At 49.3% G+C, this 265796-nt stretch overlaps 3 protein-coding genes and 1 pseudogene across 37 annotated transcripts in view; all 4 read left to right on the forward strand.

Annotated features, from left to right (window-relative positions):
* Positions 1-69538: 69538 nt before the first annotated feature.
* PTPRF (protein tyrosine phosphatase receptor type F) lies at positions 69539-167280 on the forward strand. Of its 24 annotated transcripts, XM_030823679.1 has the most exons (39): positions 69566-69647; positions 72172-72271; positions 81712-81791; positions 88422-88557; positions 96884-97029; positions 97192-97333; positions 112825-113013; positions 119119-119136; positions 122026-122136; positions 126310-126321; positions 132279-132548; positions 134473-135054; positions 135313-135449; positions 135959-136103; positions 141480-141785; positions 142452-142645; positions 145793-145819; positions 147144-147261; positions 147339-147917; positions 148631-148728; positions 148914-149167; positions 149253-149346; positions 149976-150194; positions 150550-150704; positions 152069-152080; positions 153128-153243; positions 156524-156556; positions 157370-157467; positions 161061-161184; positions 161355-161530; positions 162252-162371; positions 162672-162826; positions 162908-163193; positions 163298-163476; positions 163713-163839; positions 164072-164197; positions 164456-164610; positions 164715-164850; positions 165547-167280. In XM_030823679.1, the coding sequence occupies exons 4-39, from the start codon at positions 88467-88469 to the stop codon at positions 165613-165615; spliced, it is 5799 nt and encodes a 1932-aa protein (XP_030679539.1). In that variant the 5' UTR covers positions 69566-69647; positions 72172-72271; positions 81712-81791; positions 88422-88466; the 3' UTR covers positions 165616-167280. The 24 variants fall into 24 exon arrangements, with proteins under 24 accessions (XP_030679556.1, XP_030679558.1, XP_030679539.1 ...); XM_030823678.1 differs by lacking the exons at positions 69566-69647; positions 72172-72271 and adding an exon at positions 74400-74589; XM_030823696.1 differs by lacking the exons at positions 141480-141785; positions 147339-147917 and having other exon boundaries at positions 69539-69647.
* Positions 167281-188401: 21121 nt separating this feature from the next.
* On the forward strand, positions 188402-243446 carry KDM4A (lysine demethylase 4A). 3 transcript variants are annotated; one of them, XM_030823702.1, is made up of 22 exons: positions 188402-188547; positions 191411-191587; positions 193832-194007; positions 199336-199450; positions 201940-202133; positions 204753-204802; positions 205508-205611; positions 206012-206149; positions 206837-207084; positions 208170-208369; positions 210572-210942; positions 222680-222800; positions 226756-226937; positions 228693-228897; positions 229346-229422; positions 230100-230155; positions 231828-231936; positions 232546-232731; positions 235670-235840; positions 241544-241663; positions 241947-242039; positions 242157-243406. In XM_030823702.1, exons 2-22 carry the CDS (start codon positions 191450-191452, stop codon positions 242295-242297), a joined length of 3195 nt encoding a protein of 1064 aa, XP_030679562.1. In that variant the 5' UTR covers positions 188402-188547; positions 191411-191449; the 3' UTR covers positions 242298-243406. The 3 variants fall into 3 exon arrangements, with proteins under 3 accessions (XP_030679562.1, XP_030679563.1, XP_030679564.1); XM_030823703.1 differs by lacking the exon at positions 188402-188547 and adding an exon at positions 188764-188845 and having other exon boundaries at positions 242157-243446; XM_030823704.1 differs by lacking the exon at positions 188402-188547 and adding an exon at positions 188811-188970 and having other exon boundaries at positions 242157-243446.
* Positions 243447-244950: 1504 nt separating this feature from the next.
* ST3GAL3 (ST3 beta-galactoside alpha-2,3-sialyltransferase 3) overlaps positions 244951-265796 on the forward strand; it is a 221934-nt gene continuing 201088 nt past the window's right edge. For 3 of the 10 annotated variants that reach the window (XR_004032577.1, XM_030823706.1, XM_030823710.1), the window contains exon 1: positions 244951-245625. The gene's annotated coding sequence lies outside the window, so the exon portion shown is untranslated. The remainder of the gene's footprint in view (positions 245626-265796) is intronic. The other 7 variants (XM_030823705.1, XM_030823707.1, XM_030823708.1 and 4 more) reach the window with 5 other exon arrangements.
* On the forward strand, positions 255013-255106 carry LOC115837742 (annotated as a pseudogene).

The raw sequence follows: 265796 nt of genomic DNA on the forward strand, positions 1-265796 counted from the left end.
TAGCTTTCCCGTCCAAATTTTAAAATATGCAATTTTTTTCTTTGGAAATTCTGATCATTCGATATATGCGGTTTTATAGCCCTTTTTCATGGAATATTATTTTGTGAGCATTTGCTCTTGTTTTCCAATAGCCTTCAAAGTCAGTGCCTTCGCTGCTCATTGTGGCACACCTAAGCAGCAAGTCATTGTACTTTGTGGTTGGATATCGTGTGTGCGCGCTCGCGCTGCAAGCGCACTTTCAGGCACTTCCTAGTCCCTATCTCTGACTCTTTTCCGAGTCTTTTTCTAGAGATTTCCATCACAGTGTTTGCTCGTTCACGCCGCTCGTCTTTTGCAAGGGAAACCGCCCCATTGAGCAGCTATGGGTGAGCTGTCCCTTCTTAGCCTTAGCCTCAGCTGATTGGACCAGGGAGGTCATCTGATCCCAGGGCAGCCAATCCATAAACTGGCCAAAGACCTCTTACTTGCGTCGTTTGGAAAGATAATCTAACCAATCAAGAGTTCAAACAAGGAAATGCTGAGAGTCAACAGGTGGTGTTACCAGGAGGTGACTGGGCTGTAGAAACGAAATAAGACAGTCCTATGGTAAAGAAAAGCTAGAGCGGAAAGGAGGGGAACCAAGTCCTGTGAATAGAGGTAGCACACTGAGAAACCCATGCCGTCCCAGGGGTGACCAAACCCATAGCTGCTCCCAGGTCTGTGCACTTAAGGCTGGGGTGCTTAGACTTTCCTGGGTTTCTGTGTCTGTATAGCCTCTTAATGTTTCTTGAGATAATTTGAATGATTTTACTTTCATCTACAGTAACCCAACTGATTGGGCAGGTTCTTACGGGTAGAATTACATGGTCAAAAATAGGAACATATTTAAGTTGTTGATATCTTAAATTTCCTTTGAAAAATATAAATTTATATCCCAACAATTCATGAGTAAACGTCATCTTGATCTATCGTCTGTGCTAACTTTGACAGAGAAACTTAAAGTGCAACATTAGAAACACCCAGCTCCCACTGATTGTTCTGTCAACACTCAACTCCATCTCAAATGAGGCCAACTCAGACACCAGGGATCCAGCCTGATCCCGTGGTGAACCCAAATTCTTGGCAGGTTCCGTTTCTTCAGCTCCGCCTCCAAGAACAGACTGCTGCCAGCTGACACTGATCACATGATTTCTTGCTCATTTGCAGCTGGTTTTACACTAGGACCTTTGCCTTGTCTTGGAACGTGTTTCTTGTCCAATCAAGATCTCACTAAGCTTAACATTGTAATCAATCCCAACTTTACTGTGTTTGCAATCCAAAATTGACAACAAAGAGTAACATCTAGAGGAAGTAATTCCTTTATTACCACCTCACTGTTGATGTCCGAGTATGCAAATTCTATTTATGATGTTGACAGCACCACCATCTGCTGAGCTCTGCGTCAGAAACAAAATGTGTCCAACTCCCAATGGTCCACCCCTTTTTTCCTTGGACATCCCTTAGGGCAGTAAAGATTATACATAAACTAGATACACGTGACTCACTTTCCCCTTAATTCCTTTACAACACCTTCCACCTTCACATAATATGCCCAAATAAATATATAAGGAGTGCAATGTCCATGAAAATTATTTGCTTTATTCACATTTGACTGTGTCTTATCCCACCTTGCAACCCAGGCATGACACTAAGTTATCACAAGTTTTGATTCTTTGCATTTGCCTTTTTTTTTTTTTTTGCTTTATTGTGTTTCACAGGTACGTATTTGACTTTTAACCAAATAATTTGCACAGGTGTGATGTTAAAGTAACAACAACTTGTAAATAGTTGCATGGATAATGGCAAAAACTTCAGTACAGAGTTCAGAGTCTCATTTGATCATTGGATAGCATTTAGCAATGCAGTAAAACATATTACAACTCATGGGAAATGCAAATCAAAACCTCAATGAAATTCTATTTTATGCCTTCCAGATTGGCAAAAATAAAAAAGACATTATCAAATATTGGATAGGATTTGGAACAACTGCTGATAGGAGTGTAAATCACTGTAACCAAATTGGAAAACAATTTGGCATTGTCTCTTAAAGCTGATATGCCTGTGATCCAACAGTTCCTTTCCCGGGTGTATCCCCTGAAGAAAGTTTTGCACAAGTGTACCAGGAAAAAAGTAAAGTGATGTTCACAGCAGAATTATTTATGTAGCAAAAAGATGGAACTAACCCAAATGTCCATCCATCCATACATAGATGAGTTGTGTAATAGTATAGTCATACCATGTTGTACAAGAGAAAGCTGGTGGCTCAAATGATAAAACTGAGTTTGTTCCTGTGTTAGGACAATATATGAAGAGCTTGGTGAAGTTTGATTGGAACTGAAAAACATCAGTATGAAAGCATCAAGTGGATAAATCTCAGAAACATAATCTCTAGAGGAAGAAGCAAATCACAGAGAAATACCTACACCGTGATTCCATTGATACAAAGTCAAAGGCAGGGAAAACCAACAGTATCTTGTGTAGGAATATGGACATCTCTGATAAAACAATGAAGAACAAGTGAATAATTATCACAAAATTCAGCATAATGGTGACCACCTCTAGAGGAGGACAGAAGAGGGTAGCATTGGAGCCTTCTCTTACGTTGGATAGCACATTCATGTATGTTAATTTTACTACTCGTCTTTAGAGCTAACATATATTTTATAAATATCATTTTTATCTGTTTTGTATTTAATAAAAACATATTTTTAAAACCTGTATGCATTACTGCCATCTGTTAGCACATTTGATATTAACATCCTCATTGTGGTATGATTATAATCTCAAGATTTTTCTACAGGTTCAGCTTGTTTGTATTGTTTGTCTGGTTTGAATTATAATGATCACTTTTTAGACTCAACTTGTCACTGCTCAGCATAGTGGTCTTTTATTGTATTATCTGCCCAGAACCTGTGGCAGGTAGCCTGTAAAATGGTCCCCAGTGGGTCAGAGGGAGTGGCTCACACCTGTAATCTCAGCACTTTGGGAGGCTGAGGCAGGAGGATAACTTGAGCCCAGGAGTTTGAGACCAGCCTTAGCAACCTGGTGAAACCCCATCTCGACAAAAATATAAAAATTGGCCAGGCGTTGTGGCATGTGTGTGTAGTCCCAGCTACTCCAGAGGCTGAGGTGGGAAGATCGCTTGAGTCTGGGGGGTCAAGGCTGCAGTGAGCCATGATTGCACCACTGCACTCCAGCCTGGGTGACAGAGCAAAACCGTGTCACAAGAAATAATAAAATAAAATAAAATAAAATTGATGAACCATTAGCAAGATTAACCAAGAAGAGTGAAAATCCAAATAACCTCACTAAGAAACGAAACAGGAAATATTACAACTGACACCACAGAAATACAAAAGATCATTCAAGGCAACTATGAACATCTTTATGCACATAAACTAGAAAACCTAGAAGAAGTGGATAAATTCCTGGAAAAATACAACCCTCCTAGCTTAAATCAGGAAGAATTAGATACCCTGAACAGACCAATAACAAGCAGCAAGATTGAAATGGTAATTTAAAAATTATCAACAAAATAAAGTCCAGGACCAGACGGATTCACAGCAGAACTCTACCAGACATTCAAAGAATTGGTGCCAATCCTTTTGACACTATTCCACAAGACAGAGAAAGAAGGAACCCTCCCTAATTCATTCTATGAAGGCAGCATCACCCTAATACCAAAACCAGGAAAGGACACAACTAAAAAAGAAAACTACAGACCAATATCCTTGATGAACATAGATGCAAAATCCTTAACAAAATACTAGCTAACTGAATCCAACAGCATTTCAAAAAGATAATCCACCACGATCAAGTGGGTTTCATTCCAGGGATGCAGGGATGGTTTAACATGTGTAAGTCAATAAATGTGATACACCACCTGAACAAGAATTAGAAACAAAAATCACATGATCATCTCAATAGATGCAGAAAAAGCATTCGACAAAATCCAGCATCGCTTTATGATTGAAACCCTCAGCAAAATCGGCATACAAGGGACATACTTTAATGTAATAAAGGCCGTCTATGACAAACCCACAGCCAACATAATACTGAATGGGGAAAAGTTGAATGCATTCCCTCTGAGAACGGAAACAAGACAAGGCTGCCCACTCTCACCACTCCTCTTCAACATGGTACTGGAAGTCCGAGCCAGAGCAATCAGACAAGAGAAAGAAATAAAGGGCATCCACATCAGTAAAGAGGAAGTCAAACTGCCCCTGTTTGCTAACAAAATGATTGTTTATCTTGAAAACCCTAAGGACTCCTCCAGAAAGCTCCTGGAACTGATTAAAGAATTCAGCAAAGTTTCTGGATATAAGATTAATGTACACAAATCAGTAGCTCTTCTATACACCAACAGTGACCAAGCAGAGAATCAAATCGAGAATCCAACCCCTTTTTACAATAGCTACAAAAAAAAATAAAATACTTAGGAATACACCTAACAAAGGAGTTGAAAGACCTCTACAAGGAAAACTACAAAACACTGCTGAAAGAAATTATAGACAACACAAACAAATGGAAACACATTTCATGCTCATGGATGGGTAGAATCAATATTGTGAAAATGATCATACTGCCGGCTGGGCACAGTGGCTCACGCCTGTAATCCCAACACTTTGGGAGGCCGAGGAGGGCAGATCACTTGAGGTCAGGAGTTCGAGACCAGCCTGGCCAACATGGTGAAACCCCATCTCTACTCAAAATACAAAAATTAGCTGAGTGTGGTGGTGCACGCCTGTAGCCCCAGCTACTAGGGAGGCTGAGGCAGGAGAATAGCTTGAACCTGGGAGGCAGAGGTTGCAGTGAGCCGAGATCATGCCACTGCACTCCAGCCTGGACAGCAGAGCAAGACGGATACTCACATCCAACTGATCTTCGACTAAGCAAATAAAAACATAAAATGGAGAAAGTACACCCTTTTCAACAAATGGTGCTGGGATAATTGGCTAGCCACATGTAGGAGAATGAAACTGGATCCTCATCTCTCACCTTTTTACAAAAATCAACTCGAGATGGATTAAAGACTTAAACCTAAGACCTGAAACTATAAAAACTCTAGAAGATAACATTGGAAAAACCCTTCTAGACGTTGGCTTAGGCAAGGATTTCATGACCAAGAACCCAAAAGCCAATGCAATAAAAACAAAGATAAATAGCTGGGATCTAATTAAACTAAAGAGCTTTTGCATGGCAAAAAAATTAGCCGGGCGTGGTGGCGGGCGCCTGTAGTCCCAGCTACTCGGAGAGGCTGAGGCAGGAGAATGGTGTGAACCCGGGAGGCGGAGCTTGCAGTGAGCCGAGATGGCGCCACTGCACTTCAGCCTGGGTGAGAGAGCGAGACTCCGTCTAAAAAAAAATAAAATAAAATAAAATAAAAGGAACAGTCAGCAGAGTAAACTGACAACCCACAGAGCGGGAGAAAATGTTTACAATATATACATCTGACAAAGGACTAATATCCAGAATCTACAACGAACTCAAACAAATCAGTAAGAAAAAAAAATCCCATCAAAAAGTAGGCTAAGGACATTAATAGACAATTCTCAAAAGAAGATATACAAATGGCCAACAAACAGATGAAAAAATGCTCAACATCACCAATGATCAGGGAAATGCAAATCAAAACCACAATGTGGTACTACCTTACTCCTGCAAGAATGGCCATAATCAAAACATCAAAAAACAGTAGATGTTGGCATGGATGCGGTGAACAAGGAACACTTCTACACTGCTGGTGGGAATGTAAACTATTACAACCACAATGGAAAACAGTGTGGCGATTCCTTAAAGAACTAAAAGTAGAACTACCATTTGATCCAGGAGTCCCACTACTGGGTATCTACCCAGAGGAAATCATTATTTGAAAAAGATACTTGCACATGCATGCTTATAACAGCACAATTCACCGCTGCAAAATCGTGGAACCAACCCAAATGCCCATCAATCAACAAGTGGATAAAGAAACTGTGATATATATATATATCTCTAGAGGAAGAAGCAAATCACAGAGAAATACCTACAGTGTGATTCCATTGATATAAAGTCAAAGACAGGGAAAACCAACAGTATCTTGTGTAGGAATATGGACATCTCTGGTAAAACAATGAAGTACAAGTGAATAATTATCACTAAATTCAGCATAAAGGTGAATTTTATATATATATAAATTTATATATATATATAAAATGGTGAATTTTATATATATATATAAATTTATATATATATAAAATGGTGAATTTTATATATATATTATATATATAGTGAAATATTACTGAGCTGTAAAAAGGAACGAAGTAACAATATTTGCAATGACCTAGATGAGACTGGAGACTATTATTCTAAGTGGACTAACTCAGAAATGGAAAACCAAACATTGTATGTTCTCACTGATATGTGGGAGCTAAGCTATGAGGATGCAAAGGCATAAGAATGATACAATGGACTTTCGGGACTTGTGGGGAAGAGTGGGAGGGGGTGAGGGGTAAAAGACTACAAATAGGGTGCAGCATATACTACTAGCAAATCACCACTAAAGAACTTACTCATGTAACCAAATACCACCTGTACCCCAATAACTTATGGAAAATAAAATAAAAAATTTAAATTAGCCAGGCACAGTGGCTCACGCCTGTAATCCCAACTCTGGGAAGCCGAGGCGGGCGGATCTCTTGAGGTCAGGAGTTCGAGATCTGCCTGGCCAACATGGTGAAACCCCATCTCTACTAAACATACAAAAATTAGCTGGGCGTGATGGCGCATGCATGTAATATCAGCTACTCAGGAGACTGAGGCAGGACAATTGCTTGAACCTGGAAGTGGAGGTTGCAGTGTGCAGAGATCGCGCCACTGTACTCCAGCCTGGGACAGAGTGAGACTCCATCTCAAAAAAATAAATAAAACAAAGAAAAAGTGGTTCCCTATATGTCTGTCTCCTGGTATTCATGCCCCCATGTACCCCCCTTCCCTTGTTTGTGAGCTGGACCTAGCAACTCACTTCAGACAAACAGAATATTGCCGAAGTGGTATGATGTCATCTCAGAGATTACATTACAAAAAGCCTGTGGCTTCTATCTTGGCTCCTTTCACTCCTTCACTTGCTCTGAGGAAAACCCACTGCCATGTTGTGAGCTGCCCTGTGGAAACACCTGTGTGTCAAGGAGCTGATGTTCTGGCTGTTATGGACTGAGTGTTTGCATTCCCCCAAAATTTGTATGTTGAAGACTTAACTACTAATGTGATGGCATTTAGGAATGAGGCCTTTGGGAGGTGATTAGGTCTAGATAAGGTCATGGGGGTGGGATCCTGTGATGGGATAAGTGTCTTTGTAAGAAAAGGAAGAGAGACCAGAGCTTGCTCCCCACCCCCTGCTCTCTCTCTCTCTCTCTCTCTCTCTCTGGACACATGGAGAAGGCAGCATCTGCAAGCCAGTAAGAAAGCCATCACCAGGAACCAAATCTGCTGGCACCTTGATGTTGGACTTCCCAGCCTCCAGAGCTGTGTGAAATCCATGACTATTGTTGAAGCCACCCAGTCTATGGTATTTTGTTGTCACAGCCCAAGCTAATACACTGGCCAATAGCTGGCAAGAACCTGAGGCCTGCCAACAGCCACATGAGTGAGCTCTGAAGCAGATCCTCCCTTGATTGAGCCTTAAAATGCCTGTCCCCTGGCCCATGCTTTGATTACAGCCTTGTAAGAGATACCCAGCTAAACTACACCTGGTCTCCTGACCCACAGAAACTCTTTGGTAGGAAATGTTTGCTGTTTTAAGCCACTGAGTTTCGATCTCCTGACCTCGTAATCTGCCCGCCTCGGCCTCCCAAAGTGCTGGGATCACAGGCGTGAGCCACCACGCCTGGCTAGGTTGGCCTTCTTACTTCATCTTAACCCTTTCCAAAATCGAGATAACCCAGAACTAACTTGCTTTTCCCATCCAAAAATCTAGCATTGTGCACATTGCAGGAAATACTTGGATCTCTCAGTAAAAAGAAATTTAAAGACCCAAACCCTGGGGCTTTGGGGCTATGTATTTACATCATTTCATGAATTTATATAATTTAATATAACTTATAGTGGAGGCTGGGTGACCCCACAGCGCATTAGGGACTTCAGTGTCTAAGAGGAATCTTTGTCTTTCAAACATTATACTAATGTTTCTTATTTCATCCAGTCTTCTTTAAACTCTTTCCTATCTTGCTCTAAACAAGAGCATCCTCATTTCTATTTAACTTTCTTGTTTGAGCTACTAATCTTTCTACTACTTTCCTACAGTCTGCTCAAATCAGATTCCATATATCATGTTATATATTTTCACACCCAACCATGTGTTCAGTTACAGCTGTCTAGATTTAGGAATATCAACATTCAAGTGTCACTCTATTATTATTATTTTTTGAGCCATTAAGCCTGCATTTCTAAAGCTTCGGAATTTTTCTTTCCTACTTTACTCAATTTTACAAGTAATAGTCCATATCACATGGATTCATGACAGCTTGTAACAATGTCAAAAAGGAAACTAAATCTTGGGTGAAATTTTTCTTTCATAGTTTTCTGTTGTATCCAAGCATTCATACAGGGATATCCATGGTACATCTACGTTAGAACTCTATAACTAAAATTTCAGTAGATTTAAACAGAATCATCTCACACACAGTACATTGAATAATAATAGCATTATACAAAACAGCACTGAGTCACTTTACAAAATTTGTGCTTGCATGAGCTATCGTCTATATTCTTGGAAGAATATTATAATATTTGCTGTTCCATATTATACATTTTTGTCTTTAAAAGGAAGTTCCTATCACTGGCCCTGTATCTTTAGTTTATGTTCTATAACTGGGTGGTTGGATCTCATCCAGAAACCTTTCTGGGGCCCCTCCCTTACATTTGCATGCTGTTGGTAACACACAAAGGCTCTTGGCAGTCTCAGTTTATGGAATGTTAACTAATGGCACACTCAACCACATGCAAACTTAGTTAAATACAACCAGCATTTGTATAGCTCAGAGGGTACAGGTGTAAACAGTTTTTTACATTAAGTTTGTAATTTGGAAAAAATCTCAGTAACTCTGACTACACAATCCTTTCCTCCCTTCGTTTAATGTTTACACTCATGAATTCTACCCATGGTGTTACGTATGTGTTTTTTACAACTTGTTTTTTTCCCCTTAGCAATATATATAGGAAGTCTTCCCTTAAAAAATAAAATCAGGCCAGGCGTGGTGGCTCACGCCTGTAATCCCAGCACTTTGGGAGGCCAAGGTGGGTGGATTATTTGAGATCAGGAGTTCGAGACCAGCCTGGCCAATATGGTGAAACTCTGCCTTTGCTAAAAATACAAAAATTAGCTGGGTATGGTGGTGGGCTCCTGTAGTCCCAGCTACTTGGGAGGCTGAGGCAGGAGAATCACTAGAACCCGGGATCCAGAGGTTGCAATGAGCCAAGATCATGCCACTGTACTCCAGCTTGGACGACAGAGCAAGACTCCATCTCAAAAATAAAAAAATAAAAATAAAAAATCAATTTACCTTATTGTGCTCTCTCCCTTTAGCCAGTCTTTTAACTGTGTTTATATTAAAAATATGTTTTTGTTATTTCCCTACTGATAGATAACAATATTGTTTCCAAATCTTTACTATAACAAGCAATACACATCCTTGTATATGCTTTCTTGTGGCATACAAGTATGCATATTTCTCAAGCTTAGGTCCCCATAAGTGGACTTTCTGGGTCAAAGGATATGCACATTTAAGGTTCGAATTCACTGCCAAATTGTCCTTCAGCTTTATCAACTTATATGCCTACTAACAACCCCTAAGAGTGTCTGTTTCCCTACGTCTTCATCAACACTGGATAACATCAGTCTTTAAAATGTTTACAACCTGAAGGGGAAAAAAACATTTGTAAGAATCAAGTCCTCAACTATTCCTGAGGTTGAACATCTCTCTAGATATTTATTGGCCATTAGTATCTGGATAGATGTTCAACCTCAGGAGTCATAGTAATAAAAATTCTGTGAGTTGCTTATTTGAAGTCTTTGTCCCCCTTCTTTTTTTTTTTTTTTTTTTTTTTTGGTAGAGGTAAGATTTCGCTCTGTTGCCCAGGCTGGAGTGCAGTGGTGCAATTATAACCTTGAACTCCGGGACTCAAGCGATCCTCCCTACTCAGCTTCCAAAGTAGCTGAGATTACAGGAGCACACCAGCTAATTTTTATATTTTTTTGTAGAGATGGGGTCTTGCTATATTGCCCAGGCTAGTCTCAAACCACTGGCCTCAAGTGATCCTCCCACCTCAACCTCTCAAAGTGCTGTGATTACAGACGTGAGCCACTGTGCTTGGCTATCAGTTGGATTCTCAGTGTTTAATTAATCAGTTTAGAGGAGTTCTTCATAAAAATTCTGGATATTAAGATTTCGGTTGTTTTTGCTTATCTTTTGATTTTATTTAAAGTGTCATTCACTATTCAAAATATTGGCACTCTCGGGACTCTGTTCTTTTGTGGAAGGAGCCTTCGAGAATAAGGCTCCTGGCCCCTTGCCCCACCTTCCCAGTCTTACCCTGGGGATGGGGAGTGATTCAACTGGTGGGTAACTTTGGCAGAAGAAGAAGCTGAAACGCTCAGCTCAGCCGCATCCTCCCTCCCCTCTGTGAAGAAGCATGCACCCTGCTCTGCCTCCATGCCTACCCGTAAGTTTTACAGGAGCCAGCCCTTGCGGTTGACCTCAGGAGTGAAATATTAGCAAACCTGCCTGCCTAGCAGACCTAAGCCATATTGTCCAGTATCAGTTTTGATGGTAATAAAAGTAATATTTGTATTTCCATCTGCCACATTCCTGTGTCTATCTCTTAATAGGTTCTTGAATCAGTCAGAGTCCAAACAAAAAACAGATGGCATGCTCAGATTAGGATAATTCAGGAAATTTAATAACAGGACTATTTATGAAGGTGTGGGCAGAACCTAGAGGAGATATAGGGGATACTGCAGCAACCTAGGGCCCCTGAGGCCTACAAGGGTGATGGGGGGCACAGGAGTTACTGGAATCCAGGAGGAGAGAGTCATGGCTGCCCTCAGAGGAGCAGAAGCCCCTGGCTGTGGGACACAGGTGGCCAAGGCAAGCCTACAAGGAGGAAGCCCAAGAAATAAATAACCTGACCTTACTCTCTTTCCTCCCTCTAATCTCCTGCTAGGCCTCCCTGCTTGATAAAGCAAACAGAGCCAAAGGGCAAGGGAAGCCATTGATGTAACCAACACAGGTCCATCTACTTGGGCAGAGGGAGAGGAGGAAAGAGATCTGGGGGCATAAATAGAATATATCTGGCACAGTTCACTTTCTTCCCTCTGTATACACTTTCATCTTCTATACAGGTGAAAAATTCATGTCCTCATCAAAGGGAATGCACAAAGTCCCATTGGCTACTGTTTTATCAAGAGGCAGTCTCAATCTGGCATAATTCCCCCTGAAACCTAGGGCATGACTTCCACTGGTGTTCTTCAAAGAAGGAATTGGGTAAAAGTGAGGTGCAGTGTGGCAGGCAGAATTCAGAGATAGCCTCCCCAAATTCCTGCACCCTCCAGTGCCGCGCACCTTCTCCCAGTTATTCAATCAAACACAAATCAAGGGGCTGCTGTGATGGGATTTTGCAGAGGCAATTGAGTTCTCAAATCAGTTAGAAAAGGGAGGTTATCCTGGGTAAATCTGACCTAATTGGGTGAGCCTTTAAAAGGAACTGGGCTCTTCCTGGTGAAAGAGATTTGAAGTGTGACACATGAAAAATTCTCCATTGGTGGCCTTGAAGATGGAGAGGGCTTTGTGGCAAGGAGTGTGGGTGGTTTCAGTGAGCTAAGAGCAGCCCCTGGCTGACAGCCAGCAAGGAAATGGAGCCTCAGTTCTCTAGCCACAGGAACTGAATTCTGCTCCAACCGTGTGAGCTTGGAAAAGGACCCTGAGCTCCAGATGAGAAGGTAGCCCATGCAGCACAAGGATTTTAGTCCTGTGAGACCCTGAGCAGAGAATCCAGCCGTGTACACCAGGCCTAGATTTCTGATGTACAAAACTGTGAACTAATAAATGGGTGTGGCTTTAAGCAGCTTAACTTGTGATAATTTGTTATATAACCCTAGAAACTAATACAGGAGGCCAGGAGCACAGCTGTAATCCCCCAGCACTTTGGGAGGCCAACACAGAAGGAGTGCTTGAACCCAGGAGTTCAAGACCACCCTGAGCAACATACTGAGACCCCATCTCTACAAAAAGAAAACACATTAGCTGGGTGTGGTGGGGCACACCTGTAGTCCCAGCTACTTGGGAGGCTGAGGTGGGAAGATCACTTGAGCCCGAGAGGTTGAGGCTGCAGTGAGCCAAGACTGCACCACTGCATTCCAGCCTGGGTGACAGTGAGACCCTTTCTAAAAAGAAAAAAAAAAAAGAGAGACGCAGCAGCAGCTAATACAGGGAGCAAACAGTAAGGTAACATAAAACCAGTTTTTACAGTCCCCATTTCCATAGCTGGGAATGGGGCCTAAACTGCTAATCACCTCTGCCTTCTTCCATCACTCGATCCAAGTTCCCTTTGTCCTCATCCAGCACCTCAGGTGGATGGGTGTCTTTACCTAGTGAAGTGACCCTAACATTCTTTCTTGTAGGATCTGAATCTTTGATAGTCTTGACGTTATTGGGTTGTCACAGTTTTCCACTGACCAGGACTTTAGAGCAAGAGAGGACTAAGAGGTGCCCTAAACATATACCAGCAACACAATTATCCCCTGGGAATCAGGACCAATTGCCCCAGTGAAGAAAGAAGCCTTCTTATTTGTCTGTTCACTGGAACAATGGTCATTTTTCCTGGTAGAAGAATTACCACTTTGAACACTAGGACATTCAGATCCATGGAGCCTAAGATTGCAAGGATAGTCTTTAAGCCTTCAAGTGGATTATTAGGTATGATAGTGAGAGGGACCACTCCCACCACTATCCCTTTGTTCTTACACCTATGCAGCCTGGCTATGGGCACCGTATATTGACTTCTGATTGAAAGCATACACTGTACCCTATGAGAGAGCACCCCAACATTGGAGGGTGTTGCCTTCCAGAGGGCACTACAATGAGCCTTTAGTCATCTGTTTCACCATTCTCTCAAGCTACTTGCTTCCAAATTGTTGCAGGATCCTTGGGGTGTTGCATTTCTGGCTGGAAACCTCTGTGGCGAGTAGCGCCTTTGCCCGAGTTTTGCTTGGGCCCACTGGGCTCATTCCTCCCACTCAACCTGGCAGGCTGCACTCGGCTTATGCCACTGACCTGGATGCCATGCCTGCCAAGGGCAAGCCAGGCATGGAGCAGTAAGGGGTATGTGAGTGAGCAAGCATGGGGTCTGGCCACTGCTTACAGGCAAGCATGCTGGCTGCTGCAGCGGGGTGGGCAGCTCCAGGTGTCAGCACAGGTGCTGGCTCTCTGCAAGGCTGCAGCTAGACCAGGTGCACCGCAAGCAGCTTCTATGGCTGGCACCAAGGAACATGGTGGCACCCGGAAGCTTGGAGACTTCAGGAACTTCAGGGCCTCAAAGAGGGAGTCACAGCCCTGGCTCGGGGAGCTCCCAGGTCTGGGGTCCCCAAAGGGCCACAGCTCTTCTTTCTTCTTCTCCTGCAATGTGGTGAGCAAGGGATGTGTTTCAGCTCTGTTTGTGTTACAGCCCTTTCAGCCCCACCATTCAGCAGGTCCCAAGTTCTTGTCCTGCGTCCAGGAAGAATGAGGTACACGGACAAGTGCAGGATGAGCAAGGCAAAGAGGAGCTGTGTGGAGTGACACAGTAGCTCAGAGGAAGCCCTGGAGTGGGAAGCTCCTCTCTGCAGCTGGTCATCAGGACATCTGCTCAGCTCTGGCTGAGCCTGGGGCTTTAATGGGCCTCAGAAGGGACAAAGTGTGTACTGATTGGTCCACGGGTGGCCATGGGTGGGCCCAGAAAAGGCACCACAAGTTCAGACTGGCAGTCCCACCCCTGGCTTTCAGGCCCTCCCTGGCCTGAAGGTGGGGCCTCACCACAGACCCGTTCCGTTCTGTGCAGGATCCCTTCTGTGCAGGAGCTCATCTGCCTCCTGCTGCTGTTGATGGTGCCCAGGCTGTTTGTGCCAAGGAGCAACTGCAGGCCTGTGCCAAGATGCCCTCAACTTCCCCTTGGCTTCCCTCCTATGCTTATTAGTGCCCAAAGTCTGGAGGGGGCCAAGGTGGCAGGGGGCTGGCGTGTGAGCACTGCCCCAAGCGTTCTCACACCCAGCCAGGCTATGGCAGCACCCAGGCTTGGCCCCAACCTTGCTCTGAGATTGGAGCAGACATGAGAGTGGGAAGAGGTCGGGCAGTGGGAGCAGACACCTCTGAGTCTGCAGGAGGAAGGAGGACTCTCCCAGGCCCCTGAGACTGCCCAGATGCCTGGGTCCACAGCTGTGGCTTGGGCTGTTGCAGCTACACCCAGATAGGTGGGGCTCCTGCCTGCTCCTGGACCCTCCAAGATCACAGGGATGCCTGGGTCCACAGCCATGACTTGGGCAGTTGTAGCTGTACCTGGAAGGGTGGGGCTTCTTCCTGCTCTGTGGAGTGAAAGGCCTGAGTCCGCAGCCACGACTTGGGCAGCTGCAGCTGCAGCACCCAGAGAGCTCCTTCCCCACCAATGCAGAAGGGGCAGGGCTTCCACTCTGTCCCCAGCTCCTGCTGGCTCTGTGGAGTGTGCAGCCGTGGCCGCACCTCCCTGCTGCAGCTGGCATGATGGCAGCAGCCACTCCAGACAGGCTGCCACTGCCATCAAATTGATAAGCCACATCATAATACCAGAGAATTTTATGGGCAGGAGCCCACTGCCATACTTCCTATGCTATAAAATGGGTCCCCTTATCAGAGATGATGTTGTATTTGATACTGTGGTGAAGAATAAGGCATTCCGTAAGTCTACAAGTGATGCTGGAAGAAGCACTTTGGGCAGAGAAGACAAATGTGTACCCAGAATACATATTTACTGCATGAAAGCAAAATTGTATTCCTTTCAAGATGGAGGAGTCCAAGGTAGGCTTACCCCAAACGAAGTGTGTCTCCATCATTGTGTTGTGAAATTCAAGGGCAAGCAACTTGTCTCTCACTTTACAGAAGGATTACCCAGACCAATGACCCTCTAGAAACTTCACTTCTATAATATGCCTCTTGGCCTCAGGCACACGTATGTCTTACAAAGGCATCTAGAGTGCTTGATGCTTCCTACTCACCAGGTCCAGTTAACATAATTCCATCAATGTCATGGACCAGAATGACATCCTGTAGGGTATCAAGATGATCAAGTTCCCACCACACTGTGTTATGACAGAGAAAAGGAAACTTGATATTGTCCTGGTGTAAGATAGTAGAGGTATACTATTTGCCCTGCTATGTAAATGCAAACTGCTTCGGATTTTCCTGGGGGAAAAAATGTTTTCTAGGTCAGAAGCTGAATGCCAGATATCATGGGCTGTGTTGAATTGCCACAGTAATTTCATATTTAGTGCTGTAGCTGTGACTGACATCACTATGTGAATAAATGTACAAAGATCTCTTTCTCCATGCGCCATCTGGCTTTTGCACTAGCCAGATAAGTAAGTTAAATGGGGATGTACTGGGAATTGCCACCTATGCATATCTCAAGTTGCTGGTAGTAGCATTAATCACTGTAATTTCCCCCCGGGTTGAAGTATTTTTTACTTTCTTGGTGTGGTGGGCATGGAAGTGAGCGCTGGAGGGATCTCCATCAACAGGAGCTTCCACTTTGCCCTCCTTTTCATTACAAAAGCCTTCATTTCATGGGTCAAGGACCAATAGAATCATACTGCCAGTTATTACGTATTTCTCTCTCTTTTCTCTGCACATTCTAGGAGTCAGGGAAAAACACAGGATGAATACCTGATCCTGTGGACACTGTGTTAGACAGACTAGGATGTACGGGCTAGGATTCCATATATCACCTGATTTTCATAAGTTCAAAATTTCACTGGTGGATGATGGTGGCACTTCAGGGTTCTGGGGATCAGAGTGAGTTCAGGGCCAATATTTATTAACCTTGGGAATATCTAGTATATTTCCTTCTCACTAGTGTATAGCTGCCCTGGTAAATGGCTGCAGGCCATTCTGAGGAAGGCTTTGGAGAAGACACACAATATACATCCGTGACCACATTGCAGGGTCCCTCCTCAGTTGAGGATCTCCAAGTTTATGAACTGACTTAGGTCTAGGAATTGGGTAAAAGGCCGTGAATCCTCCTCCAGTTTCTACCCAGAAACCTAGAATTTTTCTGTATTTGTCAGGCAGTGCCTTCACAGGCTGCCCAAGTATTTCATTTCTAGAGAGCTGCACCACAATTCACTACAGATTACAGCACTCTGATGGCCACTCTGTCTCTGTGGCTCACCGGAGGCTACCTCCTCTCTGACCAGCAAGCATGGCCACCTTGCCTCATCTACTGTGGGGTCCCATTATTCTCTTTAAGATCAAGAAACCCAATTCCTTTGCATTGTCCCCAACTGTCATCTCCAGCCTATAGATGACAGTCACCACAGAGTTCTTTAAGGACTTCCGAATACCTTAGCGAGGGAAGTGTCCTTCAGACCTTCTCGGGGGCCGTGGTGAAGGAGAAGTGAGCAGGTTTGCACAGCACAGTGGTGCTCACAGTGTGGTGATTCTGATCCATGCCAGAGTTTGAGAGCCACCGCTGTGGACCAGGGCCTCTCCCACTTTAATGCACATGCACAGCACCCAAGGATCTTTTTAAATGCAGAATCTGGCTTGATAAGTCTAGGGTGAGGTCGAAGGTTCTGCATTTTCTGATGCAGGTGATGCCAGTGCCTCTGATCTGGGACAACAGCTCTGAGTAGCAATGCTGTAGAGGAAGGTGTCTGAAGATCCGGAACATGAGAATCTAATGGATCTATTAAGTCAAGGAGTGGGGGGTCTCAAACTTTAGTGCGAATCAGAATCACCTGGAGGGCTTATTAAAACACAGATTTCGGGTCTCAGCCCTACAGTTTCTGATTCTATAGATCTGAGGTTAGGCCCAAGAATTTGCATTTCTAACAAGTTCTCAGATGATGCTGATGCTGTTGGTCCAGGGACCACACCTAGAGAAGCGGCTGTCTACCATCCTCCCAGTCCACTCCCTGACCTTTCCCTTGACTATCCTGACTGTCCACCTCGTCAAGGTTTCGCATGTCTTTAAGAGTACAGCTATAGCTTTTTCTGGAGCAGGCCTTGTACCTTGTTATGGGCCTGAAGGTAATAAGAGGTAAGGGAGGGGACCTGAGGAGAGTTAGCATTAGCTTATGGGGCAACTGCCCTGGGAACGATGATTGTAAGGCTTTTATGCAGAAGAGAGATAGCTCCTTCAGCCAGAATAAAAGGTTCGGAGGAGAACAGAGGTTCAAAAGTCTCAGTCCCATCAGGCCTGCCTTTCGGGCATCCTGTATCCCCTTCCTGTATCTGAGAGTCCCACTCCTCCCCAAGAACCTTGCCTTGGCATAAGAGACTTGGCCGCGTTATGCATTTAATTGCTGCTGCAAATCTACAACGTTAACAGTCAGACCCTAGACTTAGTTCTTAGCCATATTTACCCTTCAATTACCGGAAATAAGGAACCCCTCAGGGCCACCATGGAGGCATTCTGGTTTTCCATGCGTCTTTTTAATTGTATTTCCATAGTTTAATTTTCTGTTTTTCTGTATATAAACTTCTTAGGATAGTAAAAAGAATCCAGTTGGTTCTACTATTTTTTAATCACTGTTGTTGCCATAGCAATTAAGTCCCAGCGCCACTTGATCTCTTAACGCCTTGCCCATCACCTGCATTCCCTCCCATGCTCCCACCATTGATAATGTGGGTAATGATGATGTCACCACATGCCATGGATTACTCACTTCCTCATTCTTCCCCAGCAAGGTTATCGCTGTGTTCCTCAAATACATGAGCAACGGAATTCCAGAATCCCATTTTGAGGAACTATTTTCTGATTTCACAATTGCTATGTCAGTCTGAGTTCAAATAGGAAACAGATGGCACACTGAAATTAGTGTAATTCAAGGAGGCTTTTATGAAGGGGCCATTTATGAAGGTTTGGACAGGGTATCGGGGACTCACAAAGGATAATGTAATCATCCAGAATTAATAACAGCAGAATTACTGACATCACTAGGCCTGAAGGGATGAAGACAGGGAATGGTTTCTGGAATCCAGAAGGAAATTCCTGTGGAGTGGGCCATGTAGAGAGTAGTGGTGACTTGTGGTCAAGGGACACAGCCAGCCCAGGACCTGTAAGGGAGCTCTCTGGCTGGGGATCTGCATTGGCTGAACCCAACACGAAGCCAGGAGGCAAGGACTCCACTGGCGTAGACCATGCGGGGGCTCTCCTACGAAAACGAAGGGGGAGGAAGGGTGGAGAGTGGATTTGGCCTGGTGAATGTTCCCCTAAAATTTTTCCGATACAGTTACTGTTTATTTTTCTTTACATTTAAATCTATCGTCTTGCTCTTTGTTTTCTATTTGTCTCATCCAGTTTTTGTTCCTTTATTTCCCTGTCCTTACCTTCTTCGGGACTAATTACTTTTATTATTCTATTTTTTCCTCTATTACCTTGTTAGTTTTATTAATACATTCTTTCTTTATTCTTCTAGTGGTTACTATAGAGATTAAAATATCTCCTTACATCACTATGAACTCATGTTTAGTTTAATATATACACAGATAATTACATCCAAAAATATGTTTATATATCACACATACATATATACATAGGCACATACATCATACATACTTGTATATGACATACACATATATAATACATGTGTGTGTACACAGGCTAGTGCACACACATATCTTCCCTTACTCTGTCAGATGAGAAGGCCTAGGAGCAAAGACCACCCTTAGCATCCAGTTCTAATGCCATTCTCATAACAGAAACCGGGGCTCCTCAGAGAAATGGATGGCTCAAATTGAAACAGAAAATATACAGGAGGACCCTGAATCATATTGTAGCACCAGGAAGTAAAGGAGTGTTAAAAAATGATGAGAGTATGCCAAAAGGACACAGGAGTCAAATCAAAGAGCTCCCAATGGGCAACGCTGAAAATTTTTAAGCAAAAAAAAAATAAGTAAAATAGTACTGGATTATAACTCAAAGAATAAAATAAATATCCAAGACTGCAGACTGATATAAATGAATGACTAAATATATAAATAAATGGGAGAGGAGAAATCTCCCTTGCACCACGATTCCAAATAATTTATGTAGATACTCTGCCCTTGAAGAGGAGGGAAAGAATAATACCCCACTCCTTAATTATGGGGTGTATGTAGTGACTTCCTTCCAAAGAGTACACTATTGAAAGGTGAAATAAAATAATTTTACAGTGGAGAAACCTGACAAACACTACCTCTGCCAGGTGATCAAGGTCAACATCAATAGCAATAGGTTGTGTGGATAGTGTGTTCCTCTTGATAGGATGTGATGCAAATGACACTTTACCACTTGTTCTTCCTTCCTCCCCCTGAAAACAGATCACCCCAATCTAATTATGAGAAAAACATCAGACAAATCTCAGCTGAGGGACATTCTACGAAATACCCAACCAGTACTGCTCAGAACTGTGAAAAACAAGGACACATTAATGTATATGTGTATGTCATATACATATCCATTTGAGAAACTGTCACAGCCACAAGGAGCCTAAGCAGGCATAACAAGTAAATGTAATGTGGGATCCTAGATCAAATCCTGGACAAAAAAAGGACAGTAGGTAAAAATTAGAGAAATGTAAATACAGTGTGAACTTTAGCTAATGTAACAATATTGATTCATTACTTGTGACAAATATATCATAATGTAAGATGTTAATAATGAGAAAGGGGATGTGGGGCACAGGACAGCCCTCTGTGCTGTCTTCTCAATGTTTCTGTAAATCTAAAACTATCTAAAATAAGAAGGATATTTTAAAAATAGAACTCCTTGGCTCACTAGAGTTTGCCTTAAATTAGTACTTTTATTACTTCTCAAACAATGAAAGAAACTTACAACAGTTTAATTCCATTTATCCTCCTCTTCCTCCCTTTTGTGTAATTTTTGTCATCTATGTTATTTCTTTTTTTTTTTTTTTTTTTTTTGATGGAATCTTGCTCCATTGCCTAGGCTAGAGTGCAGTGGCATGATCTCGGCTCACTGCAACCTCCACCTCCGAGGTTCAAGGGATTCTTGTGCCTCAGCCTCCTGAGTGGCTGGGATTACAGGTTCCTGCCATCACGCCTGGCTAATTTTTGTATTTTTAGTAGAGACAGGGTTTCACCATGTTGGCCAGGCTGGTCTCGAACTCCTGACCTCAAGTAATCCACCCATCTCGGCCTCCCAAAGTGCTGGGATTATAGGTGTGAGACACGGCGCCCAGCCTGTTATTTCTACGTGTGTTTTAAACTCCACAAGACATTATTGTTGTTGTTTTAAACAATCAATATTCATTTAAACATACACTATATGTATGATATATGACAAATAAATGAGGGGATATAGACAAATGGATATATATCATATATATGTATATGTATATGAAAGATATAAAATACTCTTGGCCAGGCACTGTGGCTCACGCCTGTAATCCCAGCACTTTGGGAGACCAAGGTGGGTAGATTGCTTGAGCCCAGGAGTTCAAGACCAGCCTAGGCAGCACGGTGAGACTCTGTCTCTACAAAAAACACTAAAATTAGTCGGGCATGGTGGTACATGCCTGTAGTCCCAGCTGCTCTGGAGGCTGAGGTGGGAGAATCGCTTGGGCCCGGGAGGTTGAGGCTGCAGTGAGCTGTGATCACGCCACTGCACTCCAGCCTGGGCAACAGAGAAAGACCTTATCAAAAAAAAAAAAAAATTACTCTCCACCCTTCCTCCTCTTTCGTTTTCCTAGAAGAGCCCCGCATGGTCTATGCCAGTGGAGTCCTTGCCTCCTGGCTTCGTGTTGGGTTCAGCCAATGCAGATCCCCAGCCAGAGAGCTCCCTTACAGGTCCTGGGCTGGCTGTGTCCTTTGACCACAAGTCACCACTGCTCTCCACGTGGCCCACTCTACAGGAATTTCCTTCTGGATTCCAGAAACCATTCCCTGTCTTCATCCCTTCAGGCCTAGTGATGTCAGTAATTCTGCTGTTATTAATTCTGGATGATTACATTATCCTTCGTGAGTCCCCATACCCTGTCCAAACCTTCATAAATGGCCCCTTCATAAAAGCCTCCTTGAATTATACTAATTTCAGTGTGCCATCTGTTTCCTATTTGAACTCAGGCTGACATAGCAATTGTGAAATCAGAAAATAGTTCCTCAAAATGGGATTCTGGAATTCCGTTGCTCATGTATTTGAGGAACACAGCGATAACCTTGCTGGGGAAGAACGAGGAAGTGAGTAATCCATGGCATGTGGTGACATCATCATTACCCACATTATCAGTGATGGGAGCATGCGAGGAATTGCAGGTGAAGGGCAAGGCCTTCTTTTGGACTTAATTAAGGTTTTTCTCTCATTGCATTTTTCCTCTGCAAGTTTCGAAAGCATGCATTCAAATTGTGTGCTTTTAGTGGTTACTCTAAACCAGTTTAGCATTCACATTTTATCTAAAAATGTCTAAAGTCAATATCTGTATCATCCTCCCAATCAAGTCAAGGATTTGGGGATGTACGGCTCCAATTGCCCCACTTCGGACATACGTACTACTGTCATCCTGTGTGTTAGATCTACGTTGTTGTCTTTAACCTCACAAATTTGACATCAACAAAATTTTGTAGCTTTATTTTTAGGTTTATTCACATGCTTTTCATGTCTGTTGATAATTTTTTTCTTGCATTTAAGGTGCTGCTTTTGAAATTTGCGATATTACCTTATGCCTGATATACATCCAGTGGTGACGAGTAAGGGGTAGGGAAGGGCCCTGAATTGTAGTCAATTTCTGGTGTGGAAATGTACTCCCACCATGGCTTATTCCAAGCCATCAATGTAACATCATTAAATGTTCAGGTGCGAAGAGATGTTCAAATTTTGTGGGCTCCAGCACACCACTGAATGGTTTCTTTTTCTTTTCTTTTCTCTCTTTCTGTTTTTTTTCACAGCTTTATTGAAGTATAACTGATGTGCAATTAACTATATGTATTTAAATTAGATAAGTTCTCACATCATCATCACCAAAATCAAGATAGTGAACATACCCATCACCTACAAAAGTTTCCTCATTTTCTTCCCACCCCTGCCTGACCCCACCTGTCCCCAGATAATCACTGATGTTTTTCCATCACTAAAGATTAATTTGCATATTCTAGCATTTCATATGAATAGAATGATACAGAATGTCCTCTTTTTGGTCTGGCTTCTTTTAGCATAATTATTTTGAAGTGCATCCTTTTGTATGTATCAGTATTCATTTCTTTTTATTGCCAGATAATATTTACATCATATGTATATTCACGATTTATTTATCCAGTCACCTGTTTATAGACTTTGGGCTGTTTCTAGATTTTTGCAATTACAAATAAAGCTTCTATAAACACTAGGATGTCTCTGTGTGGACATAGATTTGCTTCTGTCTTAGGTAAGTACCAAGGAATGTAATGGCTGGACTATGTGGTAGATGTATGTTAAACTTTTTAAGAAAATGCCAGACCATTCTCCAAAGTGATTGTACCACTTTATATTTTCCATCAGCAGTGTATGAGAGTTTCAGTTGCTCCACTTTCTCACCAGCACTTGATAAGGTCAGTCTTTTTAAATTTTAGCCATTCCAGTGGGTATGTAGTGGTATCACTGTGGCATTAATTTGTATTTCCCTAATGGTGAGTATGTCATGTGATTACCCTTTAGCAGTTTCTTTAGTCAACTGAAAGTAAATACAGTGTATTCTGGTTTTGTTTGCCTGAAAAATGCCTATATTTTGTCCTCCCTTTTGTTTTTATTTCTGGTTTTTAGAGACAGGGTCTCCTTGTGTCACTCAGGCTGGAGTGCAGTGACACAATTATGGCTCACTGCAGCCTTGACTTCCTGGGCTCAAGTGATCCTCTCACCTCAGTCTCCTGAGTAGCTGGGATTACAGGAGCATGCTACCACACCTGGAACATTTTTGTGTGTTTTGTAGAGACAGGGTTTCACCATAACCAGCCCAGGCTGATCTGGAATTCCTGGCCTCAAGGGATCCTCCCACCTCCGCCTCCCGAAGTGTTGGGATTACGGATATGAGCCACCACACCCAGCCTGCTCTCACTCTTGAACAAGATTTTGCTGAGCACACAATTGAACAATTACTTTTTTCCAGTATTTTGCAGATAATATTCTCCCATCTTTTTTGTTTCTTTAAAAATGATATCTGTATTTAAAAAGTCTTAAAGAGACAATGATTAAATACATAGAATTAAAAATTAGAGTCCTCGTGGTTCATCACAACAGTTAAATTTTGCCCTTTGTTTCTGGAGGAATGCCCTATAACAGAAAATTTGAAAAATTTAAAAATAACATAAAAAGGGCTGGACACGGTGGCTCATCGTATAATCCCAGCACATTGAGAGGTCAAGCCAGGTGAACCCTTGAGTTCCACAATTCAAGATCAGCCTAGGCAACTCTACAAAACACACACACACACACACACACACACACAAATTAGTTGGGTGTGGTGGTGTGCACCTGTAGCTGGGAGGCTGAGGCAGGAGGATCACTCAAGCCCAGAAGGTTGAGGCTGCAGTGAGCTGAGATTGCACCACTGCACTCCAGCCTGGGCAATGCAGTGAGACCCTGTCTTAAAATTATACATATATGCATATATATACACATATAATAAAAAGGGAGCTAAATACCTGAAATTCTGAACAAAGGCCAAAAAAGAAATAAATTTATTGCAAGAGATGGAATTTACAGTTTAAACGCTTAAAATAACAAAGAAATTCACTAAACAACAGGCCCTTCAGCAAGATTACTGAAAAGAAAATGGCAAGTAGTTTGGGGAATAGCAGATTCTGAGATATGATGGAAAGTTCACAGTTTGGCACTGGCTGGACAGCTTTGTTTTCTTTTTTTCTGATTTTTTTTTTTTTTTGAGACGAAGTCTTGCTCTGTCACCCAGTCTGGAGTGCAATGGCATGATCTTGGCTCACTGCAAACTCTGCCTCCCGGGTTCAAGTGATTCTCCTATTGCAGCCTCCCGAGTAGCTGAGATTACAGGTGCCTGACGCGATGCCTGGCTAATTTTTGTATTTTTAGTAGAGATGGGGTTTCGCCATTTTGGCCAGGCTGGTCTCGAACTCCTGATCTCAGATGATCTGCCCTTCTTGGGCTCCCAAAGTGTTGGGATTACAGCCATGAGTCACCACGCCCAGCCAATTCTCCCATCTTTTAACTTCTACTGAGGCTATTGAAAAGTCAGCTTTTAGTCTAATTATTTTCATCATACAATAATCTGTCTTTTCTCTCTTCTCTTCATCTTTGATGTTCTACAGTTTCACTAAGATGTGTGCTGATGTATATTTCTACTTATTTACACTGTCTGGGAATAGTGTGTCCTTATGAATCTGATATTGATAATTAGCATCTTTTATCTAGTATTGAAATTCTCAGGCACAGTCTCTGAATATTGCAGCTCCTGTTCCTTCTAGAATTCCTGTTAGGTTTATGTGAGATCTTCTCATTCACTCCTCCATGTCTCTTAACCTTTCATATTTTCACTATCTTCATCTTCTCTTAATGCATTCTGGGCAATTTCCCAGATTTATCTTCTTTCCACCTGTGTATAAACTACCCTTTTGACCTCTATTTTTTTCCCATTTTATTTTCAGTTTCCAGAAGTTTGGTTTGGTTTCTTTTCAAATCTGGTTAATCCCTCTCAATGGTCCGTTGTTCCATTGCCAAATCATCTAATAATTCTGGTAGCTATCATAGGTACAGGTCTGCTTCTGCTGTGTGTTGTTTCTGTTGATTCACACATAGTGGCTTATTATCTCTTGTGTTTGAGGACTTTTTTTTTTTAAATGTGTGTGAACTCACATTCTTTGGAAATTTATCTGTGAGAATTGAGCCCTGGATGAAAATGTGTTCCTCCATGGAAGATTCGTGTCTGTTTCTTTTTCTTTTTCTTTCTTTCTTTTTTTTTTTTTTTTTTTTGTTGTTGTTGTTGTTGTTGAGGTGGAGTCTTACTCTGTCACCCAGGCTAGAGTGCAGTGGCGTGATCTCAGCTCACTGCAACCTCTGCCTCCCAGGTTCAAGCGATTCTTCCACCTCAGCCTCCTGAGTAGCTGGGGTTACAGGTGCCTGCCACCACACTCAGCTAATTTATGTATTTTTAGTAGTGATGGGGTTTTACCATGTTGGCCAGGCTATTGTTGCTTCTAACCTCAAGTGATCCTCCCGTCTCGGCCTCCCAAAGTGCTGGGATTACAGGCGTGAGCCACTATGCCCAGCCAATTTATGTTTGTTTCTATGGGGCAGTTTGAGGCACTACAATCGCAGAATCACTTTAAATCTTAGGCTTAAAGATTTTCGTTTTGAAGCACACAGTTATGAGGCATTGCTTCCAAGTGAGGACAGTCCCATGGTTAGGAAACAGGTAATCTTCATTGTCCTTTTCTGTTGGTGGGACTTTTCTAGTTTGCTCAGTTCTCTAGTTTATCCTCAGGGAACCCCAGCTTTATGTGGTGAGTTCCAATCCAACCTCCCTGCCCCTTAAGCCTCACACTTCGACTCCTGTCCTCTGCACTCTGCTAATTCTCCAGGGATTGGCAGATGTCACCTGGCAAACACCAGCTCTGGCTGGAATTTTTCTGGAGTGGTGTTTTCTCCTTACTTCTGATCATTCTTCTTCCTTTTCTGACAACACTGCCATGCCTTTAAAAAGAAAGATGCTTCTTGTATTTCATCCAGCATGTTAAGTGCTCTATACTGGGAGGGTTTCTCCAGACAGCAGTCGCTTGAAATAAACTATTTATGTTTTTTTACCCATCTGGAACTTATTTTTGTGTTGTACAAAGCAGAGGTCTAAGAGTCCTGCTACCATTTTCACTGTTCCTTCTTTTTGCTCAGAAGTGATATCTTTGAATCAACTTTTAAAACAATATTTCCTCACTATTTTCTGTTGCTCATTGCCAGCTGGGTATCTAAAAAAGTCATAGAAACCTGCTTTTAAGTGAAATATCCCGAAAACAAAATTATCATACTATTGACTGGCGTAGTGGCTCTGAGTTTTTTACTCCTGTGCATTGCTTTAAGAATTGGCCCAGCACAGTGGCTCATGCCTGTAATCCCAGCACTTTGGGAGGCCGAGGCAGGAGGATTGCTTGAGGCCAGGAGTTTGAGACCAGCCTGGCAACATGACGAAAACTCATCTCAACAAAAAATTAGCCGCACATGGTGGCGTGCACCTGTAGTCCCAGCTACTCAGGAAACTGAGGTGGGAGGATCCCTGAACCCAGGAGGTCGAGACTACAGTGGGTTGTGATGGCACCACTGCACTCCAGCCTGGGCAACAGAGTGAGAACCTAAAAGAATAAATAAATAAATAAATAAACAAACAAACAAACAAATAAATAAATATCTCAAAATCTATATAACAAAAATTTTTTGCCCTAACAATCCAATTTTATCATTTGATCAGAGGGAAAAGGGTTCTAGATCCTCTCCTGACCTAGAGATGAAGCAAACACAGGTCAACAGCATTTTGCATTAAAAATTCATAACTGAAAGAAGAAAGAATTCATAACTTTGTTTTCTCAAAAATTATACCGGAACAGAGTTTAATATCAGTTTGAAGACCAAGTCAACTTCATATCAGCCAAATTCATACCAAAGGAAAGAAAACTGAACATGTTGCAAAATAATTTACCATGTGCTTTTCATAAATGTTAATATAAATGGAGTGAATTATACACTGCTCAGCCGCATTCACACATAGACAGACAGACGTTTAAAGGAAAACATCTGTTGCAGTTTTCACAACATAGATTTATAGCTTCAGCCACATTAAATTGTTACTTGGAAAGCACAATCCCAAGGAAACAATAATTTCTGAAGGCCTATACATGCTGGGTTTTATTTGATTAGCTCTCCGTCAAGCTAAAAATAACAAAGAAGACTTCTCGAACCAAGCTAATTTTTCAAAATTTAAATTCCACTTAGAAGGAAAGATATGGGAGAAAAGTTAAGCATATTCTTTAAAGATCCTTTTTTATTTTAATCAATGGATGCAACTTTTTTTTTTTTTTTTTTTGAGACAAGAGTTTTACTCTGTCACCCAGGCTGGAGCAGTGGCGTGATCTCTACTTACTGCAACCTCCACCTCCCAGATTCAAGCAATTCTCCTGCCTCAGCCTCCTGAGTAGCTGGGATTACAGGTGTTTGCCATCACGCCCAGCTAATTTTTGTATTTTTAGTAGTGACAGGGTTTCACCATATTGGTCAGGCTGGTCTCAAACTCCTGACCTCAAATGATCCACACACCTTGGCCTTCCAAAGTGCTGGGATTACAGGTGTGAGCCACCGCACCCAGCCAAAAAGAAAAAAGTTGCTTTATATTTAAATATACACAAACTCTTTCCAGTACTCTTTATTTCCCTGCAGTTTTCTGTCTGGTAATTCTTTCTCCAGCTGAAGAACTTCCTTTAGCACTTAATCTAGTGCAATTTGTGGGCAAAGAGTTCTCTCAGCTTTTGCTTATCTGAAAATGTTTTTATTTCACTTTCATTGCTGAAATACATCTTCAGCCAGGCATAGTGGCTCATGCCTGTAATCCCAGCACTTTGAGAGGCCAAGGAAGGAGGATTGATTGAACCCAGGAGTTTGGGACCAGCCTAGACGACATAGTGAGACCTCATCTCTATAAAAAATAAACAAAATTACCTGGGTGTGATGGCAGGCACTTGTAGTCCCAGCCAATTGGGAGGCTGAAGTGGGAGGATCACTTGAGCCTGGGAAGTTGAGGCTGTAAGTGAGCCATGATCATGTCACTGCACTCCAGCCTTGGCCACAGAGTGAGACCCTATCTCTAAATAAAGATTAAAAAATAAGCCGGCCGAGCATGGTGGCTCACGCCTGTAATCCCAGCACTTTGGGAGGCCAAGGCAGGCAGATCACGAGGTCAGGAGATCGAGACCATCCTGGCTAACATGGTGAAACCCCGTCTCTACTAAAAATAAAAAAAATTAGCCAGGCGTGGTGGCAGGTGCCTGTAATCCCAGCTACTCAGGAGGCTGAGGCAGGAGAATGGTGTGAACCCGGGAGGCGGAGGTTGCAGTGAGCCGAGATCTCGCCACTGCACTCCAGCCTGGGCGACAGAGCGAGACTCTGTCTCAAAATAAAATAAAATAAAATAAAATATCTAAATAAATAAATAAAATCTGTTTTCACTCAATATAGAATTCTAGGTTGATCTTTTTCTTTCAGTGCTTTAAAGATGCCATTCAATTGTCTTTTGAATTATATTGTTTCTCATGAGATCTTGGCTGACATTCTTATCATCATTTCTCTATGTACAATGTGTCCATTTTCTCTGGTTGCTTTTAAGATTTTTTCTTTTATTTCTGGTTTTTGACAGTTTGACCCTGATGTGCATCGGTGTTATTATTTTTGTACTTATCCAGCTTAGGAATTTCTGAGCTTTTTGGATCTTGAGTTGTTATATACTTTTATCAAATTTAGAACATTTTCAGGCAATTTTTTTTTAATTAAAAAATTGTGGCCAGGCGCGGTGGTTCACGCCTGTAATCCCAGCACTTTGGAAGGCCGAGCCAGGTGGATCACGAGGTCAGGAGTTCAAGACCAGCCTGGCCAAGATGGTGAAACTCTGTCTGTACTAAAAATACCAAAAGTTAGCCAGGCGTGGGGGTGGGCACCTGTAATCCCAGCTACTTGGGAGGCTGAGGCAGAGAACTGGTTGAACCCAGGAGGCAGAGGTTGCAGTGAATGAGACTCCATCTCAAAAAAAAATTTTTTTTATTTGTATAGGTAGGGTCTCACTATGTTGCCCAGGCTGGTCTGGAACTCCTGGGCTCAAGCAACCCTCCCTTCTCAGCCTCCCAAAGTGTTTGGATTACAGGCGTCAGCCAGCATGTCCAGCCCAAAACTTCTTTTTCTTTTTTTCTTTTCTTGAGAGAGTCTTGCTCTGTTACCCAGGCTGGAGTGCAGTAGCACAGTCTCAGCTCACTGCAACTCTGCCTCCCGGGTTCAAGCAATTCTCCTGCCTCAACCTCCTGAGTAGCTGGGATTACAGGCACCCACCATCACACCCAGCTAATATTTGTATTTTTAGTAGAGACGGGATTTCACCATGTTGCCCAGGCTAGTCTCAAACTCCTGACCTCACGTGATCTGCCTGCGTGAGCCTCCCAAAGTGCTGGGATTACAGGCATGAGCTGCCACACGTGACCTCCAACACTTCTTTAAATGGAATCCAAACATGTTTTCTGCCCCACTCTTTTTCTCTTCTCCTTGTGGGACTTCAGTTACATGGGTGTTACCTTTTGATGCAATCTCACATTGCATCAAATCTCACATCGCTCATTGATGAGCCCTTCTCTCATCTCTTTTTTCCTTTTTCTATCTCTGTGCTTTGGTCTGGATTATTTATATTGATCTATCTTCAAGTTCCCTAATCTTTTACTTGATTGTGTCTAATCTGCTTATTTTTAATTGAGATGTAACTCACATACCATAATATTCACCTTTTTAAGTGTACAATTAGTGGTTTTTAGTATATTCACAAAGTTGTGCAACTACCATCACCATTTAATTTCGGAACATTTCATCACCTTAAAAGGAAACTCTATCACCATTAGCAGTCACTTTTTATTCCCCCTTTCCACCATCCCTGGGCAACTAATCTACTCTCTGTCTCTATGGATTTGCCTATTTTGGGCACTTCATTTAAATGAAATCATAAAATATTTGACATTTCATGTCTGGCTTCTTTCACATATCATAATTTTTCAAAGTTCATCATATTGTAGTATGAATTAGCACTTCATTCCATTTATGCATAAATAATATTCTATTGTATGGATATATCACAATTTGCTTATCCATTATTTAGTTGTTGGACATTTGCGTTGTTTCCACCTTTAAGCTACTAGGAATAATGCTGCTGTTGACACTAATATATAAGTTTTATGTGGACATGTGTTTTTATTTCTCTTGGAAATATACCTAGAATAGAATTACTAGATCATAGCTCTGTGTTTATCTTTTTTTCTTTTCTTTTTTTTTTGAGACAAGGTCTCACTCTGTCACCCAGGCTGGAATGCAGCAGTGTGATCATAGTTTACAGCAGCCTGAACTCCTAGGATCAAGTGATCCTCCCACCTCAGCCTCCCAAGTAGCTGGGACTATAGGCATGTGCCACCATGTCTGGCTTATTTATTTATTTATTTATGTATTTATAGAGATGGAGTCTCACTGTGTTTCCCAGGCTGGTCTCCAACTCCTGGGCTCAAATGATCTTCCTTCCTTGGCCTCCCAAAATGCTGAAATTATAGGCATGAGCCACCTGTATTCAGCATTCAGCCTCTATATTTAACTTTTAAATGAACGGCCAAATTGTTTTCCACAGCAGCTACACCATTTTACATTTCTACCAGCATTGTATGAGGCTGAAATTTCTCCACAGCTGTACCAATGCTTGTTATTGCCCTTTTAAAATTATTATTATAGCCATTCTAGTGGGTGTGAAGTGATATCTCTTTGAGGCCTTGATTTGAATTTCCCTGATGACTAAGGACATCAAGCATATTTTCATGTGCTTATTGGCCATTTGTAAACCTATTTTGGAGAAATACTTATTCAGATCCTTTGCCTTTTTTTTTTTTTTTTTTTCAGATGGGTTTTTGCTCTGTTGCCAAGGCTGGAGTGCAGTGGCTTGATCATGGCTCACTGTAGCCTCAACCTCCCAGGCTCAACCAATCCTCCCACCTCAGTCTCCCAAGTAGCTGGAACCACAGGCACAGGCCACCACACCCAGCTACTTTTTTTTTTTTTTTTTTTTTTTTGGTAGAGATGGGATCCCACTATGTGGCCCAGGCTGGTCTTTAATTTCTGGCCTCAAGCAATGCCCCCGTGTTGGCTTTCCAAAGTGCCAGGATTACAGACATGAGCTGCCACACCCAGCCCCCATTTTAAAATTGGGTTATTTGTCTTTTTTTAATTATTGAATTGTAGGAGTTCTTTCTATTCTAGATACAAGTTACTTGTCAGATATATAAATTACAAATATTTTCTCTCATTCTGTGGGTTGTCTTTTCATTTTCCTGTGAGTGTCCTTTGATGCACAAAGGTTTTTAATTTTGAAGTCTAATTTATCTATTTTTTTCTTTAATTGCTTGTGCTTTAGGTGTCATACCTAAGAAACAATTACCTAATCCAAAGTCATGAAGATTTAGCCCTATATTTTCTTCCAAGGGCTTTATAGTTTTAGCTCTTAATTTGATCTGGCTGCGGGAGCACTGTGGCTCATGCCTATAATCCCAGCAATTTGGGAGGCCAAGGTGGGAGGATCGCTTGAGCCCAGGAGTTGGAGAACAGTCTGGGCAACATAGTGAGAACTTATCTCAAAAAAAAAAAAAATCTTTGATCCATTCTGAGTTAGTTTTTTGTACATGGTGTGAGTTAGGGATCCAAATTCATTCCCTTGCATGTGGATATCCAGTGTCCTACATTATTTGTTGAAAAGATTATTATTTTGTTCTTTTCTCCATTGCATGGTCTTGGCATCCTTGTTGAAAATCAATTAACCATAGACTCTCCCTTGCATTCCATTGATCTATATGGCTGTCCTTTTGCCAGTACTACACTGTTGTAATTACTGTAGCTTTACAGTAAGTTTTGAAAATCAGGAAGTGGGAGTCCTCAACTTTGTTCCTTTTCAGGATTATATTGGCCTTTCTGGATCCTTTGCATTTTCATATGACTTTTAGGATCATCTTGTCAATTTCTGCAAAAGAGGTAGTTGAAATTTTGATAGAAATTGCATTAAATCTGTATATCAATTTGGAGAATATTGCCATCTCAACAATATTACGTCTTCCAACTTAAGAAAACAGAAAGTTTTTCCGTTTATTTAAATCTCCCTTAATTTCTTTCAACAATGTTTTGTAGTCTTCAGTATAGAAGTTGTATTAGGCTATTCTCACGATACTATGAAGAAATACCAGAGACTGGGTAATTTATAAAGGAAAGAGGTTTAACTGACTCACAATTCCACATGGCTGGGGAGGCCTCAGGAAACTTACAATCATGGCAGAAGGGGAAGCATATACGTTCTTCTTCACGTGGTGGCAGGAGAGAGAAGCGCCAAGCAAAGGTGGAAAAGTCCCTTATAAAACCATCAGATCTCATGAGAACTCACTCGCTGTCATGAGAACAGCATGGGGGTAAGCACCCCCATGATCCAATTACCTCCGCCAGGTCCTTCCCATGACACATGGGGATTATTCGAACTACAATTCAAGATAAGATTTGGGTGGGGACGCAGAAGCAGAGCATATTAGAAGTCCTGCACATCTTTTGTTAAATTTATACCTAAGTGCTTTATTCATGTTAATGCTATTATGAATAGAATTGCTTTCTTAATTTTATTTTCAGAATTCATTGCTAGTGTATATTTTATGGAATACAATTGATTTTTGGTTGGGTGCAGTGGCCCATGCCTGTAATCCCAGCACTTTGGGAGGCTGAGGTGGGCAGATCACTTGAGGTCAGAAGTTCAAGACCACACTGGCCAACATGGCGAAACCTCGTCTCTGCCAAAAATACAAAAATTAGCTGGGCATGGCGGCCCACACCTGTAATCCTAGCAACTCAGGTCCTGAGGTGGGAGAATCACTTGAACCTGGAAGGAGGAGGGTGCAATGGGCCAAGATTGTGCCACTGCACTCCAGCCTAGGTGACAGAGTGAGACTCCATCTCAGCAAAAAGAGAAAAAAATACAATTGATTTTCGTATATAATAAATTCTGCAACCTTATGTATCTTGTTGATTATTTCTAATAGTTTTTAAGTGGATTCCTCAGGATTATCTATATACAGCATTATGTCATACCACTCACAAATAGAGATACTTTTACTTCTTTCTTTTCAATCTTGATGACTTTTGTTTCTTTTTCTTGTCCAAGTGCCCTGGATAGAACCTCTAGTACAATGTTGAGTATAAACAACAAAAGCAGGCACCTTTGTCTTGTTCCTGATTTTAGTGGGAAAACATCTAATCTTTCATCATTAAATATGAAATTAGATGTGGGTTTTTCATAGATGCCCCTTATCATGTGGAGGATGTGCTCTTCCACCCAAAAAAGGCTAAATGCACTTTATTCTCAAGTGCACATGGACTATTCCCCAGGATACACCATGTTAGGCATAAAACAAGTGTCAATAAATTTACAAAGATTGAACTCATACAATACATCTTCTCCAACCACAGAATAAATTCAGAAATTAATTTCTAGTTTGTTGACTGTTTTATCATGAAAAGGGATTGGATTTTGTCAAATGCTTTTTCTGCACCTATTAAGATGATCATGTAGTTTTGAGGTTTTACTCTATTGATAAAGTGCATTATGGTCATTGATTTTCAGATATTAAACTAACCTTGCATTCCTGGGATAAATCTTACTTGGTCAAAGTGTATAATTGATTTTATATGTTGCTGGATTCCGTTTATTATCTTGTTGAAGTTTTGCATCCATATTCATAAGCAGTATTGATCTGTGGTTTTCTTGTCTTGTGATGTCTTTGTCTGGTTTTGATATTGGAGTAGTATTGGCCTCACAAAATGAGTTGGGAAGTGTTTACTTTTCTCCTATTTCTTGGAAGAGTTTGTGAAGAATTTGTATTAATTCTTTAAATATTTGACAGAATTCACTAATGAAGCCATCTGGGCATGGGATTTTCTTTGTGGATAGTATATTATTATTATTACTATTACTACTACTACTATTAATTCAATCTCTTTACTTGTTATATGTCTGTTGAGATTATTTGTTTCTGAGTCTGTTTCAGTAGTTTGTGTCTTTTTTTTTTTTTTTTTTTGAGACAAAGTCTCACTCTGTCACCAGGCTGGAGTGCAGTGGCATGATCTCAGCTCACTGCAACGTCTGCCTGCTGGGTTCAGGTGATTCTCCTGCTTCAGCCTCCCGAGTAGCTAGGATTGCAGGTGCACAACACCACGCTCAGCTAATTTTTGTATTTTTAGTAGACCATGTTGGTCAGGATGGTCTTGATCTCCTGACCTCATGATCAGCCTGCCTCAGCCTCCCAAAGTGCTGGGATTAGAGGCTTGTTTACGCCCAGCCTAGTTTGTGTCTTTCTATCAATTTGTCCATTTCATCTGGAGTATCTAGTTTATGGACATACAACTATAGTCCTTTTTTTATTTATGTAAGGTCAGTAGTAATATCCCCACTTTCATTCTTAATCTTAATAGTTTGAGTCTTCTTTTTTTTAATCTGTCTAGTAAAGGTTTGTCCATTTTGTTGATCTTTTTAAAGAAATAACTTTTAGTTTTGTTAATTTTCTCTGTTATTTTTCTATAGTGTATTTTGTTTATTTCTGCTTTAATTTTTATTATTGCCCTTTTTTACTTGCTTTGGATTTAATTTTCTTTTCTTTTTCTAGGTTTTTAAGGTGGAAGTTTGGGTTGTTGAATTGTGATCTTCCTTCTTGTTTTATGTATGCCTTTAACAGCTATAAATTTCCCTCTAAACACTGTTTTTCCTGGATTTCTTCTTTTTTTTTTTTTTTTTTTTTGAGGTGGAGTCTCGCTCTGTCACCTAGGCTGGAGTGCAGTGGCACGATCTCGGCTCACTGCAAGCTCTGCCTCTGGGGTTCACACTATTCTCCTGCCTCAACCTCCTGAGTAGCTGGGACTACAGGTGCCCACCACCATGCCTGGCTAATTTTTTGTGTTTTTAGTAGAGACAGGGTTTCACCATGTTAGAGAGGATGGTCTTGATCTCCTGACCCCATGATCTGCCCGCCTTGGCCTCCCAAAGTGCTGGGATTACAGGTGTGAGCCACCGCACCTGACCTTTTCCTGGATATTATAAGTTTTGTCATGTTGTGATTTTTTTTCATTCCATTCAAAGTAATTTTTAATTTCCCTTGTGATTTCTATTTTTTGAGAAAATCTCTTTCTATGTTACCCGTGCTGGTCTTGAACTCCTGCCCTCAAGTGATCCTCCTGCTTTGGCCTCCCAAGTAGCTGGGATTAGAGGCACACACCACTCTGCCCAGCTCCCTGGTGATTTCTTGTTTGACTAATTGGTTATTTAGGAGTGTGTTGTTTAATTTTCACATATTTATGAATTTCTACATTCTTTTTGTTTTTGACTTCTAATTTCATTTTGTTATGGTTGAAGAACATATATTGTATGAGTTCAATCTTTGTAAGTTTATTGACACTTGTTTTATGGCCTAATATATGATCTATCCTTGGGAATAGTCCATGTGCACCTAAGAAAAATGTGCATTCTGCTATTTTTGGCTGGAGTGTTCTATAGATGTCTATAGTGTTGTTTAATTCCTCTTTTTCTTTCTAATCTTTTTTTCTAAGTGTCAATTTTTGCATTTGTAATTTGAAGCTATCTCCAAAATCACTATTTCTTTCATAAGCTCAAACTTGCTATTTAGCCCCTCTAGTGAATATTTTATTCTAGTTATTGTATTTTTCAACTCCAGAGTTTCTTTTTTAAAAAAAATAATTTCTCAGCCAGTCATGGTGGCTCATGCCTGTAATCCAGCACTTTGGATGGCCAAGGTGGGTGGATGGCCTGAGCTCAGAAGTTTGAGACCAGCCTGGGCAACATGACAAAACCCTATCTCTACCAAAAATACAAAACATTAGCCAGATGTGGCATGTGCCTGTGGTCCCAGCTACTTTGGAGGCAAGGGTGGGAGAATTGCTTGAGCCTGGGAAGCAGAGATTGCAGTGAACTGAGATTGTGCTGCTGCACTCCAACCTGGGTGACAGAGTAAGACCCCAACTCAAAATAGTAATAATAATAATTTATATCTCTCTATTGATATTTTATACCTGGTGACACATTACAGATACAGATATATTCTCATACTTTCCTGTAGTATGTAGTATTCAGACATAGATTTTTTTCATTGTTTTGAACATATTTAAATAGTTGATTTAAAGTCTTTGCCTAGTAAGTCCCATATGTGGCTTTCTTCAGAGGCAATTTCTATGTATTCCTTTTTTCCTGTGAATACCTTTTTGTTTCACAATTTTTGGTTGAAATTGGACTTTTTAAATGCTATAATGTGGTAACCTGAAAGTCAGACTCTTCCCCCCACTCCTGTGTTGTTGTTGTTACAGTTGTTTATTTATTCAGTGACTTCTCTGGATTAATTCTGTAAAGTCTATATTCTTTGTTGTATGTGGCTAATGAACTCTCTAGTCAGCCATCTTAGTGATCAGTTAATGATTGGCCAATGATTTCCTTTATTAACTAGAAGGAAAAAAGTCATCCCAGTCTTTACTGAGGGGTGCTGTGTGTGCTTGTGTGAGTGTGTGTGTGTGTGTGTGTGTGTGTGCGTGTGGGTGTTGGGACACATCTTTTTTTTTTTTTTCTTTTTTTTGAGACAGAATCTCACTGTCACCCAGGCTGGAGGGCAGTGGCATGATCTCGGCTCACTGCAACCTCCACTACCAGAGTTCCGGTGATTCTCCTGCCTCAGCCTCCCAAGCAGCTGGGATTACAGGCACCCACCACCATGCCCGGCTAATTTTTATATTTTGGGTACAGACAGTGTTTCATTATGTTGGCCAGACTGGTCTCAAACTCCTGGCCTCGTGATCCGCCCACCTCAGCCTCCCAAAGTACTGAGATTACAGGCGTGAGCCACCTCGCCCAGCCTAGGACACACCTTTAACACTCAGCCAGGTAGTGTCCAACTGCACCTTAGCCTTCACTTCCTACTTGCACAGAAAATCAAAATCAGCCACAAGTGAGAGCTTAGAGCTTTCCCATTCTATCCTAAGCACACACACAGCCCTATGCATGTGTGTCACCTTGCAGATTTCCAGGAATATGGCAGAGTTCTTTGAGGCTCCTGTGGACATCTAATTCCCCAGCTTTTCCTTTTAAGCCTTTTAGTTAGTCTGAGTTTGTGGGGGGTGGAAGGGAAGTTCTCTGTGTGTGTGTGTGTGTGTGTGTGTGTGTGTGTGTGTGTGTGTCTGTGTGTCCCCACTGTTATTCATTGCTTCAGGCAGCCATGAAGTTAAAACATTTGCCTTTAATTGTTTTCAACACACATTTCTTCCTACACCAGGAGGAGGGCTGTTCACAGTGGGCTAGCTTCAAGCCAGCCTCGTAACTGGGGTCTTCCAAGGAACTAGCAGACAAGCCAAATAATGACAATTTCCTTAAGCACAGGTCTTTGGAAGGGTTCCACCTCTATTTGCCTCTTCTAGTGGCTGCCAAGAGGACTTCCTAAGAGGGAATACAAGCTGTTATTTTTCAAGGCTACTGCCAAGCTAGTGAGTGGAGAATGAGACTAGAGCAAGTTAAAATGGCACAAAGTTGCTGTTCTTACTGAGATTCAACTTTCATTTCTTCTAAGTACACTGTCCCCAAGTAGCTGTAAGCCTTTGGTTAATTTTCAGAATTTTGAAAAAGTTGATTCTACCCATTTTTGCTGGTTTTTGTTGTTGTTATCATTGTTATTGCTGCTTATGGGGCCTCAAGGGGTAAAGTTTTGGAGGGTCTTTTGGAGGCCGTTTTCCCAATCTGCTTTTAATCTTGTCCAATGAGTATTTATTTATTTATTTATTGAGACAGGGTCTTGCTTCTCACTATATTGCCCAGTCTGGACTTGAACTCCTGGGCTCAAACAGTCCTCCTGCCTCAGCCTCCTGGGTAGCTGGGACTATAAGCATGCACCACCATGCCCAGTGCCAATGTGTCCCTGATGGTTTCTATGGGAGTAAACAAAGGGGGATGAATGCAGAAATAAAGACAAATACAAGAGGATCTATTTTAAAAGAAGGGGTTGGGGGCTCCTTGCTTCCCGTGAGCAAAGTCAGCCCTGAGCTTCCACAGCCCTTCATATTTACTAGGTGGAAAAAGCAGGGAGGGAGAGGTAACAGTTGGTCAGTTGCTTGATTTATCACAGGTACACATAATTGTTTTTTTTGTACAACAGGCTTCAGATTTCCTACAGATAATCACAAGGAACACTGTGCTGGGGACGTGACTGCCCTCAGCATCCCTTCTGGCAGCAGATGCAGTTGTCAGTTTTCCAACATCCTGCTTTCATGAGAACAGTTTTCCGTTTGTTCATATAGCCTCCAGTGGTATACTGAGTTGGTCACGACCCCCATTTTCTCTGCCTGTAACACCAGTGAGTGTTTTTAGTTTAGTTAGTATGTTTTTTAGTAAAAGAATTTTCATTAGGGTGTTTTGTTTTGGTTTGTTTTTGAGACAAGGGTCTCACTTTGTTGCCCAGGCTGGAGTGCAGTGGTGTAATCATAGCTCACTGCAGCCTCAACCCCCTGGGCTCAAGTGATCCTCTCACCTCAGCCCCTTGAGTAGCTGAAACTATAGGCATGTGCCACCACACCTGGCTAATCTTCTAATTTTTTGTAGAAATGAGGTCTAACAATGTTTCCCAGGCTGGTCTCAGACTCTCGGGCTAGGATTACAGACATGAGCCACTGTACCAGGCCAGGCTTTTTTTCTTTTTAATATAATACCTTTATTCAAACATAATTTATATACTATACAGTTCACCAGCTAAAGTGTACAATTCAATTCACATTTAGAGTTGTGGTATAACACAGAGTTGTAGTTGTTTTTTATTTTTAACCATTTTTATATCTCTATTGAAATTCTCCATCTCTTAACACATTATTTTTAACTTTTCCTATGGGATCTTTAACATATTTATCACTTATCTTGCTTGCTAATTCCAACATTGGACTATCTGATAATTTGTTTCTATTATCTTATTTTTTTCTTAACTAAGAGTCATGTTTTCCTGTTTCTCCACATGTCTGGTAATGTATTATTGCATACAGGACGTTGCAGGTAAAACATTGTGGAGATTCTGGATTCTATTACCTGCCTTCAAACAGAGTTGAGTTTGTTCTAGCAGACAGTTAAATTACTGGCATATCACCCGGAACTAGGCGAGGCTTGGTTTTCACACTTTATTAGAATGCATTTATTTTAGTTTTGTCCTCATTCCTAGCGAGAATCTCTTGGACCTGGACATGGTCTCCCTGGGATGTCAATGGAAAGCCCGAGGTGTTTACCAAGTTCGCCTAACATAATGAGACTCAAACTCCAAACACTGTTTGCCCTGAAGTGCACGGGTACAGACATCTCTACTCAGCAATTTCAGGCTTCTAGCTGTTATTTTCCCCTAATCTCTTTGGAATCTTCACTCATGTAGGTTAGGGGTCAGCCGCAGATTTGAGAAAAATGTGCACATAGATTCAGTGCTCTGCTTAGCTCCCTCCTGTCTGGTTCTCCCTCCTCAATTTCCTGCTGCTGCAGCAGCCTCCAACTCTGTCCTCCGACTCCTCAGGCCACAGCTTCTATTTGTTCTGTGTCCCCACATTCCACAAGAACTGGGGGGTGCTCTCCAAAGAGAAGCCATAGAAATATGGCTCTCACCCAGTATGGTTCCTTTCTTCTAAGAATTAAATCCCATCAAGTTTCTGCCTGGTTTTTTTTAGCTTTTTTTGTTTGTTTGTTTGTTTGTTTTTGTCTTTCTCCAGCAGCTTCAAACCATTTTAAAAAATATTTAGATCAGAGTTTATCATTGTTACCTTAAAGAGGACTAGTCTGATATAAGCCACTCTGCCAATACCAAAAGTTAAGACCTTGTTCCAGAACTGTTACCCTTGTAATATGTTATTAGGTATTCATTATCTATTTATTGTACAAGTAATAAATACTCAATTGCCAAATGATGCAGAAATATACAAAAGAAAATTTAATTTTTAGGTAATTAAAAAATTAATCACTTTAATTATTCCCATCCCACTACCCTCTCCATGATAATTTGGCATGTATCCTTACAAACACACACAGACACATGTATGGCTTTTACATGAATGGTATGATTTCATGTGTATTATTTAGTAACCTACTTTGTTTTCACTTAGTATGTTTTTTAGAGATTTTCTGTGAGTACATATTTATTCTTTCATTAGGTATTCATAGAGCACTTGCTATGTATCAGGCACTGTTCTGAGTCCTGGAGATAAACCAGTGAACCAAATTTACAAAAAAACTTGCCTTCGTGGAGGTTATAGTCTAGCCAGGGTGGGTGGAGGTGAATCAGAAATAAATAATTAACAAAGTAAATAAGCTGTTGCGTGCCATGGAGAAAAATTAAGTAGGAAAGGCAAGAGGATTGCTAACCATCTGGGAAGAGAAGGTGTTTGCAAATTATTTAAAGAGTGAACAAGGAAGGTGACGTTTGAGCGGCTCAGAAGAAGTGAGGTGTTATGAGAAAAGAACTCTCCAGGCACTGGGAACAGCAGGAGGGAGGACTTGGCAGGTGCCTGCCAGTGTGTTTGGGGCAACAGCCAAGAGGCCAGTGTGTGTGATGTGGAGTGAGTGGGTGCAGTAAGAGATAAGGTCAGATTGCTGTAGAGGCCCAAGTGGCGCCACGCCTTGGAGGCCACTGTAGTTTCCTGTCTCTACATGTCATTCCATGGAACTGGGTTAGCTGGATCCCCTTTCACTTCAGCTGGCACCACAGGGTGTTCATGTTGAGCCCCGGCCCCCACAGTCGCATGAATGTGTCTCTGCTCTGTGCTCCCTTGCTGGCCTAAGTCTTTCTTAGTAGTGCTGCAACTTAGCTATAGATTCTCAAAACAGCTTTCCCTATGATCTCTTGGATACTTGCTTTGAGTCCAGATTCTACCTTCATGGTGATTTCCCCACTGGAAACCATAGTATGTTCTCCTGCCAGCAGACCTACTTCAGGATCACGCTCCCCCGACCAGGTCTCTCCCCAGTCTCAAATATCAGAGAAGAGGGGCTAAGGTGACTATCCACTCCTTCCCGGAAGGCCTTGGACTTCTTTGCAAATCCATTCACCTTCTCCTCAAAAACCAAGTCTACATATTGAAGACATATGTAAGAATCCTGCTTTTATGAAGCCATAAAAGGCTCCATTTTACCATTCTCTTAAGGCAAGGAGTCCCTATCTAATATACAGTGCCATAAATAACGGATACCACTAAAGTTATCCTACCCTGAAAGGAAGAGATCTGTTTCAAGGTGAAACATTCAATCCATATAAGCAGAGAAGAGGGACAGCCCGTTGGCACTCTCTTGCATATGGATGTACTATAATTTAATTGGTCGTTCCTCTAGTTTTGGATATTTCTTTTCCTCCTTTTTTATTATTATAAATAATTCTGCAATGAATATCTTGGCATGAGTGCAAAATATTTCTTTAGACTAGATTCTTGAAAGCAGAATATTGGGTCAAAAGACATAAGCATTTAAATTTAAAACATTCCCAAATTGCCCTACAAAAATGCCTTACCAATTTTTATTCCAATAGGAATGTCTGTTTCCCCCCTCCATCACCATCACTAAATATTAAGAATCATTTTTCACCTTTGATATTAGTATTGTTTCAATTTCCATATCTCTGGTTGCTAGTGAGGTGGAACTTTTTTTATGTTTATTGGCTGTTTTTTCTGTAAACTGACTATTCATAACCTTTGCTTTCTATTGGATCGTTTGTCATTTCCTTATCTTGCACATGTTGTTTTAAGCTTATTCCTAGGTATTTTGAAGTTGTTGTAAATGATTACTACAAATGAATAGAAAAGCTATTGATTTTTAGTACATCAGTCTTATTTCTGGCATTCTTCCTGAACATTTTTCTTGATTTTAATAGTTTTACAATTGATTATCTTTTTTGACTAGGGAGACTATCGTATCATTTGCAATAATGGTTTATTGTGATTACTGATGTATTTGGACTTATGCTTACTATTTTTATTCTATATATATATATATTTTTTTTTTTTTTTTTGAGGCAGAGTTTCTTTCTTGTTGCCCAGGCTAGAGTGCAATGGTGCGATCTTGGCTCACTGCAACCTCCGCCACCAGGGTTCAAGCAATCCTCCTGCCTCAGCCTCCTGTGTAGCTGGGATCACAGGCACCTGCTGTCACGCCCAGCTAATTTTATTTTTTTTTTTTCAGATGGAGTCTTGCTCTGTCGCCCAGGCTGGAGTGCAGGGTGCATTCTTGGCTCACTGCAAGCTCCGCCTTCCGGGTTCATGCCATTCTCCTGCCTCAACCTCCCAAGTAGCTGGGACTACAGGTGCCCGCCACCACATCTGGTTGATTTTTTATAGTTTTAGTAGAGACAGGGTTTCACCATGTTAGTCAGGATGGTCTCGATCTCCTGACCTCGTGATCCGCCCACCTCAGCCTCCCGAAGTGCTGGGATTACAGGCGTGAGCCACTGTGCCCGGACACGCCCAGCTAATTTTTTGTATTTTTAGCAGAGATGGGGTTTCGCCATGTTGGCCAGGCTGGTCTCGAACTCCTGGCTTCAAGTGATCCACCCGCCTCGGCCTCCCAAAGTGCTGGGATTACAGGCTTCAGCCACCGCGCCTGGCCTCTATTCTATATTTTCCATTGACCATGCTTTCTGGTTTCTTTTTTCATTGCCTGCCTGTTGAGGCTTGGTAGCATTTCTTTTTCCTTTCGTGGTCTAGAAGTTCTGTGTTCTGTTTCTATGCTTCTTGTGGTTGCTCTTGCATATTTTGTTAAATACTGAAACAAGTTTTTCTGTCAATGTCAGGAATCCAATCAATTCATAACCTCCCCTAAACAAAATAAAAATCATTAATACACTTGAACCCAACTTCCCAGGCCTCATTTCCCTTGTTTTATTAAAATCATTTGAGATCTTAGTACCAGATTGGGTTTTTTTAAATCTTTTTTCACATTGTGTCTCTATTACTTAGGGATACTTTATTTTTTGCTCTTTGCTATATAGAAGTTCTATGATTTCTTTTGTCATCTCCCATGATTTAAAAGATAGTAATCCTGTTTTTGATTTTACTACTGATCTACCTTTATATTCCTGAAATTTCTCTGATGATGAAAGGTAAAAACAATCAATATCTCCTAACTCCTTTACTTGATGTCAAATGAAGGTTTTAGTGTACCTTTACCTGCCTTGCCCACTTCTCACTCATTTCCCAGTCTTTTAAAATTTACTGTGGGTTCATAAAGCCAACTAGCATTATAATTATGTGCATCTTCTTTAAGAAAAGATTTTTGTTCAATTCTTGATTTACTTAGTTGGTTTTAATGCTTGCAACCAGTCTTCTATATTACAACGTTCCTATTTCCAAGATTTAATTTTTATTTCTCTCTTGAGTAGCTGAAGTTTGTCTTCAAGTTGTTTACTTAGGGAGAACACGTTTCTACATCATTCTTCATAAATCTGGATGATATTTCTGTTGTTTTCACACAACAATGACAACTTGTTGGGTACAAAATTTTTGTGACCATCTTTTTTACTCAAAACTATAACCATTGCTGCCTGTCTTCCGGTGTTTAGAAATGACAAGGCAAAACCTAAGGCCAGCCTAAATTTCCCGCTTTGTAACACAATTTCATGTACGGATTCATTTAAAAAAAATTTTTTTTTTTTGAGACGGAGTCTCTTTCTATTGCCTAGGCTGGAGTGCAGCGGCACAATCTCGACTCACCACAGCCTCTGCCTCCCGGGTTCAAGCAATTCTCCTGCCTTAGCCTCCCATGTAGCTGGGACTACAGGCGCACACCACCGTGCTTGGCTAATTTTTTTTTTTTTTGTATTTTTAATAGAGATGGGGTTTCACTATGTTGGCCAGGCTGGTCTCGAACTCCTGATCTCATGGTCCGCCCACCTCAGCATCCCAAAGTGCTGGGATTGCAGGCGTGAGCCACCGCGCCCAGCCAGATTCATTTAATATTTTTCCTTAATCTTGGAAAATTTCTTTTTCTCTTTTGAGACAGGGTCTCGTTCTCTCACCCAGGCTGGAGTACAGTGGCATGATTATAGTTCACTTTAGACTCGAATTCCTGGGCTCAGGCGATCCTCCCACCGCAGTCACCCAGGTAGCTGGGACTACAGGCATGTGCCACCCCACCCCCAAAAAATACAAAATTTTTGTATTTTTTTGTAGAGATGGGGTTTCACCATGTTGCCCAGGCTAGTCTCGAACTCCTGGGCTCAAGTGATCCGCTTGCCTCCGCCTCCCAAAGTGCTGGGATTACAGGCATGAGCCACTGCGCCCCCAGCTGAAAAGATTCTTTTCAGTAAGGATAGGTCCTGGTATATAATTCTGTATAAATTTTCTCTGGAACTTATTGATTGGCTTGCCCAGTCATTTTCAGCTCTGGAAATCACTTCCTCTTGGGTATGTGACTATTACGTCCGTTTGTTTGGTTGTCATGATCACAAATATCTCTTGGCTGTGCCCTCCTCTCCATCAGCTCCCACCAGAGGAATGCAACAGCCTTCAGATGGATCTCTCTGCTTTCCTTCAGCCCACTTCCTTTTCTGTCAATGTCAGGAAACAAATCAATTCATAACCTCCCTTAAACAAGAAAAGATCATTAATACACTTGAACCCAATTTCCCATGCCTCATGTCCCTTGTTTTATTGAAATAATTTGAGATCTTAGTGCCAGTTTTTTTTGTTTGTTGTTTTGTTTTTCTTGGAGATGGAGTCTTGCTCTGTCACCCAGGCTGGAGTGCACTGGCGTGATCTCGGCTCTCTACAACCTCTGCCTCTCGGGTTCAAGAGATCTCCTGTCTCAGCCCCCTGAATAGCTGGATTACAGGGGTCCACCACCAAGCCCGGCTAATTTTTGTATTTTTAGTAGAGACGGGGTTTTGCCAGGTTGGCCAGGCTGGTCTCGAACTCCTAACCTCAAGTGATCCACTCGCCTTGCCTCCCAAAGTGCTGGGATTACAGGCGTGAGCCACCGCACCTGGCCTAGATTCTACATTTCTAAAAAGCTCCCAGGTGATGCCGACACTGATGGTCTTTGGATTCACTTCAGCAAGGTTGTAGCACCTGGCCAGTACCAGGTTTTTTTTTTTTTTTTAATCTTTTTTCCCTTTGCATCTCTATTACTTAGGAATACTTTATTTTCTGCTTTTTCCTATATAGAATGTTCTATTTCTTTTGTCATCTCCCGTGATTGAAAAGACACTAATTTTCTCCACTTCCATTCATGACTTTTGAGGGCAAAGCCCCTGACGGCTTCACTCACTACTGCAAATGTTGGCTGTCTACAGCTCTCAGAATATGACCCAAACTCCTTAGCATGGCCATGGCAGCCTCTGGCGAGTGTCCCCAGTGGCCTCACTGGCCATGACACTCCTCCCTGCTGCCTGTGATGCAGCTGCACTGGCCTCCGCTTGCTCCTTCACAGATGCCTGTTCCCTCCTGCCTTCTCTTCTCTTTCTATTCCTTCTGCCTTCACGGTCTGGCCAACCCCTCAGGGTTGTTTAGATGTCAGCTGAAACGTTGCTTCCTCAGGAAAACTCTCCCTAACTCCTCCACTTTATGTTCTGTTACAGCTCCCTAAACTTTGTCTTTCATTCATTTTTCCCCGTAAGTATTGATTGAGTGCCTACTATGTGCCAGGCACCATTCTAGACATCAGGGATACTGCCGTGAACGAAAGAGACGAAGGTTTCTGCCCTCATGGAGCTTAATTTCATAGATGTTCCTTCATAGCATTTCTCAGACTTATTATTTAAACTAATTGATTGTGGAAGCGTTTTTGTTCTGTCTCCCCCACGAAACAGTAAGCTCTGTGAGGACAGGGATCCGATCCACTTGTTGACTCTTGTAGCTCTAGGATATAAGATCACGCCTGGTATATTAATAGACGTTTGAGGGGTGAATTAATGCTATTTGTGGAAGTCAGGACTCTTTCATGTTGCAATCCATCTCAAACTAGCTACAGCAAAGAAAAAAAAAGAACAAGGGGGTAGATTTATCAGCTCACTAGCTGGGAAGGCTGTGGGCAGCTCTAGCATCCTGCACAGCTGGGCCCAGAGTCTTGCTCAGTGCCAACAGGGCTCCCTCTGCTCCCCTGCGTGTGCTGATCTTATTTTCTCCAGCTCTAGATGGATTTCCTCCATGTTGCCAGGGGAGATGGGTACTGACAGTTCCAAATTCACATATTCTCAGCTTAGCAACACCAGGAAAAAAAGAAAAGAAAAAAAAAGAAAAGCATTTGTTTCTCTCGGCATCTGCAGATACACAGGGCCCAGACACCTGGGGACTGGTCCAGCTTACATCCCCTAGCCCTTTTGCTCTGTCCAAAAGAAAAAAGCATTCTGATTGGCCAGGTCTGGGTGGTCCACCTCTCTCTGAGGGTCTGGGGAAGTCAGGTAGGCAGGGCACCACAGTTGACCTTTGCCCCAGGATGTCTCAGAGTTCAGGAGGTATTCCCCCGAAGGAATAACAGGTATTACCAACAAGAAGGAAGAAGTGTGCCACCTGGACAAATGCAGTAACTACCCCGTTTTTTTGCATAATGAGCTTCTTGCCTTCCTTACTTTTTGCAGCCAGTGCTTTTCATATCTCCCTCCCTCTCAGCCTGCCCCTTCTGTCTTTTTGTTAGTAACAGTTTCCTGAAGGTGCTGGCTTCATGCTGAGGATGAGCAATGGAGGAGTCCAAGGCATCTTGTGCCTGCTCTACACAAAGCTACATTTTGAGGACAGGGGCCTCAGGTGGCTTCTTCATACTTTGGGAAGCCCTGCACTATGGGCACCGTGGTAATGATCCACCGGAGAAGAGCGACACAGACTCAATCAGGTCATTTTGCCCCTCTAAGCCTGAAAAGCAGGTGAGTAGAACCCCCTTGCCCCCCACGACCCTCTGATTTCAGGCGTTGAGCTAGCGTTTCATGTAGAAGGGGGCTGCCCAGATGCCCACTTCCCTGGCTGTGTTCAAGGGCCAGGCCACAGACTAGAGCGCCTCTTCGTGCATGTGCAGTGCCCTCGGCATTTGCCTCATCAGTTTAGAGGCTCCAAGTCCCAGGGCCACACGGTTTTGAGGACACCACACACCGTTTTTGTATAACGCAGAGTTAGGGTCTAGATTTAGATCATTATAAGCCAGTTTATGCACTTGCATGAAAGTCCAGCGCCATATTCCCGAGTCAGGCAGGATATGGAGCCGTTCTCCACTGTGCAGGATCGTCCCAGGCTCCCAAAGCATCCAGTGTCCCTGGCTCCTGACCTAAATGCCAATGGCACATACCCCTTTAATCACTGTGACCGCCAAAAAGTGTCCCCCACAATTTTCTAAGTGCGTGCCGGGGGACTGTCTACACATGGCTTCTCATCTTTCGAAGGTTTTGAACCTGGGTTTACTGCTCCCCATACCCCCAAGTCCTGCCGGTACCCCAAGCCACTTCACTCCATCACGGATCCCCTCTCCAGGAACGTGGCAACTACAATGTAGATCAAGGGAAGAGTGACCTTTGTTTTGCTTAGAACTTTTCCAGTAGTTGCTCAGCATTTAGGAAAACCACCAGGAGCAAAGCTCCTTGAGGTATTTTTGTGCCAACACATCACAGTGTCTCAGGCTGCGTTTATGCCTGTGATGTTCAGTGACTGTACATCTACATATAAGCCTGTGGCCCCTTCGTGATGTCTGCAGTGCTGTCGTGATTGAGATCTCATCCTACATCATGTTCCCTTTATTTCTCCTTTATGTTACTGTCGGGCCCTTATTTGGATATTTTGACATTTGAACATGTTGGATGTTTGAAACTATATACATAGTAGGTAATATTATTTATGCATTTCTTTCTTTCTTTCTTTCTTTCTTTCTTTCTTTCTTTCTTTCTTTTTTTTGAGAAGGAGTCTTGCTCTGTTGCCCAGGCTGGAGTGCAGGGACGTAATCTCGGCTCACTGCAACCTCCACCTCCTGGGTTCAAGCAGTTCTTCTGTCTCAGCCTTCTGAGTAGCTGGACTATAGGTGTCCGCCACCACACCTGGCTAATTTTTGTATTTTAATAGAGATGGGGTTTCATCATGTTGGTCAGGCTGGTCTCGAACTCCAACCTCAAATGATCCGTCTGCCTGAGCCTCCCAAAGTGCTGGGATTACAGGCATGAGCCACCACACCCAGCCTCTTTATGTATTTATTTCAAGATTGTAAAGAGAATGTTATTTGGTTGGTGCAAAACATTTGTTATAAATATGAATTGGGTATGATAGACTTGAGAACAATGAGCCTAGAAGTTAGGCAGAGGTCAGCAACAAGAAGGGATATTTTTGTTGTTGTTGTTCAGAATGATCTTACTTTTTTTTTTTCTTTCTTTTTTTTTTTGAAACGGAGTCTTCCTCTGTCACCCAGGCTGAAGTGCAGTGGTGCAATCTCAGCTCACTGCAACCTCTGCCTCCTGGGTTCAAGCAATTCTCCTGCCTCAGCCTCCCTAATAGCGTGCCACAATGCGAAGCTAATTAATTTTTTGTGTGTTGTAATTTTTTTTTTTGTAGTTTTTAGTAGAGACGGGGTTTCTCCATGTTGGCCAGGCTGGTCTCAAACTCTTGAGTTTGAGTGATCCACCCGCCTCAGCCTAGTGCTGAGATTACAGGCATGAGCCACCATGCCCGGCCCAATCTTACTTTTCTTAATAACAGACCCATAGCAAAGACACAGGACCTGCCTTTCACCAGGCATGTCAGCCTTTGATACTGTTGGGGTCCCAAGAGCACCATGCTTCCGATTCCTCCACCTGTTACTCTCACAAGCATCGCACCGAGACATTTCTGCTCCCCACTCGGCCAGCCCTGGAGACGGAGAGTCCTGGCAGTGACAGACCGGCCAGGCTTGGAAAGGGCCCCTCCTCCACTCAGCGGTGGCTTTATCACTTGCTCAAGGCCACTGCTTTTCTCAGGATCTCCTGGAGTCCCTCCAGTTTTTCCCTGAATCCTTTATAGCTGTGAGGGACTCACACTTCATGGGCCTAGGACCAAATTCAAGACAGGCACTGGGGGCTTCCCAATCCCCTTTTCCCCAGACACAAGTCCCCTGAAATATTCTCCAGGCCAGGGCAGGCAGTCTGGCTGGAGGTGGTCTCCAAATCAACACAGCCCGCACTCCCCATCCGTGCTAGAGAAGAGCTGGGCGCCTTCTCTGAATCCCATAGCCATTCTTCTGTCCTAACCGCCCTCTTTCAGACTGCATGGAATCATGTTTGTTCTAGAAAACAGAGGAGCAGAAACAGGAGGTCTTCATTTGGATTATTTGGATTCCAAGCACAAGGTCCTCTCTCATGTCCCCACTTGAACCTTCTCTGGGTCTCGCCAGCTTATCATGTCGCCTGGTGAGTGGACTGTGCCGGGCTGGGCCTGCTCCTCCTGACAGCCTTGAGGACTGTCCCCGCATGTTGCTGCATCCCAAATAAACAGAATTCCAACTCCAAAGGCAGTGACAGATAATGTGGACTTTTTACTGAAGGTTTTGTGAGATGACACAGGAGTCATCATGCTCCCCACAAGTTTGTTCCCCCAAGTTCCCCATCCACAGCGGCTGCACACTCCTCTCCTTGCTCTCCGACCTTTTTTCCTTGCCTTCTCTTTCCGTGTGCTCCAGCCTCCTGCTGACACCCTCTCAAAGTCAGCGTGTAAAACCTGGGCATCCTTAGCCAGAGGTCCCCTAGGAGGCCTTGGTTCATCTCCCCACCCTCTCCTGATGGAAATACTTGTGGTCTTCAGCAAAGAGAAGTGAGTGTGCTATTTCCAGCTTCAGCCCAGCCCACAGCACCCTCGTCCCCTCCCCTCCAGGTAATGTCCTGGAGCCTGTCTGACTCTGTGGAAGGATGTCCACAAGTCCTGGGACTCACCTGGAACAGAGCCAGCCTGCCCAACCTTCTGCCTGGGGTGGCTGCTCCATCCACCCACTGTGGCACTCCCACCCATCCCTCCCAGGGGAAAGGTAGTCTTTGCCAAGCTCTTTCTCCACATCACTGTCTGCCACAGATGGCTTTCACTGCCGTAAGCCATACATGTTTCCAGGGCATGAGAGGGTGGAGGGTGCCACAAAGCCCTGGGCCGTTCTGGGCTGTCCCTGAGGCTGTATGACCCTGGACCTGCAATTCCAATGGACCAAACTTGCCCCCTCAGAGACATACCAGGAGCGGTGTCCTGCCAGGGCCAGGGGCTGACAGACAACCCTCAGAGCAGGGCCTTGTCTATTGAGATTGGGACCTGCTCACCTCCAGCTCCCCACATACATCTCCCCTCTGATCCCAGCTCTGATTTGAGTTGCCTCCCTCTCTGCCCGCTCACTAAGGGCTCCGGATTCCGGAGGGTCTAACATTGTTAGGAAACCCTGGCTAAACTGTTCCCACTCCAGCTGGCTTCAGACATTCCAGATTCTCGAAGCTGTGCAGTGCCGCTTGTCAAATGGTTCACTCCAAACGCCTCTGGAACTCATGCACATGTGTGGAGCGCCTTCCCGCACCTGGTAACCTGGGGTTACTAACTCAAGACCTGGCCTCCTAGCTCTCCACCATCAGTGATCAGAGCCCTTAGCTCACAGAGCCACAGGGACAATGGCTTTAGCAGCTGGGAGTTCGATGTGTGTTCCCTCTTCAGAAGCAAACCCTGGAAGGAAGATTCGCATGCAAGTGATTTAAGAAGAGTTCCCAGGAAGAGCCAGTAGGAGAGTGAGGCGTGGGGACCAAGAAAGGAAGGGGGTTAAGTAAGGGTGGGCTATTGATCAGTCTCCCACAGAGGGTGACTTTGGCCCAATCCCTTCACAGGACTTTGAGGCTGGTGCAGGTCACATGTCAGATGACCCTGTCCAGGGAGCAGTGGAGCTGCAGGTTTATAGCCCGAGCCCCTTAGTCACTGGTAAAGGTTGCCCTTGCCCCACATGCATTCCCAGGCACTTGCACCCTCCTTGCATTTACTTAAAATAGGTTCCAGGAGCCTGAGCTCAGCCTCTGGCAAAGATGGAGTGCAGGCTGTTAGAGGTGAAAGCACTCAGGTTGCTGGTGTGCAAAAGTGACCCGGGAGTATAGGGGCAGAATGCAGACAGCATCGGCTACAGAGTCTCTCTGTAATCATTTCTCAGTGCAAACTCTTCCTATCCCAGGCCTGCAAACCTCTCACGCTCCCCTGGCATGTTCCAGCCTCCACTCTCAGCCTCTTCCCGTCCTGGGAGCAGAGCCCCTTGCTTGCTGCAGGGTCTGTCGCCTGGCATCTGCTCACCAGCTGGTGAGGCAGGCCTGGAACCCGATCCAGTCCAAGGGCCTCTGCTCCCAGCTCTTCTCCCCTCCAGAAAAGGATTCAACCCCTTAAGAAATGGGAAGTCTGTTGAGGTTGGAGTTTCGTACATCCTTATAAAGGGGGATAGAAATCCCTTCCACATGAAGGGCAGCAAGGGCCTTGGGCATACCACCTGCCCCACAGAGCAGACAGCCTCTAGACCAGTGGGAATGTTTGCCCTGGGCAAAACCATCCTCTAAACCCTCACCTGTATGACCAGTGGATTTCTCTGAGCCCCCAGGGGAGCTCATGCCCTTCTGTTTCAGCACCAAGCTCTCCACCCACCACTCAGGCTAGGAGGGAATCACTGGTCCTTTGATGCTCCTCTTCTCCTCTTCATTATGTTTTGCTGTCTCCAGATGAAGTGTGGTGGAGAGACTTTGGGAGGCCAAAGCAGAGGATCACTTGAGGTCAGGAGTTCGAGACCAGGCTGGATAACATGGCAGAAACTCTGTCTGTACTAAAAACACAAAAATTAGCCAGGGGTGGTGGCACACGCCTGTGGTCCCAGCTACTCAGGACGCTGAGGCACAAGAATCGCAACTCTGATTTGGGTTGTAAAACCTGGGCATCCTTAGCCAGAGGCCCCCTAGGAGGCCTTGGTTCATCTCCCCACCCGGGCAGTAGAAATTACAGTGAGCTGAGGTCACCCCACTGCACTCCAGCCTGGGTGATGGAGCAAGACTCCATCTCAAAAAAAGAAAGTGTGGTGGAGAGGGCTTCCCACATCCCCACAGACGTATGGGTGTCTCACCCCAACTTGGGGTCAAGGTGTCACTGGGTTTTCATTTCAAAGGGTCACCGGTCAACTTTGTCTCTCCATCCTCCTCCTCACCATCTATCTCCTCCTATTCATGCCTCATCAAAAAAGAAGGCTGGCTTCTCTTTGGCCTCTCTGGGGCATTTCCTGTTCAGCTTCTCATGGGAGGTATAGTCAGTGTCCTCAGACAGGTGGATTCCCACTTTTCCAGGTCTCTCTTGGGTGGCTTGCTGTTTGGACATACCACCTTAACAGCCCTGGCCTCTGGCTGCATGTTAGAAACTGTCAGGAGTCCTGCCCCATCCCCTCTCAGATATGGAATTTTCTCGATTGCTAAGCTATTTCCTGCCTATCTGGGGCCACCAAACCCATTTTGAAACTCAATCTCCAGTCTGCAAACCTGGCTCTACACCTGGATAAATTGCAAGAAATCTTTCAGCTGCAAAAACAGAACACCAGCTCAAATTACTACAGGGAAAAAGGGGAATTTGCTGGTTCGTTCATTGAAAAAATCACGGAGGCAGTTAGCTTCAGGCTCAGCTGGATCCAGGTGCTTAAACAAAGAGTTGGTAAATGACAGCCTGTGAGCCAAATCTAGCCTGCCACCTGTTTTGTAAATAACTTTTTATTGGAACGCAGCCATGCTTATTTGTTTACATATTGTCTATGGCTGCTTGTACCCTACAACCACAGAGCTGAGTAGTTGCAACAGAGACCACATGGCCCACGAAGCTGAACATATTTCCTATTGGCTCTTTATAGAAAAAGTTTGCCAATCCCTGGCTTGAACAATATCATCAGGAATCTGCCTTTATCTCTCATTGCCTAAAGGCTGTCATTAGTGCCCTTGCCCTTCCCCCTAAACTACAAAGACTGAGAGTGGCTGAGGTGTGACTCCCCAAGTAAAGACTGGGGAGAAACATAAATGGCTTTGGAGCAGGCCAAAACAACAGATGTCTGCTCTACAGGCTCTGATCTTGCTTTCTGTGCAGTGACAAGCCATAAGCCACTTGGAATTTATCCTTCAGCTTGGTGGCATCCTGAATGAGACTGTCCCTGTCTCCTTGTTGTCAAGCCCAAAACAAGATCAACAAGTGATCATGGCTACAGCCCGACTATCACGATAGAGAGTGCTCAGTCAGCAGCACTGTTCCGGGGGCAGCGTGTGGATGAGGACATCTTCGCACCAGCCCCACGGCCCTATCCGATCTGCATAGAGCATGCCAAGCACACTTAATCATGTGCTGTTCAGTCCCTTGGGCTGGGGAGTCCCCTTGGGGAGCAATTCTAGTCTTGCCAATTGAAGTTCTGTGGGTAAAATAATTCTTAAACTCTCACCATTTTTTGGTGAGATGATCTCAAAACAGAAAATCCAAAAACTGAGAAGAACTTTTCCTGCCACCCTCCTGCCACCGAGGATGCTTCTTGATCTTTGCTGGGGTAGCTGGGCACAGGAGGAAGTACGCCCTCTAGACATGACTGTTCAGTTTCAGAAGACAGCAATCAAGGTGTGCCAGTTTCAAAGAGCATCCCACGCTGAGTCATCTCCAGAAGGGCGGGTTGGTGGGCAGTGTTTTCTATGAACTGCACTGGGGTGCAGGTGTCATATTTTATTTGGACATCCTGTGCCATCTTGGGCCAGAGGAATCATGCCCTAATTAGCCCCAGCATCTGTTCCCTCCCCAAGGCCTAAAATCATCATGCGTGGACTCAGTGCCGCGGGGTAGCCTTTTTGAAACAGTACCAACTGCTTCCACAGACCATGTATGAGGCACAAGGAATCCTGTACAATACCTAATAATTGGGGCAATTTCTGTCATTCCTAGATAATGGCGTTTGGGCCAAAGGAGAAACTTTGTACCCTTCCTGCCAAGAGACCTACTTCTTCCCTTTCACTGTCAACCACAGCTAGACATCTTCCTAGCAAAGCTCTTTGCCAGTCCCCCACATTCATCTGGGGCAGAGAGGTAGATTTGGGTTATATAATTCAACGCTATAAGTACAGCTTCTGAGCATTGCCCTAGGCTGTCAGCCAAGCCTCTTTTCCAGACCCTTTTGCCATTCCAAATGGTCTACGCTCCCTCATTAAAGATGGTCTTGGTGATCCGAGGACATGACCTTTGTAACATAGCAGCTGCACCTTCGGAGCACATGAAAACAACGTTAGAATTACAGGCCACTGGAGCATCCCCCGGGCATGCTTCCCAATACCCAATCCAGTGCTGGTAAGTGAAGGGTGCAACAGCCCACACCTGAAGGGTGCTCCAAATTCACATTCCTTAGATGTATTCTGATAACCCATATCAGCATTAAAAATGCTGGTCTGGGTCTGCTGCGGTGGCCAACACTTATAATCCCAGCACTTTGGGAGGCCAAGGCAGGAGGATCACTTGAGCCCAGGAGTTTAAGACCAGCCTGGGCAACATACTGAGAACTCACCTCTACAAAAAAAAAAAAAAATTAAAATTAACTGGGCATGGTGGCATGCACCTGTAGTCTCAGCTACTCAGGAGTCTAAGGTAGAGGGATCACTTGAGGCTGGGAGGTTGAGGCTACAGTGAGCCATGATCAAGCCACTGTTTTTCAGTATTTCAGCCTGAGTAACAGAGCAAGACCCTGTCTCAAAAAAAAAAAAAAAAAAAAAAAAAAAAAGCTGGTCTGTTCATGGAATATTGGGCCTTACTGCCAAATGGCCACTGATGAGCAACATCACAATTTTATTATCCCCATCGACCTGATATAACACCACCTTCCATTTGTTTGTCCTAGATCAAGATTGTCTGCCGGCATTCTTTCCTTTAGGGAACCACCTCTCCCTCATTCCATGTGGCTTAGGGGGCACTGATCCCCACTCAGTCCTCATCCTCAAGACCCAAAGGTGGGTGTGTGACATGGGCCTGCAAATCAAACTACTCCATTTCCAATCTCTAGCCATAGTGATTAGTTCACGGATGGGCACATGACCAAGCTGAGCCAATCAGAATCTTCCCTGGGAGTTTTCTGTCAGAACTATCAAGAAAATGCTCCTGTATTCTCTGAGAGTGGAAGATGGAGCTGCCTTAGCCATTTTCACTGTCCATGTGAAGGAATAATTCTGCAATAGAAGAGAATGAGGCCAACAAGTAATGTGAACCAGAGAATAAACCAAGATGAGAGATGGAGAGGGATGGAGACAGGCACAGAAACAGAGAGAAACGTGATGACCGTTATTTGAGTCCTTGAACCCAGCCATTTCTGAGTATCTAGTCTAGGCTTTGAGAAAATAAAATATTATAAGCCCCAGTCTATTATTTCACCTTTGTTTAACATTGTAATTGAAACCAGAGGTTTCAATCCCAATAAATAAGGAAACTTCAGAGAATGAACAGTTATTGACACAGTGCTTTTGAGAATGCAAAACACTGGACTGGACATAATTGTTTGTGTGGCAAAAATTAGGAGTAAGGTGAAAGGTACAAAGCACAGAGAAAGACACATATACACACACACACAGAGAGAGAGAGAGAGAGAGAAAGAGAGAGACTATTAACCATATGGAGTTAAGATCTTATTTCAAATTACATTTATTCTTATTTTATACCTTGTCATCATGATATTGAGTAGTTTGTATGCATGAAGCTCTCCTCTGACATTCTACTCTAACTGCAATGGTTTATTGTTTTACAACCCTTAACCCTGAGACTATGATGCTTGTTTATTGTAGAAAATTGTATTTACTCCTTGTAAGTTTGTTATAAGGAATTGAACTTTCCAGCAACCCTGTAATATTTCACCTGAGCTGAGTATGACTTCAGTGCTCTTGTTTTATTTAAACCAAACAGCAGTACAAGGCTGGTGTAGTTTCTTGGTGTTGGGAAAAAAGTATTTGTAAAGTGTTTTATTTTTCCCCCTTGCTTAAGTTATACAAGAAAAACAAATACTGGTTATAACGGACTCACATTAAAAGCACAATGCACAATTTAAACTTTTTCTTCCACACCCTGGGCTTTTGAGTTATGTCAACCAATATATTGTCCTTTCTTGTTCAGGTGCAACAGAAAGAATCTTGAGTAATACAGCTTCCGAGGCGGAGTGGTGAAGGAGGCAAGGGCTAGGTGGGTCAGCAGGGTGAGGTGGGAGCATGGACTAGCTGATCCCTACTGTTCCTAATACTCTGTCCTCTTTCAGGGCCTGAGGCTGCCCCTGACATTTGCAAGATACCTGGATACCATCTCTGAGCTAACATCGATTTCTAGAACTCCAGAATGACACCGTGATGCCGTGGTCAGAGTGGGAATGTATGGGGTCAGGGTAAACGGAGCTGTTGACCTGAGTCCACCCCGCAGAAGGCCCAGCAAGGCCCCAACCCTATCTTGCAGTCATTCTCCTGGTTTCTGAAGGTGTCGTTGAAATCCATAGCACCAGCAGCCTGCATTCCCACACCAGATCCTTGGTCTACGTGGATTAAGAGCTTTCTTTTTTTTCCAGAGGAAGGACCTAGTGTGATCTCCTGCCTTCTCCTTCCCTAGCCAAACAAAATAAAAGCTATACTACATCCCTGGGATAATTAGAGATGTTAGTGAAACCACTAACAACTTGAAATATACAGAATTGGTGATTCCTATCACACACCAGCTAATTCTCCAATTTGGCTGTAGCCAAAGAAAGACAGGCCTTGGAAACTGGCAGTGGATCACCGTATGGTTCGTTAGTGACAACAATTTGTGGCTGCTGCCCCAGACCTGGTCAGATCACATGTGTACCCCTAGCTGTCTTCCTGGCTACCTCTCCTAAAGGTTGCCTGTGGCTGTCTGGTTGAACCGTCGGTTCTGAACAACCACACCCCCTGGCAGTGCCAGTGCCAGGAGAGACTGCAGCCTCCTCGATGGATGCCTTCTTGTTCCCTCTCATGCCAGGTGCCCTTTGTTCCTAGGTGTGTTGCTCACCATGTCTCAGATGCCACCACGCTGGCTCACTTCACAGATGTGATGGAATCTGGTCACAGCTGACACTGGCCTTGCTCCACACTTCTGGATGATTTCACTCTGAGATACAATCTAAGCATGCAAGGAAGGAAAAAATTTCTCATAAACAACCATATCAGTCAAAAAATGCACACCTGAAGCATAGAAAAATGTACAAAATCCTGGATGCACTGGTAATCCCAGCACTTTGGAAGGTCAAGGCAGGAAGATCACTTGAGCTCAGGAGTTTGAGACCAGCCTGGGCAACATAGTGAGACTGCTTCTCTACAAAACAGAACAAAACAAAACAAAACAAAACAAAACAAAAAGTAGCCAAGTGTGGTGGCACATGCCTGTAGTCCCAGCTACTCAGGAGGCTGAGGTGGGAGGATCAACTCAGCCTGGGAGGTGGAGGCTGCAGTAAGCTGTGTTTGCACCACTACATTCCAGCCTGGGCAATAGGGCAAGACCCTGTCTCAAACAAAAAAATCAAAGAAAAATGTACGAAATCATTGTTGACATCTGACTTGAGTGTTTCTTTCAACACATGAGGAGAGTAGCCAGAGAAATGGCTGAACCCAAACAGCACCTTAGTAAGCAAAGGCCTTTTCATGTGGGCATTCACTGCACCCCAAATGGCTACCTGCTAAAGGCCAGGAGGCAAACCTCTTCCAACCCCCTAGCACTTTCTCTGGCCTGGTTGTCTCCTCTCATCTCTTGCAGTAGTCTGCCTCTACCTCCTTGGACTCTGGTACAAGCTATCAGCTGTTCAATCCCTCAGTTTCTCTCCAGATGAGGAAGGCTGGGGTGGAGATGGGCACCACTTGTTGGTGGAATATCAACGAGAAAGACAGACTTTTCATACTGCCAAGATCCATCCCCTCTTGGCATATGGCCTGTGTCATGATGCGGAAAGAGCTTTTGTCTGGTGACAAGTCAGGTGACCACATGTCCCTTTGGTTACCCTGGTCATCGTACATCACATGCTTCAGGAAGGCAGATATGGGCACAGAGAAGAACTTGCACCCCCATAGTTGTCATTTCTATCTCGAAGTGGTTGCCACGGTTTCCCCCTGATTTGGAGCTGGTATTCCAAATTCCATCCTCTCTCAGGCTGATCAATCTTCATTTCTTTGTGCCATAAATCTGCAAGCTTGGCAGTCCTAGTGAAGTTATACTCTGAAGTTTGAAAGGAACAATTTAACCAAGATGCAGCTGGGTATCACTCCATGGGGAGAAAATCCCAGACAAGGCCCAGCCTTTAACCCACACGTGATTGGGTCCTCTTGAGCCATTGCATCTGACACCCAAGACCAGACTTGAAGTCAGTCCCTACATACCATGAAATGCCCCTCAGTACAAACCCAACTCCAAAGTGACTGAACATTTCTTGAAGAGCTGGAGAAGGTTATATGACCCTATGCGCAGCAGAATCCCTTGAGAATCTCCTTCAAAATCCATGCCCCTTTAGCATCTCTCCCAAAGGCATTAGCCACAGTTTTCTCCTTCTCATTCCCCTTCTCCCGCCCACTGTCCACTCCACAGCCTCTCCCTGCCAGGCTGGCTCTGGCCCTCCTCTGTTTTGTATATAAAAATCCTGCCAGCCTGAATATACCATTCAGCAAATGAGAAGCCAGCCAAAGGGTGCTCTGCAAAACAAAAGCACAGTCATTAGCTAAACAGCTCAGCTAACCAAAACATTGTTCCCCAAGTGTGCCCTGGTGGACCTCAGTTTATCCTACCACTCCATGTTCAAAAGCCCGAATATATCTATGTTAAGCCTTGTCCTATTTTTAAAAATAAAATTTCTATTCCTCTCCCCAGCCCGTCTTTCTGTCCCTGTTCTCAGTGTGCGAGGTTATGAAAGTAGATTTAAAAGCTCTGCCCTGGCCAAAGTTGAGACGGCATCACTCTTTCACCACCATTTGCAACTCCAAACTTTTATGTGTTTTTACTAAACTGCCCTCCAAACCAGCATGTCCAACAGAACTTTCTGCATTGAGAGAAATGTTCTCTACAGGCACTGTCCAGTATGGAAGCCACTAGCCCATGTAAGCATTGAGAACTTGGAACTGACTAGGGTGACTGAGGAACCAAATTTCCAATTTTATTTAATTTTAGTTTAAATAGCCCCATGTCGCTAGTGTCTACCGTATTGGATAGCACAACTCTAGCTTAATTCCTCCAATGACAATAAGAGGCATTATATGAAACTGTCAAAAAATATTTAAAGTCACTGTAGGCTGGGCGCAATCGCTCGCGCCTGTAATCCCAGCATGTTGGGAGGCCGAGGCGGCCAGATCACCTGAGGTTGGGAGTTCGAGACCAGCCTGACCAACATAGTGAAACTCCTAAATACAAAACACTAAAAATAAACACAAAAAATTAGCCGGGCATGGTGATGGGCGTTTGTAATCCCAGCTACTCGGGAGGCTGAGGCAGGAGAATCGCTTGAACCCAGGAGGCGGAAGTTGTAGTGAGCCAGGATCACACCACTGCACTCCTGGGTGACAGAGCAAGACTCTGTCTCAAAAAAATAAATAAATAAAATAAATTCACTGTAGGCTAGTATCCAGGATGTTCACTAGTTCATGTATTATCCTCTCACTAGAAGAAATTTTTCTTAGGTCTAAGGAACTGAAAAAACAAAGCTGCTCCTTAACACCTAGTTTAGTTTATTTTGGTTTTTAATCTTAAGGATACCTGGGAATCACATAATCAAGCCTGTTTCCCTTTTTCCTTTGACTGTCAGGAAGCTCCGTCATATTTAGAATCCATCTCTACTATGAGTACCTTTGGATCTTAATATTACCCTCGGTTCCATTTCTTTTTTCTGCCCTGTTGTCTTTTTTAAAAAGTGTATAGTTCAATAATTTTTATTTATTTATGTATTGATTTTCCAAGACAGAGTCTTGCTCTGTCACCCAGGCTGGAGTGTGGTGGCACAATCTCGGCTCGCTGCAACCTCTGCCTCCACTCCCAGGTTTAAGCAATTCTCTTGCCTCAGCCTCTGGAGTAGCTGGGATTACAGGCACGTACCACCACCTTCAGCTAATTTTTTTTGTATTTTTAGTAGAAATGGGGCTTCACCATGTTGGCCAGGCTGGTCTCGAACTTCTGACCTCGTGACTCACCCTCCTTGGCCTCCCAAAGTGCTGGGATTACGGATGTGAGCCACCGCGCCTGGCCAGTTCGATAATTTTTAGTAAATTTATAGAATTGTGCAACTATCACCATGATTTAGTTTTAAAACGTTTTTATCATCCCCCAAAGAATCCTTGTGCTCATTTCCAGTCAGTTCCTTTTCCCACAGTCAATCACTAATTGACTTTCTGTCTCCATAGATTTTCTTTTCCTGGACATTTTATACAAATGGAATCATACAATATATGATTTTTGTGTCTAGTTTCTTTCACTGAGCATAATGTTTTTGAGCTTCATCTGTAGCATCTATCCATATTGCATTCCTTTTTATTGCCAAATAGTATTCTACTTTATGGACATACTCCATTTTGTTTATCCATTCACAGTTGATAAACGTTTGGGTTGTTTCTACTGTTTGGCTATTACAAATAATGCTGCTATGAGCATTCTCATATAAATCCGTCTGTGGACATATGTTTTCATTTGTCTTGGGCAGATAGATACCTAGGAGTGAAATTACTGGGTCACATGGTAAATTTATGTGAAGAATCTGACAAACTGTCTGCAAAGTATGGCACCATTTTACATTCCCATAAGCGACGTATGAGAGTTCCAGTTTCTCCACATCCTCACCAACACTTGTTATTGCCTATGTTTTCTATTATAGCCTTTCCAGTGGGTGTGAAGTGGTATCTTGCTGGGGTTTTAATTTGTATTTCTCTAATGACTAATGATGTTGAGCATCTTTTCAAGTGCTTATTGGCCATTTATACTTGATCTTTGGTGAAATGTCTCTTCAGTTCTTATGCCTTATTTTATTTTATTTTTTGAGACAGAGTCTCACTCTATCGCCCAGGCTGGAGTGCAGTGGCACAATCTTGGCTCACTGCAACCTCTGCTTCCTGGGTTCAAGGGATTCTCCTGCCTCAGCTTCCCATGTAGCTGAGATTACAAGTACTTGCCACCACACCTGGCTAATTTTTGTATTTTTGGTAGAGATGGGGTTTCACCATGTTGGCCAGGCTGGTCTCGAACTCCTGACCTCAAGTGATTCACCCACCTCAGCATCCCAAAGTGCTGGGATTATAGGCATGAGCCACTGCGTCCATCTGCAATTTTTTTTAATTTTAGTTTTAATTTTTATTTCTTTTTATTTTATTATTTATTTATTTATTTATTTATTCGAGAAAAGGTCTTGCTCTGTTTGCAGGCTGGAGTGCAATGACGCAATCTTGACTCACTGCAATCTGCACCTCCCAGGCTCAAGCAATTCACCTGTGTCAGCCTCCCATGAATTTTTTTTTTTTTTTTTTTTTTTTTTTTTTAACGGAGTTTCCACCTTGTTGTCCAGGCTGGAGCGCAGTGGCATGGTCTCGGCTCACTGCAACCTCCACTTCCCAGGTTCAAAGGATTCTCCTGCCTCAGCCTCCCAAGTAGCTGGGATTACAGGCGCACGCCACCACGCCCGGCTAATTTTTTTTTTTTTTTTTTTTGTATTTTTAGTAGAGACGGGGTTTCGCCATATTGGCCAGGCTAGTCTTGAACTCCTGACCTGAGGTGATGAGCCTGCTTCAACTTCCCAAAGTGCTGGGATTACAGGTGTGAGCCACCCGCTCCCGGCCATCCCACGCAATTTTAAATTGAGTTATTTGCCTTCTTATTAGTTAGTTGTTAAGAGTTCTTTACATGTTCTGGGTACAAATCTTTTTATTAGATATATGATTTACAAATATTTTCTCCCAGTCTGTGGTTTGTCTTTCCACTTTCCTAATGGTATTCTTTGGATTGAGAAGTTTTTAATCTTTATAAAGTCCAACTTTTCCTTTTTTTAATTATTTGTGCTTTTTGGTATTGTATTTAAGAACTCTGCCTAACCCAAAGTCATGAAGAACTATTACTATGTTTTCTTACAAGAGTTGTATAATTTTGTATCTTACATTTAGGTCTATGACCCATTTCCAGTTAATTTTTACACATGGCATGAGACAACAGTCTAAATTCATATTTTCTGCATGTGGATATTCAATTGTGTCAGAGCCATTTGTTGAAAAGACTATCCTTTCCCCATTGAATTTCCTTGGCACTTTTGTGGAAAATCAATTGGCCGTAAGTGTAAGGGTTTATTTCTGGACTCTCATTTCTGTTCCATTGATTTGATGTCTATCCCATGCCAGTAGCACACTGTCTTGATTCCTGTTCTTGTTGTCATTTTTTCTCTTTCTTCATATATTTATCTTTAATTTTATGTAACTGGGAGAATAGGTCCTCCCCTTTCCCTTTCCCCAAATTGATATCAGCCCTTGGCAAGGATGTAATTGAGGCTCCCTAAAATCAAACCATCAAAGCCTCTCTTGCAAAAATTATTGAGAAATCATTAAAGGGACTATGACCACATTCTTATTCGAACAAACCCGGAAGGGGATCAAGAAAGGAAGAGACATCTACCCTTGCCACAATAATCGGATTTACTGATTCCCAGGGAATAGAGAAGACACACTGCTAATTATGAGGCAATTAAGGAATTATTTCCTTTCTCAATGTGGCTTTAGAATCTACTAGACCTAAGAAGTAATGTCTGTGTTTGAGCTATGGATACGAATGCATTTTATTTAGCAGGTTCAGTATGTAAAGAAGCCAATGGAAATATTGGATATTGAAAAGAAAGCCCTATTAAACGGCCCTCACCCGTCTTGAAGGATGGGCTGTCAAATGCCAACACCACAAGAATGATCTTGGGAGGAGGTTCCAACTCGAGCATTACTGATGCTGATGCAACTTGACGAAGCCTGCAGACATGACTCCAAAGGAGTTGTGCTGACTTGGGGAATTGCACAGGGGAAAGGAAGGAATCCAGGAGACTGTTGGGGAAGGAAGGGATTTTCTGAAAGTGAAAAAAGCTGCACTGGTGGGCGTGGGAAGGGTTGATGAAGAATGCAGTTGGAGAGAGGCTGTCTAATGGAGGACAGGAGAGAGAAGATAGCCCTCCACTCTTAGGTACTTTTCTCTTTGGTCTCTGGGAAAATCCTCGTTATTACCCAGCTACCACATTCTCTTCCTGCATTGTAATTCCTCTTTCAAGTTGCACTGCCCTTCATTAAAGCAAGTAAATATGGCAGCCGAGTGTTGGGCAATGGTCTTAAAGGGAATAAAAAGAGGCTGTGGTGAAGGGGCAGAGAACCTGCCTCATCCTCCACCTCTTCATTGGGACCCATGGAAATCCTTCCCAGCAGAGACAAATTGAAACACGTAGCAGCCCTTAAAATGCATCACATGCCCTTGTAATAGTTTGCTTACAGAGTTTCTTATGGATAATAACGACAGCAAATATTTATTTTCTTGAGGTAGGATATTGCAAGCTCCAGGTGGTGACCAGCATTATGGTATGTGATTCCCTGTAGAGCTTAGGAGAACATTTGAAATGGTGAGCCAGCTCCCAAGTGAACAATTCAAGAGAGGCATAAGAGTGAGTCTTCTACTTCACTGTTTACATTCGATGAAACCCACCTCTGAAGGGGCACTGGGGAGAGGTGAACATCTATGTGACATTTCAAAGTGTATTCATCTAGTCAGCTAGATAGAGAGCCCTACTATGTGCCAGGCATCTTCTATTACATGTTTTTTTATAAGTCACTGAAATCTTCTCTGAAAGAAGGTAAAGTATGGAAATAGAAAGAAGAAAAAGCACTCAATAAATCTTAGTTGAATAAATGAATTGCAAGAGCCAGATGGCATGAGCCTTAAATGAGCAGGGATTTTTCCATGAGGCTGAAGGAATAATGATCTGGGAGTGGCTTTTGAGAGTGAGAAAGATGCTGCTCTGCCTCACTGCTCTGTGGTTGTGGAATGGTGGCCTCCCCTGGAGGCAGCTGCTGTGTCCTCAGTTAGGCAGGAATTGCAGGGAGGAAGGCTGAAGGGGCTGAGAGTTTAAGAGGTTGAGGAAGGAGCAGTGGGGAGCTGGATGGGGGAGGGCAACTGCAGAAGAAGGTGGATGGATGTTGAAACGGGCTCTCATTCAGACAGTCGGGGATTACCAGGGTATGGGGCCTGGTGGGATTAGCTTTTAAATAGTTCTCTAAACTGGTGCTATTAGACGCTTGATTATGCTAATTCTAATAATCATCAAATAGCTTCTATTTTCAAGAACCTACAATGTGCCAGGCTCTGATGAAGCTCTTTACAAACACAATTTCATGTCCTTCCTATAATGCTGCAAAGTATTATCCCCTTCTTACAGAAGAGGAAACTGAGACTTAGAGAAGTCCAAGACCAAACAGCTAATAAGTGCCATGGGTCTTACACAGAGCCAGGGCCATATTTTCCCAAATGCAAGGCCGCCCTCTCACAGCCTAGTCTGCCCTCACTGAGGCCAGTTTAGCCTGAGGCATTGGGTGGTGTTGGTGGCATGTATGTGGGGAGGTGTCCATGACATGCATCTATGCAGCTTCAAGCCCCTCGTCAGAAGCTCCCCTATACTTCTGAATCCCACGGCCCACATGCCTGGATCCCCATGGGCTCCATCCCACTTTGCACAAAGGGCTGGGGACCCAGAGAGATACACAGCCTTGGGGTGATGTCTGCTGCTTCAGAGAGGAGTTGACCCTCTATGGCCCCTTCACAAGCACAACTGTGTGGGCCACATTCTGGCCAGCGCGGTGCAGCTAGCCCCCTATACATACATTTGGAGTTACCTGCCTCTCACCCAGCTGAGCACTCAGTGCATGTGCCTAATTCACTAACGCATTCATTCAAAAAAAGATGGATTGAGCACCTCCTATATGCCAAGCACTGTCCTAGTGCTAAAGATCTGGCAAGAATAGAGTAATGTAGATTCCTGCCCTGCTAGACCTTAGAGTCTAGCAGCAGAAACAGTTGTTAAACAAAAATGAAATCAAACTAACTACAGATCGTGCTAAATTATGTGAAGGAAATAAAGAGAGTGCTGTTGCAGCGATGGAAAACTATTTTAGATAGGGTGATCAGCAAAGGCTTCTCTGAGAGGGTGACATTTCAGTGGAGACATGATAGACCCCTCAGATCCCCTTCCACCATTTTTGGTGAGGGGGTGAGAGGCAGACACAGCCCCACCTTCAGCGTGCCTTGCCTTCCAGCAGCTAGCACCAGTTCTTTTAGGGAGGACGGTCCTCAACTTCCTGGAGCCACTCTGTCTGCATGCAAGCTAGAAAGGCCCCGAAGAGGGTGTACTCATCACCCACCATTCTCAGCCCCTCTGGTAGCCCTCAACAGATGACTAAGGAGGCTAGGAGGTATGAAGCCTCCAACGCCCTTGGCAGGGGTGGGGACAACACTGAGGCATAAATTTCCACTCCAGGGTCCCCCTGAGGTCAGGCTGAAGCTACCCTTCCAAGAACATGGCCTGAAATCTCCCCTTGCTTGGCTTCTTCACCTTCTCTGTTCTGCTTCCCCTTCTCCTTTGCCAGTTTCCCCCGGGAACCCTTCCTTAATAAATCACTTCATCTCGGGATCTTCTTCTGGGAAACCTGACCTAAGACAGACATGAAAAATGAAAAGGAGCCAGCCACGCAACTATCTGGGAAAAGAGCTCCAGGTGCCACAGGAGGAGCGGCGTCTGAAGGGTGAGCCTAATAGAGGAAATGAGTGAAAGAGCAACTCTCCCCTGCTTTTCTTCTTTCCTTCTTAGTGACCGTTCCTTTTTTCTCCTTCGTGGGCTCTTCTGCCTTTCCTTGGTCTCCAGATATTGAGGATAACAATAGCTAACATTTATTGGGTAGTTACTGGGTGCCAGACATTACTCTAGACAGCTTATACGGATTTAACATATAGCTATTGAGTGAATGACATGGATGACAGGCATCAATCCATTAAATGTGTAATAAGAAGTGTAAAGGAATGCTCTGGCGGACAGCAACAGGGCCCTGTACTTATTCAGACTAAGGGTCAGGGAAGGCTGCCCCAAGGCAGTGATGCTTGAGCCAAAAGTGAAGAATGAGTTACCATGTGAAGGAGGTGGGGTGGAAAGTCTTCTAGAAAGAACGGGGAGAGGGAAGGGGGAAACGCAGTATGTTTGAGGAATTGAAAGGATGCTGGCGCCACCGCAGAGGACTGAGCCAGGAGCGTTGTGTTGGATGAGGTGGGGAGGTAGGCAAAGGGAGGGCATTTCATCCATGTGGAGGAGCTGGCTCCTAATCCAGCCCCATGTAAGCCATTTGAAGGTTTTCCTGGGGGAGTGACATAACCCCATTTGCAGCTGCAGCGCAGAGATAAGATGGGGGAGGGGCAGAGCAGATGTAGAGAGATCAGTGAGGAGGCGCTGCAGAGATCCAGATAAGGGTTAATGGTGGCTTGGACCAGTGAGGCATCAGCGGAGTTGAAGAGAAAGGTGCAGATTAGAGAGGTGCTCTGGAGGTAAAATGAACAGGATTTGGTGATGGCTCCTAGGATTCTGGCTTGCCTATAGATGGACAGTGGGGCCACTGACTCAGACAGAAAACTCGAGAAAGGAATCAGTGAGTGAAGATCGGGTGGGAGGTCTTGGGCATGCTGGGGCTGAGGTGCCTTTGGGACACAGGTGGAGTTGTTGACTAGGCAGCTGGCTGGGCTCCTCTCCATCAAGGGCTTACACAAGAGGTTCCCTGGGTAAGAGTCATAAAGGTGTGAATCATCGGCAGATGGACAGTACTCAATGCTGTAGGCATGGATGAGATCAACAGGGACAGAGTCCACAGTAAGAAGGGGAAAGGCCAAGGCATGGGCGTTGAGGGACAGGAGCACTTGATGGATTGAGTGGAGGAGGATGACCCAGCCAAGGAGACTGAGAAGAAGACCAAGGAGTTAAGAGGCAAACCAGGAGAGTATGGTGTCAAGGGAGCCAAAGAAGTTAGGGTTTGAAGAATGCAGTAATCGAGAGGCCTAAGAAAATGAATACTGAAAAAAAAAAATGGCCTCCAAATTTTAAGACATGGAGATCATAGCACAAACATTGTGTTTTGGGGAGATGTTGGGGGCAGAGACAGTAAAAGCCAGATTTGACCAAATGTTGGATGGAGTGAGTAGGAATGCCATAATGGCAAACAGAACACTTTTATGAAAGAAGAGGCTGGGGCCAGGCATGGTGGCTCACGCCTATAATCCCAGCAACTTTGGGAGGCCAAGGCGGGCAGATCACTTGAGGCCAGGAGTTCAAGGCCAGCCTGGCCAACATGGCGAATCCCCTAAATCTACTAAAAAAAAAAAAAAATGCAAAAAAAAAATTAGCCAGGCATGTTGGCATGCACCTGTGGTCCCAGCTACTCAGGAGGCTGAGGCACAAGAATCACCTGAACTCAGGAGGTGGAGGTTGCAGTGAGCCGAGATCGCATCACTGAACTCCAGCCTGGGTGACAAAGTGAGACTCTGTCAAAAAAAAAGGAAAGAAAAAAAGAAGAGAGGCCGGGAACTCAGGAATGGAAAACCAAATACCGTACATCCTCACCTACAAGCAGGAGCTAAGCTGTGAGTATGCAAAGGCATACAGAGTGGTATAATGGACTTTAGAGGCTTAGAACGGGGAGGATGGAGGTGGTGAGGGATACATATTGGGTACAATGTTCGATACTCAGATGACGGATGCACCAAAATCTCAGAATTCACCACTATATAATTCATCCACATAATTAAAAACCACTTGTACTCCAAAAGCTATTGAAATTTTTTAAATGTAAAAGAAAGAAAAGGCCAGGTGCTGTGGTTCACATGTGTAATCCCAGCACTTTGGGAGGCCAAGGTGGAAGCATCACTAGAAGCCAGGAGTTCGAGACCAGCCTTGGCAATATAGCGAGACCCCACCTCTACAAAAAATTAAATAAATAAATAAAGTTGATGGAGAAATGGAGGAGAAAGTAAGCATGCAGGGAGTAGGTTTATGGATGGCTCCAGTTGAAGACTGGGGGCGGTGCTCAGGGCAGGAGGGGACGATGGATAGGTGAGGGGTCTGAGAAGCAGGAGGGGGTAGGGAATCTAGGACTGGCAGAGACACTGGCCTGAGAGAGGAGGAGGGTGTTTCCTGTAAGGCAGCAGGAAAGAGGGCAGATGCGGGGAGGTGTGTGAATGTGCTAGTGGAAAGCCGGGGCAGTTCTGCGGTGGCTTTAATCCTCTCTGTAAAGAGGTGGCAAGGTCCCATCTGACAGCGAGAGGAAAATGGGCTGGCTGAAGGTGTAAAGAGGATGGGGAGGGCTGGAATAGCCGTTACAAAGAGTGCGGTTCCAAGCTGAGTGGAGAACTGCGCAGAGGGCCCTTATGTAGGCCCTGCCTTAAGGGAACATCCGTCTGACCTGTGGAGACATGTGGTTGCTTGAGCACCGCCCTGTGACGGCAGACAGGAGGGCTCACTTGGAGCTGGCTTTTTGCCAGACAGATATGATAAAAAGGCAGAGAGGCCAAGAGGCTTGGGGTATTGACAAGAGTGTTGTTAAAATGTTGGACCTTGGCATCTAAGTTGGACCAGGAGAAAAGTGAAAAGGAGAGAGCTGAGGAGAGCTCTCTAGGAGAACACGAGGTCAACAGCAGAGAGATCTGATGAGACGGAGCAGTGATCGTGAGGTAGAGGGAGCAAGGTGGGAGCAGGAGAGGAGCAGTTTTGGGAGAGGACAGGACCCAGCGTGGGATGCGTAGAAAGAGTAGTCTGGGCAGCCTTCAAGCGTCAGCCATGGTGACGAGAGGTCCAGTAGCTGTCTGCCTGCACCGGCACTGAAGTAACCCTGGCTGATGGCAGGAAGTAGCAAAGGCCACTGAGGAGTCCACTAAGCTGGAAACAGAGGCCCAGCCATTAGCTTTGGCAAAATGGAGGGGAAGAGTCATTATATCAAGATCAACATCAGGCCAGGCACAGTGGCTCACACCTGTAATCCCAGCACGTTGGGAGGCCGAGGCAGGCGGATCACTTGAGGTCAGGAGTTCGAGACCAACTCCTGGCCAACATGGTGAAACCCCGTCTCTACCAAAAAGACAAAAATTAGCTGGGCATGGTGGCAGGCACCTGTAATCCCAGCTACTTGGAAGGGTGAAGCAGGAGAATCGCTTGAACCCAGGAGGTGGAGGTTGCAGTGAGCCGAGATGGCTCCAGCGTGGGCGACAGAGCGAGACTCAGTCTCGAAAAAAAAAAAAAAAAAGAGCAACATCAGTGAAAGCCAGAAAGCAGGGTTGTTGTGGGCTGGGGATCGAGCAGGAGATGGAGGAATAGAGGCGTCCTGTAGAAATGGCTTTTGGGTTTGTGGGGAAGGAGAACAGAGAGGCAATTAAGCTCTCCCACTCTGGAGAGGCGTGTGGGGCCAAGGGAGGGAATTTTTTTTAGGATGGGAAAGACATGCGCATGGGCAGATGGGAATGCTATAGTGAAGAGGGTGCAGTGGACGGGGAACAGAGAGCAAAGCCTGGAGGCGCCGGAGCACCCTGAGCACAGGGGAGACACAGCGGAAGGAGGAGAGGTGTGTGGGTTTGCGGATTTGGTAGCGGGAGATGAGGGAGTCCTCCTGTGGTGGCTTCTGTTTTCTCCGGGAAACATAAGCAGTGTTCATTGAGAAATTAACTCCTGTATCATTTCTCCCTGCCCATAGTGACTCAGCCGGAAGAAATGAAAGGCATTAGCCAGGCCAGGCACTGCAGCTCATGGCTGCTGTAATCCCAGCGCTTTGGGAGGCTGAGGCTGGAGGATCTCCTGAGCCCAGGAGTTCGAGATCGGCCTGGGCAACATGATGAGATTTTGTCCCTACGAAAAAAAAAAAAAATTTTTTTTTAATTAAAAAAGCATTAGTCAGGCTTTTGTGTTCTAAGTCCTGGGGCTTTTTTCTCCCACCTCATACCTGAGAAAGTAAACAGGCCGTTTTGTAGTTCTTGTGCCTGAGCTAAGAGGGAGAACATCACTGTGTCTTGGGGAATTGATGCTTTGGCACGGAGGAGAGGGGCAGGGGAACAGGCATTCTCCATCCCACCCTGACCTGCCCCCACAAGAAAGTGGCTGCATGCGATTGAAAAGCCAAGGACTAAGGGCTGCAACTGTGGGGGCCTGTGGGAGAAGTCCTCTTGAAAGAGCTGGGATGGAGGGAGTAGAGGGTTATCTTCCCAAGGACCAGGTTGGACAAGTGAGGCCCTGCAGATGGGCAAAAAATAGTGGAAGCCCTGTGACTGTGACCACTGATGTCTGCAACAGCAGCAGCAGCAGCCTGAAAAATCCTTCCACCTTTCTCTGCAAGGCTGTGGAGCACGGACTGACCGTCTTCGGGACTGTGCAAACCCCTGGAGTTCATGGATGATCGGAGGGAGGTGAAGGGCAGCCATGAGTGATAGGGAAATCTTGCTAATCTAATGGGTAGAGACTCAAGCTGAATTTAATTTGGTTTAGACCAACTAAGGGATGACCAAGAGGTGTATTTACGTCATGAGTTGCAGAGAGTGTCCAGTGGGCCCAGGACCTGGACAAAGGGTGAGCAGTGAGTGGGAGTTGACATCTGGCTCTCTCCTCACCCTGCACCCTGGGGCTGGAACACAGCAGACACACAATGACCACGTGGTGCCACTCGGCCTTCACAGATGAGCACAAGGACATCCCTCCCCGCCAGGCCCAGGAGCAGGGCAGCAGGGAGGCCCCACATGGACCCCGTGCTCACAGTTTGGCAAACTGGACAGAGCCTTGGCTCTTCTCCTTCAGCAGCTATCACGCTCTCCCAGGCCCGGCCACCTGAGCTTCTCATCCATGTGGCTTTGGCACCTAGGCCTCTAGTTTCATTACCTTGGGTTTGTATCTAGTTCCAGATGGCGTACATGCAGAGATCTGGGCAGGCTGCTTACAGGCATTCTCTTGCCCTGCCTCGGCAAACGCTTTGCCACATGTGGGTGAATGAGAGGGCAGACGCCAATGGGTTAGGATTCTGAGACCCCTGTGTTCCTGTGGGGTTTGGAGCAAGAGCCTGGTTGGCACAGCAGTGAGCACATCTGCTCACTTCAACCACAGGAAGCCAGGGGTCCCAGCTCACCTACCTTCCAGTACTGTGCTCAGTAGCCTGGACAATGCGGGGCAGAGGGAACAGGGCTGCCAGAGCTTCAGGACTACCAAGGCCCAGGCTAGCAGGCACACAGGCTAGTGAACACCACGAGCCCCTCTTCTAGTGCATGCCAGGGCTACAGAAGACCGGGGCTGGATGAGCTCTAAGACTTGGTCAGCGAGCTCTTCCCTCACTTAGTCATTTACGTCTGATGGCTCCTTGAGCACAGATAAGAAAGTCAATCTTCATCCCTTTAACAAATATGTATCAAGTATCTATTGTGTGTGAGGACCCTGTGCTGGCCACTGGGATAATGACAGGGAACAAGGTGGACTCATTTCTCCTGCCTGCAAGGAAACTGCTGTCCATAAGTCAGGGAGACAGGCACAGATGCAAACAGTGGTGACAGCCAGGATGGCTTCCTGGAGGAAACAATGGTTCCAAACAGGTACAGTTGGCTCTGAGGTGCCAAAACACACTAAAGGTAGAGCAAGTCTTTTTTTTTTTTTTTTTTTTTTAACAGAGTCTTGCTCTGTGGCCCAGGCTGGAGTGCAGTGGAGCAATCTCCACTGCAACCTCTGCCTCTCGGTTTCAAGCAATTCTCCTGCCTCAGCCTCCCAAGTAGCTGGAATTACAGGTGCACACCACCACACCTGGCTAATTTTTGTATTTTTTTTTTCTTTTAGTAGAGATGGGGTTTCACCATGTTGGCCAGGCTGGTCTCGAACTCCTGACCTCAGGTGATCTGCCTGCCTCAGCCCCCCAAAGTGCTGGGATTATAGGCGTAAGCCACCGTGCCTGGCTGGTAGAGCAAGTCTTAAGGGGCATTATATTATAACTGCGTGCAAGAGAAGTTAAGACCAGTTTGGCTTTGTGCGTGTGTGGACTGAAACCCAAAAGCCAGAAACTCTCTGCATGTGTCCCTCATGGAGCCATATGGTCTCTAGTGTCTGTTTTTCAAAATTTGCAGGACTGACGACTGATTGGACAGTGGTGCAGGAGGGAAGGTCTCTGCATGTCAGTGATTAAGTGGCTGAAGATGCCACTGCCTGAGACGGGCACTATTGAAGGTAAGCAGATCTGGGGTGGGCAGGACAGAGGAGGCTCTTAGTTATATGGATCTGGAGCTCACAGGAGCGGCCCAGACTGGAGATAGAGACCTGGAAGTCATCAGCATATGGTTGGTAGTGGTCAAGATGATCCAGAGAAAAGGGGCTGAGCAGGAGAAAAGAGGAGGCCTAGGACAGAGTCCCGGAAGAGCAGAAGAGGAGGTGGTAAAGGAATCAGAGACAGTAGCCAGTGAGGAGAGGGTGGGCCAATGAAACCAGGGAAAAGAACTGTTTTAATAACTCAGCAATGGGCAGGCATAATTGGCTGAAAAGTATACTTTTAAAATTTGGGGGCCGAGAGGGAATCTCTAAATCCTCAAAGTTCTGGAAAAAAAAGGCAAAAATGCTTAAGGATGCATAAAATTTGCAATACCTCCCCCATGGTGCACCAAAATTGCTAATGGTGAAAAACCACTCACTGGAAATATTCATTTTTGATCCGTTTGTCATCCAAACCAAATTGTTTTTCCAGAATCACTGGAGCCAGTCCCATTCCCTCCTCACACACCAGGGGGCGCACACGCACTGTTTGTGAATTCAAGTTCAGGCTAAAAACTGGCAGTGAATCAGGTGGTTACCAGACCTGATCCCTCAGCCCAGATCCCTGAACACCACAGCAACCTTGCCCTGCACATTACCACGTGATCCCTGAATCCAGGCACCTCAACAATCTCCAAATTTTATTTCTCACCTGACTCCAAACTTACAGGGTTATCAGAAAGACCCCACCGAAGAAACCCCACAGAGGAGAAACCTCATCTCTTCTTCTGCTCAGTTAACTGACCCAGGGCAGTGGGGGTAGGTCCCCCATCCTTCATGGTGAAGCCCAGCAAGCGGCGGAGGGGGGAGGAGGGGTGGGGTAGACAGGAAAGAGCTGGTGTGGCTTTGGCTGACTCTTAAGTGGTTGTAACATGGATTGCGTGGGGGCGGGGTCTGGAGGCAGGGGCTCTTGGATTGAAGCTCATCAAATCCGTCTGATCAGTAGGTCTTGCAATAAATCTTCACGTAGGTTATTAGTTTCACCCAGAAATTTCTAGGGTCATCATTTGAGTTTAGTATGAGAAGACAGAAACTCAGTACTGAGATTTAAATTAGATTTGGAGGGCATTATCACGTCTTTAATTCTGAAGCCAATGTAAGGTTCACAGCTGGAATTGGTATAATATTGGGGTATTAGCCAGTCTCTGCTTGGGGTTGACACTAGGTCAGAGAAGTGGAGGGTGAACATGAGGATGAAGGGGCTTTGTGTGGAGTTTCTGCAAAGCCAGTCTTATCTAGGGTTCCAAGATTATTATTAAAGCTGGGTTGGTTTAGGGTCCTAAATGGTCTGAAGGTTGGGTGGGGTTTCAGGTCAGTGTCTGTGTTTGGGGGTCCTTTTATGGTGACCCAATCCCAACTCTGGAATTGAGAATCCCAATTCAGAGTGCATTGGTGTTGATCTGGGAATGGGAGAGCAGTACTGGAGTTTTATGTAAGGCTTGGGGTTCAGAAGAGAGAGAACTGGGGTCCATAGCAAGGTAGCTTTTGGACTTTAGGGTTCATTTAGGGACTGGGGGCTGAGCATTAGTACAGGGGTCCATTTAAGGTTCAGGGTTGGTGCTAGCGTCACTATCAAGGTTAGGGCAGGTAGAAGTAATAAAGAGGTTTAGAGTCAGAATTGGTATTTGGGATCAGTATAGAGGTTCAGAACAAAATTACTACTTGTGCTAATTTGGGGGCATATTAAGGGCTTTGGACTCAATATTGGGTTTAGGGCAAGGTGTGGGCTCAGTATCAGGTTCAGATCTGTATGGGGAGGAAATGGGGTCCTAGAGTGGTATTAGGTTCATGCTAGGGCTGGGAGCCACTGGAAGGATCTGGATGTAGTATCAGAGTTTGGTCTGTCCATGTTCATTATTGGGGTTCGGGTTCAATATTGAGGTTCCGGTCGGTTTCGACTTGGCGTTAGGTTGTGGCCTCTCTGGGCCTCAGCGGCTCCGCGGCTCTACGAGCGAGAGTGCACGAGGGGAAGGGCGGCGCCGGGGGCGCGCACGGCAGGGGCAGGGGCGCGGGCGCGAGCGCGAAGGGAGCGCGCGGCTGGAGCTGGCGCGGGAGCGGCGGGAGCGGTGGCGGCGGCAGAGGCGGCGGCTCCAGCTCCGGCTCCGGCTCGGGCTCCGGCTCCAGCTCGGGTGGCGGTGGCGGGAGCGGGACCAGGTGGAGGCGGCGGCGGCAGAGGAGTGGGAGCAGCGGCCCCAGCGGCTTGCGGGGGGACATGCGGACCGACGGCCCCTGGATAGGCGGTGAGTGACCCCCGGGCCCCCCGCCAGCCCCCTCCGCGCCCGTCCCTTCCCCGCTCTCCTTGCCCTCCCCGCTAGTCCACCCGGCGGAGCTGGGGGCGGTCCCGGGGGGGACGAGGGCGCCGCTGAGGCCGGGCCGCGCCCCCACCTGCCGCGCCCGCAGCCTCGGCGAAGCCCCCCCCACGCCCCAGCCTGGCGGCTCCTCCCCGCTCACCCCGCGGCAGACGCGCCCCCAGCGCTGCCGGCTGGCTCGCTCCCCGCCGCCCCTCGCCGCCTCCCTCCCTCTCCGCCGCACCTTAGCCGCAGCCCGCTCCCCCCGCCCAGCGCAAAGTTTCCCGTTTGCGTTCTTGCTCCCCCTCATCGGTCCCGCCTCGTCCCCCCTTCTAGCGCGGACGCGCTCCGGGGGCGGCCCTCAGACCCCCCAGCTCCCCGCTCCGGGCGGGTCCAGGCCGCGCCCCCGCCCCCGCCGCACAGGCGCCCCCTCCCAGCCGGCAGGGGATCCGCAGCCGGCGCGCCCGGGTCTCGCTCGCGGCCCCGGCGCACGTGCGGTCCCAGGCTGCGCCGGGCGCGAGTTTGAAGCCCCCCACCCCCCTCGTTCGCGAGCACGGGATGGGGAGGGGCCGAACGGGCTGTTCCCGCCCCCAACCGGGTGCAACGCCCTGGAGGCCCTGGAGCGACCTGTCCCGTGAGGACGTGGCCACTCGGACCCGCTCCGAAAGTTCACTCAGTGGCGGCCCCGCGTCCCGTCCCGTCCCGTGCCTGCTCCCCATCGCCGTGCCCGCGTCTCTGTCTCGACTGCTTTCTGTTTTCCTCGGCGTCTCTGCCTCCCCGTGTCAGTGCCTCCCAATCTCACGCCCCTGCAATCCCAAGGGTCTCTCCGGCTGTCTCCATTCTTTTTCCCCAGGTCACTCTGTTCTTTCTCCCCAGGTCTCTCCGTTCTGTCTCCCTGGGTCGTCTTGTACCCTGTCCCTGAGTCTCTCTGTTCTCTCCCCTTGGGTCTGTCTGTTTCTTCTCCCTGGGTCTCTGTCTCCCTCCCTAAGTTTCTCTCTGCCTCTTGTCTCTCACCCGTCTCTTGGTGTCTCTGCACCCTCTGTGCTAGGCGCTCCCCCCCCCATTTCCCTGGAATGCTGCCCCTCTGGTTCTACCACCCCGGAGGGGGAGGGGCTAGACTTTCTCCCCATTTCAAGCCCCCCTGCCCCCCAATGCAGGGCCCCTGAGTTGGAGCAGGTTGGGGGTGGGGAGCGCTACCTGCCTGAGCTGTGAAATGGGAGAGGGAGGCTGCCCCAGCCTGGGGGTTGTCTGGATCTCCCTGAGGGGCCACAGGGCAGGGCCAGGAGGCTGGATTAGGATGAGGAAGGCTCCACTTCTGAAGGAACATGGGCAGGGATCCAGAGCGACCTGGTGTCGGATCTGGCCTGAGAACCAGGGAAGTGCACTGGGGTGAGAGGCGTAGAAAAGGATGTGGGGTGGTGGTTCCAGGCGGGTGCTCATGGGGAGGGATCTGCTGAGAAGGGAAGATCTGGTGGGGAATCCTTTGGGAGGCTTCGGGGATATGAGGGATCCAGAAGAGAGTTCTGACAGGCTATCTAAGGAAATTTCTGTGCTTAGCTCCTTATTAACTCTTGCTTCAGGGAGCATGAAAATCCCTGTTTTTTACTGATTATATGAATGACCGTAGGGCTTCAAGAAGGAGCAGGTGTAACTCCCCAAGTACAACCCCCTACATTCTCAGCCCCAGGCACAGGCCACACTTTCTCTACCCTGTTACCTTCATTTCCACACTCAGCTCACCCCCTCCACCCCCACACACACTCCCTATTCAGCTGCTTTCTTGCCCCCATTCGCATACCTGGGCCCGCATGCCGGCCAGGGCTCAAGAAATCTGTGCCTGCACACTCTCGCAGCACACCTGTGCACATGCACAGTCATCCTTGTGTATTTTTGTATATGCACTTTCTTGCTCATTTTACTTGCTCAATCTCCCTCTTATCATTTGAAATGGCTTTATAGTGTTTTTTTTTTTTTTTAGTTTCCTTTTCCAACTGCTCTTCCTCTTCCCTGTTTCTTTCCTTTAACAAGAAAATTGTTTTAACGTAATTCCTTCCTTCCTTCCTTTCTTCCTTCTTCTTGCAACTACTGATACCTCCCCTTTATCCAGCTTTGTGTGCCCTGTGCGGGTTGGCTTGGTGTACAGGCTGCCAAGAGAGGAGGGGGTGGTTGGGTGTTGGTGAAGGAATTTGGCGGGGCAGAGTTAGACTGCAGCAAACGTAAACTAGCTACACATCTTTTACTGGGAGTCGTATTGATATGCAGCAAAATACTAGCCCTGGCAGATTGGTCACAGTCCACCCTTTTTTCCATCAGCCCGAACTATGGGAGTCTAGCTTTGAGGGTCCTCCCTGGGGGCGGGGAGGAGGGGACCCAGACCTCCTGCAATAGAGGGGTTGTGATACACACCACGGCTCCTCCACTTTCCAGCTTCAGGCCTCAAAGAGTCCCCTTTCTCCCTGAGTCTCAATTTCACTCCCTGTAAAATGGGGCAGCTAATCCAACCCGGACTGGGTCCCAGGGCTGTTGTAAGAATCCAAGGGAACTGTGTGGCAGTGCATCGTCAGCAGTGGCAGTCACTTCCCTTGTGACTGACACTGCTGTGTGCTTGGTTCCAGCTTGCAGTCAGGGCCCTGCCCTCGAGAAGCTCGTGGTCCTTGGGGGAGCAGGTTGCACCGTGGGAATGCAAAAGCAATTCAGTTACCTGTTATTGATTGCTGACTGTGTGCCAAACCCCGGGGTAGGCACTTTCAGCCCCGGCTGCCTTGCTTCCTTTGGGACTAACAGCTGTGTAGAAGAGGCAGCCCACCCCTAAGGTTCAGGCATCTGCTCAACTAAAGCAGCTGCAGTTCTGAGTTGGGTTAGAACATTGGAAGAGTCATCAAGAGATGGGGGAGAGTTCGGAGGTCAGGGTGAGATGAATCCCAGAGGAGACCAAGAAGAAGTGATCTGAACTGGGTTTGGAGGGATGAATAGGAGTTTGAAGAAGAGAGAAAGGACTTGAGGTAGATAAAAGCCAGTATGAATAAAGACTGGGAGGTGTTGTCACTTGTGAAGTATTCAGAGATGTGGCAGGTCACAGAGGGCATTGAATGCCCTGTAAAGTACCTATGATTGTACTCTGAGAACCCAGAGAGAAAACACCAAAGGTTTAAAGCTTGGATAGGGAGGGTGGAGTGTGCTGTGGTCAGGTTTATGTTTCCAGAAAACACTCTGTGGCTATGGGAAAAGGATGGAGACAGGATGCCCAGTGGGGCAAGAGGGTGCAGGTAAGTAAGGTGAGAGAAGATGCTGGCTTTGATAGGTGGTAGCATGGAGCCATCTTGAAGGTACACTTGTCAGGACAGAATGATTTATTGGATGTGGGAGTGAAGGAGAGGAAGAGGAAGGAGTCCAGGTTCCTGGGAGTGGTTGAGTGGGCCTTCACTGAAGGCCCTGAAGCTTCACTGAGTTAGGGACTTGGTGAGGAGGGGCAGAGAATAAGCTCTTATTTGGACATGTGGCCCTTGAGGTACTTGGGGCATTTGAGGCTCAGTGGGGGAGGCGCATCAAGGAGGGGCTTTGGTGTGAGGGTATGGGAGAGAAATGTCGGCCTCGCAAAGAGAAGCAAGAGCTGTATGAGAGAGCACAGAGCTGTGCACGTTGAGAGAAAGTAACCTCCGACAGTGGTGAAGAGCTCGAGTTTTATACTGCTAGGATTGGACTCTGTTTGCTAGCAGCGTGACTTTAAGCAAGTGGCTTAACCTCTCTGAATCTGCTTCCTTATTTGTCAAATGATTATAATAAAAACCCATGCCTTATAAGGGTTGTTATGAGGATTAAAGATAGTATGCATAAAGTGTGCGTAGCACAGGGCTTGGCATCTAGTGAGTACTGTTTGTGTTTGCAGTTCCTGTAATCATCCTCAACAGGGGTGGGTAAACCCACCCTCCCATCATGGGTCACATGAAGTTGCCTTTAATAGGAAGATAGACTGCTAAGGTTAGGGTACATGTCTGCCTGAGGTAGCTGCAATTCTGAGCTGAGGTTAGCAGGTCGAGGAGCTCAACAAAGGGGGTGCCCGCCCCTATTGTTATCGATGGGATTGTGTGTGTTGCTCAGGTGTTTGACCTTTAGGTGGGTGGGCTTGACAACTAGAGGTGAGGCCTGCGGAAGAGACTTCATGTTCGGGGTAGGTGGAAGGGAATTTTGAGAAGGGGCAGCTTTGGGGTATTGAGTTCTCCATTTCCTCCCACCCTCCCTGGGCCCTGGGCTTCTACTGAGGCTCTTTCCGCCAGCATCTGCCTCTGTGGTCCAGATGCACCACATCTCTGTGTGACCATGACTTCTAGGTCTGAGAACTCCGGTTTTAGCTCCTTAGCAGTATTTTAGCTGCTGTTTCTGGGGACTGTTCCTGGTGCAGCCACAGGGACATTCTGGGGGTTGCTCCAGAGGGCAGCTGTGCCTGCATTCCCCTAGATATGGTCGACTTGCTCCTGACCCACTGCTGGGCCAGGTTTCAGGCCTGGCAGATGATGGGGAACCCTACCAGGGCCAGCCCTGCGTTGGCCCCAGGGGCTTTCTTTCTTGATATTGGACATGACTGTGGACTTCACCCCTTCTGAGGCCTTCCTGGGTGCCAAGCAGTGTAATTTCTTTCTTTTTTTTTTTTTTCTTTTTTTTTTGGTTTGAAACAGAATCTCACTCTGTTGCCCAGGCTGGAGTGTAGTGGTGCAGTCGTGGCTCACTGCAGCCTCCACCTCCTGGGCTCAAGTGATCCTCCCACCTCAGCCTCCTGAGTAACTGAGACTACAGGTGTAGTCCCACCTGGCTAATTTTTGTATTTTTTTAGCGACAGGGTTTTGCCATGTTGTCCAGGCTGCTCTTGAACTCCCTGCTCAAGGATCCGCCTGCCTTGGCCTCCCGAAGTGCTGGGGTTACAGGGGTGAGCCACTGTGACTGGCCAGCAGTGTGACTTCTAACTTGGGTCTTGAACCATGCAGGCCCTTTCTGAGTAGCTTTCTAGTCAGCCTTCCAGGTGTCAGCTCTGGCTCTGTTCTGGGGGTGTATCTGGTTGTCCTGGGCTCTGTCCCAATGTGAGCGTAGAGTGGTTCTGGGAGCTGCAGTCGGTGAATCTTGAGTCTTTATTTGGTTGCCTGATAGGTTGTTTTGAGGCCAGTTTGATCCCAGACTGATGTGGTTCAAAGTTACTGTCTGGCTTTTCTAGGATCCTGCCCTCATGCTGTTCTGTGTGCCTCAGGGTCTTTGCAAATGTTTAGTCTTCTAAAATGGCCCCTGGCCACTTTGAGTACACACCTCTTTCCAGGTGTGGCTTCTGCTCCATGTAGGGCCTGTCTCAGTCTACGAGCACGAGACCCTGCTGTGGCTGGGTGTGGCAGCAGCGCCTGGCCAGCTTGGGGGGCCTTTCCCGTTACCCAGTTCCCTGCCTTGGACTCTGCCCCTTTGCCCAGGGTCTCTGCACAATGGTGCAGCCAAAAGCCTCACTTGAATACTGTGAGGCCCTGCAGGCATCTCTAGACAAATGGGCCTTTAAGTTTGGGGCCTGGAAGCTGGTTTGTCTGGCCAGACCCGCTGGGCAGCCTGTATGCTGGGAGCAGCAGCTGCTGGAAACTCAGCTTGGGGAGCGGGGAGGGAAGCATGCAGAGAGGGCTGCGGGTTCTGGTGCAGGTAGGTGGGGCAGGGGAGGCTGGCTCGGTGAGCTGGCGAGGGCCATCTTGGGTCAGTTGGGATGGCCTTCAGTCAGTGAGAGCACCCCCATATTGGCAGAGGTGGTTAGTGCAACTTGAGGGTAATTCCCAGGTGCAGAGGTGTGTCCTTGATTTCAGGATGACGGTCAGTCTTGGGCTGGTGAGGACATTCCCACGTACCACCCTCCCACTGTGGTTTCTTTGTGTCCGTTATAGGAGGAGCCAAGGTGGCAGAGTGGTGTGGGGCGGGGATCACTGTGCATGTGGGGGCTTGAGGTGAGAAGCCTGCTACAAGGTGCAGCTTGCGTCGAGTAGGCCAAACAGCTGAGCTTCCGTGAGGTGGTGATGAGGTGGTGTGGGTGTGTCTGACCCCCACCCCCGCCCCCACCCCCACCCAGAATGGTACCCACGCTGGTGGGGGCTCAATAATGGCTCTAGAAGGAAGGGGCTGGGCTCTGTTGCTGCATGTGTGCCAGCGGAGGAGGCATCCAGGGGCACACCTTCATTTTAAAAATTATAGAGAAGCAGAAAGTCAAAAATAAATATTGCTTCTGAAGCTTCTTTGAAGACTGGCATGTATGTTGGGGTGTGTTCTTCCAGGCTGGGCTGTTTTCTTTGAACTCATTCATGCATTCATCCACGCATTCAGTGTATGTTGACTGAACACCTACTATGTGCCGGCTGTCAGCCAGGCGCTGGGGATACGGAAATGAGCTGCGCAGCCACAGTCCATGCTCCTATCAAGCTTATGGTAGTGACTCAGTAATTGTAAAAATATATAAATAGTCATGTTTGTGGTCACGGCTCCAAGCCAAGGTCCAGGCAGGTAGTCTGGGACATCGTGGAAGGCTTCCCTGAGAAAGTGCCCCTGGATCTGAGATCCGAGGGTAAATTGGCCAGAAGAGCATGGGTACCCTGTGCCAGGCAGTGGCATTCAGCACCAGCAAGGCTGGGAGACGGGAAGAAATTTGGCACATTTGAGGATCAGAAGAGGAAGTCCCCGTTCTGGCAGCAGGAGGGCATGGGCAGGTAGGGCTGCAGAGGTGGGAGGGGCCGACTCTGCTTGGCTTCGGGGTCATGCTGAGGAGCTGGGCCACATAGTCTACTGCTGAGCTCAGGCACTTGGTCTGTGTGGCTCACAGCTATATGGCTGGTGCCTGGAAGGACGCCCAGCACACAGTAGGTGCTTAAGGAATATCAAAATGCATGAGCGAGGGAGTGAAGGGAAAAGATGGGCATTTTTACCAGGTGGGGATGGTTCTACGTGAACATTTCCATAACCTGCTTTTTTTCCTGCATAAACAGCAAATTTTTAATGTCTTTCTATGTCAATACATATGCTGTTGTGATGAAATTCTTGATGTTTTCTCATGCTTTCCTTTCGGTCCAGGAAGGAGCGGAGGCCCTGGTGCCCTGCCCTTGGTGCTGAGTATCCAGCAAGAGTGACTGGGGTGAAGAAGCAAAGACTCGGTGAGTGTGCCCCATGGAGTGGCCAGGAGTAGGGGTGCACAGGGGTCCTGTGGGCCAGGCTGAGCAGCTTGGATTTGATGCAGGGTCAGTGGAGAGCTATAGAGGGGGTGTCAGCAGGGGGCATGACATGACCCAGTGTGCGCTGGTGAGAGACTGTGGAGGCCTGGACCAGGGAAGCAGTGACAGAAGTGGAGAGAAGGGATGTGAGTGCTATTTAGGGAGGTGGAGTAGACAGAACATGGTGAAGGATTGAATGTGGGGCATGAAGGAGGGGAGGTGTCAAGGACAGTGCCCAAGTTTCTGGCTGGAGTGGATGCTAGAGGTGGATGGGGGATGACATACAGCTCGTCAGCCACTGTAGGTGCGAAATAGGCTTCCGGGTGATGTCCTGGGACTTACACCAGGACCTGTCTTCTGCTTCTCCATTCACCACGTTTCTGTAGAAAAGACTGTTCCCGTCGACTGTAGGTTGTGGTAGAAAGAGCATGGTGCCTGCAGGATCTGGGCATGTCCTCTGCATCTCTTTGATGTCCCCTTGTCCTCCTCTCTGTCTGTTAGAAGCACAGAATGGGTGGGCTGGAGTTGCAGGGAATGAGGTTGGTGAGTTGGTTTAGAGTCAGCATCATGGGCCTTGGATGTCAGGCTAAGGATGTTAGACTTTTTCCTGAGGGCAATACAGCAGCATTGAAGGTTCTTAAGCAGGGAAGCAATATCCGTGCGTTCATCTGTCCATTGCCCATCCATTCATTCATTCATGGAACACTGTCTGAATGCCTGCTGTGGAATAAAGTGGCAAACAAAAGTGCAGATTTGCATTTTTATGTGCTGAAAGGTGGCATTGGTCTGTGTGCAGGATGGGTTGGAAGGGAGTGATTGAAGGCAGGAAGGCCACCGAAGAGGCAGGAAGTGATGAGGTCTTACTAACACAGTGGCAGTGAGGATGGAGGCAGGGCAGATTCAAACTTATTGATGGGTTAGATGTACGGGATGAGGACAAGGGAGTGTTTAAGGAGGGTTTGCGGGCTTGGTGACTGAGCAGATGGTGGTGCTGTCCCCAAGACTGGACACCCCGGAGGAGGAGTGGGATTGGGGCAGATGAGTTCTGGTTGGGCCATCCTGAGCCAAGAGCTCGGTGGGTCTGTTCACCCTCTGTAAGCTTGAAGGCAGAGCCTGTGACTCTTGTTCATCACCCTGCCCACTGAACATCTGGACGGGTGGCTGGACTAACAAGGCTGTGGAAGAAATGGGTCTGGCCTGGGTAGGGAAAGGAAATGTGTATGTCCTGGGTGTCTCCTGGGGTCCAGACCCTACGCTTGGTGAGATGGGCACTGGGGTTATGTAGAGGGTGCAGCAAGAGGGGCTGTGTCACAGGCTGGAAAGGTCAGATGGGGAGGGTGGGTATAGGGACGCCATGTGTCCCTTCGCCTCTCCATCCTCAGATGATGGTCTGACCTAACTTGAAGTCCAGTCTTGCCAGAAGAGGTACCTGAGGGTGGAGCCCTCTGTCCTCTCGGGAGGCCACTAGCTGATGGCATGTCTGGTGGGGTGCAGATGGGGTGTGCTATAGGGCCTGACTTCTGGAGGCCGGGTAGGGCTGATGTGGGGGTACAGGGGAAGATACTCTGAGATCCTGAGGCCAGGCACCAGCTAATACAGGAGTTAAGCCAGGTTGGAGCTTCCTTGGGTACAAGGCCCAGGGTGCCCACGGGGGATTGGGTTCTTGGGCAGGGGCCAGGTCAGGCTCTAGGCTCAATTGGCAAAGGATCTTGTTGTCTGTGTTGGGGTTTCTCAGCCTCAGCACCGTTGACATTTTGGATCAGATAACCCCTTATTGTGGGGGCGGGGCTTGTTACTGTAGGGTGTCTAGCAGCATCCCTGGTTTCTTCCCCCTAGATGCCAGTAGCATCTCCCTGCTTTCCCCAGTCTCGACAATCAAAAATGTCTCCAGTCGTTGTGTAATGTCCCATGGGAGCAAAATTACCCTGAATTGAGAACCTCTGGTCTACAGCCTCTTGCTACTTTCACTATACTGTACAAACCTGGAAAACTGGGGAGGGTCAGTGGGGAAGATGGATAGTGATGAGCCACTTGAGCAGAGTTCTGAGGGGTGAGTGAGTACTGGGGCAGGAGGACATTTTTTTCCAATAGACAGAACAGCAAGTACAGAGGCTTGGAGGCACAAAGTTGGGAAACAGTAATCCAAGGGGGACCCCAGCCCCAGAGGCTTAGGGGTTACAGCTGCAGGAAGATACCTCTGCTGGTCCCCTTTGGTCATTTGCCTCCAGAGTTAGTCTCCTGCTGACCCTTTGCCGCCTCCGAGTCTCTGCGACACTCCTCCTAATCTCCCCCTCCACTCCTCAGTGAGATGGAGAAACTGAGAGCTGCGATGGGGTGGGACTCAGTCCAGCTGGTGGGAGCCCCGATACCAGCCGTGGGAGGGAGGGCTGTTCCTGGCTCTGCTCACAGATTCTGGCCAACTGGCTGGAGGAGGGAAGGCGGCCTCACCCTCTTCCCCACAGGCCCCTCCTTCCCTGGGTCAGGGGTCCTGGCTGAGACTGTAATTTATTCCCGTCATAATCCAGTGGTTGATTTGGTGAGAGTTGGAAACATGTTGGTTTTCCCTTCCCAAGTATAACAAGGCCTGTTTCCGCCTCTGCGGCCGCTGCTGCAGTGCCACGCGGTGAACTGTCCAGGACATGACAAAAGGGCTCGGTTAGCTGCCCGCTGGTTAGAAGATGAACGGCTCAGAGCTCTCCCTGCCGACAGGCGCTTCCCTTCCTGTTGGCCAAGTGCTGGCCTTTCCTCTTGGCTGTCTGCTCTGTAGGGCCCTGGATACCCCTCCTTCTGCTCATGTCCATTTCTGGGCCCCAGGGTCCTGGTCTGGTGAGGTGAGGTGGGGGAGGCTACAGAAACAGGTGGTATTTGGAGACTAATTAATATTTGTGAATAATAATGCATGCCCAAGGAAAACAAATCCATCTGTTTTTGCGTATTTATGACGAGGACTCAGGAATGATCCCAGCTGTTCTCCAGCCAGGGAAGCCCCCATCACATGGTCCCGTGGGCCCCCACAGAGGCTGGCAGGGTGGTTAGGGTGGGCTGCATGGAGGTGACTTGGCTTCTGTGTTTTGTAACGTGAATCTTCTGTGGCGTTCATATGTGAACGCTGTGGCTTGGTCTAGTGCCTGCTTCTTCCTTTTCCCTCAAAGCAGTGATTCCCAGGCTCCTTGGTTTCATGAACCAATACAATTTCCAAAAGTACTCAAGAGCCAGACATGGGGTTGGCAATTTTTTATTTCGCCAAGTAAAGGCATTATAAAAAAACAACTGCTATCTGCTATCCCCATCATTTCTTACAGGAAAGAACATTTTAACACCAAGGACAATATTTGAGAATAAAGGACAGTTCTTCCCAAGAAAGGGCAGTTGGCAGCTTTACACTGACGTAGCAAAGGAAAAGGATATATTAAAACCATTCTGAATGTGGAAAAATTGTGTCCAATTATATTCTGTAATATCATACTGTATGTAATTGTGTTCCTGCCCAAGTATGTCAGCTTGGCAGAACGGATGGTCCACAGTGCAATTCTTCAGAGACGAGCTTGAGTGCCCAAGTGCTCCGGCCTTGTTTTTATCTCGGTTGTTGAAAGCCCAGGCTCACCCAGCCATGCTGGTGAAGTGGGTGCTCTGCTGTGAACACCGTTGCATGGATTCACAAGGTGCTCAACCTCGCAACTGCAGTCAGGCCAGCAGCAGCCCTGCCCCCTGTTCCTCTCCCACCTTCTCCCCACAGGTGACCCTGGGACTCTGGGGGCTGGTGTAGGGCCAAGGTCTAGATTTGAGGCCAGGCCTGGGGATCCAGGGCTGCTCTGCTCTGATGAGGGAGGCCCTGGAGCTGGGAGTGGCCTGAACCGCCTGACACCAGGGCAGGCTCTGTGCCTGGAGTCTCGGGGCGGGAGGCAGCTTGCTCTCGCCAGGAGCTGGTGAGGGAGAGGCCCTGGCTCGTACAGCTGTGTGGTTGCCAGAGTAGTTGCCTGAGAATGTGTTTGTGTGTGTCCCTTGTGTTTCCCCATCTCCCTGGGCATCTGTGTCCATCATGGACCACTGGAAGAAGCTCTCTGTTCTACTTTCTGGATCTGAACAAAGTGTCCTGAGTACCCCAACCCAGATACACAGGGGGTTCCTGGAGGCCCCACGTTGGGGGTAGGGTTATCTGAGGCCCAAGTTCTCTAACACCCATGGCCAGACTCTCATCCAGGCTTGTACCACATGGTTGTCTGTTCTGGGAGTTTATCCCCACGATGGCTCTCCTGGGAGCTCTGCCCCCACCATGATGTCTGTAACAGCACGTTACACCTCTGTGATAATGTATGGGGACTTGCACCCCTGTAATGTCCTTATCAGGCAGCTGCACTCCATGATGTCTGTACCCTCTGTGTCCACCCACGTGATGTCTAGACCACACGGTTACACCTCCATGATGTCTGCACCTGGGAGTTACACTGCTATGATTACTGCACCAAGGCGGCTACAGGGGATTAAGCCTCTGCTCATTGTACTGGGGAGCTGTATCCCGTGATGACGGTGCTGTGCATTTTATTTTCATAGCAGGGAGATATGCTCGTGCTGGGGGCCTATGTCCCTATGAAGCCTGCCTGGCAGGGGTTGCATGCTTGGAATGCTTGTTCCTGCGAGTTAACCTCTGTGACTATTATATTGTTATACCCCATGATGCCGGTACTAGGCGACTGTACCCTGTCCTTTGGTGCAACACAACTATTGAGTTATAAACTCATGTATCTCAATCAGGGGCTCCAGGATGGTCCATCAGGGGACCATACTCCCATGATGACCTGGCCTGGCATAGGATACCAGATGTGTCCACAGGCCCAGGGAGGAAGAGCCACTCATAGTCCAGCACCTGATGGCCACTGGGAAGGTGCTCCATTGTTGGCTGCATGTGGCACCATAGCGCAAGCTCAGGCAGGGCCTTAGTGATGTGTGACCTCCATCCCAGTGTGGCCTTGCAGGCGTCATTGTGGTCTCAGCCACCTGAGCTCTGGGATCGTGGAACAGATCCATCCCCAGCGTGGTGTAATGGGGCTGGACACCTATCATGCCCCTTCAATGTTCTTACTTTGTTGTTCAGCTCCTGTCTCAGATTTTTGGTGAGATCCTGGGACAGGGGACAACTCCCACCCCTTTTCCTTTGTGTTTGGCCCCATCCCACTTTGCAGGTCCCACCTTCTTTGTCCAACACCTTTGTTCAGCTGCTGCCTTCTGACCTTATGACCTTTGGTTATCTCAGTTGAGACAAGGGTTCAAATTTCAGAAAAGACTGGAGCACCTTTGAGCCCTGCCCATTCCTGTTCACCTGCCCTGTCACCTTGCAAATTCTCTTACCATTGTGGGTCAGCGGGTACCTGGGTCTGATCACAACTCCCCTATCAAAGTCCATGTGTATCACTGCGGGGCCCCAAGGCGTGTCCACCGTCATGCACTCTGCTCTGTTGTGTCTTCACAGCATTCATGAGGGATTGACCACGTCTCACCCCTCTGCCCAGAGCATGGTGTGATCAGAGCTTGTGGGCACTTCCATACAGCCCCTGGTGCCCCCCAGGTGAGGGGTATGGGAGAGAGACCCTGGGTAGCTCACCAGTGGGGCCAGGGAGTGATAGCAGCGTATCTCCCATGTATAGTGCGGCCACGCTAGAGGCTTCACCCAGGTGCCTGCAGGCACTCCAGGCCAGGAGCCTTGGAAGTAAAGGCCTAGAGGCATTCAGCCAGTCCCAGACGCTACTCAGTCTTTTTGTGCATAGCTTCCTGTCTCAAACATGGGCCCCTGAGGTTCGCACCCCATCCTCCCTACACTTGTTTGACTCCGGGCTTCTGGGGCAAGGGCAGAAGAGGTGTGAGGTTTGAATTCTAGGGTCTAACACCCCATTCCTGGCCACTAAGGCCTCTCTGTGGTTTCTCTGTGAAGTGAGAAGGTGCCACGGGAATTGGGTAGGATGAGGGTGGCCAGGCAGGGCAGCAGCAGCTTGTCAAGAGCACGTCCTGGCGAGCACTGATGGGTTGTGGCTTTGGCTGGAAGCCCCTGATACCTGGAGCCCGTCTTCTGCTAACAAGCCTGTGTTCAGGGGCCTGCGCTCAGCGTGCTTGTGGAGTCTGGCCTCCCACCTTCTCCCTCACTGCTCCTTGTCACTGTCTTGTCTCTCTGTTCTCTGTCCCACGTAAGCATCTCTCTGACCCTGTTTCCCTGTCCTCTTATGGGGGTGAGTTAGAAGCTCAAGGTTTGGAATGGAACACACTGTACATCCTCTGGTCCCACCCGCTCCCTGTACCCCTTACTCAGGTTTAGAGAATGGCTTGAAGGCCTCCTGCGCTCTTTCTCCCTCCACTGTGACTGTTGGGCTGTCCTTATGGGTGCTGGGGAATAAGTGAGGAGCTTGGGTGGTCACTGGAGTCAGAAGATCTAGGTGGTCATTGCACAGCCCAAGTGGGGGGGCTCTGTTGAACTAGGCTCTGGATGGTCAGTGAGGATGACTGGGGGTCAGGAAGCGTCAGGGGTGGGCATTAGGGACAGCAGTAAATACCAGCTAACTGGCTCTGCCCTTCTCTCCATTACAGGTGGATTGTCCTGGGCTGTGGCTGGCTGTGGAGCTAGAGCCCTGGATGGCCCCTGAGCCAGCCCCAGGGAGGACGATGGTGCCCCTTGTGCCTGCACTGGTGATGCTTGGTTTGGTGGCAGGCGCCCATGGTGACAGTAAGTCTGACCCCTCAAGGTACAGATCTCCCAGGTTGAAAGGTGGTATCCTTCCCAGCAAGACTCTGGGATGGGGACAGACCAGCTACTAGGAGAGACAGGATGGCCAGAAACCCTTTAGACCTTCCGTCCTAGAGAGCCCCCACTGCTTGGAGAGCCTCTTTCTAAGAAATACCTGGGTACTTAGGAGCATCTTTAGGCACCAGAGTGGGGCAGTCGAATTGTGACCCTGTCTTATGGGGCTGGGGTGAGACCTGTCCTGGATTCATGTGGTCATTGTGTGACGTGCGCGTGCATGTGCTGTGTGCACTGTTGCAGATCTGTGCTGAAGGCACAGTGTGCGCTACAGCCAGGGGTCGGCATGGGAATGGGGGGGTGGCACGCAGGGCATGCGTATGGATGTGTGCCCAGGACGCAGGTCAAAAGCCTCCTAGGCCCAAGGAGGGTCAAAAGCGGGAGCCTCCCATAGCTCTTCCCCTACGCTGGACCCTCAGGATCCAAGTATGCAGATCTGAGCCCCTCCTTCTCCTTTCATGGGGACCTTCTAGGCAAAGGAGCATCCCCCCTTCCCCAGCTCCTCAGCCCTGGAAATGCGGGGAGGATTGTGTTTGGCCGGCAGGAAGCTGAGCAATGCCCCTCTGTGTGTGTTTGTGTTGGAGGGGGGTGGAATTGTCCCCATCCAGATCCAACTCCGAACTTTGGTCCCTTTCCTGCTGCCCTTCCCCCTGCCTGGCACTATGAGACTGGCCGCAGCCCGCCCCGTCACCATGGTTACCACTGCTTGGTTACTGGTGGGAGGCGGGGCACAGGGCAGATTTAGCCAATCTGCAGGCTGAGGGGGAGGGGCGAGGTCGGAGCCAAGGTCCCTGGGGGAAGGGGCTGTTCCCAGCCTGTCCAGAGCCCAGGAGTGATCCAGGGCCAACCCTGGGGTCACCAGGCCATAGGGCTCCCCCACCCACCTCCATATCTCTGGGCACAGATCTCTCCCCGTGCCCCACCAGGGCTCTTTCTCCTAATGGCTCATTAATTATTCAGGAACTGATTCTGGAGTGGGGTGGGACTGGCGTGGTCCCGCCCTTTGTCCTCAAGTGCTGGGTCCTGGGTGGAGCTAGAAGGGAAAGGAGAAGGGGCAGGCATTCCCAAGGGGTGGGGCAAAGGGTCATGGGAGCACCAGGTACCAAAGAGAGGGCTGAGCAGTTGAGAGCAAGGAAAAAAGACAGGTGGGGAATCACATGGGGAAGTGGGGCAGGGGATCTCCAGGCCTGGCTGGAACCTGCAGGGGCAGGTTGGAGTAGAAAGCCCTAACGGGTGTGACCCCCATGGTTGGCAGGAAGGTGAAGGCTTGTCCAGGTATGGTCAGCAGCTCTTGGACATGGAAGTACTGTCCTTGCCCTCCCCGCTGACCCAACCCCAGGCACTTTCAGGGCCTTCAGACAGGAGCTCTAGGGCAGGGGAAGGATGGCCCAGTTGGGCTTCAACAGATAATACATCCTGGAAGAAGAGCTGCCCTCCTCCTCCTGCCTCAGACCCAACGTGCCCCAACCTGTACCCCTCACTCTCATCCCCCAGCCTGCTGTCTTCCCATGTTCTCTCCCATGAAAGGCATTACCACCCACCCGGTCACCCAAGTCAGAACCTGGGCCTCCTCCAGCCTCCTCCCTCCGTGATATCCCACATCTAATCCATCACCAAGCTCCGTTGCCTCTACCTTCTGAATATCTTTGGAATGCATCCACTTCTCTCTCTACCGCCTTCATCCAAGCCACCCTCGGCTCTTGGGCTTTTGCACGCAACAGCCTCCTGACGGTTTCCCTGCCTCCAGTCTTTCTTTTCCTTCCTGATCCATTCTGCATTCCAGAGGTAGAGTCATGTCACAAGGTGAAAACATCACCGTGTCACTCTTCAGTTTAGAATCCTTCATTCCCTCCCACCCCCAGGGTCGTAACCCTTCTCTAGGCCCTGCATTATCAAGCTTCTATCAACCTCATCCCTCGCTGTCCCCCCACCCACCCCACTCACCTGCCATGCTGACTTTTTTTCAGTGGATCACCAATTCCCAGTAGTAATTAGTAGGGGCAAGGTGGAACAGTTTTTAAAGCAAAGAACCTCCATGCTGGCTCCTTAGGAACCAAAGCCCAAAGACCAGGTCTTGAAGGTGTAGAAAGCAGCTGAAGAAGCTGAAATCCTGCCTTATCCAGGTAGGGGGTTCGGGGGACTCAGGCCTTCTCCCAGGCAGAGAGCCATGGGGTAGGATCCTGGGCTGGGGGTCATAGTGACCGAGCCCCAGGAGCCAGGGTCTGTCTTCCAGGCCTGTCTTACACTGCATACACTTTTGGATCTCTCCCTGCACTGAGGCCGGGCTCAGGCTGAGCTTGGGCAACTACTAGCCAGGGGCAAGTGGCCATACACAGACAGGGCCGCTGCAGAAGATAGGGTAGGCACCCCAGAGAATTGACAGCTGGGGCAGTGAAGCGCGGAGCCGACAAATGTGTTTCAATAGGCCTCTTAACGAGACAAATGAATGGGGGCCCTGGCCTCTGAGGGGAGTGGAGGGAAGCGGGTGGAGAAGCAGCTGCCAAGAGTTAGCCCAGAGGCCCCAGTGTCAGTGCCGCACACGCAGCTCCAGTGGAGATTTGGGCACACATTGGGGTAGGATCTGCCGCGGCGCAGCTTCCCCAGCCAGGCTTCGTGGCTTCTCAGGAGGGGAGGTTGTGGGGCCAGAGGTGTCCTGAGCCAGGGCAGAGGTTTTTGCCGATCTCAAGTGCCTGTTGCGTGCCTGCCTTCAGGCAGCACCTGCAGGGTGGAGGCACAGGCTTGTGAGCAGTGACCACAGCGTGTGCTGGGTGGCTGGCACTGACACAGGCCATGGCAGAGGAGCTGGGAGGCTTCCTGGAAGAGGGGAGCCCTGAAGGGTGAGTGGACATTTGCTAATGGGGGGGTATTGCATAATGAGGTGGGGTTGGGGGGAAGAAGCAGGAATGTGGCTGGGCTTCTCTGTGGAACTCACGGGAGAGCCACAGTGAGAACCCGACAGCATGGGACAGAGGTGGGGTCCCGAGACCAGGTGGGAGTGAGACCCTGGTTATGGCCCATTTACCCAGAATCCTAGGAGCTCAGAGCAGGATGCGTGCTGGCTGGAGGGGTGGGTGGCGGGTGGGTAGACAGAGGTGGGCAGAGGCTGAGGAGCTGGGAGTGTGTCTGTTGTGTCATTTCCCTCCTCCCCAGAGCCTGTGGAGCACACAGGGTCTGTTGTCTGTCGTCATGCTCTCCCCCTCATTCTATGGGTGGCCTGTCTAGACTCTGCTCCCTGTGGGACTTCCCGCAGATTCCCTTGCTTTCTCTCTCTGGCCCTGTTTTCCTATTGCACAATGGGGATAATCACTCCTACCTGGAAAGGTTAACTGAGGTCACATGGATGAGGCGCCTGGAACCTCGTATGTATTCCCCTTATCTGAGGCCATGACCTGGGGCTCTTGCTCTGTCCCTGGGAACCAGGCTTGTCTCTGAGTGGGCTCCAGGGGGGTACCAGGAACAGTCACAGGAGCTCACTGAGTCCCAGCTTAAGCTGCTCAGAGCCGGGGAGATCTGTCTCTCCAGAAGCTCCCTGCCCTGCCTTCGCCGGCCCTCACGGCCCTGCCTCCGTGTGTACATGTGTATGTGTACTCCATGGGGAAAGGCACAAAATAGCAGTCCTTCTCCACAGAAGAGCCTTGATGGTGGCCCAGTTTGACTCTCCCTGGGGCTGGACCCCTACAACCTCCCTGGGAGGTGGTTGCAGCCCCCTTCCTCCAGCCAGTTCCACTTACTCCTTTCTTAGGCCACTTCCTCCCACCCTGCATGGGCTTGGTGGCTCGAGAATGTTGCCGTCCATACCCCAGGAGCCGTGCTGAAAGGGCTGTGCGGCCCCCGACTGCTGTGTGTGTCAGGGAGGGGGCACGCTCTCGTGGGGTGTCAGGCCAGGTGGTGGTGGGTAACTGGCAGAAAGGCCCTCCTGGTGTGCTCTGGTGGCACCCTGTTGACCCAGTCTCAGAAGTTGTGTTCAGACCCTCACTGAACACCAGCTATGGGTCAGGCACGGGGCAGAGTAGTCCAAGTAGCTTGGTTTGCTGCCTGCCTGGGGACCTGACACTGTGGGATCTGGTCAGTGCTGGGATGGGAAGCCCCGGGCGCCTCAGGCCATGGGACACAGAGCAGGCTCCTACAGCAGCTTGGCTGGGTGGGACATGAGAGAGGGGCCGGGCTGGGCACACTCAAAGGCAGGGAGGAGCCTGAGGGCCTGGCCTGTCCGGGTGGCCTGGGTGGTGGGTCCAAGCTGTGTGCTCTGCACAGTGCTGGGCCTGTACTATAGTAGGTGCTCAAAAAATACTTGCTGAAAGAGTAAAGAAGCCAGGTGTGGTGGCTCACACCCGTAATCCCAACACTTTGGGAGGCCAAGGCAGGTGGATCGCCAGAGCTCAGGAGTTTGAGAACAGCCTGGGCAACGTGGTGAAACCCTGTCTTTACCAAAAATACAAAAAATTAGCCAGGCAATGGTGGTGTGCACCTGTGGTCCCAGCTACTCGGGAGGCTGAGGTGGGAGGATTGCTTGAGCCTAGGAGGTGGAGGCGGAGGTTACAGTGAGCCGAGATTGTGCCACTTGTACTCCAACCTGGATGACAAAGTGAGACCCCCCCCCTCAAAAAAAAAAAAAGAAAAAAGACTAAAGAAAAGTGAGCCTGAGAGCTTAGGAGGAGCACATTTCAGAGGGGAGCGGAGAGAGGAACATCAGGCCCCTTGGTAGCTGAGGAGAGGTGCGGTTAGATCTGTGCTTCCCAAAGATCCTCTGCTGAACATAAGGGCCAACGCCTTGTCTCCGGTGCTGTGTCCTGCGGGTGGAGGTGGATTGGAGGGAAGCGGAGGGCGAGGCCTGGTTGAGGGGCGGGGCCTGCCTGTCTGGTTCCCCGGGCTGCCTTGGGCCAGCCTGGCCAAGTATGTTGGGTGGGCGGGCAGGGTGCAGGCTCCTCTCCAGCCTCCAAGGGAGGGGAGTTGTTCTGCCTCCTCGATAGCCCCAGGCCTTGGGCACAGCCCAGCCTCCCACGGCTCTCGGGCCCTCCTCCTTCCAGGCCGCCGGTGACCCACACCTGGCTCTCCTCCCCGGCGTCTCCTCTCCGCTTCTTTGTTTGGAGCGGAGGCCCCGCCCCGCCCCGCCCCCAGGCGCACTCGCCCGGCCATTCCGGTTCAGCAGGTTCCAGCCCCCGGTTTCTGCCGCTGCAGGTCCCGGCAGGAGCTGGAGGGGCACTTTCTCCCCGGGTTTCTCTTCCCTGGTGCAGCAGGGGCCGCGGTCCTCATCCTCCTCAGTTCCTCAGTTCGGTCCTTTCATTCTCCAACCCTGGGTGCCAGGAACTGGGTTGGACACTGGGACAGGAAACCAGACAGGCATGCTATCTGCCCTGCCCAGGGTTATGTTCTAGGAGGGGAAGCAGCCATTAATCAAACACCAACAATGTGGAAAAGTAATAACTTCACACGTGTGCATAATAAACCGTGAGTGAAAGTTATAAGCTCGGCAGGTAGGTAATCAGCTAGGAGCAGTGCTGTGGGAGGCAAGGGAGTTACCCGGGAGTTTCAAACTAGGAACTGAGCTCATGGGTTGGGGGCAGGGGGACTGGAGAAGGCAGTGATACTTAAATGGAGAGCAGAAGGATGAATGGAAGTTAGAGTGTATGGCGGAGGTTGGCAGAAGCAGCAGCTTATGCAAAGGCCCTGTGGCTGCAGGGAACATGACATTGCTTCTTTAGAGGAACCAAAGCTGGGGCTCTGGGGAGAGCAGCTCGGTCAGACCCCGCGGCTTTGTCTGCCTTAACAGGTGTTTTGAGAGTGATTCGGGAGGCCTTTGGAGGGTTTTGATAGGGCGGGGTGTCGGGGAAGTCTGTCAGCTCACTCTGGACACTGAGTAAAGAACAGACGGGAGGCATGGGGCAGGCCTGGAGGCAGGAGCTCCCGCGCGTTAGGCCAGTGGAGTGCCAGTCAAGGGAAAGTGGTGTCTGGACTAGGGTGTGGCAGCGCAGGTGGAGAACCCTGAGCTGCTTTGTGGAGGGCTTCAAGTGTGGGGGAAGAGTGCACAGTATGGGGGTGGGGGACAGGAGACACCCCCAGTGGAGCCTGAGCAGGAGAGTCGTATCTGAGAGGGCCCGTCTAGAAGGAGCAACAGAGGCCAACTTTGCAGACAGCTGCAGGTGGGAGAGCCTGGAGCCTCCTTCAAAGGGCATTCAGGGGAAGGGCAAGGCACACCGGGGGGTTCTGGACCTTTTGTGGTGTCTCCCTGTCTTTCTGGCCCCTACAGCCTCCCTGAGCTGGCTACCCCAGCCTGCCCTAAGCACTCTAAGAACATAGTCAGTCCCAAGATCTCCCTCCAGGGAAGGCCGTAGGTGAGCTTAGGAGTGAGAAGGCTGGATCAAAGCCTGGCTCCACGCCTGCATCCCTCTGACTTGCCAGTCATTTCACCCTCCGAGCCTCTATTTCCCCACCTCTTAAATGGGGATAATAATACTACCTACCTTATGGGATTGCTGTAAGACTGATAATGCTGGTACGAGTGACGGCCTCCCTCATGGAAGGCCCACCACATAAAGCAGTTTACAGACATCTCATTCCATATATGATAGAATCCTGTGTCACTATTATGGAGATGGAAAAAAAGAGGCTCAGAGATGGTGAGTGACTTGCATAATAATTACATAAAACCCCCAGAGCCCCTGGCCCCTGGAGTTCTCAAAAGTTCCTTCTCTGTTGGTACCTGCAGCTGCCACTCCCTACCCCGCTCCCATAGACCCTTCTCCTCCTTGGAGACTCTGCCCCATCTGCCGTCCCTTGTCTGCTTGATCAACACCTTGTCCCTCTCTGCTGGCTCCCATCAGTATTTAAACATTGCCTTTCATATCTGTCTTCAAGAAAAAAAGAAAAAAAAAATTCACAAACCTCCCTTCCCGCCTCATCCTTTCCAGCTGCCTGCCGGCTGTATAGTCACCTGTACTTCCCTCTCTCCCTCATCGCCTCCCAGTCATTCTTTGGCCTTCTTTGGTCTGGCTTTGGCCCCCACCCACCACTCCACTGACTCTGTTCTTGTCAAGGTCCCCAACAGTCTTGTGTGAACTGTTTTGCACCAGGTGTTTTACAGTCAAACATGGCTGAATTCAGGTCCCAGATGTGCCCCTCACTGGCATGTGATCTTGGACAAGTGACTTGACCCCTCTGAGCCTGTAAACTGGGGATAATAGCAATGAAGGACTAAAGATAAAGAACCTGGTGCAGAGTGGGTGCTTGGCAAAGGATTGTCATCATTGCACGCGTTTCTGTGCCAGGGACCAGGCTGGGCCTGGGCTCCTGGGGACCGAACAGGTGGTCTGAAAGGTCATTTCTCACAGCAGTAGCCCTTTTTGGAGCTGTTTATTGGCCTGATTAATAGGAAACGGATCAGCTGTCAAGATTAACGAGCTATTGCTACAAGATTGTAGTAAATGGGTTGGGCTTCTCTGGGTTCATGACCCTAGGTGGTGGAATTCTTAGGGATAGGGGCTGTGGACTGGCCCTGGTATGTGTACTGAGGTGATGAGGGTGCGGCAGTGCCATGTCTGAGCCCCTACCTTTCTTTTCCTCCCTCTGCCTGCCTGTGGACACCTTGAGGAGACTGTCAGAAGGCAATAACCAAGTCAGTAGGGGAGGGATGGGAGAGGCAGATTTACAGGAAAGTATTCACCTGGGAAGACATCCAGAGAGACTTAGGAACTGGACTGTCTAGGCCTTTGGGACTGCTGCTGGTATGTGGGGGCTGGGAGAGAGGGAGGAGGGAGGAGTCACGGTTCCTGGCCGGAGCCCCGGGGTGGATGGTGGTGCCATCACTGAGATGGAGAGCAGGGGGAGGGACATCTCTCAGGGAGAGCTGGAGCTCTTCCCGGCAGCTCTCCAGCACGCCTTTTTCCTGGAGCTTGGAATTGATGTGGGGTGGGCAACAGCAGGGTGCAGTGGTAGTGCGAACCCCAGACTTGGAACACCTGGGTTCGGATCTTAGCTCTACCACTTACCAGCTGTGTCATATTGGACAAATCCCTTAACCTCTCTAGGTCTCTAGAAACAGATACAGTTATAGCACCCACCTCATATGCTTAACAGAGTTAAAAAATGTTAAACTCTCTGAACAGTGCCTGGCACATACTAAGCTCTACTTAAAGGTGAGGTGTCCTTGTTTTCTCTGTAGGTCTTTCTCTCTGCCCCCATGACTGCCACCTGCCTCACTGGCCATTCCTGTAGTGACTGTGCTGTGGTGACTTGGTGTCTCCATCTCTTCTAGGCAAACCTGTCTTCATTAAAGTCCCTGAGGACCAGACTGGGCTGTCGGGAGGGGTAGCCTCCTTCGTGTGCCAAGCCACAGGAGAACCCAAGCCGCGCATCACATGGATGAAGAAGGGGAAGAAAGTCAGCTCCCAGCGCTTCGAGGTGCGTCTGTGGTGGGAAGGGGTCGGCAGGGCTCAGGGTCTGCCCACACTCTCTCCTTTCAGTCTCCCTCCTCATGGACCTTTTGGAGGTGGGAGGACGACTGACCCTGAGCAGGCTCCTGTGTCCTGAGCAGGCTGTGACCCCATGTCTGTCCTCTGACAGGTCATCGAGTTTGATGATGGGGCAGGGTCAGTGCTTCGGATCCAGCCATTGCGGGTGCAGCGAGATGAAGCCATCTATGAGTGTACAGCTACTAACAGCCTGGGTGAGATCAACACTAGTGCCAAGCTCTCGGTGCTCGAAGGTACGTGCTAGGGAAACATGTGGCACCAGTGGGCTGCCGGGCTGAGGCGTGGGAACAGCCAGCCAGCCCTGATCCTGTCCTGGGCCCATGGGCATTTGGCAGAAAGGAGGACTGGCCACCTTGGGGTCAGTGAAAGTCAGTGGTGGACAGGGATAGTCATTGGATCTGGCCTGGATTGTGCGGCTTATGCTGAGGCCAGCCATGCGGGGCATGATGCCTTTGTATTCTCCTGCTGAGCCGGGTCGTTGCTTGGGTGGGGTCTGGGGTCTGACTTGAGGTGTGGAGCTGCAGCTGTGTATCCCTTGGGTTACGTGGTTATGGCTGTGGCTGTTTGGCAGTGAACCGGATTTCCATGTGGAGGCTGGCCGTAGGTGTCAGGCAGGTGTGTTCCTTGTTGCCCCTGTGAGCTGAGGGCTGGGGCTCTGTCCGTGGATTTTACTGTGTTCTCTCACTTGGTGGCTTCTCCATTCATTCACAAACACTCCCTGGACCACCTCGAAGTCCTCTGAGCACCGAGGAGGAGGGAGCTGTGTCTAAGCCAAGTCTTGAGGACAGGTGGGAGTTGGGGGTGGCAGTTGGCAGCTAGGCAGGTGCCCAGGCCCAGAAGCAAGAGAGGATGGAGCTTTCAGGGAGCTCTGAGTAGTTCAATTTGGGTTTTCTGGAGGGCAGAGGGGGAGCTAGAGAGCACAGGAAGAAGGAGAAAGCAATTCAGCATGAGTCTGGAGAGGTTTGGAGGGCAGATTACACAGGATCTGGCTGAGAAATGAACACTCTCCTAGGGACATAGGAAGCCACAAACAAGGTGGGGGTGACATGATCAGACCCCAGCCACAAGTGATTCATCAGTCTGAATGTGTTTATGTTTTCAAAATATAGCATCGATTGTTGCTTGCTTTTTTTCTTTTCTTTCTTTCTGTTTTTTTTTTTTTGGGGGGATGCAGTCTCACTCTTGTTGACCAGGCTGGAGTGCAATGGCGTGATCTCAGCTCACTGCAACCTCTGTCTCCCAGGTTCAAGCGATTCTCCTGCCTCAGCCTCCCAAGTAGCTGGGATTACAGGCATGCGCCACCATGCCCGGCTAATTTTGTATTATTAGTAGAGATGGAGTTTCACCATGTTGGTCAGGCTGGTCTCGAAATCCTGACCTCAGGTGATCCGCCTGCCTCAGCCTCCCAAAGTGCTGGGATTACAGGTGTGAGCCACCGCACCTGGGCCGATTGTTGCTTTCTTTTTAAGAACGTGATGTCGATACCTGTTCCTTTTTGAAAAATTGAAAAGTATAGAATAGCACAGAGGAAAAAATTAAAATGTCTCAGTCTACCTCTAGTAATAACATTTGGTTATTTGCTCGTGGCCCATTTTCTGTGCATACATATATATGTGTGTGTGTGAACAGAAATGGGACCACATACTGTCCGATGATTTGTAGACTGCTTTAAAAAAAAAAACATATGGCTAACATCTTCCTTGCCATTAAATATTCTTCTGTATCATTATTCTTTTTTTTTTTTTTTTTGAGACGGAGTCTCGCTCTGTCGCCCAGTCTGGAGTGCCGTGGTGCCGTCTTGGCTCACTGCAACCTCTGCCTCCTGGGTTCAAGCGATTCTCCTGGCTCAGCCTCCCGAGTAGCTGGGACTACAGGCGTGCACCACCACTCCTGGCTAATTTTTGTATTTTTAGTAAAGACGGAGTTTCACCATATTGATCAGGCTGGTCTGGAACTACTGACCTCGTGATCCATCCACTCTGGCTTCCCAAAGTGCTGGGATTACAGGCGTGAGCCACCACGTCCGGCCTGTATCATTATCCTTAATGGCTATGGATAAGCTGTCACATGGAAGTACCCTAATTTATTTAGCCATTCCCTTATTGTTGGACACATATGTTCCCAGTTTTTTTGTTTCTATAAATAAGGTGCCATACACGTCGTTGCAGATGGATGTGTTCACCTTACTGATTATTCCCTTATTCTAGGTTCGCGGAAGTGGAATTGCTGAGTCAAAAGGCACATGCAATTTTAAGCCTTTCGATATTTCCAGAAGATTGTGTCAGTTCATACTCCTGCCAAGCAGGGCAGAAGAGGGCCTCTTTCCTGCACATCTTCCCTACTGTTGGGAAATATCATCAAAAAAATATTTTTTGCCAAGTTAATAGGCAAAAAATGGCATCTCAATTTAATTTGCATTTCTTTGATTACAAGAACAGCTGAACATCTTTTCACATTGGCCATTTTTACGCTGTGGCTTTATCTGTTCACACACACATCTCCATTCAGTTACTCTTTTTGTTGTTGTTGTTGTTGTTTGGTTTTGGGGGGTTTTTTAGTTTTTTTTTTGAGACAGAGTCTCACTCTGTTGCCAGGCTGGAGTGCAGTGGCGAGATCTTGGCTCACTGCAACCTCCACCTCCCGGGTTCAAGTGATTCTCCTGCCTCAGCCTCCCAAGTAGCTGGGACTACTGGCAGGTGCCAACACGCCCAGCTAATGTTTGTATTTTTAGTAGAGACGGGGTTTCACCATGTTGGCCAGGCTAGTCTCGAACTCCTGACCTCGCCCGCCTTGGCCTCCCAAAGTGCTGGGATTACAGGCATGAGCCACTGCACCCAGTGTCGGTTACTCTTTTGCATCTGTGTCTCGTATGAGTCCGTGGGCTCTACAAGCTTAGAGGAGCCATAGAGGACAGTGGTTAAGACTCTGGACCACTCACTTCCCGTGTGTCTTTGGGTTAGTAACTATGCCTCTGACCCTCATTTGCTCCATCTGTAAATGGATATAATGCCTCCCACCCAAGCTGGTTTGGAAGATTGAATGAAGATTGAATGCTGTGTATGAGGCGCTTCCCAGGAGTGTGGTGGTGGTTGCTGTGGGGCTGGAAGCTGTACATCTTGAGGCCTCACCATGTGAGCTGAAGGTGGTTGGCCTCCGTGCTGCCTGGCATCATCCGGGTGGTGCAGCCCCACTGCCTGCTCCCACGGGGGGACTTACCTGTGCAAGAGGAACTCAGAGAACAGGCCCTGGGCCAGCATCACTGATTGCTGAGTGTTCTCAGGCTCCTCCCTGCCACTCCTGACCTGTTTCCCCACTCGTGACCTGGGGGCAAGTATTTCAACGCTGCCCAGTCCTCCTATTGGCATCTGTCCTAGCAGGGAGCCATCTGCCCTGCCCTGGCATTTGGGAGGTGGCTAAAGGACCAGAGGCCCCAGAGGGCTTCTTTTCAGGCTCTCAGATTGGGGAACAGGGCCTCCTTGTTAGTGGTGAAAGAGGAGTCCTTCAAAAGCGCCTAAGCCCCAGGTCCTGTGTCAGGAGCCCTCTTACGTCTGCCACTGCCCTGGGCAGCCTTACCTTTCAAAGGGTTGAGGAGGATGGAGGTGGTCTTTCAGGCCTGGGGTGAGGAGGACCAACTTCAGACTGACAGGAGGGGCTGTGTGTGGTGGCTCACGCCTGTAATCCCAGCGCTTTGGGAGGCAGAGGCCTGCACATCACTTGAGGTCAGGAGTTCGAGACCAGCCTGGCCAACATGGCGAAACCCCATCTCTACCAAAAAATACAAAACTAACTGGGCATGGTGGCGCACGCCTGTAGTCCCAGCTACTTGGGAGGCTGAGGCAGGACAATTGCATGAACCCAGGAGGAGGAGGTTGCAGTGAGCTGAGATTGCGCCACGGCACTTCAGCCTGGGCGACAGGAGACTCCGTCTCAAAAAAAAAAAAAAAAAAAAAAAAAAAGGACTGCCAGGAGGTGTCTCTGCAGGAGGTGCCTTCGTTTGGTTTCTCCGTCAGGGGCCGGCAGTATATGTTTGTGCTTCTGGGGTGTGAGAAGTGTCTGATGAGGCTGGGGAGAGTGTGGCGCAAGCACCCAGACCCTGTGCATGCTCCGGGGAAGAGTGTGGAGCTGTGGGCCTGAGTGAGCCCCTCCTGCTTCTGAAACACAGCACCAGGAAGACAAAATGCTGACTTATCCTGCTGGTCTGTATAACCTTGACCAGCACTGGGCTTGACAGAAAGGCATGCTGCAGGAGGGCCAGAGGGAAGCAGCCCAGAGGGTGAACACCCGCCTCCTGCCCCGCCTCACCCCACCCCTCCCCTCCCTCCTAGGAGGGTCAGGAAAGCTGGGTGCCTGCAGGAACTGGGTGAAAGGATGGCTGGACTGGAGCTCTGGGGTGGGGCCGGCAGGAGCCAGGGCCATTCTTGGGAGGCCACCACAGGGTCTGAGGAGGGCTGGGGAGGGAACGGAGCTAGTTGGGGTCTGGGAAGTAAGAGTCCTTCCTGAGTTGCACACAGCTCTCCCTGTGAGCTGGTCTCCTTGGAGAGTGTCTGAGGGCTGTCTGGGGTGAACTGGCTCAGGTGAAGATCAGTGTGCCCCCAAAAAGGAGCCCAGGCCTGTAGTCTGTTCTGTGCCCTCTGCCTTTGCCTCATGTCATACCAGGCCCAACTGCTCTGGCTCCAGGGCCACTCCCACCACAACCCATGGGAGTGCCCCCCCAAATCCCCCACAGCCATGCCCTTTGCACCTCGCATCTGAGCAGGATTGTCATTCCCAGTGTGGCCTCCCCTCGACACCCCTGCCAGGACTGCATACGAGGTGGGGGTGCCCAGCACAGGCTGGCCAGGGTGAGCCCGTCCTGGCTGTGATGAGCGTGGGGCCCGCCGCCCAGCGTTCCTGTCTGAGTGGTAATTGAAGCCATTAGCGCGCCAGCCTCCCTCGCCGGGTAATGGCAGGAAAAGCTCTTCTCGCTCCGCACTCTTGAGGCGGCGGCTGAATCACTCCCCCTCCAACCCGCCCGCTGCCGCCACTGAGACAGGGAATCTGACATTTTCCCTCACGACGGAGGGGGAGCTCTGGGGGAGGGGAGGGAGGCAGGCCTGGATTCCTGGCCTTTCCCTTCAGGAGGTTGGGGGGCAGTGAAGGTCTTGGAGCTCAGTCTGTAAGTCATGGATTCACCTGGGGCCGCAGATTTCAGGCCTGGAAGGACTGGCCGGGAAAGCCCAGGAGGCCGCCACACATTCAGTGGTGTGGGGAGGGCACTGATGACTTTGGGTAGGTTCTGGGAGGGACAAGGAGGCGGGGAGAAGAAAGAGGCTGTGGAGCAGAGATGAGCTGTTTTGGACTTGTCCCGGGGGGCCTAGCTCCAAGGGTTCTGAGTACAGGTAGCATTATTTGTCTTGGGGTCATTGATAGGGCAGATAACGTGCACTCTTTGTGTGGTGTGGGTGCCCTGTGTGCCACGTTTAAGGCGGTGTGTGTGTGAAGTGTGTGGTGCAGTGTATACAGCAGGGGTGCTGCCTTGCAAGCTGTGTGCACAGAACAGGGTATGCAGTAGTGGGTGCACACGTGAGCATCAGGCAGTGGGGAAGGGGCAGTGTGTGCAGGAGGTACTGCATGCTTTATGGGCTGTGTATGCAGCGCGCAGTGTTTGTGTGCACGTATGTGCATCAGGCAGTGCGTGGGTGTGGTGTGTAAGCAGGTAGTGAGTACCTTAATGGGCTATGTATACAGCAAGGCGTATGCATCAGGCAGCGTGTGGGCAGTAGGCAGTGTGTGTGTTTGTATCAGGCAGTATATGTGTGCAGTGTGCCATGCGGCAGGCTACCTGTGTTTATATCAGGCAGCGTGTGTGTGTTTATGTGCAGCAAGGGTGTGCAATAGGTGTGCAGTAGACTGTGTGCAGCAGGCAGTGTGTGTGTGTGTACAGCAGGTGGTGTGCAGCAGGCAGTGTGTGTGTGTGTACAGCAGGTGGTGTGCAGCAGGCAGTGTGTGTATGTATCAGGCGGTGGTGTGTGTTTATGTGCAGCATGCAGCGAGTAGTTTGTGTGGTGTACAGCAGGTGGTGTGCAGCAGGCTGTGTGTATGTATCAGGCTCTGTGTGTGTGTGTGTGTGTGTGTGTGTGTGTGTGTGTGTGTGTGTGTTTGTACAGCAGGTGGTGTGCAGCAGGCAGGTGTTTATCAGGCAGTGTGTGGTGTGTGTGTGCGTGTTTATGTGCGGCGAGTAGTTTGTGGGGTGTGCAGCAGGTGGTGTGTAGCAGGCTATGTATGTATCAGGCTGTGTGTGTTGTGTGTGTGTGTGTGTCCAGCAGGTGGTGTGTAGCAGGCTGTGTGGATGTGTCAGGCAGTGTGTTTATGTGTGTGTGTCCAGCAGGTGGTGTGTAGCAGGCTGTGTATGTATCAGGCAGTGTGTGTGTGTGTGGTGGTGTGTCCAGCAGGTGGTGTGTAGCAGGCTGTGTATGTATCAGGCAGTGTGTGTGTGCGCAGCGGGTAGTTTGCAGGGGTGTACAGCAAGCAGTGTGCATGGTATGTACAGTAGATGGTGTGCAGCAGGCAGAGTGTGTATGTACGTGTGCAGCAGGCAGTGTGTGTGTGCGTGTGTGTACAATAGGTGGTATGCAGTGGGCACTGCATGTGTGCGCATGCAGCAGGCTGTGTGGTGTGTACAGCAGGTGGTGTGCAGCAGACTGTGTATGCATCAGGCAGTGTGTGTGTGTGTGTACATGCACATGCACATGTGCAACAGGCACTATATTTGTGCAGCAGGCCATGTGTGTGATGTGTGCAGCAGGTGGTGTGCAGCAGGCTGTGTGCTTGTACATGCAGTACATGGTGTATGTGTGTGGATGTCAGACAATGCATGTGCATGTATGTGTTGTGTACAGCAGGTGATGTGCAGCAGGCTCTGTGTGTAGGTGTGCCTCGGGAGTGTGTGGAGGTGGGAGTGGACAGCAGGTGGTGTGTGCCTTACAAGCTGTGTGGGCAGCAGCAGGAGTGGGCAGCAAGCAGCCCGAGCTGAAGTGTGGTGGGGTCAGTCTGGCACTGGCAGGAGGTCGGAGATGCTGTGTCTGGGCTCATTGTCTCTGGGACCCCGCAGGATCCCTGTTTGGAGCTGTGGGTCAGCCAGGAAGTTCGACAGAGTTGGATGTGGCCAGAATGATCTGGCTGAGCTGTTCTCAGCACCTGTGGTGGTCGACCTCAGCAGCAACTCTGTAGCCAGGCCAGGAGGTGGGGTGCACCAGATAGGGATCCTGCCCAGACCTGCCTGCAGGAGGCCTTGGGACCCTTTCCTCTCCCTCCCCTACGCCACCAAGCCCACAGTCCCTTCTGTTTGTTCCCACCTGGCCTCAGTGTCCAGCCAGGACCATACCGCCTATGCCATGCAGGCCAGGGAATCCAGGTGTCTTGATGGAGTGCCTGGTGTTGCCAGCCTTGGAGCAGGCTCTGGGGAAGGGCTGTCAGGCACATGAAGTAGTGACCAGGGTGGGGGCAAATCAGTGCTGTACTGGGCTTGGACCTCTGGGTTCTGCAGGAGCTCTGATCCTGGCTGGCTCTGGGGCTCGTAGGATGATGAAGGACCTCTTGATATACCCTCTGACCACTCCCCAACACAGTCCTTTTGGAAATAGCCCTAGAGACAGAGGTCCAATGATAGACATACGACCCTGTCCTGAGGTATCCTGGGCTGGGCTGGAACTGGAGCAGAGCTGGTGAGGGAGCCTACATTTGCAAGATGGGTGCATGTGTGTTTTCTCAAGGAGTCATCTCTCCCTGCTCCACCTCCTTCCCTGCTCCAAACCTGTATATTCCTTCCACCCATGGTGGAATGACTTGGCCCAGGCCTGACTTTGATGGCTGGGGAGTTGGGTAAAGGGCTATTGCAGGCACAAGATGGCTTCCCAAGTGGCAAGATGTGATCCCTTTCTATTGTCTACATGTGTGTCTGGGGTAACAGTCTGCTTTGGCAGAAGCTGGGGCTGTCACCTACCTGATTTGCAGCACAGAGGATGTAGAAGTGGCCCCAGAACCTGGAACCCAAGCCAGCTTCTACCCCTCCCTTAGCAACTGAGGCATGACCTGTATACCCCTGGTCCAGCTGCTGTGGTCCTCTGTGACCTGTCCTTACACCCCCATGACCACAGTAGATTTCAGATCCATGCAGACTTGAGGTTCTACAACCATTTCCTGGAGGTTCTAGGCCCCAGGGATGGGGATGGGAGAGGTATTAAGTAAGTTCTCCTGTTTTTATTAGCTGTGATCTGCCTTGAAGTGCCCAAGTGGATTCCCTTCCGCATGAGTGTTCCTGTTTAGTAGGTGGTACTCCTGCCTCTTCTGTTAGCCATGGACACTGGGCACTTCCCCTGTGCCCAGCCTGCCCCCCTGCCCCTATAGTCACAGGTACTTGTAAGGCCCACTGTACGTGTTCCCTAGCCTCATGACCACAGTGGAGCCAATGGCTCTGGGAACAGGCTCACCAAGATGGAGGTTTAAATGCCCAAATGCCCTGTGCGTGCACATTCTCCATCCTTGGTAAGGTGCTCCCTCCTCCTGGTTTGCTTGCTGGGGAGAGAGGACTCTTTTTTTTTTTTTTTTTTTTTTTTTTTTTTTTGAGATGGTGTCTGACTCTGTCACCCAGACTGGAGTGCAGTGGCACAATCTCGGCTCACTGCAACCTCCGCCTCCCGGGTTCAGATGATTCTCCTGCCTCAGCCTTCCAAGCAGCTGGGACTACAGGCACGCACCACCACACCTGACTAATTTGTATTTTTAGTAGAGATGGGGTTTCACCGTGTTAGCCAGGATGGTCTTGATCTCCTGACCTCGTGATCCACCCGCCTCAGTCTCCCAAAGTGCTGGGATTACAGGCTTGAGCCACCGCGCCTGGCCCTGAGAGGACTTTTTTGAGACGGAGTCTCGCTCTGCCACCCAGGCTGGAGTGCAGTGGTGTGATCTCAGCTCACTGCAACCTCTGCCTTCTGGGTTCAAGCAATTCTCATGTCTCAGCCTCCCGAATAGCTTGGGATTACAGGCATGCACCACCACGCCCGGCTAATTTTTTGTATTTTTAGTAGAGATGGGGTTTCACGAAACATGTTGGCCAGGCTGGTCTTGAACTCCTGACCTCAAATGATTCGCCCGTCTTGGCCTCCCAGAGTGCTGGGATTACAGGCATGAGCCACTGCTCCTGGCCAAATTTTAATCAGAGGAATGACATGATCAAACTTAAGCTTCAGAAAGGTCTGTGTGGGTGCATAGTCGGGGCTGGAAGGAAACCAATGACAGGTTGTTGCAGTCCAGGTGAGTGATGGCATTGGCGCAAATCTGGGTATGGGTAGGGGAAGATAGGGGAGCAGATCACTAGAAGGTTAGAAAGAGGCTGGGCATGGTGGATCATGCCTATAATGCCAGCATTTTGGGAGGCCAAGGTGGGCAGATCACATGAGGTCAGGAGTTCAAGACCAGCCTGGCCAACATAGTGAAACCCCGTCTCTACTAAAACTGTAAAAATTAGCTGGGTGTGGTGGCAGGAGCCTGTAATCCCAGCTACTCTGGAGGCTGAGGCATAAGAATTGCTTGAACCCAGGAGGCAGAGGTTGCAGTGATATGAGATGGCGCCACTGCACTCCAGCCTAGGCAACCAAGCGAGACTCCATCTCAAATAATAATAATAATAAGATTAGAAAGAGTAGAGGCCTGCCTGGCTACCTGTAGGATTGGGGAGGTGCAAGGCTCCAGGTTCCTGGCTCTGGGGCTGGGTAGGTGGGGGTGCCATTTCTAAGCTTCACGTACTAGAGGGCCACGTTTCAGGAGGCGAGTTGGTGAGTTCAGTTAGAAATCTGTTGAGCCAGGTGTGCGCAGGCATCCGGGGAGGTGTCAAAGAGGCCTCGTACACATTTGCCTGGCACTCCGGGGGGACATCTGGAGTTGGAATCTTGCAGGCTGAGAAATAGCAAATCTCAGGGAGCCAGAGCCAGGACAGAAGGAGCCCCAGGAACCGACTCTTCATGTTGGGAGGAGGTTCCTGAGAGACAGGAGGGAAACCAGGAGTGTGTGAGGCCAAGAAGGCCAAGAGAAAAAGTGTGCGAAGGAGGAGGAGTGGTCAGCAGGGTGGGGTGCTGCCGAGAGGCCCGGCATGTGTCCTTAACAGTTAGTTCCGTGGAGCCATTGTTGGCTTTGGTGTTGGGAGACAGCGGGGCTGAGAAGTGAGAGGGAGGCTATCAGTGTCTATAGTGACTGGAAGCAGGGCCCAAACCTAGGGAGTGAATGGATGACAAGAGTCTCCCTGGAGTAGGGCTGAGGTTGGGGAACCACTGAAGGAGAGTCCATTGTGGGCCCGAGTCTGGAACTGCAGTGCAGGTCGGGTGTATACGCAGGGCATGGCCCGTGGGTTCATGTGGTGGGGAGGCCTCAACCAGGTTGAGTAGGGCGATGTGGGGTGCCAGGGAAACCCGAGGAAGGGGGGGATGACTGGGAGGGGGAGGCCGTGCCTGCCAACAGGCCCCAAACAGCTCAGATTGAAAAACAAAACAGGCTTTTAAGATGCCAAGTTTGATGAAATCTGAGTGCTGGAAGAGGTGGGAGTTTGCTCTTGGAAAAACAGCTGAAAATCGAGACTCAAAGCTGCGAAGGGAGATGGGCCCAAGGCTCCCCAGGCCCCCCTTACTGCCTGGAAGCCTGGGGGTGGGGCTGGGCTCTCTGGGAGAGTGTGGGTGCGTGCAGTTCTGGCAGCCTTCGACTTTTGGAAGGCGTCTGGCCCTGGCCCTGCTGAGGATGGAGCTGCTGGAGGTGGCCTTGGCTTCTGTGGAGCGGCTGAAGGGCAGGGGAGCCAGCAGCCCTGCCACCTACGAGGTTCCTTCATGTGTTTCGTCCCTGCATGTGTCTCCAGGCGCACGTGTCTTGGCATAGGTGTGTCTGGCTCTGCATGTCTCCACATGTGTGTTTGCGTGTCTGTGTGCACCGCCTCTGGATCTGCTTGCATGTGTCTGTTTCCACAGGTGCTAGTCACTGCAGGTGCCCCTCCACATGCACATGTAGGTTTCTATTTTTACACCTGTCTGTTTCTCCATGTATATTTCTGTGGGTTCCTGGCTGTGCATGTTTCTACGGTGTCTGTGTGTTGAGAGACAGGGTGAGGCCAGGCCCAACACTCAAGCTTAGGGGAGGTGGTCAGGCTCACAGACGGTGCCACCCCAGGGAGCCTGTGTCTGTGTGTGCGGGTGCGTGCCTGCGTTTGCACGGAGAAGCCATGAAGCTGGGTAAACATGGGTGAAAAGGTCATACTGACAGACGGTGATGCTTGCCCCAGGACCCTGCAAGGCGTCTCCATCTGTCAGCTTCCCTGGTGCAGTCCCCTCCCTCTGGCCCAGAGACTCACCCTCAGGCATCTAAGGCTGAGCTGGACAAAGAGACCTGTGTGTACTTTGTAGGGGGCCTCAGCAGCCTCCACCCCCATCTTAGGCTCATGTGTCAGGACCCCAACACATGCCCCAGCTCCCACCAGACTCGCCTTGGTACTGTCATCCCACCACCTTCCCCCACAACAGCCTTTACAAAGGCAGTTTTCCCCTCCTCCCTGGAAAGCTTTCTGCCTCCCATGCTCATTTGTTTCCTGTTCTTGAATCTCCCTCCTCCAGGAAGCCACCAAGATAGCAAGTGAGCTGTGGAGTCAAACCGATCAGCTCCAACACTGCTGTGGGAGGTTAGCCAAGCTCTTACCCACCTCTGAACCTTGGATTCCCACCATCGACCCCCGACCCTTCCCTCACTAGGGCTTGTCATCGTCTTTTGCCCATGGGGCAACCAAACCTCTCCACGGAAGGGGACAGGTCTCCTTGCTGCAGTGGGTAAAGGCCAGCGCAGTTAGGTGCAGGAGGCATTCACACACACGTGCACACTCCCCACCTTGCACACACATCTGCGCGAGCCGGGGAGACCTTAGGGAATGTGTGTGCATGCTGCCTATGCATGCAGGTAGAATCCGCAAACGGTGTGGAGACTCGGGCTCCTGGGTACCTCTGAAGGCCCCTAAAGTCCCCATGGGCTTCTCCTTCCGTCCAGGGGACCCTCTTATCAGGCGATGGCCCTGAGACGCGTAGTGCGGACGCCCCCGGCGCTGAGGCTGCGGAGGCAGATGGCCCCTCCCCGCACTGTGCAGGGCACCCGGTTGGGGGGTGGAGCGGGGGGGCCGCGTCGGTGAAGCGGGAATGCCTAGTGGGAAGTTTCCCTGGAGCTGGGGAGCCGGGGCCTGGGAAGGGGCGCGGAGGCTCCACCCAGGCGGGGGCGGGAAGGGCGGTGCCGGGGCGGACAGCGGACGCGCGCGCCTGCACGGACTCGGGCACACGCAGCCCTTCCGCCGCGGCGCCCGCCGCTCCACCGTCGCCATGGCTACCGGCTGGCCTGGAGCGGGGAGGGGCCCTTCCTCACCTTCGGCGCCAACAGGAGGCGATTTGAGGGGACTTAGCGTGACTGGTGCATCCCGGGGTTGGAACGTGGGTGCGTGCCTGCAACTGTCCGCATGTGGGGGACCCTGGGGTTCGCTTTGCGGTAAATGCAAACGCCGCGGCGCGTGTGCGGGGCTCTGCAGTGGAGCCTGAGCCCCGCTGGCAGAGGCGTGGTGTGGAGGAGGGCTGCCGGCCCTCTCTCCAGCGGGGTGTTCTCGGCTAGAGCGCTGGCGCTGGGGGCCTACCACCCAGTCTCCTCCCAGCCCCACCTCCGATTTAGCTATGTGACCTTGGGCAGGTGTCTAGATGTCTAGATGTCTCTAAGCCCCTGGTTGCCCATGCACCTCATAAGGGTTTGGTAAAGATTTAAGTCGTTTTGTAAAGCATTTTAACATAGTACCTGGAATGCTCCATAAATCTTACTGTGCCTCGTACCTGGGTCTCAGTTTTCCCAGTTGTTGATGGGTTTAGAGTGATCACGTGACATCAGCTGAGGAGTTGCCCAGGTCCTCAGCCTGAGTGTTGACGCCGCGGTAGACCCAGCTTCTGCGGGTGCCCGTGGGGGAAGGTGGTAAGTGTGCCAGTCTGGCTGATAGATCAGTTTACATCAGGATGCCCAGTGCTCAGCCAGGCCAGGCGCATGGTGGGCGTCGGGAAAGGGCTGCTGTACTTGGCTGAGTTGAATGTTCGGAGGCGCCTGGGTGGGAGAGAAGGAAGAGGCAGCAGCCAGTCACTCCTGAGGGGCTGGAGCCTTCCTGTAAGACCCACTTCCCTTCCCAAGTGGCAGAGTGGCAGACTTCCGAGTGCTGCCTAGAAGCCTAGTTGGCACAGGGGACTGGCTTTTGGGTCCCGCTGTTTTATGGACAGCTCTCCACACATTCTGGTTTTAGGCTCTGGCGGCAGTGCCTGAGGGATGATCTGAGCCAAGGACAGAGCCGCTGAGGGCGTGATAATTGAGGGAGGAAAATTAATTGTCCTTAATTTGGCGTAAATCCCAAAGACCTTCCCCGTGTAAGGAATTCAGAGTAGATTCCAAGACACGGGGCTGCACACATTTGTACTTCCCTTCCCTTCCCTATCTGCGGGTGGAGATGAAGACCACTTGACTCCTGGGCCCTGACTCTGGCAGGCCGTGGCCACGTCTTCCCCATGAGCTGGGCAGGTAGGAATGAGGTCTTGAAAGAGTTAGACTGATGCTCTGGAGGGCACCCAGGATGGCCCTAGCAGCCCTGAGTGTCCCCAGGTGTTGGGGAGGTGAGCCCTGCACCTCTGGTCCCCGTCAGGGCTTCCTATGGAAGCAAGCAGCAGCTGGGCCAAAGGAGGCTGATCCCCTGCCTGGTGCATCTCAGTCTTCTTCATTTCCGTCCTCTTTCCCTTCTCTTGCCACTGTTGAACATTTTACTTTTAAAAATCCGAAAGGGCACTGTGGGATCATATTTACAACCAAGGAGACACTGGGTTTATATCCAGAATTTCTAGGGCTACAGGTGGGGAAACGTACAGCCAGGTCCCAGGAAAGGCTGGGGCCGCAAGGCCGTGCTGGGAATCCTACTGCTCTGTAGCCTGAGACCTCTGCTCCTCATGGGCCACAGTCCCTTTGGGATGCCCCTGGCAGCTGGAGCCTTGGGGAGCGTCCCCTGGGGTCTGGCAGCAGATAGATAGGTATCTTGCTCCTGCCTATTGGGGCTCCTCCAACTCCCTCTTCTACCCGCCCCCCAATCGCTCTCCCCAGGTCTCCAAGAGGCTCCAGGGAGGGGTGGTTTCTGCCAGCCTTTACCTTCTTCGTGTCTGAGGATGCCATGTGCCTTTACTCTGGCATAGAAGCCTGACTTCCCTTGGCACATGGTCCCACACACTCATCTTGTGCTGGGCTTGTGGAGGGGAGGTACAGAGTGGTGCCGGTCTCCCCCACCATGAGCCCAGCTCCCCCCCTTCCCCAGGAGACAGACAAAGGACACACATTCCCCTTGCCCCACATTGGGTGTGCCTGGCATCCACACTGGGAGAGACACTCTGCTGAGGCCTTGAAAATTGGTGGTTTGGTCCTAGTGGGAAGGGCCTCTCACCAGCCTAGGATGGAAGAGGGAGCTCCCAACTCTAGTCTCAATACCTGTCTGCCCCAGTGGCTCAGCCCTTACTAGTTACACCAGCTAATATTCACTGGGAGTGAATTCCATATCAGATGCTCCGCAACACCTTGCATGCATGATCAGATACAGACCTCACAGTGGCCTTACCATCAAGGTGGGCACTTGAACCCCGTGTATAGATAAAGGAGACACAGAATGAGTAACATGCCAGGCCCTAAAGCTAGTTCGTGGTGAAGGTGGGAGTCCTATTTGGTCTATACTAGTCCTGAGCCTGTCCTGACTTGTGCTTCCAAGGGTTGGAGAGTGGATAGCCTTGCCCTGCAGCCCCTCGGGGCTGATATGGGAGCCCATGTACAGTGGGAGTGGGTTTGCTGCTGACATCTGTTCCTCTTACTCCATGCCAGTGACTCCTCTGTGTGCCGCCCCCTAGCAAGCTGGGAGAAGGCAGCCAGGAGGGAGTTTTGCCTCCCCCTACCAACTTTTCGTGTCTTTAGAGCTTTTTTATCTCCTTTGCCTCCACACGCTCAGGCATGGTCCGCAGCCCTGACCATGACTCCCAGGGTCAGGACTGAGTGAGGGAGAAAGCTCAAGGTCAAGGCTGCAGTAGCAAATAGGTCAAGGTCAGGATCAGAGTTAGAAGGGGATCATTGGTAGGGCTGGGGGTGCCCCGGGTCAGGGCTAGAGACCAGGCGGTGACCTGGGGCTCTGCCATGTGATAGAGCTGAAGGCTGGATGAAGGGAACACTGTGTGCGGACAGGGGAGAGGGGGCTGGACAGCACAGAGGCCTTCAGGCTGAGCTGTGGCTGTTGGATTCTGTGTGAGCTCCCCGCTAGCTCCCCCACCCCCTGCAGCCCCAGCATCCATGCAGTGCTTTCTGCTGTGACCAGCAGAGCATTGATTATCGTTCTTCTCGGGGCCTGAAGAGATAAGTGCTGACGCCTTCAGTCTGAGGCGTTGCCTCTCAGACCTGGAAACTCCCTGACAGGGCAGGGGTGGGCCCCACTGCAGCCTCTGCCCTGCCAAAGAGACTTAGGACCCTGGTTCCTCAAATCGGGGTACGCTTCATGCTTAGAAGTCAAGGATTGGGGAGGGGAGTCTTGAGGGCCCTGGCCAACCTGCAGTTGGGGAGGTTACCCCCAGAGGGGTCATAGGGGGCAGGCAGAGCCAGCCCTAATACACACATTGCTCTTTGTCTGCAGAGGAACAGCTGCCCCCTGGGTTCCCTTCCATCGACATGGGGCCTCAGCTGAAGGTGGTGGAGAAGGCACGCACAGCCACCATGCTATGTGCCGCAGGTGGAAATCCAGACCCTGAGATTTCTTGGTTCAAGGACTTCCTTCCTGTAGACCCTGCCACGAGCAACGGCCGCATCAAGCAGCTGCGTTCAGGTGAGCAGAGGACAGGGGTCAAGGGGCCTTGCAGACCTCAGAACAAGTGTCTTGTCAGATCCCAGCACAGCCTCTTCCCTTGGGCCTGGGCGCCTCCAGTGCTGGGCGGAGGGCACCTGGTGGGGTGGGCTGGGCCTTGCTACAGGTGTGCCTGGCTCAGGGGAGAGAGCTTGTGGCTGGCTGTGCCTTTACCTTCTTGGGATTGTGAGATCCAGACTTTGGGCCAGTTCTGCCCCTCCCAGCACATGTGATGTGCCAGCGTGGTGGACTCTTCAAGGGTGCTCTATGGATGTTCACCCTCCTCCTTCCCTGTAGCCTGGCCTGAGACAGGGCCTGGATGATGCTTCTCTTTGCTTCCTCAGATGGCAGGGCTTAGCTGGGAGAAGAGGCCAAAGGTGCCTGATTCATCAGGCTTCAAAAGGCTGGATCTCAGGGGCCTGAAACTAAGGGGACTTGCTGTTGTCCCTCGACCACCAGAGCCACCTGTCTCCTCTGGATGTCTCCGTCGAGCCAGCTCAGAGCCCTGGGAGCAAGGATGCCATCGTGCAGGAGGGAGGTGTCACCCCATTGATCGATCTGCCTGTGAGGCTCCTGCCAGGATAATTGATTCAGTTTTTGTGGGAACAGAGCAGGCGGGAAAAGAGGCTCAGAATCAGCTTGGCTGCATTCTGCATCTGCTGCCAGCACAGCCTGGACCCATAGTCTTTGCTTCAGAAGCCCTCCTGCTAGCTGTGGGATGGTTGGCCTCAGGCAGGATGGCCAGTGCCGGCCAGAGTCCCTGCTGCCTGTCAGCTGTGATGTCAGTGCTGAAAAGGAGGACATGACTCTTGCCCCTTTCAGGGGCCTGCAGGCTTCAGAGGTGCCCTCCCACTCCCTGGGATGCCAGCCCCTCCCTATCAATTCCCACCAGGCTCACAGCCCCTTGGTGCCCAGCAGGAGGAGGGAGAGACCAGCTGCCCAGCAGGGCAAGATTCTGGCCCCAGCCACGGCCGCCTGAGACAGCCCACGAAGTGTTAGCTCATTTAATTTAATTAAAACTCAACAAGATGGAGGCAGCTGTAGCGCAGTTAATTAAAACAGCCATAATCAAGGCAGCAAACGGCCGGCAGTGTTTGCGGCCACTGCCCAGCGCAGCACAGCGGCTGGCACAGTTCGGCTCCTCTGCATTTTCTCATAGTTCCTCCAGGCAGGCTCCCCAAGCAGCCAGACGCTCCTCCCTGCAGGCCTGGGCCCCTCCACGGAACCACATGGACTTGTCTGGCAGCAGCCCTGGGAAGGCTCGCTCACACGTTGGTTCATCTAGTATTTATATAGTGCTTGGGGTGCCCGGCCCTGGGCCACCCCTTCCTTGCCTATCACTCCACTGGATGCCACTCAGGCCCCATCCTCCTTGTCCTCTCAGCAGCAGCTAACATTCCTCCCTCCTTCCCGACCACACTCCCATTTTTCCCTAGCCTTCCAGGGCTCTGTCTCTTGCGACTTCCCTCTTCCTAGTGCCCCTTCCCTGCAGCAGCATCTTCCCTTCCACCAAGCCCTGCCCTTGCCCTATGGACACAGCCTTGCCCTGGACAAGCTCACCCCCTCCTAAAGCTCCAACTGCCATCTCCTCACCTGCAACTCTAGCTTCAGTCTTTCCAGCCCATACCTCTTACCTGAGCTCTAGATCCAAAATTAGACCTGCCTTCTGGTCACCCTGACCAGTGATGATCAGTGATGAGTGATGACCTTCTTTCCAGACAGCTGTACCCTCTTTCCGTAAGTGGCACCCTCCAACCTAAGGAACATGGGTCTCAAGTTGGTTTGATTTGAGAGCTCTCGAATGTATCACCCTCATGGCTCTCACATTGGCCCCCTTCTCCCCTCCTGCTGCGTCAGTCCTATCCCAGGCACCAGACACTGCTTTCCCTGCCTCCAGGCCCTCCCAGGAATCCATCATCCTGCAGGTCAGGTTTGCTGCTCATACCTTGCTGTGCCTCAGTGGTGTCTCCTTGCCTACCTGGTCAAGTGACGCTCCCGAGCAAGGCTCGGAGGGCCCTTCTCGGTCTTCCCCTGCCTGTGTGTCATCGGGTCCTGGCTACACCACTTACCAGCTCTCTGGCATTGGTTAACTTTTTCGTGTGTCAGTTTTCTCATGTTTGAAAAGGAGTTACAGTAAGCAGTGAGTGAGTCAATGGCAGTCAAACCTTGAGTTGATGGCCTGGCCTCTCATAAGGGCTTCATGGAGCTCTTTCTACTTTCTGTGCCCTCGACCCTCCTAACACTGAGCTGTGCTGACCCGTCCTTGGTCCTTGCCCACCTCCGGCCCTCTGCTCACCTTCCGGCTGCTCCACTTGAAAGCCTCCACCCTGCTCAGCCTCTGGCTGCTGCCTCACGCCTCACGTTGCTTTACATTGTCACCATCTGGTTCCAGTTCTGCTCAGCTAGGCCTTGCAGGGAGGGCCTGGGTCTGATCACACTTGGTGAGGTCAGCTGTAGGACAGGTCTTCTCTGAGCCCTTGTCAAGTGAATGATTTCATGAACTTGACCTTTGGCACTTGTCCCTGTAGGCTAATATCTGCTCTAATGTTCACTCCTCCTCCTGCTTTCCAGGTCCAAGGAAGACTTCCTTGTTTGTTTTCCTGCCACCTGGAAGTTGTGACCTCAGGGTCGTGGGCCCAGGGTCCAGCTCCTGGGATGGAGCCAGATGGCACCTAAGGGGCCTCAACTGTCCCACCTCTGCAGTAATAACTGGGCTGTCTCCCCTCCCTGCCTGACCTGGCCTGGGACCGTTGGCCTCAGTTCTTGCTGGCCTTATCCCATTACCATTTAGAAGGGTGCTGAGGCTATTCTGTGCACATTTTTCAGGGACGGCCCTTCATGGAGTGGATTCAGGCCCCTGAGCACTCAGCTGTTTACAGGGACCTTCACGGTTTACGCATCACCGACAGTTTACAACAGAGCTTTCCCCCCTTTTGTTGCAGCTGATTCTCTTGCAGCCCTGTGAAGTAGGACAGGCTGTGATTACCATGCCCACTTCACAGCTGAGTTAAGGGAGTCACTTGGGGTCACACATCGAGACTCGGCCTAGGAGCTCTCCTGTGAGATCACCTCAGGACCTAGTTTCACAATAGCAAACCTGGGGACCTGAGGAGCAGCTGGACCCTTCTGGGGCTTCAGAGCTGCACATTCCCAGCTTCTCCAGACCCCAGGCCCCCACTGACCAGTACCCAGAAGTCCTCCACCATCTGCGACCTGAGCCACAGCACATCTGAGCAGAGCACGACCCCCCCAGGCAGGAGCTGGACAGGAGGTAGCTGGCGGCATGCGCTGCCCAGATGTGAGCTCTGCTCAGCAGGCCTTTTCTTCTCTGTAGTGATGTGCATGCTGCCAAAACCACCTCCTGGAGAACTGGAACTTGAGACCGGGGTAGGCCCAGGAGGAACAGGAACAAGCTTATAGAGTGGAAATGGAGCTGTGAGTAGGGGCTCAGAGCCCCTGCTGGGTCCTGAGAGGAGCTCTTGGCCTGCAGGCTGTGCCGAGCCTGGACGGGGCTTGAGGAGATTCCCGCACTCCTGCTGTGGCCTGAACATATGAGCTGCCATCCTTCGTCGTAGAGGACAGCCTAACTCACTGAGTCCATGTGCTCATCCAGAGAGCAGTCTCCTCCCCGCCCCCAGCACCCTGAGGCGAAACCTGGGGGTCTTAAGAAGAGATGCAGCATCTGGCTTCAGGAGGAGGCCCGTGGGTGGGACGCAGAGGGCTTGCAGCCCCTCACCCTGCTGGCTGGCCCCAGCTTTGGCTGGAAGAGCCTGTCCCCACCCCACTCTGCTCTGCCATCTGCAGGGCCTGCCAGGAGGGCACACTGCCAGTGCATGCCCACAATTTCCCTTTGGCCCAGAGCTCCCTGGCACCTCTCGGACACGAGTACACCCCTAGGGATGCTGACTCCTGGGCCCCTTCAGTCCCCCACACCCATCTTGTGAAATGGAAAAGGCAGATTCTCTGTTTGGTGGGGAAATTACTGTTAGATTCTTTCAGAATGGGTTAGGTTCTGGAAGAGCTGAGACCAGGAGCGAGGGGTGCCAGCCCTGGACCATATCCACTGCCCCCACCCCCACCAAGCCCTGGCGTGGATGACAGGAAATCAGCAATGTCAACTTTTTGGTCTCAGGACCTCTACTTGTAAATATCAGAGAACCTCAAAGAGGGTTTGTTTGTGTGGGTTCCTTTTTTTTTTTTTTTTTTTTTGAGACAGAGTTTCGCTCTTGTTACCCAGGCTGGAGTGCAATGGCGCGATCTTGGCTCATCGCAACCTCTGCCTCCCAGGCTCAAGCAATTCTCCTGCCTCATCCTCCTGAGTAGCTGGGATTACAAACATGAGTCACCACGCCTGGGTAATTTTGTATTTTTAGTAGAGACAGGGTTTCACCATGTTGGTCAGGCTGGTCTTGAACTCCCAACCTCAGGTGATCCGCCCGCCTCGGCCTCCCAAAGTGCTGGGATTACAGGGGTGAGCCACCGTGTCCAGCCGTTGTGCAGGTTATTTCTGTTGATGCATACCATATTAGATATTAAGACTGAGATTATTTTAAAATATTTATTAATCCATTTTAAAATAATAAAAACCTATTACATATTAGCATAAATAACATTTTTAAGGAAAAATAGTTATATTTTTTAAAACAAAAAAATTTACCAAGAGGGACAACATTGGTTTACCCTTATTACAAATCTCTTTAATTTGGGGCTTATGTAGAAGGCAGCTGGATTTCCTAGCTGCTACTGCATTAGGTCAATTGTGATAGCACATGTCATGTAGCCTCTGAAAAACTCTATGTTCATGAGAGAAAGTGTATAAAGCAGATAATTTCTTAGTATTATGAAAACAGTTTTGACCTTGTGGACCTCCTTATGGACCTCCTGAAAGGGTCTCTTGGAGAGAGAGAGTCATTGTGCGGATTCTTCCCACATAACCCTCACTCCCAGGTCCCAGCCTTTGCCCTCTCCCCTGCCTCTGCATCTGCAGGACTGGCAGCCTCATCCTGTGGGCAGGGTATGAGTTAGACGGACCTTGTCAAGTCCTTCCACTTCACTTAGAAGCTGGTGTGACCTTGGGCTTTGGGTAATTCCCTGAATGTCTCTCGGCCTCTGTTTTCTCATTTGAACTTAGAGATGAAGAATTCCTCTAGGTGCTGTTGTCAAGTCCCATGAAACGAATTGGTGTTGGTTTTTCTGCACACTTCCCAATCCCCAGACATGGGCAGAAAGCAGGCAGCAGGGCAGGGTAGACCTGGGCTGGACCTGGGCCCATCTGTGGGCTAGAGGAGTGGTTGCACAGGGGGCTTGGGCCTCAGAGAAGGTACCTGTTGGGGATGAAACCCGCTCAGATCTCCTAATAGGCCTGGATATGGAGGGTGAGCGCCTGGCCCTCTGGGTTACCAACCCTCAGGGTTATGAGGTGCTAGACAGGCAAAGGGTAGGCCCTGATCTCTGCCTCTCACCAGCCAGGCCGAAGTGGGGAAGTTCGGTAGTCCCCCAGTTTTTAGCAGGGTTGAGTGGGCTTTCTAGGGACTCTGCCTCTGGGCTGTGAGTTTGCTGAGTCCTGCTGCCCGTTCCTCTGGGCTGGGCTGCGTGTTGTGGGAGGCCCAGTGTGCTAGTAGCCCCTGGCAAGCCCTCCCTTTAGCCTGTGTCCTGTCTGCCTTAACACCAGGCTTTGTTTTGGTAAGTGCTTTATTTTGGAATCTTACCCACCGGTGGGATTTGGGTGGCCCTGTGGGGTGGGGTTGCTACCACTTTTCTTCACCTTCCCCCTCCATTGGCCCCAGCCAGTGGGGTCTGCAGGAGTCCTGACTCACCTCCCTGATTCTCGTCACCCCCAGCCCCACTGAGCCCCCTCCCCAGAGCACAGCCAGTGACCTGGGACACAGCTTCACCGACACTCAGCCTGGCTCTGCCTGGTGTTTGCTCACCCATCGTCCGTGTCGGCCTAACTCAGGCCTCAATTTCTCCATGTATTTAAGGCCCTTTCTTGTGTTTTATTTTACCTGATTTGGCTTTGTGTGGCTTTCCTTCCTTTTGTACTAATGCTTCTCTCTGATCTTATTTGCATTCAAATTACCTCGCCAGGTGGTTCACCAATCAGAGGTAAGAATGCTGTCCGTGCCTCTCGCCACACCACGCCTTGCCACTGCCGTCACCTCCACTCCATCCCGTCCAGTCTGTCACCTCCCCATCCCCATCCCAACCTCTTCAGCCTCCTCATCTCCAGATCCGGCACCCCCAACACCACCGGCCACCACACACGTCCACTCTCAGTCATTCCCTCCTGTGGACTCATCCATTGCAAGTCTGAATTGTGAAGATACTCGCCGGGCCCCGCCTTGGACGGCAAGCCCTGCCGCCCAGGCCTTCCAGGCCATCCCCACAGAAGGGACCCCATCAGCTCCTACTGTGAAACTTAGCCTGTCCCCCGGCTTCCCTAGACAGAAAAGCTTCCCGGGAGGTTGAGGAGCATGACCAAGCCTTGCCTTTTCTCTTGACAGTCTCCTCTTTTGGGGGGACCTCAGTTATTACTTGACTTTCCCTTTAGTATCCTGGCTCTGTACTGTGGTAGAATGAGGATCATACCTTCAGCCTGGCAAGGATTAGGAGGAACATTCACTTAAGACTTCTGTGTAGGTGCTGGGATGACAACAGGGAGGTAAACAGGCTCGTGCGTAACTCCATCACCTGACCTGGCAGCTCGGAGTCCCCGCTAGGCTGCCTCCACGCAGCAGGGCCCTGCAGCCTAAGAGTTAAAAGCACAGATTCTGGACTCAGGAAGATCCGGGTTCAAGTCTGACTTACCACCTATGTGATCTTCAGAAACTCAGTTCATCTCTCAGAAGTGTGTTTCCTCTTTAAATTGGGCCACAGCCACCTGCCGCACAGGGTCATGAGAATTAGAGGAGAGGAGGATGTGTAGTGTCTGGCGCAGAGCAGACACCTGTAAAATGGTGGCTTGTCTATTCACATCATTTTCTCTCCAGTCCTCTCAGTGTCTGCGCACATCTAGACCTTCAGAGCTGAGGACCAGGATGGCCTCAGGGAAGAGCAGCTGCCTTCCTGGGTGCTCTCTTGCCCATCACCCGGAGGCCGGCTCTTGCTTCACCTGGCAGCCCCGCAATCCCCCTGCCCATCTACTCAGCCTGTGCTGACTCTTTGCTGTCCCTGCTCCTGGGTCCTGGTGTTGGTTCCAGATTCGGGGGTTTCTGTATGCAAATAGGCACCCGGTCTCTGTTAGGCCCCCTGACCACTCTTAGGCTCTTGTTGCAGAGGAACCTCCTGTTTTCTGGGTCAGAAATTCCACCCAGGAACCACTTTCTGCCCCAAGCCTGTGGTACCAGCCACCAGGTCTCCCCCACCCCACCCCACCCACACCCCCCTGCCTCACTGAGGTGACCTTAGGGCAGCCTCGACCCCTCAGGGGCCTGAACCCCACCTGCTTGAATGAACATTTTCTGTACCGGTGTCCATCCATCCCATTAGCATGACCTGTTGAGTGCCCATCAGGGCTGCTCTTAAAGGAGATGGTATTTGGCATGTGCACTGGGCCCTGGTATTCCCTGGCACCTGGTGGGGAGGGCTGAGGCCAGCACCAAAGAGGCAGGCTGGTCCTGCGTCCTGCATTGGTGGCCTCCCCTCTTCCTTCACCTCCAGCTCCCAGCCCCTTGGGGGTTCCCAGTCCCTCCTGCTGCCCTGGGTTAGATGGTGGAAGAGGGACATCAGGTAGTGAGGTGGCTATAGGTCAGACCCAGGGTGGTACCCCTTTGGGCCCCAACCGTGAGAGCATGACTTGGAACTCTTCCTCTGGCTCCTGTCCAGTCCAGGCAGGGGGGGCCCGGCAGCTTCTGTCCGTGTCCTGTTGTGGGTGTGATTGTCCATCAGCCTGGGCCCTGGGAAGGTGGGGGCTGTCAGGTCAGGCTGGCTGTTCTGTGCAGGAGGTGGTTTTGTCAGACTGTCCTGTGGGGGTTCTTAACTGTTGGACCGTCCTGTGTGGGTGTAATTGTCTGTTGGATTGTTCCAGGGAGGGTTGTGCTGCCTGTGCCTGGGGTGTTTCTGTCACAGACAGCTTGCCCAGTGTGCTTTCACAAGCAGTTTTTTCAAGTGTTTATTGGTGGGGCCAGGGGATGGCCAAGTCCAGTGGGTCCGCCCCCACCCTGCCGCTCTGCCTTGGCCTCCCCCACCAGGACCTGTCAGAACTGGCCTCAAGCCCAAGATTCCTCCACCCTTTCTGAGGAATCTTTTTGCTACCCACCCCGACCCTGGCTCCTGTCTGTCCGTCTGCGGCCAGAGCAGCCCCTCAGGGCACTGGCCCGAATGGGAGCTCCAACCTCCATTAGCCTCTTGAATAATGCAGGAGCCGTGGTGGGTCGAAGCACTTTAGCAGGACAGGGCTGAGGAGAGGAGCCGGAATGGGCGGGGCTGGCGGGGAGGGGGTGGAGTAGGAGGGGAAGATGGTGCTGGGAGCAGAGGCTGCTGGGCACCAGGCCCCCAGGGCAAGCCCATTCCTTCCTGGTGGGCGGCAAATCCTCAAGCTCCAGCCTGATGAGGGCATGGCGTGCTTGTGAATCCCAGACCCGCCAGTCTGCAGGCTGCTCCTACACCTGGCTCTGACTGGCTTAGCGAGGCTGCGGGGCCAGGAACACTAACAGGGATGTTGATTGGGAAACAGCCTCCAGTACTGGCAAGAGTGTGGCAGAAACTGAATGGAGCTGGGGGTTGGGGTACGGTCCCTGGCAGAGCAAAGACGGGTCTTGCTGGACTGTGGGGAGCATGAGATTGTGCTCCAAAGCACAACCCTTGGTTCTAGCCAGGAGGCCACTGGGCTCTTCAGGGAGAACTTCCTGGAAGCAGCAGGGGTGCCAGGGTGTGGCCTGGATGAGCTTCGACATCTGGTCAACATCAGCCACAGATGCTGTCGAGACCTCTCACCGTGTTCCAGGCCACACTCGACGTGGGCCGTGCCTGACCTCTCGCTTCGTGTCCCCACAGGTGCCTTGCAGATAGAGAGCAGTGAGGAATCCGACCAAGGCAAGTACGAGTGTGTGGCGACCAACTCGGCAGGCACACGTTACTCAGCCCCTGCGAACCTGTATGTGCGAGGTAAGGACTCAGGCAGTGCCTGGCCCCTGTCACCACGGAGCTGTGCTGCACCTGCCAGGCTCTCTGCCCAGAGCCCTTGGTGCAGACACGCAAGGGACTGCCATGGGCCCAGTCTCTTCTCCTTCCTGCTTCTTTCTGCAGCAGCAGCAACAGCTCCCACTGGGCAAGCTCCTGGCGTCTGCCACTACTTTGCCTTCCTTTCCTACAGGCCCATGGGGAAGCAGCCACTCTTGGGAGCGTTTGTATCTCTTGTAGGTCCTGCCGCATGGGCCCAGAGCCTCATGGGAATTTGGAGCCATCCAAGCCGACTTCTTGGTGTGTGTGCATGTGTGTGTGCACACACGGGCACACTTATCTGTGTGTAAATGCATGCATACCTGGCCTGGCTTTCCTTCAATACATCCTCCTGCCGGCTGCAGCATGGTGGGCTCCAGAACCACCATGGCTCTGGGCTTTGGGGTAGTCAGGCCTCAGGAATGGACCAGGCCAGGTGAGCCTATCCTCTGACCAGGTCTGCCTGGAGCCTTCCTGGAGGAACCCTTGTGCTCAGCTGTGAGCCCCTGTGGTTATGTTGCCTCGGGTGAGCACCTGGTGTGTTCCAGATGTTCCTTGCTGGGAGCGAGTGGACAGTGTGCTTTCCAGAAGTCCCAAGTTCCCAGCAGAGAGGAGCCTGGGGACTGCTTTGGGGTTTCCAATCTCTGCTATGCTCACAACCTAAGGGTGACTAAAGCTGGCCATGTTGCCCTTTCCTGAGAACACACTGGGTCTGGTATACAGGTGCCCAGGAGGGGCCCTGAGAGCCCCTTCTACCCTCACACTGTCCCCTCACCTAGCCCTCGTGCACAGATGGATGTCATTAAAAGTTAAACTGTCAGCCGGGCGTGGTGGCTCATGCCTGTAATCCCAGCACTTTGGGAGGCTGAGGCGGGCGGATCACAAGGTCAGGAGATCGAGACCATCCTGGCCAACGTGGTGAAACCCCGTCTCTACTAAAAATACAAAAATTAGCTGGGCGTGGTGGCGCGTGCCCGTAATCCCAGCTACTCGGGGAGGCTGAGGCAGGAAAATTGCTTGAACCAGAAGTTGCAGTGAGCCGAGATTGCGCCACTGCACTCCAGCTTGGTGAAAGAGCAAGACTCCATCTCAAAAAAAAAAAAAAAAGTAAAACTGTCTCCACCCAGGGGATTTGTAAAGGAAGGTGGACGTGGCTCCTTGCAGTAATGATTCCATCACGCCAAGTGCTTAGCGCGGCTTCCTGAGGGGTGTCGTCTGACTCTCCACCCAGTGCACTTGGTGGGTGATGGCGGTGGCCTCTCCGACTCTTTGGGACCATGTGGTCAGACTTGCTTACTCAGAGCAGAGAGAATTAGGCTGTCAACCAAAATACACTTATCAAGGGGTTGCTGTCTGTCATGGGAGAGGCCGGTTCTAGAGAGGCCACAGGCTGCCAGCCCATTTGGTGACCAGTTGAGCTGCAGAGGAGCTATTTGTGCTGGGCAAATTGTGCTTCAGAGATTATTAAAGATGCCTCATGAGAGGTGGGGGCGTGGGATGGGAGGTCCCCTAGCTTACTGTCAGGTGTCTTGCTCATCAAGGCTCACGCCTCAGGTCAGCTTGTCTGTCTTCAGGAACAAGAGCCTGAAAACTTCCCAAATGGCCTAGAGGAGTGGAGTTGTAAGCGGCACAGCCTTGGCCCCACCCTGCCCCAGGCAGAGTGTCTGGCAGGCATGGGGGCTGGCGAGTCCACTCCAACAGAGGAGCAGCTGGAATGACCCTTCTCAAAGATCTGCCTCCTCCCACCCTGACTATCGCAAATGCTGTGCTCTCTAGAGCTCTGCTCCCAAGACTGTAGGGTCAAGAGAGTGACAGTTCCAGGCCTCAGCAAGAAAGCCTTTGTCTGCATGTGGCCCCACCAGGGAGAGGAGAGGCCCAGTAGAGCCACTGTAAACCCCAAGCCAGCTGCAAGGGCATGGCCTATGGGCACATTTCCCAGGGCACAGCTACAGGAGGCAATGCTGAGGCAGGAGAAGGCCCAGAGGTGGATGGACCCCTGCATTGTCCTGACTAGGCAGCATTCTCTGAAGTCACTGTTACACTGGCCCCAGCCCTGGAGGCAGAGCAGTGGGTCTCTTCGGAGATCAGCAGAGCTCAGCTGCTGTAGCTGGCAGCTCAGTCACTGCCCAGGGAGCTCTTACGTGCAGCCCCTTGGAGCATCCCTGTCTGTGGGGCTCCCTGTTTACACATGGTAGACTCAGGCAGGGCCCTGACTGGCTCCTGCCGTGGCCCATCCCCTACCCCTACCAGCTCTTCTTGAATCTACCCTTCTGGCTCCATCCCCACATGCCTTTTGGTAGGAAATATGGGGGTTCCTTTAGTTCCAGCCCCACTTGCCAGGGACTCCAAAACAGCCAAACCTGACTTCTGTTGTCTCTCTCACACACACATACGACGTTCCTGTAGGCCCTGATGTCTCAGGACCGTTTCTAAGCTCTGTCCCCAGGACCTGCCTCATGTAGACCCTAACTGAATCTACACCACCCTGCTTTGCCAAGAGCAACCTGCCCCATAGGCCCAGGATAGGCCCTGCTGTCCTACTGACAGGACTTCCCCACACCTGAAAGGCCCTGCTCCCTGGGTCCCTTGCCTCTGGTGTCGCCACCGCTCGTCATCTCATGGTTGGCAAAACCCCCGCCTTCTGCCCTCGGCAGTACTAGCGGCCCTTCAGCCCCAGCACCTGGGGACAGCCTGTACTGGGCTGACCACCAGCTCTGCATCCTGAGCCCTGCTTGTGGGTGGATGGCCGTGGAGGAGTCCCCAGTGCCAGCCTGCTTGCTGGCCTGCACCCCATCCATCTCCCAGCAGACAGGCTTCGAGGTTTCCTCCCACAGCAGGCTCCTGAGCCTCAGACGGCTTGATGTGGACTCTAGCCCTGAGCTGCTCAGCCGCAGCACTGTTGACATTTTGGGCTGGATGATTCTTAGTTGTGAGGGGCCGTCCTGTGCATTGGAGGGTGTTTAGCAGCATCTCCCGCTCACTAGATGCCAGTAGCACCCCTCAGTCAAAACAAACGTTGCAACATGTCACCTGGGGGAAATTACTGATGGCCTCCCACTGCCATTGTCTCCACCCATCTGACTCTCTTCTCCTGTGTCCACTGGCCACAAGCCTTCGTCTCCTCATCAGACTTGGCTTCGGTGTCTACCTCACATCTCCCTTCTATGCCCCAAATTCTCAGGGCTCCCAGTGTCGCTCTCTGAGGCCACGCAACTGCTACCTTTAATGGGACAGTACACATGAAGCACCCGGCACATTGCCAGGCACACAGGAAGCACTTGCTAGTCAGTAGCCTCTGCGGCTAGCACTTGGCTACTAGTCAGTAGCCTCTCTGATAGCACTGTTGGGGGGATGTGTCATCCAGTTACATCTGACTTTGTTCACAGTTGCCCGCAGCTCCACCCACAGTCTAGCAGGCCCAGGCATGCTGGGTGGGCCAGAGCCTTTCTCCGTCACCACCTGACTCTCCCTGAGTGACTCATTCTCTCCTTCCATCTACAGCTCTCTGGGTGTACAGCTGCTGGGGCCAGGGTGGAGCCCTGCCCTCCTCAGAGCCTGGCCTCCCTGTGCCAGGACTACCAGCCTTCCCCCTTCTCTCCAGGGACCTGGCTGCGGGGCCACAGCTGTCTAAAACAGGGACAGTGCCTTTCTCCCCACAGGTGCCCAGACATGCTCCTCACACTGGTGGTGTGTGTGGGGGTGGCTTCTAGTGGCTCGTGTACCTTGGCAGGTTTGTGGGCTGGGTGGGCCTTGACCCCAGAGCCCAGTCCACAGAGTCTGTCTGAGCTGTGGGGTGCGTGTGAGGCATGGGGGCCTGCCTGTGCCCCATTTCCACCTGCCCCGGCCCCACCCTCGGCCTCCCTGGCGCCTGCTGGCGGGCCTCAGCCCTGTCCACCATGTCCTCCATGAGTCCTGAGTCTTTTGTGAGCGATGTGGTTCGTGTGCACCTGTGTGCATGTGTGTGTGCGAGGGGGCACAGGAGTCTCGTCTCGTCTCCGTGCTGTGTGGGCAGATGAAGGTTGGCCTGTTTTTACTCTCTCTGTGTTTCTCCTTGTCTTTTTTTTATTCCCTCCTCATCTTCATCGCACTCTGCCATCAACCCAAACTCTCATCTCTCAGATCAGCGAGAAGGTTGGTCCTTTTCACTTCTTATCCATCTACAGTTCGCCCGTCGATGGGACGCGCCTGTCCGTAGGGCCCAGCGGGCTCGGTCAGCTCCCTCAGGCTCACTGCGCCGTGCCTGCCTGCCAGTCTCTGTTGTTTGGGCCGGCGGGCAGGCAGGACCAGGGATGGGTGGGCAGACCCCTGACCTGCATGTTCCTGCTGCTTGAGTCCCTGGTGCACCACGTGTCTGCATGTCCCCTTAGCCTGGTTCCCCTGCAAGGGTGGTGGGGTGGGCATGCTGCATGGCATGAAACTGCACCCCACCTTTGCACCCAGGCCGGGCCAGCTGTCTGATCCAGGCGGTGCTCAGGAATGGTTGTGGGGAGCTGTGGTCAGAGAGAGGTGTAAGAGCTGTAGCGCTTTGTGTGCACCTGTGGGACCTTTCACCGCCCTCCTCGCCTAGAGACCCAGGCTCAGCCAAAACCACTGGAACATTAAGGCAAGAGGCTAGAGTAGGCTGTCCTCCCAATGTCCTGCAGCACAGGGCAAAAGTCCTGCAGTGTGTACCCTGTCCTTGAGGCCCTCGGGTCCCCCACCAGGGCTTAAAGGGGCAGTCAGCCCTGGTCTGCCTCAGGGAGCTTGGTGTCCATGGCGCAGGGTGAGTAGCGTCATCTTGGCACCTTGAGGAAGTCTCCCATGAGGTTGTCTTTTCCTTCTCCAGCCACGTCCAAATTAAGACCCTCCTACCTGCCCCAGGCCCCTCTGCCCAAGCTGCCCAGCTAGCTCCCGTGTCTGCCTGAGGGTGGAATTTAGCCCACCAGCCAGCTAACTGACATTCCTTAGCTTGATGCTTTGCATTCAGACTCAAATTGCTTCTACCTGGAGTGACTGAACGGTCAACTGCAACTTAGCAGGATCCATATGGGAGCCTGGAAGTGGCCCCTGACTCAGCCACAGGTTAGGAAGGGTTTCCTGGAGACTGACCTTGAGCCCATTCCAGAGCAGGCCTGTTTGGGGCTTTGTTTTCTGCCCCACCCTTGGAGCCAGACCCCCACCCCTCATGCTGGGGTTGGCAGCAGGGGCTAGTGGTCATTCATGTATCACATGGTCTGTGTGGTCAGAGGAGACTCACCTGTCCATTGGGTTTTGGGAGTTTAGGATAGCCGTGTAGGACAGGCTGAGCCTCAGGGAGCAAACCCAGGCCATCCTGGTTCCCTCTGCCACATCCTCCATGGCTTGAGTTTCCTCTGTGAGGGTGAGGGAGCCAGTTGAGAGGAGGGCTATAGCCTCGGCTCAGATATCAGCCCTGAGCGTCCATCCATATGCACTCCTGAGCACTGGGGCATTTCTGTTACACCATTTTGCTGACCGAGCATATCTGCCAGGGCCTCCAGAAAACAGTCATCAGCAGAGACAGTCCAGCCCACAGTGGCTCCTTCCATGCCCCTTCCTCTACCCTCCTGGTCCCTCGTCCCCTCCCTTCCCCCACCCCACCCCTGCCCCACCCTATGGTCCCACCAAAAATAAGCACATGCACAAATATTTAGCGGGAAGGCAGAAATGAGTTTCTAAATATTCCAGGGGGGTTTGCCGGGCTGGTAATTTGTTTGGTGCTGATAATTGCATCTTACATTTTTCCAGCTTTACTTAAAACGGTGTGCCGGGTATGCCGGCATTTAATTACTGCTCTGCGGCAGCCACAAGGTTATTTATTAAAGAGTTATTTTATCTTGATACAGTGGATCCTGCCCCTCATCCCCTCCTTAATGTTGTGTTATTTTCATCAGAGAAATTTCTCTGAGTGAATGCAGATTGCGGGGCTGCCTCCCCCTGCGATTAGGCTGTCACTCTACTGAATGCTGATGCCTCTCGGTGCCGCACCACCCTATTATAGGAGGTTGTCAGTGCAAATAATTAGACTTAAAAGTTACAGCTGAAATATAATCCAGAAGTGGCAGGGCCCTGTTTTGGAAATTGTCTGTAAAATGTCAGCACTAAGGATGCACGGGGAACGGTAATAGACCAGCATTGTTGGAGCCCAAGATTAGACCTTAAGTGCATTTTTCCCAGCTCCAGTTTTTCCTTCCCTGCTGTTGCTTCTGTCAATAGACTGTCCAGGGTGAGGCCTGCTCCTTTTTGGAGGCCCTGCGCCTGCAGCAGTGGGAGGAGGATGGTTGGGGCTGCTGCAGTGAGATGCCAGCCACTCCAGCCTGTTGGCGTGGGGGTGGCTGTCTGGGCAGGTCGAGGATGCGGGTCCCTGTTGGCACTTGGAATACAAGGAGGTTGTCCCTTGCCTGTTTCCCCCACCCTTCCTCTGTAGACATATCCTGACCTCCCTCACATGGAAAATGTCTCAGTCTCAGTAAAGTGTCTGCGTGGCTGAAGCCCAGTGTCCTTGTGAGAGTGAAGGTGGTGTGCCCAGGAGCCTCTGGACCTGAGGCCCTTGCTTCGTGTTGCAGGTGACCCTAAAGGCTGCTGTTGACCTCTCACACTTATCCCTAGCCCCTAGAGTTCTCCCTGCCACCTGCATCTAGGAGGGAAAAAATAAACACAACTATTCTGTGAAGCGCCTCAATTTCCTGACAGCTGCAGGAGTTGGAGGCTTTAGAAGGCGTGGCTCGGCCAGGCGCGGTGGCTCACGCCTGTAATCCCAGCACTTTGGGAGGCTGAGGCGGGTGGATCACGAGGTCAGGAGATCGAGACCATCCTGGTTAACACGGTAAAACCCTGTCTCTACTAAAAATACAAAAAATTAGCTGGGTGTGGTGGCGGGCGCCTGTAGTCCCAGCTACTCGGGAGGCTGAGGCAGGAGAATGGCGTGAACCCGGGAGGCGGAGCTTGCAGTGAGCCGAGATCGCGCCACTGCACTCCAGCCTGGGCAAAAGAGCAAGACTCTGTCTCAAAAAAAAAAAAAAAAAAAAAAAAGGCGTTGCTCAGGGCATTGGCCTGACCTCCAGGACTGATCCATGAAGTCTCCCTTTTGGCCTGAAGACCCTGTCCTCCAGGGACAATTTGGGGGTAAAGTCCAGTCAAGTTTCTAGGTTGGTGCCCAAGGTTTATTGGCCAAGGACCTACTTCCTTCTGCTGGGGCTCTTTGTCCTGGTATCCAACGACCTGATTAGGCCCCATGATTCCACCACTGACTGGGGTCAAGCCTGCAGTCATGACCTCTCCCTGGCACAGGCTGTCTAAACCCATCCTTATGCCCGCTGGAGCAGCATCCTCTCCTGCCAGCCTCTGCTAATTCTGATACTTCTCCCCAGAGCGTTCTGGGTTTTTTTTCAGGCCTGTCAGCCAGGGCTCGAAAGGGTGACAATTTTTCATCACACAGACCTACTCCTACTACATATATAAACTTGGTCATGTGGCTTGGTTTTAAATCAGTTCCCTTGACTGTAATTGGCAGGTGATAGCATCTACAGCATGGAAACCTGCACCTAGTAGGTGCTTAAGCATAGCTTCCCTTCCCATGAAGAGGAGGAGACAGGGCACCCACTGGCCGAGAGGACAGGAGAGATTTGGTTCATTAAGGCTGCTCCTCTGTGCTGCCCCCACCCCGCTTCTGTGGCAGGCCTGGACCTGATCTGCAAACAGACCTGCCTGCCTGTGCCCGTCCCTGAGGCCCATCTCCAGAGCAGAGGGAGGGCATGCACCGCCAGGCTGGGTGGTGGTCCTGGCTGAGCCTCCTGCTCTCACCTTGGACCATCTGGGGAGCGTGCTCAGAGAGTCCTTTGTTGCCATGAGACACTTGCCAGCCATGCCCCGGGATCCACCTGTTCTGCCACAAGAACTGTGTCTGTGACATGCTGTCATCATTGGTAGAGACTCCTGGCACTAGAACAGATGACAGAAACCCACTTATACCAGCGTAAGCAAAACAAGGAACTCTTGTGTTACAAATCTGAAAAGTGTAGTAGATTTGGTGCTGGGCAGGGCTAGATCCAGGTACTTAAACAGGTTGGCCAGGCATTCGTCTGTCTGTTTCTGAGCTCTCCTCTCCTCTGTCGACATCTTTGTTCTCAAGCAGCTTTTCCTGTGTGTTGGGAGAAGCCATCCCCAGCTGCTCTAAGCTTAGCTACCTCAGTAGAGAGAGAAGGTCGCTTTTCTCATAGTTTCTGTGGAAGTGCAAAGACTGTTTCTCCATAGTCAGATCTGGGTCACACGCCCCATGTACGAAGAATGCGGGTAGAAGTGGTTTCCTTAAAGACAATGGGAATGCTCATTGATTTGAGGAGAAGGCAGAACCCTGAATGTCTACAAGACACTCTCGTGCCCTAGGTGAACCTGGGGACACAGATCCAGCCCACCAGCACCTGTCAGGCCTGGTCTCTGGGGCTGCCAGGGTTTGGGTTCTGTCTGGAGCACAGAAGTAAGGCAGGCTGTGGAAGGAGTTGAAGCAAGTGCTGAGTTAGGTAGGGTCTCGTAGGCTGGGCAGAGGAGTCACTGGGAGCCATGCAGGAGCTTGTTAAACAGGGAGTGGCATCAGATTTGTGCCAGCTGTTTGTGGAGGGCCCGTGAGCAGGAATTGGGGCAGGGGACAACAAGGCAGGAGGACCAGCGCAGAACCCATTGCAGCAACTCAGGGAAGGATGATGGTGGCTTGGACTTTGGTGGTGGTAGTTGCCTGTGTGTGTGGAGAGAAATACATGGATTTGGAAGATATGTTAGGCCGCACTGTTGACAGGACCTGGTGACTTGCTGAATGTCTGATCTCTGGGCCTCAGTTTTGACCCCGTATAGTGAGGTCAGACATTGGACCGGGTGGTCTCTGAAGTTGCTTCTAGCACTGGTTCTGTGATTTGGGGCTGTGTGAGCAGCATATTCTGGTGCTTATAGTGGAGATGCTCCTGAAGTGGTGCTGTGGGGTCTTTGCATGCCTGGGCCCCGCAGCGAGGGTCCTCAGAGACCAGTGCTCTCAGCAGTGCTCTTGGGTACTGACTAGCCTGCTGCCTGCTGCCTTTGGCCCTGCGTGTGAGAGTGCCCGTGTAGGACACACCCTGGCCTCTGCTCACCAGGCGCATGGCCCATCTGCATGCCAGACATGCCTGCCCACGGCTGGGTTTCGTCACCTCCCTTCCCTCTGCATGCTCCTGTGTCTGTGCCAAGCTTACAACTTCGGGGGGTGGTGGTTCTAGGCTGTACCCTGGACTGAGAAGCTCAGAACAGCTTCTGGTGAGGGGAGTCCAAGGCTGGAGGTCGTGGCCAGGCACAGCCACCTCTCCCCTTGAGACCCTTGTTTGTTGGCGCAGGAAGCCGTCTGTTCGGCGCCCTCATCATGTTACTGCCATCGTCATGCCCATCCTGCCCGCAGACCACATTCCTGGCCTGCCCTGACCTCTGCCCCTCCCCAGTCCTCCTGAGGGCAGCCCTTTTGCTTAGGTTCCCAGGTTGTGCCCTGAGCATGGCTGAGACCCTGGCAGGTGGCCCTGCCACTTGCCTTATTTCTTTCCCTCAGGCCATGGCCTGGAGGTGGAGGCAGTGACTCCACAGCAGGTGGCTGTGTCCCTCTGGACTGGCCTTCTGCTCTGCCCAGCCATGCTCTGAGGACCCTCCACCCTAGGGCCTGCTTTCTCTCCCTGGTGTGCCAGCCAGGAGCAGGCAGAGATAGGCCCTGGAGGACACCCTGGGTTGTGGTCCTGACCAGGCCTGGACCTTGTACTGAGTCCCTGTGTGACCCTGGGCAGACAGGACCTTCCTGACAGGCCTCAGTTTCCTAGGCTATAAAATGGGAGCTTGGTTGCAAGATCTCTCATTGAGTAAAACATTGTGTTCCAGACAGTCCCTGAGTGTGGGGGCCGCTTCTAGGCTGGAAGTGGGTGGGGTGGGAGTGGATGGTGAGCTGGGGTCCGGCGGTGCCACCCCTCCTGTCTCTGAGCATGGGTTTGGCTCTGACCAGAGGGGCTTCCTGGATGAGGGGCCCCTGCCTTTCCATGCAGTCATGTGTCCTGCCCGGCCTGTGAGTGCCTCTCTCCCTCCTCCTGCAGTGCGCCGCGTGGCTCCTCGTTTCTCCATCCCTCCCAGCAGCCAGGAGGTGATGCCAGGCGGCAGCGTGAACCTGACATGCGTGGCAGTGGGTGCACCCATGCCCTACGTGAAGTGGATGATGGGGGCCGAGGAGCTCACCAAGGAGGATGAGATGCCAGTCGGCCGCAACGTCCTGGAGCTCAGCAATGTCGTGCGCTCCGCCAACTACACCTGTGTGGCCATCTCCTCACTGGGCATGATCGAGGCCACAGCCCAGGTCACAGTGAAAGGTGAGTGTGGCAGGTGCTGTGACCAGTGCCCTCCCTGTCATCCGGGAGGTCCTGGTTGTGGGCGAATGTGAGCTGGCTGCCATGGGCACAGGCATGGCTGAGGGATTCTTACCCTTTCCTGGGTGTCCCTGCCCTGGGGTCCTCCAGCCCTTAGAGGGAGGGAGGGATTTCCGTTATTAGCCGGCTTAATGATAATAGTTAAGGCATATTGAGTTTCTCGGTGGCAGACATCATGCTAGCAAGCACAGTTGATTTTGTTTTTTTCTGTTTTACCCTGGGAGATAGGTGCTCTTATTATTTCCATTTTTGAAACGAGGGAACCGAGGCACAGAGAGGGTGTATCACTTGCCTAGGGTCATACAAAAATAAATGACAGAGCAGGGACTTAAACCCAGTGTGGTCTGAATCCGTAGCTCACCCTCCTAACCACTACATAGTACCAGGCCTTCAGGTTTAATAGCCTTCCAGCAAGAAGGGTGTGGTAAAATAGTAGGGGGAAGTGTGTTCTCTCTGCCCTGATACCTGGGGACAGGCACACATATATTACACATATGTCACATATATATAACAGATTCTGGCCAGGCACGGTGGCTCATTCCTGTAATCCTAGTGCTTTGGGAGGCCAAGTTGGAAGGATTGCTTGAGCTCAGGAGTTTGAGATCAGCCCAGTTAACATAGTGAGACCCCCATCTCTACAAAAAAAAAAAAAAACGGGGCGTGGTGGCACACACCTGTGGCCCAGCTACTTGGGAGGTTGAGACAGGAGGATCACTTGAGCCCAGGAGGGTGAGGCTACCGTGATGCAGTGAGCCGTGATCACGCCACTGCACTCCAGCCTGAGTGACAGAGCGAGACCCTATGAAAAAAAAACAAACAGATTCCTTCCTGGTCTCCCTGCTTCAATTGTCAGCAGCCTCTGATCCATTGTCTGTTTTGCAGCTTGAGTGATCTTTAAAAAATGTAATTCAGGATCAAGTCACTCCCTTTTAGGAAAGGGAGAAACACCTTCCAGTGGCTTCCCGTTGTTTTAGGATACAGATCAGGATCCTCACTGTGGTCTCCCAGGGCCACTGGCTTCCCACCCTGTCACGCGCCAGCTGCCCAGACACACGCTGCTTTCCGTTTGCCGTGCCCCTTGCCCGGCCCCTTCTGTCACTGGCTCCATGTACCCCTCCAGGCCTCAGCTTGGTGATGCTTTCCTTCCCTCAGCACCCTGATTCCTGCTGTCCTTGCACGTGGCAGAATCATGAGTACGATCGACTCGTTTATTGATTCTCTCTTGTACTGAGGTGTAAACTCCATGAGAGCAGGGATGTGACTGTGTGGCATTGTAGCCCCAGCACAATGTCTGGCATTGAGTGGGTGTTTGTTAATTATTTGTTGAATGATTGTGGACTCAGGACCTTTCCACTTCAATTTGAGCCAAGCCACAAGGTCTGTAGGGCCAGCAGCCCCATCACTCTTTCTAAAATTCCGGGCCAGTCCCTAAGGAAATATCTCCCCTTCCCCTGCCTATTACACATACTGTCCACCAGGTGGGCTCAGGTGACCTGCAGAGGCAGATAGCTGCTACCCAGTCTGGGTGCCTTTCATCTACATGGGACTGCAAGGGTCACGTCACCTCCAGGTCTGTTTGTTAGATGAGTCGTGTGTGCTGATGGGAGGGTCCAGTGAATCCCACAGTTGATATGTGTACATACTAAATGACCCAAGGCCTGGCGGGGCACTGACGGGCCCGGCCACCGTCCCCCACTTGTGCCTTCAGAGGTCACCATAAGCTTTTCCAGCCATTTTTCAAGGTAGGCTGTGGGTATCAGCCACACTCAGGTGGCCCCACCAGGTATCCTGGATAATCCCCAAGTCTAGGGTTAGTTCCTACGGACCTTGACCTCGGGCAGCTTTGAGCCTTCCACTTTGTCTCCAGCTCTTCCAAAGCCTCCGATTGATCTTGTGGTGACAGAGACAACTGCCACCAGTGTCACCCTCACCTGGGACTCTGGGAACTCGGAGCCTGTAACCTACTATGGCATCCAGTACCGCGCAGCAGGCACGGAGGGCCCCTTTCAGGAGGTGGATGGTGTGGCCACCACCCGCTACAGCATTGGCGGCCTCAGCCCTTTCTCGGAATATGCCTTCCGCGTGCTGGCGGTGAACAGCATCGGGCGAGGGCCGCCCAGCGAGGCAGTGCGGGCACGCACGGGAGAACAGGCGCCCTCCAGCCCACCGCGCCGCGTGCAGGCACGCATGCTGAGTGCCAGCACCATGCTGGTGCAGTGGGAGCCTCCCGAGGAGCCCAACGGCCTGGTGCGGGGATACCGTGTCTACTATACTCCGGACTCCCGCCGCCCCCCGAACGCCTGGCACAAGCACAACACCGACGCGGGGCTCCTCACGACCGTGGGCAGCCTGCTGCCTGGCATCACCTACAGCCTGCGCGTGCTTGCCTTCACTGCTGTGGGCGATGGCCCTCCCAGCCCCACCATCCAGGTCAAGACGCAGCAGGGAGGTAGGTGGGGGCATGCCGGCCGGGCAGCCGACGGCAGAGAAGGGGAGGCTGAGGTTGTGGCGGCACCTCTCCCCCTCCCTCGGCTGTGAGGTTGGGGGCTCTTGGGAGGATCAAGGTGCCGTATTCCATAGATGTGTGGTCAGTTGGGATATAGGATAAGGGAGTGAGGTTAGGACCTGACTTCCTCGGCTCCCTCCTCCCTGGGCACCCGTGACCTCACGCAGACGAGGCTGACCTGCCTGGTGTGGGGTGTTGCAGTGCCTGCCCAGCCCGCGGACTTCCAGGCCGAGGTGGAGTCGGACACCAGGATCCAGCTCTCGTGGCTGCTGCCCCCTCAGGAGCGGATCATCATGTATGAACTGGTGTACTGGGCAGCAGAGGACGAAGACCAACAGGTGTGCAGCGGGCAGAGAAGTGCTGAGGGGGTCTCCTGGTCCCTGAGGGTCTGTGATGGGCTTAACCCAGGAGGGTGTTTTCTGGATTCTGTGGCTTATGTGGGCACAGCCTCTAAAGTTTCTGCTGGAGGCTTGGTGGTGCATGCGTGTCATGTGGCCCGCACAGCCTGTATGAATCTGGAGTCATTGTCACCCTGTGCTAGGGGCAAAGTCCCCAGGGTCTGCCTTGGGTTTCCTAGGCTCTGTGGCTCACATGGCTGGCAGAGCCCTAAAGTTTCCCCAGAAGCCATGTGTCCCAGGTGGCTCCTGTGGCCCATGTGGTCTGTGAGGTACCTGTGGCATGGGCTAAGCCCTGAGTTCCTTTTGTGGTCCATGTGGCCTTATGGTGTGGAGCCAGTCATGGAGCCATGGTGGGTCCAGAGGTGTCACATTGCAGCCCATGTTGGGGAGCAACCTCTGAGTGACCTTTGAGCTCAGAGCCGTCAGTGAGTGCTCCCTGCTCTTCCCAGCACAAGGTGACCTTCGACCCAACCTCCTCCTATACACTAGAGGACCTGAAGCCTGACACACTCTACCGCTTCCAGCTGGCTGCACGCTCAGATATGGGGGTGGGCGTCTTCACCCCCACCATTGAGGCCCGCACAGCACAGTCCAGTAAGTGTCTCCCAAGTCCACTGCCTGTTACACCTGGGCTGGGACACACACACACACGCGCACACATCCTTCCCTCTCGACCAGGCGGGTGGGGTGGTCAGGTCCGCTGGCCAAACTGACCTCTGGCCTGGGCTCCGAGTCTGGGCCTTGGGAGAGGGCCAGGTAAGTGCCTCCCAGTCTGTCCAGTCCAGGCGGCTGCTGCCCTCCCTGCTCCCTGTCCAGCCTCCTGCCCCTCTTCCCATCCATGCCCCACATACTGCCCAGGTAAGTTCTGTGTCTGTGCCTCATCTCCGTCCCCACTCTGTGCCGGTCACACTAGCTTAGCTGATGGGCCATCCTCGGTGGGTCTGCCATGTCCCAGACCTGCTTTGGCGGCTGTTTCTCCTCCCTATGGCCCCGCATCTCGTCTCCCCATCACCCACGTTCCCTTCCTCATACTCCCGATGAAAGTTACTTGGGAGCCATGTGATCACCCTGAGCTGACTGCACTCGGGGACAGGTCTGAGAATGCGGCCATGTGACCCAGCCTGCCCATGTGTGCCTTGAATTGTGACCACGTGGCCATGCAGGGGACTGTCTGCAAGGCTGTCTGTGTGATGACTCTGGTATTGTGTGTGAGAGACTCCGATGCCGCAGCTGTGGGAGTGGTACTGCCTGTGAGTGTGAGTGTGTGACCATACCTGACCAGCTGGCTGTGCAGCACCTGTGTATGTGCATCAGTGGATCTTGGGCATGACCCTTGTCTTTGTGGGTGACTCTGTGGCCTGATCCTGTGACTGTGTTTGTGGGCCTCGGTAGCCCCCCAAACAGTAGACTGTGTGTGTGTGTGAGTCTGTGGTTGCTGCTGGGCGTCCTGTATGTGGTCACACAACCACAGTCAGCTGCTGTGTGAGACTCTGTGTGGTAGGGTGTCATGGATGTGACTGGCTGGGTAGCATTGTGGGATTGAGATGGTGACCACATCTGATGTGGCCATGTGACGACCATAAACGTGGCGGTGTCTGAAGTGGTCCTTATGAAGTGGGACCATGTGCATGTACCACTGATGTCAAGAGGCTGTGTGTGACCTTGTATTCATGGATTCATTCCAGAAGCACCTGCTGTGCTCTAGCTGGGGGCCAGGCCCCATGCACGGTACAGGGCTGGCAGCATGACCAGACACATGGCGTCTGCCCGTGGGGATCCCGCATTCCAGCAGGGCAGACAGACATTGCACCTGTAATTACCCAGATGAGCTTTTTTATTTTATTTATTTTTCGAGACGGAGTTTTGCCCTTGTCACCCAGGCTGCAGTACAATGGCACTATCTCAGCTCACTGCAACCTCTGCCTGCTGGGGTCAAGTGATTCTCCTGCCTCAGCCTCCCGAGTATGTGGGATTGCAGGCAACCACCATCACGCCTGGCTAATTTTTGTATTTTTAGTAAAGACAAAGTTTCACCATGTTGGCCAGGCTGGTCTCTAACTCCTGACCTCAGGTGATCCACCCACTTTGGCCTCCCCAAAGTGCTGGGATTACAAGCGTGAGCCACTGTGCCTGGCCTCCAAATGAGCTTTTAATGACATTTGTGTAAAGTAGGATGGAAGAGCCGGGCATGGTGGCTCATGCCTGTAATCCCGGCACTTTGGGAGGCCAAGGCGGGCGGGTCATCTGAGGTCAGGAGTTCAAGACCAGCCCGACCAACATAGAAACCCCATCTCTACTAAAAAATACAAAACCAGCCGGGCATGGTGCTACATGCCTGTAATCCCAGCTACTCGGGAGGCTGAGGTAGGAGAATTGCTTGAAACCTGGGAGGCGGAAGTTGCAGTGAGCCGAGATTGCGCCATTGTACTCCAACCTGGGCAGCAAGAGTGAAACTCCATCTCAAAAAAAAAAAGGTAGGATGGAGGAGACAGGGTGGAGAGATGATGAGACCTCCTTTGATCCGAGGGGTCAAAGAGGGTTGCCTTGGGGAGGTGACACTTCCCCAAGGCCTGAAGGAAGGGTGGGAGCCAACTGGTAAATGAACAGGAGCAGGGAGCACACAGGCCTCGGGGAGAGTCTGCGGGCCTGAAGGCCCTCCAGCTGCAAGGCACGTGGTTATGGTCACAGGGTAAGCAGCAGGCCAGTGTGGCTGCAGTAGCTGCCGGAGCTGTGGCAGTCAGGGCTTTGGGGACACAGGGTAGGCAGGAGGGCTGACTCTGGCTGCTCTGTGAGAATGGACAGGGCAACCTGTGCGGAAGCACAGACTGGTTAGGAGGCTTTGTAGCAGTCCAGGGAAAAGATGAAGATGGTGGCCCAGGTGAGGTGATGGTGGTGGATCTGAGAACTGTCAGGGGTGCTGACTGGTCAGACTTGGTAATGGGTTATGAATAGGGGCCCAGGGGGAGGGAAGTGGAGGTGAATCTTGTTTCTGGTGTGTTAACCTGGGAGGACAGTGGTGCTGGCGTAGGATGGGAAATGGGGCAGAGGCAGGTGTGAAAACTGCAGCTGGTCTCAGACACCCAAGTTCAAGATGCCATGTGCCATCCACATGGCAGTGCTCGGCAGGCTGTGGGAATCCAGGGCTGGGCTGGAGCTGAAGGACCCTGAGAAGAAAGACTGCAGATGAGAGGAAATCAGGGGAGGGGAGCGACTTGGAGGTTGGAAGGAGAGAAAGTTTCAAGAAGTAGATGAGATGCTGCTGAGCGGTCAGGAGTACTGGTTGGACCGAGCACCATGGAGGAGTGGCCCTGGAGATGAAGGTTGGTGCATGGTAGGACCAAAGCTGGTGGATGTTTCATGAGGCCTGTGTGGGTGCTGAGGATGTGGCGGCAGCAAGCCCAGACGTTGCCAGAAAGTGTAGCTCTGAACAAGAGGACCACTATGGCTAGAGAGGGCTGTGGAGCTGAGGGTGGGATTTTTATTTTGTTTTGTTTTGTTTTTGTTTTTTTGAGACAAAGTGTCGCTCTGTCTCCCAGGCTGGAATGCAATGGCACGATCTCGGCTCATTGCAACCTCCGTCCACCTCGCGGGTTCAGGTGATTCTCCTGCCTCAGCCTCCCGAGTAACTGGATTTATAGGCGCGCCCACCACCACACCCAGCTAATTTTGTGTGTGTGCGTGTGTAATTTTAGTAGAGACAGGGTTTCACCGTGTTAGCCAGGGTGGTCTGGATCTCCTGACCTCGTGATCCACCTGCCTCGGCCTCCCAAAGTGCTGGGATTACAGGCGTGAGCTACCGCGCCTGGCCTGGGATTTTTCTTTTAAGATGGGAAAATTTCAAGCATATTTAAATGCTATTGGAAACAGTCAATAGGAAAAAAAGAAACCATGGAAAAGAGGGTAACTGGTGGAGCCTCGGGAGGTGGAGAGAAGGGGAACAGTGTGGGTGGTGAGAGAGCTTAGCCTTGGACAGGGTGGCTCAACTCTCCATTCTCATGGGTGGAAAGGAGAGAATTGCTGCAGATGCAGGTAGGGTGGGGGGTTGTAGCAAGAGATGGAGGGAGCTGCTGTGAAAGCCCGGTCTTCTCTGCAGTGTGGGAGACGTGGTCATGCGCCAAGAGGAGGCAGGCAAAGGGAGCTGGAGGTCTGGGGAGCAGGGAGGAGAGGGACTGTTTCATGTGAGGTGGCAGAGCGAGCCAGGCAGGGGCCAGAAACAGGCAGCATGGAGAGTCCTGGAGGATGAGGCCTCTGGGGACATGTGCATAGGACGCCAACCTGCCTCAGTGCCGCTGTAGAGAAGGTGGGGGAGAGTTGGATTCATCTAGGGCTTGGCAGAGGCCAGGAAGGAGCATGGAAAGATCAGGAGGCGAGGGACTTTGTGATATTGGTGAGAGTGTGGTAGGTGGTGGCCTGTGGAAGCTGAACATGGAGGGTGGGAAGGACAAGGTTGATGGACAGGCATCCCGAGGAGCTGGCGAGCAGTCGCAGTGCCCGGGGCCTGGAGTGACTGAGCAAGAACAAGGGAGTGAGGTCTGCAAGGGGATGCGAGAGCCCGTGATTCTGGAGGGAGGGCCATCCCCAGTACTAGCAGCCTCCGGGGCATGACCACAGCTGTGCAGGGGAGGAGGAAGTCCTGGAGATGAGGGGCTCTGGGGCCAGTGGATCAAGGGGCCGCTGAAGTCCCCATGGCCGGGGGTGGTGACAGAACTTAAAAAGGAAACCTGTGCATTGCAGCAGAGTCCTCGGTGGGCGTGGAGTCTGGACGCACCACTGGACACGAGGAGACACGTGTCTGCCTCCTAATTCCCAAGGAAGCTGTTGAGTGAGGGCACCTCTGTTGGTGGGTACTTTTTCTCCACCCCAGGGGCTGTTGGCCTTCATGTCCGGCCTCCTGTTGGTGATTACCTGTGGTACTGGCAAAGAGACTGTTTCCAGGCAGGCACAGGTGAAGGCTGCCTTATGCCAGAAGGGCCACTGGGGCCACTCTTCCTCAGAAGAGCAGAACTGTGGGCACAGCAGACGGGAAGCAGTTCTCCATATGTGACTGTGCGTGCGGGTGGCAGTGGGATGGCCACGTGCTTGTGTGTATCTGATACCGTGTATGTTTTGTGTGAGACGGCATATGTGTGGGAGAGACCTCGTGTGAGAGATGCTGCGTCAGAACTCGAAGACATTGTGTGTGTGAGAGAGACTGTGTCAAATCCCGTGTGTGAGACACCGAGACACTATGGGTATGTGATACTCTGTGTGTACGTGAGTCCGTGTGAGAGACACTGATAGGCCAGGACATTGTGTGTGTGCGAGACGCTGTGAGACACCAAGACAGTGTATGTGTGAGACAACCTATGCATGTGACACCGTGTGTGTGAGACACCATGAGAGACTGTGTGTGAGAGACACGTGGGAGACACTGTGTGTGTGACACTGTGTGTATGTGTGAGACTGTGTGTATGAGACACTGTGTATATGACACTGTGTATGTGTGAGACTGTGTGAAACACTATATGACACTGTATATGTGTGACACTGTATATGTGTGACACTGTATATGACACTATATTTATGTGGAGACTGTGTGAGAGACACTGTGAGACACCAAGACAGTATATGTATGAGACACCCTGTGTGTGTGACACAGCGTGTGACTGAGAGATGTGTGTGAGGCACTGAGGCTGTGAGAGACACTGTGTGTGTGAGAGACAGACTGTGTGTGTATGAGGCTGTGTGAGAGTCAGTGTGTGTGATACTGTGTATCACCGTGCATGTGTGAGAGAGAGGGAGGCAGGTCAGAGGGAGGCAGGCGTCCTTGGTGAGAGTGGCAGCAGCCTGCCTGGAGGGACCCTGGGATGGCCATTTCAGCACCTGAGGGGTAGCCCGCCCGGGTGAGTCTCCAGTCCACTGTGACTCAGTCATTGTGCCTGTGATCCCCACCCTCCATCTGCTTGCTTCCCCCCCATTTGTCTTCCCCAGCCCCCTCCGCCCCTCCCCAGAAGGTGATGTGTGTGAGCATGGGCTCCACCACGGTCCGGGTAAGTTGGGTCCCGCCGCCTGCCGACAGCCGCAACGGCGTTATCACCCAGTACTCCGTGGCCTACGAGGCGGTGGACGGCGAGGACCGCGGGCGGCATGTGGTGGATGGCATCAGCCGCGAGCACTCCAGCTGGGACCTGGTGGGCCTGGAGAAGTGGACGGAGTACCGGGTGTGGGTGCGGGCACACACAGACGTGGGCCCCGGCCCTGAGAGCAGCCCGGTGCTGGTGCGCACCGATGAGGACGGTAGGCAGTGCCACTGGGACGGGAGGGGAGGCGTTCTGCCTCAGACACCACCCACCAAGCTCCCCAGGGCCTTCCTTTCCCGAACACAGGCCCAGGTCGACTCATCTTTCTGGTTCAGGCGTAATGGCCTAAAGTGGAGGGATGTCACTTATGGGATAACTGAGGCCCAAATCCCAGCCTTTGGGGCTGTCTCCAAAGCAGCTGAAGCCTTCACAGGCTAAGATGGGAGAAGCAGCCCTGTCTAAGATTTGAAAGGTCAAGATTGGGAAGATTGGCGTAAAAGATACTCAAAGTGGAATCAGCAGGACTCCACGTTGGCTGGACATTGGCATGATTTGGGGCCTAGGAGGAGTCAGGACAGGTTGTGCTGACTGCGGGTGGTCAAAGACCGGGTGCCCCACCTCCACCTCTTCCCCCGTGTGGACCCTCCCCACCAAGTGAGAGGCCTGAGCCAGAGGGGTGGGCAGGGCCAGTCCTGGGCTCTTACCCGTAGTGGGCAGAGGGAGCCTTCCGTGTGCCTCACCAGGGACAGATGATCTAAGGAAACTATATCAGGGCCTTTCCTGGGGGAGTGGGGTACTGAGGCAGGACCCTCGAGTTTGCTGTGCCCGCCTGAGCCAGGGTCGATACCTCCAGGCCTGACTTCTTTCTCTACCTGACCCCCAGTGCCCAGCGGGCCTCCGCGGAAGGTGGAGGTAGAGCCGCTGAACTCCACTGCTGTGCATGTCTACTGGAAGCTGCCTGTCCCCAGCAAGCAGCATGGCCAGATCCGCGGCTACCAGGTCACCTATGTGCGGCTGGAGAACGGCGAGCCCCGTGGACTCCCCATCATCCAAGACGTCATGCTAGCCGAGGCCCAGGTGCAGCATTGGGTGGTGGTGGGGTGGCAGGGTGAGCACAGACCAGCATGCACAAGCTCCCTTTTGGGGCCCAGATATGTCCCTCTTCCCCTGCCTGCCCTCAGCAGTGCTGTGACTGCTTTTCCTTGGTTGTGAGACCCAAGATGCTTTGCAGCATCAGGGGTTAGGCTGGGGTTTTTCGGGTGTGGGTTTTTTGTTTGTTTGTTTTGAGATGGAGCTTCACTCTTGTCGCCTAGGCTGGAGTGCCTCCTGGGTTCAAGCAATTCTCCTTCCTCAGGCTCCCGAGTAGCTGGGATTACAGGCGTCTGCTACCGCGCCTAGCTAATTTTTGTATTTTTAGTAGAGACAGGGTTTCACCATGTTGGCCAGGCTGGTCTCGAACTCCTGACCTCAGGTGATCCACCTGCCTCAGTCTCCCAGAGTGCTGAGATTACAGGTGTGAGCCACCGTGCCTCACCAGGTCGGGGTTTTGAGATGTGCCTTCCCCCGGACAGTGCTGGGCTGGCATCCACTCCTCCCACAGAAAGGGTAGAGAGAGTGCTCCAGGGCTGTCTTCCCCCACTGACAGCCATGGGTCCGTGGCTGTTGCAGAGCTCTGTGAGTAACCAAGTAGAGTGTTGCCCTGCTCCTGGCCCTGCAGGGAACAGTTCAGCCCTGATGTTCACCCTCAAGAGCTAGGCCTGCTGGCCAGCCTCACACCTCCCTCTGTGCACGTCTGTCTTCCTGGGAAGATGGTCCTGCCCTTGAGCTTGGGGTGAGGTCCCTGGGGTATTCTGAACACTGGTTGCTATTCAGATGAAGAACTTGGAATGCTGGGAGGTTATGAGAGTGGTATGGAATAATTCAGCAAGTAGGTGGCTGCGCTTGGATAAGAAGCCATGTCTGTGGACCCCTAGGAAAGGGCTGCAGTTGCTGTCATGAGCCCCGTCCCGAAAGACCCTGCTGGAGAGTCACAACACCTGGTGTGGTGCTCTCAAGGTCTCCCCATCCAGGAGCAGGGCCTCCCCATCGAGCCTCACCCCTGCCTGGGTGGAGAGCAGGGGTGCATGTACCACTCACTGCTGTACACACTGTGCAGAGGGGTGGGGTCACCCACACAGACAGGAGCCTCACCCCTCCGGCTGGGTTCAGCCATATGAAGCAAAATTCTTTCTGCCCAGAGGGTGCTCTCTTCCCCCTGTCAGCCTGCCCAGTGCTAAGGCATCTGGGGTGGAGGAGGCGGGCATGTGCACCCACCTGCATTCCTGGGGCAGGTTGAGGGCTCCTCGTGGAGCCTCAGTGAACACACCTACCCAGAAACATCCCAGGAATGGGTTCCCCCAGCCCCTCCTCTCTGAGGGGGCCAGTGGCCACAGCTGCGGCCAGTGGGGTTCCAGAGAAGCCACTTCAAGTGCCCCCTTCTGGTCCCAAGAGGTTCGGAAGGGAGCTGGGCCAGAGGCTCAGGGACGCTGCCCATTTAGTCTCACACATCCCATCATGGGGGGTAACTCGAGTCTGGGCTCCCGGAGGACACAGAAGATGGAGGCCTGCTCCGTAGCCCTCTCTGGACTGGGTCATTCTGTTCCTCGCCAGTGGGAGAGCAGTGGGGCCTGGTCCCGAGCCTGGCCACAGGGCCCAGCTGTCCCTGCGCTTCTGTCAAGGGCACCACATTGTGTCCTTCACGCAACAGCACCATCTGCTCAGCTCAGGGCCCCCATCAGGCCTGAAAGAACTATGTGGTGCGTGTTCCCACCCCCCACCCCAGAAGTGTGGAGCCAGACCTGTCTCCTTTTATGTCTGATTCCATCTCCCTGCCTCCCTTTTTCCCCTCTTATGGCCTTCATTTCTCTCTCCTTCTTGGAGTCTCTGTTTTTGTCTTGCTCATTCTCTTCTCTCTCCTCCCTCCTTCCCTCCTCCCCCTGCCATTCCTCTGACCCCTTCCCTTCATCTCCATCTGGTTTCATCCTCTGTCCTTCCCTTCTTTCTTGCTCTGCCTCTAGCGCAGGACAGGGTCCATGTCATGTGAGAACCTCCACGCCAAGGCTTGGTTGGGACAGCCCAGGTCTCCCCCCAGGCAAGGAGACTGGAACGGAGGTGGGCCCAGCCACACCCTATAAAGTGGCCATGCATTAAGGACCTGTCCAGAGTCTCCTCTCCTATTCTGTTCCATGCTTCTTGCAAGGACTTTCCAACAGAGTGTCCCAGGACAGGAGGAACTTAGGCCACCCAGCATGGAGGCGAGTGGACAGAGGCCAGACCAGCACTGTGGGGGTGCTTGGGCTGGAGGACCCCAGGTACCTCTGGCTTGGAGACATCCTGGACCATCTCCCTGTGATGTTTCATGGGGCCTGAGAATGGAGACCTCACAGTCCCTCCACCTGTCCATCTAGAATATCTACATGCACCAAAGGCCCGCAACACTGCCAGCCCCGAAACATTCCCTCCTACCTTAATTCTCAGACACCCCGAGGAAGGAACAGGGGTATAGGTGGTTTCCCGTGCCTGTGGGCTACAGCCCAGGCTCTGAGCTTGGCACTCACAGCCTTCATAGTCTTGCTGACTAGCTTGCCCATGGGCCCACCCTGGCCATGTGCCCTGTTCACCCCCAACTCTTACTGTTTTGGGACGCTTCTCATGCCTGGGATGATTGTATAATGTATCATCACATCTGGGATGCTTTGGTGGGTGGAAGGAGACACTGAATAGTCATTCCATGGCAACAAGCACAGGCCAGGACTGTCCGAGGCAAACCAGGGCATACGAGCACCCCATTCATCCCTCAGTGTCTTCTTTCCCGTCGGCCTGAGCTGTTGAACCCACCCTCCTCGTCTGGCAGCCTCTCCCTCCCAGCAAGCCTAAAATTTTCAGAGCATCTGTAGCTGCTTTGTGTTCTTAGGGCCCTCTGTCAGCGGGTCCTCTCCCTGCAGGCTGCCTGCCCTCCCAGTCTCCGTACCCTCCTCAGCCCTGACACACACAGTTGGTGCTCAGTGAGGCAGGGATTCAAATCTTTGAACCGAGAGTTGTCCTGGGGTGCTACCCCCATGGGTACTTCGAGGCCCAAAAGCCCTCCCTCTGTCCTCCCTGGGCCAGGTCCTTCCAGGCCTGGCCCCCTCCAGGTCAGAGTCCTTCACCATCCTGTCTCCCTTTCTTTCCCTCTCCCGCGGTCAGTGGCGGCCAGAGGAGTCCGAGGACTATGTAAGTAACAGGTGTGCGAACGCGGACAAGACATGGGTCAAGCTGGGCTCGTGGGACACTCCTCCTCTCCCTCGTTTCCTGCCAGCCTGCGCTGCCAAGATCCACAGGACTCCAGTCACATCCGGAGAAAATTGGCGTTTAGACACGAGCACTGAGCTGAGCAGCGATTGGCATTTCCTCTAATCCTTACTTCTTGCCTGTCGAGCAGCAATTTGAGGCCAGTGTTCATGATCGACCAGGGCCCGGCCCCTGCCCCGGCCAGACAGGGATGGAGTTAAATCCGATCCTGATCGTTAGGCCTTATTGATCCCTGGAGTGAAAAATCACCTGCTTTAGGGCCGAGGCTGGGAGGGCGGTCTGGAGAGTCGGATTCTGGCATTGGTGCATTCTGGAGCCCCAGCCCTGGGAGACCCTCCAGCTGTGGCAGGAGGGACCCGTGAGGGGGTGGTGGCAGCTGCAGGGGCCCCACTCAAGGCCAGAGCTGGAGGGATACCAGGGTTGGTGACAGCTCTGTTCCCTCTGCACGGTGGTCCCTGCCCTGCTTCCCACTCTTCTCTCTATGTGCTGTGGCTTGACCCCCCATGGTGTTTCTCCGCATGTCCAGAGGTGATGCCTTTGCTGCAGATGGTTATATGGGCAGGGTCTGCCAAGGGGGGAGGACATTGCCCTGGCTGCTGTCTCAGGCATCACTGGGAACAGATGGGGAAGCCAGTTCCCCAGGTGTGGAGGTTTTCTTACTCTCCTGGCCCCTCCCCCACCTTTCTCAAGAGGTATTGCAGGGTATAGACATTCACAGAGTTAGTGGCCTATATGGGGGCAGCAGAGTCCTGACCAGGCCCAGGTCCTATAGGATGGCACCTTAGCCCGCCCCGCCACCTTGCTCTGTGTGTGCATGCATGCAATGGTGTCCACAGGTGGCCTTACGCCTGCTTATGCAGGAGCTGTAGGCTGTGTGCGTGTGGGTGCCAAGAGCCACGCAAGGTGCTGGGTGCGTGCGAGGCTGTGCCCTGGTTATAGCCTCAGCCTCCGTTCACAGCACAATGGAGTGAGGGAAACAGTCTGGCCCTTTGTTCTTGTCTGAAAGGAATAATGAGCTGTCTGCCCCAGGCGTGCAGCTCCTGGGATGGGCGGGGTCCTCCCAGGCCTGCATCTTACCTGCCTACTTCCTCTCCAGCAGAGGCCACCATTGTACAGCCCCGCCTTCCACAACCCCTGGCCTTGTGTGCCCTGGGGCTCCCCTCAGGCTAGGGTCCTGAGGTCCCTGACAAGGTCTGGCCTCTCCCTGCATTCTTGTGATGGGAACGGACCCCTCCTCCTCCCTCAGGAAACCACTATCAGCGGCCTGACCCCGGAGACCACCTACTCCGTTACTGTTGCTGCTTATACCACCAAGGGGGATGGTGCCCGCAGCAAGCCCAAAATTGTTACTACAACAGGTGCAGGTGAGTGAGGGGTCAGGACAGACCTGAGGGTGGGGCAGCAGGAGGGCAGCACCAGAGCCCAGCCCGTGGTCCTTCAGTCCCAGGCCGGCCCACCATGATGATCAGCACCACAGCCATGAACACTGCGCTGCTCCAGTGGCACCCACCCAAGGAGCTGCCTGGCGAACTGCTGGGCTACCGGCTGCAGTACTGCCGGGCCGACGAGGCGCGGCCCAACACCATAGATTTCGGCAAGGATGACCAGCACTTCACAGTCACCGGCCTGCACAAGGGGACCACCTACATCTTCCGGCTTGCTGCCAAGAACCGGGCTGGCCTGGGTGAGGAGTTCGAGAAGGAGATCAGGACCCCCGAGGACCTGCCCAGCGGCTTCCCCCAAAACCTGCGTGTGACAGGACTGACCACGTCTACCACAGAACTGGCCTGGGACCCGCCAGTGCTGGCGGAGAGGAACGGGCGCATCACCAGCTACACTGTGGTGTTCCGAGACATCAACAGCCAAGAGGAGCTGCAGAACGTCACGACAGACACCCGCTTTACCCTTACTGGCCTCAAGCCAGACACCACTTACGACATCAAGGTCCGCGCATGGACCAGCAAAGGCTCTGGCCCACTCAGCCCCAGCATCCAGTCCCGGACCATGCCGGTGGAGCAAGGTGTGTGCTGTGGACATGGCAGCCCTTCCCAAGCGTGGCTGCATCTGGGGGTCTCTGCTCTCCTTGAGCCACTGACTTCTGGCGACTGATCCACCAGCCTCTGGTGTGTGACCTCCAATCTCTCATGACTGTGACCACTAACCTCTAGTGAATGGGCACCACATTTTTGGTGCCTGACCTCTGCTGTCCTTGACCTACTGACCTCTGCTGTATGACCTTCTGATCTCTCGTGACCTTGACTCACTGATCTCTTTTGACTGTGTCACTATTCTTGGGTGTGCAACCTCCTGATCTTTGGTGTGTGACACTAATCTCTTGGGGCCATGACCCACCGACCTCTAGTGAACATGCTCCACCGTGCTCTGTTGTGTGGCCACATGCTTCTCATGACCGAAACCCACTGACCCTCTGATCACTCTGGCCTGGTGTCCATCGGCTCAAGCTTTTACACTCGCGTTTCTGGAGATTCTGACCCCGGTTGCTGTGGCATCCCCCGCCCTGTTTGGTGCTCACTGTGGAAGAGCTTGGGCTGGGAATTCAACTGTGCCATTTGAAGCTGGCTGGGAGTGGGGCGCTTGGTACTCTGCAGCCATGCTTCAACCCCCCGTTCCCCAACCAGTGTCTCATCCTGGCCATTCACCTTCCACCCTTCCAGCCCATTCATCCCACCTCATATACCCAGCAGAGCTGACTCTCTCTTTATGCCTTTGTAGTGTTTGCCAAGAACTTCCGGGTGGCGGCTGCAATGAAGACGTCTGTGCTGCTCAGCTGGGAGGTTCCCGACTCCTATAAGTCAGCTGTGCCCTTTAAGGTGAGTAAGGGCCACGGCCAGCTGAGCCTGGCACACACACAGGCCTGCTGGGTGCTGTCTTTCCAGTCCTAACCCATGTGCATCCGGCTGTGAAGCAGGACTGTGGTTGTGTATCCGTGCACTGTGCCTTGCAGCCCATGGTAGGGAACCTCACCCAAAGGCATTGCCCCTCCCGTCCCCCACAGATTCTGTACAACGGGCAGAGTGTGGAGGTGGACGGGCACTCGATGCGGAAGCTGATCGCAGACCTGCAGCCCAACACGGAGTACTCGTTTGTGCTGATGAACCGTGGCAGCAGCGCAGGGGGCCTGCAGCACCTGGTGTCCATCCGCACGGCCCCCGACCTCCTGCCTCACAAGCCGCTGCCCGCCTCTGCCTACATAGAGGACGGCCGCTTCGCCCTCTCCATGCCCCATGTGCAGGACCCCTCGCTTGTCAGGTGTGCACACGAGGTATCGGGGGAGGCGGGGCAGGGCTGGAGGTAACCGGCAGTGACAGTCCTGATTCCTGCCCTGCCCACCCAGGTGGTTCTACATCGTCGTGGTGCCCATTGACCGTGTGGGCGGGAGCATGCTGACGCCAAGGTGGAGCACACCTGAGGAACTGGAGCTGGACGAGGTACCTGGGGAGGGGATGGGGGGGACACTGACAGCCCCATTGCAGTGGTCGGCTGTGGCCTTCCTGCGCTGAGCACTGTCCCAGTGACTCTCGGATTCACTCCCCAAATTGAAATCTCTCTCCTGGCTGCTCTGGCTGGCAGCCCGCCCCTCGCTGGAGAGAGGGACTCTGAGGAAACCGTCTGGGAGTATTGACAGAACTCCCGGAGGGCTTACGAAGAATCCCTGGGGTGGGATGTCGTGGAGATGCCTTTGCAGGTCTAGAGAATGCCAAGCCCTGTAGACACTGCAGAGCCTCGCAGATCTAGAAGCCATGGAGGGCTTAGTGAGCCTTATAGCCAGGAGTCCCTGAAAGTTTGAAATCCTTCAGTCCTTTCTCATAGCCAGTGTGGCAACAACCTGGTTAGGGTGGGGCAGCTTACTCACAGGGCTGCTTCTCATGGGCTGGTGGGGAGGAGTGGCTTCGCGGTGTCTGTTACTCTGTAGGGGCAGTGGGTTGGGCAGGTGTGGGCTCTTACACGGAAGGTGAGCCTTGATCTCGACCCAGGGAGCTGACATCCCAGGCCACAGCCCCAGGGCCGGCCGGCATGCTCCAAGGCCCCGCATGACCCCCGTGCTCTGCTCTGCCAGCTTCTAGAAGCCATCGAGCAAGGTGGAGAGGAGCAGCGGCGGCGGCGGCGGCAGGCAGAGCGTCTGAAGCCGTATGTGGCTGCTCAACTGGATGTGCTCCCCGAGACCTTCACCTTGGGGGACAAGAAGAACTACCGGGGCTTCTACAACCGGCCCCTGTCTCCGGATCTGAGCTACCAGTGCTTTGTGCTTGCCTCCTTGAAGGAACCCATGGACCAGGTCTGCCTGAGCCGGCTTGGCTCTCAGCACCCTGATCCCCTGGGCCTGGCCTGAGACGACGCCAGTCTCAAACACCACAGGACCCCAGGTCTTTATCAGTTTGGGGGCTTCGAGATCCTGGGGCAGCACTAAAGACCCAAGATCTGTCCCGGGGATCCTAAGACACGGCCCTGGGACCCAGAGGCCAGACCTAATGTGGCTCCGGGGACCCAGTCCTGCCAAGTCCACCTTGTAGGGTCTGGGAGACCAGGCCCAGGGTAACCCAGACCCAGAGCCCTTTCTCCAGGATTGATAGGCAGAGGGTGGGGGGTTCTCACGCTGAGCTCACAGCCTGCTTTTCTCCACCGGGCCACAGAAGCGCTATGCCTCCAGCCCCTACTCGGATGAGATCGTGGTCCAGGTGACACCAGCCCAGCAGCAGGAGGAGCCGGAGATGCTGTGGGTGACGGGTCCCGTGCTGGCAGTCATCCTCATCATCCTCATTGTCATCGCCATCCTCTTGTTCAAAAGGTGAGCACTGCCCTCAGAGCTCCGGGAACGGCCACCTGCCCCTCGCCTTTCAGGCCCTCTCTGGGTGTGGTGCCTGTGGAGGGTGTGCAGCCTTGCATCCTGGACCCTGGGCCTCAGGCTCAGCAGGAAGGCAGGAAGGGCAGGAGCAGTGTGTGTGCCTACCTGTGTCTGCAGGCCTGCATCTGTCAGGTGAGGGAGCCTCTGCGGCAGCCTGGGCGTGAGGAACTAAAGCCTCAGAGGGTTGTCTCATGTGCATCCCTAGCACGTCTGTCTGTCTGTGTTTCTGTGGATAAGAGTGTGTCCGTCTCCTCTTCAGTTTTAAGACACTGCCATCTCCTGAGCTCCTACCTCTAGTCCTTTCCTTCTGCCACCATTCCTGGATGATTCCCCAGCCCTACTCTCCTGCTTAGGCCTAGAGAGGTCGAGCTGGAGGCCCACAGGCCATGGATACTCACTAACAGACATGACTGATGGCCTGCTGTGCCCGTGCCATCCACAGCGGCCTCAGCCTCAGTGTGTCTTTCCCACTCAGTTCCCTATCGGCAGTGGCAACCACCTGCCCTAGGACTCTCCCTTCCTATCGTGCACCTTCCAGCCTGAAAGGGATTTCCAAAGATTTAACTTTGTCACTCTTAGTTTAAAACCTTCTGATGGCTCCCCACGTAAAGCCCAGCCTCTTTAGCCTGACAGCCAAACACCTGGCTAATCTGACCCCTGCCACACTCCTGACAGTGCGACACTGAACTCATTCAGTGTTCAGGCCCACACAGGGTGTGCCCTCTGCGGATCTCCCTCCCCCTGCCCACCTGGCAACAGCAATCTCATCGTTCAGGACTCAAGTCCGTGCCCTGGTGCTTGCAAGGCCTTGCCTGGCCCCTACCCCTTTCTTGCACAGCCCCACATCTGTCCCCTGTGATGCTCCACTGCAAACGCAGCTGGGCCTGCGTGTGCCAAGCCTTCAGCCCCCAGCACTGGGCTGAGCCCACAGGCATGTCAGTGAGCACCTGGCAGATGAAGATATGCTAGTGTGTGTGTGTCTGAGCACATCTCTGCACCATGCAGGAGTGCCTGTATCCTGTGCCCCTACCCTGGACCCACTGCTCCTTCCTAAAGAGTCCACTCCTTCCTCCCAGGGTGGATGGACCTGTGGGCGGGTCCCTGAGGAGTGTCCCGCAGACGCACTCATCCTTCCCACTTCCACCTGCATTCTGGGTCTGTCCAGAGAAGTAGACCCCCTCCCTGTGAATGTCACGTGGGTGTCATATAAGGGGTCTGCAGGGTCCCCATGTCATTAGAAGGCTGAGTGCTTGGTGGAAACTGTGACCGTTCCTTTCTTCTGTCCTTGCTTGTCTTTCGGGACCTAGTAAACAAGAAAGGTAGGAGTTGTTCCTTCTCTCTTCACACACCTCCCCCTCTACTTCTAATCCCTGGGCCAGCAGGGAGGGATGACGCTTTGACCAGAAGCCCCCTGGCCTATGGCTTTAAGCAGCAAACTGTCCAGTCAGCTCAGCAGGCGCCCCGGTTCAGGACTGAGTCCTCATTGGTGTGAGGAGGCAGGTTCTGTCTCACTCTTGCCAGTTCAACTCTGCAGAAGATGCTCCTTCTCTGGGGCACATGCATAATACAGACTGCATTGCTTTCCCTGAGCGTACAGAGCTCACCAGAACCGTCACCCGGCTCCCAGTTCTCTGAGAAGTTGCCTAAGTGCTGCGAGGGACAGTCTCGCACAGAGCAAAGAGCAGTCACTGTGCGGAACGGCAGAGAGGCGTGTCCTGGTACCCACCTGAGCACACTCACTGAAATTCTTTTTCCCCAAGCACATGCGTCTGCAGACCACAAGTAGCCTCTGGCTATTTGTTGGCAGCTGAACCCTATGGTCTGTCTCTGACCCTGTCCTTGTAGATGGGAAAACTGAGGCCAGTGAGAGAGGACTCTGCCCAGCTGGGGTGACGCCTTTCCCGTCCCTCCCCTGCTGCCCTGGGCATTTATCCTGATATTCTGAGGGCCAAAAAGCTGGGGCCCTGTCTCCTGTGCTGTTTGTGTATTTTATGTGTCATTTGCATGTTTATTCCTGGTGGTTCCTGCTACTCAGCTGGGTGGCCTTGGAGATAGCAGCCACTGTCCCACAGTGACCTGCCTTCTATCCAAAGGAGCTGCCCGCCCCTGCAACCCCTTCCTCCCTGCTGCACTGCCCCTCTGCTCACGCCACACTCCTGCTCTCCCTACCCCTTCCCTGCCCTGTGTTCTCTCATGTCAAGGCTGTTCTGGCCCTGGCTCCTCCGCACTCAGAGATCCTGGGAAGAGGTGGGGCAGTAGGAGGACAGAGCCGTGCACATGGGGGCTCCTTGGCAGCCAGCCATGCCATGTGTCACTGTCTCAGCCTGGACCTCAGGTTCTCACCAGCCTCCCTTCTGTCTCTCTAGGAAAAGGACCCACTCCCCGTCCTCTAAGGATGAGCAGTCGATCGGACTGAAGGACTCCTTGCTGGCCCACTCCTCTGACCCTGTGGAGATGCGGAGGCTCAACTACCAGACCCCAGGTAGGGCACTCCCATGGCCTGTGTGCCCCCAGCCCAGACGTAGCAGGCCTGTGGGTCTCTTCTGCAGGTCTCAGGGTCGTCACTGAAGTTCCTGGGCCACATGCACTTGTTCCTGCTCCTTTTCTTACTTTCTGTCCTTCTCCCTGTGCTCATCCACTTTGGTTGGAATGACTGAGGAGCCCCCATATCCTGCAGCTGGACAGGTGCCCCAGGCCAGGACCCTCTCAGGTGGCAAAGCCACTCAGCCACTGCCTTGTCTTCAGTCAAGGCCTCTGAATATGGGCTAAGGACCTCCCAGAGCCCACATCTCTGCCGCAGGGTGGCCAGTGTCTGGCCTGCGCTCTGGCCCCTCCACGTGAAAGAGGGGCGTGTTAGCAGTGGGAGATGCCTGACCAGACACTCGTGGGGAGATGAAGTGCCTGCACCTGAGCTTCCTGGAGGCTGACCCCAGGTTTACCATACCACGTACCTGCCCGTTCTCCTAGCCGCTCTCGCGGGGCTGTCCAGCTGTTCCTTCTCCCTGAAATGTTACTCTTCCCAACACCCAGCAGACGCAGCTGAGACCTCTCCCCTTCCCCACACCCCCACAGGGTTAGGTGTCTCTTCTTGGCTCCAGGAACCTCCCTCCTTCTGAATCCTTTTGACGCCTCTCACAGTGAGCTGGGATTACCTCAGTGACAGTCTCTGAGCTCTGTGGTGCCAGGAACTGTGTCTTGTCATCCCCCATCCCTTGTATTCAGCGCACGATGGGTTCTTGTTGAATGCCTGTGAAATGAACACACACACAAATGAAGGAATGAGTGAACTAATGCATACACACAGGGTTTGTGTATGTATGAGCTGGTTATTACTGCATATCAAATTACCCCAAAACTTAGTGGCTTAAAACAACAATAATTGTGTATTATCTGTCACGGTTTTTGTGAGGCAGGAATTCAGACAGGGGCACAGCAGGAACAGCTTGTCTTTATTCCACAAAGTCTGGGCCCTCAGCCGGAAGACTTGAAGGCTGGGAGCTACAGTCATTTAAAGCAGGGGTTGGCAGACTATGGCCCATGGCCAAGTACAGCCCACCACCTGTTTTTGTAAATAAATTTTTACTGGCCGGGCACGGTGGCTCATGCCTGTGATCCCAGCACTTTGGGAGGCTGAGCCAGGTGGATCACCTGAGGTCAGGAGTTCGAGACCAGCTAGTGAAACCCCATCTCTACTAAAAATACAAAAATTAGCCAGGTGTGTGGTGCCTATCATCCCAGCTACTCAGGAGGCTGAGGCAGGAGAATCACTTGAACCCAGGAGGTAGAGGTTGCGTGAGCCAAGATCGCACCATTGCACTCCAGCCTGGGCGACAAGAGCAAAACCCCGTCTCAAAAATAAACAAGTAAATAAAATTTTACTGTAACAGCCACACCCATTTATTTATATGCTGCCTACCTATGGTTGCTTTTGCACTATAAAGGCACCATTAAATAGATGCAATAGATACCAGATGTCCACAAAGCCTAAACTATTTACGCTCTGGCCTGTTATGGATTCCAAGTTTGCCAACCCCTGGACTCTAAAGCCTCTTTCATCCATGTAACTGGTGGTTGATGAGCCAGCTCTGAGCCTTGCTGTGGCTGTCAGCCTGGGACACCCAACACGAGGCCTCTTTAGGTGGCCTGGGCTTCCTCACAACATGGTGACTGAGTTTCATGAGCATATGTCTGGAGAGTGTGCCAGGCAGACCTAGCAGGCTATTGCAACCCAGCACGATTAGATCTCTGAAGAATCAAGCACCAGGATGCTGGGACCTGAGTGCAGAGAAGCCTCTTTGGGGATGGGATGCTGAGCCATGTGGTTATTGGTCTGGAAAAGAAGGGTGGGAGAGAGCTCCTCAGTGGAAGCATGTGCAGAAGCTTGGGCAGACTGCATGTGCATCAAGTTATGAGCACCTGAGGGTTTCTGCAGCATGAGAGTTAGGGGCTGGGGAAATACTGAGCCAAGAGAAGACTGGAGGGCTAGGCAGAGGTCCAGTCAAAAGGACCTTGAATGTCAGGCTAAGGGGCTTAGACTTTTTCTTGAGGATGCCAGGGAGGTATTAAAGGTTTTCAGCAGGGGAGCCAGATGGTCAGAGCCATGCTTTAGAAATGTCACTCTGGCTCCTTGAGGAGACTGGATTAGAGAGAAGAAATTGAGGCAGGAAGACCATTTAAAAGGCCACCAACCAAGTGAAAGGTGGCAGTGGGAACAGAGGGGACAGACTTGGGAAACGTGAAGAAGGTGAGGACAGCGGAGTCTGGGCTTAAGTCCACGTGGGGAGAGGTAAGGGTGGCTCTGCAGTTGCTGGCTGAATGAGCAGGGGGTAGGGGTGTCCTGGGGCCGGTGGGTCTGTGGGTCTGAGGACTTCTGAGCTGACATCAGGGCTGAAGCCCTGTGGGAGGGGCCAAGGAGCATGTAGTAGTCAAAGCCTAAGAATAGATGGGCTCTCCCAGGGTGAGGGCTGGAAGGAGACCGGGACCAAAAAGGAGCCCAGGGCAGGGAAGGTGGTGCAGTGTTAAGGAAAGATGGATGGAGAGCAGCTAGGGAGATTGAGAAGGAGCAGCCACAGCCAGAGAGCAGGAGTGCAGTGTCCCTGATGCCAGGGTCGGGGGAGTTGTGCAAGGGACGAGACGACTTAATGAGGTAGGACAGGGGACCCTCACCCAGTGGGAGGACCGTTGGCTTTGGCAGATGGGGCTTTGAAGAGAGGGTGGTGGCCACGTCCTGTGGGCAGAAGTGTTTCAGTGAGCAGCGTGGCAAGTGGGGGCTGAGAAAGTGGAGAAACCCCTTTCAAAGATCCTGGGAAGGAGGCAATGAGCAGGGCACAGTGGGAGAGGAGAGAGTGTGGGGTCTGAGAAGGAGGGCTCTTTTTTCCAACATGGAAATCATCTGAAAATTGCCAAGGCCAAATTTTGGTACCAAAAAGGGCAGGGCTGGCTTGGACTTATTTAATCATATTTAGTCATATTTGGACTGACTTAGTTATAGAGTCCCCCGAGGCTGCCGAGGCCGCCAGAATTTAGAAGTGCTCGCCTTTGGGTTGGGACACCCCACCTGTATTAACTGGGAGACAGAAGGAGCCTCGACGGAACTTGTCCGCAGCCCCAGCCCCTCACCGCCCCATCCTCTTCTCCGCCAGTCCCTTGCAAGCCCGCTCGGCACCTCCACTGCGTGTGACGGTGCCGTAAGCAGAAAAAGTTAACGGGCTCTCTTTTCTTGCCTCGTTGTTTTTTTTGTTTGTTTATTTTTTTCTCTGCAGGTTCCAGTGTCCCCAGTTGCCCGAATACCTCAAGTTAGTTTTCAAAGTTCCCGTGTTTGGGGGATACTTTGGCTTCTGTGTCTGTTTCCACTCCTTTTGTTTACCCCATCGCCTCCGTCCTTCCTTGAATTCTTCTCTCCCCTTCCCTTTCTTCTCCCCCAATCCCACTGTCTCCTGACCTTTTTCCTTCCCCACCCTCCCCTCTGCCCACCTTGCTTCCTCCAGGCCTGTTTTCTCTCCCGCTGGCCCCATCTCTGTTCTGCCTCTCTGGCCTCCAGTCCCGGCCTGACACCCTTCCTTCTGTGTGCCTCTACCTCTCATCTCCTCTCCTCTGTCTCACACCCCCCTCCTGATCTCTGCTTCTCTCTCCATTGTGTCTGTACTTCGTGACCACTCCATCTACACACGTGGTGCCCGGGATGACGATGGCCGTGAGTCTCCCATGGCGACTGCCACCATTGAGGGGCAGGAGGGCTGTCCACAGGCAGGCGCAATGGATCCCAGCTCCCGTCACGTCTGCTGCCACTGACCTGGGCGTCCCACCCCTCCTGGGAGGAAGGAAGCCTCTCCTCCATCTTGAGAGAGCTGCCAGGCAGGGCCTAGTGCCCCCACTCAGCACCCCACTACCAAAACAGGCTCCACGTGCTCATGGCACAACACCGCCCTTTGTCCTCTCCCACCCTCCGCCATCCCTGTCGCCGCATGTGCTGCTGTCTCCATGCCACCAGTTCCAAGTGCTCCATGGTCACACATGTTCACATGTGCACATACATGCGTTGGGGCTTTCTCTGCCACCCTGCTCAAGCCTCACACTAACGCTGCCTGTGTATGCCCTACCTCCCCCAGGTATGCGAGACCACCCACCCATCCCCATCACCGACCTGGCGGACAACATTGAACGCCTCAAAGCCAACGATGGCCTCAAGTTCTCCCAGGAGTACGAGGTGAGACGTTCCCGCCCCCTACCATGTACCTGGCCCAGGCCTACCCCAAACCAGCTCCTGTCCTGTCCTAGGTCCCAGCTGTGGTGGGTGAGGAAGCAGGGGTCCAGCTTTTTCAGGAGCACAGAGAGGAGGGTCGGCAGTAGCAAGGGTCAGCTGGGAACCAGGTGCCTCAGATGCTGGGTCTGGCCATAGCCTGGCCCAGCATCTTCTTGGGGTTACCCTTGGGAGATGGTTTCAAACGGCTGTGAGTGACGCCAGGGTCTGGACACTCAGACACGTGCTCAAGTGCTCACAGGCAGACACAAGGCCACAGGCATACAGACATAGATCAGTGATAACAGCCACAGTAGCTGGCATCTATCGAGCATCCTGCAGGCCAGCACCGGGCTGGGGACTTGGCATGCACTATCTCTTTTGGTCCCCCCACAGTCTTCAGAAATGGGGACTGTTATCATCCCATCTTCCAGATGAGGAAACGGGCTCAGAGAGGGGAAGTGAGTTGCCCGAGTCAAATAGCTGATGAGTAGTGGAGCCAGGATTCAAACCCAGGCCTGCCTACTGCCCTGTGCTCTGCACATGCATGTGCTCACGTATGTACTCAGGATGCCACAGCTCACAGGGGGAGTCAGGGCCTTGAGACCGGCTGCTCAGGCTGCACAAGTCCCGCTCGGAGCCCTCCACACGTTCACCTTACTCTGGACTTAACTCCTAGGAGCCTGCTGGGGGCTCAGCCTTCAAGAGTCTGAGGGTTTCCCACCCACAGATGGTGTGGGGGTGACTCTGAGCATCCCCAGGCTGCCCATCTAGGAAGGGGATTTGTTAGAGAAGGAGGTGATTTAAAGAAGAGACTCCTGGCCAGGCGCAGTGGCTCATGCCTATAATCCCAGCACTTTGGGAGGCCGAGGTGGGTGGATCACCTGAGGTCGAGAGTTTGAGACCAGCCTGGCCACCATGGTGAAACCATATCTCTACTATAAATACAAAAATTAGCCGGCTGTGGTGGCGCATGCCTGTAGTCCCAGCTACTTGGGAGGCTGAGGCGGGAGAATCGTTTGAACCCGAGAGGCGGAGGTTGCATTGAGCCAAGATCATGCCACTGCGCTCCAGCCTGGGTGACAGAGTGAGACTCCCTCTCAAAAAAAATAAAATAAAATAAATACTCTTAAAAAAGAGTATTTTTACTTAAAAGAGAGAGACTTGCCCCTCTTCCACCTCCTCGAAGAAGAAGCCTGTGCTTGTCTTTCTGCCTTGTCCACAGCTGTTTCCGCAGCACCTGGCACTGGCCTCAGTAGCTGGTTGGTGGACAGGCAATTGAGGGGTTGGCTCAGCATAACCTGTGAGTTTGTGCCCCTTCTGATGTCCACCCTCAGCTGTGTTTGGGGGATGCATCCTAGGGCTCAAAGATTGCCCTTCCAAGGGCTGTGGGCCAGGTTTCTGAAGAGGAAGCTGGGCTTGGCAGGCAAATGGATGAGTATGTCTGCGGCACAGCAACCGTGCTGCCTCTGCCTATAGGGCCCCCCTGGGGTCCTGCTCCATACAAGGCTGGGCTTCGGGTCACGAAGCCTGTAAGGTGGGCTCCCTGCCTCCCATGGCCTCTACCCACACTCATTTGTACCATGTCCCACACCTGCCCTTCCTTCCAGCACAGCCCTGCTTCCCTATCTGGGCTCGTGGGGCCTCTGCTCACAGTAGTCCCCTTCCATCTTCTACCTGCTTCCCTCCTCTGATCAGAACTTTCCTTATAAGACCCTCCTCCTCCAGGAAGCCTTCGCAGGCTCCCCAAGGCTGCCGTGGGCTCTCCCTCACCTAGGACCCCATAGCTCTGTTGTCTTTTTTTTTTTTGAGACGGAGTCTCGCTCTGTCGTCCAGGCTGGAGTGCAGTGGCACAATCTTGGCTCAGTGCAAGCTCTGCCTCCTGGGTTCATGCCATTCTCCTGCCTCAGCCTCCCGAGTAGCTGGGACTACAGGCCACCACGCCCGGCTAATTTTATATTTTTAGTAGAGATGGGGTTTCACCGTGTTAGCCAATATGGTCTCGATCTCCTGACCTCGTGATTCGCCCGCCTCAGCCTCCCAAAGTGCTGGGATTACAGGCGTGAGCCACTGCACCAGGCCTGCTCTGTTGTCTTTAACATTCGGTCAGTCATTGATCACACATTTTCCATGTGCCAGTCCTCGTGCGGGGGATATGGAGACTCATGCCCTCAGGGAACCAGTCGTGGGGAGCACGTGCAGACAGATAATCAGCATTAAATATGTGACTCTGACAGCACACCCTCGTGTTGAATAGGACCGACAGGCATGCAAAAGGTGGGCTGACAGCACCAGAGCAGCCTGAGGGGTGGGGTGTGCTGCAGGGTCTCACGGAAGCAGTGATGCGGTACTGTGGAGAGTAATGAGGCTGGGGACAACATATGGAGGACATTGCGTGCTATGCTGAAAACTTCAGATCGTATCCATCTGGAAAATGTGAACATAATAATGGAACCTATCTCATAGGAGAATTTGAGGAGGGAATACATGCAAAGTGCTCACAGCGGTGCCAGGCACACCGCGGGTCCTCACTAACGCTTCGCTATTATCATTATTGCTCTCCGAGGTGATGAAGAGCCACAGAAGGCCTTTAAGCAGGAAATTGATATTCACATCTGCGTTTTGGAAGGATTATTCTGGCTGTGGGGCTGAGGGGGTCAGAGTGGGACAAGAGGAAAGAGGCAGGAAGAGGCTGAGCCTCAGTTGGGGTGGCCTGGCCCAGGGCAGTGGCAGCAGGTTGGAGAGAGCTGAGGGGGAGGGGGAGCACCAGAACCTGGTGACTGGCGGGGCGGGGTGGGGGGAGGCCGGAGGAATTTTGAGGTTGACTTCTAGGTTCTGGCCTGGCACCGAGGGGTGAGGGTGCCTTTCGCTAAGGTGGAGTCCCAGCAGCAGCGCCAGGTTTGAAGGGGAAGCTGATGAACTCAGCTTTGAAAGGACTGCGGTTGAAGGACCTCCCAGTGGAGCTGTCAGAGAGGCTGCTGGGTACTCAGGGAAGAGCTCTGTGCTGCTGCTGAGGTTATGGGCAGCTCCAGCATATGGTGTAAGAATCAGGGGAGCAAATGAGGTCACCCAGGAAAGGTTGTAGAGAGAGAAGAGGGCCTAGAAGGAACCCTGGAGGAGCTCTCTGTCCTGCCCATGGGAAGGGCAGGGGGGAGAGAGGAAACAGAGAAGGAGCAGCCAGAAAGGAAGAGAGCAGAGCAGGGAGGGATCCCGGAATACCTGAAAGGGGCCACCATCCCTTCCATCTGTCCTGGCTCATTTCATTAGGTGAGTGCAGGGCTTCGAGAGACCCTTCTCCTGCCCCTAACCCAGCTCAGACCACTCTACCAGGCAAGGGGATTTGGTACCATGGTCAGAGGAGTCCCCAGTCCATCACTTTCTGATAGGTGACGTGGCAACCTGTGAGCTCCATGGCTGGCACCACGAGATAGAGGGCCTGGCTGTGGCCTGTGGAGTGAAGGCAGGATGCGAGCATCACCGGGAAGGCTGGGTCCCCTGCAGGAGAAGCAGGTCAACCTTGGCTCTTACCCCACCCCACCTGCTTTCTCCATTCTCTGCAGTCCATCGACCCTGGACAGCAGTTCACGTGGGAGAATTCAAACCTGGAGGTGAACAAGCCCAAGAACCGCTATGCGAATGTCATCGCCTACGACCACTCTCGAGTCATCCTTACCTCCATCGATGGTGAGCCAAAGGGGTGCCCCTCCTGTCCCCTTGCTCTCCTCCCCCTTGCTAGCTAGGGCAGCATGTCATTCTACAGAGGATGTCCACGCGTCTCAGGGGTGCACTGAGGCATGGTGGGCTGGGCTGGGGACCCCGCAGTAATGTCCTCCCACCTCCTTTCTTATCCATAGGTGTCCCCGGGAGTGACTACATCAATGCCAACTACATCGATGGCTACCGCAAGCAGAATGCCTACATCGCCACGCAGGGCCCCCTGCCCGAGACCATGGGCGATTTCTGGAGAATGGTGTGGGAACAGCGCACGGCCACTGTGGTCATGATGACACGGCTGGAGGAGAAGTCCCGGGTGAGGCTGCAGGGCCCTGCCAGGAGGCGAGTGGGAAATGCCCAGCCACAAGGTGATACAGGGCACCTTCTTCTGTGCCGCTTTCTTCTGTGGAGGAAGTCGCTCAAGGGATCCCCAGATGCTATTATGTTTCTGGGGGTATTATGCTCCCCAGATACTGGGGTGTTTCTGGGATAGAGCATGTTCCCCAGATGCTAGTGGGTTCCTTAGGATGTTAATATGTTTCACCAAATGCTGTCATTTTCTGAGAATGTTAATGTGTTCCCCAGTTGCTGGCGTGTTCCCGGGGTGTTCATGTGTTCCCCAGATGCTGGCGTGTTCCTGGGGCATTAACACATCTCCTAAGTTAATTAGTGGAAAGAGCTGCTGTTATCTGTTTTTGGACTGCAAAGCATTGACTGGAACGTCAAATTTACAGAGCTTGAAAATGGCACATAAACGTTACGGGTAAATTTGGCAGAAAATGTGCCTGGTGCGATCTGGCCTTGAATAAATAATTTTCAATTATGGCCCTTATTCCACTAGCTAGGGCAGGGTGGTGACGTAGCTTGAGGACCTGATGTGGCTTGTGGAGGACAGGGGGCAATGGATCTGAGAGCTCAGGGCTGGGGGGTTTTGTAGCCAGAAAGGCTACAGCCAGGGAGTAGACCAGCCTCCACCCTGCTTCTGCCCGTCTGAGCCTGTGGGCTTCCTTCAGCCTGCCCTGCTCATCCCCCCGCAGGTAAAATGTGATCAGTACTGGCCAGCCCGTGGCACCGAGACCTATGGCCTTATTCAGGTGACCCTGTTGGACACAGTGGAGCTGGCCACATACACTGTGCGCACCTTCGCACTCCACAAGGTATAGCCTTTCCCCAGTGCATATCTTACCCAGACACTGTAAGGACAGTGGCCTGGGTGTGGTGTGCTGGGTCGGGGGGAAGCTGGAGCCTGGGTGTTGGAGGGTCGGAGGCTCAGCTGTGAGTGAGTGTGGTGTGATGATCCATGTTATGGGAACAGTGCTAGGAGCTTCAGGCTACCCTGTGTGGCTTCTGAGTCCCATCAGGAAGTGGCGGGTCTGGCCTCAGCATCAGGTCATTCTGTCCTGATTCTATGGCAAGCAGGCTCCTAGTCACCAGTATGTCCCCACTTTGTCCCCCAGAGTGGCTCCAGTGAGAAGCGTGAGCTGCGTCAGTTTCAGTTCATGGCCTGGCCAGACCATGGAGTTCCTGAGTACCCAACTCCCATCCTGGCCTTCCTACGACGGGTCAAGGCCTGCAACCCCCTAGACGCAGGGCCCATGGTGGTGCACTGCAGGTGAGAGGGTACAGTGCCACCCAGAGGGGTGGGGTGGGAGGTGGGGGCACCTGTGCCTCAAGCTGAGCCCGTGTCCTGCAGCGCGGGCGTGGGCCGCACCGGCTGCTTCATCGTGATTGATGCCATGTTGGAGCGGATGAAGCACGAGAAGACGGTGGACATCTATGGCCACGTGACCTGCATGCGATCACAGAGGAACTACATGGTGCAGACGGAGGACCAGTACGTGTTCATCCATGAGGCGCTGCTGGAGGCTGCCACGTGCGGCCACACAGAGGTGCCTGCCCGCAACCTCTATGCCCACATCCAGAAGCTGGGCCAAGTGCCTCCAGGGGAGAGTGTGACCGCCATGGAGCTCGAGTTCAAGGTGGGGCTCGGGTGGGCCTGCTTGGCTCCAGGGCCTAGACTGGGCCATGCGGATGACCCCCACACCCACAGGAAGCCTGGCCTGACCAACCCCTCCCTCTCCAGTTGCTGGCCAGCTCCAAGGCCCACACGTCCCGCTTCATCAGCGCCAACCTGCCCTGCAACAAGTTCAAGAACCGGCTGGTGAACATCATGCCCTACGAATTGACCCGTGTGTGTCTGCAGCCCATCCGTGGTGTGGAGGGCTCTGACTACATTAATGCCAGCTTCCTGGATGGTTATAGGTCAGCATGCATGTCACTGCCCCACCGTGCCCTACAGGGGACTAGGCCTGTGCCTGGCTGGTGGGGGTGGGCAGCAGAGTAGGGCCAGCCTAGAAGACCTGAGAGGGCTGGGTAGAGCAGTGAGGACTTCCTGGAGGAGAGGGGATCTGAACAGGGCCCCAAGGGGCCAGGCAGCCTAAGGGGAGACTCTGGGGGCAGCAGCACCTCCAGCATGTCCAGTCTTGTGTCCACCCCAGACAGCAGAAGGCCTACATAGCTACACAGGGGCCTCTGGCAGAGAGCACCGAGGACTTCTGGCGCATGCTGTGGGAGCACAATTCCACCATCATCGTCATGCTGACCAAGCTTCGGGAGATGGGCAGGGTGAGCCCACCCTTTCCCCCAGGGCCCCTGTCATACCTGGGAGAACACCAGCCACCCTTGGGGGAGCTGCCGCCTATGTTACTGTCTCCTTTCACACCCCAGCTGCTCGTCAGCATAGCCTCGGGCGCCCGTTATTACCACCTGAGGCATCTGTCCCAGAATCCTGTGAAGCCTGGCACCCCTCCCCCATTCCTTCTCACCTGATCCTGGGGGCCCGACCCTCTGTCCACAGGAGAAATGCCACCAGTACTGGCCAGCAGAGCGCTCCGCTCGCTACCAGTACTTTGTTGTTGACCCGATGGCCGAGTACAACATGCCCCAGTATATCCTGCGTGAGTTCAAGGTCACGGATGCCCGGGTGAGTGAGTGCACTGAGTGTGTCCATAACGCTGCCTGTCCACACGCAGGGTGGGTGGCTGCCTGCATGGTACCTAGCTCAAGCTTCAGAAATCTGAGGCAGGGGGTGGGTATTAGGGTGTGAGCACATCTCCCCTAGTGGCCTCGGGTGCAGTGACACAAGATGCACACCTGTGTCATGGAACTACCCTGGTCTAGTCCAGAGGGGTGGCAGCCTAAGGCACGAATTCTAATCATGTCCCCCATCCACCTTTCCCAGGATGGGCAGTCAAGGACAATCCGGCAGTTCCAGTTCACAGACTGGCCAGAGCAGGGCGTACCCAAGACAGGCGAGGGATTCATTGACTTCATCGGGCAGGTGCATAAGACCAAGGAGCAGTTTGGACAGGATGGGCCTATCACGGTGCACTGCAGGTGGGACTGGCCCCGTGGAGGGCTGGGGTGGGTGGGCCTAAAGGCCTGGCAGACCCACTGCGTGAGGCAAGCAGGACTCCTGACGCAACTGTGTTTCTGAGCAGTGCTGGCGTGGGCCGCACCGGGGTGTTCATCACTCTGAGCATCGTCCTGGAGCGCATGCGCTACGAGGGCGTGGTCGACATGTTTCAGACCGTGAAGACCCTGCGTACACAGCGTCCTGCCATGGTGCAGACAGAGGTAACACAGACCAGCCTGCAGGGCCAGGGCCTTGGCAGCAGCCCTGCTGGGAACGCTAGGCTTCAGCTGCAGTTTGATGCGCACAGGCATGTGCATTCATTCATGCTGCCAGCCTTTCACGTGGCCTGCGATAGCCATGGTGGTGTGTGCTTATGGTCCTACCTACTTGGGAGGTTGAGGTGGGAGGATCATTTGAGGTCAGAAGTTCGAGGCTGCAGTGAGCTATGATTATACCGTGGCACTCTGAGAGCAAGACCCTGTTGCTGAAAACAAAACAAAACAAAACAAAAATACTGCACCATTGCCTGTGCTGCCTGGGGGCTCGGGAGAGATGAGTAAGATGTGTTCTTTCCTTCGGCAGCTCTCTGCTGAGCCCCAGTGGAGTGCCTGGCTCTGGGCAAGGTTGCACAGAGCAATCCTTATGGGGTGCCCAGTCAGGAGCAGAGAAACATGATTGGGGTGGCAGATGGAAGGCAGGTAGATGTGGGGGCCTGGGAGAATGACAGGAGAGAGATGAGCCTTCAGAGGCTCTTTCAGGCTCCCCCGCACACTGCCTGATGTAGCTGCCAGGGTCCAGCGCCTGCTCTTGGCCAGCAGAGGCTGACTCCATGGCCCATGGCTGCAGTGTGAGTGTCAGCTGTGTAGTGGGGGTGTCCACTGGCGTGACCCACACTGACCAGCCCCCTGTCCTGGCAGGACCAGTATCAGCTGTGCTACCGTGCAGCCCTGGAGTACCTCGGCAGCTTTGACCACTATGCAACGTAACTACCGCTCCCCTCTCCTCCGCCACCCCCGCCGTGGGGCTCCGGAGGGGACCCAGCTCCTCTGAGCCATACCGACCATCGTCCAGCCCTCCTACGCAGATGCTGTCACTGGCAGAGCACAGCCCACGGGGATCACAGCGTTTCAGGAACATTGCCACACCAATCAGAGAGCCTAGAACATCCCTGGGCAAGTGGGTGGCCCGGCAGGCAGGCACTGTGGCCCTTCTGTCCACCAGGCCCACCTGGAGCCCGCTTCAAGCTCTCTGTTGCGCTCCCACGTTTCTCATGCTTCTTCTCATGGGGTGGGGTTGGGGCAAAGCCTCCTTTTTAATACATTGAGTGGGGTAGACTGAGGGATTCTAGCCTCTTCCCTCTGATTTTTCCTTTTGCGAATCCATATCTGCAGAATGGGCCACTGTAGGGGTTGGGGTTTATTTTGTTGTTTTGTTTTTTTTTGAGTTCACGTTGGATCCTTATTTTGTGTGACTTCTGCTGAAGGACAGAACATTGCCTTCCTCGTGCAGAGCTGGGGCTGCCAGCCTGAGCGGAGGCTCGACCGTGGGCCGGGAGGCAGCACTGATCCGGCTGCTCCTCCAGCCCTTCAGACGAGATCCTGTTTCAGCTAAATGCAGGGAAACTCAATTTTTTTTTAAGTTTTGTTTTCCCTTAAAAGCCTTTTTTTAGGCCACATTGACAGTGGTGGGTGGGGAGAAGATAGGGAACACTCATCCCTGGTCGTCTATCCCAGTGTGTGTTTAACATTCACAGCCCAGAACCACAGACGTGTCTGGGAGAGCCTGGCAAGGCATTCCTCATCACCATCGTGTTTGCAAAGGTTAAAACAAAAACAAAAAACCACAAAAATAAAAAAACAAAAAAAACAAAAAACCCAAGAAAAGAAAAAAAAAGAGTCAGCCCTTGGCTTCTGCTTCAGACCCTCAAGAGGGGAAGCAGCTCCGTGTGCCTGGGGTTCCCGAGGGAGCTGCTGGCTGACCTGGGTCCACAGAGCCTGGCTTTGGTCCCCAGCATTGCAGTATGGCGTGGTGTTTGTAGGCTGTGGGGTCCGGCTGTGTGGCCAAGGTGAATAGCACAGATCAGGGTGTGTGCCACACCCCATGCACCTCAGGGCCAAGCGGGGGCATGGCTGGCCTTTCAGGTCCAGGCCAGTGGGCCTGGTAGCACATGTCTGTCCTCAGAGGAGGGGCCAGATGATTTTCCTCCCTGGTTTGCAGCTGTTTTCAAAGTCCCCGATAATCGCTCTTTTCCACTCCAAGATGCCCTCATAAACCAATGTGGCAAGACTACTGGACTTCTATCAATGGTATTCTAATCAGTCCTTATTATCCCAGCTTGCTGAGGGGCAGGGAGAGGGCCTCTTCCTCTGGGCAGCGCTATCTAAGTAGGTAAGTGGGGGCGGGGAAGGGTGCATAGCTGTTTTAGCTGAGGGACGTGGTGCCGACGTCCCCAAACCTAGCTAGGCTAAGTCAAGATCAACATTCCAGGGTTGGTCATGTTGGATGATGAAACATTCATTTTTACCTTGTGGATGCTAGTGCTGTAGAGTTCACTGTTGTACACAGTCTGTTTTCTATTTGTTAAGAAAAACTACAGCATCATTGCATAATTCTTGATGGTAATAAATTTGAATAATCAGATTTCTTACAAACCAGGCCTCTGTCTCAGCTGTTTCTGGAACCAGAGTCTGGGCCAAATCAGTAGCTAGGATGGGTTCCGGAGATTCCCTGCTCCTGAGGAGACGGGGAGGGTATCCTAAGTATTTGTGCCAGTGTAGGCTTCTGGCGTGGCTACCCACTTTCAGAAAGGAGTGGTTATAAACCCTGAAAACCAGGCCACTGAGAGCCAGCCAGGCCGCAGCCACCAATGCATGTGAAGAGCACCCTAGGCTGGGGAGCATACCCTTTGCCTCTCTTTCCCTTTAAGATTCTGTGAGTTGCACTGTCGGGGCGTTGGGACTGCCCCTCTCCCACTACCTGGGAGGAAAGGGATGGCCCTGTGGCAGTAGAGACTGACTGTATGGAAATTGGTTAGTGAGATCTCCTGTAATTATTGCAGTGTGGATAATGGACACAAAAAACCGTGTGTCCATCTGGCCCCTGGACACACAGCTGCATCACCCACTGAGCTGTGCAGCTGCTCCACTGGCGAGCAGACAAGTCCTACCAGGTTGTCAAATTGTGGAACTTCTAGGGATACAGATGAAGGAGACCCAGAACAAGCTGCAAAGAAAAATGCATAAGTCAGCGACGACCACACCAAGGCAGCATCTGACCCAGGGAAGGCTTCCTGGAGGAGGTGACATTCAGAGTGTTTCGTGGAATGAGTAGCAGTTAGTTTTTTTTGTTTGTTTTTGAGATGGAGTCTCTGTCGCGAGGCTGGAGTGCAATGGCACGATCTCGGCTCACTGCAACCTCTGCCCCCCGGCTTCAAGCAATTCTTCTGCCTCACCCTCCTGAGTAGCTGGAATTACAGGCGCCCAACACCACGCCAAGGTAATTTTTGTATTTTTAGTAGAGATGAGATTTCACCATGTTGGCCAGGCTGGTCTTGAACTCCTGACCTCAGGTGATCCACCCACCTCGGTCTCCCAAAGTGTTGGGATTACAGGCATGAGCCACCATGCCCAGCCAAAGTAGCAGTCAGTTTTTAAAGGTAGGGAAAGGTTTTCCAATGGAATATGTACAAAGGCTTGGAAGCTTGTAACAGACCAACTTCGTGTGAAACTCCAGGAAGTGCATTAAGATTGGAGTAGAGAGACATGGCTAGGAAGGTGGGCCAGATGGAGCCAGATCGTGCAGCTAAGGGGATTGAGGTGATTGTCAGAAGGATGCAGGTATCCCTGGCAGGTGCAGTGCTTCTGTTCTTAACACCCTGGGCCACCTCCACTGAGTCCCTCACCGCGTTCTAGTATTGGCAGCTGTCTCCTTGGGGGCTGTGAGTGACTGAGGCCTGGCACCAAGTCTCTTCTGGGTATCCCCAGCACCTAGTTCAGTGCCTGGCGTATTTCTATTCAGAAAAAAGGCACCATCATTACATGATTGTTGATGGTAGAAAATTTGATTAACTTTGCTAAATAAAAGAACAAGCCATTAAACATTTTCAAGTAAGGGATAAGTACCAGGTGTTCACCTGAGGAAGACTGGTAGGACTGCCCCAGGCAGGCTCTGCGCCTTGGGAGCAGCCGGCGGAAGGATCCTCCTCTCTCCACTCGGATGAGGAAACAGGATTATGTGGAATCACTCATCAGAGACCACAGGGCAGGTAAGCGCCAGAGCTGGGACCCGCGTCTGCTGATGTCTGCTCCAGAGTCCCTGCCCTTTCCGTTGCCAGTGTCAGCCTTCTCTCTCCTCTACTTCCCTCCCTCCTCACTCCCCCCTGCAAGCCTGCTCTTCCTCCAGGGCCCCCATTGCAGTGCTTGGCACCCCACCCACCTAGTATTCCAGGCAGGCATTGCTTGCGTGCTCACCCCCACGTCCACTCGTCACACCCTGCCTGCTTGGCCTCCATGCCTGTCGTCTGCATCTCCACGGCAGTCTCCCAGGCCGCTTTCCCTCTCGCCTGGACTGCCGCTGTGCTTCCTGCCAGGCAGCCTGCCCCAGCACTGCCTGGGCCAACCTGTTCTCAGCACAGTGGGAGTGATTCTGCCTCGCAGGGCAGACATGACCAAGTCACTGTCCTGAGGAGACCCTGCCAGGTCCTCACTGTCGCCATGGTTTTCCAGGTTCTGCAGGACCTGGCCCGTGTGGCCTTATCTTCCTTCTCCCCTCTCGCCCCCTGCCTTCCAGCCACCACAGAGTCAATTCTTTAAGTTTCCTGCCTGCCTCACTTTTTTTTTTTTTTTTTTTTTTTTGAGACCGTCTCACTGTCACCCAGTCTGGAGTGCAGTAGTGGCGCTCTCAGCTCATTGCAACCTCTGCCTCCTGGGTTCAAGCAATTCTCCTGCCTCAGTCTCCCAAGTAGCTGGGATTACAGTCATGGGCCACCACACCTGGCTAATTTTTGTATTTTTAGTAGAGATGGGGTTTCACCATGTTGGTCAGGCAGGTCTTGAAATCCTGACCTCGGGTGATCCTCCCACCTCAGCCTCCCAAAGTGCTGGGATTACAGGCGTGAGCCACTGTGCCCGGCCCTGCCTCACCATTCTATCTCAGCTCCAGACCTTCCCACAAGCTGTTCTTCTGGAACATTCTCCCCCACTTCCACCTGGCTAACCCCTCATTATTTAGCCCTCCCCTGAAAATATTTCCTTCAGAAGCCATCCTTAACTACCCTAAATGAGGCTAGATGACTGCTATGCAAATTATTTGGAATATAGTATTTCACTTAATTCTGACAACAATGTATGAAGCCCATTGTACTGATAAGAAAATTTGGCCTCATCCACTCCTTCAACAAATATTTGATGAGCATTTGCTGTGTGATAGTTATTATCCTAGGTGCTTGGAATACATCAGTAAATGGAACAGACTTTTCCTTTGTGGCATTCATCCTCTAGTATCAGGAAGCAGATGATACATACGAGCAATAAATAAATGTATTTATAGTTTGTTAAAAGGTCGTAAGCCTAATTAGTGGGGAGTACAATAAGAAGGACCAAGGGCCGGGCACGGTGGCTCACGCCTGTAATCCCAATACTGTGGGAGGCCAAGGTGGGTGGATCACCTGAAGCCAGGAGTTTGAGACCAGCCTGGACAACAGGGTGAAACCTTGTCTCTACTAAAAAATACAAAAACTAGCTGAGCGTGGTGTCACACGCCTGTAATCCCAACTATTTAGGAGGCAGAGGCTGCAGTGAGCTGAAATCACGCCACTGCACTCCAGCCTGGGCAACAGAGCAAGACTGTCTAAAAAAAAAAAAAAAAAAGAAGGACTGAGCATGTGAGAGAAGGTTTGATTATTTGATTTAGGGTTGTCAGGGGACACATTGAAAAGATGGGACTTCAGGAAAGACTTGAATCTGGTGAGGAGTTTCGCCTAAGTATCTTTGAGATGAGCATCCAGGCGGAGGGAGCAGCTATAGCAAAGGCCCTGGGTGGGAGTGTGCCTGATGTATGGGGGTGGGTGTGGCTGTGACACCCTGAGCAAGGGGCAAGAGGGTAGCAGGGGATGAGGTTAGAGAGGAAATGGGGCCAACTCCTTTACCATTGAGAAGACTGCAGAAATCCAGTGGTGGAGAGAAGTGGCCAGATTCCGGTTATATCTTAAGGCAGATCTGATAGAATTTGTAGAATTTGCTGATGGACTCAGTGAGAAAGAGAGGAGTCAAGGTTGACCCCACAGTTCTGGCCTGAGCAGCTGGAAGGATAAAGTTGAGATGAGGAAGGTTGTACAGAAGGGTTAAGTAACCTACTCAAGGGTCCTAACTGGAATTTTGTGGAGTTGGTAGGACTCCCAGCTCTGCTTAACTCCAGGGCTCTTTTCACACTGCAACCTGCGTAAAGCTAGAAATCGTCAGATGCATTAAGAAAAAAATATTTGGGGCCAGGCGCAGTGGCTCACGCCTGTAATCCCAGCACTTTGGGAGGTGGAGGCAGGCAGATCACGAGGTCAAGAGATTGAGACCATCTTGGGCAACATGGTGAAACCCTGTCTCTACTAAAAATACAAAAATTAGCTGGGTGTGGTGGCACGTGCCTGTATTCCCAGCTACTCGGAATGCTGAGTTAGGAGAATCACTTGAACCCAGAAGGCAGAGGTTGCAGTGAGCCAACATCACACCACTGCGCTCCAGCCTGGGCGACAGAGCAAGACTCTGTCTCAGAAAAAAAAGAAAAATATATTTGGAAGGAAATATACCAGAGGGTTATGAGGATAGGTGACTTGTTCTTTGTAGTTCTCCAAATTTTCTATGAAGACTTTATTTATTTATTTATTTATTTATTTATTTATTTATTTTTGAGACGGAGTCTCAGTTGGCCAGGCTGGAGTGCAGTGGTACAATCTCGGCTCACTCACGATCTTGGCTCACCTCCATCTCCCAGGCTCAAGCAATTCTCCTGCCTCAGCCTCCCAAGTGGCTGGGATTACAGGCGCACGCCACTACGTCCAGCTAATTTTTTGTATTTTTAGTAGAGACGGAGTTTCACCATGTTGGACAGGCTGATCTCGAACTCCTGACCTCAGGTAATCCACCTGCCTCGGCCTCCCTAAGTGCTGAGATTACAGGCGTGAGCCACCGTGCCCAGCCAATATTTTAATTTTAAAAAACAAAATTTTTTATTTATTGAAGCAACAACAGAAACCTTTTGACTGGGATCCAGGTGTGCAACTTTGAAGTCCCCATTCTCTTCCCTCTCCCCAACTCCCTAGAGGAGACTCACTGTTAACAGTTTAGTCTATATTCTCCTGGGCATTTTCTATGAATATACAAACATGTATAAGAAACTTCATATTTTATGTAACTAGAATGATATTATTAATATCTTGCTGCAAGTTGCCCATTTCATTTAAATACATTCATTTAAATATATGCTTTCCATGTTAAGAGCTTTTTTTTTTTTTTTTTTTTTTTTTTTTTGAGACGGAGTCTCACTCTGTTGCCCAGGCTGGAGTGCAGTAGTGCGATCTCAGCTCACTACAAGCTCCGCCTCCCGGATTCCGCGATTCTCCTGCCTCAGCCTCCCCAGTAGCTGGGACTACAGGTGCCCTCCACCACGCCCGGCTAATTTATTTGTGTTTTTAGTAGAGACCGGGTTTCACTGTGTTAGCCAGGATGGTCTCAATCTCCTGACCTCGTGATCTGCCTGCCTCGGCCTCCCAGAGTGCTGGGATTACAGGTGTGAGCCACCGCGCCTGGCCAGGAGCTCATTTTTTTTAACTGCTATATACTATTCTGTTATGGATGTCCCATAATTTTAAAAATGGTTATCAGTATAGCTTTTTTATTAAATAAGTGGATGCATATGATAAAACAAATAAAAATGATTCAGAGGCCGGGTGCGGTGGCTCATGCCTGTAATCCCAGCACTTTGGGAGGCCCAGGCGGGCAGATCACCTGAGATTGAGAGTAGACCAGCCTGACCAACATGGAGAAACCCTGTCTCTACTAAAACTACAAAATTATCCAGGCGTAGTGGTGCATGCCTGTAATCCCAGCTACTTGGGAGGCTGCAGCAAGAGAATTGCTTGAACCCAGAAGGCGGACGTTGCGGTGGGCCAAGATCGCACCATTGCACTCCAGCCTGGGCAACAAGAGCGAAACTCAGTCTCAAAAAAAAAGAAGTTTCAGGGCCAGGCACGGTGGCTCACGCCTGTAATCCCAGCACTTTGGGAGGCCGAGGCAAGTGGATCATGAGGTTGGGAGATCAAGACCATCCTGGCTAACACGGTGAAACCCCGTCTCTACTAAAAATACAAAAAAAAAAAAAATTAGCTGGGCGTGGTGGCGGGCGCCTGTAGTCCCAGCTACTCGAGAGGCTGAGGCAGGAGAGTGGCATGAACCCGGGAGGCAGAGCTTGCAGTGAGCCAAGATCACGCCACTGCACTCCAGCCTGGGCGACAGAGCGAGACTCTGTCTCAAAAAAAAAAAGATTCAATCTTGAAGGGTCCAAAATAAAAGGTCAGCTTTTCTTCCTCCTCTCCCCAACTCTAGTTTCATTTCCTGCAATTTCTGATTTTAATTCTTCCAGTGGCAACCATCACATGCCATTAATAGATGATGCCTGTTGGCTCTTTGGCTATAAAATGTGTGGAATTTAGTCAACTTACATGATCTCCTACCACTACCTCCTGATTTTGTTAGATATATTATTACTTTTAATTCTTCTAGAGTTCCTTTCATGACTGTAAACGCTTTATTTTATTTATTTTTGAGACGGAGTTTCACTCTTGTTGCCCAGGCTGGAGTGCAATGTCGCCATCTCGTCTCATTGCAACCTCCGCCTCCCGGGTTCAAGTGATTCTCCTGCTTCAGTCTCCCAAGTAGCTGGGATTACAGGCATGCACCACCATGCCCAGCTAATTTTGTATTTTTAGTAGAGACAGGGTTTCTCCATGTAGGTCAGGCTGGTCTCGAACTCCTGACCTCAGGTGATCCGCCCACCTCAGCCTCCCAAAGTGCCGGAATTACTGACGTGAGCCACCGTGCCCGGCTAAACACTATATTTAAACATGTGTTTCTTGATTTATCACCTTTTGGCAGTATCTATTGATTACCCTCTCTCAAGAATGAGAAAATTAGCTCACTTTCCTTGATTCTCCCTTCTCCCTCCTCCAACTACGATTTTTTGTTATTTCACATTGTCAAGGCTTCTAATACTTTCTGTTCTATTAATATAATTAGTTCTTTCATTCTAAAAATTGAAAACCAATGAACAGCATTTTAATTGTATGTTTATGAAAAATCGTTCAAACATCAATTTCAAACAAACTTCAAACTGTTTCAAACTTTTACTTTTTTCTCTGTGTTCTTCACTTCTGGATCATATTCAGCTGCCACCACCGCTTGTACCACATGACAGTCTTTCTTGGATTCTTTTTCACGTTGGTAGAGTACTCCCCCTCACATAATTTTTTCACAGAGCATTATAAACTTTCTGGTTCTTGCATGTCTGAAAATGTCTTTTTTTTTTTTTTTTTTTTTTTTTTGAGACGGAGTCTTGCTCTGTTGCCCAGGCTGGAGTGCAGTGGCGCAATCTCGGCTCACTGCAAGTGCCGCCTCCCCAGTTCACTCCATTCTCTCGCCTCAGCCTCCTGAGTAGCTGGGACTACAGGTGCCCGCCACCACTCCTGGCTAATTTTTTTTTTTTTTTTTTTGAGATGGAGTCTTGCTCTGTCGCCCAGGCTGGAGTGCAATGGCACAACCTCATCTCACTGCAACCTCCGCCTCCTGGGTTCAAGCCATTCTCCTGCAGCAGCCTCCTGAGTAGCTGGGATTACAGGCGCCTGCCACCACGCCCAGCTAATTTTTTTGTATTTTTAATAGAGACGGGGTTTCACTATTTTGGCCAGGCTGGTCTCAAACTCCTGACCTCGTGATCCACCCACCTCGGCCTCCCAAAGTGCTGGGATTACAGGCATGAGCCACCGCGCCCGGCCTTGAAAATATCTTCTACATTCATGCTCCATTTTAACTCTGGGCTTCCTTATACAAGATAATTTTCCTCATAAACTTGTGAAGACATTGCTGCTAGTTCTGTATTAAGCAATTGTTGAAGGAGAAAGGCTGTCCAGCAACAAATTTCCCTGATCTTTGTTTGTCCCATGACCCACTTTTTTTTTTTTTTTTTTTTTTTTTTGAGACAGAGTCTTGCTCTGTTGGCCAGGCTGGAGTGCAGTGGCGCGATCTTGGCTCACCACAGTCTCTGCCTCCCGGGTTCCAGCAATTCTCCTGCCTCAGCCTCCCGAGTAGCTGGGACTACAGGCGCACACCACCATGCCCGGCTCATTTTTGTATTTTTAGCAGAGACAGGATTTCACTATATTGGCCAGGCTGGTCTCGAACTCCTGACCTCATGATCCACCAGCCTCGGCCTCCCAAAGTGCTGGGATTACAGGTGTGAGCTACCACACCCAGCCTTTTTTTTTTTTTTTTTTTTTTTTCCGAGATGGAATCTTACTCTGTCACCCAGGCTGGAGTGCAGTGATGCAATGACGGCTCACTGCAAGCTCCGCCTCCCGGGTTCAAGTGATTCTCCCACCTCAGCCTCCCGAGTAGCTAGGATTACAGACGTGCCACCACACCCGGCTACTTTTTGTATTATAAATTATTATATGTACAGAGTCGACTTCTGGGCCACGAGTCTGTTTCATTCATCTGTCTGTTCAGTCTCAGGTGAACGACTCATTTAACTTTTGTGGCTTTATTACCTGACACAACTAATTTTTATTTTTTCAAAATTAATTAGTGCCATTCCCCTATTTTTCTTCCAAACGGACATTAGATTACTTTTTGAAAATTCCTCTTCCTCAATTTTTATTGCGGATATTTATTTTACTCAAGAAAGTTGGACAATAACATTTCTGAAGCATGTATGTGTTGAACATAAAACAAAGAAAAGCAGATTGGAGTCTAAATGAAGCTTAAACTTTCTGATGAAAAGAAAGTTAGGCCGGGCGCGGTGGCTCATGCTTGTAATCCCAGCACTTTGGGAGGCCGAGGCGGGCGGATCACGAGGTCAGGAGATCGAGACCACGGTGAAACCCCATCTCTACTAAAAATACAAAAAATTAGCCGGGCGTGGTGGCGGGCGCCTGTAGTCCCAGCTACTCGGAGAGGCTGAGGCAGGAGAATGGCGTGAACCCGGGAGGCGGAGCTTGCAGTGAGCCGAGATTGCGCCACTGCACCACTCCAGCCTGGGCGACAGAGCGAGACTCCGTCTCAAAAAAAGAAAAGAAAAGAAAAGAAAGTTGTGTTCCTCCAGCCTTGCTGAAAGAGAGGAAGCGCTGTCTGACTTATGCAACCATCCCAGGTTCTAGAGTGAGAGCTGTGATACTTGGGACCTGTCCATGGTCCCTCAGCAACGGCAGGCTGGCACTTTTGACACTTGATGCCCTTGTCCCTGCTAGTCTGTCTAACCTTCCATACATGGTCCATCTCTCTTTTTCACTCCAGCCTTATGTAAATACTTGTGGTTTCCTAAGCACACGATGTTAAACATAACAATCAAAGGGTTAAATAACAGATAAGCCTTCTTTCAAATCAGTAAGAACAAAAGTAAACACCCTAATAGAAAATGGACACAAATAGGCAATTTCAAAAGGAGATAGGCAAATTCCAGTGAAAATACTAAAGCTATTATCCTCACTACTAATAAAAGTATACATCAAAACAAGAATGAGGTACCGTCGGCCCTCTGTATACATGGGTTCTGCATCCATGGATTCAACCAACCTCAGATCAAAATTATTCAGGAAAGGCTGGGCGCAGTGGCTCACACCTGTAATCCTAGCACTTTCGGAGGCCAAGGTGGGTGGATCACTTGAGGTCAGGAGTTCAAGAACAGCTTGGCTAACATGGTGAAACGCTACTAACAATACAAAAATTCGTTGGGTGTGGTGGCACACGCCTGTAATCCCAGCTACTCGGCGGGGGGCTGAGGCATGAGAATCGCTTGAACCCGGGAGGTGGAGGCTGCAGTGAGCCAAGATCACACCACTGCACTCCAGCCTGGGCGACAGAGCAAAAAAAAAATATATATATATATATATATGTGTGTGTGTGTGTGTGTGCATATGCATGCATGTATGCGTGTGTGTGCATATGCATGCATGTATGCATGTATGTGTATATGTGTATACATGTATGTATATATGTGTGCATGTATGTGTATATGTGTGTGCATGTATGTGTGTATATGTATGTATGCATGTATGTGTATATATGTGTATGTATATATGTGTATTAGGGAAAAAACTTTCATCTGCAGTGAACATGCACAGACTTTTTTTCTTGTTAGTATTCCCTAAACAATACAGTATAACTATTTACATAGCACTTACAATGTATTAGATATTATAAGTGATCTAGAGATGATTTAAAGTATAAGAGAGGATGTGCACAGGTTATATGCAAGTACTACACCATTTTATGTTGGGGACTTGAGCATGGGCAAATGTTGGTACCTGTGGGAGGTCCTGGAAGCAATCCCCCGTGGATACTGAGGGACAACTGTTCGACTGTTTGACTATAAAATTGGCAAGAGTTATGTGTCAATATTGATGCAGGGAATTAGGCACTTATAAATTGCTAGTGGGAATATAAACTGGTTCTACATTTTTGGAGGAGAATTTGCAATATCTGTCAAAACCCTTAAATCATGCTTTAATTTGACCCAGCAATACATGTTTAGGAATTTATATAAAAATTGTACAAATAAGGCCAGGCGTGGTGGCTCAAGCCTGTAATCCCAGCACTTTGGGAGGCCGAGGCGGGCGGATCACGAGGTCAGGAGATCGAGACCATCCTGGCTAACACAGTGAAGCCCCGTCTCTACTAAAAATACAAAAAAATTAGCCGGGCATGGTGGCGGGCGCCTGTAGTCCCAGCTACTCGGAGGCTGAGGCAGGAGAATGGTGTGAACCCGGGAGGCGGAGCTTGCAGTGAGCCGAGATCGTGCCACTGCACTCCAGCCTGGGGGACAGAGCAAGACTCCCGTCTCAAAAAAAAAAAAAAAAAAAAAAAATTGTACAAATAATTTAAAAATCTATGGGGAAAGATTCACTACATCATCATTCATAATACTGAAAAATTGAACATATTATACACACACACATATAGGCTACAACCTTGCTGAAGTGAATCCAAAGACCATCAGTGTCGGCATCACCTGGGAGCTTCTTAGAAATGTAGAATCTAGGCCAGGTGTGGTGGCTCACGCCTGTAATCCCAGCACTTTGGGAGGCTGAAGCAGGTGGATCACTTGAGGTCAGGAGTTTGAGACCAGCCTGACCAACATGGTGAAACCTCGTCTACTAAAAATACAAAAAAATTAGCCAGGCGTGGTGGTGGGCACCTGTAATCCCAGCTACTTGGGAAGCTGAGGCAGGAGAATCACTTGAACCCAGGAGGTGAGGTTGCAGTGAGCCGAGATAGTGCCACTGCACACCAGCCTGGGCAACAGAGCGAGACTCCATCTCAAAAAGAAAAAAAAAAATGTAGACTCTAACTCAGGCACGGTGGCCAAGTGGTAATGTGCCTGTCTCGTAGAAATGTAGAATCTTAGGCCCTACCCCAGACCTCCTGCATCAGAATTTGTATTTTGACAGTTCCGTATGGCATTTGTATGAGCATTAAAATTCGAGAAACACTGGCAAGGATAGACACCAAAATGTTAGCACATTTCTGGGTGGTTATGTTCCCTATTTTAAATGCATTTTCTAATTTTCCTACCTCTGATACGCACTTTTTTCATAAGCATGTGTCACATAGAAAAACAGCATGCTGTGATTGCATGTTATCCCCTCTTCCTGGAGCCCTTCCTGGCACATCTCATCCAAGGTCAGTCTTCCAGGAGTCCCTCCTCAGCCCCTCCTCTTCCTTGCTCAACTAGTCTCACATCCAGCTGTATTGATGGTCCAGGAACCATAGCACTGTGCTGAAATTATTATTCGTGCTTCCTCAGCTGTTCAAATAGTAAAATAGGGGGAAAATACCAAGAAAATTATCCAGGCTGTCGCACAGAAAGGAAATGAAAATTGGCATTATAATTATGGTTTGATTCATCTGTCTCCACTGGACTGTGAACTTCTTGAGGACAAGAACTGTGTCTCACTTCCTTCCCAGCTTAGAGCCTGCCCACAGTCGGGACTCCATCCGTGTTTGCTGAGTGGATGCCGGCCCTGTGATGGGAGGTCAGTCTGATTGTCAGAAGGAATGCCTGGCAGCTGCCAGCACCCAATCCTCAAGAATCTTCACTCCCAACTCCTCAGAGGCCCTTTTGCTCCCTCCCTGAGACACACCCTAGTCCACTCCAAGAGGGACTTCATATTTCACGAGGGATCTCTGCATCCACCACACCAAACTTCACCCTTCCCGTGATAAGCTGCTTTTCTCCCTGCCCCCCACACCAACAGTAGAAATAGTTTACGTGGAGATTAACCAAGGAACATTACACTTAAAATCAGTAAGGAGGTGGCCGGGCGCGGTGGCTCACGCCTGTAGTCCCAGCACTTTGGGAGGCCGAGGAGGGCAGATCACCTGAGGTCGGGAGTTCAAGACCAGCCTGACCAACATGGAGAAACCCCATCTCTACTAAGAATACAAAAAACTAACCAGGCATGGTGGTGTGTGTGTCTGTAATCCCAGCTACTCAGGAGGCTGAGGCAGGAGAATTGCTTGAACCCGGGAGGGGGAGGTTGCAGTGAGCTGAGAACGTGCCACTGCACTCCAGCCTAGGCGACAGAGGGAGACTCCATAACAAATTTAAAAAAATAATAAGGAGGGCTGGGTGTGGTGGCACACACCTGTAGTCCCAGCTACTCAAGAAGCTGAGGCAGGGCCAGGCGCAGTGTGTGCCTGTAATCCTAGCACTTTGGGCAGCCACATTTGAGGCCAGCCTGGCCAACATGGTGAAATTAAAATTACAAAAATTCGCCAGGCATAGTGGCGGGCGCCTGTAATCCCAGCTACTCGGGCGGCTGAGGCAGAATAGTTGCTTGAACCCAGGAGGTAGAGGTTGCAGTGAGCTGAGATTGCGCCATTGCACTCAGCCTGGGCAACAGAAAAAACTCCGTCTCAAAAAAAAAAAAAAAAAAAAAAAACAGGCAGGAGGATGGAGGATGGCTTGAGGCCTTGAATTTGAGCCTTTAGAGTCCCATGATCTTGCCTGTGAATAGCCATCCCACTCCACCCTGGGCAACATATCAAGACCCCATCCCTAAAATAAATAAGGGTTACCCAGTCTTGAGCTGGAGGGAAGTTTTTAGCCCCAGAAATGGGATACTCCTCAGTCTCCCCGAAAGACCTTTTGTCCCAGATGCTTTTTCAGGGTTTGCCCTTTCCAGCCTCCCCTCTCTGGCACATTTTCAGGGCATTCCCTGTAATTACCCCCACCTGAGCTCCTATGTGGTCCTAAAGATTTAAATCCAACAAACATGCTGTATACCTATTATGTTCTGTAATAATACCTGCTAGCATTATTAAGCACTTAAATATGACAAGCATTTTACCTGCATTGTTAACATTCAGTTCCTCCAAAAGCCCTGTATAGTAGCTTGTATTACGATCTCCTTTTGTGATTGAAGACAGGTTCTCAGAGGTCAACCAACTCACTCTTAAGTCACACAGCTAGGAAGAGAGCAGAACCTAGATTTGAGCCTGGTTCTGTGAGTCCAGAGCCTGAATGCTTAACTACTATACAAACTACAACCCACCTAGCTTCATTTGTCCATTCTTTCCACAAGTCATATTCCAATGATATTTATTGAGCACTTACTATGAACCAGGCATTGTCAAAGGTACTGAGATTCAGTGGTGAAATAATAAAGTCCCTACCCCTTTTTTTTTTTCTTTTTTGAGACAGAGTCTCACTCTGTCACCCAGGCTCGTGTGCAGCCTGGTGTGCAGAATGGTTAATAAGCACATAAAAAGATGCCCAATATCATTAGTCATTAGGGAAATGCAAATTAAAACCACAGTGAAATACTGCTTCGCACCCACTAGAATGGTTACAATCAGAAAGATAGACAGTACCAAATGCTGGCAAGGATATGGAGAAATAGGACTCCTCATGTATTGTTGATGGGAATGTAAAATGGTACAGCTACTTTAGAAACTAGTTTGGCAGTTTCTTAAAAAGATAAACACAAATTTACTGTACAACCTAGCAATTATTCCACTCCTTGTTATCTACCCAAGATAAATGTAAACAGACATTTACACAAAGGCTAGCACGTAAATGTTCATAGCAGCACTATTCCTAATAGCCAAAAAGTGGAAGCAACCCAAACATCAATCAACACTACAGTGGAATACTATTCAATAATAAAAAGGAGGGCAATACTGATGCATGCTACAACATGGGTGACTCTCAAAAAAATTATGCTCGGTGAAAGGAGCCAGACGCAAAAGACCACATAGTCCATGGTTCTATTTATATGAAATGTCCAGAAAAGGCAAATCTATATAGACAGAAAATAGATTAATGATTGCCTGGGGCTGGAGGTGGGAATGGAGACTCATTATAACTGGGCAGGGGTAATCTTTTTGAGGTGGTAGATTTTATTGAGGTGATGGAAATGTTCCAAAACTGGATTGGGTAACAGTTGCATGCCTCTGTAAATTTATTTAAAAATCATTAAATTATGCTATTAAAAAGAACATTGTTAATGATAGCATATAGCTAAATGTAAACAATTTTTGTGCATATAAAGCATTTAGCACAGTGTTTGAAATATAACAGCTCAATAAATGTAGTTAACTTTGTTTTTGTTTTGTTTTTTGTTTTTTTTTTAGACTGAATTTTGCTCTTGTCACCCAGGCTAGAGTGCAATGGCACGATCTCGGCTCACTACAACCTCCACTTCCTGGGTTCAAGCAATTCTCTTGCCTCAGCCTCCCGAGTAGCTGGGATTACAGGCGCCCGCCACCACACCCAGCTAATTATTGCATTTTTAGTAGAGGCAGGGTTTCACAATGTTGGCCATGCTAGTCTCTAACTCCTGACCTCAGGTGATCCACTGGCCTCAGCCTCCCAAAGTGCTGAGATTACAGGAGTGAGCCACTGCACCCAGCTGTAGTTAACTTTTTTTTTTTTTTTTTTTTTTTGAGACGGAGTCTCACTCTGTCGCCCAGGCTGGAGTGCAGTGGCACAATCTCGGCTCACTGCAAGCTCCGCCTCCCGGGTTCACGCCATTCTCCTGCCTCAGCCTCTCCGAGTAGCTGGGACTACAGGCGCCCGCCACCACGCCCGGCTAATTTTTTTGTATTTTTAGTAGAGACAGGGTTTCACCGTGGTCTCGATCTCCTGACCTCGTGATCCGCCCGCCTCGGCCTCCCAAAGTGCTGGGATTACAAGCGTGAGCCACCGCGCCCGGCCTTATTTTTTTTTTTGAGACAGAGTCTCACTTTGTCACCCAGGCTGGAGTGCAGTGGCGCAATCTCAGCTCACTGCAAGCTCCACCTCCTGGGTTCATGCCATTCTCCTGCCTCAGCCTCCTGAGTCGCTGGGACTACAGGTGCCCACCACCACGCCTGGCTAATTTTTTGTATTTTTAGTAGAGATGGGGTTTCACCATGTTAGCCAGGATGGTCTCGATCTCCTGACCTCGTGATCTGCCCGCCTTGGCCTCCCAAAGTGCTGGGATTACAGGCGTGGGCCACCACGCCCGGCCTAGGCGTAGTTAATTTTTTAAGCAAATAATATTGCCATTATGATTACTTATGTCACGCCTGCCATGTGCTCGGCATTGTGCTGAGTGCTGGATAAAGTGAAGCTCTAGGAAAGGAACCCCTGGACTGGGAACATGGCATACACTTTATGCCATGATAGCTTTATTTCCAAATCCTGCTGCTATTGGTGGCAAGTCACTCTAAAGGTGTTCTTCCCTGTTCTTTTCCTTCATAGCAAGCACAACTTTGTGGCAATTTTTCTTTTTTTGAGATAAGAGTCTCACTCTGTCACCCAGGCTGGAGTGCAGTGGCTCCATAATAGCTCACTGCAGCCTCGAATGCCTCAGTCTCAGGAGTAGCTGGGGTTACAGGTGTGAATCACACCCAGCCTGTAATTTTCTTTCTTTGTACAAGCACTTGCTTCATGTCTCTCTCTCACTAGATTATAAAAACCATGAGTGCAGGAAAGGGTCTGTTCCACTCATTACTGGCAGGCGGGCAGATTCTGGTAGTCTTTTTGCTGGTGTTATAGAAGAAACAGGACACTGTCTCTGTCCTCCTTCTTGAGCTGCAGCAGTCACCTTACAATCACGAGTCGCACAAGAGGGTGGCAAAAGCCACGTTGCGAAGGGTGCTAGAGAAAGATGGAACATACCTGTATGTTTCATGACTTTGTTGAGCACTGAGCTAAGGCTCACCACCTTCAGACCTCTTATCCCATGAGAAAATAAACTTGTATTTAGCCACTTTTGCAAGGGTTTTCTATTTTTGGCAATGGAATACATTCCTAAACGGTATTACCAATAAGACCAAAATGATATTCTCAAGAGACTTTTGTCTAGTGGGGAAAGATGGACATGTAAACAAATCCACGCATTTGTAAAATACTTGCTTTGTGGAGCTCTGGACAGGGTGAGGTAATGGACTGCACCTGGCTTAAGCAATTAGGTCATGGCTCTTCCACTAACTGAGATAGGAAACCTAGGAGGTACAGCTTATTTGTGGGGCAAGAGTAGCTCTTTGGTATGTCAGCTTTAAGTAACTGTAGGACAACTAGGGGGAGGGATCCAGAGACAGCAGGATACATGGATCTGAGCTCCAGGGAGAAGATGTCTGGGATATACAATGGGTGTCATCAGTGTGCACACGAGTGCAGCCTAAGAGTGAAAGTGTATTGAGCTCTTGTTTCAGGCTCTGTGCTAAGTGCTTTGTACCATCATCATCATTTACTGAGCTGACATTTACGGAGCACTTACTACGTGCCAGTTAGACTTCTAACTGGTTTACTTCATTATCCCATTACTTCATTTATCTCATTCAATTCTCACAACCCAGAAAGGGAAGTACTATCCCAGTTTTAGTTATGAGAAAACTTGAGAACTAGAGAAATTAAGTAACTTGCTAGTGAGTTGTAGAGCCAGAAACACCTGCACGTGGGCAGTTGTCCAAAAAACAAAAATAAAAACAAAAACCCACCTGGGCAACACGGCAAAACTCTGTCTCTACAAAAAAATACAAAAATTAGCTGGGCTTGGTGGCATATGCCTGTAGTCCCAGCTACTTAAGAGGCTGAGGTGGGAGAATCGCTTGAGCCCAGGGGGTTGAGGTTGCGGTGAGCTGTGATTGTACCACTTCACTCCAGCCTGGGTGACAGAGGGAGACCCTTTCTCAAAGAAAAAAATAAAACAAAAGCACCTAAGAAGACTGTGTAGAATGAGAGAAGAGGGCAAAGGACCTAAAGCCATGAGGACATTAACATGTTTTTCCTTTTTTTTTTTAACTAAAAAATTTTAAATTTAGTTTTAAAAACTAAGGTATATGTATATCAAAAGTTATGCACAACTTTCAAGCATACAGATCAGTTAATTTTCACAGCCGGGCATGTTCATGCTTGGAAATTCCAGCACTTTGGGAGGCCAAGGCAGGAGGGTTGTTTGAGCTCAGAAGTTCAAGACCAGCTCAGACAACGTAGGGAGACCCCACTTCTATTTTTTTTTTTGAGACAGACTTTTGCTCTTGTTGCCCAGGCTGGAGTGCAGTGGTGTGATCTCAGCTGACCGCAACTTCTGCCTCCTGGGTTCAAGCGATTCTCCTGCCTCAGCCTCCTGCGTAGCTGGGATTACAGGTGTGCACCACCACGCCCAGCTAATTTTTTATATTTTTAGTAGAGATGGGGTTTCGCCATGTTGGGCAGGCTGGTCTTGAACTCCCGACCTTAGGTGATTTGCCCACCTTGGCCTCCCAAAGTGCTAGGATTACAGGCATGAGCCACCACACCCAGCCTCCCACTTCTATTAAGAATATTTTGGCCGGGCGTGGTGGCTCACGCCAGTAATTCCAGCACTCTGGGAGGCCAAGGCAGGCGGATCACCTGAGGTTGGCAGTTCAAGACCAGCCTGACCAACATGGTGAAACCCCGTCTCTACTAAAAATACAAAATTAGCCAGGTGTGGTGGCACATGCCTGTAATCCCAGCTGCTTGTGAGACTGAGGCAGGAGAATCACTTGAACCCGGGAGGTGGAGGTTGCAGAGAGCTGAGATCATGCTGTTGCTCTCCAGCTTGGGCAATAAAAGAGAAACTCCATCTCAAAAAAAAAAAAAAAGAATTTTTTTTTTAAATTTAAAATTTTAGTGGCCAGGTGCAGTGGCTCATGCCTATACTCCCAGCAATTTGGGAGGCTGAGGTGGGCAGATCACCTAAGGTTGGGAGTTTGAGACCAGTCCAGCCAACATGGCGAGACCCCGTGTCTACTAAAAATACAAAAACTTAGCTGGGCGTGGTGGCACACGCCTATAATCCCAGCTACCTGGGAGGCTGAGGCAGGAGAATCGCTTGAACCCAGGAGGTGGAGGTTGAAGTGAGCTGAGATGGCGCCACTGCACTCCAGCCTGGGTGATAGAATGAAACTGTCTCAAAAAAAAAAAATCTATCTATCATCTATCTATCTATCTATCTATCTATCATCTATCTATCATCTATCTATCATCTATCTAATCAATAAATAAAAATAACAGTTTTACAATGTAAACACACTAGCATAACCACCATCTAGATGAAGAAATAGAACATTGCCGCTGGGCGCAGTGGCTTGTGCCTGTAATGCCAGCACTTTGGGAGGCCGAGGCGGGTGGATCACTGTGGTCAGGGATTCGAAACCAGCCTGGCCAACAGGGTGAAACCCCGTCTCTACTGAAAATACAAAATTAGCTGGGCGTGGTGGCATGTGCCTGTAATCCCAGCTATTTGGGAGGCTGAGGCAGGAGAATCACTTGCACCTGGGAGGCAGAGGTTGCAGTGAGCCGACATCGCACCACTGCACTTCAGTCTGGGCAACAACAGCGAAACTCCATCTCAAAAAAAAAAAAAAAAAAATTCCCAACACCCCAGAAGCATTCTTTGTGCCACCCTTCCCCATCATTCCCTGTCCCCTACCTAAAAGTAACCAGAACGTTGACTTTCATTGCTATAGGTTAGTTTTGCTTAGAATATCGACATTTAAAGTGTGCAAAGGGGCTGGGCACGGTGGCTCATGCCTGTAATCCCTGCACTTTGGGAGGCCGAGGTGGGTGGATCACTTGAGGTCAGGAGTTTGAGACCAGCCTGGCCAATGTGATGAAACCCCGTCTCTACTAAAAATACAAAAAAAATTAGCCGGGTGTCGTGGCGGGCACCTGTAATCCCAGCTACTCAGGAGGCTGAGGCAGGAGAATCACCTGAACCTGGGGGGCGGAGGTGGCAGTGAGCCGAGATCGCGCCTGGGCAACAAGAACGAAACTCCATCTCAAAAACAAACAAACAAACAAAAGTGTGCAAAGGGAAAGGTGAGCTTAAAAAGGAAACAGAGGAAAACTGGTCAGAAAAATGGGAGCATATCACGAGAACTTGATTTAGACTCCACCTATCACATGCACATACCAATTGGAAGCTAGTGATACACAGTAGAGGGCCTTTGGAAATCATGTGGCAGCACCAGGAAATACAGCAAAATCCAGTTTATGGAACACAGTAACAGTAACTAGCGACTGTATCCATGTCCAGGACCGTGGAGTCTGTGAAGCAACCTGTAGTATCTTGTGCTTAGTGGCAGCAGGGAGTACAGCGGTGGATGAATTCTACCGCATGATTTGGGTTTTCTTTATGTGTCCTGCAAGTTGGATTCTTCAGACTCGGCACTTTTGCGAGCCACTCAGTATAATCTATTATCTAATACTGTCGATTACCTTACTGGGTAAGGGCGAAAACCCCTGTTGTGAAAGACTTGTGGCTGTGTAGCCAACGGCCATTCTTTTTGAAACAGGTCATTTCTGTTTTTGAAACTATTTTCTTTAAACATTTTTTTTCCAGTAGGCATGTACCCAGCCTGAGACATAAATCATGATTGGTCCATAGCATTCTATGTAATATGTTCTTTTTGCCAACATTCATTAACTCTCATCTTTACAAAATCTGCGAGGCATTATTTTTTCCATTTTATTGATGTGAACTCCCAGGCTCAGAGAAGTTACTAGTTTTGAACACAGGCCTGACTCCATATAGCTCTTTCCAGGGCACTACCCATTATTCAACCATGGTAATTTTGTACTTTTTTTTTTTTTTTTTTTTTTTTTGAGACGGAGTCTCGCTCTGTCGCCCAGGCTGGAGTGCAGTGGCGCAATCTCGGCTCACTGCAAGCTCCGCCTCCCGGGTTCACGCCATTCTCCTGCCTCAGCCTCTCCGAGTAGCTGGGACTACAGGCGCCTGCCACCACGCCCGGCTAATTTTTTTTGTATTTTTTTTTTTAGTAGAGACGGGGTTTCACCGTGGTCTCGATCTCCTGACCTCGTGATCCACCCGCCTCGGCCTCCCAAAGTGCTGGGATTACAAGCGTGAGCCACCGCGCCCGGCAATTTTGTACATTTTTTATGACTCTGGTTGAGGGTATTTTACTTTCCTACTTGACCTTCCCCACTACCCCTGACAATCTGGGAACTCCTTAAGGCGACTCACTACCCCTTAGGAACCGCTCCTAATGACTTCTAGGAAGCCCCCTCGCCCTCCAGAAGTGCCTCTTCTGATTCCCAGGATGCCCCCCTCTGCGCCCCAAGAGATGCTCCTAATGATCCCCCAAATCCCCGCTCACTGAGGAACTGCTTATTTTTTTTTTGAGACGGAGTTTTGCTCTTGTTGCACAGGCTAGAGTGCAGTGGCGCGATCTCGGCTCACCGCAACCTCCGCCTCCCGGGTTCAAGCGATTCTCCTGCCTCAGCCTCCGGAGTAGCTCGGACTACAGGCATGCACCACCACGCCCGGCTAATTTTGTATTTTTTTTTTTAGTAGAGACGGGGTTTCTCCATGTTGGTCAGGCGGTCTCAAACTGCCGACTTCAGGTGAGCCGCCCGCCTCGGCCTCCCAAAGTGCTGGGATTACAGGCGTGAGGGACCACGCCCGGCCAGGAATTGCTTTCTAATAACCTAAGGAAAGCCTCCCTCAGGGTCTGTCCTAATGACCCTCAGGGCAGCTTCCCTTCCCTGTCCAGGCTTGACAGCGAATGAGGGGTTTCCAAGGACACAGGATTTTGTTTTGAAAACCGAGACACCCAGGACAAACCGGGACAAGACAGTCATCTTTTCAGCACTCCCTGAGCTCGGAAGCTGCCCCTAAAGGCCCCGACACATTTCCACGTTAGGCAAAGAGGATACTCATCCCAAGAAAACTTTGGCCCATCCTTTCGTTAGCGACATCCTATAGTAACCTCACCGCCCTTACCCATCTACCGGACCCGCCCACTTCCAGGTACTAGCTTCTTTCAACCGTGATTAGTTATGGGTGACCAGGAGCCCGCCTATGATTGGCCAGCTTCGCGATCGAGCTAGAGGCTCACTGGCCGCGGTCCCCAGTGGTACAGCGTTTCCTCCTGGCAACAGCCCGAGCCGGCGCTCATAGGCTGAGCACACTGAGGTCGGGACTGGGAGGCGGCTGCGGCGCGTGCTCATTGGCTGGTGTATGGCTTGCAGCCACCCTTGAATTGGTTGACTCTGTGCGGCTGCGCAGATGCCGACTTTGGAGGAGGCGGAGTTTCGTCCTTCGCCTGCTGGAAAAGCAGTAGGATCGGCCAGTGGCGACAGCAGGAGCTGAGCCTAAGCCCTGGCGGGGCTTTGGGCTGTAGGTGAGAACTATAGGGTTTTAGAATTCTTGAGGCTCGTTGCCGCTGTAGCCGTGACCGTGGGTTCTGGTGGGGGAGGGGCGGTGGGGGGTGGTTCTTCCAGCGGTAAGGGATCGGCATGTCCCTCGGCCAATAGGAGAAGGAGCCTCCAGAATGGGTTCTGAGATTGGCTCTTTCCAATCTTCAAGGCCAATGGACGTCGGGAGAGGGGGGCGGGTCATCTGGGCCTTATTTTCTTCTTCCTGCGGCCGAGCTTCACTCGCCAAGGCGGCGGGGCCGGGAGGGGCCGATCCTGTCCGTGGTGAGGTTCGGGGACCTTGGGGAGCAGGGTGCGCTGCCTTTGGAGTGATGCTCGCGGGAGCGGCTGCGAGGGAAGGGTGCGGGAGTCCGAGGGGGTTGTTAGCAACAGCTAGCTTTATTGAGTGGGTAAGTACCGGGCCTAGTGCTTAGTGTTTCGCTTGCATCATCTGAGCTAATCACAGCGACCCTGCAGGGCAGGGGGTTGGGATCCCCATTTTACAGGTGGAGAAACTGAGAGTCAACTCACAGCCAAGGTCAGATTGCTAATAAACGGCAGAGCTCGGATCTGTATTCAGAGTTTTGACTTCGGAGCCGGTGTTCTTGAATCACTAGGCTTTGTTACTGATTGGGAGGGAAGGTGTCATGAAACGGGAGCTTTCCCCAGGGAATAGATTGGGGGAAGGGAATCCTAGGGTTGAAGAAGGGATGAACAATTGAGGTGAGGGTGAGGAAATCAGTTTTTCAACAGTTACCGATTGCCTACTCTGTGCCATGCATTGTTCTAGGCATACAAAGATGAATAGGGCCAGAGGCTGATGAAGCCCATTAGGGCCCCTTTGAAGGCCCGGGGAAGGGCCCCAACATTGTATTCACATGATTGTATGTTTTTATAAAATTTGCAAAAGTAAGATATTTTGGATTCATTTTTCTTTTTAAGAGGGTCTTCAAAATGAAATAAACTTCGGGTTTCTCCATACTTGGAGCTGCCCTTGCAAAGGACTTAGTCCAGGTGGAGATGAGGATGTAAGCAGTTTAGAGCAGTGGAAGGTGCACTTAAGAGTGGGCTGTGGGCACATTTCCTGGTATGTAAAACAGGGATAACAGTATACCTGCCATGCAAAGTTTCTGCCAGGTTCATGAAAAGCGCCTGTTTAGAAACACGCCTTATTTTTGATAGAAAAGAAGCCTAGGAGATACGGGTAACCGGATTTGCCTTCTCTCCTACTTTACACAGTTCTGCTCCTTGTTCTGCTCCCAGGGCTGTAACTAGATTTCTGGTAGATTGGAGGCACTTTTCTCCTTTCTGAGCTCTCCAACTCTCAAAGAGACTCTTGGAGCTGAACCGCCATAGCTTTGGGCCCCAGATAGGGGGGTACAGAACTGCTGGACCCTCAGTGAGGAGGGTGGGTAAAGGAAAGGACATACTGGTGTTCCTTCTAGAACGGCCTATTTTCACTGATATGCTTTGTCTTTTTTCAGTTGAGATGGTCTATTGTGTTACCGAGCTGTGGGGATGCACCCACTTAGCTGAAGTCCTCATCTAAAAACAAAGTATTTATTTTGCTTTCTCCAATCAGTTATGAAGTTTGCCCTGTATGGCCAGTTTCAATTTTGTCCTTTGAGTTCTGGGTACAGTGCAATTGAACTGTAGCTTGATTTCATTAAGTACTGCTGAAACTGCATCTTAGTTTCGACAGAACAGTTTCACTTTAGGGTTTTAAAATTATGTTACTAATATCAAAGGATTTTTAAATTATGTTACTAACATCAAAGTACTTTTGAACCCTTAAGTTTTGTTATCTTGTAGCCACGTAACTTTTATTAGGTATCCGGTTTAGCTGTGCCCTAGGGAGGAGCCTTGGCCTCCCAAAGTGCTGGGATTACAGGCGTGAGCCACCGCACCCAGCCATGGGTGGCTTTCAACTTGTAGTATATTCTGTTTAATACTCTGAAAAGTGATTAGCAAGGTGTTAATAAGGGAGTAGCTTGAAAGGATAAGGGTAAAATATGGGCATTTTAGCTGTACTATTAGACAGGACCAACAACTAAATCGTTTCCTTTTTTTAGCTGAAACAATTTTGTTTTTTTTTTTCATTCAAGAACAGTCCTATTGCAATAACAATGTCTCTGTTGAAATAAGGTTTGAATCCATGCAGTTTTGATACATCAGGTTCTTTTTAAACAGAACCTTTTCGATCTGTGTTTCTAGTTTATTTAAATAACTTTTTGTTGTTTATTTTTTTTAATTTTTTTGAGACAGGGTCTCACTATGTTGCCCAGGCTGGTCTCAAACTCCTTAACTCAAGCGATCTGCCCACCTCAGTCTCCCAAAGTGCTGGGATTACAGGCTTGAGCCACCACACCCGACCCTAAATTACTCTTCTTCTTTCTTTTCTTTTTTTTTTTTGAGACGGAGTTTCGCTCTTGTTGCCCAGTCTGGAGTGCAATGGCACGATCTTGGCTCACTGCAACCTTTAGCCTCCCGGGTTCAAGCGATTTTCCTGCCTCAGCCTCCCGAGTAGCTAGGATTGCAGGTGCCCGCCACCACGCCCAGCTAATTTTTTGTATTTTTAGTAGAGACAGGGTTTCATTGTGTTGGCCAGGCTGGTCTCAAACTTATGACCTCAGGCGATCCACCTGCCTCGGCCTCCCAAAGTGCTGGCATTACAAGCGTGAGCCACTGTGCCCGGCCGCTAAATAACTTTTCTAGAGGTAGATTCCAGGTGTGAAGTCTTAACTGCGTCTTTTGCATTTCTATATTATCTTTTACTGTTTTCAGAGTTGATGTTTCCAGCACTTAATTTTAATTTTTATATTATTTTATACTCTTAATGTGTTTCTTCAGATTCCTGTCTGACTAAAGGGACCTCAAAAAGGAGGGAAAATGGCTTCTGAGTCTGAAACTCTGAATCCCAGTGCTAGGATAATGACCTTTTATCCAACTATGGAAGAATTCCGAAACTTCAGTAGATACATTGCCTACATTGAATCCCAAGGAGCTCATCGGGCAGGGCTAGCCAAGGTAAGGAGCTGGGATTGTTTAAATGGTTTTGTTACCTAGGGCAGAGCTGTTAAGATTTTTTTCCTAAATTTGGGCCGGAGCTGTGTTTTACTGAAAGTTGGGTGGGGTGATGACTTCAGTGAATGCGGTTCTATTTGCAAGTTAATTCCCGTTGTTAACATCAGAAGCATCTCTGCTTTTAGGTAGGAAGAGAGCTACTTGGAATCTTCAGAAAGGGGGAGGTAAAGAGCTAGTGTCTCCAGGCCTGGCTGCTGTTGTGCCTCAGCCCTCTTGGTATAGAGCTGGGTGCTGTGGTGTTATTGAACTGCCAGTGAGTGCTTATGCCATCTGACTTCTCTTGCTCTCATTTCAGTCTCATCCAGCACTCTAGTAGCAATTTGGCTTCCCATGTGGACTTTCTTCAAGGGGAGAGAATGCACTGGCCAGCCAACATGAGTATTCTGGTCCTTGTAATTTGAAATTGGTTTCTGGTTTGTACTTCTTTCTCCCGTGAGTTGGATTCGTTATTTTTCCTGAGTCAAATCAGCTTTTCATATATTCTGTCACAATCAGGTTGAGTGCTGGAAGCTGAAAGAACTGCATTTCTGGAGAGATCCTCAAGAAACTGAAAGGCAGGGACCTCAGTCTAAGCCAGGAGGAAATTTTTTACACCATTTTATGTTGTTTGAATTTCCTACCATATGTGCTTGTTACATTTTCAATATGAAAAGAGAAAGCAAGAACATTGGCTACAAAGCTGAGGACCAGTCTTGGACCCTGGTGCCTCCAGAGACTTGAGACGACCACATCCTCTTTCCTCTTATCTGCAGATACGGTTACTGCTGGGTTAATAACAGCAGGCGGGAATAGCAGGGCCTGCAGTGCAGTTTTTCATAGCACATTGCTTTTTTTGGTTGTACTTTATTAGATTTAAAAAGTTACCAAAAACAATGTCGGTTATTACAAGTTAAATATTTCAAACGCAGATAAAGAAAAGGCTGATCTTCATCCACCTTCTCCAGTGCCGTCTCCTTAAGTGGTAATAGCTCCCTCCACACCTTTTTCTCTGCTCATACAAACATACACACATATAAAATAGTGTTATTTGTTTTGTTTTTAAAAGAATGGCATCACGCCATATACATTCCTGTGTTGGTTTGTTCATTTTTCTTTTCTTTTTTTTTTTTTCCTTTTTAACAACATATATTCCTCCCTCTAGGTCAATTATGGATTCAACTCATTCTTCTTTTTTCTCATGTCAACTGTCTTGTTAATTTATTACTATTGGAATGGGTAATTTGATTATGTGAGTAAAAACAGAACGCTATTGGAAGGTAGCTAACGTAGAGTCTTGCTCCCTTTCCGTATTTTCTTGTATGTCCTTTCAGTGTTGCCTTATGCAGATGCTTGTGAGTGTGTGTGTGTTTTTCTCCCTTGTTACATAAAGTAAAACAATAATTTAAAAAAAAAGCTGTATAGTATTCCATAAAGCAGATCTATCTTAACTATTCAAGATTAGATTTTTTTTTTTTTTTTTTTTTTTGAGACGGAGTTTCGCTCTTGTTACCCCAGCTGGAGTGCAATTGCGTGATCTTGGCTCACTGCAACCTCTGCCTCTGGGTTCAAGCGATTCTCCTGCATCAGCCCCCAAAATAGCTGGGATTACAGTTGAGTGCCACCACACCAGGCTAATTTTCGTATTTTTAGTAGAGATGGGGTTTCACCATGTTGGCCAAGCTGATCTCAAACTCTGACCTCAGGTGATCCACCTGCCTTGGCCTCCCAAAGTGCTGGGATTACCGGCATGAGCCACTGTGCCCGGCCTCAAGATTAGATTTTTAAGAATGTTATGCTTCTTTGTAATTAAACTGTAATCTAGTGTGTGAAAAAAGGAAATTCTGTACAAGTATAGAGTTGACCAAATCAAGTAAAATTGTGTTTGTGATTTTTTTAAAGAGAGCACTGGGCTAGGAGATTGAGAGAGAATCAAGTCTTCAGTCTCCTTTGTTGGTGTCCAAATAAGATACTGAAGCTGGGAACAAGTATTACTTACCTTAGGTTGTTGCAATTAGGCAGCTGGTTGGTGGCAAAAGTGGATCAGGGTTAGCATGCCTGTGACATACTGTGTTTTGGTGAATGTGGGTAAATCAAAGTAACTGTCTAGTAAAATTGACTGTTAGGTTGGCTGGTAACTACATGCTTCCTGGACTCTGACTGGCTTGCCAGGTTTCTCATCTGTCTTTTTGTTTCTTGTGTTCCCTTCAGGTTGTTCCTCCAAAAGAGTGGAAGCCACGAGCATCCTATGATGACATTGATGATTTGGTCATTCCTGCCCCCATTCAACAGCTGGTGACGGGGCAGTCTGGCCTCTTTACTCAGTACAACATACAGAAGAAAGCCATGACTGTTCGAGAGTTCCGCAAGATAGCCAATAGTGATAAGTGAGTGGAAACCCTTTCTTACCTGACATAGCACCTAGGACCCTGGTGTCTCATCCTGCTAGCATCTCCAGGACTGCTGCTGTCCTGATGAACAGTGTCTTCAGCAGGATGGCTCTGTTCTAGCTGTCTCCCTTTCTGCTTTTTTTATGGAAGCATTCCCTCCTCTCAGGACTGTGTCCCAGTCTAAACCTGTTCCTGTTCTTATAATAACAAATCCCATTGTTTTTCCATCAGAAGTAGAATCATTTTCTGACTCTAAAGTTGCAAGGAGAAAGTTGGAGGTGGTGCACAAGGAGCTTTTGCTGGGTATTGATAACCACCTGCTCATCAAAAGTGCTTTAGTTCCACTTCTTCTCTCTCGGGATGCTCTGTGTTTAATTGTGCTGGAATTTCTCACTGCCCATCCAGCCTGCTAGCTCATTTCTGTTTTGACATTAACGAAGTGTGAGTAAACCACCAAGCTGGTTGCTATTTTCTGTCACTCTATTCTTCTTTCTCTGTACATTCCTGTCTCTTTTAGAGACATCTTTCTTTGTGTAGGCCTGTTTTCAGTTCTTCTCTGCTGTTGGTTTTTTTTTTTTTTTTTTTTTTTTTTTTTTTTGAGATGGTGTCTCACTTTATTGCCTAGGCTGGAGTGCAAGTGGAGCGATCTTGGCTCACTGCAACCTCTGTCTCCCAGGTTCAAGTGATTCTTCTGCCTCAGCCTCCCAAGTAGCTGGGACTACAGGCACGTGCCACCATGCTTGGCTAATTTTTGTAGTTTCAGTAGAGACAGGGTTTCGCCACGTTGGCCAGGCTGGTCTTGAACTCCTGACCTCAAGTGATCCTCCTGCCTTGGCCTCCCAAAGTGCTGAGATTACAGGCAAGAGCCACTACTCCTAGCCCTTCTCCGCTGTTTTTAATGTTTAGTTCTCATTTTTCCTGAGATTCACAGAGAATAAATTTTGTGTTTCCTTGTTCAGCTGACTACTCCATCTTTTTTTTTTTTTTTGAGACGGAGTCTCGCTTGTTCCCCAGGCCGGAGTGCAATGGTGCAGTCTCGGCTCACCACAAACTCCACCTCCCAGGTTCAAGCAATTCTCCTGTCTCAGCCTCCCGAGTAGCTGGGATTACAGGCGCCTGCCACCAGGCCCGGCTAATTTTTGTATTTTTAGTAGAGACGGGGTTTCACCGTGTTGGCCAGGCTGGTCTTGAGGTCCTGACCTCAGGTGATCCGCCCACCTTTGATCCCAAAGTGCTGGGATTATAAGCGTGAGCCACCGTGCCCAGCCTTGACCACTCCTTCTAATCCTCTTCCCTGGATCTTCTCACTTTCCACTGACTCCTTAATTTTGAGTTTCCACAAGGAGTTTTTCCTTTTTCCCTTGCTGCCTTTCCTGAGCCTTTTGATCTGCACATGCCTTGATTTCAGCTGTCACACATACTGTGCCTTCACTTGTTTTTTTTTTTTTTTTTTTTTTGAGACGGAGCCTCGCTCTGTCGCCCAAGCTGGAGTGCAGTGCAGTGGCGCGATCTCGGCTCACTGCAAGCTCCGCCTCCCGGGTTCCCGCCATTCTCCTGCCTCAGCCTCTCCGAGTAGCTGGGACTACAGGTGCCCACCACCACGCCCGGCTAATTTTTTGTATTTTTAGTAGAGACGGGGTTTCACCGTGGTCTCGATCTCCTGACCTCGTGATCCTCCCGCCTCTTCCTCCCAAAGTGCTGGGATTACAAGTGTGAGCCACTGCAACCAGCCGCCTTCACTTTTAATAGCCCAGAGCCAGGTCTTGTGCCTGCCTGTCTTCATGCTGCTGGGGTGACATTCCTGTGCTTCATCAGCTCTCACTCTGTCTCTACTCTTTGCCTTCTTTTCATTGACTTATCACACTTGACTTATCACAATTGTAATTGAGGTCTTCTAGTTTTATTGACAACTGAACTCTTTTTGTTTGTTTTTTTGAGACATGGTGTCGCTGTGTCACCCAAGTTGGAGTGCAGTGGTGCAATCATGGCTTACTGCAGCCTCGACTGCCCAGGCTCAAATGATCCTCCTTGCTCAGCCTCCCAGGTAACTGGAGGTATAGGCATATGCTACCACGCTCAGCTGATTTTTTTTATTATTTGCTGCCCAGTTTGGTCTTCAATTCCTGGGCTCAAGTGATCCTCCTGCCTCAGCCTCCCAAAGTGCTGGCATGAGCCACTGCATCTGGCCGACACCTTAACTCTCTCTTTTTTTTTTTTGTGAGACGCAATCTCACTCTGTTGCCAGGCTAGAGTGCAGTGGCACGATCTCAGCTCACTGCAACCTCCGTCTCCTGGGTTCAAGCAATTCTCCTGCCTCAGCCTCCTGAGTAGCTGGGACTACAGGCGCCCGCCACCACGCCTGGCTAATTTTTGTATTTTTAGCAGAGACGGGGTTTCACCATATTGGCCAGGATGGTCTCGATCTCTTGACCTCGTGATCCACCCGCCTTGGCCTCCCAAAGGGCTGGGATTACAGGCGTGAGCCACTGTGCCCGGCCAACCTTAACTCTTAAAACATCTACCTTGCTGGCCAACCTGCTGACCAATGAGAGAATTTACATAAAGGCATGTTGAAGAAATGTGGGGCTCTGCAGATGAAAGGCTGTATCCTTCCTGCCATCCTTTTTGTCTGATTTTTGCTACGCATGAGGAGCAAGCTCACCTGCCTTCTGTTTCTCAATGGAATTCAACCAGGGGCTTCAGTCTCCTCAGCCTTTCTTCCCTTTTTGTTAACACACTAGGCTTTTTCTTTTCTTTTCTTTTTCTTTGTTTTTTTTTTTTGTTTGTTTTTTTGAGATGGAGTGTTGCTCTGTCACCCAGGCTGGAGTGCAGTGGCGCAATCTTGGCTCATTGCAACCTCCGCCTCCCAGGTTCAAGTGATTTTCCTGCCTCAGCGTCCCAAGTAGCTGGGGCTACAGGTGCCCGCCACCACGTCCGGCTAATTTTTTTGTATTTTTAGTAGAGATGGGGTGTCACCATATTGGCCAGGCTGGTCTTGCTTTTTCTTCTTTCAGCACACTTGTTTTCCTTTTAAATTAACCAGCCCTATGTCTGTTCCTTTCATCCTAATACATAGCAGATTACCTTTAGGGTAAAAACGTAACTTTTTTTTTTTTTTTGAGACAGAGTCTCTCTGTGTTGCCCAGGCTGGAGTGCAGTGGCACGATCTCAGCTCACTGCAATCTCTGCCTCCCAGGTTTAAGCAATTCTCCTACCTCAGCCTCCCGTGTAGCTGGGATCACAGGTGCCCACCACCACGCCTAGCTAATTTTTTTGTATTTTTAGTAGAGATGGGGTTTCACCATGTTGGTCAGGCTGGTCTTGAACTCCTGGCCTCAAGTGATCAGCCTGCCTTGGCCTCCCAAAGTGCTGGGATTACAGGCGTGAGCCACCGTGCCTGACCTAAAAACCTACATTCATGAAACAAATTAGTTGGCAATAGGAGAGTTAATTATATTTCAGAGAGAATGTTAGGTCTCTAAAATTTATTATTCCCTAGGTTGACATTAAACTGTAAGGCAGTTACTTAGTCAGATTTTTTTTTTTTTGAGATGGAGTCTTACTCTGTCGTGCAGGCTAGAGTGCAGTGGTGCTGTTTAGGCTCACTGCAACCTCCGCCTCCTAGGTTCAAGCAATTCTCTTGCCTCAGTTTCCCAAGTAGCTGGGACTACAGGCGCCTGCCACCACACCCGGCTAATTTTTTATATTTGTAGTAGAGACAGGGTTTCACCATGTTAGCCAGGATGGTCTTGATCTCCTGACCTCGTGATCTGCCCGCCTCGGCCTCCCAAGTGCTGGGATTACAGGCGTGAGCCATTGCTCCTGGCCAGCTCTGCTAATTTTTAAAGTTTTTGTAGAAATAGGATTTTGCCATGTTGCTGGTCTCAAACTCTTGGGCTCAAGCGATCCTCCTGCCTCAGCCTCCCAAAGTGTTGGGATTACAGGCATGAGCTACTCGGCTAGTTTGAATCTAAAAGAAGTTTTTTTTTTTTTTTTTTTTTTAATTAAATTTTCAGTATTAAGCTAAAGAGTATAGATATTTTTAGACTGGGTGCATTGGCTCACTTCTATAATCCCATCACTTTGGGAGGCCGAGGTTGGAGGATCACTTGAGGCCAGGAATTTGAGACCAACCTGGGCAACATTGCAGGACTTCATTTCTACAAAAAATAAAAACACTAACCAGATGTGGTGGTGTACACTTGCAGTCCTGGCTACTCGGGAGGTTGGGGCAGGAGGATTGCTTGAGCCCAGGAGTTCGAGGCTACAGTAAGCTATGATCACACCACTGTGCTCCAGGCTGGGCAGCAAAGCAAGGATCTTGTCTTTTTCAGGTATAGTTTTTTTTTTTTTTTTTTTTGAGACGGAGTTTTACTCTATGGCCGAGGCTGGAGTGCAGTGGCATTAGCTCAGCTCACCGCAGACTCCTCCTCCTGGGTTTAAGTAATTCTCCTGCCTCAGCCACCACCCTAAGTAGCTGGGATTACAGGCGTGTGCCACCACGCCCTGCTAATTTTTGTATTTTTAGTAGAGACCAGGTTTCACTATGTTGGCCAGGCTGGTCTTGAACTCCTGACCTCAGGTGATCCGCCCCTGTCAGGCCTCCCAAAGTGCTGGGATAAGAGGTGTGAGCCACCCCCTTGGCCAAAGTGTAGATATTTTTATGGCTTTATATGTAGATGGGTAGATGTAAATATGCGTATATGGAGTACGTATTTTCCTAATTGGAATATTTGATGGGCAAAAATCTGTATTTTTAGAGCTATTTTATATTTTTACTAAAATATTTGTTGTTTTTAGGCGTGATTACTTGGTGAGTGTCAGCCACTGCGTAGGGTGCTTGGGCATATAGCAGGGGCACTTACAAATGAGCCCTCTTGGAGCAACTTCCTTTTGGCTGGTTCAGGGAGGTGAATGCTGTTGGAAAGCCTCAGCTCTTCACATGCTGCTGGGTTTTGGTTGTCTGTGGATATGTAGGGACCTTGGGTCTTGGTCTGTAAGCCCATTTTCTCCCTGGGTGGCCACCTGAATCTAGCAAGGTGTAGTTTAAGTAGAGTCTCTTCAGAGAGTTGCGGATGTTGTGCCTGTTAAGGAAGACCGGTTTACATCTGTGTGTACATTACCTTCCTCAGGCTTCCTCAGGTCCAGTGCTCATGGAAGGGACGTTGAGGGACTGACTACGTATTAGAGCCTTGAAGGCCAAGATTATGCCTTGTTCATTTGAAATTCTTGCTGTCACTGGAATAGGGGATTATGTCTTGTAATGTTCATAATGCCTAATAAACCCCTGTAAGTGGTTTACGTGTTTCTTTTTACTTTCAAAAGGTACTGTACCCCACGCTATAGTGAGTTTGAAGAACTCGAGCGGAAATACTGGAAAAATCTTACATTCAATCCTCCAATCTATGGTGCAGATGTGAATGGTACCCTCTATGAAAAGGTGAGGCTCACTGGAAACCCTCTGTGCAGCATTTTTGTAATTTTGTAATACCTTTTTTTCGGCCCGGCACGTAGTAGGCACCTAAAAGCTGTTTGGTGAATGGGTGGATGAACAGATGATCTACCCCCAGCTGCTGTTGCTGTGCTGGCCTAATTGTGGGCCATTTTGCATGTGACTGAATTTTATTTCTCCTACTTTACATGTGAATTGGATGATGTGGTGTTCTTTTCAAGGGTTGTTAGCATAGTCGGTGGGTGGTAGCTGATGAGTTCTTGAAAGGGTGGGTTGGCTCTCAGATAATGAAATGAGGCAGTGTGGTTTCTGCAGAAAAAAGATGACTGACTAATCTAATGAAAGGGGTATACATTTAAGAAGAGAAATACATTTAGATTTTTCAGAACCCTCAAACAAGATTCTGTAGCAAAAGCTATGTTAACCACTTTTATTGGCTTGAAATCCTGCCTTAAATATGGTGAAAGGGGAGAATATTTGGGAATATCTTTGGATGACTGAAAAACAGTAGGGCATTTCAGGGATTATCACTCATAATTGTTTTCATATTTTAATTTTTTTTTTTTTTTGAGACGGAGTTTCGCTTTTGTTGCCCGGGCTGGAGTGCAATGGCGCGATCTCAGCTTACCGCAAGCTCCACCTCCTGGGTTCAAGTGATTCTCCTGCCTCAGCCACCCGAGTAGCTGGGATTATAGGCATGCGCCACCATGCCTGGCTAATTTTGTATTTTTTAGTAGAGACGGGGTTTCTCCGTGTTGCTCAGGCTGGTCTCAAACTCCCGACCTCAGGTGATCCACCTGCCTCAGCCTCCCAAAGTGCTGGAATTACAGGTGTGAGCCACTGCGCTCGGCCCATATTTTAATGTTTTAATCAATTATTGGAAGAGTTAAAAAAAATGAATTCCAGGCCGGGCGTGGTGGCTCACATCTGTAATCCTAGCACTTTGGGAGGCCGAGGCGGACGGATCAGGAGGTCAGGAGATCGAGACCACCCTGGCTGACATGGTGAAACCCCATCTCTACTAAAAATACAAAAAAAGTAGCTTGCAGTAGCGGGCGCCTGTAGTCCCAGCTACTCTGGAGGCTGAGGCAGGAGAATGGTGTGAACCCGGCGGGAGGCGGAGCTTGCAGTGAGCTGAGATTGCGCCACTGCACTCCAGCCTGGGTGACAGAGCAAGACTCTGTCTCGAAAAAAAAAAAAAAAAAAAAAGAAAACAGGAAAAAAAGAATTCCAGTTTTGTTGATAGCAGTTTTTTGGGGGTCAGGGAAAGTCAAGTTTGTAGGGACGAATGGCAGGAAGATGCTGTAAGGATCTGGGATGGAGAGAGAGCTACAAAAGTCAGGCATAATAATAATCCAGGACCTAGTTGTGGGAGATGGGCTCCCAGCTGGCCATTACAACTCAGGAAAAGGATATTGCACATTTTTATGAAGACACTGCCTGGTGGAAATCAGGGCTAAAAAGCCACAACATTGCCATAGTTTTTTGTTTTTTGTTTTTGAGACAGAGTCTCGCCCTGCCACCCAGGCTAGAGGTTAGTGGTATGATCATAGATTACTGTAACCTCAAACACCTGGGCTCAAGGGATCCTCCTGCTTCACCCTCCCAAGTAGCTGAGACTGCAGGCACATGCCACTTCACCTGGCTACTTTTTTTAATTTGTAATTTTTTTGTAGAGACTGGGTCTTGCTTTGTTGCCTAGGATGGTCTTGAACTCCTGGGCTCAAGCAGTCCTGGCTTGGCCTCCCAAAGTGTTGAGATTACAGGTGTGAGCCACCACACCTGGCCCACTGTCATAGTTCCCATGTTTTGCAATTTTTTTTTGTGGTCATAGAGTTTTTTTTCTATTTTGACCTAAATTTTAGCATCAGTTCAAACTTTTCCTCTTGGGGTTTAAAACAGGTGACTCTTGGCTGGGCGCGGTGGCTCACGCCTGTAATCCCCGCACTTTGGGAGGCCGAGGCGGGTGGATCACGAGGTCAGGAGTTGAAGACCAGCCTGGCCAAGATGGTGAAACCCTGTCTCTACTAAAAATAGAAAAATTAGTTGGGCGTGGTGGTGGGTGCCTGTAATCCCAGCTGCGCGGGAGGCTGAGGCAGGGAATTGCTTGAGCCCGGGAGGCGGAGGTTGCAGTGAGCCGCGATCACGCCACTGCACTCCAGCCTGAGCAACAGAGCAAGACTCCGTCTCAAAAACAAACGAGAAAACAAACAGGTGACTGTCATCTCTTTATTCATCTTTCCTACACTAGTATTCACAAAGTAATATTTGCCCTTTGAAGGTAAATGGTGTCAGTTCCAGTGGTAGCTGTGAAAGTGAATGAGGAATGCTGTGGTCTTCACGTCCATAGTGTTTTGACATTATTTCCAATGTTTGTCAAAGATGACAGCTTACTTGTGACCTACTCTGATTTGTAGGTTCAGAGCCTTGGTTTATATGCAAATGTAACTTGCCCTGGACTGTCATTGCCTTTGCAGCATGTTGATGAGTGGAATATTGGCCGGCTGAGAACAATCCTGGACTTGGTGGAAAAGGAGAGTGGGATCACCATTGAGGGTGTGAACACCCCATACCTGTACTTTGGCATGTGGAAGACATCCTTTGCTTGGCACACTGAAGACATGGACCTCTACAGCATCAACTACCTGCACTTCGGAGAACCAAAGTCCTGGTACAGTCTGCCTGCAGTCGGCACCGGGCTTCTATGCTAGAGCACGGGCTCACGTTCAGTGTGCGTGGGAAGCACCTCAGGAGGTGTTTAACACAATCCTGTTGTGTTAAAGGGCAGACCCTGGTTCAGGCTTGGGGTGACATTCCATGTTTTAAACACACTTTCAAGTACTAAGATGCTGTTGTAGCTCTGGTGCTTAGACCACCTTTTGAGTAGGGAGGCTTTAGAGAGCAGGGTGCTGGCAGAGTTACCCAAAGACACAGGGGCTCTTCCAGGCTATCCCACTGCTTTCTAATTTTTTTTCTGAACAGGCCTGAGGCATTTCTTAGCAGCAGACTTCCAAGACTGGAGTCACTCCCTCAGATGATAGAAAGCTTTCTTTTCATCATGGAAAAAATATTAATACTTGGGGAGCGGCAGTGTGTGCTTAACACACGAGGGATTGCGAGGCTATTCAGCATGCTTCCTGTTCTCCAGAGTGTTATTCTTGTTGGTGAGACAAACATTGGTTCTCTCTCCTCTCTCTGTGCTGACCCATCTTTGAGTCTCAGCATTTTTTTTTCTATTTTGAGACAGGGTCTCACTCTGTCACCCAAGCTGGAGTGCAGTGGCACCATTATGGCTCACTGCAGCCTTGACCTGGGCTCAAGTGATCCTTCTACTTAAGCCTCCCAAGTAGCTGGGATTACAGGCGTGCACCACTATGTCCAGCTAATTTTTTTCCTTCTTTTTTTTTAGGGTAGAGATGGGGTCTCACTATGTTGCACAGGCTGGTCTCAAACTCCTGGGCTCAGGCAGTCCTCCCACTTCAGCCTTGCAAAGTGCTGGGATTACAGGCATGAGCCACTGGTCCGTCTCAGCATTTTAGTGAAGGTGCTGCAGATAACAGCAGTGAATAAGACAGATGAGATACCTACCCTCACACAGATAGGAGACTGGTCAGGAGGTAGAAAGTGTGAGAGAATGCTCATACGGCGTGGGGACAGCTCTGAAGGGGAAGAAGTGGGTGCTAAGGTCCACATAAGAACGATAGACGGGTGGGATTAAAGAAGGCTTCTTTCGAAGAGGTGACAAGTGAGATCTAAAATATGAGAAGGACATAATTGGGTGGAATGGTGGTGGGCTTAGCAGCTGGGAGATTGAGAGAAGTGTATCCAGGCAGTTGGAACCACAGATGCAGAGCTCCTGGATTAAGACAGCACATGAGGGCCAGGCGTGGTGGCTCACACCTGTAATCCCAGCACTTTGGGAAGCCAAGGTGGGTGGATCACCTGAGATCAGGAGTTGGAGACCAGCCTGGCCAACATGGTGAAACCCGTCTCTACTAAAAATACAAAATTAGCCGGGCGTGGTGTGTTTAGGGAGCTAGGGGAAGTCTGCTGTAGTTTGGGTGCTGTGTAAAATGATGAGAAGCGAGTGATGAGGCTGGAGGGGACATCATGGGGCGCATTATGGGGAGTCATGAAAACCATATCCACTTTCATGTCTTTTTTTCAGCATCCTCAGCCATGTTCTTTCTCAGGGGTTTTCCTTTCTTCTTTCAAGTGCTTTCCAGTTTCTAATCTTGGGGGAAAGAACCTTTTGAGCCTATGATTATCTCCTAACTACTGTCCTGTTTTTCCTTCCTCAGAAGGCTAGACTTGTAGGATGTGTAAATGTAGCTTTTGTGTCTTCACCACTATTTACTCCAAAATTCACTGCTCCTGGATTTTTGAATTCTCTTATAAAAGAAGGTTTCCCAGTTATCATATGCATTCTTAGGTCCTCTGAAGTGGGACCTCCAGAGCCTTCTGTATAGGGTTGCCTGATGGATCCCGGAGTCCTTTAGGTGACATTTTTGTCAACTCTCCTTCTCTGTTTTGTTTTATAATGAAGCTGTTTGCAGTGAGAGGATTTGTTGTTACTGTGGAATAATCTTTAGAAGAGATTAAAAAGGTTAAAACAGAGTTACTGTGAGTTTCAGAATATAAAGTTTAACAATTTTGCAAAAGTTTAATAGTCCTAGGTGTTCTTTTTTTCTTTTCATTTTTCAGGAAGAGCAGTTTCTATGGTGTTTAGACACCCTACTGGGTAGAGAGGTAATTGATTGTTGGGTAATCAGTATATGTAGCTGTTGGGGAGATAAAGGGAAAGTGAGTTCATCAGCAGATACGGGGCTAGGTCTCTTAAATGTCAGATCCATCTTTCACTTTGTTTTCCATCTTTCTCTAGCCCGCCCCCATTTAGGCCTTTCAAGCATTTAAAAATACTGAGCATTTTTAAATACTGAGGTTATATAGTGACATCGTTCTTTTTTTTTCTTTTAAAAAAATGTTAGTATATGAACAGCATTATAAAGGAGAGTAATATTGTGTACCATAAATCCTGGCTCATTGTGAACACTTAATAAACATCTTACTAAGTGAATGAATATAGAAGAAATACATTCACTCACCTTCTTTATGGGCTCTTTACTCCTGTGCCCAAACAGTCTAATATTTCATTTTTTCAGATTCCTTTCTACTGCTTGGGAAGTTAAAAAAAAATCTGCTATTTCAAGGTGTTTTGAGAGTGGGAGTAAGTCCCTTAGCTTCTGTACCTGTCCTCCGCCCAGCCTCTGATGCTCTCATGTGATTGCAGGTACTCTGTTCCACCTGAGCATGGAAAGCGGTTGGAACGCCTCGCCAAAGGTACTGTGTCTCCTCTGTTTGCTGGGTTGGACCCTCCTATGAGCTGTGCTCCTTGCTCTACACTAAAATGTGTGTTCCCCATGGTCAGATTCTTGCAGGTCCTGTCGCAGGCCTGCAGATGGGGGTGAGCCACACTGGTTACCCTAAGAGGGCAGTGACGGAGCCTTTTCTTCCTTTGGCCTGATTGTCTGGCCTCAGTTTTAATGAGCAGGGGTGTTTCTTTGACCAGCGATAATGAACCAGACCCAGTATGACTGGTGTTTCCACTAAAGACCCAAATGTTAAAGAAAAAATTGAACTTTATGCATTGTTTCTTTTAAGTGGACTTAGATTTGTACGTCTAGAGAACATAGGAAAGCCTGGGTAGATGATACTATAGCTGCATTACTGAAAAAAGATCAGGGATACAAGTGACTGGAGAAGAGGTCCTAAATAGTTTCAAAACTCTATAAGAACAGAGGCAGCTTGGGTGACCTTGGTTTCCCAAACAGGATTTCATTACCCATGTAATGCCCTACATGGGAGTGAGCCTAGAGGCTCACTGCAGAATCTTAGAATTGGTGCGCAGCTATAAGGATCCTTGGAGGTCACATTGGTGATTCATCCTGTTTGTCATTCCGATGAGAAGCACAGGTGTGAAGTGACTCCAGGATTGCGGAGCTAGTGTGCAGCACTGTGTTAACCGATACCCTTTCAATTAAATAGGCTTTTTCCCAGGAAGTGCTCAAAGCTGTGAGGCATTTCTCCGCCACAAGATGACCCTGATTTCCCCGTTAATGCTGAAGAAATACGGAATTCCCTTTGACAAGGTGAGTTGATGTTACATGCCAAAGTTCTCAGGCACCACCCTTTCTGGCCTTTGTTTTACAGAGTTTTATTCTAGTTCATCACTATACCAAGAGGGGGCCAAAGCTTAAATAAACTATGTAACAACACTTTGATCTAAGAGCATTAAAGGTAGGGCCACTGTAGCTTCCTGGTGCCAGAGGAGAGTCAGATCCCCTTGAACACTGTTCATTTGGAGGAATGGTTAATTATAGTCATGTCATCTGATATGTCTGGGCTTTGCATTTTATAGAAGACAGCAAGGACCCCGGGGGTTTTATGACTTACCCTTTGTTACTCAGCTAAGTTGTGGTGGAGCTCAGAATTCCAGTTCTGTGGACTTCTGCCATTTGAAGCAGCTGCTTCAAGTCTGCTCTTGTTCAGGTGACTCAAGAGGCTGGAGAGTTTATGATCACTTTCCCTTATGGTTACCATGCCGGCTTTAACCATGGTTTTAACTGTGCGGAGTCTACCAATTTTGCTACCCGTCGGTGGATTGAGTATGGCAAGCAAGCTGTGCTGGTAAGTCTGCTTGATTTCTTCCTATAACACCATGACAAAAATGAGCAAATTCTGGTTAGATACATTGGCTGGTGATTAGAATATTTCTTTGAGCTGCTGGAATTCAGAAACGAGCAGCTAGCAATGTGTCAGAGTACTAACATTTTGTGTTCATAAGGAATTTTTAAAAATGTGTTCAGAATTGGGAAGTATAAAATGTGGTTCTTGAGTCCATTAGGCATTACAACCACATTAATATTAACACACGTTAATACTCTTGCCTTAGCCATTCTGAGATTTCTGTGTTGAAATTTTTAGGGGTTTCCTTTACTCTAGGGAAGCAGCAGGGTCGGGCCTTTGACTGATAGTAGTAGACTTGCTTGTGTGTTCCTGGCTTGGGCAGGGAACAAGGGCAGGTGGCTCACCATCCTGGGGGCCTAAGTGCAGAGCCTAACCACCCTCTGTGACCCTGAGTTAGTGCCCAGGTAGATTTGCCCCAGTAGCATGTACTCTCTGCCTTTTTTTCCCTGCTTCCCTTCATGTTTGAAGGTCCTGCAAAGATAATATATCCTCAGCCTGTGAACCAAAACAATCTGGTTATAAACCATCTTGCACTTGTTTCCATGTGGAGGGAGGAGCTAGGACGTGGGGGTGAGTTGGAAGCGGCAAGGTATGCTTACCTGGTGCTCTTCTGGTTCCTGCGGACAGTGCTCCTGTAGAAAGGACATGGTGAAGATCTCCATGGATGTGTTTGTGAGGAAGTTCCAGCCAGAAAGGTACAAACTTTGGAAAGCTGGGAAGGACAACACAGTTATTGACCATACTCTGCCCACGCCAGAAGCAGCTGAGTTTCTTAAGGAGAGTGAACTACCTCTAAGAGCCGGCAACGAGGAGGAGTGCCCAGAGGAGGACATGGAAGGGGTGGAGGATGGAGAGGAAGGAGACTTGAAGACAAGGTAACCCAGCAGCCCTTTTGTCCTGGCTGCTTGAGGGAGGGGTGTCTGGGTAGGTCCTGTAATCTGTGGAGAGGCTGTTTCTTGTTTTTTTTTGTTTTGTGTTTTTTTTTGGTTTTTTTTTTTGTGAGACGGAGTCTCACTCTGTCGCCCAGGCTGGAGTGCAGTGGCGCGATCTCGGCTCACTGCAAGCTCCGCCTCCCGGGTTCAGGCCATTCTCCTGCCTCAGCCTCCCGAGTAGCTGGGACTACAGGCGCCTGCCACCACACCCAGCTAATTTTTTGTATTTTTAGTAGAGACAGGGTTTCACTGTGTTAGCCAGGAGGGTCTCGATCTCCTGACCTCGTGATCCGCCCACCTCGGCCTCCCAAAGTGCTGAGATTACAGGCGTGAGCCACCACGCCTGGCCGAGGCTGTTTCTAAGATGCTGTTTGTGCCTTGGCTAAGGGAGTGTTCTTGGTAAAGGCTCCAGAAACCTGAGAGCCAGAGCATTCAGGCACTTTCTGAATGAGAGACCTGTAGTGGGCGTGTAGTCTGCTGGAGCAAGGCGTCATTTATATGAGGGTCGGGGGCATTTATGTGCGAAGGTCGGGCTCCCTCTGAGCCAGAAAAATCATGTTTTCTCATCATATTAGAGAGTCTTTTAAAAAGAAGTGTAGTGGGGATGAGACTCAAGGGCATTAGTAATGTCGTGATTTAAGTCTGCAGTGCCGTTGGTGGCTGAGCCAGGGGATCTGTGCTCTGAGGAGAATTTATCCTGGGCCATATGGAAAAGAAAGGAGGAACCGTTCCTTGGTACCTGCTATATGCCAGGCACTTTGCCAGCTACTCTGCATACCTTTTCTTAATCCTCACAACAAATCTGTTAGGTGGGTGGTAATACCTGTATTTTCCAGATGATGGAACAAGGTCAGAGAGGTGAATGAAGTCCCTTGTCTCAATTCACAAATAAGAGGTGTCCCTGAGTTTTCAGCCAGGCCTGACAGGCTCTAGCCATTCACTTTGGGTTGTGTGTGGATGTGTATGAATGTGTTTGAGTAAGTGGATGTATATGTAGGCTCTTAAAAGATTTGCCCTCTCCCTTGCAGCCTGGCCAAGCACCGAATAGGGACAAAGAGGCACCGAGTTTGTCTTGAAATACCACAGGAGGTGAGTCAGAGTGAGCTCTTCCCCAAGGAGGAGCTGAGTTCTGAGCAGTATGAGATGACGGAGTGCCCGGCAGCCCTCGCCCCCGTGAGGCCCACCCATAGCTCTGTGCGGCAAGTTGAGGATGGTCTTACCTTCCCAGGTTAGTTGACTATGGTGTATTTTCCACAACCCTAACTCATATATGTGTCCCGTGTTAGATGCCATATTGAGTGCTGGGTCAGAAATAAAAAAAAGCAGAGTGACAGGTCCGTGAGCAGATAGCGTATTTGGAGTGTGAGAAATGCTTTGGGTAGGGAGGTACAGGGTGGACTGGACACGTAGGGAAAAGCTCCTCCCTCTGCCTGGTCAGGGGTCAGGGAAACACTGGAGGTTTTGGTGAAGGTGACTCTTACAAGGTAAGTAGGACCTTCCCAGGCAGACAGAGAGAGAGGAGGGATGTAGAAAGGGTGTCCCAGAGGGGAGGAGCAGGGCACAGGCATGGAGATGGGAAATTTGTTTTTTTTTTTTTGAAATGGAGTCTTGCTCTGTCATGCAGGCTGGAGTGCAGTGGCGCAATCTTGGCTTACTGCAACTTCTGCCTCCTGGGTTCAAGCAATTCTCCTGCCTCAGCCTCCCAACTAGCTAGGACTACAGGTGCCCACCACCACGCCTGGCTAATTTTTTTTTGTATTTTTAGTAGCGATGGGGTTTCACCATGTTGGCCAGGCTGATCTTGAACTCCTGACCTCAGGTGATCCGCCTGCCTCGGCCTCCCAAAGTGCCGAATGGGATTACAGGCGTGAGCCACTGTTCCCAGCAGAGATTGGAAATACTAATAGCATGGTCCACTTGGGGGAACTGGTGGGGAGTTTCCCTCAATTGGATATTAGGGTGGAGGGCAGCTGTGTGGCCAGAAGGTGACGCTGGAGAAACAGGAGATGATGTAGGGCTGTCTGCCATTTTCATTTGCTCACTTGGAAGCTTAAGAAGCCATTTATATTTTAAGAGAGGGAGTGGTGTGATCAGTGTTGTTTAGCAGTCACTTGGAAGGTCATTGAAGCTAGATTTGTTAGAGAAAGGCTTGTATCTGTCTTGGGTCAGGTATGACCCAAACATGTGGTCTGCCGACAGACAGGCAGCACTGTGGACTGACACCCTGGGCTGGGCTGGCTTCTCTTCAGCAGATTTTCTTTCCCTTTTTTCTCTTCAAATTTATTTATTTATATTGACAGATAAAATTGTGCATATTTGTCATGTACAACATAATTTTTTTGTTTGTTTTAGAAACGGGGTCTTACTCTGTTGCCCAAGCCTGTGCGAACACAGCTCACTGCAGCCTCAACTTTCTGGGCTCAAGCAATCCTCTTGCCTCAGCCTCTCAAGTAGGTGGGACTACAGGCATACACCGCCATGCCTGGCTAATTTTTTTTTTTTTTTTTTTTTTTGAGACGGAGTCTCACTCTGTCTCCCAGGCTGGAGTACAGTGGCATGATCTCGGCTCACTGCAACCTCCGCTTCCCGGGTTCAAGTGATTCTCCTGCCTCAGCCTCCCAAGTAGCTGGGACTACAGATGCGTGCTACCACGCCTGGCTGATTTTTGTATTTTTAGTAGAGACGGGGTTTCACTCTGTTAGCCAGGATGGTCTCGATCTCCTCGTGATCCGCCCACCTCGGCCTCCCGAAGTGCTGGGATTACAGCTGTGAGCCACCACGCCTGGCCCATGCCTGGCTAATTTTTAAATTTTGTAGAGACAGAGTCTGACTTTGTTGCCCAGGCTGGTCTTGAACTCCTGGGCTCTAGCAATCCTCCCATCTTGGCCTCCCAAAGTGTTGGGATTACAGTTTTGAACTACTGCTCCTGGTTCAACATGATTTGTGAAGTATATATAAGTTGTGGAATGGGTAAATCTAGCTGTTTAAAATACATATTCACATAGTGGTCATTTTTGCAGTGAGAACATTTAACATCCACCCTCTTAATATTTTTCAAGATCTTTAGATTTTCTAGCATGGGCTAGGTAGCCAGGTCTCTGTTGAGCTCAGACTTGCATTTCCTGCAGGAGACTTCGGAGGAAATGGCAGCTGCCCCTTAGTGAGTGTCTGCTGAGTGCCAGGCGGTGCTCGGGAGTCTTATTTATAAGCCCCGTAGATCTGTAGTAGCATCTTATTACAGAGGAAGAAGCTGGAGGCCAGGAGGCTGAGCAGATAGCCCTGGCTCACAGTGCCCCTCAGTGACAGGGCCAGGACTGGAAGCTAGGTCCCATTCCCAGCCCATGTTCCTTGTGCTTTGCCACTCTGCCTTTCATCAGGTTCACATGTGCAGGAGGAACTTGGCTCTGTCTAATGTGTATGTGTCTTTCAGATTATTCTGACTCCACTGAAGTCAAATTTGAAGAGCTTAAAAATGTCAAACTAGAAGAGGAGGATGAGGAGGAAGAACAAGAAGCAGCTGCCTTGGATCTTTCTGTGAATCCTGCGTCTGTAGGGGGACGCCTTGTTTTCTCAGGCTCCAAAAAGAAATCATCTTCTAGCCTGGGCTCTGGCTCTTCACGGGATTCTATCTCTTCTGATTCAGAAACTAGTGAGCCTCTCTCCTGCCGAGCCCAAGGGCAAACGGGAGTTCTCACTGTGCACAGTTATGCCAAAGGGGATGGCAGGGTCACTGTGGGAGAGCCATGCACGAGGAAGAAAGGAAGCACCGCCAGAAGTTTCAGTGAGCGGGAGCTGGCAGAGGTATGGGCTTCAGGCAGTGGTGTGGGGTGGGGAGCTGCCCTGGAGGACACCCTGTCGGGGAGGGGATCTGTGTGGCGGAGGGAGGTGGATCTGTGTGATGGAGGTGCTGCAGGAGGGCAGGAGAGACCCTCAGTCAGTGTCTCTAGCCAGCAGTGGTTGTGTCAAACAAAAACCTGGGTGGCATTCACTCTCCCAGCTTGTTCTTTGCTGGGAGTTGCTTTTCTATTGTCCCTGTGGCTACTGATTCCAAGAATTGCATCAATGCAGCCTGAGTCACAGCAGCAGATCCTCCTCAGCCCACTTGGATCACAATGCCTTTTTTTTTTCTTGAGATAGAGTCTCTGCTCTGTTAACTAGCTGGAGTGCGGTGGCATGATCTTGGCTCATTGCAACCTCTGCCTTCCAGGTTCAAGCAGTTCTCCTGTCTCAGCCTCCCGAGTAGCTGGTATTACAGGTGTGTGCCACCACGCCCAGCTAATTTTTGTATTTTTAGTAGAGATGGGGTTTCACCTTGTTGGCCAGGCTGGTCTCGAACTCCTGACCTCAAGTGATCCACCCACCTCAGCCTCCCAAAGTGGTGAGATTACAGGTGTGAGCCACTGTGGCTGGCCTTTTCTTTTCTTTTTTTTTTTTTTTGAGACAGGGTCTTGCTCTGTTGCCCAGGCTGGAGTGCAGTGGTGCGATCTTGGCTCACTGCAAGCTCCGCCTCCTGGGTTCACACCATTCTCCTGCCTCAGCCTCCCAAGCAGCTGGGACTACAGGCGCCTGCCACCACGCCCGGCTAATTTTTTATATTTTTAGTAGAGACGAGGTTTCACCGTGTTAGCCAGGATGGTCTCGATTTCCTGACCTCGTGATCCGCCTGCCTTGGCCTCCCAAAGTGCTGGGATTACAGGCGTGAGCCACCGTGGCTGGCCTTTTCAATCAGGGTAGGCGGGAACTCTTTCTCTGATCCTCATTGCCTTAGCGGCACAAGGGTTAGAATGGCTGCCGTTGGAGTCCACGTGTTTGGAGGTTTGGGATGAGATGGCCTTTCTTACGTTGAAATTCAAGGGTTTTTTCTTACAACTCTTGACTGCCCTGTAGACTCCCAGTATGACATTGATAGAGCATCCTTTTGGAGACCAAGATCTATTCCCAAAGCTATAAATACGAACATGTGTGTTCAGGCTTCCTCCTTAAATACATGTTGTCACCAAAAGCTGATTCCTGCTTTTGTGCAAAATGGCTCTTGGTGGGTCTGCCACTCTGAGTGATCAGTCATGTCAGATGCACCTGGACCCACACTACCCAAGTGACCTTCCCTGACTCCCCAGCCTTGGAGCTTATGTGGGTCAAGCTCCAGCCTTTGGTGAGGGGTGGGAGATAGAAGAAGCCAGTGCAGAAGGTCCTCTTTATTCCCTATTCCCTTACCTTTAGTTTTCAAAAATGTATCTTAAAAATCTTCACTATGGAAAATTTCTGACGTACGTACAGAATACCATCACGAGCCCCCGCGTGTACTCCTCATATATATGATTAACATTTGGCACATTTGCTTTCTGTTTTCTTTGGCTGCAGTACTTGACACTCAGTCATATTCACATTTCCCTAGTGTTGCCAATAGTCCCTTTTTATGGTAGGTTTGTCTCCTTGTTGTTGATACTCATAACTTTTCTTGGTGCCTTCTCTGAATCTCAGGGTACGGTTTTGGTAGACTTCCTTTTTACCTTGTGAATGTTCCTCTTTCCATCCCACTAGGGTTGCAGGCTAATGAGCTAGTAACTACTGTGTTTCCTTCTCATTGCCTCTGATTGCAGTTCTCTGTGCCTTCTTATGGCAGCTTCCATAAAGGAGGGCTTTCTCAGTCTGGAAACCAGAGTCTCTTTAACTCCCAGTTGCCACCTAGCAATTCTTCCTTCGCAGAGGCCCCGGGCCATTTCATCCATCCTACTGTTCACTACAGTTCATACTGTCCTCTTGCTGAGTCTTCCTGACATTCTTGTTTCTAGTTGCAATCACAGTCACAAAAAGCAGCTAAGAAGTGGCAGGAGCTCACTGTATATTAAATACTTTGTTTATCTTTTTTGAGACAGGTTCTTGCTCTGTTGCTCAGGGTAGAGTGCAGTGGCACAGTCTTGGCTCACTGCAACTTCTGCCTCCTGGTTTCAACCCATCCTCCCCACCTCAGCCTCCCAAGTAGCTGGGACTACAGGTGCACACCACCACTCTTGGCTAATTTTTGTATTTTTTGTAGAGATGGGGTTTCACCATGTTGCCCAGACTGGTCTCGAACTCCTGGGCTCAAGTCATCCTCCTCCCTTGATCTCCCAAAGTGCCTGATTTCAGGTGTGAGCCACTGTGCGCCCCACCGCCCCCCAGCTGTTAAATACTTTATATGCATTGTTCAGTCTTTGTATTACTGCTTAATTAATCTTATTACAGAGTCAAGTTTTTGTGGGATTTTTTGGGGGTGGGAGGTGCAGGAAGCCAATAAATAACACCTGTCCTTTTTCCTCTCAATTTGGAACTATTGATGATACAAGAGTCAGGCATATGGAGCTCAGAATGTCGCTTTATTTACAAGTTAAAATGATTGAAGAAAGTGACTTTTAACCTGTGGCTAAATAGCCCTGCTACTTACTCTTTTTTTGGGGTGGGGGGACTGACTCTCGCTCTGTTGCCCAGGCTGGAGTACAGTGGTGTAATCTTGGCTCACTGCAACCTCCACCTCCCGGGTTCAAGTGATTCTCGTGCCCCAGCCTCCCGAGTAGCTGGGATTACAGGCATGCACCACCACTCCTGGTTAATTTTTGTATTTTTTTAGTAGAGATGGGGTTTCATCATGTTGGCCAGGCTGGTGTGTAACTCCTGAGTGCCCGCCTCAGCCTCCCAAAGTGCTGAGATCACAGGCGTGAGCCATCGCGCCTGGCCTACTCATTTACTCTTGATGTCTCCAGTCCCCTCTAGAGGCAAAGTATTTCCATGGAAGCACTCAGCTTCCATGTGGTGTGGATGTAGGCCAGAATGCACTCCTTCTCCAAAAGACAGATCCTAGTGAAGTGAAGCACAGCTTTCAAGGGAGTGGGGAGAAGAAAAGCCAGGACTCCTTCCATTTGGAAGTATGCTGGGGGAAGGGGTCTTCTCTCTGACATGTCTCTCTTTTTCAGTCCTCTGCTCAAAAACCCTTGAGTGTCTTCTTGGTTCCTTTTTATTTCGGTATGTACTTTTCAGGTCGAGCCTGATGATAATACCCTAATAAATACCCCTCTCTGCTCCATCGCCAACCATCCCTCCACCCCCAACATGTGCTGGCTTGTTTGTTTGAACTACTTAAAAGTCTCTAAAACTGTCTTGGCTGCCCTGCCTCTTCCCTCTACTTTGTAATCATTTACGGCATGCCTACTCTAGGCCAGGACTGTGCCTTCAAGGAGCTTATAGTCTAGGATAGATAGATAAGAGCAAATCATTCCAGTACTTAATGATACGTGTTGTGGTACAAGTGGGAGAGTTAGCAGCTCGGCCTGGGGTTGCAGTGTAGAGTTCTGGACTGCCCGAGAGAAGGAAACAGTTTAGGCCTGAGGTTAGAAGAATGCCAGGTGGATAGAATGAAATTGAAGAGAGAATCTGGGAGAGGAGGGTGTTCTAAATGCTCATGATAGCTCATGCCAGGGTCAAAGCACTTGGGGATCTGCAGTGGTTTAGTTTGTCTCAGGCATATAGGACTGGAGAGGGCCTCAGGTGGTGCTGTTGGGGGATGTCAAGAGCCAGAACCTGGAGGGTCTGCCTTGTTGCTCTGTGAAGCAGTTTGACTTCCTAGTTGTGGTGTAGGGAGCAGCAGAAGGGTCCCCACCATATGCACCATGTGGATCTGGAAATTGAAAACCTTCATAATTCATTCTTTTAAATGCACACACAAAGGGCCGGGTGCCGTGGTGCATGCCTGTAATCCTAGCAGTTTGGGAGGCTGAGGCGGGCGGATCACCTGAGGTCAGGAGTTTGAGACCAGCTTGTCCAACATGGCGAAACCCCATCTCTACTAAAAATAGAAAAATTAGCCGGGTGTGGTGGCGTGTGCCTATAATCCCAGCTGCTTGGGAGGCTGAGGCAGGAAAGCTCTTAAACCCTGGGGTGGTGGGGGGCGGAGGTTGCAGTGAGCTGAGATCACACCACTGCACTCCAGTCTGGGCGAAAGAGTGAAACTTTGTCTCAAAAAAATAAAAAAAAAAAAGAAAGAAATGCACACACAAAGATTCAGAGGGAGGACATGTAGGGTGCCATACACCTGTGGTCCCAGCACTTTGGGAGGCTGAGGTGTGAGAATCGCTTGAGCCCGAGAGGTTGAGGCTGCAATGAGCCGTGACTGTACCATTGCACTACAGCCTGGGCGACAGAATGACACAGTATCTTAGAAAGACGCAGAGCAAATAATACAGTGAACCCGCAAATAATTTTTTTTTTTTTTTTTTTGAGACAGAGTCTTGCTCTGTCGCGCAGGCTAGAGTGCAGTGGCATGATCTCGGCTCACCTCCCGGCTTTAAGCAATTCTTTGCCTCAGCCTCCTGAATAGCTGGGATTACAGGCGCCTGCCACCACGCCCGGCTAATTTTTGTATTTTTAGTAGAGACAGGGTTTCACCATCTTGGCCAGGCTGGTCTTGAACTCCTGCCCTGGTGATCCACCGCCTCGGCCTCCCAAAGTGATGGGATTACAGGTGTGAGCCACCGTACCCGGCCAAACCCACAAATATTCTAACAGGTGTCAGGATCTTTCCATATTTGCTTTGTTTGTCCTGTTTTCAATTTGCTGAAGTATTTATATTAAAATTATATTCATTAGTATATAATGTACATATTTTTGGGGTACATGTGATATTTTAATACATTAATTTGTAAAGATTAAATCAGTGTAATTGGTAAATGCATCACCTTAAATATTTGTCTTGTCTTTATGCTAGAAACATTCAAATTATTCTGTTTTGAAATGTACAATAGACTATTGTAAACTATAGTCACCCTACTGATTTGTCAAACACTAGGTCTTATTTCTTCTATCAGACTATATATTTGTGCCCATTAATCTGCCTCTCTGCTGAAGTATTTGAAAGCATATCCCAGATACCTTGTCATTTCTTCCCTACTTCAGTGTGTATCTCTGAATAATATGGTCACTTTTGGCTGGGCGCAGTGGCTCACACCTGTAATCCCAGCACTTTGGGAGGCTGAGGGGGTGGATCACCTGAGGTCAGGAGTTTGAGACCAGCCTGGCCAACATGGTGAAACCTCGTCTCTACTAAAAATACAAAAATTAGCCGGGCATGTTGGCAGGTGCCTGTAATCCCAGCAACTCAGGAGGCTGAGGCAGGAGAATTGCTTGAACCCGGGAGGCGGAGGTTGCGCTGAGCTGGGATCGTGCCATTGCACTCCAGCCTGGGCAACAGAGTGAGAATCCATCTCAAAAAAAAAGAAAAATATGGTCACTTTCTTAGATGATAACTATGCCATTATTATACCTAAGAAAACTACAAAAATTCTTTAGCATAATTTACTATCCAGTCCATAATGAAATTTCCTCATTGTCCAGTCTGTTATACAGTTGATTGGTTTGTATCAGGATTAAATCAAGGCCCACAACTTTGATTTGCTGATGATGTTCTGAAGTCTTCCTTAATGTAGGCCAGCGCCTCTCCCCCTTTTTTCCTCACCATTGACTTAATCAAGAAGCTGTCATTGGTTGTCCAGTAAAGCGTTTTTTAAGTACTGCACTGATGTTTTGGAAGATTGTTCTGGAGGCAGTATAAAGATTTTGGGGGGGAGGAAGAAGGAGGCAAAATTAGAAATTGTTAACAGAGGTTCTCTTGAAGGTGGAATTATGGATGATTTCACTTCCTACATTTATGCATCATTTGAATATTTTTATGATTAACATGTTATTTTTATAACTAAATACTTCTGCTTCAGGAAAGGAGGAAAAAAGATTTGAAACAGGGAAACCAATTAGGAACTTGTTTCTTTAGTCTGAGAGAGAGGTAGTGAGGACCTGTGGGTGGTGGTGATAGGGATGGGGAGCAGAAAATGGACTTGAGAGCTACTTGGATGGTAGGCGCATAGGACTGGGTGACTGGATGGCCGTGAGTCAGAGGGTGGCATGGGGCTTGACTCAGGTTTCCAGCTTTGAGTTCTTGGTGTCATCCATATAGGATAGTGGTTATAAGAAAACTAAAGGGTTTTTAGTGTGGGCCAGGAAATGAGTTGAGTTTGGGTACGTCTGGAGGGGGCCTTTTGTGGGGTAGGCTATGGAGATACATAGACATAGCCTTGAAGCTGGGGTGGGAGGGTTGGTCTGTGGGTGTGGGAGTCACCAGGAGGGCACTGGTGGGCATGGAAGAATGTGCATAGAGTGAAGAACAGTTTCACAGTGTGGGGTGACAGGAGAGGGCCCAGGTAGGAGAATGTGAAGGAGCAGCCAGAGGTCAGGAGAACTAGGAAAGAACAGTGTATCCAGTGCCAGGGCAGGAGAGAAGTTCAAGACAGTGGGAGATATAGCCAAGTGTGCCTTGTATTAAAGGGCAGGGTCCTGCCGAGTGGGGGAAGTTGAAGAGGTAGTGATTGGATTCTGGGGATCTAAGGAAGTGGGAGTTCAGGTGGAGGGACAGGAGGGGATGGCTGCAGATAGGTTTTTTTTTTTTTTTTTTTTTTTTGGGAAAAGGTCTTGCTGTGTTGCCCAGGCTGGAGTGCAGTGGTGCGATCTCAGCTCACCACAGCCTTGACCTCCCAGGCTCAAATGATTCTCCCACCTCAGCCTCTCAAGTAGTTGGGACTATAGGCATGTGCCATCATGCCCAGCTAAGTTTTTTATTTTTGTAGTGATGGGGTATCCTTATGTTGCCTAGGCTGGTCTCAAACTCCTGGGCTCGTGATCCTCCTGTCTCGGTCTCCCAAAGTGCTGGGATATAGGCATGAGCCACCACACCCAGCCTGTGTTTTTAAATTGTGGTAATATATACATGGTCTGAGATTTACCTATTTTAACAGTTTCTTTAGTATACAGTTCAGTGGCAGTAAGTACATTCACTTTGTTGGGCCACTGTCACCAGAATGCAGATGGTTTTGAGGTGGGAGGAGATGGGGAATTTATCTCTGAGGGTCGCCTAGAGTAGTCAGATAACTACCCCTGCTTAGTGCAACCCAGCCCTTTTCAAAAGCCACGACTCTTAGAAACACTTCATTGCTTTCCATCTAGTTCCCTTTCTTCTTTGAAGCCCTAGAGTACTTGCTTCTTAATGCCCTTGCGATAGGCTGGTGAAGAATATAACCTTCTAGAAGCTGGGCTCTGTGCCACATTCATCCTCATTTCTTGAGTTACCAGCATGGTCCATAGGGCTTGGCCTATGAAACCCTCTGTAATGAGGATGGAATGAGTAAATGGAAGGTCAGGTTTGTTTTAGTAAGAAGCCACCATCAGAATTAATTGACTGGGAGGAATAAGGTACAGATAGTCAAGGTTTGGGGGCAGAAGCTGAACAACTTTGCCCATCCCTAGAGAGGTCTTATAGCACTGGATCTATATTTGTAGACAACTGGGTTCCTTAGAGGACCCTTATATTCCCCCACCCCCACTTTAAGCATCCCCAAGCTGTAATTTGGGCTGCCTGCTGTTCAGTTTCCATGCCACCATCTATGTCAAGGGTCTTTTTTAGGTCAGTCTGGTAAACTGCAGTTTTTGATAAAAGCACCCTGGCTGGCTGACACTGCCAAAGCTGTAGCGTTTTCATTACCTACTGACTGAGCCACAGCCATATGTCTGCTGCAGAAGTTCTTGTTAGTTCAAGCTGCTTTGAAAAGTGAGTTCCCAAAACAAGGTGGGAGAACAATTGGTTCTTCTCTGTACAGAATAAACCCTATCAGGAACACTAACCTTGACCCTGGTGCCAGATGTTGGATGAGGGAGGAAAGAACTCAGGAGCCTTGAGCTCCAGCTTTCTTGCAGGCAGGGCCCTGGGAGTCTGCCTGCTATCCCGCCCTGTCTGCAAAAAGAGCGCTTTGGGGAAGGGTTTATTACTACCATTTTACTGGTGGGGCTGCTACTCGTCCAGGCTCACACAACTGCTAGTTGGTCAAACCCTGACCTTTCTGTTATCTACTGAGGGAATTTAGAAACTGGAGCAATCCCAGGGAAGGCAGCACCATGAGAAGGGTGCAGATGCCATGGTAGCAGGAGGAGTACTGGCCAGGAGATGAGGAAATGTGAAAAGATATTCAAATATTTGAATGGACCTGACTACTTTGGTCAGAGGCAGCATGACGGTAGTGGAAAGGGCTCAGACTTCAGACTTGGACACCAGGTCTCCCTCCCTGAGGTTAGAGATCATGTCTTGTTTTTCTCTACATTGCCAAAACAAGTGTTCCCACCGTATACTGGGTATATAGGAGGTGCTGTGAATATACTGATCATGGAAAAGGTGTCCTCTTCCCTTCCCAAGCTGCATTCTGGTGTTCTTGACCTTCACCCTTCCACCTCTTCTGGAACTTGGATCTTAGGTGCCTCCTACCCTGTATTTGTTTCCTACTGCTGCTATAACAAGGTACCACAAACACAGAGGCTGAAACACTTGTTCTCTTACGGTTCTTCAGTTCAGAAGTCTGAAATGGGTTTCACTGAGCTAAAATGAAGGCGTCAGCAGGGCTGTGTACCTTCCTGGAGACTCTCAGGGGAGGACCCATTTCCTTGCCCTTTCCAGCCTCCCTGGGCTGCCCACATTCCTTGGCTCCTGGACCTCTAAGTCCATTGTCAAAGGCAACAGCATCCAGCTAAGTGTCTCTGGCATCACATCACTCGGACAGACTCTTCTTCTTCCTTCTGTTGTAAGCCCCATTGGGATTACATTGGACCCACCTGGATGATCCAGGCTACTCTCCCTATTTTAAACACTATCTGATTAGCAATCTTAATTCTCCTTTACCACGTTAGAATAACATATTCACAGGGATTGGGATGTGGGCATATTGGGGAACCATTATTCTCTCTATCAAATATCCTACTATCTCCCTTTCACAAGCTGCTTCTTTGCCTATAAAGCCAAGCTCTTGAAGTCCCTATGATAGCTAAAATACAATTCTAGAGGAAATTTCCTTCTCAAACTATGATCTCGTTTTTCCCTTGATCTTCTCAAAAATACTCCATGATGTATTCACTCCTTAGTTTCTTATTCTTTGTCCACCGGAACTTATCTCAAAAAACAGTCCTGATAGCTCCCCGTTGCCGAGTGAGTCCCTTGGCCACTTCCCTGCTCAGCTCTTCTGTGTTCTTCAGCCTGTGGATCTCCCCCTCCCTGAAGCCGTCCCCTTCTTGGCTTTCTGGTATTCCTCTTACCTGTCTGCTTCTGAGTCTCCTTTTCTCCCTTCTCTTCTTCCTCCTGTCCCTGGAAGGCTTAATCAATTTATCATCCAAGACAATCTCATCTTCTTCCACCATTGTAATTCTGAACCTGGTGCTGCGGATTCCCAGATCTTGCTCTGACTTCTTTTCTGAACCCCCAGTCTGAATTTCTTATTGCCTCTCCTGGGTACATGTTGTGTACCCCACACAGCTTGTTTAACCTGGTTTGTTATTAGCCCCCACTTCTTCCACATGAGCCCTCTTAAAGCCTGTCACCTTGGTGGTCCAGGCTAGAAATCCCCACCGTTTCTGGCTTCTTTATTCCCATTCTTTTTTTCCCTAGTCTGCCACAGCCCACAGGTTTAGGCCTATTGTCCAGGTGCCCTCAAAGTGATGGCGGGGGCAGGTCAGGGGGAAACAAGAATATTATTGGGGTATAGGAATAAAGCAAAATGAACTTTGTTTTTATCTTAACCTTTTATAGTCTGTTTTTGCTTTAAAATGTGCATATGTGCATTAATATTAGTATATGTAATTGATTAGTAAGTAATATGTAGATTGGGGGTACATGCTCCTAAATTTTCTATTTACGTGGTAAGACTGTTGGGCAAGTATGGGTTTTCCAGTTTGTTTTAGCCAAAGAACCCTTTAACTTACTTATTGATTGATTGGAGACAAAGTCTCACTTCTGTCACCCAGGCTGGAGTGCAGTGGTGCAGTCTCAGCTCACTGCAGCCTTGACCTTCCGGGCTCAGGTGATCCTCCCACCTCAGCCTCTTGAGTAGCTGGGACTACAGGTGCATGCCACAACACCTGGCTTTTTTTTTTTTTTTTTTTTTTTTTTGTGGAGACGGGGTATTGCCATGTTACCTGGGCTCAAGGGATCCGCCTACCTCAGCCTCCCAAAATGCTGGAATTATAGGTGTGAGCCACTGTGCCTGGCCAGAACCCTTTCTTTAAGTGAAATCTTAATTAAAACATATAAATCAAAAGCAGAGCCATTCTGGTTGGAAAGAAGGTGGGGCCTCAAGCCCTTTTTGTTCACTCTAATGGAGGCTCCTGAGGCACTTTCCGGATGTACATTTTGAAAACCATGGGTTTAGACAGTTGATATAGTTCAGGTCTGATTAAGTCTATGGTCATGTAAGTCTTCATGGACATCAGTAGGAAAAGGTCCCTAATATCCTCACTCCACCATATTCCTCCATACTGCTGTAGCATCCTTACTCACGTAAGCACAGATTACATCTTCTTTGCTTCTCTACACCTTCTTTTCCCGGGCAGGCCTTTGCACAGAGTAGGTGCCCAGTGAATATTTGTTGAATGAATGGCAAATGGACAGCAAAACTTGTTGGCAAAATTTACGTTTGGAAGGGCAGGTTCTGTTCTTCCTGGACATGGCCTGTTCAGAAGTTGTTTTCTCTTGGCATTCCAACTGTGGTCCTTAACTCCTGGGGCTCTGTGTAGTTGCACATGGAGTCTGTAGACCCAGGGTGTGTTCTCTGAAGTAGCACTGCAGCATTTATGGCATTGGTTTTTGTCACAGTTGCAAAGTGGCCCTCTTTTCAGGCCTCATTTCCTTGCTTAATGGATTTTGCTAACCCTGCATCTCCTAATGTCAGTATAACCAAGTTTCAAATATGTTGATTAGAAAGAAACCCTTCTGTAGTGTTTCTGAGTCAATCTTGTACATTTAAATCTAATTACATTTGCTCTGACATTATGTAAATGCAGTGTTAAATCAACCTTTCCCTTTGCAGCCAGGCCAGAGTTTCAGATGCACTTTCTGTCCTGGCTGATGTTCTCCCCTGGAGAAGCAGCAGCTAACTGAGGAATGAACAGTATCTGCTAGAGCTGAAGTCTTGGCAGTGTATAAGGAGAAGGTAGTCTATTTTACTTTTAATAGGTCAGCTGCTGCTCACCCCTTTGGGTGTCCCCTGGACACTCCTGGCCCAGCTGCCTGGCACATTGTAACAGGTACTGTTGACCTACTGGGCCAAGGAAAGGGGCACCTAGGCTCCTTGGGGGCTCTCTCACTTGGGCCACCTTGGTAGTCTCATGGCAGTGAGCTTAAGGGATGGGGCAAGGCTCTCTCAGAGCTGGAGCAGGCTTGTTTTTGGTACATTGGTTTCAGGCTGCTCCTGAGAAGGCCAAGAACTACACTTGAGTTTTGCCCTAAATGTACATAATCCTAGCTCAGACTAGTTTGGGACGTGGTATTGTCATTTGGCTTCTTCTAAGACAGGTATTTTCTGTTTGGTTTTATATGTCTTTTTGTTCCTCTGTGCCCCTCTCTTTCCTTTGGTTTTCATTGTAAGGGTGACTTGTGCTGTGTCTCAAGTGGAGACAAGACCAATTTAATTTCTTGTGGTTTGCCCAGGTTGCAGATGAATACATGTTTTCCCTAGAAGAGAATAAGAAGTCCAAGGGACGCCGTCAGCCTTTAAGCAAGCTCCCCCGCCATCACCCACTTGTGCTGCAGGAGTGTGTCAGTGATGATGGTAAGTGTTGTTTTTTCCTCACCAGGAGGAAAGCAGCTCACCACATTAGACTTGACAGGACAGGACATCAGAAGGCCAAGCTGAGGGATAAGGGTGGGCCTGTGGCTTAGCTGCTCTTCCAGATATTCCATAAAGAGGACCGGATTTCCTTATATCTAATTGACTAACCAGATTTCATTATAAGTTTGAGTATCTTGCAGTGTATCTTAATAGGGGATAATTGCAGGCAGGTTTTTTCCTTTCTTTTCCTGGGAGGTACAAGGCTGATTTTTCAGGACAGAAAATCCTGTCAGTGATGCAAAGCCCTGTGCTGCATATGTGGCTGCAAAGATAACTAAGATATGTCCGTGCCCTCAAGACACTCACGGGTAGTGGGGAAACTGGACAGGTAAACAGATCTCAAGAAAGAAGAGGTGGCCGGGTGCGGTGGCTCATGCCTGTAATCCCAGCACTTTGGAAAGCCAAGGCGGGCGGATCACGAGGTCAGGAGATTGAGACCATCCTGGCTAACACGTGAAACCCCATCTCTACTAAAACTACAAAAAAGTAGCTGGGCATCATGGCACGCGCCTGTAGTCCCAGCTACTCAGGAGGCTGAAGCAGGAGAATTGTTTGAACCCAGGAGGCAGAGGTTGCAGTGAGCCGAGATGGCGCCACTGCACTCCAGCTTGGGCGATAGAGAGAGACGCCATCTCAAAAAAAAACAGAAACGGTGTTACTCTGGGGCAGAAGGACAGCATGCCATGGAGAAGAGGAGCAGGAGGCTGTAGTCAGAGGAACTATAGTCAGCTCAGTGTGGCTGGAGCTGGAGGGCAAGGCCAGGGAGTGATAGGTGGGGTAGGAGGAGGGGGACCAGATCCTGGACAGCGTTATCATGGAGGCCAGAGTGAGGACTTCGTCTTACTGGCATTCAGGAACCAGTGACATGTTTTAAGCAGAGGAATGACATGGTCATTTAGATTCCTTTAGAAAAGATCGCTCCTAGTGCTGGCATCTTGAGGATGGCTTTGATGGTCTGTCTGCAATATGAGGGTCTGAAGTAGGATGGTGGTGGTAGGGAATATATTTGGAAGAGAAAATCAACTGGATTTGGTGACTGGCTGTGGAGCTATGAGGATGGTAGTTGAGGAGGAGGAGTTGAGTGCCTCCCCAGTTTGTAGCTTTGGTTGGGGAAACCTGAGTTCAGTGTCTATGGAGGATGTAGACTTAGGAGTTGGCACTGAGGTGACACTGGATACAAGTGTTGGAATAATGAGGCCACTCTTGGGGAGGGGACCAAGGTGGGTGAGCAGAGGCTGGGGCTAGGTGGACAGAGGAGGGAGGGGAGCCTGTGAAGGAGGCAGAGAAGCAGGGTAAGCAGACATGTGTAAGGAAAACCAGGAAATGTGGCACTGAAGCTCAGGGTGTGTGGACATCAGTGGAGCATGGTCTCCTTGGCTGCCTGAAGCCCAGAGATCCAGGATGATCAGCACTGCCGAGCCTCAGCTCCAGCTTGGTTGGTGACTGGGCCCTGGCACCCTCAGGGAGAGTACAGTCAATCGTACATGTTACTCTTGACTAACATCAGGCTCTGTCCTACCTGGTCCTCTCCTTCCTGATCTGATGTCAGTGCCCCATCTCTGCTGTTTTTTTTTTTTTTTTTCAGTAGAAAGATCATGATATAGCTGGGTGTGGTGGCTCACACCTGTAATCTCAGCACTTTAGGAGGCTGAGGCAGGTGGATCACAAGGTCAGGAGATCGAGACCATCCTGGCTAACATGGTGAAACCCCATCTCTACTAAAAATACAAAAAATTAGCCGGGCATGGTGGTAGGTGCCTGTAGTCCCAGCTACTTGGGAGGCTGAGGCAGGAGAATGGCATGAACCCAGGAGGTCGGGTCTGCAGTAAGCTGAGCTCATGCCACTGCACTCCAGCCTGGGTGACAGCAAGTCTCTGTCTCAACAACAACAACAAAAAAGATCATGATAAACAGGGTGGGGAATATCCCTTCTGTCTTCCAGTCAGAAGTGTGGCAGGACCCTGAGTCAGGTCCTAGGAAGTTCTCTGTGTTCTTATGTCAGCTCAGACAGGAGTTTCTTCCATTCTATCTTGGTCACTCCTGTTTGGCCAGGATAAAGAAAAAAATCTGTGCTTGGGTTCTAGGCACCATGGCTCCTGATTGCAACTGAATGATGGGGCATATAGGGGTTGATTTTAATTGTCTGCATTGGTGTCCTTAGGGTACACTGAGGCGGCGCACAATGGCAGCTGCCAGATGCCTTCAGATTAAACATGACTGTGAGGGCAGCGTAGAATACTATCTGCACTGAGCTGGAGTTGCCAGAAATGAAGAAACAGGCACCTAATGGAAGTACAGACCAGAGCTTTCCTTGGCTGCTTTGAACAGATTTCAGGGGCCTTTGGGAAAGCACTTCTGTTTGGGAAGAAGGAGGGTCATAGCTGGGGACTGATGATGCCACTCAAAGCGAGACGCAGGGATCCCCTGGGATGCCCCGTGTGATGGGGCTGGCACAGAGCCAGTCTCCTGTCAGGGGCCACATACTTGGGCCTTGCTTGGTCACACTTGCCAAAGAAAGGCATAGCAACTGTAGCTTCATACCTCCCTCACATGGTAGAGCATCTGGAGAAACATTTTGGACATCTACCAAAGACTGCCCTCATTTACTTATACCTTCAGAATTATGGCGTTTCCTTTACTTCCCTGTTTCTGTTTCCTTGTTTCTGCTGGGAGCTCGTGGACTATGCCCCTGTTTTACTGATTTAGGAAGAACCGGGAAGTGTGCACCTTTATCACTTACATGAGTTTTGTGAGCAAACTTTTTTTGTTTTCCACTCAGCAGTATGTCCCTTTCTTGTAGGAAGATGCACCCAGAGGGGATTTTTCCTTCCCAGGCCTTGGTGAAGTCTGATGAGTTGTATGCCCTGCTGTCTAGCACACCTAGGAGACACCATCTGTCATGACCAGGGATAGATAAAGGGCCAGGAAGTCAGTATTTTAGGCTTTACAGTCCTCATTGGTCTCTGTGGTTGTCACTGTCTTTTTTTTTTTTTTTAAAGCTCCAATGCTGAAAATGTAAAAACAAAGCTGGGCGCAGTGGCTCATGCCTGTAATCCAAGCTACTTGGGCAGCTGTGATGGGAGGATCACTTGAGCCCAGGAGTTTGAGGCTGTGGTGGGCTGTGATTGCACATGTAAATAGCCACTGTACTCCAGCCTGGGCAACATAGCAAGACCCCATCACAAAAATGTAAAAAAAAATTCTTAGCTTCCTGAGTAGGCTGGATTCAGCCTGCAGGGTATTGTTTGCCAGCGTCAGGCATCACATCTTGTGGCTGGGAAGAGGATTCATCTTGGATGTGTAGCTCTGCTTTCTTCTGAGGCAGAGCTAGGAGGGGTTGGGGAGCCTTGTCCAGAATAGGTACATACCCCTGACCTTTCCAGAGGAAGCTGCTAAGTCCTGGCCAAGGACCATGATATTACAACTTTTAAGCTTTGCCAATTCTCTGTTATTTTCCTTCTTTGTTTAGTTGCACTAAAGGGAAAACTCTAAAAGGTAAAGGACTTAACAGGCTGACATTTTGGAGGCAGCAAATAAGATGGTTTCTGGCAAGATGGTGCTTCATTCTGCTGTCCTTGGGCAGAAGGGCTGAATGTGGCAGCTGTTAAGGGAGAGTAGAGCAAGCTGAGCTCGTGGGGCAGGAGGAAGAATGGAGGCCACGAGTCAGTCTGGTCAGAGAATGGGGTACTGGCAGGACTCCCTACACATCATCAAGATACTGAAAGAGTCTATTGACAAGTGCTTCCACCCTTTGCCTTTATCATCCTTAGGAATCCAGGAGTCACCCTTGGTCCAAACCTAGGACCAGGAGTCCTAGTTGAACTCATCTGTTCTCCAGGCAGAGCCACAGATGTGCAGGGTTGGTGCTGACTCACATTTCTGTTTCCTCTTCTAGAGACATCTGAACAGCTGGCCCCTGAGGAAGAGGCTGAGGAGACAGAGGCCTGGGCCAAGCCTCTGAGCCAACTGTGGCAGAACCGACCTCCAAACTTTGAGGCTGAGAAGGAATTCAATGAGACCATGGCCCAGCAGGCCCCTCACTGCGCTGTCTGTATGATCTTCCAGACTTACCATCAGGTAACCCAGCTCCATGCACTCTGTTTACCCAGGACCAGCAATCATAGGGAAGCTAGATTTACTTGTGAGTATATAGCTTGTCACTGGTTGTCTTGGGAAAGGCCACCTCCACCCCAGCATTCTCTGCCCCATCTGTGTATTGGTCAGTTGTCTCCAGGCAGATAACCCAGCAACGTGGGTTTCAATTGAGAATGCTTTGGAGATGAGCTGAGGGTGGGCTTAGGCTCCCCTTTGCACATGCAGTCATCACAGACATCAGTTTGCAGAGGAATCTGCATTTTGTTATTCTAGTCCGTGGTTATTCTTGCCAAGTGGTTTGTAGTCCTGGCCAGCATGGAGAACTGTGATTTCTTTACCACAGTCTGAACCTCAGCTGAAAAGCCAGATCCTCTAATGTTGTTTTTCCTTTCCCATTGCCACAAGGGGTGTTGCCAGTAGCAGAAGGAACTTGGGAGGGGTAGAAGCAAGGGCCTGATATGTGAGGAGGGGCTGGCAAGCAAAATTGTTGAGCTCAGCTGTGTGCCTCCTGCTCTGGGGCATCTGTGGCTTCATTGGTGGATCTCTTTGGGTCCAGCTCTAGGATGCCAGGAAGGCATTCACAGCAGCAGGTGCCAGGGGACCAGCTCAGTCTCAGCTGGGACCTGCACAGTGTGGCAGGTAGGTAAGTGGTCCTTACCTGCTCTGGTGGTTAAAGTGGCATGGCTGCCGCTGAGCCTGGCAGGGCCCCAGATTCATGCTTGCTGAAAAATGGAACCTCAGGCCAACACACTTTGGATTAGGAACTCGCTAAACCTTTCCACTGACAAAAAGCAAAACCAAAGCCTTTGCCTATGAGGGGAGTGAATGGCTGGGTTCTTACTATAAGCAGATCTACTATGTAGGAGTTTCACAAATGGCATAGGCTCTGGGGTTGACATCTTCCTGGGCCTCATCCTAGGAATGGGGATGCAGGTGCCATCCAGCAGATATTTGCAATCAGTATAGTTTGCCAAGGGAAGTATGTGGACTTAAGTTCTTCCTGGAGGGACCCTGAGCCAGGAATCACACAGGTGGGGCTCCAGCCATGTAACAGTGCTGCAGCTCAGGTGACCTGCTGATAGGCACCACAAGAGTCAATTAGTGCTGGCCTACTAGGAGCATCTGCTCTGGGTACACTCCTGAGGTGGGGTCACCGCACAGTGTAGCATGTAAGGGAGCCCACAGTAGCAGCCTAGCTGCTAACATCTCCGTGCATTTTTTTTTTTTTTAGATGGAGTCTCAGTCTGTTGCCCAGGCTGGAGTGCAGCTGGGACTACAGGCACACGCCACCACGTCCAGCTAATTTTTGTATTTTTAGTACAGACGGGGTTTCACCATGTTGGCTAGGCTGGTCTTGGACTCCTGACCTCTGGTGATCCACCCGCCTCGGCCTCCCGAAGTGCTGGGATTACAGGCGTGAGCCACCTCACCTGGCCTCTCAGTGCATTTTATTAACCACTTGCTTTAGGAAGATTGAAATCCCAGTTGCCTCTTACCTTGCTCCCTTTTCTCAGTTGTCCCCTAGGGGCCTTTGTATGTATGATGCTGCTGTGAGAAATTGAATTTGAGTCATTAGAGGTAACTTCAATTAGCAGCTCCAGGATAATGGCTGTGCACCCGGGAGCTGTAGCCATAGTCAGATCGGTAAGAGAGCCAGCTCTCTGCTGATGGAGCAGGTGGAAGGCTAAGAGCATAGGCACATGCTCACTGAGGTGTACGCTTGTTCTTTCCCCTTAGGTTGAGTTTGGAGGCTTTAATCAGAACTGTGGAAATACTTCAGATTTAGCCCCCCAGAAGCAGAGGACCAAGCCATTGATTCCAGAAATGTGCTTCACTTCGACTGGCTGCAGCACGGACATCAACCTTTCTACTCCTTATCTTGAGGAGGATGGCACCAGCATACTCGTTTCCTGCAAGAAGTGCAGCGTCCGGGTCCATGCCAGTGAGTGCTGCTCACCTTTCTGTGTGTCCTGTCCCAGGAGTATGGGCCTGCTCACTGGAAGTTATTGCCACCTCCTGGCCTCCCAGCCCCTAAAAGATTGTTGATGTTTTATTGGGGAGTCTGTTGCTAGCTGATTTTTCACTGTGTCTCCAGGGGTCCATACTGGCACTAGTCATCTCTGTGCCATCCTCTTGGTTGCAGATAGCAGAAAGGGATTAGTCCTTGCCACTTACTAGGTGTTTGTACCAGTGAATCTACAGTTTTTGACTTTTTGAGACTTTGAGCCATACTGTATGCCTGAGCCCTGGGGACTCAGACTAAAGAAAACTAAGGAGCTTCTGTGAGATTTGGTTGCAGCTTTGGGAGGTGGTATATGGAAAGGAATTGCAAATCTACCTTTTGACTCTGACCACTGGGTTTAATTTGCTCATCTTGGTGTCCCTGTTAGGTTGCTATGGGGTTCCCCCTGCAAAGGCTTCTGAAGACTGGATGTGTTCTCGGTGTTCAGCCAATGCCCTAGAGGAGGTGAGTGATCCCACACTGTTACTGTCTTCACCATGAGTCTTGGTGCATATTCAGGGCCAGACGATTTCATGCTAGACTCAGTATTCCCAGCCGTCTGCATAGGGTCTGGTATGGGGTGATGTCAGAGAGCGAGTATTGTGAGAGTAAATCCTATGACAGTGAGAATGGTTGCTGCCCACTTACGGAGTCTGGACGCTGTGTTTGCTCTGTTGTGTAAAGACCAACTAGTGGTCTTCCTGTGGAAGAACAAAAACTCCCTTAAAAGAATTCAGCCATTTTGAATTGGAGCCTCAGAAAGGGGCTCGATGATGCATTGTGCCGTTTTCTCTTCACTGTACCCCCCGGAACCTGGCTGTACCTAGCCCATATAAGAAGCAGTCAGAGCCCCGTCATGCCTCTAGTTTGAGCAAAGTATCTTTTGTGACTTTGCTGAGTTGTTATTAGCAACAACAGTGAAGAGGATTATGTGAAGTCACGCGAATACTTGGCACACTTTAGCCCTGAGTGGCCTCTCCTGACAGGGCGTCTTGGTGCAGGGGCTGCCTGGGTGAAGCCCCAGATGCTATTATGCTTCTTTCTTATGTGGAGGAGTTGCCCAAAGCAGGTCCAGGGGAGAGCAGATTGAATGTTAATGACTTGGTGTTAACCACTTTTTCCTCCCTCTCCTTTCTTGGCAGGACTGCTGTTTATGCTCATTACGAGGAGGGGCCCTGCAGAGAGCAAATGATGACAGGTAAGTTTCCTGAGCAGTGCCTTGGAATGCACAGGCTCAGTTCCGAAGCACGCAGTGTCTTTGTGAGGGTACTAGCTGTTCTTCTGAATGACTGATGAGGATTTGGGAAGCACATCGTGTGGAGCTGGAACAGCATCTCCAAGACTCATTTTAAAAATGGAATGCTAAGGGAGCCAAGCAGTCCCAGAATTTCCAACTCCAGCTGCTCCTCTGCAGCAGAGATGTCAGTGACATCCTCCTTTGGAGGAGCTAAGAATGGACTCATGAGAATATGAAGACTGTGAAGATGATGCACAGGGACTGTGTGGGCTGGAGTGAGGACATTCACCTTGTCACAGCTGGGGCTGGTGTGCAGAGGCGGCCACACGCTAGCAGGCACTTCTCCACATGGCAAACTCCCTGGCTCAGACCTGCTGTTTGGAATGAGGCGAGTGTGCTCAAGGAGGACATTGAGGAGAGCTCAGACAGGCCCACCCACTGTGGAACAGAATCTGCTGAATTTTCTGGGCTTCTCAGCTGTTGGGCAGCTCATTTTCATGGAGTGAATCTTTGTGCTTAGGCATGTGTTTGGTTGCTCTGAGGTGAAAACATAAGATGAATGAAGTTTCTGACCTGGAAGAGCTGGCTGTCTAGGGCATGGTGCATGCAGGTCAGTGCTGAGTATCCTGCTTCCAAGTAGAATCCCGTGGCAACTTGCAGCATATGTTCAGTCCGGCCGCCTGCCCTCAAGAGTCCCAGTTATGCTGTCCCTGAGAGATGGCTACTCTGCCTGCTGCTTCTGCTCCTTCAAAGGCACTTGCTGCCATTATTTGAGGTCACTGTGTTCCTCACAATCAAAGGATAGTGCTGGGAACATTCTTTCTTATTTGGAGTGGAAATGGCTGTGCTTGAACCTCTCACCTTTACCTCTGAATGCCTGTTCTGCCCTCCAGGGCCACACAGAACAAATCTGTTCCCACTCTAAAAAGACAGCCCCACTAGAACTGCAGACAGCTTCCATGGAGCCCCAGTGTTGTCTGGTGTAGGTTTTCACGTAGCATGATTTTAAGAGTTGTTAGCATTTTCGTTCTTCTCCTCTTGATGCATGCTGGTTTCCCAAAATGTCCAAAACTTACTTTAATTCTTAAGGATGTCCGTTGAATAGACCTCTCAGAGTAAGTGGGGCTTGGGTCAGACCTTAAAGATTAAAGAGTGAGTCAGCTATGGAAAAAGGGAGCAGAAGGGAGAGGTCATTTCAGCCTGGGGAAGAGGTTTGGGCAGAGGCCAAGAGAGAGCTGTGATTACTGGCAGATTGGGGCACAGCTGGGGATGTTTTCAGGAAGCACTTGGGTCCTATGGTAAAGAGGTCTGCATAGAGCTCTCCAATTTATTCTCACTCCCTGAAACCTGCCACACACCATTAGCCTGCGACTCTGTTCATTTTTCAACAGACAGTGAGTGAGTGGTGTAAGAAGCATGATCCTGTGCTAACCTAGGGCAGTGGGGGTGGCACTACTTCCACATACTCAGAGGAGAGACGGTTCTGGTTCTCACCTTCCTGGGTCCCAGGCACGTGCTGGTGGAAGTCAGTGGTCACCCAGGTGAGGGAGGAAGCGCTGTCAGCAGGCCCACAAGAGAAGGCCACAGAGCCTTGGGCCCAGAGGTGACTGAGGTAGCCTTTGCCTTTTGGCAGGTGGGTCCACGTTTCATGTGCTGTGGCAATTCTGGAAGCAAGGTTTGTCAACATTGCAGAAAGAAGTCCGGTGGATGTGAGCAAAATCCCCCTGCCCCGCTTCAGACTGGTAAGGGCTTGTAGACTCTACATAATTTCCCGACTTACAAGTCTCTGGGTAGAAGAGAACAGGGACCTCCTGTACCCCTTGGTTTTGGTTAGAGTTTGTGATTCTCACTCTGTGGTTAGATTCCTTAGTGGAGGCCAGGTGTGGTGGCTCACGCCTGTAATCCCAACCCTTTGTGGGGCTGAGGCGGGTGAACCACTTGAGGTCAGGAGTTCAAGACCAGCCTGAGCAACATGGTGAAACCCCAACTCTACTAAAAATATAAAATTAGCCGGGAGTGGTGGTGCGCACCTATAATCCCAGCTCCTCAGGAATCTGAGGCAGGAGAATCACTTGAACCCGGGAGGCGGAGGTTGCAGTGAGCCGATATTGTGCCACTGCACTCCAGCCTGGGCGACAGAGCAAGACTTCGTCTCAAAAAAAAAAAAAAAAAAAAAAATTCCTTGGTGGATAAAGTTGTAACCAGACCTGGATTAGAGCAGGCTGATGTGTCCTTGTATTTTGGGAAAGGGCTGGCTCTTACTTGCTTGGCTTTGCATTTGGGAGGGGAACAACAGAGGAAGCTGCAGTGCCAGTTCCTGCAATCACTGATTTTCTTCCCCTGTGCTACAGAAATGTATCTTCTGTAAGAAGCGGAGGAAAAGAACTGCTGGCTGCTGTGTGCAGTGTTCTCACGGCCGCTGCCCAACTGCCTTCCATGTGAGCTGCGCCCAGGCTGCCGGTGTGATGATGCAGCCTGATGACTGGCCTTTTGTGGTCTTCATTACCTGCTTTCGGCACAAGATTCCTAATTTGGAGGTGAGAGAGGGTGGCATTCTAGAATCCTCTTGACAGTTTTCATGATCATTTTCTCTGCATGTTTTCTATTTGTTGTGTCAGCAACTATTTCCTCAAGCATTCTGCATTATGAAGAGTGCTAATGAGTTAAGAGATTGAGAGGTGGCCCCTGTCCATCTCCACTCCCTGCCTTGTACTCCATAAGCCAGTGACACCAAACTGCTTGTAGTTGATTCCTTTTGATTATCTCTTTACTTGTCTGCCTCTCCATCAGAATAAACTCCTTGAGGGTCCATATCTTATTAATGTGGGCATCCTTATTACTTAACCTAGTGTCCGGGACATGCAGAACCTCTGAAAATGTTGAGAACAAATGGGGAGAGCTCCCAAGAGTTAATCATGAATTGCCAGACAGTAGAGATTGCTGCAGTTCTCTGAATGGTAAAGCTTAGAGAAAAAGTGACATGTAATGTTAGCTAGAGGAGCTATGAAGAGGATTGGGTAGACGGTGGCATTTGAAGTGGGTCTTAAACTATAAGAAGGAATTGTATGCAAAGACTGTTGTGTGCAGAGCTTGAGAAACATGTTGAATGAGCAGGTCGCAGAAGAAGGATCATGAAAGACTGGTTATGGGAGTGTGACGGTGTGTGGGAGTGTGATGCTTGAGAGGTGGACAACGGCAGAGGATGAAGGCCCTGCACTGCCACTCTCAGGACTCTGATCTCTGTTCACTGGATGAGGAGAACTTGTTGAATATTTTGATTCTGCACTATAGTTTTTGATAATCATTCAGGTGGTTGTTTGAAGAGAGGATTCAGAGTAAGAATTTGAGGCCGGAAAACCAGTTAGCCTAGGAGAGAGTGAGGTCTGAAATGGGAACACATAGGCAGGGCTTTAGGGTACATTTAACTTTGAGATCCTTCAACAGGTAAAATTGATAGGGCTTATTGACCCTCGTGGGTTGAGGAGAGAAGGGGAGAGGAGGAGGAGAGGGGGAGTGAATATTGAAGATGACTCAGGTTACTCCCTTGAGAGATGGGAAGGATGCTAATATGATGTTAGTAACTGCAATCAGGAACTGAGTTGAAGCAGTGTTGCTCTGCAAGGGAGAGAAGGAGGGATGAGAAAGAGGAAAGTAAATGCTGAGGTCGCTGGAGCATTCTGGAGAGTAACTGTGAGGGTAAAGATTTGGCTATTAGCATTTAACAGCATAGTTAAATCTAGTTCCCATTAGAAACTGGGCTCCGGAGATTCCCAGTGGGAGAAGCAGGTAGCAGAGCATGAACCAGTGAAAGCAGCTGAGAAAGTGAAGCAAGCCAGTGGGAGGAAGGAGGGTCACATCCAACAGAGAAGGCAGGGCTGGTGTGGTGGTCACTAAGTACCGCAAACGAGTGTCCCTGTGGGGTAGTCAGGTCAGAGCCAGACCGTAGTTGGGGAAGGCTCTGCCATGAGTGAGTTACAATCTAATAGAAGAGGCGATCATACAGGTTTGACAACAGTGTGGTAAATACATAATCAAAGGAAGAACGTGATAGACGGCCAGCCCAGAAGGATGAACTTTTCACTCTGCCATTTGGGACTGCAGAAAAGTCCTGGTTGGCTGACTGCATTCTTTTTCATAAAGATGTTGAACATGACAGGTGGTCAGGGGTATGGTTAGGACCTTAGGAAGATGGGACCATATTCTATGTGAGAATGAGACTCCGGAGTGTCTCAAGGGCCCTGCCATAGCCATCCCTGGTGCCCTCTCCATGCCCTCATTCTGAACTTGCCCTTGATGCAAGTAAAAACTTGAGGTAGTACTGAGTCACAGCTATGATAGGGAAGAGTTTTTTCATACACAGAATAGTTATTTTGTGATAATCATTAGTACTCCACATGCTTAAGTTGGCAGCTGTAGACTGCTGGTGCTATGAGGAAATTGGGGGGACTGATGAGTTAGTAGTTCTTTCACTGATTTATTCTTCAAATGTTTATTGAGCATTTACTATACACTAGGCACAGTTTTAGGTGCCAGGACTATACCATCGAACAAGACAAAAAAGTCCTTGCCCTTCTGGTGCATACAGTATAGTTGAAGGATACATAGAAGCAAGTAAATACACAGTATAGCAGATGGTGAGAAGTGCAGGGATAAAAATTAAGTCAGATAAGGGGAATGGAAGATGAAATAGTAAGGAATGATATCAATAAGTTGACACTGTGATGGAAGTCAGTGTGCAAGTAACCGGGGAATGGCATCTCAGGTAGAAGAACCAGCAGTGCTGAAGCCCTGGGTGGCAGCACATATGGCACACTCATTCAGGGAACAGCAAGGGGGGCCAGCATGGCTGGGGCAGAGTGCCTGGGCAGGCTAGCAGGTGTACTTGGAAATGAGGCTGTCACATACTTTGTGATCCTGTTTGCATCAAGGGCAAGTTCAGAATGAGAAGGGCACGGTGAGGGCACCAGAGATGGCAATGGCAGGGCCCTTGGAATGGGGGACAGTTTGTTGTGTGTAGCTGGAGACATCTGAGAAACCTGTCTTTGTGCCCTAGCCCTGAGGGTAATGCCGCAGGTGCTAAGATGTGGTGCAGCTTTGCCTGGCGGCCCAGGCCTCAGGGCACCTATTGAGTCTCTCCTTCGATACTTTGATGTCAGTTCTTGGCAAGATCAGAGAAGTCCTTGTTGTTGTTCAGAGAGTTCTGGGTAAGATAATATGGTATAAGGGCCAGTTATGGACTAGCTAAATTTATGGGAGGAGCTAAATTTATGGAGGAAAATGTGGTACTGGTCTCTTCCAATGTCCTGGCTGGGATGGTGGGTATCTGGAAAGGCTTGTTTTAGCTCCCATCTCCTTTTTACTTTTACTTTCCTTGCTTATCTTTCCCTGATAAGAAGGAACTAATTGATCTTCTTCTCCATATACCAGGCCTGCCAACTCCACGTGTGAGTAACCAAAGCCTCTGTTTTTTTCCAGCGTGCCAAGGGGGCCTTGCAAAGCATCACTGCAGGCCAGAAAGTCATCAGCAAGCATAAGAACGGGCGCTTCTACCAGTGTGAAGTGGTCAGGCTCACCACCGAGACCTTCTATGAAGTCAACTTTGATGATGGCTCCTTCAGCGACAATCTTTATCCTGAGGACATAGTGGTAATATCCGCAAGGAGCTTCTCAGGCAGTTTGGAATGGGGGATGTTTCTAAGGTCTGGCTGGCAGACTGTGTGTGTGTGCCTGCTTCTTCTAGCCAGGTCCATGGTCCCATCACCATGTCTTCTAACAGAAAGAATCATCTGTACCAGTGTTTCTTTGCAAAGAAAACTGTGTGCTGCTAGGGTACCCTATTTTCCCTAGAAGTACCTGGGAATCAGTATTTTCTGCAATTCCTTGAAACCTGCATCCGTTGCTGTCTAAATTATCCCTGAGGGCATTCTAGTGCAATAGGAGACCCCAGGCTTTGGAATCAAATATGCCAATACCAGCTTCATTGCCTAGTAGCTGTGTGATTTTAGGAGAATTATCCAACTCTCTTTTCTATCAGGCCCTCTTAGTAGATGTATAGAATCTGCTTTTGTCTCTTCACAGTGGGCTTTAGGGCTAAGTAGAAACTGCCTGGAGGCACCCTTGGCCTGTTTATGTTATCAACACCTGAGACACAGTGGCCCCACATGGACCCAGTCCCAGGTCTGGCTTGGTATTGAGGACTTAGTTCAGGTTTCCCCTACCCCCAGTTGGTAGACTAACCATCAAAGTAGAGAGGAATGAAACCATTTTTTCCTTTAACAAATCAGGTATTGTCCCATGTTTATACCACATTAGCCACTCAGTTGCTAAAAGCACATTCATTAGTTATGAGGTAGACTTATAGAAAAGGCAACATTAGTAGTACTCATAGCAGTAGTATAGCTATCATTTATTTATATTTTATTTGTGAGACAGGGTTTCACTCTGACTCCCAGGCTGCAGTACAGTGGCACAGTCTCAGCTCACTGCAGCCTCAACTTCTGGATTGAGGTGATCATCCCACCTCAGCCTCCCTGGTAGCTGGGACTACAGGCACGCACCACCACAGCCGGCTAATTTTTTAATTTTTTGTAGAGACAGGCTTTTGCCATGTTGCCCAGGCTGGTCTCGAACTCCTGGGCTCAAGTGATCTGCCCACCTTGGCCTCCCAAAGTGTTGGGATTACAGGCGTGAGCCACTGTGCCTGGCCTTATTTTTTTTTTTGAGAGACCAGGTCTCACTCTGTCACTTAGGCTGGAGTGCAGTGGCTGTATCATAGCTCCTGCAATCTCAAACTCCTGAACTCAAGTGATCCTCCTGCTTCAGCTTCCCAGGTAGCTGGGACTACAGGCACATGCAGTCACGCCTGGCTAATTTTTAAATTTTTTGTAGTGACAACAGTCTTGATTTGTTGCTCAGGCTGGTCTCGATCTCCCAGCTTGAAGCGATCCTCACATCTTGGGCCCCCAAACCACTGGGATTACAAGAGTTTGAGCCACTATACCTGGCCCTTGCTGTAATTTATTAAGCTGGTACAGTATGCCAGGCACTATGCTAAGTGGTTATTTCAAGTATCTCTTTATCTTCTCATACCCACTGTGAGAAGGATGTGGTATTATCTCTAACTTACAGTGGTTTCAGGACTCCATTTTCTACAAGTTAGAGACCCCAAAGAGTCTGTGTTTCTCTGGGTTATATAAATGTATTTATTCTTACTAGAAATTAAAGCAGATTGATTTAAAATAATCAATTTTTTTAGATTAAAAATAACTTTTCTAAAACAAAAACAAAAGATTGCCATTTCCCTGCAATTTTGCAAATCTCTTTAATGTCACTTTTTTTTTTTTTTTTTTTTTGAGACGGAGTCTCACTCTGTCGCCCAGGCTGGAGTACGGTGGCATGATCTTGGCTCACTGCAGGCTCTGCCTCCCAGGTTCATGCCATTCTCCTGCCTCAGCCTCCCGAGTAGCTGGGACTACAGGCGCCTGCCACCATGCCCAGCTAATTTTTTGTATTTTTAGTAGACATGGGGTTTCACCATGTTAGCCAGGATGGTCTTGATCTCCTGATCTCGTGATCCGCCCGCCTCGGCCTCCCAAAGTGCTGGGATTACAGGTGTGAGCCACTGTGCCGGCCTTAATGTCACTTCTTGATTCAATCTATTGTGATACACTGTTTAGGTTCAAGTATAGGAAGAAAATTCAGCCTTGCGTAGATATGTAATTGGAAAAAGGAGTTTTTTTAAGATAGGGCTTCACTCCCATCACCCACGTTGGAGTGCAGTGCAGTGATCTCAACTCACTGCAACCTCCACATACCAGGCTCAAGTGATTCTGCTGCCTCAGCCTCCCAAGTAGCTGGGACTACAGGCGCTTGTCACTGGTGCCCAGCTAATTTTTTAATTTTTTTGTAGAGATAGGGCTTTGCCTTGTTGCCAGGCTGGTCTCAAAACTCCTAGGCTCAAGCAATCCACCTACCTTGGCCTCCCAAAGTGCTGGGATTACATCTGTGAGCCACCACACCCAGCCAAGAGAGGTATTTTAATAGTCTTTCAGGTAATTGTGTTTATTATTCTCTGATATCCACCAAAACTCAATGGAAGTAACAACTTTTTTTTTTTTTTTTTTTTTTTTTTAAGAGATGATGTCTTGCTTTGTTGACCAAGCACTTCCCGAGTAGCTGGGACTACAGGCATGCCTGGCTATTTGTAGAAATGGGGTCTTGCCATCTTGCCCAGGGTAGTCTCAAACTCCTGGGCTCAAGCGATTCTTTTGCCTCAACCTCCCAAAGTGCTGGGATTACAGGTGTGAGCCACTGCTCCTGGCAGGTTCTTAAAAGTTAGTTGCAGTGTGGAATCTGAAAGGTCAGTGAACGTTTCATACTGTTAACACTAAAACCCATTGGTCTCTTCTGAATGGATCTTTCACCCATGCATCCTTTTATAACATCATACATTGGTCATTTAGAAAATATTGGTGCACTGGCCTATGGACAGCCTCCAAATGTTGTTAAATATTATTATAAATTTATTTATTAATTAATTAATTTATTTATTTATTTATTTATTTTGAGACAGAGTCTCACTCTGTCGCCAGGCTGGAGTGCAGTGGTGCGATCTTGGCTCACTGCAACCTCCACCTGCCGGGTTCAAGCGATTCTCCTGCCTCAGCCTCCCAAGTAGCTGGGACTACAGGTGCACGCCACCACGCCCAACTAATTTTTGTATTTTTAGTAGAGAGAGGGTTTCCCCATGTTGTCCAGGATGGACTCAATCTCTTGACCTCGTGATCTGCCCACCTTGGCCTTCCAAAGTGCTGAGATTACAGGCGTGAGCCACCACACCTGGCCATAAATATTTTAAAAATTACATTTGTTAGCATCACCAATAATAATCAAAAAACTTGGAATTTTGGGAAGTTTCAAGCTCACAGTTGTGAATGCCGCTTCTCTGAAATGCTAATATTTGCTTGAAAGCCTGAATTTTATTATTGGCAACAGATACTGACTTTTGTTTTCCTTGACATGACAGGCGTTCACTTCATGCATTTTCAAGATGTCTGCCAGATACCTAAGTCTGAAAAGCCAGTTTGTCAGTCACTTTTTTTCTTTTTTAAAATTTTCATAGAGTTTTTTAAAGACAGGGTCCTGCTCTGTTGTGCAGCACCACGGCTGGAGTGCAGTGGCGTGGTCATGGCTCACTGCAGCGTCATCCTCCTGGCCTCAGGCAGTCCTCAGTCTTCCGAGTAGCTGGGACTACAGGCGCGTGCCACCACACCTGGCTAATTTTTTATGTTTTGTAGAGATGGGGTCTCCCGTGTTGCCCAGGCTGGTCTTGAACTCCTGGGCTGATGCGATCCTCCTACCTCTGCCTCCCAAAGTGAGGGATTACAGGCACGAGCCACTATGCCTGGCCTAGTAATTTTTTTCAAATAAAACTGGTATTCCATGAACAAAGCAGCTAGTGTAATTCACAACTCAAACAACACAGATAGATTTCTTTGAGACAACCAAAAGTGTCTTATGAGGACTTAACACATGTACTCAATGATTAAGATTTTAAAAAATTAATAATTTTTTACTGCTTCATCAAGGGATATTGTTACATGCAATCGAGAGTTTTTGCTCTTTTCTCCTAAATTATGAGTGTACAGTGGTGAAAAATGCAATAACAACTAGTAGAGCTTAGGGTCAGTGCCTTGATTTGTGCTCAGGTGCCAGCGGTTGTACCTATCCTAGGTAAATGACAACACAGTGACAAAGGCTAATAGTTTAATATTATAAAAATAGTCATGTCTCACTTGCTCCCTGACAGTGTCTCAGGAACCCCTCAGAGGTTTACAGACCACATTTTCAGAAGTGCTGTTACAGGAGGTGGAACTGAATTGCAGAGAACTTAAGCAGTTTATCAAATATCAAACATTTGAGTAGTTAAATCTTAGAACACCTCAGATATTGGGTGTAGGAGGCTGTAGTTTATGCCTAATTGTTAGACTGATACAAACTGTATTTACTGATTACCTATTCAATAAATGAATTGTCAATAAGTAGGGAACTGTTTCCACTCAATGTAGCATGATTGTAAGAGCAGATGTGAGCATCCACATCCTTTTAGACTCACTGCCCTGCCCCTCTCTCATTTTTATTTTTTAAGCCATGTCCCTAAGGACCTTCTCCCAGGTATACCCATCAGACCTTTCATTCAGCCAATATGCTGAATGAAATATCCCCCCGTATACCAAGCCCTATGCTGGGAATACGATGAGGACTTGGGGTACTTACCTGCTTCTGGAAGGAATAAAAGTTCTGAAGTACTTTGCCAGGTCCCATGGTAGGTGATTCTTTTTCATTTTTCCTGTTAAGAACATATTTCTTGGTTGGGCACAGTGGTCATGCCTGTAATCCCACCACTTTGGCAAGCCGAGGCAGGCAGATCACCTGAGGTAAGGAGTTCGAGACCAGACTGGCCAACATGGTGAAACCCCGTCTCTACTAAAAATACAAAAATTAGCTGGGCATGGTGGCACGTGCCTGTTGTCCCAGCTACTCAGGAGGCTGAGGCAGGATTGCTAGAACCCAGGAAGCTGAGGTTGCAATGAGCCAAGATCAGGCCACTGTATTCCAGCCTGGGCGACAGAGCGAGACTCCATCTCCAAAAAAAAATAAAAAACACTTTTTTTTTTTTTTTTTATGAGAGGGAGCCTCGCTCTGTCGCCCAGGCTGGAGTGCAGTGGCACGATCTTGGCTCACTACAAGCTCTGCCTCCTGGGTTCACGCCATTCTCCTGCCTCAGACTCCCGAGTAGCTGGGACTACAGGCGCCTGCCACCACACCTGGCTAATTTTTTGCATTTTTAGTAGAGACAGGGTTTCACCATGTTGGCCAGGATGGTCTTGATCTCCTGACCTCGTGATTTGCCTGCCTCAGCGACTCTCCCAAAGTGCTGGGATTACAGGCATGAGCCACCGTGCCTGGCCAAAAAAAAAACAAAACATTTCTTATAGTTGAGTACAGTTCTAGTATTTATTCATGGCAGAGCCCTGGAGAACCCTCAGGGGAACAGTTGAGGGAATGTAAGAAGGACTCTTGATTCTGGCATTTAACTCCTGTGTTTACTAAGTTTGTTATAGCTGGAATTTTTTTTTTTTTTTGGTCACCTAGAAGCAGGAGAGGGCAGAGATAGGGGCAGACTTTGACTTAGCAAGGTCTTTAACTGTTAACATTTTTCAGCCCAGAGAGCTGCCTTGCTCTCTAAAACAGTTACTTTGTCCTGTTTCACTCTTCCCTGAGTAGAGGACAGTTACCTTTGTGTGCAGGTGGACCTTCCTTTCACCCTCCTTCCTTCCTGTTTCTCAGAGCCAGGACTGTCTCCAGTTTGGTCCTCCTGCTGAAGGAGAAGTGGTCCAAGTGAGATGGACAGACGGCCAAGTCTATGGAGCCAAGTTTGTGGCCTCCCACCCTATCCAAATGTACCAGGTATCCAAAGTTCTACCTTTCTAGGGAGTGGGGGGTGCTTGATTAATTCCGTGCTTCCTGTTGGGCCAGAGGCGAGCCTTTGCTCTTAGGAGAACTAATAGGTTGGTAACCCTTTCAGAGCTAGGTATCTGCCCTGTGTCCAGTCTGCCAAATGTGAAGTAAGGTAGTTGTTATTTTAGTGTTCTTCCTCCTTCCTTTGACTGTAGGGGACTGCCACTGTGCATGGTGGACCAGGGAAAGAGTCAGGGATATCCTAGCCAAAAGGCCTTTGTTTCCTTGGTAGGTGGAGTTTGAGGACGGCTCACAGCTTGTGGTTAAGAGAGATGATGTATACACACTGGATGAAGAGCTTCCCAAGAGAGTCAAATCTAGACTGGTGAGTATTTTCTGTGTGTCCCCAGTTCCTGTCGTGGAGGGAGGGAACAAGTCAAGGATGCATCCCTTTGTGTTGTTCCTGGGGTAGCTGACATCTGGCTTGCTTATTCTTCTATAGTCAGTAGCCTCAGACATGCGCTTCAATGAGATTTTCACAGAGAAAGAGGTTAAGCAAGAAAAGAAACGGCAACGAGTTATCAACTCAAGATACCGGGAAGATTATATTGAGCCTGCACTATACCGGGCCATCATGGAGTAGGTGCTTCCAGGGTCCAAGGGATTCTCAGCCATCCAGGCAAGAGCACTCTGGGTTCCACAGCACAGCAGACATGGAACTCTGAAGTCTCTGAAAGTGAAGTTGTAAAAAGAAAAGGAATGAAATAACCGACCCATCATCTTCTCACCCACCCTCATTGCATTCCGCTGTAGTGAAAGGACGAGCCATTTCTGGGCACGTGGCAGCAGTCGCTGATCTCCCAGCTGAGGGGCTGAGCACTGGAATGCTGTGGCTGCACTGGCCCCAGTCCATAGAGGGGTCAACTATGCTGGCTGGAGTGGCTGCCCTGTTCCTGGCCTAGGACTTAGCTTCGTAACTATCACCTGCACCAACTAGGCTGAGGTGCTGGTACTTGCCCCAACCCCTACTTTTGTATTTATGTGTGTGTGTGTGCGCGCGCGTGTGTGCGTGTGTGTGTGTGTGTGTATGTTTGGACCAGCTTCTGCCAGCCCCTGGCCTTTACTTTCTTCTTTGCCTATGCAGGGCAAACAAAATGTGAAATTCTGCCCTCAGCTGAGCTGAGTAAGGGCTCCTGGGGGTTGGCTGGAGATGGGTGTGGCATCTGTCCGGGCCTGGAACAGCCTCAAGACAGTGCTGGCAAAGCTGCAGTATTGAGATGCTAAGGAGCTGATGCCACCTCTTTGTCTTCCCCTAAAGGAGAACATGGGGATAACATGGGTGTGTGCCCACAACACTCTAGGTGCAGAGCCCCTGTGGCAAAGTATTACAGGGTGTGGGTGGATATTACCCTGAAGCGGGGATTTTAATGATGGAAGCAGGCAGAGCCTGGTGGGTGATTCTGTCAACAGAAAATTGCAATCATGCAGGGGCTGGGAGGGTTAGGATGAAAAAACTCGGGCCATTGGAGGCCCACTGTGGGTGGGAGGGAGCTGATTTTGGGGTGGGGGTGGGACTAGAGGGCAATACTGAAGGGGTTAAACAAGTTTTTGCTCCTCAAGAATTTGTTTGCCTGGGCCCAGGATTGGAGGGCTTCACACCAATACCCTGTGTATACAAGAATCAGATTTATAATACTTCCCCTTTTTTGTTACGTATGAACACTATAAACCAAATTATTTTGAAAACTGGTGCATCACCTTGTCCTTAGCAATAAAAATGTGTTGAGCAGAGGATTGGCTGTCTGCCCCTAGGAGCCCACGTGGCCCACATCAGGCTGGGGGTGTATCTAGAGTCATAGGCTCTGGAGCGGGGCTGTGTATTTTAAGACAAATCAGTAAGGCAGTCCCTAGGAAGTTCCAGAGAGTGGGTCCTTTGCTTGTCAAGCTCTATATTAGGCCAAGTATGGTGGGTCATGGGAACAGGGACACTTCTGGCTCTGAGCACCTCTTTGTTGTGCTTGCTCTGCCTTAGAGACGGGCAGGATGAGGTAACAGAGGAAGCACCAGACCAATGAGTCCTCTCAACAGAGTATCTCTCACTGCTGCCCCATTTGATACATCTTTGTTGAGCTGGCCTAAGTTCATGCCAGCATCTGTGTTCTATACAAATTGTGGAACCAGTGTGAAGGATGGGGTGCATTTTTGGTGCTTGAAAAGCAAGGGACTCAACCTCCAGTGGGATCTTCAGATTGCTCTCCGAGCTGTCTAGTTGGTGAGAAGCTTCCCCGGAGGAAGACCCAATCTCCTTTGGCTGCTGGGTCCCTGAGGTCAAAGTGGACAAGGATGGGGAACCATAGAGCAGGGAGGGGGGCAATGAATAGGTGCAGGACTTGGGTGCCCCGGAGCTGCACCGGCTGGCCCTTAAACAGCCAGGCACTTCCTGTGGCATGGCCCTGTCCAGGTGCAGGAGAGGCTTGGGTCAGCTCAGCTGCTCTGGATGCTTCCTTGTGTCCCTGCGGGTTGAGAAGTGGTTGCTACTTGGTATCTCATTGTGGAGAAAGGGAGGTGCAGGAGGTGATCTTTTCTATGTCAGCTCCCTCCTGGGGCCCAGAGAGGGAAGTTGGCCTTTTTTTTCTTGTGCCTACACGCCACTTGGGGATTCCCAGGGGATGTAGCAAGGGAGGCTGGGCAGAACCAGGCCTTAGTGGATTGGTGAGAGAGCACTAATCCATACATCTTTGGAAGAGAGGAACACTTCACCAGCCTTTTTACACGGGGTCCCTACCTTTCTCGATGACCCCACTGCCTCCAGGTGTGGGCGCTGGGTTTAATCCCAGCAGTTTTTACTCAACAGCTGACCAGTTTTCCAGAAACTGCACTTTTTATTTTGGTCAACGTAATAACTCTTAGGAAACTGCAACTCAGGTGATCCAAATCACACAGACCGGCCCGTTCTCTCCCCTACTGGCTGCCTATGCAGTCGGGTCGACCTCAAGAGAACTGGCCCCAGCCAAAAGCGGCACCTCCCGGCCTGCCAGTCCCCTCCTGCCTTAGGCAGCAACTCCCAGAAGCCTTTTTGTAGGGCAAACTGCCTTGCCTTTGTAAGGTAGGGCCTTTGGATCCAAGGTTGCAGTTTAAAGACCACCCGGGCTTTGTTGAGGAATTAAGTTTTTTAAATTCCGCCCCAGGCGGATAACACCAGGGCTCCGCCGCAGGAATGAAAAAGGAGTGGGAGGGCTGCAAAGTGTACGTGACGCTTGGAGGCCCTGTGCCATGCGGGGACTAAAAATGTTCTACGAGTCTCTTAACGCTCACCCCCGTGCCCCCTTACCCACCAGGGCCCATGGAGGTCCGAGGCTTTCGGCCTCAGTGAGCGGAATGGGTGCGCTCACGACCTGGAGGGCGAGATGAGATGTCCCTCGGCGTGAAGTGGCCGTGACTACCCTTAGCACTTTGCGTTCCCCGCGCAGGCGACGAAACAGGCTCTCGAGGGGAGACAGCCGTGCGTCCTCTGGGCCGTGAAGCCGGGGGAAGAGGGTTCCTCTAGACGGCTCGATGTGCCCAGGAGAGACACCCACGCTGAACTTGCAGGCTGGGGCGCTCCACCAGCTCGAACCTCTCGCCCCGCACTCGCCGCGGCACTGGTCTCGTGGTAGGCGGGGTGGGCGGGACGGCAAATCCGCGGCTCCTGGGTCTATTGGGCTGCTCGGGGCAGTGCAGCTCCGTATTGGCCAGGCCCTCGCTCCGCCCAGCTTCCGCGAGCCCATTGGTCGCAGGCGCCCGACAGGGTCGCAGCCGCGCGCCCCGCCCGCCGCTGCGTCCCCACTATGGCGGCGCCCATGCAGCTCACCGCGTCGTGGGCGCCCGCCGGGGTACCCCGCGGCTGTCGCCGCCGCCTACGCCGTCGCCTCCGCCTTCCTGCCCCGCGTCGGGCCGGGCGCCACCTCCCCCCTGCCTCCCTCTCCGCTGTGGTAAGGGCCTGCCCAGTGCGCTTCGGGGCGCGATGGCTGACTGCGAATAACGGTCGCCGCGCTGCCCCGCCCCTCCCCCGCCGGCCGCGGGTCCCGGGCTGGGCGGGGCGCGGAGCCCGCGCGCTAGTGCCTGGGAAGGCGGGGTCGGGGCACGGCCCAGTCGTCCTTCGGGCTGGGGGCCCGGTACCTGGATGACCTCGCCTGGGTGGGGGCCGCCGCGTCTGGGGGAAAGGCCGGCCGGACGCAGGCCAGGAGGTCTGAGGTCATCTCCGTGTGAAATCCCGCAGCGCTGCGCACCTTGGCGCAGAGCACGGACACCATCATTCGGGCCCTGCTGTGGGAAGAGGGAAGAAAAGTCCAGGCAGCGCCTGAGCGGGAATCGGCAGCGTATGGGTAGCGGTTGTCATTGCTTACTGCTCTAGCGAGGGCCAGAACTGGGGTCAGTTTGATAGGCAAAGTACGCCTCTCTTGCTTCCTTTCCTTCTGGCACTTTCCCCCGTGTGTCCTCCGTGCTTTTGCTTGCAAGAGAAAATATCTTAGTGAGGGGAGCAGGTTTGGTTAGGAGAGTGTCCCATGAACATTTTGGATTCCTTTTTACAACAATGTCCATTTTTATGATTCCTCAGTAAGCCTCATTTTTGTTTGTTTCCTTCACGTATGAGGAAGGAGTGAAACCTGATAACTGAATGTAATTAATTGAGGGAGGGACCAGTGAAGGCAGCTATTACCTCAGAAAGTAAAATACTCAAACTTTTCAGTGGATGTGAATTATAGATAGCTGGACATGAAGGTAGGAAAAAACTCTTACTAGGTTACTAAAAGTAAGGTAGTCCCCATGACAAATTAGGTTGTTTCTAAGTCAGAATTATCTTGTAGAGATGATCACTGAAATGTTTGGTGTACTTTCAAGTCAACAGAGGATTAAAAGGAAGCTGGCACAGAAATTTATAACCAAATGATATTTTCAAATAATCTCTTAAGGCAATACAGCTCCTCCTATGATTAGAGATTCTTAACTCAAGGATATTTTGAGATATTAAGTGGTGAATCTCTCCATTTCACATGTCAACTGTCTAACCATGGTTTAATAATAATAAAATGTTAATGATGAAACAAGGCATTCATGTTCTCAGAGACTAACAGACTTTGTATCAATCAATGGAACGCCTCTTGAGTACATATTTTATGCAAGGCATTGACTGAGGGGGAACTCAAAACCATTTAAGATAAGAAACTTGCTCTAATGGGCCTATAATATAGTTGAGGGAATAAAGCACACACATGACAATGATAACTGTGATATGGTCTCTAGAATTCCAAGATGGTAGGTACTCTGAGAAACCGAGAAAAGGAGAAATCCATGTGTTTGAGGAAGGTTTCACAGGGAAGCTGAGACTTGAATTGGGTCATGAAGAGTGGGTAGGCCTGGCTGGATGAAGAGGAAGAAGTGAGCAGATGAGAAAGTGAGGATGACAAAGGTGCAGGGGAATCTGAGATGCTCATGGGTGGTTCTTAGCAGAAAAAGCAGGATATGAGGTTGCACAAAACGTAGGTTGATGGCATTAATCCAAGAGGTACCTTTGTCCCGTGTGGTGCAAAGAGTAAACAAGTAATAGAATTTACTTCAAAGGAAGCTGAAGCTAACTATCAGGAATACAGTAACACTTTACTTGCCATTGTCACTTTTCCTTTTTTTTTTTGAGGCAGGGTCTCCCTCTGTCACCCATGCTGGAGTGCAGTGAACATGGCTCTCTGCAGCCTTGACTTCCTGGACTCAGGCGATCCTCCTGCCTCAGCTTCCCAAGTAGCTGGGACCACAGGCAGGTGACCTGGAGAATTAAAGAAATTTTTTTTTTTTGTAGAGACAAGGTCTTGCCATGTTGCCCAGGCTGGTCTTGAACTCCTGGGCTCAAGAAATCCTCCCACCTTGGCCGGGCGCGATGGCTCATGCTTGTAATCCCAGCACTTTGGGAGGCCGAGGCGGGTGGATCACGAGGTCAGGAGATCGAGACCACGGTGAAACCCCGTCTCTACTAAAAATACAAAAAAAAATTAGCTGGGCATGGTGGTGGGCGCCTGTAGTCCCAGCTACTCGGAGAGGCTGAGGCAGGAGAATGGCGTGAACCCGGGAGGCGGAGCTTGCAGTGAGCTGAGATGGTGCCACTGCACTCCAGCCTGGGCGACAGAGACTCCGTCTCAAAAAAAAAAAAGAAATCCTCCCACCTTGAGTTCGAGACCAGCCTAGCCAACATGATGAAACCCCGTCTCTACTAAAAAAAAAAAAAATACAAAAAATTAGCCAGGCGTGGTGGCAGGCGCCTGTAATCCCAGCTGCTCGGGAGGCTGAGGCAGGAGAATCGCTTGAACCGGGGAGGCAGAGGTTGCAGTGAGCCAAGATCGCGCCACTGCACTCCAGCCTGGGCAACAAGAGTGAAACTCGGTCAAAAAAAAGAAATCCTCCACCTCAACCTCCCAAAGTGTTGGGAATATTGGCGTGAGCCACCACATCTAGCCCATTGTCGCTTTTCTGATTCACCTCAGCTACTTGGAATAACAGTTCTCTCAACCCAGAAGCTGCACCGCAAGTTTATTCTTAACTTTTCTTCTTTTTTTCTCCCCTGTGTTTTTGGTTGGGTGCCAGGTCTTGTTGACCCTACTTCCACACTGTTTCTGACATCTGCTTCTATTTTTGAGTCAGAGCCTCCCTCTGTCGCCCAGGCTGGAGTGCAGTGGCCCCATCTCAGCTCACTGCAACCTCCACCACCCGGGTTAAAGAAATTCTCCTGTCTCAGCCTCCTGAGTAGCTGGGATGACAGGCGCATGCCACCACGCCCGGCTAATTTTTGTATTTTTAATAGAGACGAGGTTTCACCATGTTGGCCAGGCTGATACTGAACTCCTGATCTCAAGTGATCTGCCCACCTTAGCCTCCCAAAGTGCTGGGATTATAGGCATGAGCCACCATACCTAGCCTGGCATCTGCTTCTTTTCACTCCTACTGTCATCACACTGATCTGGCGCCATTGGACCATTCCTGTGAATTACCACAGAAGCCCCCTAACATTTTTTTCCTTCCATCTATCGTGTATTGCCATCACTTCCAAGTTTGTCACTTCTCCATCCAGGACTTCAAATGGCTCCCCCTAATCTGTTGCGTTAGGCACAGACCAGCCTGGCATGGGCAATATGGGCAAACTGATTTCTTGCCATTCCGTTTTATTTTCCAGGTCAGTGGAACTATTTGCTCTTTGTGCTTTGCTGTTTGTGCTCTGTGTCTTTGCTCATGTTGGCTTTTTCTATCTTAAATAGTCTCCTTGACTTTAATTGTTCTTACGTATGTTTCAGGGCCATTTCATACGGAACTTCCTTTGTGAAGCTTGTCTATACTTTTTCTTCTCATCTAGATGAGATGTCTCTCTTCTTTAAGTTTAAACCACCATAACATTAGAGTCTGCCTTTTTGCGATAATTGCCTTAAATCCTGCTTCTACCCACAGTATAAGACTGAAGCTATTTCAAGACATAGACTGTCCTCTTCATCATCCAACTTTGTACATAGTAGGTACTTGGCAAATATATTTTATATTGAAAATAGCTTTGAACCAGGATGGATGCAAAGATAATTCTTTATCCAAACAAAATGTTTGTCATTAAAATCTATAAATAAAGTTGCTTATGTGAGAGAATCCCTTACTGAGAGATCGGTATTGACATAGATAGCTTGGATGAGGCTGCACTAACAAAAACCTCAAGACTTCAGTGGTGTAACAGAACAAAACTTGACTTCTCATTCGTGTGACGTGTCCAGCATGAGTGTACAGGAAACTCTTCACAGTCACTCAGGAACTGAGGCTGATAGAAACTCCATCTTAATATGACACTGCCATGACCATTTTGATTAAATGAAAAGATAGTGGCCAAGTGGTCACTGGCTTTTCAAGTTTCTGTCCCACTATGGCACATGCCACTTTCATTCCCATTTTCATTGGCCAAAGCAAGTCACATAGCCATGCCTAACTTTAAAGAAGGTTAGAGAATTTCAGTGTTAGCGTATGTCTGGGAAGCAAAGAGCCAGAAATATTTGGTGCATAGCACTAATGACTACTGCCTCATCTGTGGTATCACAGCCCATTGAAGATTAGAGGTAGCACATCAGATGGGCTGCTAGAGACAAACATTGACAGTAGCAAGAAATAATAGCTCTAACCATGCATGGGGTAATGGTAGATTCAGAGTCAGAACTCTTACAAGCACTTGTAAATGCTCACAGGCCAAGGGTGTTGATACAAGGGCAATCTGTTACATCCCAGTTATAACACAGTCATTCCTGAGGAATGTCTTTTACAAAACTATGTTACAGCATTCTTAGTAACAAATACAGCAATGGTTCTGAGATAGCAAAAAATAAAAGTTAAATTATAATCAGGGTATTCAATTTATAAGAAATCGGGAAATGTGTAATAACTTTAGGTGCATTTTCACTCAAATGGTTAAAATTTAAAAATAATCTTAGTTTAACCTTATTGGTTTAATTGAACCTAGCAAACTTGGTATTTGAGGAGGAGGTTTCACTATTGACAAACAATAGAAACAGTGCTGGTTGGAGCCCTGGTTCAGGAGACAGAAGATTTGGGTTCAGATCTTGGCTCTTCCACTATTAATAGTTGCCTGACAGTAAGCAGGAATCTTATTTTTGAGCCTAAGTTTCCTCATCAGTGAAATGCATTGGGCAGTTGTGAGAATTAAACAAGTCAGTTCATGTAAAGTGCTTTGCAGAGCACGTGGTTCACAGTAAGCACTCATGATCACCGTGCTTCTAACCAGCTGCATCAAGGTTAGAAGAAACTTGAGAAATCAGGTAAGGAGCCCTCAGAAATACAGGTAGAAGGGTTCCCCTGGATTTCCCCACCTTTTTTCTCCCTTGGACAGCATCCCTACGATCTCTTATTTTCACATTTTTCGTATTTTACGTAAGTGTGTACATTTCTGTCTCTCCTACTAGACCAGGTGCTCTCATCATTCCATAAATGTGTACTGAACATGAGCTCTGCCAGGCTCTGTGCTAGGTGGTGCCTTGATAGGTATAAAGGACATGTCCCTGGCCTCAAAGAGCCTCCAGTCTAGTAGGACCAGAAGCAAGTAAAGAATACATTATAACCAGAAGCAGAATATATTATAACAAGGGCTGTGGTTGAGGGTCTTGTGAGATCTTCTAAAAGCACACCTGATATCGTGGGGAATATGAGTAGTGGTTTTCTAGGGAAGTTCACATCCGACCTACATCTTGAAAAATCAGTAGTTATTAGCTGGGTGGATATGGGTTTAAAAGGCTTTTCACACGGGCAACAATGTGTGCTGTGGCCTAGAAGCAAAGAATGTGGCTGCATCCTAAAGACACTGGTGTGGCAGGAATATGGAGCCTGTTTGGGGAATGTGTGGGAAATGAGGCTGCAGAAATCAGTCAAGAATAGATTGTGAAGGTCTTTGTGAGTTATGAAGTTGGAGCTTTATCCTGAAGGTGATTTGGTGCCACTGAAGGATTTGAAGATAGAAAGTGACTACTTTGTCAGCTTTGCCTTTCAGGAGCATCACTGTATGGAAGAGGCAGAATAGTGAATAGCTGTTTCCCTCACGTGGGGAGTTCTGAGGTTTGCAGCCTTAGTACCATACCTCCTACACAGAAGTCATAAAGTATTTATGCAGGATGAAGGTTATAATGAGGTAAGAACTGGACGGAAGGATAGTTACGCTGCTGCAGCATGTGACGGGCATGTCTGTGTGCTTCCTAGAGCTAGCTGAGCAGCAGACCAGGATTTCAATCATAGTCTCACCAGTTTCTATTGTGTCACCTTGGATAGGCTTCAGAATCTCATGTCTTCTTGGTTTTCAAATTTGGAAAATGAGGACAAAAATTCCTACCTTGCCAGGTTGTCTGAGGATTGGAGGGAATAGATGTAAAAACCCTGGTCTTGTGCTATTAGTAGATATATACAAATAGTTTAATAATAAAACAACAGTTATAATATTTCTAATCTTTAGTATATTACCTGATTCATGGTAGGTGATCAGTAGTCTTAAATCTCACTACCTAAAGATGCCAACATTGTGGGATTTTTTTTTTTTTTTAGGTAAGTCCTCACTCTATCACCCAGGCTGGAGTGCACTGGCATGATATGATCACGATTCACTGCAGCCTCAACCTCCCCAGGCTCAGGTGGTCCTCCCACCTCAGCCTCCCAAATAGCTGGTACCACAGGCACTCACGCACCACCACGCCCAGCTAATTTTTCGTGTTTTGTGTAGAGACGTGGTTTCACCATATTGCCCACGCTGGTCTTGAGCTCCTGGGCTCAAGCGATCTGCCCAGCTCTGCCTCCCGAAGTGCTGGGTTTATACATGTGAGCCACCACGCCCAGCCACGTTGTGGTTTTATGTATGCATTTATTTTAGGTCTTTTTCTCACCATTATACTAACAAGGATATGCATTTTAAGTGATGGATGATGCTGGGCTGGAAGTGTTAGGCATAAGGGAATTACTCTGAGATCAAAAAGAGACAGTTGATAAGAATGCCATACGGGCCGGGTGCAGTAGCTCATACATGTGATCCCAGCACTTTGGGAGGCCGAGGTGGGCGGATTATCTGAGGTTAGGAGTTCGAGGCCAGCCTGGCCAATGTGTTGAAACCCCGTCTCTATTAAAAATACAAAAAGTAGGCCGGGCGCGGTGGCTCACGCTTGTAATCCCAGCACTTTGGGAGGCCGAGGCAGGCGGATCACGAGGTCAGGAGATCGAGACCACGGTGAAACCCCGTCTCTACAAAAAAATACAAAAAATTAGCCGGGCGTGGTGGCGGGCGCCTGTAGTCCCAGCTACTCGGAGAGGCTGAGGCAGGAGAATGGCGTGAACCCGGGAGGCGGAGCTTGCAGTGAGCCGAGATCGCGCCACTGCACTCCAGCCTGGGCGACAGAGCGAGACTCCGTCTCAAAAAAAAAAAAAAAAAAAAACCAACAAACAAAAAAAACAAAAAGTAGCCGGACATGGTGGCCCGCGCCTGTAATCCCAGCTACTCAGGAGGCTGAGGCAGGAGAATCGCTTGAACCCGGGAGGCAGAGGTTGCAGTGAGCCGAGATCGTGCCACTGCACCCCAGCCTGGGTGACAAGAGAGCGAAACTCCATCTCAAAAAAAAAAAAAAAAAAAAAAACCGTACAAATTTAAACATTGTTGCCGGGCGCGGTGACTCATGCCTGTAATCCTAGCACTTTGGGAGGCTGAGGTGGGCGGATTGCCTGAGTTCAGGAGTTCGAGAACAGCCTGGGCAACACGGTGAAACCCTGTCTCTACTAAAATACAAAAAAAAAAAAAAAATTAGCTGGGCATGGCAGCGTGCACCTGTAGTCCCAGCTACTCTGGAGGCTGAGGCAGGAGAATTGCTTGAACCTGGGAGGCGGAGGTTGCAGTGAGCCGAGATCACGCCACTGCATTCCACCCTGGGCGACAGAGCAAGACTCCATCTCCAAAAATAAAAGATTTAAACACTGTTTAAATGCCAACAGTTTATATGGCATTTAGCTATTCCCAGCCCTGGCTCAGAGGTGACACAAGTGTGTGTGACCATAATATACTCACCAGATGGGGTTGCTAAACCATACACACTTCTCCTCGGCCTGTCATTGCTGACTTCTTCCCCCTGAAATTTTGCTCCTCCTCAGTCATCTTCTGATGATTTTTTTAAAGATGATAATGGAAGTTTAATTCATATTTATTTTCCATTAGATTCTTTATCTGATCATCCTGGCTTGACATGAGTTCCTCCTCTCTGAACTCCTGTAGAACTTAATTTATGTTACTCTGATGAAATGTCATCTACTGCCTTGGCCCATTATTTGTCTATATATCATAAATTTCCTCTTCCTTGATGTCAGTTTTTCTTGCAAAGTAACTGAAAGGTGGCATGTTTATGTATTTTTAACACAGCTTAAAAACTCACTGAACCCTTTTGTTTGGAATATGTTAAATCAGGAAATTCTGTTACTGAGGATTTAAAGTATGTAGCAGTTGTTCTCTTCGTCTCAGGATTCCCTTAAAGTTTAAAAATTATTGAATATTCCCAAATAACTTTCATGTTTGTGAGTATTGTCTGTCGATATTTAATGTTTTAAAAATCACTGAGTACAAAAAAAAATGATAAAAAATATTCATGGCTGGGCGCAGTGGCTCACGCCTATAATCCCAGCACTTTGGGAGGCTGAAGTAGGGGGATCACTTGAGCTCAGGAGTTTGAGACCAGCCTGGGCAACATAGTGAAACCCCATATCTACCAAAAATACAAAAAAATTAGCCAGGCGTGGTAGCACATGCCTCTGGTACCCCCTACTTGGGAGGCTGAGGTGGGAGGATTGCCTGAGCCTGGGAGGCAGAGGTTGCAGTGAGCCGAGATCATGCCACTACACTCCAGCCTGGGGGACAGAGTGAGACTCTGTCTAAAAAAAAAAAAAAAAAAAAGTTCAGCCTGGGTAACATAGTGAGACTACATCTCTTCAAAAAATTAAAAAATTAGCCAAGCATGGTGGCACATCCCTGTAGCCCCAGCTACTAGGGAGGCTGACAGCAGGATTGCTTGAGCCTAGGAGGTTGAGGCTGCACTAAGCTGTGATCATGGTACTGCACTTCAGCATGGGTGACAGAGTGAGACCCTGTCTCAAAAATCACAATAACCCACAAGCATGCATACTGTTAACTGTGAGAAGAATCGTGGTCACCTCATCATGTTATGTAACCTCTAGAAAACTGCTGGACCCTCATAAGAGAACAAGAGTGAACAAGGCAAAGAATGTCTTAGAATTACTGTGAAAATAGTTCTAAACTCGTGGACCCCCTAAAAGGGTCTTGGGGACCCTTGAGGGTCCTTGGACTACACTTTGAGAACTGCTGGTATATAGATACGAGTTTTTGTGTGACTTTTATATTCTTTTGGTAACAACATAAGGATGGAAACATTAAAAACGTCTGTTCAAAACGCACTCAACAGTTTTCTTTAAAAAACAGCTAGTTTCTAGCCTCTGATAATATTAATGGCAAAAACCACAATTACTTTTGCACCAACCAAAATAGATGTTTGTCTTGGAAGGGCAGCTGTGTCTATTTTTGGAGTATCTGCTAGGTGCCATACTGCTTACATTTGCCATCCCAGGAAAGGTCACCAAACTGAGAACAACAACATTTTTGTAGAAGAAAAATATTTAACTGCTCTTTAAGTTCTAGAATTCTTATAAGCACTTGGTGACATGATAACTGGAAAACTTTTTCATGGTGCAGGTTTCAGAGTTTCTCGCTGTCTCATTGTCAAGTTTAGTTATGATCCTATTTAAAAGATCCTATTACGGGCTTGCTTTGGCAGCACATATACTAAAATTGGAACGATACAGAGAAGATTAGGATGACACACAAATTTATGAAGTGTTCCATAAAAAGATCTTTTTAACATCCAATTTTTACGGAACTAACCATATTGATGTCATCTGTACTGCATGAACCGTACTACATTAGGACGTGAATGAGTGAATGGTGGTACCACACGCTCTACGCTGTGGAATTTTCACACTTCCTGAGGAGTCTTCCTGAACCTCATGTGCCACAGACATCTGATTTAGGGACTGCGTGAGGAGGCCAGTGTCCATGAAATTAAATACCAGAGAAGTTTATAAATAAGAGGTGTGGTATTTTTCTTCTAATACCCGGCTGAATCACTTTGAGTGCCCTTCGAGGTATACATCCCGTACATTCCCTCTTTGAGGGCAAATGGCCTGGGCTGTTATAATGGCCTCTTCTTGCTCTGTGCTTAGCCTTCTCCAGTCTGTTCTCCATATTGCTACACGAGCAGCCTTTCTAAAACGTAGATTTATGTCATTTGTCTGTGTACGTGGTTCCTCATTGCCAATGGGATAAATTGCAGACTCCTTAGCGTGGCTTATAATCCCTCTCCTGCCCTTCTGCTTCAGCTTCCCAGAGTCAGTTTAATTCAGGCAATGCCTCTGAAGCTTTTCCTGAGCCTCTTAGATAATTATTAATTGCCATAATCTCATAACATTTGTTATTTGTTTATTCCATAACTGCACGCATCACCCTGCTCCTCGAGGGCAGGCACCACTCCCTGTGTGTCCACTGCTTTACTCAGGTGTGTAATAATGGCTTTTGCTGGGACTGATAAGATGGCATAGCTGCTAGCATAGTTCCAGCATAGTTACTTTGCAATAGTCCAGCATAGTTTTTCTAAAATATGTCTTTCCTTTCTAAAAAAATATATGAGCAGATAAACAATATGGAACTACTGCATAGGCCTAAAACATGTAAAGTCTCAGAAATAGTAGCAAGGAAAGGGAACATTTATATTTTCTTTTTCTTTTTTTTTTTTTCGAAATGGGGCCTTGCTCTGTTGCTTAGGCTGGAGTGCAGGGGTGCAGTTACGGCTACTGCAGCCTTGACCTCCTGGGCTCAAGTGATCCTCCCACCTTAGCCTCCTGAATTGCTGGGATTACAGGTGCACACCACCATGCCCTGGTAATTTTTTTTTCTTTTGTATTTTTTTGTAGAGATGGGGTTTTGCCATGTTGTCCAGGCTGGTCTCAAACTCCTGAACTCAAGTGAGTTAGCCTCCCAAAGTATTGGGATTACAGGCGTGAGCCACCGTGCCCGGCCTATATTTTCTAATGATGTATTTTACACATACAAGAACAGAACAAATAGTTATACCTATCATTAATTTTTTTTTTAAATGAGATGGAGTTTCACTCTTGTTGCCCAGGCTGGAGTGCAATGGCACGACCTTGGCTTACTGCAACCTCCACCTCCCGGGTTCAAGTGATTCTCCTGCCTCAGCCTCCCGAGTAGCTGGGGTTACAGGCATGTGCCACCACTCTCGGCTAATGTTTGTATTTTTAGTAGAGACAGGGTTTCTCCATGTTGCTCAGGCTGGTCTTGAACTCTGGACCTCAGGTGATCCACCCACCTCGGCCTCCCAAAGTGTTGGGATTAGAGGCGTGAGCCACCATGCCTGGCCCTATCATTAAATCTTTTTTTTTTTTTTTTTTTTTTGAGATGGAGTCTCACTCTGTCGCCCAGGCTAGAGTGCAGTGGTGCGATCTCGGCTAACTGCAAGCTACCCCTCCTGGGTTCAGGCCATTCTCCTGCCTCAGCCTCCTGAGTAGCTGGGACTATAGGTGCCCGCCACCATGCCCGGCTAATTTTTTGTATTTTTAGTAGAGATGGGGTTTCACTGTGTTAGCCAGGATGGTCTCGATCTCCCGACCTCGTGATCTGCCTGCCTCGGCCTCTCAAAGTGCTGGGACACAGGCGTGAGCCACCGCGCCCATCTATCATTAAATCTTAATATGCCATCTTGCTTGAGTTTTTTTTTATTTTTTAAATAAAGAGAACATTACATTTTTACTGAAAGGCTTCCTAATGTGTTTTTCCCTTCTTTTCCCTCCTTCAACAGAAAAAAGCCACTGTTTGAGTTAAAGATGTTTAAAGTTCCCATACGTGTTTTTATCCTTCTGCTACATCTTTTTTTTTTTTTTTTTTTAGGATGGAGTCTCACTCTGTCACCCAGGCTGGAGTGCAGTGGAGTGATCTTGGCTCACTGCAACCTCCACCTCCCAGGTTCACATGATTCTCCTGCCCCAGCCTCCCAAGTAGCTGAGATTACAGGGGCCCACCACCACGCTTGGTTAATTTTTGTATTTTTAGTAGAGACTAGGTTTCACCATGTTGGCCAGGCTGGTCTCAAACCCCCTGACATCAGGTGCTCTGCCTGCCTTGGCCTCCCAAAGTGTTGGGATTACAGGCGTGAGCCACCACACCAGGCCTCTTACCTACTTCTAAAGGGAGTACCTGGCCAATGACAAAGTATTTTTCAGCTTTATTCTTCTGTTCTCTGTTTTTAAAACCATTGTAGGTCATCTGATTTCTACTCAGGAAGTCACTGACTACTCATCTTGCAGGAGTCTGGATCCAATTAAAAGAGATAAATCACATGGTAATTTGAATAGATAAGGTTTAATGTAAGAATTACTTAACTATTACAGAGAATTGGAGTAATGCAAGACTGGCTAATAAGAAGTAAAGAAATAAGCACACAGAAAGATGGTTAACATCATCAGCCTTCAGGGGAGTGCAGATCAAAACTACCATGAGATGCTACCTCACACTCTATGGTGGCTGGAATCAAAACAGCAGATAAGAATAAGTGGTGGCTTGGGGCCAGGCACGGTGGCTCATGCTGGTAATCCTAGCACTTTGGGAGGCCAAGATGAGTGGATTGCCTGAGCTCAGGAGTTCGAGACCAGCCTGGGCAACATGGTGAAACCTCGTCTCTACTAAAATACAAAAACAAATCAGCCGAGTGTGGTGGTGGCTGCCTGTAATCCCAGCTACATGGGAGGCTGAGGCACGAGAATTGCTTGAACCTGGGAGGGTGAAGTTGCACTGAGCCAAGACCATGCCACTACACTCCAGCCTGGGCAACAAAGTGAAACTTGTCTCAAAAAAAAAAAAAAATAAGCAGTGGCTTGGGAGGCTGAGGTGGGCAGATCACTTGAGGTCAGGAGTTTCGACACCAGCCTGGCCAACATGGCGAAAGCCCGTCTCTACTGAAATTACAAAAATTAGCCAGGTATGGTGGCATATGCCTGTAATCCCAGCTACTCTGGAGGGTGAGGCAGGAGAATCACTTGAAACTGAGAGGTGGAGGTTTCAGTGAGCCGAGATCACGCCACTGCATTCCAGCCTGAGTGACAGAGCAAGACTCTGTCTCAAAAAAAAAAAAAAAAAAAAAAAGAATAAGCAGTGGCTTACACCTATAATCCCACCACTTTGGGATTTGAAGTGGGAGGATTACTTGAGCCCAGGAGTTAGAGACCATCCTGTGCAACACAGTGAGACCCCATCTTTACAAAAAATAGAATAATTAGTCAGGCATGTAGTCCCAGCTGCTCAGGAAGCTGAGGCAGGAAGATTGCTTGAGCCTAGGAGGCTGCAGCTGCACTGAGCTGAGGTCATGACACTGCACTCCAGCCTGGGTCACAGAGTGATACCCTGTCTCTTAAAGAAAAAAATAATAAGTGTTAGAGCTGGTGATGTGGAGAAATTGGAATGCTCATTTGCTGCTGGTGGGAATGTAAAATGTGTAGCCACTTTGGAAACACGCTGTCATTTCTTCAAGCAGTTAAACAGAATTACCATACAACCAGTAGATGTCATTCTAGGTGTCCTAGTCCATTTTGTGTTACTATAACAATAGCTGAGACTGGGTAATTTATAAAAAATAGATTTATTTCTTACAGTTTTGGAGGCTGGGTAGTCCAAGATCAAGGGGCTGGCATGTGGTGAGGGCCTCCTTGCTGTATCATCTCATGGCAGGACCTGGAAGGGCAAGAGAGAGTGAGGGAGAGAGAGAAAGAGACTGAACTCACAGCCTCAAGCCCTTTTATAATTGACATTAATCCGGTCATCAGGGTGGAGCCCTCATGACCTAAATACCTCTCATTAGGCTGCACCTCCCAGCACTGTTGTATTGGAGATTAAGTTTCCAACACATGCTTTTTTGGGGGACATGTTCAAACCACAGCTCTAGTTACATACCCACTTCCACTCTTAGGTGTATGCCCAAGAGTATGTCCATACAAAAATGTATATGTGAATGTTCATAGCAGCGTTATTCAGCCAAAAAGTAGAAACAACCCAAATGTCTTGCCAGCTGATGAATGGATAAATAAAATATGGTATATTCCTAGATTGAAATAGTATTCAGCAATAAAAACAATGAAGTACTGGGCCAGGCATAGTGGCTCATGCCTATAATTCTGGCACTTTGGGAGGCTGAAGCAGGAGGATTACTTGAGGCCAGGAGTTCAAGACTAGTCTGGGAAACATAGTGAGACCTCGTCTCTACAAAAGTAAAAAATTAGCCAGGCGTGGTAGTGCATACCTGTAGTTTCAGTTACTTGGGAGGTTGAGGTGGGAGGATCATTTGAGCCCAATAGTTGGAGGCTGCAGTGTGCCATGATCGTACCACTGCACTCTAGCCTGTGCAACAGAGCAAGACCCTGTCTCTTAAAAAAAAAAAAAAAAGAAGAAATGAAGTACCTATCATTAAATCTTTTTTTTTTTTTTTTTAATGAGACGGAGTTTCCCTCTTGTTGCCCAGGCTGGAGTGCAATGGCATGACCTTGGCTTACTGCAACCTCCACCCACCAGGTTCAAGTTATTCTCCTGCCTCAGCCTCCCGAGTAGCTGGGATTACAGGCATGTGCCACCATGCCCAGCTAATTTTGTAGTTTTAGTAGAGACGGGGTTTCTCCGTGTTGGTCAGGCTGGTCTTGAACTCCCAACCTCAGGTGATCCGCCCGCCTCAGCCTCCCAAAGTGCTGGGATTACAGGCATGAGCCACTGTGCCTGGCTCTTTTTTTGTTTTGTTTTGAGACAGAGTTTTGCTCTTGTCCAGGCTGGAGTGCAATGGTGTGACCTCGGCTCGCTGCCACCTCCGCCTCCTGGGTTCAAGCGATTCTCCTGCCTCAGCCTTCTGAGTAGCTGAGATTACAGGCATGTGCCACTGCGCCTGACTGATTTTGTACTTTTAGTAGAAACACGGTTTCACCATGTTGGTCAGGCTGGTCTTGAACTCCTGACCTAAGGTGATCCACCTGCCTTGGCTTCCCAAAGTGCTGGGCTTACAGGCGTGAGCCACATGCCCGGCCCTCTTATGTATTTCTTTTCAAGCACACTGTAACTGATTGAATAATCAGTTAGTCAACAGACAGTTTTTGAGCACCTACCAGGGATAAAATGGTGAACAAAATAGACATGTTCCTTGCCTGGATCAGCCAGAATATAAATATTAAATTATTGTAGATACTTAGAAAATTATAAGTGCACAATGTAATGGGATAGGGATATATAGGTATGGTAGGACTATATGACAGGGAGACCTAACCTAAAGCCTGGAGACAGGTAATGCTTCCCTAAAGAATTAAGGTTTTAGCTGAGACGTAAAAGGTAAGTAAGAGTTGGCTAGATGAAGTGGTGGGGTCAGGAGGGCTTCAGCCTGACATTGGGAGGTAAATAAAGCGGTGGGTCAGAAGGGCTTCAGCCTGACATTGGAAGGGCATGATAAGTTGAAAACACTGAGAGAAGCTCCATGTTGCAGGCTCATAAAAAGATGAGGTGGCAAGAGATGTGGAGGAGAGCTGGGAAGGGGCCAGATGTCTAGGCTTTGTTTAAGGAGTCTGAGACTTTACCCTAAAGAAAATGGGAAATGTATGAAGTTTAAGCCTGGGAGTGAAATAATCCTATCACATTGGCTGCTGTGTGGAGAATGAATTGGGCAAGGGCAAGAATGGATGTAGGAGGCTTACTAGGCTATTGTAGTAGTCCATGCAAAAGGTTATGGCGACTTGAATTAGGATGGTGGCAGTGAAGAGGGAGGGATGTGTGGCTTCAGGAAGTATTTAGGGATAAAATTTGTAGGACTTGATTGATGATGTGTGCAGGATGAGAGTGAAGAGGAGTCTAGTGTCAAGGCTAATTTCCAGGTTTCTTACAGAAGCACCTGTGAAAGGGTTGACTTTGATTGAGATAGTAGATGCTGGAGGAAGAGGAATTCCTCAGGGTGAAACATCTAGTTGATGAGGTGTAGCAAGAAGTTACATACTTGGACTTGGAACTCAGAAGGGATATCTACGCTGAATATGTAAAATTTGGGATAGTGACATAGTTTGGATATTTGTTCTCTCCAAATTTAATGTTGAAATTTGATCCCCAGTGTTGGAGGTAGAGCCTAGTGAGAGGTCTTTGGGTCATGGGAGCGGATCCCTCATAAACTGCTTGGTGCAGTCTCTGCATAATGAGTGACTTTTCCCTCAGAGCTGGTTATTTAAAAGAGGCGGCCGGGTGCGGTGGCTCACGCTTGTAATCCCAGCACTTTGGGAGGCCGAGGCGGGCGGATCACGAGGTCAGGAGATCGAGACCACGGTGAAACCCCGTCTCTACTAAAAATACAAAAAATTAGCCGGGCGTGGTGGCGGGCGCCTGTAGTCCCAGCTACTCGGAGAGGCTGAGGCAGGAGAATGGCGTGAACCTGGGAGGCGGAGCTTGCAGTGAGCCAAGATTGCGCCACTGCATTCCAGCCTGGGCGACAGAGCGAGACTCCGTCTCAAAAAAAAAAATAAAAATAAAAAAAATAAAAGAGGGTGGCAACCCTCCCCTCTCTCTCTTCTCTCCTTTTTTTTTGAGATGGAGTCTCGTTCTATCGCCCAGGCTGGAGTGCAGTGGCATGAACTGGGCTCACTGTAACCTCAGCCTCGCAGATTCAAGTGATTCTTCTGCCTCAGCCTCCTGAGTAGCTGGGATTACAGGCATGCACCACCACACCCAGCTAAGTTTTGTATTTTTAGTAGAGACGGGAGTTCACCATGTTGGCCAGACTGGTCTCAAACTCCTGACCTCAGGTGATCCACCTGCCTCAGCCTCCCAAAGTGCTGGAATTACAGGCGTGAGCCACCACGCCCAGCCTTCCCTCCTCTCTTGGCATGTGATGTCTGCTCCCTTTCCCCTTCTGCCATGAACGGAAGTACCCTGAAGCTCTCATCAGAAGTGGATGCTGGTGCCTTGCTTCTTATACAGCCTACAGAACTGTGAGCCAAATAAACTCTTTTCTTTAGAAATTACCCAGTCTCAGGTATTTCTTTTTTCTTTTTTTATATCAGTCGCAAGTATTTCTTTTTTCTTTTTTTTTAGACAGAGTCCTACTCTGTTGCCCAGGATGGAGTGCAGTGGCATGATCTCAGCTCACTGCAACCTCTGCCTCCTGGGTTCAAGTGATTCTTCTGTCTCAGCTTCCCGAGTATTTGGGTTTACAGGCACACATCACCATGCCTGGCTAATTTTTGTATTTTTAGTAGAGATGAGGTTTCACCATGTTGGCCAGGCTGGTCTCGAACTCCTGACCTCAGGTGATCTGCCCGCCTCGGCCTCCCAAAGTGCTGGGATTACAGGCGTGAGCCACCGTGTCCAGCCTCAGGTATTTCTTTATAGCAAAGTAAATGGACTAAGAGTCAGCATAATGGTGGTAAATGAAGTCACAGAAGAGGATGACATTGCTTTGGGGATATCTGCAGAATGAGAATGTGAGAAAGCCTAAGACAGCACCCTGAGCTGCTCTCTATATTTAAAATTGTTGTGTGTGTATGTATATATATGTATGCATATATATATGCATTCAAATTATACCTTTAGAATGTATTACTTTTTGGAATGTGTACAAATTATATTGTGTCTAGAGTTGGGGAATATAATTGGAAATATATTTTATTTATTTATTTATTTATTTTTTGAGATAGGGTCTCACTCTGTTTCCCAGTCTGGATTGCAGTGGTGCAATCTCAGCTAACTGCAACGTCTGCCTCCCATGCTCAAGTGATCTTCCTGCTTCAGCCCCATGAGTAGCTGGGACTACAGGCCCTCACCACCACACCTGGCTATTTTCATTTTTTTTTATTTTGTAGAGATGGGGTTTCGCCATGTTGCCCAGGCTGGTCTCAAACTCCTGAGCTCATGCCATCTGCCTTCCTCAGCCTCCCAAAGTGCTGGGATTACAGGCTATTTTATTTTTAAACAAACTCTTCTTGAGTGTTACTATACTTGAGGCACTATGTTGATAAATGTTAGTGATTTAACAGACCTGAATTATAGGTTCTTTTTTCAAATTGTATGCTAATTATCTGCAGAGACAGAAAAAGAGACAAGATGTTTTCTAAATGCTATGATAGAGATGAGCATGGGATGTTATGGAGCACAGTCATGGTGTAGGACTGTGATTAAGGAAAGCTTCCTGAAGGAGCTAACACTTGAACACAGTCCTAAAAGATGAGTGGCAAAGAAGACAGAGAAAGGCTCTTACCACCTCTCACAGTTTCAGGGGCTGTATAAGGTCAAATTGCGGGAGGACTGTAAGGTGTCCAGTGGATTTGGCACTTAAGAGGTCAGTGGTAAACTCATTTACCACAGTGACAGGTGGGATTAGAAGCCAGATCGGATCACAGAGTTGAAGAATTAATGAGAAGAGAGAAGTCAGAAGTCCTCTAAGGTGGGGCCTGAGTTTCTGTGTTTCAGTGTCCTCGCTGCCATGTGTAATCCCTAGCACATAGTGTTTGTCCTGTTAGCTTTGGACGGAAGAGAGCCACTTCCCTCTCTGGGATAAGATGCATGTGTGTGGAGAGGATGAGTCCAGATCGCTGTGCTCCATCTGCATTCTAGAGGGAGCATCTGCAACTCTTTACCTGCATGCTTTTTTCTTTTTTCTTTTCTTTCTTTTTCTGTGAGATGGAGTTTCACTCTTGTTGCTCAGGCTGCAGTGCAGTGGTGCAATCTTGTCTTACTAAAACCTCTGCCTCCCAGGTTCAAGCTATTCTCCTGCCTCAGCCTCCCAAGTAGCTGGGATTATAGGCATGTGCCACCACGCCCAGCTAATTTTGTATTTTAGTGGAGACGGGGTTTTACCATGTTGGTCAGGCTGGTCTTGAACTGACCTCAGGTGATCCACCCACCTCGGCCTCTCAAAGTACTAGGATTATGGCATGAGCCACTCCGCCTGGCCTGCATGCTTTTTTCTGACCATACAGGGAGGCCAAGTGCAGTCCCACAGCCAGAATTCTGTCTTAATCTACTTCTAGCATTTTTATTTTTTATTTATCTTTTTCTGTCTCTCATGGTTGAGTGCCTGATACTCTTATTTAATTTAATTAATTAATTAATTTTTTTGAGACAGTGTCTCACTCTGTCACCCAGACTGGAGTGTAGTGGCATGGTCTCAGTTCACTGCAGCCTCCACTTCCCAGTCTTAAGTGATCCTCCCACCTCAGCCTCCTGAGTTGCTGGGACTACAGGCACGCACCACTATGCCTAGCTAATTTTTGTATTTTTTGTAGAGACGGTTTCACCATGTTGCGCAGGCTAATGTCGAACTCCTAGGGTCAAGTGATGTGCCTGCCTTAGCTTCCCAAAGTGCTGGGATTATAGGCGTGAGCCATTGCACCCGGCCGTATGTTTTATTTTTCTCATTTAGTACGATACCAAAAACATTTCTCTATACCATTAAAAAAATTTTTTAAGTTTATGCAGCCATTTTAAGTGGCTGCATAAACTCTCATTTAGATGTTTATTTGAACATTTAGTTTAAAATTCTTTTCACTTTTAACTGTTCATTTTGAAATAATTTCTCATTTACAAAAGAGTTGTAGAAATATTACAAAGAACTCCCATATATCCCCTTCAGCTAGCTTATTGTGATGTCTGTCAGGTTTCTCAACTGCAAAGTTACTCTGTTCCCCTCTGTTAATAATTAGTGAGGAAATAGTTTAAAACTATTTTATATCTTATTTCTTATTTGTTTGTTTATAAGAGACAGGGTCTTGCTCTGTCACTCAGGCTGGAGTGCAGTGGCATGATCTTAGCTCATTGCAGCCTCTAACTCCTGGGCTCAAGCAATCCTCCCTCCTCAGCCTCCCAAGTAGCTGGGACTACAGGCACATGCCACTACGCCTAGCTAATCTTAAAATTTTTTCTAGAGATGGAATTTTGCTGTGTTGCCCAGGCTGGTCTTGAACTCTTGGCCTCATGTGATCCCCCTACTTTGGTCTCCCAAAGTGCTAGTATTACAGGCATGGGCTACTGTGCCTGGCCTATATCCCATTTCTTTTTCTTTTCTTGAGACAGAGTCTTGTTCTCTTGTCCGGGCTGGAGTGCAGTGGCACGATTTGGCTCACTGCAACCTCCGCCTCCCGAGTTCAAGCAATTCTTCTGCCTCAGCCACACAAGTAGCTGAGATTACAGGTGCGTGCCACCATGCCTGGCTAATTTTTGTATTTTTAGTAATATGGGGTTTCCCCATGTTGGCCAGGCTGGTCTCGAACTCCTGACCTCAAGTGATCTGCCTGCCTCGGCCTCCCAAAGTGCTGGGATTACAGGCCTGAACCACTGTGTCTGGCCCTGTATCCCATTTCTTGTAAAACTTGTACACATTAATTTTAGCATCCATTGATGTTTCTTAGGTGAATTATTACTATAATGGTTCCTAAATGGTGATTTTCTAATTACATTATTCCTTCTATTTTCATC

This window comes from Nomascus leucogenys, chromosome 12 (genome assembly GCF_006542625.1).
Source record: "Nomascus leucogenys isolate Asia chromosome 12, Asia_NLE_v1, whole genome shotgun sequence".
NCBI classification, from domain to species: Eukaryota; Metazoa; Chordata; class Mammalia; order Primates; family Hylobatidae; genus Nomascus; species Nomascus leucogenys.

Bases quoted from the DNA above. Each gene is read 5' to 3' on its own strand.
- PTPRF (XM_030823679.1), top strand. From the start codon at position 88,467: ATGGCCCCTGAGCCAGCCCCAGGGAGGACGATGGTGCCCCTTGTGCCT. The intron at 136,104-141,479 runs GTAAGTGTCTCC...TGTCTTCCCCAG, and splicing joins GGCCCGCACAGCACAGTCCA to CCCCCTCCGCCCCTCCCCAG. The intron at 162,827-162,907 runs GTGAGAGGGTAC...CGTGTCCTGCAG, and splicing joins CCCATGGTGGTGCACTGCAG to CGCGGGCGTGGGCCGCACCG.
- KDM4A (XM_030823702.1), top strand. From the start codon at position 191,450: ATGGCTTCTGAGTCTGAAACTCTGAATCCCAGTGCTAGGATAATGACC. The intron at 222,801-226,755 runs GTAAGTGTTGTT...TTCCTCTTCTAG, and splicing joins GGAGTGTGTCAGTGATGATG to AGACATCTGAACAGCTGGCC. The intron at 241,664-241,946 runs GTATCCAAAGTT...TTTCCTTGGTAG, and splicing joins ACCCTATCCAAATGTACCAG to GTGGAGTTTGAGGACGGCTC.